General features: G+C 32.9%; 3 protein-coding genes across 8 annotated transcripts; 1 reads left to right on the top strand and 2 right to left on the bottom strand.

Moving 5' to 3' along the window:
• Positions 1–56,094: 56,094 nt before the first annotated feature.
• Positions 56,095–112,063, bottom strand: LOC118199147 (myelin expression factor 2-like). Of its 2 annotated transcripts, none has more exons than XM_085825818.1 (13): positions 111,782–112,063; positions 103,599–103,813; positions 101,437–101,497; positions 95,533–95,626; positions 95,199–95,417; positions 84,386–84,539; positions 81,790–81,839; positions 81,668–81,710; positions 72,194–72,253; positions 70,340–70,851; positions 65,854–65,905; positions 62,772–62,855; positions 56,095–58,624 (listed from the first exon to the last, which is right to left on the bottom strand). In XM_085825818.1, exons 1-13 carry the CDS (start codon positions 111,862–111,864, stop codon positions 58,569–58,571), a joined length of 1,683 nt encoding a protein of 560 aa, XP_085681944.1. In that variant the 5' UTR covers positions 111,865–112,063; the 3' UTR covers positions 56,095–58,568. The 2 variants fall into 2 exon arrangements, with proteins under 2 accessions (XP_085681944.1, XP_085681945.1); XM_085825819.1 differs by having other exon boundaries at positions 103,599–103,801.
• Positions 112,064–118,894: 6,831 nt separating this feature from the next.
• On the top strand, positions 118,895–184,773 carry LOC118201143 (uncharacterized). Of its 5 annotated transcripts, none has more exons than XM_085825815.1 (5): positions 119,345–119,460; positions 131,483–131,580; positions 155,740–155,839; positions 163,067–163,154; positions 184,345–184,773. In XM_085825815.1, the coding sequence occupies exons 2-5, from the start codon at positions 131,547–131,549 to the stop codon at positions 184,735–184,737; spliced, it is 615 nt and encodes a 204-aa protein (XP_085681941.1). In that variant the 5' UTR covers positions 119,345–119,460; positions 131,483–131,546; the 3' UTR covers positions 184,738–184,773. The 5 variants fall into 5 exon arrangements, with proteins under 5 accessions (XP_085681938.1, XP_085681941.1, XP_085681939.1 ...); XM_085825814.1 differs by lacking the exon at positions 119,345–119,460 and adding an exon at positions 131,236–131,371; XM_085825817.1 differs by lacking the exon at positions 119,345–119,460 and adding an exon at positions 131,275–131,293.
• Positions 184,774–192,766: 7,993 nt separating this feature from the next.
• Positions 192,767–201,505, bottom strand: LOC146995183 (uncharacterized). Its single transcript, XM_085825164.1, has 4 exons — positions 201,338–201,505; positions 200,171–200,719; positions 198,552–198,792; positions 192,767–192,786 (listed from the first exon to the last, which is right to left on the bottom strand). Exons 1-4 carry the CDS (start codon positions 201,488–201,490, stop codon positions 192,767–192,769), a joined length of 963 nt encoding a protein of 320 aa, XP_085681290.1. The 5' UTR covers positions 201,491–201,505.
• Between the last annotated feature and the right edge of the window lie 86,853 nt (positions 201,506–288,358).

Here is a 288,358-nt window from a genome sequence, read left to right as displayed (position 1 = left end):
GCTAATTTTTTTAATAATATCAAACATATAGCATCTATTTTTGCTCTTTTCCTTTTGTTTAATAAATAAGCTTTACAAATAAGTCAAATTTGTTTTGCTTCTAACCCTTCCTTTGCCTGATTTTGCATTATCCTTAATTAATGGACATGAGTGTAGTATGATGTATCAATTTACATGCAAGGTGGCAGAATATGTGTATCATGTACATGCCAGGAGGCATAATGCTTATAAACATGCCAGGTGGCATACAAATTGTAAATAAAATATAAATAAATGTACAGTAAAATATCTTGGTGCAATAGATCAAGGAACACGCATCAACAACCTTCTGATCATTTGGATACGTACATCTTCGACGACTGTAAAAGTGACTTTGGAGCTATCCTGATTAAAAATTGGCCCAATAAAGTGTGTTTCAATACTTCATCAAGTAGTGTCATCGTTATTCACTCCAAATCCATACGAACCCCTTACGAACGTGAAGGAAGAAAATAACGCAACAACTGGTGTCAGAAGAATAAAAAAACACAACTGGTGTCAGGAGTGGGGTTTGTGAGTGAATGCCAGTGACTCGTCTGCAGAGGAAAGCCATGGCGGAAAAAATGAAGACTTTGATGGACATTTTAGCTGAGATAAAAGCCAGATATGATGAGATAAAAGCTGGATATAAAGAGATTACAGCTAAGATCAAAGCTCGACTGGAAAAGAAGAAAAAGAAAGCCCGACGAGAAGAAATAAATGGCAGCCAAGAAAAGGTGCGAAAGCAACTCTAACAGGTGACAGTGGAGCTTACAGAAGAAACTGGAGGCATAAAAGACGATGTGGAAATGAGACAAGTGGCATCTGAAGAATCAAAGGATAAAGAAATGAAGGAAGTAGCTAACAAACTGCCTGAGAAAGATCCGGAAATCATCAATGAAATATCTAACGGGATTAAAGAAAAAGAACGAAAACATGAAAAAATAGAAGACGGGAAGGAAGATTTTGATTCTCACTTGTCTGAAGTAGAGATAGAAGAAAGTGAAAATGCTACTGTCAAGTTCTCAGACAGTGAAGTTATGAAAACGCAGTCAGCAAGTGTTGATCCACCTGAAAGTGTATGTGATGGGAGAAGCTGATGTACAGCTTAAGCAGTGTGCTCCAGTATTGCAAGAAAATTCACTCACCTCGCAAATTACGTGTGCGTCTCATAGTGGAGATTTTGCAGATAAGGACTTGATTCTAAACCTGGATACTTGTGTTTGTGAAGAATCGGGTTCTGTTCGTGACTCTGCAAACATCAAAACTGGTTTTCTGGAAATAGAGGTAAATAAGCATGTACCAATTGCTAAAAATACAGAGGTGAACTGTATGCATGCTGCGAATGAACTACCGAGTGGTGAACAAACTGTTTCAGATCTTCCTGTGGATGAAAAGTCTGAAAGGACTGAATTTTCAGACTGTGACATAAAAAACAGAAATGCATCTGAGAATTGCAGTGGAAAAGTATTTGACACAGGTATAAATAATGAAAAGACTGAGCCTGAAATTCATTCAGAACTTTAATTTGTATAATTTAAAATTGTTATGTGTTTAATTTGTGTATATAACTTGTACATAGTGTAAATACTTGTTTCTTTAGCTAAGTTATTTGTTTGTTTTATTATGTTTTGTTTGTATCGAATTAGGCTTCTGACCAAGAGTTGTACTGCCCTAGATGAGCAGTCCTTGAGAGGGGGCAGTGTTATAAAATATACAGGAGCGGTGAGATAGCTTCCCTCAAAGCAGTCTTAGGGTTGCCATAAAATGGCAAGTGAAGGCAGGGTTGCCACATTTGGCGATATGTCATGGACAGATGGAGAACCTTCTGGAACGAATTCTTACCAGTTTAGCCCAGAATGTTCTCAAACACAACCCGGAAGCTATATAAACCCTGCTAGTCCGCAGTCAGAGTGCCTCGTCGAGAGGGGAGTGAGTGTGTCTCGTCTAGAGTGTGAGTGTCTCATCTAGTTAGTCCATGCAGAGTTGATGGAGTTAACAGCCGGCCAGCAAGTGCCGAGTGGGTCGTCGAGTACACCGAAAGAGGCTCTTAGTACCTCGCTGTTAGTGCATCATTGAGAGAGCGTGTTGAGCTCCGGGAACGACTAAACCGAAGAGTCGGGAACTGTGCTCTGTGTGTCAAGTGCATCGCGAGTTCCAGCGTGGCGAGTATGTGGAGTTCCGAGAACGACCAAGCAGAGTCGAAAGCTGTATTCTGGTGGTTTGCAGTGAAGCTCTCTCCACCGTGATAGCCTGATAACTTAAAAGCTATGTCGCTGATTGTTTCAGCGAGTGTTTATAGATCTTCGAAGACTGTAAAAGTGACTTTGGAGCCGTCCTGATTAAAACACTGGCCCAATAAAGTGTGTTTTGATACTTCATTAAGTAGTGTCGTCGTTATTCACTCCAAATCCATGCAAACCCCGCACGAACGTAAAGGAAGAAAATAACGCAACAACTTGTGTCAGAAGAATAAAAAACGCAATAATATTTTTCTAAATCTATTCTCAGCTACTCAAACTGCTTGCATTATCCAAAAGCATATAAAATACGTTAATTCTAAGCTTATTTATGGTGATCATGATGTTTCTACTGAAATTACAGTATCAATTGTCTTTGAATTTCAGTGTCAAAATTAAATTGATTTTTAATCTATGCTTCATTACCAATGTGTTTTCTATATGTTCAAATATATTCTTACCATTTGAATCAACCATGTCATAGCTGCCATCTCTTTCAGTTAAAGGTTTTTTATCAAAACTACCCAAGTAATAAACATTATCCAAAAGAATATAAAATAAGTTAATTCTAAGCTTATTTATGATGATCATGATGTCTCTACTGAAATTACAATATCAACTGCCTTTGATGAATTTCACTGACAAAACTGAATTCTGATTTTTAATCTATGCCTTCATTGTGTTTTCCTTAGCTTCAGATATATTCTTACAGTTTGAATCAACCATGTCAACATCTGCCAACTCTTTCAGTCAAAAGTTCTTTTGTTTATTTCCTGGTTTTTTAAATTTTAGCATTTACTTAGATCTACAATGGAAAATGTTTCCTAGCAATATATTACATTTACTGAATTATTCCATTTCTCACCCCCCTCACAAGTAATTTATCATAATTTTTTTATTAAATTTTATTTGATCTGAAGTCTTAATCTACTGTTGATATTGATTGAATTTTTTATGAATATTAAACAGATGCTTAATTGGTTAATATTTGCATCAATATGTGGCTTATACAAGAATTATAAATTCATGTTTAAAACTATTCTGAAAAACTACTGCTTTCCCTCCTTATTTGCGATTTTCTTTGTATAAAGGTGTAAGAAAAATTACAAAATAAAATTAGCCTAACATTATACATCTTACATTACAGTCATTTATAAATAGTCAAAAGCCCCACCACTGGGCGAGTGATTAAAACTGCTAAATACTGGTAATTTCAACCTGGCTTGGGTTCAATCCATATGGAGTTCTTTTGAAACAGTGCCGCAGAGCAGCATGGAAATTCCCAGTTCCTGGCACAAGAACTAATTTTTTTCTATTTTAAGTTTGGAAGAGCTATGCACACTCTGATGAAGTGTTTTTAATCTTTCAGCAAATTATAAACAAATTTATCATCGTTACTTTATCACGCTGATGTTTGCTGACAACATTTATTCTAATGAGAACATGCAGCCAAATTATCAAAAGAAACGAAAATTTGAAACTTCCAATTTTATATAAAACGCATTTTACCTAAAATTATCCTGATTCATAACTTCATACAGTAACCCATATATTTCTCCTATTTTATATATTAAGGTTCAATTATTTAAACTTTTGTTCCTTAATGGAATATCTAATGGCTCCTGCAGCATTCAATCAACCAGTCTTCCAGAATTGCTCGAAGCTTTGGTCAAACAGAAGAATGACAGTTTTTCCACTGACTTTCGTTGCATCATTTATAACTAAATTTAGATTATGAACAGTCCACAGAATGTAAATTATTATTTTTTCCCCTTCACGTTTACTCCATTATCACATCATTGATTACTCACACTCCAAGAGAAAATTGTACATTCTTTCCAGATATTTAAGTATAATTTCATATGGATAACATCGGGCTCTGATTAAGAGTCTCGGGATCTAGGAAAAAATGCTCTTTCCAAGGTCCCTGGGTCACCAGCAGTCTGATTTTGGTAACACTGATTTGCTGGTTAAGAATTCAAATTCTGGTGAATTGTAGTTTTCATGATTTTTCCCACGTGTACGTTGGATACAATTTCCCTTTTCAAGTCCTCACAGAAAGTATCCCTACCTACTTAGACTAGGGCCCACACATGGCCCGCTGAACGCATTTTATTATAGTATATGACTGGAGAGAAAATAGGAGTAAATACATAACTCAAATCTGATGTGAAGGTAAGTGGAAATAATACTAAGATGACTTTCCACTGCATCATCCACCAAGAAAATTTGTGCAAGATGTCCTTCTTAAACATTGAACATATGATGAATGCTGCTGTAAAAGTGGTTAATTTAGTTCTAAAGGACTTAATCACAGGCAATTTCAACAGTTCTTGAGTAATTTGGAAGCTGAATATAGTGATGTTGTGTATTACATGGAAGTACGTTGGTTGAGCCGAGGAAAGATGCTTCAGGGCCTGTTTCCTTTGAAAAGCGAAATTCAACAATTCATGGAATTTAAAGGGAAATCTATTAACGAGTTCATTGATGAGAAATAGTTGAGACTGAATTTCTTGTTGATATTACAGGTCATCTCAAAGACTTGAACTACTGCTTCCTGGGAAAAGATCTACTTGTTCATAATCTTCATTACTTTGTGAAAACTTTTGAGACAAAATTAATCCTGTGGGAAAGTCAGTTCCTAATAAGAATACCACTCACTTTCCAAAATTGATGGAGTGTGTGAAGAACTCAACAACATAGAATTCAAATAATTATGTAAAATGCATTTTAAATTTGAACGAGGAATTCAAAAGCCAATTTTCGTGAAAATGAAATTTTTATCAGAATGTCCTCGCCATTTTCAGTAGACGTTGGAAGTGTTCCACCTGAACTTCAATTAGAATTCATAAATTTACATTGTGAATCTGCAGTAAAATAAAAGTTTTTTGAAAATCCTACATTAATTGATTTTTATTCAAAGTACATGACCAAAGACAAGTATCCAGGAATTCGTAAACATGCACTCTTCACATCTTCCGTCTTTGGCAGTACCTACATATGTGAACAACTTATAAGTAAAATAAAAATCCTAAAATAAAAAACAAGAACATGGCTGACAGACAGACATTTAAAAGAAACTGTACGAATTGCAACAACACAGATTAAACCATTATTGAAGCTTTAATCAAGCAAAAACAATGTCAATTTTCACACTAAAACTAAAGTAACTACAGTTTCCCGTCAGTAATGTTTTTTTCATATATTTATTGTAAATGCATTTTCTAACATTGTTCTGTACAATCATCTTTAAATTCGATTTTTTTGCTTCGAAAACCAAAATGACTCTCTAAGTGGTGCCCGAACTAAAAAATGGTGGACGATAATTCATCACTGCCAGGATTTGGCTTTTCGGTTGCCTTTTAACTACCTTGGGCGTATATATACGCCCTGCTCACATGATAAGTTAACTGCCCTGGGCATATATATATACGCTCTACTGAAATGTTATCATTTGCTACCAGTAAAATTATTCACAAAGCTTTGGAATGTAACACCACAATGACCTTGACAGAATATGCAAAGGAGGACACTATTTCAGAGAAGAGGGGGGAGGTAAGATGTTTCTGAAACGGTGAAAGTAATGACTGTGCAGTTATTGCTAGAGTTTCTGTTTGAGTAAAATGTATTATTTTTATTCTGTGTTTTTCGTTTTCATTTACTGTTTGTAGTAGGTGCATTTTTTTTATGAATATGTATGACAGAGAAATAGATGATTACTTTCCATCATCTTCAGAATCAAACATCTCAATATGATATTACGTCAGATGAAGAGCATTGTGACTATTCTCCAAAAGATGCTTGATGTTGAGTATGACTTGATATGAAAAGCTTGCCTATACTGCCTCCACACTTTTCATTTAGGTATACTGAGTTTACATACTGAGTTAACACTGAAACCTGATATTACACTTTACTAGTCCAAAAATAAATTGATCGAAACTCCATTTTCTGGGATCATTTTTATATCTTTTAATTATATAAACTTTTTTTTTTTTTTTTTTTTTTTTTTTTTTTTGTATTTACATCTTTTTTATTATACTTGTACTCAACATCTAATTTTGTATATTTTTTTTTTTTTTATTTTGTGAAAGTAAACAGTTTTTAGACAGCAACATGTGCACTTATTTTCCCCCAATACATCGCATAACTACACGCACAAAATCAATTCCACTGGAGAGTGAATTTTGCATGTTTTCCGCAGCAGTTAAAAGAGGGAGTAAACAAGGTATTTTCTTCCTTCATTTCCACGAGGCTTCAAGGTGTAACTGGACCCCTACTTTGGACAGATACAGTTTTTCTTTCAAAAATTTACCTAAATTTCAAAACCTGTATACATGACAAAATGAAAATAAAAAGTTTTTAAAAAATAGTCAATGTTCAAGTATGTCACCGTGAGGTCGAAAATGCTGCCAAATAGGAAAAATGGGTAGAATGTATTCCAATCAAATCCCTATACAGTAAAACACCAGACACCAATAGCAATAGTAGTCCTATATGAAGCTAGCACATTTTTTCCTTTCATTTGTAGTCTTGTGCACAATCTGTGCTGGTCTTATTTTCTGTGCCATTTAATTTTTTGTGGGGAAAATGACCGAGAAGAAAAATTCTGATGCAGCAAATTTCAAACTATAGGAGATTGCATTTGCTGAAAATTCCGACAACAGTGTGGATGCTCGGTATTTCTTCATAAAAACAGGTTTGAGATTGGGGAAAATAAAACCTCATGAATCAGAAGTTATAGCAAAATCATTGTCATGAAGCCTGTGTTTCACACTCTAGAAGAAACACAGTGCACGGATTCAAAAATCATGAATCAAAGGTTTTACTATAACTCATAGAGATGTCTGAATCAGGGTGCAGAACACACTCGAGCAACCAAATTTTTTCAAAGGACGCTAATGCATTTCATTGCCTCCATGAATAATGGTGCAATCACTTTATGACTATGCACAATTTATGTAATTTGGAATTTAGTACCCAACAAGTTTGATTGATTTCTGAAACAAATTTATATCACTCTCTATATCCCCCCCCATACATAAGATCTGTAATGTAATTTACTGAAATGTATTTCAGAAAATTAAATAAATTTTGTTTTATTTGTTACATCAATCACCATTTATTATCATTACATAATTTTACTGCTATAATGATATTAGTAAATCTAATATTGTACTTCTACTGTAAAGTTTTCTTCAAAAACCTTGAATAGCATAAATACAGTCAAAAGTCGTTCATTCGGACACCCATAATCCGGACCTCAAAGCTAGTCAAAAGTCGTTAATTTGGACACCCATAATCAGGACCTCAAAGGTAGTCAAAAATCGTTAATTTGGACACCCATAATCCGGACCTCAAAGCTACAAACTTTCTGCGCATGCGTCGAATTCACGCATGCACACAGGCGTTTATGAGAGTGCGTAAGACCTTTACGGCTGAGAATATGTCTGTGCGCATGCGCGTTTAATGTGTAACGGAGTTATATGCTAAGCTAAAATTATCTAATTCAGTTAATGTTGCAGATTGCGTTGTTCCTTAATCTTCAAATTGGATCCGGCTTATTATTTTTTGCAGACTGTTAGAGCAATTTCATAAAAGTAAGCTTGAACTTTCGATTATGTCAAATAGAATTTCAATATGTAATTTGTATCTACAAAGCAAAAGTATGTTTTGAAATCCGAAATCTCTTTATCAATTTCATGATGGGGATTGGAAGTTGATCTGTCAGCACTATCCTTATCTTCAGGCAAGATGTTTTTATTTTATTTGGCTTATAATTCCTTACTAAGTGTAGTATTTCATCTGGATGTACTCAGTCTTTGATATGATTTAAATCAAGTACCTCATCATTATAATTCGCTTCCGATAGTGAAGAAAGTGACCCAGAGGTTATTGAAAACGAAAACATTTCGATTGACGAATTAGTCGGTATTCTCAACACAGCAATTATAGGACTTGAACAGCGGAACTTTGTAACTAAACAAGAAATTATGTCTGTTTAATAGAATTAAAGGGAAAGTATTATCACTTGAAATGAAGCAACTTACATTGAAGGAAATGTTTAATAAAGTAAACAAATAAATATTAAGCTTTTTCTTTTTGTAAATTTTGATACCTTTAGATCATAATTGTTCTTTATTTCATAAATTACGGTTTCATATTTTTAATTTTGTAATTTCTGCATGCCATCTTACCAGATTTAAACCGATGATCTATAATCCGGAATCACCGAAGTCCCGACGAGTCCGGATTAACGACTTTTGACTGTATAAGCTAAAATTGTCTAATTAGTTAATGTTGCAGATTGCGTTGTTCCTTAATCTTCGAACTGGATCCGGCTTATTATTTTTTGCAGACTGTTAGAGCAATTTTATAAAAGTAAGCTTGAACTTTCGATTATGTCAAATAGAATTTCCCATGCTGGAGCTCCCAAAGGATCTACAAAGTGAAAGTATGTTTCAATGTCCATCAAACAAAGAGTGGGATTGCTGCAAAAAATGGATAAAATGCACATCCTTTGTTTCTCTAACCATTCCGAAATCTGTTTATCAATTTCATGCTGCTCTGTGGCGGGTTGGGGGGGAAACGCTGCAGCGTGCAATGAATTGGAAGTTGATCTGTCAGCACTATCCTTATCTTCAGGGCAGATGTTTTTATTTTATTTGGCTTATAATTCCTTACTAAATGTAGTATTTCATCTTGATGTACTTCGTCTTTTGATATGATTTAAATCAAATTCCTCTTCATTATAAATATCACGAATACACATCCAATAGTTTTCTGGTTGCAATTTTCTAATTTCGACTATGCACAATGTATGCTTTATGCATGCGCGCATTGAAAGAAATGTTTAATAAAGTAAACAAATAAATATTAAGCTTTGTTTTTTTTTTTTTTTTTTTTTTTTTTTTTTTTTTTTTTTTTTGTAAATTTTGAAACCCTTTAGATCATAATTGTTCTTTATTTCATAAATTATGGTTTCATGTTTTTAATTTTTAATTTCTGCATGCCATCTTACCAGATTTAAAGTGATCTATAATCCAGAAACATCGATAATCCGGAATCGCCGAAGTCCCGACGAGACCGGATTAACGACTTTTGACTGTACATAACGCTAATCAATAACTGCTGATGGTCATTTTCTCCAGTATGACCAAAACCATATGGAGCCAATCATTTTAAAGAGGGTTCACTAAATGTGGTGTGTTTCATTCTTAAAACATTGACTATGAAATGAAATGCTCTGCAACATGTCTGGCATGATGGCTAACAAGATTTAAAACAAACAATAAGAAAAAAAACTGTGCATGTTATGTGCAAGCTATGAAATAACACAAAGTATTTGTTTTATGAAGATATTTATTTATTAAATAATGGTATACATTGAACAGCCACCTATATACCAAAATTATATGTTAATAGTGTTAGTCACTAAAACTTAATGTTGAAGTACATGATTTCAAAAATATTTTCACTAAGTAGTCTTAATATACTAAAGTTACATATTTACTTTTTCTTCATATACATATTTTCTTCACATTTCTTCTGTTGTGTTTATCAAAAAATAAAAGAAGTTTACTTACCTTTCAATTACCGTCTTTTCCTTAGCTTCAAAATTTATTTAACTGTCTGATCTGTTGCTTAAAAAAAGAAAAGAAAAGCACACATCAGATATCATAGCCAAATTCAGAAAACAAAAAAACTATCGAAAAAGATTTTCTGCAAAATTTATGCACATGGTTAAAAATGGAATAAGAATAACCCCGACTACTAACTATAACTTTAAAAAGCCTTATAAATAATCTGAATCGCATTATAAACTTGATCAATAACCAGAATTTAAACTAATACACAATGAATCACATCCAACTTTTTTATCAGCATTGAATTTCTACCCATTAGCAACAATTAATTTACTCATTATTACTTTAGTAATTTCATAAAACAAAAACCCAAGAGAAATTTTTATGAAAATGCATTACCCAGATAAACGAAATATTGAATTCCATCCTGATATACTATGTTACAACAATTATTACAGAATAATCCACATTCAACATCACTGAGAGTCTAAGAATTAATGGTAAGAATCTGAAAACGATTTATTAAACTTAAAACTAAATTATTATATAATTTCATTACAAACTAATAATTATATAATTGAATTATTATATAAACTATTATATAATTTCATTACTTTTCTGTTCGAGGCAAAATTATAACTGAACTGTGTCATAAAAACTTAAAATCAGAAAGTTATTCTGCTTAATCTTTCCTCATTTCTGGTTCTATTTAGAGAAACTGTAATAATGTCTATATATAAACTAGCAGAAAAAGGTATCAATTTTCTTTTGCACAAAATATTTAAGCACTTTTCCCCCCTACTCTTGAAAATCTTTCTCTTGGCAAGCAGACATTTTCCAAATACTGAAAGAATACGCAATGACAAAGAAACAGAACCATTTTTGCCCCCAGCAAGCAATAAAAATATTTTAATTTTCGCAGAAAATGCTTTAAAAAATACTCTTCACAAAACCATTTTTAAGTTTATAAACTAAAGTTGAGATTTTAAGAATCTGTAAAAAGTGTGAAAGTACTTCTTTAACCTTGCAGTTATTTTAAAACTCTAAAAAAAAAAACTACATCAATCAAAAATAATAATAATAAATAAATAAATAAACATCACAATCCATTACAGGGTTCGTAGCCACATTTTAGTTAAAGAAATAAGCACCTATAATTACTTTTCAAGCACATTTTAAGAAAAAAATAAGCACCTGTCTAACTACATTATACACAACTGCATAACCTTAAAAGAAAAATTAGACTTGTAATTTAAAATATGAGAAATTCAGTATTTATTATGAGAGAATGAGAAATACTCAACCATGGAAAACAACTACATTATTTTTTTAAATTTTAAGTTACAGAACTAGTTTACAATGAGAGGGAAAAAAACTACCCAGAACTAAATTATATTACAAGATTTAATGATGGAATTTCAGTTCAAAATAGAGAAAATAAATAATAAGACATATTTATTATATTAGCTTGGCACCTAAAAATAAATACAATTTATTTTTCCAATCCTATTAATATTTAAATAATTTAACTTAAATAAAATTCTGAACATTTTCTAAATTTTCACTGTATAACAGTTTTCTCTTAACAGATATTGCAAGCAAAGTAATTTAAGTAAAAATAAGTAAAAAAAAAAACTTTTCTGAAATCAGAAGGCGGGAAATTGCTTCATGCAGTCATTTGTTAAAAGTAAAAGCTTAACTAACCGGCATACTCAGAAATTGCCTAACGTCTGAAAATTCTGGATAGTCGAGTGTAACTGGTAAAAGAGGAAAGGGGGTAGATTGTAGCCGTTTTTTAGATTTTTCAGCTAAATAATGCTTTTGACATTTCGATATATGAATTATATAAAAAATAGTCCATTGGAAATGAAAAATAATCCGCTTAGCAAGCACAGTAAAACTTTTTTATCTCTGCGAAATATGGCAAACATTATTGCGCAATACGTGAGCCTTAATTCTTCCGCATGTGACGTTATGCAATCAGAATCAACAGCTGCTGGTATTCGGACCGTCATGCGCCCATGTGGCATATTTATCATTGAGCAGGACACGTCGCACTCCACAAGATATCCATACTAAACTCATATTGATTAATAAAGAGATTTACCAATATGAGGTGTTTTTCATTCTTATTTTGAACAGCCTGCATTAAATTTCCGGAATATAATCATTCTTTGCTTGGATTGGTAGACTGCAGAACTTTTAGTCCTATTCAATCCAGGTTGGAAAGTGACAAAAAAAAAAAAAAAAAGTCTGTTGCTTGCTTTGCTGCAAACTGTAACGGCTTCAATATTCGAGATTTTGTGGAGAAAGGGGAGAACACCCAACTTACGTACCGTTTAATGCATCAGCCCCCCCCCCAAAAAAAAAAACTATTTTGACTATTTGATTACTTTCACTTTATTTATGCCATTCTGAATATTATTCCTTAGAAAACTAATCTTTGTTAAAACACACACATTTTTGAAGTTTATCTATACTTCAGTTACTGCAAATATATTATAAATATTCATACATATGCTTATAGTATAAGCATCGGTATGTTTATAATATAAGCATACCGATCATAATAAATGCGAATATGAACTGACCACGAGGAACGAGAATGTAAATTATTAAAATCATGATAGAAATTCAAACGTGTGTAGTATTGGGGAACAAAAGAATACGGAATTTACCAGAATTTCTACAGCTTTCGCAGTTCTTTGACCAATAGAACGATGTGCACCTGTCTGTACTTGCGCACACCAAAGGTTACGTTAATGCAGAGAAAAGAGCAAAAAGCGATTTCTGGGAGTGTGATTCACCATCTGACGATCCATATAAGAAACGTTTTTATTTAGTTTCAGTTTTGGTACAGGGAAAAAATGTGCATTCGTTAAAAAAATAAGCACTAAAAACAAAAATAGGTGCTTCAGAGAAAAAGTAAGCACCTATAAGGGCTTTTATTTTTTTATCTTCAAATATAAGGACTTATAAGCACTTGTAAGGACCGCTATGAACCCTGCATTATAATTCTACCTCCCCATCAAAAAAAAAAGTTGGTTATTAAACAGGTTGGTCTTAAGTTCTCCTTTGAGTATTTTTTTATTAATGGGTGCTCAACAAACATACATTTAAATTTCCACATTCGAAACTGGCAACACTTGCTACCACATATCAAGAAAAATATACCTACCACATACAAAAATCTAAGAGGTTTCAAATTTTAACAATCACTCAAAATGGTTTGTCAAGATTTTTTTACCCTCTCACTGAGCTCGCAGACTACCAGTCTGCCGCTGCACTCACTTCTACTAATCCCCTTTTTTTTTGGTTATTAACTTTATAATTCAGCACTGTTTTCTTCACACTTATGCCATACACAATTCAACAGCAAAATCATACAAATTTTAAAAGCTGAAAAAGCTGCATGTATTTATAATTTCCAATGCAGTTTCAAGTGTAGGCTTACATTCCATTTACATTTTTTTTATCAGTCTTTTCTCAATTCATCACATTAACGTTCAATTTTCTTAATAAGAGGGCTTACAAAACTTCTTTATCCTTCTTACTAATAATGATTTGAGTGCTAACTTTATTTATTAAATATCATATTCTTTGCATTACACATAAAAGTAAATTCAACAGAAAAATCAGAAAATATTAAAAAAAAAACGCATCTTTAGAACTACCGAAAGGTAGTTTCATTCATTGGAGATAAAAATATTATATTCCATACTGTGTTGCCATTGATAACTTTTAAATCACCAAATTCTTAAATCAAAAATTCAGTAAAGTTTTACAAAATATGATACATATCGGTAAAACTCAAAATTCGGGTTTCCAGGTGTACTTTGTTTGGGTGAAGTACTATGTTATTCAAAATTTTATGGCTCTACATACCATCATTTTTTCACAATGCAAGGAACGAACATACATACATTCTGTGGCATGAAATAAAAAGAAATATATATATATATATATATATTACACATATTTAAAATTTACATATTGATATATATGTATATATTTAAAAATTGGAACACTAAACAATTTTCATGTAATTTATACATTTAAAAATTGATCTTATTGTGAAATAACCTTGATGTACTGTGTCACTCTTAAAAACAATTACCCTACGAACACCTCTATCTCTACCATTTCAAATCTCAAACACATCACAAAACCTCAGCAGATAACCTATTTTCAAGTTATCCTTCATTTCTCAAATCTATGTTTATTAACTGTGCATGCAATTTCAAATATTGTTTATTTTTTAAATCCTTTCTTATTCTAGCAGTTCATCATAAGTTTACAGTTAGCCTATTTATAAGTTATCCTTCATTTCTCACATTTATTCTATTGATTATATCTAGCAGTTTTTATTGTTAAGTCCCCCTCCCCACAAGACTTGTATTTTTCACATTTACTTCACTTCCATGCTTTTTGTTAGAAAAGTTTTGGAGTTTTTTGTTAGAAAACACAAATGAAGCAATGCAAAAGCATACCCTCATTAAATCATGTGAGCACCTTTTTTTTTTTTTCCCCTTCTTTGTTTTGTTCTGTGATTTTTGCCATCTCTGTGGCATATGGAAAATTCTATCTCTAAAAAAATCATTAGGTTTATTCATAAAGAAGTTATCTAGGTGTCCTTTCAACGTCTCCACAAAAGTGAACTCCAGCACATTTAGAGAATTAGCATTCTTTTCATTTACAGCACAAATTTTACAAGCATTCTGACTAGCGGGCTCTTTTTTAAAATTAAAGGTCATATAACATGACCAAAATGAGTTTTTTGAGTTCTCAATTCTTAACACTCCACTGATATAAAAATTATGCAATTTGAGCAAAAAAGGAAATATTTAAACAATTGCTTTGATCAAAGTCAGCCCTTACTTGCACTAACAAAAGAGAAGAAATGTGCTTTGATTTAAAATACTACAAACTCTATTGATGACCCATCAGATAATCAATAAAAGCAAAAGCAAGCCAGGTATTAGGTACATAATCAATTTTAAAAAAAAAAGGTTTCATTTTTAAATCTTTTCGGAATTTTATGTATTAGCTTCATCCTCTTTTTTATTACATAAATTAATGTTTTACTTTCCGATTTATTGCCTGTACCTCTTTGTGATAAAACAACATTTTACTGATAGAGCCTTCATATGAGTTGTATTGTATACCTCTGTTTAATGCTATTTTATCATTCTCCTAACAATATATGTTTAATAAGTCAGATGACAAAAATAAGGTAGTAAGAATTGATTACAAATGTTTGTTACTTCAATGTTTTTAAAATTCACAACAAATGTTTCTTAATTTCCTTCTGCGATATTGGTAGTCTCAAATATAAAGAATTTGCACTTTCATTTAATATATCATTAAGCATACACAGAGGCATAATTCAAGATTGTTGGTCCCAGTATAACACAATAGAGTGAACACACCTATGAAATAAGTCACATTTTGGTTTCTGAGAATAGACTAGCTTTTGAACACTCCAATACAGTAAAACCAATGCTCTTTTGTTTCCATAGGCTTGTTCACTGGAATAGCAGTTTAAATGCCTTCTCAGAACTTTTCATCTGCATGCACATCTTGCTAACTGTTTGATAATGATACTGGCATTAAAAGTTTTTAAACATCTATAATTTTTAATTTCTCATTTGAAATGAGAGGTGTTTCTTTCACTTGAATATTCATAGGCAACTGTATAATTATTATTAATTAATTAAATTTCAATATGAGTAAAAAAGCTAGAAATATTATCAAGAGTTTACAGTATAAGCATTAGATAGTAAGTACTGTCCTCTGAAGAGATTGTTGTGGATCTCGCAGAATTCTAGTTGTGCATATTACATTAACCTTCTGGCTGATCACCCCGGATTTCCTTGGGCAACTCAAATGTAGCAAGATTTGCTCATCCCACGATTTCCGTGGGCATATGTTTTTCTTCCTGTATTAACAGTGCATCCTGTTTTTTCCCCGTTTAACCAATGAAATAAATTATATACAGTTTTAGGCATTTAGGTTACGGTTTGGCCAACAGATATCATTAGTTGTCCACTAAATTGCGGCATTTGAAGGCATGCGGTATTAGTGCTGAAACTTCACTTTTTGCCGCTTTTCTCTTACAGAAATAGTTGCTAGAAAACTTTCATCGATTATCTTGATTATTTAATTAAATTATTGAATTATTAAATTAGATTTATTGAATCTGGTGCAAAGATTATGAAGTTGGACTTTGCCTTGAACCCTGTTTTGAACTCTGTCATACTAAACTGCATTTCTAAGGGTTTTTTCCCCCCTCAGTGCTTCATATTTTCTTAAATTTTATACATTTTATTTTTTTATATTATGCAATAAATAGAAATTAACTATAATTCGACTGAAATTTATTTAAGAAAAACATTTTTTTTTGTGATAACATCTTAAATTGGTGTTTTGGGCAACTTAGTTTCTCATGATAAAAATCTACATAAAAAATATTTTCTAGAAAGAAAAAGTGCATTTTTCAATTCTCCAATATATATAGATTTAAAATATGGCAAAAAAAAAAAAAAAGGAAGCGATTTCGGTTCACAAATTGAGCACTCATCAGAGGGTTAAATGTTCTCACTGTATCCATCAAGAACTTTCAACAGAATTATTACCGAGTATAAACTGATCTTTATTGCAAGACTTCAAATATGCATACTACTACTCGAACAGCTGTTCTGGTATCTTCGCCTCTTCTATCTAGGCTTGCCGTATTTTCGGCACACACGCGGGGGCACCAGGCACACTCCTTATCACTATTACACCTCTTTTAGCGAAATTCATCAGATTGACAATTTTAACAGATATAGCAGATTCAAGCACCATTCCTATTGAAATTCAACTTTCAATTTTTCCAACCAAATGTAAGAATTAATTACTTAAGTAACATAAGCAAAATTTAAAAGAAAAATTGTTTATCCCGAAAAGATATTTATAATAACACATCATTCATAAAAATCACTTTTCTTACAGTGTTTCAAAAGAAAAATGAAGTTCAGAATATCATCAGATTAACGAGTTATTTATTATAAGATACAACTACAAAATAATGACTATAGTAATATCACTGACTGCATAGTAATGATTACTCAGTTTTAACTATTAATTTTTATCTATTTGTATTCTGTTATACTATTATTTGAAAAACCTCATGTCTTTGAAGAGAAATTAAAATTTCTAGCAACTAATAAAGCAATTTCCTTTCCAAAATGAAGAGTGAGGAATACCTCATTCAGCAGGCAGAGATTAAAACTACAGTTGGTGAAATTGTATTAAACATGTAAGTACTTTTTGCAAGAAAACAGAAGATTTGGATAACTCTCCCTTTTTAAGCGGGGCAATTTCTGCTTACTGTGCATTATATAAAGAATTTTTAAAATAGTGAATTTTAATATACACATTTCTCTTTAGGGATTCTTCCCCCAATGACTTTTCAGGTCACCGGGAAACTGCATATCTTTTACGCACTTTACAAATTAGCATATATTTAAATACTGCTGTACTAGATTTATCTAACGCAATTTTAATTTAACAGTACTAAAATCAGTAAAGCATGAAATACTAAGAGATCTAAGTAGAATTCAGAGACTGAAATGAGCAAATATGCTTAATTTTTTGACTAGCTCAAAAAACAACTATAAAAAATAGAGCACTGGCAAAACACTACAAAAAGATATATAAATGTATATGTGTAATATCACATTAACAAAATGATTTGTTAATGTGTAATATCACATTAACAAAAAATATATAAATGGAAGTACTGTATCTAAAGAAATAAAGAAGTCAAGAAAAGTAATTAAAATTTTACCAAAGTTATATCTGTTGAAAGTACATTACAAAGTCCAAAATCCAGACTGGTCGGGACTTCGGCGATTCCGGATTTTTTTGGGTAATAGATCATCAATTTAAATCTCGTAAGATGGCATGCAGAAATTATACAATTAAAAATATGAAATAAAGCTTAATATTTATTTGTTTACTTTATTAAACATTTCTTTCAATGTAAGTTGTTTAATTTGCTTCCACAAAAACTTCAAAGTGTTCCTTTTTCTTGTGTCATATACAGTGGACTTTCCAATGCCATACTCCTCACATAATTTTGAGATTGATATGCCTTTATCCATTTTTTGCAGCATTTCCACTTTTTGTTTAATGGACATTGAAACATGGTTTCGCTTTGCAGATCCTTTGGCAACTCCAGAATTGGAAATTTTTTCAACATAATCGAAAGTTCAAGCTTAGTTTTTATAAAATTGCCATAATAATAACAGTCTGCAAAAAATAATAAGCTGTATCAAATTAGAAGATCAGGGAGCAGCGCAGTCTACTACACTAACTGAAATGCTTTAGAATCAATAAAGATAATTTTAGCCTAGCTTAACTGTGTCCGTTATTATTGGCTGTGTATCACAAGACTGGCGACGAAAGCCAAGTTGTTTCTCTAAGTTATGTCTTGCTCCTATAGCATAATGAATAAAGCCTAAATTGTATTAGTTATCTACTATAATAGGTTTATTTCTTGCACATGCTTCAAACTAATCCGAGTCCTGAATAAATAAACTCCCACATATACAGGGTGATCTTTTTTAAAGTGACAGTGTTTGGAACGCCCTGTAGTGCGATCTAATAGCCAGAATGGCACCAAACTTGGTATTTAGACTAATCAAGACATGGGGAAAAAGGTTCCATGAAAAAAAATTTTAATTCCAAAACTCGCCGCTAAGGCATTTTGTGGCGCTGCTGTAGCTTACAATAACGAGAATAGGCATAAAACATGGGTTTCAAAGAAAAATGCAAATGTTGTGCGATGACAACGCCTATAAAAGCAAGTAGTAGACAGCTCCGCTGAAGTAAACGAGCTCCAGCGGACATGCCTCTCACGTTACCGAAACGTGCGTTACAGGTGAAGCTGTATGACATGAATCAATGTAATGCATCCGCAGCTCTTCAGGAATTTCGAATCGGAAAAAAATTACGAAAGGGGCCTTTATTGCTGAATGGTTTTAAGAAAATGATTAAGAAGTTCGAGGAAATGAGGTTACTTACCATTCGCGCTGGGAGAGGACGTAAACCAGTATCAGAAGATGTAATAACTGATGTGGCAACTGCAATTGTTGAAGGATCACAGGGAACCATTGCTGGTACTAGCAGCGCCCGGGGTGTAGCTCGACAATAGGACATGAATTATTCCACGGTATGGAGAGTTTTGCGACGCGTTATTGGATTTTACCCCTACAAAATCAGCCACTTGCACGAACTGAAACCAAGAGATTATGATAAGGGAGTGATATTCGCTCTACTGTTTCTTGCCAGGGTAGGAATTGATGATGCTTTTCCCCATGGCACATTCTGTGGGGAGATGAGTGCCATTTTTATTTCAATGGGTCCGTAAACACACAAATTAGCCGAATTTGAGCTTCTGAGCAGCCCCACACAGTGCACGAAATCCCATTAAATCCCCCAAAAGTTACTGTTTAGTGTGATTTCACAGCCGAATTCGTAATTGGGCCATTCTTTTTTGAGACCATCACTCCGACAGGACCCCCAAACGGACACCATAAATGCAGAAAGGTACCACGAAATGCTGCAAGCGTTTGCTATTCCACAACTTCAGCAAAGAAACCATCTCCAACAGATAATCTTTATGCAGGATGGTGCTCCGCCACACATTAGTAATAACGTAAAGCAGATGTTGCGCCAAAACTTCACTGATGATAGTCATAAGTCGTAGTTTTCCAGCTGCATGGCCATCTCGTTCCCCTGACCTCACGTCATGCGATTTTTGGCTCTGGGGTTATTCGAAATCTCAAGTTTATGTTGGTGGAGTATCAAATTTGTCTAAAGGACAACATAACAAAGACAGTGCGGAATATTCCTCTTGATATGTTACATACACTGTGGAGAACGTTTTGCACAGAATGCACGGTGTTATTTCTGACAACGGTGCCAACACCTTCTTAAACAGAAGCCCAACTACAAGATCGTGACATCACAAACTGGCGGCTGACAATCGCCATTGGTCACCTACTACCTGCCTTTAAACTAGATATGTTTTTAAAGATTTGCTAACAGGAAGGTATTTTCTAATGATGTAGATACATATTATTTTTCTTTTTTTACTTTATATATATTGAAAATATATATTTTCAATTCATTCGCGGATATAATATTGGAAACATTTTCCTTTGCCCAAAATATATTATATATTATTAATTTTTGTATGATCTTATATTGTATGTTTACAATTAAAATAATGCTTTAAAGTACTGGTTGACTTTTGATAAGGACTCGAGGTAATGTTGGAATCTCTCTTCATACAAATAATATTCAAGTCGCTTAACTGCATAAAAAATATATAAGAAGGATGTGTGTAAATATTTTTAAGGATATTAGAAGTTTTTAAATTTTAGCAGGGTAGATTTATAAGCACACATATTACACGAAAAACCTGAATTTTCTAAACCTTTTATTATTTTCACAATATATCCATGCAAAAATTGTGCTGATAATGATTTTACTGGGACAATACTTATAACATCCTTATATGAAGATCTAATACTCTGCAGCATAAAAACACAAGTAGAATTAGCAGCATTTTCACAATTATATTTTGCTACATTTCTTTTATATTTTCACCTTTGAAATCTAAGAATGGCTTAATGTGAATTTCGTCAACCATTAAAGCGACATATTATTGTTTTCGTCTATAAAGTGGATTTTTTTTCTTAGCATAATTCAGGAAAATTTCAGGAGCAAACACTTTAGATCAACATTATATTCAGAATTACATTAATCAACATTATATTCAGAATACAATCTTTTCAGTGTAGAAGGATGTGGCAAAGTAACATGTGCACTATTTCTTAAAAATTTATAGCAATTGAAAACATCAAACTTGATAATATTAACAGATCAAAACTATATCTGTTATTATTTTTATGCAAAACGAGTAATGTCAGCTGCTCAAATATAAACTGAACTACTTTCTTTTTATGTTCAGGGGCATTTTTTTCTAATTCACGAAGGCCTTGAGTAACGAATAATAAATTTTTAAAGCTGTTTTCATTATTATCACCTTTAATTTTTGCAACTTCTTTAAGCAATGAACAGAGATAATGCACATCATTAATTTTTAAAGGGAATTCATGGTTACTAATTTTTGTTAATGGAATATCTCTAAAATATGCTTCCACTTGCAGATCATCATGGATAACGACTGATACAGAAATAAAAGGAGCAAATTCTGTGCTTATCTGGAGAAAAAATGTACTATTTTCTTTAGTCACAACTGTTAAATCATCAGGTATCTTAACATTTTTTAGACATGATGAAACCTCACTCAGATTCCTATAATTACCTAATTACTAATTTTAAAATAATAAAAGTAGGATTTCTAGTAATGCAATTTATATTTTAACAAAACAGGTAATAGCAAGCATATGTGTGTTTGTCTCCCACTCGGGAGGGGGGGGGGAAGAAAAGGAATGCTTAGTGACATAAGTTTTTATAATATCTGAATTTTCATGCATTAGGAATTTAAATTATTTCTTGTTTTATGCAAAACTGTGCACTTTATATTACAATTTAAAAAACCCTAAGCATATTTATTGACTTCACAGTTTCTTTAGAAAAACTTTTAATACCAAAATATATTAAATATTAAGCTAAATAATTTCATTTGCTGCCATATACGTATGAAGTTAAAAGTCCCAAGTTATAAAAATTAATCAAAAAATAAAAAATTGGACATTTTAAAAAGTAAGTGAATATTTAGCACACAATTCGATACATAATTATTAACCATACAATTAGATACATAATTATACTAATCGATATGTAATTACACAATATTATACACAATGTATTCTATAAAAATGAAATTCCTTAATATTAACAAATCCATTCTTTTAAATGTAGAAGCAAATACCTTAATAAATTTAACTTTCAAGTTAGGCTTAACTTACCCGAGAATACTTCGAAATGGTAAAATTTTCTCGCAGTATCAATTTTAACCATCTTGTTGCTCAGGAAATCTATATACTGATACTTTAGAAATGTCAAAATAATTTTATCGGCATAACCACACACAGGACTTTAAAGGCATGACTGAAATCGAAAAGAAAAAAAAAAAAATCAATATTAAATTAAGGAGATTTGGTTCACGCGCCTTCTCACGACCAAGGACGAAATTCCCCTAACTTGCTAATGCCATCTAGATGGCCTTGGTTTAGGGGGCGATTTTTCGCACCCCATCGAGAAGGCCAACAGTTTGTGACGTCACTAAACTACGAGCCTTCAGTAGGGAGGCTTGTGTTTAAGAAGGTGTTGACAGTGTTCACATTGAATGTGGTCTAATTCCTCACCGGGGAAGTTAATGTAGTAAATAAACAATAATAATTTAACTGTACAATTGTATGTCTTGATGTCCCACGTCTTGATTAGTCTAAATACCAAGTTTGGTGCCATTTTGGCTATTAGATTGTGTTACAGGGCGCTCCAAACACTGTCACTTCAAAAAAGATCACCCAGTACTTAAGGCTTTATCTAGGGTGGCGCTCGATATTACCTGGCGCAGTCTCTATGGTCCTGAATTCTGCTACAAAACGCTTTCCTAAGTTCTAAATTTTCACCGTGCCTAAACTTTGGATTTCAGTGCTTCTAAATCATAAAAACTTTCTCATCCCTTAATTTTGCCACTCGGTGCTTCCCCTAAATTCAAAAAATTCCGTCTTACCTAAATTCTGCCGTCCGGTGCCAACATATTCTCCCTCCGCTTCTCGGTTTATGGTGAATAACATATCAGCTATTTTTAATTAAAATAGCACTAAATGCAATCTTTTGGCTTGTGAGTTTCATTAACAAAACCTATTTTTAGCATATGAAAATAAATTTTTGTTGAATTTTTCCTCGTCAACATTTCTTAGAGCATTTAAAAATCTATAATCATCGCCAAGAGTAATGTTAGCATAAAAGGTTGAAATACTCTTGTTATTCAATTACTAATAGACATTACTGATGCTGTCATGTATTGATAAACATGCGGTGATGAAAGCAAAATATAATAAATAATAACTTCCCAGGTCGGCATTAGGGATATAAAATAGGTGAATGTTTCGGTTTGAGACGTGGGCCAAGTAGATACTCAGCTACGAAGCCAAATTATTAATCTCAAAAATTTATGCTTACATGCTTGTTTTTCCATAACGAGGTATTTTATTTAGTGCCTAAGTGAAATTAAGAATCGGAATTTTAAAGTGAAAATCTCCACGTTTTATTATGGAAGGAAAAATCAAATGTAAAGCATTAATAAAATAATAAATGTTTGTGCGGATTTTAGATCATTCTGGATAATGGACGTCCAGATTTCGGACTTTGTACTGTATTAGATTTTTTGTAACAGGAAATGTGAAAAATGAAACTGCGTCCTTGGTGGATTTTAAACCATGGATTTTCCATTGATGAGCTAAGGAACACTATGAAATCACGCATAAGAAAAAGTGATAATTTCCTATATTCTACATCATTTAAGCAGTGACTGGGTTTAGGCATGAGGAACAACTGACCAAATTCTAGATACAGGGTTCGTACACATTTCTGCACATGGAAATTAAGTACTTTTAAGTACCATTAATGAAACCAATTAAGGACCTATCAGCAAATGGGAGCTGAATAAATTCAATCAACTTATGTCTGAACTTCATTTTTGTAATAACACTCTAAAAATAAAATAGGTCCGTAAGTAGGATGCATTCACAACAAATTTGAGAATACAATCCACTTTATAAAATCTATCAACTAGCATTAAATATTTTACACACATAAATAGTTGGACATATTTGAAAGAAAATTAGGGACATTTTACTTATGTTTTACTAACAGTTAGCCTTATGTTGATTTTTTTTTTTTTTTTTTTTTATGTCTCATTTTGTCACGTACTTAGTCTAAAGGTTTAGTAAATAGCAAGTATATTTTATGTCAAACGACATTGGTTAAAATGAGAAATAAAATCATAATCAGCATGTTTCGAAACAGAAAATTGGTTGTTGCCAGTGCTGCCGCTTCCCTACAGAGACATACATTGATTAGAACATAACCTGATGTTGGCATGGTTGCAAAGTTCTGAAAGTTAGTTGTGCTCTGTCTAGCTGATGCTGTTAGTGTTGCAGCTTCATGTAGAGTTTCTGGGATTGTAACCTAGTTAACATATTTTAAGGTTCCAAAAAGCCACTAATGCACCAGAGGTGATAAGTTGTATTAAGTCTCAATAGATGCAAAGAATAAGTTTTACATTAATTTTTACATTACTGTGCTGTATCTTGTGACCACAATAAGGATTAATGAAAGGCAATAACTTGCTTTAATAAGGAGAGATAACTTTTAAAGGTGAGCAGTTACTTACAAATAATTAAATTAGGTTGTTAAATACCCTTAGTCTTTATAGACTTACATAAGCTCTATTAAATTTTATTTATTTTTCAATAACATTTGTTAAAAATGCACTATCAAAATCACAATTTAATAACATTTCACAATTTAAAATGCATGTAATTTATGACACTGATTCTTAAACGGTACTAGGATAATTCTATAATAAAAGCTAGAAAACATTTGTTTTTCTAGCAACAACACACAACAAAATAGTTATGTGTCTTTTTAATCTGAAGCCTTCCCAGACATTTTGCCTTAATTTATATAATTTTTTTTTTTTCCCTCAAACATCTTTTCTAACAATTAGAAATCTATCTCAATACACAGACCAATGTTCCCACTAGTTTTTGCATGCTTTATCTCCTACCTTTCTAATCTCTTAACAGTGTACCTAATAAGGTTTTACTTCACATGGTAAAAGTTAAATAGTCCAAAACCTCTCATAGACATGAAGCAAATTATCGCTATGTCTGAAAGTAACTACAAAATCACATAAAGGTTTATATAAACCTTTTATTTAAAAAGAATTTAAAACTTACACGCACGTTCTTATCTTTACAAAATCAGTAACAGCTTTTAGTAATTCAATTAAACAGGAACAGTCAAATTCGAACTAAAAATGTGGACTAGTAGGCAAAGACTAGACAATTTAGTTTTAATCTAAGCTGACTCAGTAGTTCTATCATCGTAACAAATTTAAATGTCAGCAGCGATAACGCAAAGATGAATAATTAAAAATTATCAGATCTGGCAGGAACTAAGGCATCATCCAAATGGAGGGCAAAAACACTGTCTTACACAATCCAAAAACCTCAGTTTAAAAACTATCTGATTTGCATTATGGTTAGGAAACAGAAAGGGGAACTTATAGTAAAGGCTAAAATTATAAACAACTTTTTAATTTGCATAATAATAATTCTACATATCTTTGAAGAATAATTTTCCTCCTCTTTATGTATTCAGTTTCTTTCTTCAATATGTGTCTCTTCACTTTAGAATTTTAGGAATTAATTAAAGATTTCGATTATTCACAAAAACCAAATGCATTTAGAATGTAAAGAAAAAGCAGAGCATTAAGAATAAATATGAAATGATATTTGGTAAGGGCTGGTTTCAGAGCCGATGAAGCAGAAGTTTTAGAATTTAGTGACACACAGAGCAACAAAATCTAGAAATGGTAACATTGTTAGAATTTAGGTCAGGCACTGGGAGCAGAAATTAGGAGAGCACTAGGCAGGATAATTTAGGAAGGCATTAAGCAGCAGAATTAAGAATCCACAGAGACTACATCAGGTGGAAAAATGCCGAATGCCCTATGAATAATCCATTGAGACATATAAAGTGAATCTTTTAAATTGCGAGTTTTTGATTTCTTTATTACTAGAAAAATTCTTTTTTATAAATACCTGTCAGAAAGACAAGAAAAATTTTTAATACTTTCCATACTTGTGTCAAGTGAAAATTTGAGAAAATAAAGGGAAGATAAACATGTTAAGTAAAAGACTTTTAGTATCATAAGTACATTCAAACATTATGTTTTCATTGTCCTTCTAAAAATTCTCCAAAATATAAGAAATTCATCCCAAACTATCTGTAAAATACATCCATTACATGTTAATACAATGAAGACATTTTTCATTTTGTCACATTTTTCTGGAGCCTTCTAGAACCCTGTAGATAGTAATAGGCAATTATACACTACACTTTAGTTTGGGTGCCACTGCAATCTTTACATTATAAGAAACATAGAAAATCAAGGCTTCAGACGGTTGATCTTTTACTTTGTTAGCCAGACAACCACAAAGATGCACAGAGGGTAAATGATAGTTGCTTATGTCTTCCCTCATTTAAAAGATGGCTAGGGAGAGACGTGAAATTAACATAATTAATGAAAAGAGTGCTGAACTTTCACCAACTACATTTAGTTTAGGCACTGTAGGTATTTTATTTGGGTCTGACAATGCAGTCAGTGAAATTTTAAGATGATCAAAGGATCAATAGCCTGATATGCACTGGCAAATGATTGGCATAATCAAGATCCCATTGATTCAAAATAAGATATTATAATACAACTGATAATTAGTATTTTATTTATATAAAACTATATCACACAAAATCAAATCTTATTCAAAACACCAGGATACACAAAGTTTTGAAATTTAAAACAACCCATGAGAAATGTAAAACAATACAATACAATAAAAACAATTACCAAACCAATATCATTAACTTTTCTCTCTTCTTACCCAGTAAAAGCAGGTTTAAGTCAAGCAATAGTTTCCTAAGGAAAACAAACAGCACGTTGAATAATTTTGAACAAGGTGATTTAATAACTAAGAATTTAAGAATTAAATTAAGCAAGTTTATGCAAATATTAAAAAATTTGCATCAATTACAGTCATCATATTAATTCAAATCTAACTTCTGTTTAATTAGAATCCATGATTTTACTTCTAAAACTTTATATTTCTAACCTAAAAATAATAAAACTACAAAAAATAATACAACATAAATCTAATAAAATCATTTTTCCCCAAAAAATTCCATTTATATTCTGTTCCTTGTAAGTTGTTATGATTATGCTGTAGGTTGTGTATACACAGAAGAATGCAAGGAGATCAATGAGGAAAACCATTCTTTTAAAAGGGGATGATGGGAAGGGAGTTGGGAATCTCGATCTAAAGGATTACATATGAATATGCAAGAATTACCATGTATTTGTTAAGATAAGGTTTGGAATATATCTAAAGAATTACATATGAATATGGGAGAAGAATTACCATGTACAGTTCAAAGTCCGTAATCCGGACTCGTCGGGACTTCGGCGATTCCGGATTATAGATGGCAAGATGGCATGCAGAAATTATACAATTAAAAATATGAAACCGTAATTTATGAAATAAAGAGCAATTATGATCTAAAGAGTACCAAATTTCACAAAGAAAAAAAAAAAAAAAAAAAGCTTAATATTTGTTTACTTTATTAAACATTTCTTTCAATGCAAGTTGTAAAAGTTGCTTTGTTTTTTGTGCTAATACTTTCTCTTTAATTCTATAAACAGACATAATTTCTTGTTCAGTTACAAAGTTCCACAGTTCAAGTCCTGTAATTGCTCATGCCTTTATCCCTTTTTTGCAGCAATTCCACTTTTTGTTTGATTGACATCGAAACATGCTTTGGCTTTGTAGATCCTCTGGCAGCTCCAGAATTGGAAACTCTTTTTGACACAATCGAAAGTTCAAGCTTAATTTTTATAAAATTACTCTTAACAGTCTGCATAAAATAATAAGCTGGATCCAATCAGAAGATTAAGAAACAGCGCTATCTGCAACATTAACTGAAATACATAATTAGATAATTTTAGCCTAGCTTATACCATCCGTTATACATTAAACATGCATGCGCATAAAGTTTGTAGCTTTGAGGTCCGGATTAAAGACTTTTTACTCTATTTGTAATGAAAAAACGCTTGAAATCCCTGATCTAAAGGATTACATATGAATATGTAGGTGTACCATATACTGTAAGAAAAAGACCTACTTTCCGTTTTAGGCAAACTACCAAGGAATCGCTTTCAGTTTTAAAAAGTCAGAAAATTAGCAAATGAGTGCTAAATAGGAGGGAAAAACTGCCCATTTAGTGCTGATCGTAATTAAATTTCTGTTCAAAACAATTTTTGCAAATGGAAAAAATCATTCTGGACAATAAAAATATTTTCCTTAAGAAACAGAAAGAGCAAATTCATACCAGGAATAAGCAAGGGACTTTAAACAATGTAAAAGCTGCACTGAAAAGAAATTATGAAATGAAACTCTTTTTCTTGCCTTTACTGATATTTCCCCTCCCCTTACCTACAGAATGAAAGTGGAAGCAGTCATTGCTGATATTTATTTGGCCAAGTGCTGGCCAAACCTGTCCATCTTTATTTGAAGAAAAATATATGAAATATGCTGCAATTACCAAAATACTCGAGTCTCGCTAGGGAACGTTTGGAAATTAAACCCAAAAAATTGGAACTAGATTATCAAAAGACGCCTGCAAAAGATCAATAATACAAATTTTTATTAAATTCAAATAGATACACGCAGTCTGAACAGACTGAGATCTATTTAATAAAATAACACTGCAAAGTAATCAAAAATATATTTAATATTTTATTTAATTAATTTCTGACATAGTATATACAGCCAAACCCTGCTACAGCAAATCCCCAGATACAATGAACATACCTTTTGTTCCCTTGCAATTTTTTATACAATTAATGTTAGTTAATATGACTACAGCAAACCGTCACAGCACATGAAATTTAGATATATTAACTTTTAATATCTTCAATCTAAAATATTTTTTGCAGTCTCCTTAATTTTTGTTAAGTTTTAACTGAAAAGTTACTCATTCTTAAAACGGTCGGCTAAAAAAAGGAACTTGGCAAATATCCATATTACACATGAGGAAAACCATCAAAATTCCCATATAGCCATTTGGCTGGGATACGAACCTGGGTTGAACACTTTAGCAACTTTACCACTCGACCAATAGCAACTCTCTTAACTTAAAACATCTGGGAGCAGGAGAAACACGAGACATAAAACATGAGAAGCACAATGATCAGCAGCTGCTGAAAGTGACTGCTATATTGGTACTTCTTTACATCACAGAATGCATTCACCAACATACTGAAATTCACAGACTTGATTTCCAGTGTTTAATGTTTTCTTGGATATTAATGACAGCTTACGGCAATTCATGGCTAAGCTTTATGTATATTTAAGTTCGTCCAGCTAGTAAGTGGAAAATAACTAACTAGAATCCAGGCAAGGACACACTTGATTTGTCATGTTCCTTTGCTTCCACAAACAGCTAGTCTACAGTGTTGCATGAACTAAAAAATGACAGGTCGTTTTATATTAATATCTCTCAAAAAAGCACTAAGAACCTTTTATAGAAGTTATAATTTAGGATAAGGATTTTAAAATTATATCAGTATAATTATAAATTAAAAGCTACAACACATTTACATTTTGTAGTACATAAATGTTTCCACAAAACATTTATGCATTTTCTTTAACTTGAAAATTTCCCAGATATTTTAACTAATTTGCGTTAATTCCCTTCTTCTTAGCATTTTAAGGTTAGTTTTCAAAAGCAAATCAACGTCCGCAACAGTGTTGCTAGACTGTGCGATTTTGCAAAAATTTGAGACTTTTGACAAACTTGTGCTACTAAAATTTTATATTTGCGATTTTGCAAAATTTTTGCGACATCCATCATTTTCTATCCTACTTTTTGCAACTTCAAAGATTTTTTTAATACATCGTAAAATGCTTTCATTTTAAAATAATTTATCAATTAAATATAATTTATTAAGGCTTAACTAGATGTTGACAGCTGGCAATCTTATTAGATGCAGGCTTTCCTTTTCAAGGCTTCACAGCCTGATGCCACTATAACGAGAAAGGGGTAAGGGAAATGAAAAAATGTAAACGGAAGAAGAAAAAAATGCTTCGGGACTTCTCACCACCCTCCCTCGTAACCCATGCATTTTGTTTTTAAGTCAGTTCCCTCTCCCTCAGTTCTATGGTGATAATGTATCAAACCAAAGAAGTTGCAGCTTGTGTGCCATATATTGGTTACCCAAACAGAGAAATAAATTCATACTCTTGATTATAATACTGCTAAGAACTAATCAATGGAAATGACTTGAAAATCAAAGCAACAGCATTTTTCTAAATAACAACAAAAATAAATTTAACAGTGAAGGAACAATGATTTCTTAAGTAATCAGAATCTAAAACAGAGCTACCAAAACAAAAACAAAAAAAAATCATGAATTAAAAAAATTAACTGCCAATTCAAAAAAATTAATACGAAAGAGCTGAAAGTGAGAAAGAGTCTAAACGTGGAGTCTCTTAAGAATGGATATCTTCAAATTAATTTAAAAATTGAAACCTAAATTAAATGAGATTTAAAAAGAAATGGATATTTTAATAATTGAAAATGAGCAATACAGTTTTAAAACGTCCGTTAAAGCTAAGTTATGTAATTAAAAAGACTAAGAATTGAATGCAGTCTGTAACTTACAGAACCAATAGATGGTAAATTAGTGATCACAATAGAGGTCACATGAGCCTGCGTAATTATGACGTCACAAAATCACGTGATCTCTGAAATGATTTGCGACTTTTTGAGTCTTCTTGCTACTTCAGTTGAAAATTTTCTGGCAACACTGGTTCCCACTAATCTCTGATGCATCTAACCTGCTAGTGTGTCAACTACGTACCTTTGAAAAATAATTTTCTCTCTTTATAAAAAATCATTTTTTTTCAACGAGCGAGCTTTTAATTTTAGAATTTCCAGATTTATTTACAGATTTTTCTTAGTCTAAAGCACTGCTCATACTTTTAATGCATAGGAGAAACTGCTAATATTTATTTCTTTAATGAATATTGAGGAAAACGTATATGAAATGATATAAGGTGAGGGTTGCCAGGAGAGCCAGTATGGCTGAATTTTTAGAAATCAGTGAAGCACCAAGAAGAATTCAAAATTTTTAGAATTTACGGCAGACACTGAGGCATACATGGTAAATTTTTTAATAATCCATCTGTCTTCAATTTCTTTGATTGTTTCTAGTGGAAAGGAGAGAAAATAGGTTGAAGATAAATGTGTTAAGTGAAAGTTTTCTGGGATCAAAGGGAGAAAATCCACAAAATTTTGTTTTCACTGTTGGTCAAAAAATAATTTCTAAAAAGATAAGAAATTCATTACAAAATTCCTATAACACATGTCCATTATATGTTAATAACATGAAGACACTTTTCATTTCATCACATTTTTCTGGACTAAAATCAGAAAGAAAAATTATCCCTACCAACTCTGTAACAGGAAAAAGGCAGAAAAAAAAAGTAGAAAAGAGAAGTGAATTCGCATGAGAAAACTGATACATATTTAAATTGTCTGAAACAATTACACGGAGAAATTGTGATCTTACTGTGAAAAAATATAAGAGGCAAAAAATTAATTAATTTTCAAGCAATTTACAACAGCATTTTCGTTCTTACTAAGGAGTGTTTCAGACACTAAGGCACTACAGCATTTATTATCTTGTTAAAGTTCTAAGTCGCGAAAACGTAAAATGTCACCTTAAAGTATTAAATTATTATTATAATACATTAAAATATTTTATTTTAAAGTTATTTATTTCTTAAATATAATTTTAATATGATATCATTATTTTTATGATATTTAAAAAAATACAAAAAATTTGCAAATCTCCGAATAAAAAGTATTGTAGAAGTCACCAAAATGTTGATAAGTCAGCAAATTTAGGGCCATATAAATAAAAAAATTGTATCCCATATTGTTTTTGACATATTTCACGAACTCTTCATTCGGGGGATGGGGCGGAAGAAGAAATTTCAAAATGTTTATGTTTAAATCAAGGAGAGCCTTGGGCCTAAAACTTGAATATCCACCATTCACAACATCAATTGGCCATTATAAGAAATATTATATAAAATACATACAACTTTTAAGGTCCTCTTTTGAAATGCTATTTAATGTGGACGTCACCAGCTTAATGGCTTTGAGATCTTTACATCTTGCTCCCTCCAGCAATTTTTTCAGTTTTGGGCAAATGAAAATGTCTGTCTGTGTTAAGTCCAGTCCAGAGAGTATGGATGATGCTGTATCTCTATGACCTCATGTTCGGCAAAAAATTGATTCACTGTTAAAGCAATGCACGACCGACTGTCATGCAAAAGCAGCCAACTCCCATTCTGATGAAAATGAGACCTTACTCGGCAAACTCTTTGTTCAAGTCTGGCAAAAACTGTCCAGTGACAGTCCTGTCAGGGAAAACCAATTCATGATGAATTAGTTGTTTGCTATCAAAGAAAGCGATTAAACCATGATTTTAGACTTTTGAAATCAAAATTTCAGTCTTCGTAAGCTTGGAGACTCCCACTCGAAGCTCTGTCATTTGCTTTCAGGATGACATTGGTAACACCAAGACTCATCTCAGATTACTATCTAATCAAGGAAGCAGGGCCAGCGGCAGCAATGTTGATGAATTCACCGCATGAGTCCATTCTGAACTGCTTTTGTCCCTCCAAAAAACAGTCAGGAACAAGCCTAGGTTTTGTGTCAAAATTTGCGTAACCACCCCCTTGGAAATGTCAACCCATTTACTCGCCTTGTTCATTGACGAATACTAAGATAGTTAATCAGCGATCCAAGTCACAAGCTCACAAACTTCTCAATTATCTCTGCTGTACCCATGGAACGCAGCCATCCAAAGTGCACATCAACCTTCGACACTTTCGCAGCATTCCCGAAAATGACTAACCATTCAAAAGTGCACGAACAGGATAAAGTTTCATCTCCATACACATGAATATCAACATTTCATGAGTTTCTGTAACAGTTTTGCCCAATTTGAAGCAGAATTTAATTCTTTGTTCCATATTGACTTAGATAACAAAAATTTAACATCTATGTTTTAATGAGCGTTTCAAGGACCTTCTAAATACAAGTATTACCATGTTTTGATAATTTACTGTTCTGATACAGTTACTCAGTTCTGAAATTAATGGCCGCGCTTTGTACATTAAATAGACAGAAAGAATTCAAACATCAACCCATCAAATACATATTTGTCAATGCATCAGCAAAAAATATTCCTCCAAAATGTTAATTCATACTCTAAATGGCAATGGTTAGGGAAAAAAGTCAGAAAAAACTAAGGAACTTCTACTGTTTTGCCCCCCCCCCCAAAAAAACTAGGGTTTGCTACCCGAACCCTGGAAAGAAGTTTTACATTTATTCCTGTTTTACCTGAGTTATAAATTCATTCAGAAATATTTCTATTTAAAATGATATTTAAAAAAAATTTCCAAGAAAATTTATTCATAGAATTTTGATATGGATGCAGTATTTTGAACTGCTGACAACTTCTTGAAAAAAATACATAGATCTAAGAACCTTCCAGGATGTGGCTCTAGTGATCTGCCAGAGATGCATAAAAGGACAAAATTATTCCAAGAGAAACAGATAAAATTGAATACAGAAGATGACCAAAAATCCACACTGATGAGACAAGAGATTGCACAAATTACAAGTCCAATAAAAATTCATTAAATTTAGATTAGAAGAAAGGAAAGCATAATAAATTTAAACATATAAAAGAAATTCTTTTGGACCTTTTGCACAAAACTATACATTTAAATATACAGTGGTGCCTCAGTATACATCATTAATCTTTTCCAGATCTTTAGACCAAATGAACTTTTCCAATATGAAATAAAGAGAAAATTATTAAATCTTATTAAAATAAACTTATTATAATACTGCTTAGTATCAAAATAAATAAAAGATTTGGATTTCGAATAACACCTAAAGACATGATCCAAGAATATCAGAAATAATTAATCAGCCTTAAATTAGAAAATAAAAATATAAATATAAGCAATCAAAATTCAGTAAACATTTTAAACAATATATGCAAAGATTTCGTAAAGGAACGAAAGATAACCTAAAGCAAACGCCGACAACAAAGGAAGCAAATGAGAACAGAAGAAATAATCATGTCAATAAAATTTTTAAATCTATTAATATAATGACATAATTACATCACTGAGATTTTTAAATGAGTATAAAAATGAAAAACAGGAGCAAATGGTTTTAGAAAATGTACACAAAAATTTGTATTTATACGAGAGAATCAAGAATGTGCAAAAACACTGAACGCAATTTATACAAACTATGGCAAATTTGGTCGAGTACAGTCAGATATGGCACCGGATACTGCCACACATTTACTAGCACACTTTTCTGCAAAATCGGTTATAACATCATATTGAAAAGAAAATAAGGGTAGTGCAGGCCATTGATTCACCACACTCAAGTCTTATTTCAAACAAATACCATAAACCAAAACATTTTTTACATTTAAACTGGACATCTATGAAGTTCAACTTATTTCAAAGTGGACATATACCAAGGTACCACTGCATTCCAACTTAACAAAATGAATTAAATGTATACAAAAAATTATTTTCTTAATTTTTCAAATATCTTAATTTCATTCATTAAATTTAGATGAAGAAAAGGAAGCATAAATATTTTTTTTTAAAAAAAGCATATAAATTTTTCTGCATGATTTATAAAAAAAAAATTTTAAAAAACTATACAGTGTTTAAATTTTACACAAAAATAAATACATATAAAAAATTATCTTTTAGATTTTTTACAAATAAGCTTGGAGTAAATTGTTTGTTATAAAACTACAGGAAGTTTCAGTTTGAGTTTATTTCTCCTTAAATTACACAGAAATACTTCTTCGATTAATCACGCAGATAGGTTGTTCTAATTCAGTTTTTCACTATTATATCCAGGAAAACTGAATTTACTGAGAACCTGCCACCAAAATATAACAAAATGATACTACTTTTAGTTCTAGACATACTGTTTGCCCAGAAGAAACCTGACCTTGCCTGTTAGGAACAGGGTCTATTTCACTGTGAGGAGACATGGGGATGCCAACCTGAGTTGTAAATGAGTGAATCCAAATTCTACTGTACAGTACAGTACAGTACAGTAATTAAACATTTTGGTTAATTTTTTTTAAAGAGGCAATACTCATCAACAAATGCTAAAGCTTGTACAAGATAAGAAAAGTAACTCTTAATCATTCAAGACGCACTGCTGCTCAAAAGCACAATTTTTCACCCTAAATAATTTTTTTACTTGAAAAAATTTAATTGTACACATTTCATTGATTAGTAACTACCAAATTGCAAGATTTATACAAGTTCATTTACCAAAACTTTGCATAAAAAAAATCTCTAAATAAAAAGATGTTTATTCACAGAGTTTTTATGTGGTTTGCGATGTAGTGTTCCTATACCTGGTGCTTTTTGACATATTTTAGTTGTTGGTTCGTTTATAAGAAAATGCCCAAATTCCAAGTGCTACAGTATTGCTTATTTAAGGACTCGAGAATAAGTTTTCGGTTACAAGTGCAAATCTAAAGAAATTTATGACGAGGGTGAAGCTTTTGTAATAATCATAAAAGCAACAACCAATAGAACATTATGTGCTTCAGTGCTGAATACAGGAACCTGCTGTCAGTAATTTCTAAATGGTGAAAAAATCAGCAAAGCCACATATATTTTCCTATTGACATTTAAGTTGCCGATTTCAGATACTGGTAGATTTTAGATCTTCTAATGTATTTGTTAATACATACTTGCCAACCTACGACACTCAAAAATCGGGACAAATTTTTTACAAATCAGATTTACTTCAATGACAAAAAGATTTTTAAATAATAAAAATATATTTCTAATAATGAATTACATTCAAATCATTACTAATTAATATCTGAAAGTTCAGTTACTAATTATAAACGCAGAGAGAACATTCTGCATTAATAACATTTTGGAACTTTTATTCCACAGAAAAAAATTAACTTTTCGTTTTTTTCAATAGAACTCATGTTGTCCCTGTGTTTTTGTGTACGAACATGTCTGAGACCATCAGCCCTTCCACCATACAAAATAATAAGAATAAAAAAAAAAAAAAAAAAAAATCGCAGTGACAAATACACTCACTTCCAAAAGTTACGCACGAAGATGTGAAACGAAAAAAAAAAAAACTGTTTTGATTAACACAAAATTCGGCAGGAAAGTAGCACATATATTCATGCATAAAACAAAATCAATAATTATATACAGAAATGAAAACAATATTAAATTTTTGTAAGTTATCAGATAATGACATATTGGAGACGACATACTAACTAGAGACTTAACAGAATTATGTATAAAGTGAAAATAAACAGCATAAAATGGGGAAAAAAAAAAAAAAAAGGACATTAATATGGTATGTGATCCCCCCTCATCTGTATACAAAGTTTACACCCTGTGACCATGTTTTCAATTAGGTGGTCAACCACCACAAAATTATGCAATAGCCATTCTTTTTGTACAGCAGTTTCCAGCTCAATAAAAGTGGCTAGAGGTGGGAAACGTGAAGGCCAAAAACAACCGAAAGATTTTCAATGGGATTAAGGTCGGGCGAATATGCTGGCCATGCCATACGCACAATCCCTTCACTCATCACGTAGTCATCGATATCAGCTCTATGGGGACGAGCATTATCGTCCATTAAACCAAAAGTATGGATTAATTGCTGCAGCGTACAATCTCACAATAGCTTCTAGGACTTCATCTCAATGTCGGACAGCCGTCAAAGAACCCCGTTTAAAGATGTGCAGGTCGGTGCGGTATCCTAATGAAATGCCTGCCCACACCCTAATGCTTCCGCCTCAGAATGCGTGATGTTCGGTGATGTTTTGGGAATGATTGCGTGTTCGTTGTTTAGGCCATATCCTTATATGCTTGTCATCGGGCTCCAGAGCAAATCTTGACTCATCAGTAAACATGACATTGCCCCAGTCAGACACATTCCAAATGACATGTTCCCAGCACCAACGTAATCGTGCCCCTCTTGATTGGACGAATAGAGGAACACAAACTTGAGGTACCCGGGTGGACAGTAGCTACAGATATCGCCTTACCCATAGATGTCACATGTATAGAGGTCGCTCTGCGATTCCGCTTGGCTACAATATATTGATCTTCCGTGGGGGGTTGTAACTCCTGGGCAACCGGCTATGGGCCTTCGGACAACTGTCCGAGTGCTTTGGAATTGTTTCCATAAACGTGAAATTACAGAATGATGAACACCGAAGAAAAGAGCAACATCTGTGATCGACTGTCCTGCTTCAATGCGCCCCACAGCACACCAGCGCTCAGAATCTTCCATTTGTCTTCTGGAAGTCATAGAAAGACGTATGTCATAGTAAGACGTATGTATAAAGATGTTTCGAAAACAAATTATACGAAAGTTTTAAACACCTTCTATCAGCACTTACAATCAACTTCTGTAACCCTTCATAAAGCTGGCTTCTTATAAGACTGCCTTTTTTGCATATTTCTTGTCATGAGAGTGTGATTGGCTGTTACCTAACTTATTTGCATACTTCCATCTATCTCTGCAGCGAATTGAATCTTCTTCAATTCTGATTGGCTTTCAGAAATTAGCATTTTCCTCTCCGTGCTTAACTTTTGGAAGTGAGTGTTGTTACACATCACAAATGCATTAAACAAGGGTTGGGGCAAAAGCAGAGTCGTAGCTAGGGTTTTCAGCGCCCAGTGACAACTGAAGATTTTGCGCCCGCTACTGCTTGCCAAGGATAGAAAACATTTAATTCTAAAATGTCGTAACATCAGTTTCGCGCCCCTTGGATTCTGCGCCCGGGGACAGATGCCCCCCCCAATAGCTACTACACCCCTGGGCAAAAGTCATGGCAACTCTTTTTTTTCCTGTAGATATGTGAACGGATCACAAAACGTATATGTTTCATGGGAAAGTTCTGCAGGCATAGTCTGTATGCAGAACAACAGATGGCTTTGTGGTAGCGAGGGTTCTCAAATCAGTCAGGTGGTGAGTGTCGTGCGAGAGGGAAGTAACCCGTGTTGAGCAGCACGCTTACATCAAAATAGCCGCACTCCGAGGGCGAAATGCGATGGAATGTCACAGTGAATTAGTAGAAGCCCTTGGGAATAATGCCCTACCATATCGCACAGTGGGTAGGAAAGTTTCAGCAAGGACGTGTGTCAACCAGTGATGAGCAACGTTCGGGATGACCGGTGAGGGTGCAGAATTGGCACGTGCCATCATCGAGCACCTCATGGATGAAGATAGACGATTGACATTATTAGAGTTAGAAATGGCAAGTGGCATCGAGAAACACACTGTCCACAGGATATTGCGTAATGAGCTACACCTACAGAAAATCGCTTCGCAGTGGGTACCACATGCACTGACGAAAGTTCAACGGTGGGTGCGCTATGCAATATGCTCCGGCCACTTTGCATGCTGGCAACAGAACGACAATCAATTCTTGTCACGAATAATCGACATCGATGAATTTTGGGCCGGGGCATACGAACCAGAACTGAAACATCAGTCGGCGGAGTGACAACATCCTGAATCACCAAGGCAGCAGAAGGTCAGTCAGAATCCTTCCCCAGTCAAATTGATGGTGATCGACGCATATGATGTCAGGGGTGTCATTGTTTGCCACTTTGTTCCTCATGGCAGAACAGTGACTGCACAGTACCACAGGGACTTCCTGGTGCGACAGGTACGACGTGGTGTTTGGGATAAACGTCCGGATCTTGTGGACAGTGCAATAATTCTGCACGACAATGCAAGACCACACAAAGCAGAGTGTGTACGGCAGCTACTCCGACGTTGAGGATGGGAAGAATTGGAGCGCCCACTGTACTCTTCTGACCTTTCGCCCTGCGACTTTGATCTCATTCTCAAGATTAAAGAACCAATACGTGGTAGGCGGTTTGCAACACGAGAGGACATTGCTAATGCTATGCGCCAACAAATGACCCGATTCATACATGGTGTGGCAAATGCTAAGGCTGATGGTATTCAGAGCCTCTCACATCGTTGGCAGCGTGTGGTGACAGTAGCAGGGGACTACATTGAAGGTCTTTAGGCCTAGGTTTGTCATGTCAACTTTATGTGTACTGTGTTATCATTCTTTTGCAAGGTGAAGGCCATACTGCCCTGTATACTACCGTAATAAATTCATGTGTTACGATATTTCAGTGCTATTCATTGTCCACACATGCAGCAGTTAAGACCTTGTCCTTTCGCCTGTATGTGTCACATTTTACAACCGGACTGGTTTCTTCAAGAAAAAAAATAGTTGCTATGGCTTTTGCCCCAACCTACGTATTTCCTTGAGGAAATATTAGAAGGAAAGTCATCTGTGTACGATTTTTGAAAAGTACATGAGTAGTTTATTTAATATATTTTTCTTAACATAGCCTTTTTCTCTACAGTCAATAAACATGTTTAAAGAATATGCATTTGTTTTGCCTTCTTGTGTAATTTTTATGCTACTGTTTGCAGCAGAAAGATTTTACATTCGCACATGCAGACAAAACCAAGATTTTCATACAGTGCATCAGAACAGTTTTTTGTTTTTTTAAATAATGTGTGCAGATGTTAAAAGAACCAATGCTTATTTAATTTGTGTAAAAGTAAATATTGAAATTGCAAGTGTTAGTTAATTTCTGCCTCTAATGTGCTTTTGTGCAAACTAATACGTGCCGAGTGGTGATAATGTAACCAAGTAAATTTATATATGTGTGGATGGGAGAAAGTGAGTTTGTAAACTTTAGGTAGCCATATTAGAACACTTTTAATTTGATATTTTTATTACCTATGTCATTTTCTTCCACTTAGAACTTAACTTGGCTGTTTGAAATGAAATTTATACCTAAAATTACTCACGAGAAAAACCGCGACATTTAAACGACCCATGTAATGTCCGCACCTGATTTTAGTAAAAAAAGTGCAGACATTACGTGAGTGTATACGGTGCGACGTTTTCGGACACGTGCTCTCACTCACAAAGCAGAAGTGCGTCATAATTTCTCGCTGATTAAACTACTTTGGTTCTCTTCACAGTCTAGAGAAAAACCAGGTGTTTTCAGACACCCCAAATCACTTTTTTGGTGATGCAAATAAAGAAGTATTAAGCCAAGCTACATGAAAATCGTGAGAAAATTTAAGAATAAGAGAAAGTCTGTAAAAAATATGTTGCAAATCGGATTGGCAGGGAAATGGTGGAAATCCAACATAGTCCTGCAAACTCGACCTAATAAGGACCAAAAGGTTAACAAGTCACTGAAAACGTCGAGTTAACATAATAATGCACAATACATAATATTTGAGCACATATTACTCCAAGTTCCAGCACAACACACAGTAAAGTACAAAACATCCTAAAATTATTGCTAAGTTAAAAATAAACCTACATATACAAAGTGTGAGAGAGGGAGAAAATTGTCTGTCTCACTCATTTTGTATTCATTCATCTTAATTACATACATGATGAAAAAAATGTCCATACCAGATACAGCTCACTCCTTCAAGTAATGGAACTTTAGTGTCCTCAAGTTCTTTCACCATGAGTCAGTCATCTTTTTAGATATTTCTTGGTCTTCCAACTCTTTACCTTCACTTTTATCCCATTCTCTCTGAGTACTGCAGCTATTTCACCAACTCCTAAAAGTTCACTGTTCTCATCCTGCTCCAGCCATTTTCCAGCATCATCAACATAACCTTTTCAATATTCTTTCTTCCACTATTTCACAATTTTTTATCTCCTTTCTGCTTACTTTAAAGTCATTTCATGAATGGCCCAGCAACTTTCTCTATGAATGAACAAGGTTTTATATGCTGAATTTAACTGCAAGATTCATCCATCTCATTAGGCCCAATACATCTGTTTTCTTTAATTATTATGTCATATCTTCCAGCATGACTAAGGAAGTTTACATCTATCTTTTCTTCCAAATGAGATGGAACACTAGTTGCCAAACTAAAGTCACACTAAGAGGAAGAAACATGGTTCTTTTGTGTTCGACTTCGAAAACTTTCACATCAGGATGAGAGAAGTGCTTTCCTTGGCAAATTTTCAAATTTAGAAACTTTTTTAACAAAGGAACATTTGATACCAAATAAGCATAGCACAGAATGTGCTAGTCCCATTAGTACCATTTTTTTTTACATCTTCCAAGCCTAGCAGATAATTATTTATCACAAGCCTCTGTCTAGAGCAGAGGTGCCATTTTACACTAGTCAGGCCCAGTTAACACTAGTAGTAAATCCAAGTTATTTTTGAAAAAAATTCCTCACATAATTTTACGGCTTATAAAATGGGTATTCCTTTATTTACTTTGCAGCCCAAATCACAAATAAAACATTTTGTGCTTTTTTTCACATACCAGAATTCATTTTCAGACCCATTACAGTAACTCATCCAACACTTAAATCCAAGGTTACTTTATGCACGGCACTTAAATTCATGGCTACTTTACTTTCCCATTTGACTAATCTCCTTAAGAAATGCAATTTCATTTCCATTTAGCTTTGCATTCAACACTTGCACAGAAAATACAACACTCTTAAGCCTGAATAGAAACTGAAAAAAATTTACCAAAATAAACTGCACTGAATATAAACTTAGTTTCCATCATAAATCAGGGTTGCCACTCAAACAGGAGAATGAAATTCCCTGACTTTTCCAGGTTTTCCAGGTGTGTTTCAAGAAAATTCCAGTCTATCCGTGTAATGTACGTTGGCTGTGCTAAGATGTAAATTAATTATGGTATTACTTGTATTGTGTAGCAAATTCACTTAATTATTCAATAAATCCCAGAGGACATTTATTCTTAATTATTCTTGGTATACTTTGTTTGATAATTTTGTTTAGTTTTCCACTTAAGAAACTTAATAAAATTTAAGATACATATATTGGATAACAAATGTATGTTTTATTTAATTATTACTCATGATCATCACCAGTTCAACACGAGGCTAATCTGGTCCTTATAAATCACAACGCAATGCTAAATAGTTCGGTTAGATTTTAGGTAAATTTAATTTGCGTGAGGTATGTACTTAAAAGGCACCTTAACACTTGAAAACACAAATATAATTATAATAGTTGTTGTTTTCTCCATTGAAGATTGAGATTAGAATCTTCCCAATCTGGAATAAAATAAGGCTTTTTTTGCAGACATTCTGCAGCTAAACGAAAGAAATCTATTTTAATAAATTGAAGTATTTTATATTTATTTCACAGCATGCATAAGGAAGAAATATGTGCATTAAATTTCGTGATGGTATGTCATCATACTGCTATAATTAATTTCAGAATTATGACAGAGAAAATATCCTGAAATTTTGAAATATTATTTACTAGTAATAAATAAATTTAGAGGGAAGAAGCAACATTAAATTATATGAATAACATAAAAATAATTACTTAAAAATTGAATTAGAATAATCAAGAATATTTTAGCGAATATATTACACGGCTAGCCTAGATGACTGATTACTATTTTTTTATTTTACTGCAAAATGACAAGGTATTTATTAAAAAGAAAAGAAAAAAAAGGTTAAAAAAGATTTTGCGGTAAAATTCTAGTATACGGTAAGGCTTTGGCACGATTTTGAAAATTGTCGCCAAGACCAAAATGACCCGTTTATTGCGCATCAAGATGTCGCCAAATGCCATTATTATTCTAACCAAAGAACGTCTATGTAAAGAAGAAAAGGTTCCATTGAAGTAAAATGCTATTACCCCGCTAGAATGCGGAGGGAAAATTTGCCAAGGGATTTGGAGACGGAACCTGGCGGCCAGAATTTCCCTCTCCGCGATGTGTACAGGAAATTGAGAAACACGTGTTAAGAAGAAACACTCTTTGACAAAAAGAAAACTACGAAAATCCGTTTTTAAATTATTGCGAAAAATCCAAGAAACGTTTTATCAAAGGACGTTTCTTCTTGGATTTTTCGCAATAATTTTAAAAACGGATTTTCGTAGCTTTTTTTTTCCCTGAAAATAACTAATCCATGAATTAATTTACTTGCGCCAAAAAATATTTTCTTTTCCTTTAGAGTTTAACCACTTCCGTTAAGACTAAACTTCACGGTTGCGGTGCCGTGCGCTACAATATAACAAGCGGTAAAGTATCTCATTTACGCCGCTCCGCATCTGCGAGTGCAATCCAGAGCTAACTCGAGAAATAACTCGTTGTTAGGCGACGTGTGCACAACGTTATTTTCATTTTTGCGATAAATGCTTATCGACGTGGTGTTCACGTCGCTCGCGGTTTGAGACAAAAGCATCTTGACGTGCGTGGCACGTCTTTTTAGCGCAAGTGGTTAAAGAAATTTTAAACGATATTCATTTTATGAAGATAACGTGACCTTCGAACTTCGACACCGGTTTCGAGCTTTGGCAACAGATATATCAAACATGCACAGCTGTTTCCCTCTATGATGGAACGGAGTCACAGCCACGTCTGTTGCAGAGGTTTTCCTTCTTTACAATACATATTTCTTTGATTCTAACCTCCATGGTACCGTATACTAGGATTAAACCCATTTTGTTTTATACGAGAACAGGTACTTTCTTTAGTTCATGCACTGCACATGCGATTCTCGAGAATACTGGAAACCAAAAGTTGCTTTGCCTTTCTAAAAGACAATCAAATTGGAGCTGCGAAAATTGGCTCTATGCCAACTACCCGAATGACACTCACGTGATGCATAATTCGCCAAAAAAGTTACCTCTTCCGACGTCAGCGCAAAAATCGCTTTTTTTGGCGGGATCGTTGTATGAACTTCCCTGACTTTTCCAGATTTTGACAAAAATACTTAAATTCCCTGACTTTTCCCTGAATATTTTGGTCAATTTTCGAATTCCCTGACTTTTCCCGGTTCTCCCGGTAGCGTGGCAACCCTGATAAATGTTTAGGGAAGCCCACTAGTGGCTAGGATATATAATGGAATATGAATGGCAACTGACATTTTCAACCCATTTTTTTAGTAATGCAGGGTATTCTGTACATTGGTGGAATTTCTGAGAAAAGAATAAAACTGTTACCAAATTCACTACACAGATCCAAGAAATAAGTGTCACAACGGCAAAGAGGTCAACAGAATATCATAACAAATCTTTGAATACAACTGGAAACAAGAAGGCATTTGTGCATGAACATATACTGTAATTAAAATAATATAGTAATACATGGAAACAAGAGGGCATTTGTGCATGAACATATACTGTAATTAAAATAATATAGTAATACATTGTTTGCATCAGACAGGGGATATTAAAAACTATTACAACCTAACCACTAATAGACCACTACATTATTTCAAAGATAATATTCTCTGCTTGACAAACAGAAATAATTTAATAACCTAAAAATAGTAGTCGAGTTATATGGAATATCGAGATATCAGGAGTCAAGTTCATGGGCCTCCCACAGTATAGCCAATATCCACATTGCATCTAGTAAGATTTCACCTTTTAATCTAAAAAAGCATTTTTTGAGAAAGAAATATGCACATATTGTTATGAAACAACTATGCAGAGAACAGGTCACAACTGTAAATAGTATATTTAAAGTGTTCACTTGAGCTCTTTCTTCTCAGTTTACCTCTTTGTTTTGCATTACCAGACCATAGCTTTGCATACTTCATTATGAATTTTCCAGCAAGTCAACATATTATGCATTAACAAATGTAAGAAATGTATTTCGTGTTATCGAAATCTTGAAATTTCTTCCCAAATTTATCTGATGCTGTAAATTTCATTTGTTGCTCCTAATGATAGATGATTGCCACAATTGAAAATACAACCTTTTCTTTTTTAAATATCACAAGATATTTTGTTTGTTTCAAGTAGGCACTCGTATTTAATAAAAGTCAAGTTCAATCCCCCCCAATTTAGCATCATAGTCTCCCTTTTTTTTTATGATGTAATTTATGTCCAAAAGCTCCAAAACCAATTGATTTTTTTAAAATCAACACCCCCCTTTTTTAATCTGCCTATTTAGAAATGTATCTCTTTGGATAATATCCTTAATGCATAATTTCACTTCTCAGCTTCTTCACAATATGCCTTTTCTATTAGCATATGTTTATGGTAATCTTGAAGGAATCAGTTTCTCTGCCAATTACTTATCACACATTTACCATATTAAATTATTTCAATGCATACTTGATTTACAGATCTTATTATGAATATACATCAATGTTTGAAGTCATGTCAATAAGTGACATAACCCTATTTATGATTGTTATCATTTCAAATAGTTTTCCACCTTCAAAAAAGAACAAATGAATAAAACATATATATGAATCATTTTGATCAATAAGAACATATAACAACCATAAAATTAAGAATATCTTGAATGATAAAATGAAGCTTTCAGAATTATCAGCACTCATAATCATATATAGCCTCTTAGAATCTTTTTGTTGAATACTTTCTTACAATAGGGTAATAAACTTCATAAAAAATAAAGCTAGTTGAACAGGAACCATAAAAGAAAAGTCTACCACTATACACAGGTTTTTAAATGTTCAATAATAAATAAATTAAAAATCTAACAACTTCAATTTAAGTACCAGGTTACAAATGATTGCATGACATCATCACAAACATGCATTTTCTAACTAAACAAAATTTGAGGGAACTTTCATGTAATGATTTCGGGGCTTTTTTTTTAACCTCTCTATATTTAATACTTTTATATTAACTAACATGCTTAACTGAAAAAGCAAGAAAAATTAACCATCAAAAATTGAAAAATTAATTCTATAACAATTACTATAATTTTAACTTACATCTTAAATCCTCTAATACATCTTTATAAAATCAGTTCATTGAATAATAATGTTTACTACTCAGCAATATATTTTCAGTTAGAAAATAGTCCGCAATGTTATTTGTAGGCCTTCATTTTTCTTACCATTATATTTTGAATAAGGATTTTTATAAACTGCAATGTTTTCTCTTAGCTTCTTTTCTCCTGCTATGTTTTATTTGATGTTTCCCGCACTTCATTTTTTCCTTCACAACCTTTCAAACAGACACCAAGCACCAAAAGCTAATTAATGTTTTGAAAGACTTTAATCTAAAAACTTATAAATTATATATCTAAATTGCCCTCCTAATGTTTATCAATTTCCCTATTTATTACCTATGATAAACTGAGCTTTGTCAAAAATCAAGGTTGTTGAATGTGTTGATTTTAAAGGAAATTGCCTAGAATGCCCAATGTTTCGGCAGATTGGCTCTTCAACTTGAAAATAAATTCCTATACTTAGGTTAACATGATATCCCAAGAGTATTTAGGAAAATGGGTTTGAAAATTTCCAATATAAACCACTTAATTTTCTAGGCTTGGTCTCGCGCTTATTAATTCTAAGGGAAATACAATTAGGAATTTAATTTTTGAATGGAAAGATATTTTTCATTTGTAATATAACTTAGAAAAATAAACATTGAGAGGTCAACACAAAAATGAAAAATTATAAAACTCCATGCATGATTGAATGCAAAATCTACTTTATAAATTAAATATGCAAAAAAATTAATTTACACTTAAATGAAATTTACCAGTGAATGAATATTCTGGCAGTTTCTTAAGCAGCAGATAATTAAATTGCATTAAAAAAAGAGATGCAAGATATTAAAACATTATACTGTCACACCATTCACAAACAGCTATATATATATATCTAAACTTCAATAGTCATGGAATAAACCCTCTTTTTTGGGAAGAGGGGGAATCTCATACAACATCATGGAATTAAAAAGAACAAAGTTAAAAAAACTTGAAATGGACTGTGAAATGTTTTACAATTAGTTGAATAGGTCATAAAATTAATGTGTCAATGTATATTTACAATTATGAATGTAATAAAACTATATTAAACTTAAATCCTATAACCTTAATAAAATTTTTGTTACATAGTCTGAATTCACAAATTAATTCAAGAAATGCCCTTAACCACTTAACTGTTTCATTTTCCTGCCCTAATCTGACCAAAAATAAGTATATTTCTCATAAACAATTTTATACTCTAATCGATTATATGAATTCAAATCGGCAGTCAAAACTGTTACAAGAACTGAATTTACTGATTTACAATAATTTTTAATTACGGCAAAAGGCATTTTTACTTAAAGTTGCCTTTTTTGACGAAACTGTGTGTTTTGTGACGAAACTGTGGAAAGAACAATTTACAGGAGATAAATGTAAGAGGTGAATTTGCTGTGAAAGGAAATCGCAGCAGTGGTAGAAGAGGAGATTACTAGTATCCACTTCACAAAATTTCCGAATGCGAATTTTAAACCATCTGAACTTTCCATTTCCTCATCATCACTACAGAATTCCAATAAAGATCATTCAGGACTACCAGAATCATTTATAGAAGATTCACTATCTGATCCAATATCAGAATTATATTTTGTTATGAGCCATGTACTGTCACCCATCATTCTTTTATTTCATGACAAACTGGGAAGAAATACTACTCACAAACGTAAAACTGAAATCGGTATAATTGTTTTCCCAACCTAATGCAACATTAGTATTCCAGCCTTGGACAAAAGTATAATTAGAAATTTTAAGATTCATTACACAAACATACAAACATTTTACAGTATGTTCTTTCTCACGCTGTTTATAGAAAATGCGATTAGCTTGCACATGTCAATATATGGAATGGCATTCAGTGGCTACCAAAGGTGGTTAAATTTGTATCACAAAGTAGTGTTCATCACTGCTTTAAGACAGCAGACTTTGAAAGTCCAGTTTCAGATGTCTTTGTGAAAACACTACTGATGAAAATGAGTTGTTTGAACATATCAAAATCAGTGACAGTATTCAAATGTAAGAATAGTTAAAATTTGATCATAACTTGTGTACTGAAGATACTAATGACGACATAAAATCTTTTATTTCAACTGTAATTGATATGAGCTTTAACAAAAATAACTTAAAAGCAGAAGAAAATTAAAAAGTGTGGCATAAAAAAACTGTATGCATACCTAAAAATACATCTCCCAAGTTAAAAACATACATAACTGTTGGTGACAATGAAGGATTTAAGATCGTCAATCCATGTCAAAAACAAAAACTTGCAAAGCACACGCTTTCGAACAAACCAATGTAATGGACTATTTTCTATAAATTTCTGCAAGTGCAAAACTCTATTGTTCATTTCACACATTTCTGCAATAAGAGAACTTTTTTAATTAAGAACTTTCAATCACTTCAAATATACACCTGTGATTACCATTAATTTAAAGTTTGATACAACTTGAATTTCTAATTAAATTACTCTTGGGGGTTATGCACCATCCGAAGAAGGGGAAACCTCTATTTAAGGCACAAAATTTCTGGTTTATACTTTTATGTGTCAAAGAAAAATTTCATAAGCAGGAGAAAGACTACATTGTGTATCTATTCTCAAATTTTCTCTGAAAATTTAAGTATGACATTTGACTATTAATATATTTGAATAATAAAGCATAAAAAAACAGAAATGTATTGTATATGACAAATTGCTGATTCCAGATGGAAAACATGTATAAATTTGAATTTTTTCCTTTGTGATATTATCTTGGTAATAAAAAAATTTCATTCTACTTAAGTTCTAGTCTGTCAGTGTTTTCAACCACGCATTTAGTCAAAATATAATTTGCATCTGAGACCACTCAAGTAGTTACAACATTAATCACCTTCATTACTTCTCTCTAAAACATTGTCATCAATGTTTCGGATCACTCTTGCAGCTATGTAGTCAAAAATCAAATTGTGTAAAAAAACCTTATCTTCAGAATCAGACTACAATTTTGATCTCTACATATTGCTCAAAATGATTAAACATGCCACACTATTAAAGGACACGCACTTGGAAGAGAGGTGTCATAAAAATAATATTAATTAAAGCAATTTCTTGAATATAAAAATTAACTAAAATCTTATTACCTGAATAATTTTCTCCAAAATTTTGCTTAAATAAGTTATCTAGTCTGATCTGTTGAACATTAACAAAACCATTTTTAAAGACTTACAAATCAAACAACATACCCTTATTAAAAATGCATTTTATAAGAAATGTAATTCTAATGAATTAGGAATTCTTAATCAAAATGCATTTTTATCCAAAAGGGGGGGACCTGAAATAAAAGTTAATGATGAATCCAAACTAACCAGATGTGCTTTCCTATATACCACAGAGGCATGTGCATGCAGGAGTGAGAAAATATCACACTGCTGCACAATACATTAATTCTAACAAGAATACAGATTGTAAAAATATCTGCAGGGCAACTGTACTTTTAACTATACAAATTCCACTTTCACTTCAAACAGAAGATATTTTTTCGGCTAAGGAGAACAGCAACAATGGAAATATTTATTGAGATAGTTTTGTAATTCTACATTCTGTAGATAAGAAAAAATGCCCTTGATTTTGCATGGTGACAGTGAAAAGACCAGAAAAAACAATGATTCCCTCAATTAAACTGCACTACGAGCAAAATACAAGCATAATCTTCAGAGGCATCACTAATAGCCAAGAAATGTGCAAAAGTTTTCAAAAAACCATTTTCAGAAAAAAGCATGGCATATCATTTTTATAAAATTAACATCAGGTAATTACATCATTTATAGTCTTGACTTTTAAACGGGGATAATGGAATGGGTAATTTAAGTCTCTTTTCTATCGTTAAGTGGGTGTTCAAAATAAATTATGATCGGAAATCTTCCAGTCTCACAAGAATTCAAAGACCTATTTACATATAACTGAGGAAGACTATATAAACTAATATTCTTAGTCTCCTGTTGACTAAAACTGTACGTTCAATATTATAAATAAATTTATAGATTTCATGTTTCATGAAAAAAATAGCTTTGCAAGAATCTACAAGCTAAAACAATACAGAAAGAAACTGTTATTCTTTATGTTCTACAATATTTTACTGAAATCAATGAGATTTATTTCTGTGACATAACAAAAAATTCCTCAGTAATCTCAAATTTCTTGTCTGAATGAATAATCTGACAACTATCTGAATACTGAATTTTACTTAAGTGAGAATCAAAGATTCCAATTTACCACACTTCTTTTCAACAGAAGAAAGAAAAAACACTGAACTTTCCCAAGATCAAATATTCAAATTCACTGTTAAGGGACTTCATATGCGACTACGATCAGAATGAGTTTACCTTACTGTGCTGATTATGGCAAGAACCAATAATGTTAGGTATCACACCACTATATCAACAACCTTGTAATTTAAAACATGAGAAATGGAGTATTTATTAAGAGAGAATAAGCATTACCTCAGCCATGGAAAATAATTATTATTTTTTAATTTTAAATAACAGTTCAATTTACAGAACTAGTTTACAAGGAGAAGCAAAAAAAAAAACTATGCAGAACTAAACTATATTACAAGAGTTAATGATGAAATTTCAGTTCAAAATAGAGAAAATAAATAATAATAAGGCATATTTATTGTATTTGCTTGGAACCTAATAATAAATACAATTTATTTTTCCACTCATATTGATATTTAAATAATTTAAATCTAAATTTTGAACATTTTCTAAATTTTCATTGTATATCAGTTTTTCATTAACAGATATTGTAAGCAAAGTAATTTACGTAAAAAAGAGGAACATTTCTGAAATCAGAAGACAGAAATTTGCTTCATGCAGTCTTCCTTTAACAGTGAAAGCTTAACTAACCCGCATACTTGGAAATTGGCGAATATTCGGACAGTCGAGCGTAACTTGAAAATGAGGAGCGGAGGGGGGGGGGGGCTAGACTGTAGCCGCTCTTTAAATTTTTCTGCTAAATAAATGCTTTTGACATTTCGATATGCACATCAAATAAAAATAAACCAATGGAACTGAAAAATATTCTGCTTAGCAAACACAGTAAAACTCTTTTAAGTGTTCATAAACAAATCTCAGACAGAACACCAAAATTAAATATCTCTGCAAAATATCGATTGCGCAATACGTGCACCGTAATTCTTCTCTTTTGTGATCTTACGCAATCGGAATCAACAGCTGCCGGTATTGGGAGAATAAAAAACTAAATAACTGTTGGGGTGTTGTTTTTCATTCTAATTTTCAACAGACGGCGTTAAATTTCCGGAATAGAATCATTCTTCGCTTGGGTTGTTAGACCGCAGAACTTTTAGTCCTATTCAATTCAGATTGGAAAGTGACAAAAAAAAAGTCCATTTCTTGTTTTGCAGCGAACTGTAACAGTTTCAATATTTGAGATTTTGCGGAGAAAGGAGAGAACCTCCCAATCTCCGTACTGTATAATGTACTGGCCCAAAAAAACAAAATTATTTTGACTATTCAATAACTTTCCCTTTATTTAAGCCATGCCGAATATTACTCCTTAGAAAGCTAATCTGTGTTAAAACACAACCATTTTTTAAAGTTTACTACACTTCAGCAGTTACTGCAACTATGTTATTATAAACATTCATACATATACTCATAATATAAGCATAACGATCATAATAAACACGAATATGAACTGACCAAATGGAACGAGAATGCAAATTATTAAGATCTTGATAGAAATTCATATGTGTGTAGTATTTGGGTGGGAGGAAAAGAATGCCGAATGTACCGGAACTTTCTACTGCTTTAAAAATTCTTTGACCAATAGAATGGCGGGCAGCTTTCTGTATTCTTCGTGTACACCAAAGGTTATGCCGGAACTTTCTACTGCTTTAAAAATTCTTTGACCAATAGAATGGCGGGCAGCTTTCTGTATTCTTCGTGTACACCAAAGGTTATGTAAATGCAGAGAAAGGGGAAAAGCTATTTCCGGGAGTATGATTCACCATCTGACATTCTACATTAGGAAGAAAAGTGGTTTATTTAGTTTCGGCTTTGATACGGGGGAAAATAGTGCGTTCATTTAAAAAAAAAAGCGCTAAAAGCAAAAAATAAGCGCTAAAACAAAAAAATAAGGGCTTTAAAGAAAAAGTAAGCACCTATAAGGGCCTTTATATTTTATTTTCAAATATAAGGACTTATAAGGACCGCTACGAACCCTGTCCAACTTTTTGAGAGATTGGGAATTTTTCCAAACAGGTGACAATTTAAAAGGTGACAGGCACACCTCGTAATTTGCAAATATGAGTTTCTTTCTTTAAGATGCCTGCAACATGTCTTCAATCCAATCCTTCCTAGAGAGCATTGTCAGCACCATGTGTTAATCAATTAATCAGCTGCTATTAAATAAAGCATTTCATATCTTTTTCTTAAGAACAGAAAGCAGACTGCACTGGATTTAAAAAAAGGAATCAACTGGATAGTTTTGTGTATGTATTAAAGCTTCCATAAACAGAGAGGCAGAACGGAACTGTTTTAGTGTAAACAAAGAGTAAAGATTTATTGTTTATTCCAATTTCTTCTACAATTGTGGCTGTTTCGGCCCTTGTACTTGAATATTTCTTAGCAATTTCACAGTAAAAAAAAACCATTTTTCTAAATAAAACTGCAGCATGATCCGATGCATTCAGCGGTAGGTTGCGCTCAAGTAAAAAGGCAGCAAGCCGGCATTTTGCATTAATAACTTTTTGGTCCTTTGTTTCCACAGAAAAATTCAATATTTATCCACTACAACTCATGTTAATCTTGTGTATGCACATATTTAAGACCATCAGCCCTTCCACTGTGTGAAATCAAAAAATCGCAATGACAAATGCTACATATCAAAAATGTATTAAATTTCCTTCACAAAATAATAAAAGGAAAATCATCTGTGTATAATTTTTGAAAAGTACATGAGTATTTACCTTCCTCTGCATGCATAACTAAGACAAAAGATAGCAATTTCTTAAACTGTTTCTACTAACAGTGCTCACTGGCAAGACAAACAAAATAACAACCTTATTTACCTTCCTCTGCATGCATAACTAAGACAAAAGATAGCAATTTCTTAAACTGTTTCTACTAACAGTGCTCATTGGCAAGACAAGCAAAATAACAACCTATCTTTCTTTGTGCTCATTGTCTAAGCTATACCAGATGACATGCAGCGATGCTTCATGCTCATCGGGGAGGCAGAACACCGACGTTCTCGGACTGTCACACATAAAACAGAAGAGCACCATATCTCAATGATGAAATGACTTTTCTTTTATAGATAATCTTGAAAGAAAAAAAAAAAAGTGTTTCCAGATGCCAAAAATCAATTTTTGGGGTGTAAATAATGAAGCCAAGCTACTTTAAATTTGTGAAATATTTTAAGAATAAAAGAAAGTTGGAAGAAATATAGTGTAAATCAGGTTGGTGGGAGTATGGTCGAAAATTGGCAATCTACTGCCTAATTTAGGAAAGTTCGAAACTTAGGCAATATTTTACTCATTATCAGCATGATATGCGAATCTAATGAATATGTAAACTAAAAGCTTGCAATTGTCCCCCCCCGTTTCTTCTAAGCATCTTAAAATTAAAAATCTACACAGCAGCAACCAAGTTTCACAAAACACTTCCCTTTAACTAATGAATTTTAAAGCATCTCCAACTGAAAAAGTATTCATACATTTTTAGAATATGTTGCATGATAACAATGCTTTAATTAACTAAAATTCCTTTCTTTATTAAAAAGCCCTTTCTCTAAACTCTCACCTCTATCTTGATTTCCATTTTCAGAAAGCATTTCTTGTAATTAACAATATTTTGCTCAAGTACTTTCAAATGATTCATACAATATTTTAGTTTCCTTTACAAAAACATTTTATTGTTCCAAAAGAATAATCCATTGGTGAAACAACAGAACTTTTTTTTTCCAAATTTCAGCATATGCCAGGTAACTATTAACCTTCCTGGCTCAGTCACTAAAGACAGAAAATATCTGACAATAAAAAGGTTTCACTCTAACTTTCACTTTCAACTTTTCTTTGTACAAGAAATGTGTAATAATTATAAATCCTTTTTGAAACTTTTTTTTTCCTTCAAATTTTTAAACAAAGTTTGTACACCCTTTTTTACATTTTATTATTAAAAGACAATCTTATACTTATTTATAATCATGTTTCATCAAAATCACAACACCCAATTGAAAGCTAAATGGTTTTCAAAGAGTTTTATAGCATGTTCTGCTTTCAACAACACACCTAGACAGTGAATATTACACTTTTATTGAAATTTAAACTTTTTTCTCTATTAGCTGTTCATATAAATATTTTTCAATTACCTTTTCTAGATTTTCTTTTGGCAACAGATTTTTTTTACTTTTAAATCAGTTGTAAAAATATGTGGCATGGAGACGACACTTAAAACATTTGTGAGTACGAAATCCTTTCAAGAGGTTTGGTGCAAGAACATCATACCCTCCCTCAAGACATTCTATATCAAAATTCGAACAGCTTTGGTTTTCTGTCAGGTGTAAAATTAATTGGCTTCCTGTGGTACACCAATTTTGTGGTTCTCAGTATTGTATAGCTGCATGGCTGATGAGTACCAGCCATTTCCTGCATGTCTTTTGGGACATTACTTTAATGCCTCATGTTTAAAGAAATGCTTGGCAATTATCTTTATTATGAATATTAGTCATTCAGAATTTATAAATATTCGTTCCATGTTTTTTACATCTCTTTAGAACAGAACACTTTTTTTTAGTAAACACACAAAAAAGTAACAAACACACCTTTAACCCACAAAATGTTTACATGCACTATATTTTTAAGAATACAATATGTAATTACTATAGATCCAAATTTTTCTTTTGAGGTTTTTAATCTTCCTTCCCACCCCACAGAATTGCTCTAAATAGAGAAACAATTTATTTCCATTATAAAAGTTATCATATAGCTGTTACCAAAAGACAAATTGAATGATTATTTACCATTTCAAACCAAGATTTAAAAAAAAAAGAAATTAACTTACTTCTCCACATATACTGAAAGGATTAAGCTATACGAGGTGTATGTACACAATAAAACAGATGTAAAAATTTTACTTGTTAATTGACAAACATTAAATATGGTAAACAGTATTATACTCAACTTTTAATAAACACTATGAATTGTGGAAATTCTGTATTTATGTGACAGGGGAAATAACATTCTTATATTTAAACTAATGCTGACATAAAATGCAGCAGGTTAAAATTCAAAAATTGCTAACATATATGCAATGAAATTTATTCAACATTTGTATTTTCAAAAGCAGCCCTTTAACTTCATAACACAAACTATTAAATGCAGCTTTTCATGGGGGATTAAAATTACTTACCATGAAATGATGTTTCCTTTCTGGTGCTCCGGATGATTTTTAAAAAAATGGAGCGAGCAAAATAAATACTATTCGAATTCAACCGAAAAGAACCGAACATCCCACAAACAAAGTTTTGCCCAGATACTATTATTCTTCATTTCCAGTACTTTGGAGTATTTAGTAATTTTATAGATGGAAAATTAGGAACAATAAATGCAAATACTCAAGCATAAATTATACACTGGAATGAAAGATGGGAAATGTCATAACTACGCCTTGTTTTCAACATAGTTTACAGAAATATTAAAAAGAAATATCTTTCATAGAATCACATTTTTAATGACAAAATATTTTTAGTCTATTTTTGACACATGCCAACCCCCCCCAAAAAATACATACACCAATGATTTTTTAATCAACTTGCAAACATTTTGAAAAGTACTACAGGCTTGCTACACAAACGGAAAAAAGCATAAAATGAATCTGCTTAATACTGATATTGAATGAAGAACTGCAATCTTGCTGAAAATAAAATACTGAAAAGGTGGCAAAATTAAAAGAATCATTTGCAAAAGATGGAAATACAAAATTTCAATACAACTATATTGCATTTCTTTAGAAATCAAAATTAATGTACGGATGCTTTAAAGCAAAGAGATGTTAAGAAATAATTTTGATATTCTTGGATATTTATAAAGATTATGATGTTAAAACAGGAAATTTATGGATAGAAAATACATTACACTATTACTTAAATTAAAATTCAAAGTTAGCATGACATTTCAAATCTGTGGTCAAAGTACTTGTGATTAAAAAGATTACCGAAACTAATTAATATTAAAAAAGAAAGTGAGGAACTTTAGTTGTTTCTACAGTGAAATAAGAGATTGTGGCAGAAAAAGTGGAATAATATATATTTTTCAGACAAATTTGAAAAGCAGAAGGAATCAACTTAATGAACTTTTTACATCAAATTGTAAGAAAATCTGGTTTTGTAGACATTCATATGTGTGAAATTTTACTAGCCAAAATGTCAGCTGTTTCAAATAAAACAAAACGGAGCAATACAGATGTTCTTTTTTATTTAGACATAACAATCAGCAAAAATGAATATCTAACAATATGCAAAGAGAAAACTACTACTACTATATTAAACAAAAATCTCAGAACTGAAAATTTTGTAACTATCCCCCCTTTAACAATGCCCAAGGTTTAAATACATTCTCCTTACAATGGAAATAAAGACAAAAGAAGATTTCCATTTCAAATAAATGAAGTAACAACACAATGATGAAAAATGATTTTAATGTTTACTGCCAGTGTACAACCAACAAACAATATGAGATAACATTATATAATTGTAGTAAACACATTCAGTAGACTACAGAGAAAAGAAGTAAAATGTTTAAACCATTTATCTGAAAAAAAAAAACAGAACAAGATAAAAATCTACTACTTTATTTGAAACCAATTTTCCTCACAGTGTAGCATGCTTCTGAAAGCAGCTTAGCCCCTTTGCCAAACATAATGTATACTTTAGATACACAAATACCACCGAAAAAAAAAATTCGAAAAAGTAAGGCGATTAATATATTTTACAAGTGAAATTATTTCAGAAATTACTTACAATATGTAGTAAATAATGAATTTATCAATCAATAAAAATTATTCTTTAAAAAAAAAAAAGTTTCCTTCCCATTTATGTTAAACTATTGCCAGTTTCTGGACTTCCATATTAGTTCACACAACTTACAAATTTTCAGAATCTTTTCCACATAAGATGACACGAATATACAAATAACCTTAAAATAAGCTATTACAGCTTTATGATGTGATGCTAATATTCTTCAAAGATGGCACTATAATATGAAATGATGACTATTTGACAACTCGGCGAAAGACATCTGAGTAAAGTTACAACATATATGCAGCCATGAACTCTTACTTAAAATCAGAACATACAATTTATCTTGCGTCAAACAATCATCCATTAATGTGCAAGATTTTTTAAATCATAAACCACATTTAAATAGGAAATCTTAAGTTCCACAAAAACTGCATTATGCAAATATCTGAAATCCAAAATATTGTGTAAAAAAACATACCAGAACTACACACAAATTATTTCAAATATTAATTTCTATTAGTTCAAATACAGAACCTAATATTGAAATAATTTGCAAATGAAAAGGCAACTTTCTTTTTTAAAATTAAAAACCTATGCTTTACTGTATATATTGTGAAATCTAACAAGAAGAAAATAGATCTTGTGACTTTTTTGTAAAATAAATTTAGAAATATACTGCTGATCCTTATTTAGCTGCATTTATAAAAACTAAGCTTTAACCACACACAAATGGACTATGCAAACTCATATCTTAAGCATATAATTTGCAATACATATTCCATAAACAAACCACTTTGATGACAAAAGTAGTAAAACTTTGTTTAGCATATTTGGTAATGAAAAATACGAAAATACAAAAATATGAAACCTAATGGAAAAACCATGTAATATTTCATCACTCTTTTTCAAATGGAAACTGTACATCAAAGATAGCACGAAAACCTGCAAGTTTTTAAGCCTTGTCATAACATTAAAACTGTTAACTCTAAATTGTATCAAGATTTTAATAGTTTTAAAATAGCGAGAATATATAAAATCAAAATTAACCAGAAAAATGGATACCAATAACAGTACCACAAAAATATTTTTTTCTCAGGCTCCTTTACTTCCTTCTGAATGAGTGGTGTAATATTTCCAACTTTCAAAATACAGAAATCACATTTGAAAAAGAGCTAGTTAATCTCAACTGCTAAAATATCAGAACACATGTTTAAGAGCACAAAATTTTCCAACTTATGTCTAACTTTAAAAGAATATATTTTGAGAAATATAATAAAGCAAATTAACAGAACAAGCAGAAAGGTGAATATATTTTATTTTACAATAAAAAAAAAAGAGAAATCTTTGGACAATACAGAACTTACACATTTAAGATAGAAAACTACATGGAATGCTCAATAACCAATGTCAGTAAGGGAGGGAAAATAAAAACACTTAACTGCTTTATATGCCACCTAAAAACTGTAATAGTTAAATGATTGGAAATGAAAAAGACAAAATACAAATACATCCCATTAAATTCAATGGAACAACTACTACATGGATAATGCTAAAGACAACTTCAAAAGTTATTGCCCTATAATGAAATTCACAAAAATATTTAAAATACCAAAATCAATTTCTTTTCTTTTTCGTTTCAGACAAGAAAATAAGAACTAATGTAACAATTTGCATATTTAAAGAAAAGTAACAGTGGAACACAACTTGACCAATTCAGGAAACTATAATATGGATGTGGATAGTTCATTCAGCTTGCAACACCAGGTTATTTCTTTTTTTAAAGCATGAAAACATTCAATTTCTAAAAATAGGTCTTGATGTAATAAACTTCTTTCAAAACTAGGACTGAAAGAAATGTCAAAAAGCTGAAACGAAGACAAGAAATGCAGCCAAAGATGAAAAAGTAGAAATATCAGTATAAAGAGACATCAAGAAGACGACCCTCAATACGTGCTCCACGAAGATGATCTAAAATCTAAGTTAAGGAAAAATTTTACAATACAAAAACAAAACGTTTTAAAACTACCTGTAACTATTTATCCACAAAATTACAAGTATATACATACATACATAAACACAAACAGCATCTGCAAAAGTCCAGGTTGAGCCACATAGCAAGCTCACATAATGAATTTGCGAACATTATACAACTGAAAGACTTCTTAAGCTACGAATCATAAGAAAACTTAATTTGCTCAGACACACCACCAATTAAAAATAGAAAAATACCCAGTATCCACCAATAAAAGCTTTTATTTTTGCAACTATTTTGTCACAGATATATACTTCATGTTAAGCAACGTTTTAAATGATGCAGATATTCATGCTTAAAGATTTTTAAATTAAAAAAAGTTTTGTAAAAATTAAACTATACACACTTTCAGAGACTACACATATATTTAGGAAAATTTTATACCGAGTATAAAAAATAAAAACACAAAACAAGTTTAAAAAAAAATCCCCTCACATAAATAGCTTGGTAAAACTGATAATACATACACTACAGAATGAAATGTAAATTTTTATACATGTAACTTAACCCCCCCACACACACACCAAAAAAAAAAGGGGGGAGGATATAAGTATTAATCTAAATGTAACTAAAAAAACTATCAATTTAGGAAAAAAGGTCTACAGAGCTGCTTCTTTTCCACAATGCTAAGAACATTAATATATACATATCATACTTGCCAACGTATGACCCTCAAAAATCAGATTTTTTTAAGAATTGAGATTTTTCACAATGTTTAAAAAGACTTTTTAAATGATAAAAATATAGTTTTAAATCTAATTGTTACTAATTCTTAAATGCAAGCAACACAAAGAAGTACCTTACACATAAAAAAACATTTTTATTACTTGCATCGTTTAAGGGGGGGGAAGGACACTTTAATCAGTTTTCGTACAAATGATATGAACAGTGGCAGATTTGATTTTGCTTTCGTTAGGAAACTTCATAATTTTGTTCATAGCAATTGCCTTGTAGGCCTGCTTAGACCTAAATTTAGTCCTTGTTTTCGCAACACTGAAAATCCTCTGACACTCTGCATTACTATGGCGAACAGTCAAGATGGCTAACATAATTCTAGACAGTTCACTATATTTTAAAATTCCATCAGCATCTTTCAGTTTTCCAATTAAACTCCACTGGGTGTCAATCCTAGCTGATTTTATAACTTGATCCAAGTTTTCTAATTGTAAACTGCAAAATTGTGACTGCAATATATGTGAATGCTGTGAAGCAACACAGAAAATCTGTTCAAAAAGTACCTTATATCAGAAAAAGATGCATTTGCTAGAGCAGAAACATCAGCAACTTTAGCATGCAAAATCACTTCATTGTTGACTGGAAATTTATGTAGTATGTAATCACACACTCGACAGTCATTTCTAACAAACTTATTTTTGTCTTCTTCTGAGAGTTCTTCCACTACTTTTGTAGTTGCAGCTCCTGTTACCAAATCTTCATCTTCTGATTTTCTATTTCACCATAAACCACATCATATATAAAATTATGAGACAAAAAACAGACTGGTTTTACAAACTTTGATAAAATGTCTTTAAACAGATCATAAATCATTGATTGCAAAACATGAATTATTGGAATTCTGCTTTGCAGAACTGTGTTAAGAACATCGAATGATGGCAAAATGAATTATAAAAAAAAGCAAAAAGCTTTGTTAAGGTCCTAAGAAAAAACATAAATATTCGTTCTTCATAAGATAAACTTACAGTACAAATTTTCGTGTGTTGAGCAATTTTTTTATTTTGAGAGAAATTTGTATCAGCTTTACGCATATTTTGCAGTATTATTTTGAGAACTGTCAGTTGAATTGCTGAATGGTGCAGAAATTATGGTCGTTCAAGGACATCTCGACACTTTTAAGGAAGTCCCATTGAAGCACCTCCAAAGCTTTTCTGACGACTTTTGCAGCATATGGGTGGACATTGTCATGCTGAACGATACCAATGGCTATACCCATGGACTTGAGATGTTATGAAATTGCTTGCTGTATCACTCCCAAGGTTTTAACGAGCTTCTCTTGAGTTTGGTATGCATCTTGGTCCAATAACGGCTCCAATTCAGCATCTTCAAACTTTATGCCTTTCCTTTGCATTCTTTGTCGCTGGTGTAAATATCACCACTTTCAAAATGCCAGAACCAATAGTCACACGTTTTTATCGATGAAGCATGTTCCCCATATGCTTCAAATAGCAATCGATGTCCATCAGATGCAATTTTCCTCAAATTAAAATAAAAAAGAGGTGCTTCCCGCAAATTTTGTTCTGTTGGTACAAACATTGACATGAATTGAGCCCAAAGAAAGTTTGTTGTTTACACTTCAGCGAAATGAAACACTGACTTTTAGATGGAAACGCTAGAGCTCTACATGAATATAGTTATAACCAGAGCCGTGGAGTCGGAGTCGGGCAGATTTTGGGGTAAAAGGAGTCGGAGCTGAAGTCGCTAAAAAGAGGCACCTCTGACTCCTTGACTCCAACTCCAGTTTTTGTTGGACAGTTTGGATTTGAAATGAAATTCAAATGCATTGAAAAAATTATTGACAACCTGAGTTATTATTTTTATTTATGGATTATATACATTAATAAATAGTTATTTTCTATTTTATTGACATATTAGTAAATAAATATAAGGGAGGAGGACGGATGTGATATTTGCCATTAGTGATTAAACTGATTCATTCAGTCAGAAATCTCGCTGGTAAATTTAGGTAAGCAACAACAGCAGCAAGAACTCCCAAAATTGATGCCATTCTTAGAAAGTGAGCAGAAAAAGAAGCAATCATTAGTCAAGCAACGCAATAAGGAAGTACATATTTGATGATAAAGAGGTTGCTAGAATTAAGAACTTTTTTTAGAAGATGTAGATAACAACAATGTTTCACTAACAGAAAGACTGGAATGATCTTGCAGAATTGGAAACTCTTCTTTCTACACCATATATAGCCACAAAAATGCTGCAATCTGAAGAATTGATAGGAGGTGAGAAATGAAACAACGTGAAGTTTGTTCTTTCTGAAATAAAGGGTTTATTGCAGAAAGAATCATTTCTTCAATGAAGAAAAGAGAGACTAGTTTGCTAGACAATGAGATCTTGCTGGGTTCAATATATGTAGATCCAAAACACCGAATTTTCTTGGATGACGAACAAATTAAAAAGGCAAAGAAAGCCATCTATGAACTCTCATTAAGAATTAAATTATTCTCAGAACAACTGGAGAATTCAAATCAGGACAGTCAAACTGCAATTGAGTAGCTATCATCCTCTTCCAGTGATGAATTAGATTTTGAGAAATATCTTTGGATAATATTGAAAAGCCTAAGGCAAAGGGAATGAAATAAAGAACCAAGAGCCTTAAGATATAAAAATGAAAAAATACAAGATTTCTACACGGCCTTTGAAGAAATAGAGAAATATGATTTCGCTTGCAAGAAACCTCTTTTAGAACTTCTAAAAATCTATCCCGAAAAGTCAAAAGAAGTAGCCCTAACAATAACAGCTCTCCCTCCTACTCAAGTTTGTGTGGAAAGACTCTTCTCAACGCTGAAGTTTATCAAATCGGATCTATGGCCCTCCAACAGAGAAGATCTTGGTGAAGCTATACTTTCTTAGAAATAATTAATGCCTGTTTTCCATTTCATAATAAATGCTAATTAATATAAATAATTTACTATGCCATCAATATTTTTTTCCTGCAGCATCTATTACTTCTTTTATATTAAAAAAATAAGCTGTGTAACCCATGTGTATATGTTTACATACACACACACACACATATATATATATGAGGGATATTTTCCCTACCGACTCCACAGCCCTGGTTATAAGACTATCCGATAGAATTTAATACTAGTAACGTTCTCTTATGTAAATCCCTCAAAACTTATTTGTACACCCAATACTTCAGTTATCTTCAAGATTAGTTCTTACAGCGCAGCATATAGCTGTTTAGAAGTTACAGTACTTACCTTCATATACTAAAATTATTCAATATTCAAATTCTCAAGTGCAAAAGCATTTCAAAATTAAGGAGGGGGAATTATAACTAGAAATAACTGTATAAAATGCACTTTTTTAAGCAAAAAAGGATACCAACTGCACGCTGTGCATCTCTCTCAGAATTAAATCTGATTACAGCAGTTCCTCGTGATTTCATCTCAGTGAAACGAATGTCACCTATAAATAAAAATGTGTGTAAGAACATAAACATATAAAAGTTTCGGAAAAAATATTCCTCCTCATGTACGCAAGATGTACGCATGTATACTAAAATACTCTGCAAAAGCAAATTAAAATACTGGTGTTTTTGCCTTTTATTACAACAAAGTTAAAATTACTACAATATTAATTTATGCCATTTTTTTAACTGGAAACACTACAAGCTATGCAAGTTATACTTTAAAATAAGTTGTTAAACTACATGCAAACTTCACTTGAAGATTTTTCTGTTTAGTTTTTAACCTAACACTGCATGATTTTCTTTCAATCTGAAAATAAGACATGTTTCCAATATGAAAAAAATTATCCAATATAAAGAACTTCAAATAAAATTCATTCATAAGTACAATTCTTATTTCAGTACTTATTATTCCTATAATTTCTTTCAGGATGCATATTTAAATTTATTAATGCAACACTATTAAATAGAAAAAATTTGCCTGGAATTTGAGAAATATTAGATATGCATAATAACAATGTCTAACCTTTATTTTTAAATTTAAACTTATAAAATTTCTAACCACATTTACATTAAATCCGGAAATGTCTATTTCATTAATATTGCATGTGTTGGTGAAGCTGGTAACATAACTTCATGACACATTAGTAAAAACAATGCTGTTCAAAGAAGCATTAAATACATGCACTCTTTATTTAAATTTGAAAGAAGAAAAACACCAATGCTGTGAAAATGCCAAGTTCTCCACAAAACAAACTATAACAAACAAACAAAAACAAAAAACAAAAAAAAACTCAACCAGCCACAAAATAAAAAAATTACTAAACAGAAGCTCTTCTCCAATATGAAGTTACACATATTAAATGTGTATAAAATAGTAGTGGATAAGTCCAGATCTTACATCTCAGAAACAAAATGTCTGAAATTGAACTTTTTAATTACACTTTTAATTAAACTTAAAACAAGAATACTTTCTCAGACCAAACATAATTAAATAGCTATGACATTAAGTGACAATCGCTGAGTAATTTTATACAATCAATCAAAATAAAATACAATAAGAAAAAACATAATAAAATTTAAGGTCCTTTCTGATCATCTACATCCCCCATGCAAAGTTGGCATTAAGTACAGACAACTTTGTAAACTGTCGAAAAACATTTGTTTGGTTATCTTTATGTTTCATATGTCTTTTAATAATAATAAAAAGTATAAGAAACAAGAGATTTTATAAAAAGATAAAAAATCTATGTGGTCAATATTTACACTTTAACAAACAGAAGATGCTGTTCAGGAAAATAACAGTTAATAATCTCAAAATCATTAATCCACAATGGTAACAAATGTGCTCAAAAAGTGCACCAAACACCTGCTAATTCTACTGAATGTTTATACCAGAGCTGCAGAAAATCAAAGCACCAAATTTATATTGCTCATTGTTATAAAATAAATACACACACACAAGTATATAAATAATAAGAAAATTTGTAACACATTATTTTCCACACAAGTAAATAATAAAAATTTAGAACCAATTTTCTAAAGACCAAAATTTGAAATTCATAATAAATTTCACAAAGTCCAAAAAATGCAAAAAAGAATTTAATCAATATTAAAACTAAAACTTTAAAACTAAAACAAAAAAAAAAAAAAAAAATGAAATGAAATGAAATTTAGAAACAAGAATATATGAATTCAATCAACTTCAATGCTACTTTGTAAAATGGATTCTAAATTTGTTACTTGATGTTTTTTCAGCAGCTTAATGCACAAAAATACTAGATATAATTACATTCGATTTTTAAGAAATTTTACTGCAATTATATATATAAAGCTACTTAAAAATACTTAAGTTTTTTTTAATAATTCACAGCTTTTATTAAATTTTTCCTTGGAGGCAATATATAAATACCCATCCCAATAAAAATTTATATATATATATATACAGTACAAAGAAGCATTACTGGACATCTGGACTTGTCGGGACTTCGGCGATCCAGATTAAGGGTTTTTCCGGATTATAGATCATCAATTTAAATCTGGTAAGATGGCATGCAGAAATTATACAATTTAAAAATATGAAACTATAATTTATGAAATAAAAAGCAATTATGATCTAAAGGGTATCAAAATTTACAAAAAAAAAAAAAAAAAAACCTCATTATTTATTTGCTTACTTTATTAAACATTTCTTTCAATATAAGTTGTTTAACCCCTTAACTGCCGCGGGCGTATATATACGCCTTGCTCAGCCGGTGCGTTAACTGCCCCAGGCGTATATATACGTCCTTCCAAACTGCTATCACTTGCTTTGCGCTGCTACACCTAAAATTATTCGCAAAGTTAATGCACCGGCTGCGCATCTGGGGCAGTTAACGCATCGGCTGAGCAAGGCGTATATATATATGCCCGCTGCAGTTAAGGGGTTAAGTTGCTTCGTTTTTTTTTTCCCTTGTGCTAAACGCTCATGCGTAGCATTAAACGCATTACGTGCATGCGCAAAGCATACAAATAAAAAAGTTTGTGGCTTTGAGGTCCAGATTATAGATCATTCCGGATAATGGACGTTCGGATTACAGACTTTGTACTTGATATAAAATATGTGCCTAGAATTTTAATAAAATAGGCACGTTTTTAAAAGGAAGAATCAAACCCTGGACAAATTGTTCACATCGCAAAAGAAATTTCTTGTTCTATACTTTTTTTAAAAAAAACTGAACTCTAATTGGTGGGGGGATAACTCCCCCCCCGGCAATTTTCTCAGATCCTTTTTATTTTCCTGACTTTGAGTGGGGAACTTGGCTTTCTTATTACAAAATTACAGTTTCATAACAAATCAGATAAAACATAGTCAGAAAGTAATTACAGAATTTTTTAATGGTTTTACTAAATTTTAGATTTTGTGAAAACATGAGGAATTACATTGCACACAAAATATAAACTGTAAATAACCACAGAAAAATTTAACACAAAAACAACAAGCATTAAATAACTTACCAATGTCTCTAAATCTGTCCCTGAGATTCTGCCATGTGTATGTCATAGGAAGCTATTAAAAAAATTCTAATTTCAGAAAATGATACCTTATATAATTTATTATTTTAAAAATAAATATCCTTAATCTATGGGTAAATATCTTCTATGACTTATCGTCACTACAAAATATGTGAAAAATAGCATATTTCAAGACAATCCTTAAACACTAAATAATTAAAAAAATCTGATATGTAATTACAAAACTAATTTTTTAATGTCAGATTTAGTTTTTTTAGTTTAACAGCTAAAAAAATAGACTAGCATCTTTGCAGTGCAAGAAGTGCAATTAAAAATGCAACTTCTTTTCTAATCAGAAATATTTATTCATATTCAAATGCAAGCTAAAATATTTGATGTTGACACCACGACTTCATTGTATGGCATACTATACTCATTCAATTAATTCAGTTCTCATCTGGCAGCAAGGCAAGAATACACAAGAACTAAGCATCTTCATTAAAAATTGTAAAATACAGAAAAAATATAACACCAAATGCTGTTAAAAAAAAGCACTTTCGACAATTCTAATTAACCCTCCAAGTGGCTTGGGTTTTTGTATCTGTCATGAAAATCTGTATTTAAAGAGCCTTTCTTAGCTAAATTTGTTTACTTACTTTAGGCTCTATTTTCATATTACATTTATTAAGATGACATTTATATTATTAAATAAAGTAAGAAAGCAAAATATCAAATTTTATGCCAAGTGTATTTATCTTAATATGCCAAGTGACAAAAAATCTCATGACCAGATAAAGATAAAGCCAGCCATGGCACTCAGAGGAAGAGTCTGTATGCCCCCCCCAAAAAAAAGGGAATTTAAGCCAACAGGCTGGAAGACGGATTTTTCAGTGCACAAGAGTGAAAGTTTACTTTTGGTCCTACTCAGCATAAACACTAAGGTTGGTTCAGAAACTGATTTAACTCATTATTCTACTAAGAATTTCAAATATAAACAAATGGCAGGTTCATTAGGCGTTTTTATGCCTTTAGATTACTACAGGCATTAAAACCTTAACCGGAACAGACATACTATAGAGACAGCATACTCAAACCTGTTTAATGTCTAGTGTACTATAATTTGATCACTTTCAAAGCAAAAAATGCACAATTTACCAGCCTATAAGAACAAAAAACTGGGCTCACATAACCAGATAACATAGTTAATTATATATGCACATCTGGTGTGGCAGATTATAACCAAAAAGGGGGGATGCAGAACTACATGTTATAGCAGCCCCATATACAAAATTTCAATATTCTATGGCTACTTGTTTTTGAGTTACACCAGATACATCAGTACATAGAGTTGTCAAGAAAATATCTTTTCTGAATACATTTTACAATTCCCTTTTTTGGGGGGAAGAGTCCTTTATTCTGTCCATAAGTACAGATTACACACAATTACATAAACTGTACAAACTGGATGCCCTGAGTGAATGAGCAGCTAGCACACAGACACCTGTTTTCCCTACTGCGGTTGCCTGAAATATCCCAAAACCTAATTACCCCTTAAGCAAATAGCCAAAACCACAATTAAGTAATACTCATAAATGGACATCCCTGCAAACTTTCCTCATGAAAATGAACAACTTAAAACAAAGAGACACCATACTCAAACCTGTTTTTGTGTGGTGAATAGGGACTGCGCTATGAAAAAGGCATTTAAAAAAATTGCCCAAAACTTCACGAATGGCTATAAAAAAAGAATCAGTCATTTAGTTGACTTTTTACCATGTAGTCAGTGATCAGTTTATTGTGACGACTTGTTTCACTAGATGTTTGTATATGTCTCGGTAGATATACAAGAATGAAGCTCTCTTTCTATAGATTATTTATTTATTTATTTACCCGATAACTTTGTCAGTTATGTTACAATTTGATTTTCAAATGCTGCACACATACATATACACAAAATCGCACAAAAAAAAAGACCACACAAAAACACGTTTGACTGCATTTCCTCCCGGTTTAAAACCAAAATCATATGCTGAACTAGATAGTCACAGAAATTTTAAATAATAAATTTCTTGAATTTTTCAGATATGAAAAGAGGTGGAAACATTTCAAACAATACAGATTAAAAGCTACAAAGCAATAATTAAACTCCAAAGAAATTAATAATTACTTTAGGGCAATAATTATTGTTTACATTCCAAAGCAATACAGTACAAAGTCTTTAACCCGGACGTCCATAATCCAGAATGATCTATAATCTGGACCTCAAAGCTACAAACTTTCTACACATGCGTCAACACATTACGCATATGCACATACCTTTACGCATGCGCGTTTCATGTATAACGGACAGTATAAGCTAGGCTAAAATTATCTATTTCAGTTCATGTTGCAGATTGCGTTGTTCTTTAATCTTCTAATTAGATCCGGCTTATTATTTTTTGCAGACTGTTAGAGCAATTTTATAAAAAGTAAGCTTGAACTTTCGATTATGTCAAAAAGAGCTTCTTATTCTGGAGCTGCCACATAATCTACAAAGCGAAAGCATGTTTCGACGTCCATCAAACAAAAAGTGGAATTGCTGCAAAAAATGTAGAATGGCATATCCTTTGTTCCTCTAACCATTCAGAAACCTGTTTATAAATTTCATGCAGCTTTGCGGGGGGCCGCAGCACGCAATGAATTGGAAGTTGATCTGTCAGCACTATCCTCACCTTCAGGGCAGATGTTTTTATTTTATTCGGCTTTTAATTGCTTACTAAATGTACTATTTCATCTCGATGTACTCCGTCTTTGATATGATATAAATCAAATTCCTCGTCATTATAAATATCACAAATACGTATCAAATAGTTTTCTAGTTGCAATTTTCTAATTTCGATTATGCGTAATGTATGCTTTACACATGCGCGCAAACAAATAAATATTAAGCTTTTTTTTTTGTAAATTTTGATACCCTTTAGATCATAATTGCTCTTTATTTCATAAATTACAGTTTCATATTTTTAATTTTATAATTTCTGCATGCCATCTTACCGGTTTTAAATTGTTGATCTATAATCCAAAAAATCCGGAATCGACGAAGTCCCGATAAGTCAGGATTAGACTTTGTACTGTATATATTAGCACATGAGCACTCGCTAGCTATGAGGGTCCTAAGGAAATCCCATCAGTCCATTAAGCAAAAGTTTGGTTGGTACTGGATAATGACCACAAGACTCGACTGTGCATTTAATACCGTTACTGTGCTAGCAGTTACCTGTAATCACCAGTAATATTTTACAGCTTTCATTCTCATAAATCCCCTTAACCCCTTGAGGACCAGCACACGCAGAATGAAGCACAGCGATGGGACCAAACCCCCTGAAATGGAATGCCACCACCAAGGCCATGCATTTTCAGCAGTTAAGCCTACTTTTACAAAAAAGAATTCATATAAAATCAGCATTATAATATAATTGCCTCAATTTTTGAAGTTACGTACATAATATACTAATTATTAATATTTATTAATATAAAGAGTATCACATTAATAGAAAAAAATGACACATGCAAAATACTAAAATTATTACTATAATATAAGCATGAATACAAATACTATATGTATAAAAACAAAATTACAAATAAAAAATGCAAAATAAAATTAAGTAATAATTATCTGTAGGTAATTAACTTTCAATTTAATAATTCTGCAGTGTGTGGAATAATTAAGGACAGCAGTGGCATTTTTCGCGGAGTATATGCTGACCATGTAAGATACATCATGCATCGGGAAAGCTGATATCTTCCCCCTTCTGTAAAGTTACTTTTTAATTAATCAAGAAAGTCTATGTTATGTGCGATTCCTGGTTTGTTTACGCCAATAAATCTACCAAAACCCGGAAGCACAGAACAGAAATTGATGCTCATACATGAAGGTCTAATGCCATAGACTTGAAGGCTGTGAAAAAAACCATTATCATTTAGCACCATCTACTGGCATTTAAAAATTCAAATAAATCATTATTTTCAAGTTACATATACGTGACGACACTTGGCCGTAGATTGATTGGAGCTCTTCGTGACGTATACGTGACGCTGGTCCTGAATGGGCTAACCTGTTTCTCATAATTATACTGATAATTGTATTTAAATTAACAAAACAGAAAAAAAAAAAACGGAAATGGTAAAAAACTTATACTGTACTTATAAAGATGTGTCCTAAATGTAAAATAAAATATTACATTTATGACACATCTTTATAAGTAGTTTATCTTTTATAAGTACACATCTTTATTAGTATATTTTTCATCCATTTCCAGAATAATCATGTTTCTTTCATATCAAAAACATTAATGAATTCTGTTCACAAGGAATAAGTACGACAACGGTGTGTAAAGACAAGTGAGAATATAAAACACACATACATACAATAAATTATTTTTTTAAATATAAAAGGTAAATAAAAACAAAATAGCAAATGCAGTATTACATGCTCAAAAAAGTGGCTTACATTTCTCACAACAATTGTGTCCGAGGCACGGTTGTTTCGATATCCATCATCACCTCTGTCAAAAGACCTGTCATAATCATTGTATCCCAATCCAGCACCACCTCCAACACCAGCTCCTGCTGCCCCAAGAGGTAAACCTGATCCTCCAAGTCCACCAGTTAAAGATGTTCCAAGGCCACCTCCAAGGCCACCAGCACCAAGAGCAGCTGGGTTGTTAGACATTGCACCAATTCCACCAGGTAGTAAATTAGGGTTGCCAAGACCTGCAGTTCCAGTGCTACCAAGACCCAGACCTTGTCCAACACCACCAACACCTACGCCAGCTCCAAGAGAGAAATTTCGTTCCTGTATCCCCATTCCAATACCAGCAAGCCCAGGAATACCAGTTGCACCAGCACCTACAACTCCAGGTCCCACCTGGTTTGACATAAGACCAAGATTACCAGCACCTACTCCTCCAAGGCCCGGAGCAAGGGCAGCTGGAGCTAAATTGTTTACAACACCTGTAGAATCTGTAATATAAATAAATAAAAAATATATAATTATTTTAGGTGACTCTCACTGATATTAAAAAATAATACATAAGCAACATTCTTAATAATCTTTTTCTCAGTATAGTTTTTGTGACACATTCTTCCTTGTTTACACAGAAAAGTATTTAAGACAAATAATCATGCTGACTGATGGGTTAATATTTTTATGTTTATGAAAATAAATTAAATGTCACAATTTTAAACTGTTTCAACTGAAATAATTTAAGCATCTATTAATATATGTGGAGAACTAAAACCAATAAACAAGTAAAGCAAATATTTTTCTTAAATAAAATTTAAAGTACCAAAACACACTTAAATCACCAATATGGTAGAAAACATGCTTCCTTATTAAAGTCGTCGCGACTTACACACAGTTGGTCAGTTACCAAAATTGGCTTACCATGATAGCAATTATAACAGTAACTTGTTAATAACAACAACAGTAAACTTGTATCACAGATGTACAATATAATGCATACTGTTTGATATACACATAATATGTTTTGTGCAATTCAAGATCTACTAAAAAAATGTACCAAAAACAAATCTTTCTGTACATATTGAAAGCTACAGTAACATATCAATATATATGTAATGTTTAATGTACTATAGAATTTTTATTTAAGCAAATACCATCAAAATATAAAAAATGACAAAAATGTAATTAAAATTTGTATTTTTATTTTTTATTTATTAACTCATTAACAAATGTTTAATGCAATGGGCCTTTTAACGTTGACAACCAACAAATATTCGCATGGCGGCAATATGCAGGATGAGAAAATATAGTATTTTTTTCTGTTCATGTATATATACAGTGATCTGTTTTCAGTATACAGAAAAGAAAAGTAGAATTGCACAATTCGGCATCATGCACATTTACAACAACCACAATTAACAAGAAAACTTCATGCTTTGTTCCCCCCGCCAGAATCTGATGATCTTAATCGAGTCCTACATTTCCCTGCCTATTAGTGCCTACATTTCCCTGACAAGAAAGTGTCCTGAGCCCCCAGTATACAATTTACTGGCGATATGCTTTGCTTGCTTATTCTTCTTCCTATGCACAGACTTTCCAAAAAAAATCACTGCATACTCTTGTTCCTTTGTTTAAAGCTTTTAAACCATAAATTTAATTTTAAATGGGTTAAAAACAATAAGATAAAAAAGTACAATTTTCTAAAAAGATATAACTTTCTGATCTGTTTAAAAATTCTAAAACATTTCTCCTTATTTAAAAACTCTGGATTAGTAAAATGTTAAATAATAATAATTTCTGTTACCTTCATAGGAAAAAAAAAAAAAAAAAAAAACTTACTTGACAAATGAAGAGGAAGACCATTTGCACCAAGGCCTTTTCCAACACTCTGGAGACCCTCTACAAAAACAAATAAAAAATGAAATGCATTTTAACACACAAAACAAAAATATTATGTTAAAAACTCTAAATACACAATGCAAGTTTTATCCTTTTTCATTTAACCAAATTTTCTAATATGTATTATTTACATACGGTCGACAAAATATAATTAGATGTAAAGTTTTCACACACTTTTTTTTTTTCTCTGCTATATTCTCATCATGTTCTTAGCTATAGATATATACAGACACTGAAAGAACCATTACATTATGACCACTCTCCATCTATAACAATGGGCTCGCCCAGGAACAAAACCACTGTGTGCGCACGGCTGATGTTGAAGTATATAAAGTGGCTAGGCATTGTCTTTCCACACTTAGCACAATTAATGACACAATGAAGAAAAGCAGGTGATTTATCAGACTTCGGTAGAGGTCAAATCTTTATGGTTCGGTGACCGTGAACATCAATATCAAGCAATGCGTTTAGTGGGCTGTTCATGTGCAGTTGCTGTGAGTACATATCGAAAGTGGTGTAGGGATGGTGAAATGATCGCTGGCCAGTTGGATGGAGCATTGATTCCAGAGGAAAGCAGAGATTACTACGCATTGTTCTCCGTGACCGAAGAAGTCTGCAACAGCTGAAATTACCACCAACTACAATAGTGGTGACCCAAACAGTGTTCCTCAACACACTGTGCAGCATACATTGCTGCATATGAGCCTACACAGCCAGAGACCGAAGCATGTCCTTGCACTGATGGCAAGTAATCGCCAGCTGCATCTGCAATGAGCCAAGAAACATCAGAATTGGACATTAGAAGAACCTAAGAAAGTTGCATGGTACGACGAATCCCATTTTCTGATTCATCACACCGCATGTGTTAATATGCTAATTTCCAAACAAAACTGACTCCCAGATGCAAACTTGAACTGGACAAGCTGGTGGTGGGGATATTATGCTTTCATGGAACATGTTAGGATCCATAATCCTCCCAGAACAATCCCTGACGTCTGTGGGCTACGTGAACATTGTTGCAGACCAGATTCTCCCATTCATGACAACAGTATTTTCAGCTGGGGATGGTCTTTAACAACAGGATAATGCACCATACCATAAGGGTTGAATCGTCAGGGAGTGGTTTGAAGAACATTCCAGTGACTTTCAAGGTCATGTCTTGGCCTCCAAATTCACCTGACATTAATACAAGAGCATTTGCGGTCCCACCTGGAAAACCAAATTTGTGCTGTCACGCTCCCCCTTTGCAGTGTGCGGGATTTTTTTGAAGACCAACTGATGAGTGTTTGGTAACAGATAAGTAAGATTACTTATCAGGACCTTATGGAGTCAATGCCAAGCCGGGTGCTGGCAGTTTTGAGGGCTAAAGTTGGTCATAGATGTTATTAACAGGATGGTCATAATGTAATGGTCCTTTGGTGTGTGTGTGTATATATATATACTACTATTAAACTTAGCTGAAACTCTGTTGTATCCATACAACTGCTGATTAATTTTTAATTATTTAAAGATTTTTCAGTCAATCAATTTAAGGATCAAGATTCTGATAATTCATAATATCTCAAGATCAAGAATTGTGTGGATTATAAATCATATCTTTGAAGTTTGATTATATTTCTCTGCTTCTAAATTTACATAAAGGATTTTAATGGTTATAAAGTAGCACAGTTAGCCTTTCCATAACTGTCTGCAGTTTACACCATGATATTTAAAGCTTTTGCCACTATAAATGCTTTGATGATGCTTTATGAAAATAGTGATAATTAGTCATTGCGATACGGCCTAAGACATCACGAAAGACAACTTAGAATATATGCTTAATATGCTGTTTCATACTAGTTGATCTTTTTACATTACTTACAAAAAAAAATACATCCAAAGAACAAAACTGTAAATGGAATTATGCTTCTTAACATATCAAACCTTATTATTGAATGTCAAAATTCTAACCTTTAAATCATATTTTTATCACCAATGTATATCTATCATTTTAAAATGAGAACATCAATGAAATTTCATTGAAATTTTTAGACATGTAGAAGTAAGAAAAGGAATTTTACTTCACAATATGGTTATACTATTGAAATAAAATCATTTGAGGCAGGAGACATTTTTAAAGACAGTCAATTCTTAGTGAACTGATATTGGAAAATTTGAGAAAGGGTAAATACCACAACTTACAGTTAAGATAATTGATTTTCAAAATACTTTAAATATAAAAATACAAAATGAATATAAATATGATGAAGACCACTATGGATCAAAAGAAAGCTATATATAACAGAACATTCACATAGCAATACTAAAAAATCTGATGTGTACACCACGACTTCCTTGCACAGAATATTAAATTATACGCATTTTTTCTTGCATTTCACTTAACGTATTAGATTGAATTAAACCTACTTCGCCGACAGCGCATAAACCACAATAGAATAAATGCATTCTTTAAAATTCACTTTGTTTACCATAGCGACACTCTGGCACTAGGTTTACTTAACAGTATTATATTTCGTTCATATTATAACTCAGAATGCACAAAATTTATATCATTTAAAGAATTATCTAATTGTTGCCACATGTTCTATTCAAATACTATAACAAAGCCAGAACAATGTATAAAAGAAATTAAACAAACAAAACGAAAAAGAAACAGTTTTTCACAGACGATTGAGTATTTCTCATTCAATTAATTAAGTTTTCACTTCGCGACAAGGCAAAAATACATAAAAACTCAAAATATATGTATTAAAAATTACGAAGTAAATCTTAAATACTTATTTCCTCGAAAAAATTCCAGAAAGGATTAAGCATGATTTAATTCGCAATAATAAATGAAGGCGTTATTTTTGTGTTGCGAAGCTTAGTCTCTCTAGATTGGCAACAAATCTACAATTCTGCTGTTTCAAATGTAAACAAATATGTCCGACATGTTATTTAAAACCGCACTTAAACAGCTTTTAAATTGTTGATAATTATACAAATACTGCTTCCAGAATTATGAAAGGCATAAAAACTTTAACCGGAAGATAAAAACAACATAATTCAATCATTTTTAAAGTAAAAAATGTACAAATTACGAACATATAAGAGTAAATAAACTCAGATCACTGAGCCGGGTAACAGCGTAGATATATTTATAAATATATTTATATACGTTTGGCGCGGCCGATTAAAACCAAAATACGAGGTGCACATCTACACATTATAATAGTCTTATATACAAAATTTCAACATTCTGAGGCTACTCGTTTTTGAGTTATGAGAGATACGTACGTACGTACGTACGCACGCACGTACATACACCATGAAAAATTCTCTTCAGAATTCATTTTAAAGCAGTTTTTTAGCTTTTTTGGAGGAAACGGGTCTTTAATTTGTCCTTACGTATAGATATCACACAAAAACATCGTTAAATTGCATTCGAAAGCGGTCAAAGTGGATATTTTCGTTGAAATATGCTGCCTGAAGCTTTTCGCGATTCAGCTGACATTATAAAAGTAAAGAGTCTACTATGACTCTACTAGTCTACTATTACTGTATTACTAAGTCATAGTAGACTCTTTACTTTTAAATTGTCAGCTGTTTTTTAATATTGCTATTACATTAAACACTACTACATTAAACTACATAAAACACTGGACTACTAAATAAGTAAATGCAAAATACATCGTATACTACCATATCCTCTCTCATAAGAAAAGTAAATGATTCTGACATGTTAGTTTTATCAGCAAGAGGCTAATCAGAAATTAAAAAATAATAATAATAGCTTCTGTACTAAATATATATGTACATACATTCAAAGGAATGACAGAAATAAAAATCATTCCTTTTCCACCAAGCAATGAAAAATGCTATTTGATTACCAAGTTGTTAATAAAAATAGAAGAAAGGTCAGAAGCAGGATGAAGCCTTAACAAAAAGGTATGATACAAAACACACACATCCAAAGAAAAGGTCAAATCATGCTCCGACTTCTAACAGCCTATATTTTTAGCCAATACATTTAGCACTATCAAGCTGATTATATCCTTGCATTTTTCTTCTGACACCAGTTACATTATTTTCTTTCTTCACGTTCGTATGGGGTTCGTGTGGATTTGGAATGAATAACGACGACAGCACTTGATAAAATATTGAAACACACTTTTATTTAGCAAGTACTAATCAGGATAGCTCCAAAATCATGTTACAGTCGTCGAAGAACTACTAAAAACATGCTGACACAATCAGCGACACAGCCTTCAGGTTATCAGGCTATAACGGTGGAAACATCTTCACTGCAAAGCAAGAGTACAGCTCCTGACTCTGCTCAGTCGTTCTTGGAACTCCACATACTCTCGACACTCTCCATGCTACAATTCGCGATGCACTCGATGACACACGGAGCACGGCTTCCAATTCTTCGGTTCAGTTGTTCCTGAAACACAACACGCTCTCTCGACGATGCACTAAGAGACTCTTTCGATGCACTCGACGACCCACTTGCTCGGCTGTCAACTCGATCGATTCTGCACAGACTGACTAGCTCGGCGCTAGACTTCGTATACTTGCTCAATGACTGACTATCAGCTGGCTAGACAAGGTACACAAACACAATTGACTGCGAACCAGCAGGGTTTAGCTTTTGGCTTGTGTTTGAGAACATTCTGGGCTAAACCGGTCAGAATTTATTCCAGAAGATTCTCCATCCATCCATGGCATACATCAATTTTGTCCCCAAATGGGCGATTTCTCACCAATGTGGCAATCTTGCCTTCCCTTGTCATTTTATGTCAACCCTAAACCGGCTTTGCGGGGAAGCCATCTCACGGCACCTGGACATTTCGTAACAAAATGTTACTGGCCAAGTTTGAAATCCGGCACCGTATAGAATGCCTAAAACTAGCTGGGAATGTACGAAATGATTCACATTTTACACATTTCTTAAGACATTCTATAGAATGCGAAATGAGAAACCGGCAAAGTATGAAATACACCTTCGACTAGTTTCAAATATCACGCGCCTCAGGCTCAGAATTTGTCAGTTGCACTTTGCAGGGGAATGTCAAAATATGCACTTTTATTTAAATTTGGTCAACAAAAAATTAGTTTTTTACTGTGCTGCATGAAAATGGAGGAGTAAGCTGTAGTGTTGGAGAATGAGTCATGGCATTTAGACATGATACGATTCTATGATTAACTGTCCGAAATTCCGAATTAATGCTGCGAAAAACAGTTTTTTCTTAACTGAAACTACTTATTTTTCTTAGTAGTCATTTGGCCTTTTTGTACATCATGTTATACTTTAAAAGTTATAACATGATGTAAAAAAAAGGCAAAATGACTACCAAGAAAGAACCCAGGGGCTAACTATAAACTCATTTACCTAAACTCATTTATCCTGTTCAAGAAGGTGTCAGTACTATACAGTGTTATGTCACGGACTTCTTGAAGCTCATTTGGCTCTTGGACGTGATAGGATGTTGAAAGAACTTTCAACCAAATACAAAAATATTATACGTCATGACACTGAACTGTGCATCTACCTCTGTGAACCTCGCCCGAAAAAACAATAATGTATAAAAAGGGCATTGCTGTGAAACCTACGATTGTTTCCGAATTTAATTCCTCTTGTCAGGTAGATCTTATTGACTTTCTGTCTCAGACAGAGAATACAAATTTATTATGGTGTACCCAGATCAGCTCACAAAACTTGTGATTCTCCAGTCTCTTATGTCAAAAAAAGCTGAAGAAATAGCCTGCAAACTAAGTGGACATATTCTCGTTGCTTGGAGCACCATCTATATTAGTCTGACAATGGTAGGGAATTTGCCAATAATGTGGTGACCAGCTTCAAGGAATTTGGGCAGCACTGTAGATCGTCCATGGCAAGCCTTGCCCTTCACAAATCCAGGGTAGTGAATCACAGGGTTGCCACTCAAACAGGAGAATGAAATTCCCCAACTTTTTCAGATGTGTTTTAAGAAAAATCGAATCTACCCACGTAATGAACGTGGGCTGTACTGAGATGCAAATTAATTACTGTACTGCTTGAAAACACAAAACTTTGACAAAAGGAAAAAGTTTTAAAGATTTTGCAGTAAAATCCCACTATACACTATGGCCTTGCACGATTTTTATAACTGTCGCCAACAACAAAATGACCCTTTCACTGCTCATCATAATGTTGCCAAATCCCATGTGTACCGTATACTATCATTAAACTGCTTTTGTTTTATGAGGGTGGGAAATATTTCTTTTCGTTCAACATGCCATGCGCATAAAAGTCTCTCGATTCTCGAGATTACTGGAAACCAAAGCTGGTGGAAACTTTTTTTCTTTGCCCTTTCCAAAAGAAAACTTGATTGGAGCTGTGAAAACTGTCTTTATGCCAGTTGCCCGAATGAATGCTCACACCATATATAATTCACCATGAAAGTGATCGCTTCCAACACTGGCGCAAAACTCACTTTTTTTAGGGGGATCACCATATGAAATTCTCAGACTTCTCCAGATTTTAACTAAAATATTTAAGTTCCCTGACTTTTTTGCTCAATCTTCGAATTCCCCAATTTATTTCGGTTTCCAAAGTAGCTTGATACAGGTCAGTAAAGGAAACAAGTGATGCACTTGCATACAAAAAGGGTTGCCATAAAAATTCATACCTTCTGCGGCCATGCTAGTAAAGATGATGAAATGAATATTTTGTGCAGCCTTTGTTTCAAAACTGAAAATGCTATTGAAGGTAAAATAAATTCTAAAATCAATCTGGGCGTACAAGACAAAAAAAGATAAATTTGGAGAAAAAAAATTTTTCCGCTGCTTCTTAGGGAACCACTGTGCGATATTCCTGATATGGACAAGAAGAGAGGTGATTCACATAAAAATTTGGCAGCAGTAATGAGTGTGACAGAGATTAGTTTCTCTACTGACTTCTGAAAGAATTTTAAAACAAGTATATGCAATTTCACAATTCATTGTATGCCCCAAGAACTTGATTAGATTCGAAGATATTCCTGAACATGAAATTCTTTTCCACTTAGTTGCAATTCCTCAGTCAAGTGGAAGCGGCCAAGGATTCGTCAAATGTATATATGTGCAATGGATAATGCATATGTAAAACAAAGTGCCAAAATACGAAATGCCTTTGCATAACAAAGTTTATTAGATGTAATTCAAAATGCCGGTTAAGCGTAATATGCTTCAAAAAGTGTGTTAATTTTAATTTCTATCAGAAAATTTTGCTTCCCTTAAGAAGAAAGGCATAAATTTTGTTTTGTACCACTTTCACTTTTCTTTACATAGTTTAAATAATTTGCCAACATTTGTGTCTTTGTGGAATACATGTAATTTATATGTTGTAGAATTCAAAAAAGTTCAGACATAACAAAATTTTTTTGCAGTAGGGCGACTATGAAAATGTTTTTGTGTTACATTCTCACTCTTTTATAAAATTGGTTTATCCCAAGAAAGCTTCCGGCAACAGCTTTTGTAGGCAGATGAATTTAGTAACTGGCAATAGAAAGAAAAGCAGTCAGTAGATCAATATACACTCATGTCCATAAATTAAGGATAATGCAAAATCAGGCAAAGGAAGAGTTATAAGTAAAACAAATTTGACTTATTCGTAAAGCTTATTTATTAAACAAAAGGTAAAGAGCAAAAATAGATGCTATATTTTTGATATTATTAAAAAAATTAGCCATTTTTTCTCCCTGGAGCAAATTACAAAAAAAAAACCCTATTTACAAAAAACCAATATTACATGGTTGGTATGATTGTTAATAAATTATATGTCTCCCAGACGATGCAATACAGTCCATACAACGCCTAGGCATGCTGAATATCAAATTATCGATCTGAACTTGGGGGATATTACACCACTCAAAAAGCAATGCTCTCCGAAGTTCCGGTAGAAATGTAGGAGGAGGTGGACGGGCTGCAACTCGTCGGCCAAGCATGTCCCACACATGCTGTTCTGGATTCAAGTCCGGTGAGAATGCTGGCCAGTCCATGCAGGTGATATCCTCCTATTGAAGGCATTCGCTTACGATATTTGCACAGTGAGGATGGGCGTTGTCATCCATAAACACAAATTGTGCGCCCATGCACCCCGAAACAAACGTACATGTTGTTCCAGAATGACGTCCCGATAGATTTGGTTTGTCATGGTTCCAATTTGAACATGCAGGTCAGTTCTGGAACCCAGAATAATTTCACCCCAAACGAGGACTCCTGCACCACTGTAACGGTGTCGTTCAATGATGTTTTCTTGGTGGTAACGGGTACCTGGAGCTCTCCATATGAAAGTCCGGTGAGAATCAGACTGCAAGGTATCTGCCCTAAGCGTCTGTACATGGTCTGCCTTGAAATTGTCGTACCAGTGGCTGAAGAGATCTGACGAGACAGGTTTGAGGCTGTGCTCCGTCTGTTTCTTTTGGCAGTAACTGCCAAATACCGGTCCTCATTCAGCGTTGTAACTCTGGGGCGACCTGTGCTGTAACATCTACTCACATTACCATCATCTTGGAATCATAGCCAAAGCCTGGAGATGACACTCTGGGCAATTTCAAGTTCGTCTGATACTTTCAGTTGGGTACGCCCACATTCCAGACGGCCGATAATTCTACTACGTAAAAAATCATCCAAATGCGTCCTTTATGTCATAACTATTCAGTCATTGCACTGAAATGCTTATAAAGTGCGTGCGAACAATTTTACTTTTTTGCCTGTATTCCTTATATATCACTCTCTTACACTCTCGTCATTGTGACGTACCATTGGTGTCATCTGGTTACTTTCTGAAACTTGCATATTATTCTTGAGGATGTGTGTAGAGATTTTACAGGTGATATATTTATTTTAGAGTTTGATTTCCGCGTGACTCCAAATTATCCTTAATTTATGGACATGAGTGTAAATTTCATGTTTGTTTGGGAAGGAGTGCTACGGAGATTTTAGAAATGTTGAAGCATGTGTATGGAAGTGAAATGTTATCAAGAACGCAAGCTTTTGAGTGTCGTCATTTCAGAGAAGGAAAGGAAGGTGCCGAAGATGACAAGCGCTGTGGCCGTCCAGTGACTTCGCACACACCGATGATGAAAGCACCAAAAAGGTGTCTGCAGCGGTACGTGCGAACAGGCAGCAAACAATTTGCCATACAGCAGAATCAGTTGGGATATCAGAGGCCACATGTCCGCGAATACTGACTGAGGATTTAACATGCATAGGGTGTCAACACATTGTTTGTCAACAGACACGCAAGAAGTCATCCTTTCAGCTTTATCATCAATAGAGATATGGCTAGATTTTTTTAACATATATGGAATGACGACAGGCTTCAAAGATAGTTGTAAAGACTGTTGCAACAATTATCTACTTAAATAAAATATTTTACATGCATACATAAATACATGAACTCATACTTACCAGGTAACCGTTTATCTTCAGGTTCATCTTTGTGCTTTTTGTCCTAAATAAGAATTTTGATTAAAGAATCAGTTTAAATTAAAGGTCAGTATATATGCACTTTAAATAAAATCAGCACTTACCATTCGGACACTCATAGTTCTGTTATAAAACTTTTGGCCGTTAAACATAGCTTAAGAGAATTAAGAAAAATCAAAATATGCATGTGCGAATAATTGTATTATACACATTCAAAAATAATCATTAGTCGCTTCAGTATTTTTCATGCTGAACTTATTTTAAAACATGTTTTAATCTTCCTACAGATGACTGTAAAAAAGTAAAAAACATGCTTTGAATATAGAAGTTTCAACAACTTTTATAAAAAGCTACAATCACATAAAGCCTGAAAAGTTTTAAAGCATATACCTGTTATGATGTTTTAATTCATTAACCTTTAAAAGAGTGGTCTGCAAAGGTTTCACTTAAAAGGATGGGTAACCTGAATGCATAAAAGAGATTTTCGTCTGTTCATTTCTTTCTATTAACTGGATCTGTTTTTCTTGACTTCCGAATTAATGCACACTGCACAAAAAAGGGGTAGACAGTTCTGCATCTCCCGTTTTAGTGGGCCAATTTACAAAATTCAAATTGCGTTTTTCATGTCTTGAAAGCGCAACTTAGTATATATATTAGGTTCATATATAGATATAAAATATAAAATTGTTCTAATATAGGTAATTTCACATAAAATCAGACTTTTTTCTGAAATTGAATGCCATTTTTTCTCCATATTTCGATTCTAGGATTACGCCTAAAAACTAAATTTTGTAAAATTTGGTGCAAAATTTAGGGAGAAATTTAAAACTTTTTCTTGCAGCATTGTTCTCAGTTGGCGCCAAGAATAATTCACTTAGCAGCCTATTTTCCTTTACCTTTTTCATTGATGCACAAGTGGAAAAAAAATCAATTTTTCATTTTTCAAATAATTTTTAACAAATTGAGTAAATCACATTTTAGTTATTTTCGCTTACAATAAATATGCCAAATTTGTGAATGCACCAATATGTAAATTCATATATATCTTGGGAAATTTTGAATAAAAAAACTAATATTTTGCAGTTGTGGTTAGAAACACATCTACTTTAGGATGATGGTAAAAATTAACAGAATTCAAAAATTTTTTCAAAAAATTTTTAAATAACTCATAAAAAATGTGCAAATTACATTAAGCCTAAATTTTGAATTCTGGAAGAAGGAATTAAGGAAGTTTAATAAAAAGATATTAATAAATATATAACAATTAACACTGTAGAGCTAATTTTTTTAAAACTGTTCGTGCGATGTTTGAAAAATAATTTGAGTTCTAGAATCGAAACAGTGAAAAAAATATGCATGTCATTTCAGAAAAGTCTGATTTTGTGTCAAAATACCTATATTAGAAAAAAGCTATGTATAAATCTAATACATATCCTAAGTTGCACTTTCAAGGCATGAAAAATGCAATTTGAATTTCTTCAATTGGCTCAGAAGAACAGGAGATACAGAACTGTCCCTATCCCTTTTTTTGCACAGTATACATCAAAAGAATGGAATAGAAACAAAAAATATGCATTAAAAACTGCCATGCTCATCAGCAAATAAGCAAACAGACATGCTTTCCTTATACAATTTTAGTATACAAATCACAAAGCTACTGTAGAAACAGGATTAGACAAAAAACACAGATTTAGAATTTTCAGGCTTAAATAGTAATTTCTAGCTTAAAGAATATTATTAGATAATAATTTACATAATTTTAATAACATTTTTAATAATAATTATTTAATAATAATTTAAATAACATTTTTATTTTATACTGACACAAGCAGCTAAGCCTTTGTCTGGCTTTTAAGTGTACCCGAAAAATGCCTGAAAGGAACACCAAACGTTAAATTTAAAAACTGCACAAAATTTTACTTCGCAGAACTTCATCAAAAAAATAAACCCACAAACTTTTAAAAAATTTATTACACATAACAAAATTACAATGAAATAAGCAATATCCCTTAATACAAACATTAATTACCCTAATAAACCAATTAACCAACTTCCTGTTGCACCTTTTCTCAACAGACGTCCAGTATCCAAGAGAAACATTAAATTTAAAAACTACACAGAATTATGGCCCTCATTTTTTTTAAGTGGCGACAGTGTTGATTTTCAACATTCAGCAGTCTGGTATACAATTGAACGAAAAACTGTTGCCAAAACCACATTTCTAAAAGAATTAAACTATTCAAAATGATTCGATAAAATCGAAAAGATAAAATTTTAAAAAATTTGATTCGAATTTTGAAAAAAATCGCTTTGAGGTGCACTGCTCTTATCTAGATGCACCTTTTTAACCAAATTTCGTAGCCCTGGGTCTTATTAGCTTATGTGCAGCATGAACAAAAGACACACAGACTTTCTTTTATTACATGTAGAGATTAACATAAGAAAAAATCGTTTTATCGGTTAGTTCTAGTTTAATATTTGGTCACCAAACAAACTGTGTATAACAAGACATCATATGCTCCTTTGCTATATAAGCAGTTTTTCACTTTTTCAGTACTGCTCTGATTTACCTAAAGATTTTATTGCCAGTATCAAATAAGTATCTTTTCCTTTCATATTTGCAACTGGATATACAATTAAAAAAGCTTTGGCCTTTTTATTACTTGATGAGAGATTAGATATAATACATTCAAAGGATACAAATAGCTTGCACTGCTTCTACTGGATGACCCATCTCAATTGTGCCATGTCCTTTACTATTACCCTCTTCATCTCGTTTTAAATCAATTTTCACAACACGACCAGCAAGCTTGAAGACCTCTTCTAATTTCTGGGGTGTAACTTTATAATCTAACTGTTAAAATGAAAAAAGAAATATTAAAAATATAGAATTTTAACCTCTCATACAATATAGAACTGAATGTTTCAACAGAAAATTAGAAAAATAAGAACAAAAAAGTATTAACCATTTAATGTTCATTATTTTAGATATATGCACCAACAATATACTAAGTACATTAGAACATACATAAGTACATTAAAACATACAATATGCAAACGTAACTACTATGAGTATTAAAATCTTATACCTTTTTCTGAGAGTCAACTCCTAAATTAAAGTAGACTCCCGAATATCCGTGCCTGCCGCACAAAAAAAAAAAAAAAAAAAAAAAAAAAAAAAGTTTTTTTTTTTTTTTTTTTTTTTTTTTTTCCAAGCATAAAGCAAAGAAAATAAAAATGTTCACAAAACTGTTCGAAACGTTAAATTTGCTAACATCGTGCTTATTTATAGCAAAAATATCCCAGGCTTTCTCGGAACCTTCCCCTCGGCCCCTCTGATGAGTAAGTGATTTCTTACAGCCATTGTTAGTTTAGGCCTAATAGTGTTTGTGAACCAGTCCGAGTTAATTTCTTATCTTTTTATTGTGTTCAGTGCTTGTGCTTTTTAATTTTGTGTTTTTGTTACCCATTTAAAATGTCAGGAAAACGAAAGAAGGTTGTGTTGACGATTGCGCAAAAACTACAATTAATTTCCAAAGTAGCAAACGTGCATGACATTCTAAAGCAAAAACACAAACTAGTGAACATTGCATAAATGTCGGACAGTGTTTCCGCAATGAAAACGCGAAAAACTGTGAAAGTTTCTACCTTTGATGAGCTAGACACGGCATTGACAAAATGGTTAGCTCAAGTTTGAAAAGAAGGTACTCCTGTAAATGGTCCTTATCATTGCGACGAAGGCAAAAACCTTTTTTGAGTTAGGCCTGAAAGGAAATTTTGATGCATCTTCTGGCTGGTTGATTCGTTTTAACCAGCGACATGGAAATCGAGATATTGGACTTCATGGGGAGAAATTTAGTGGTGACCAAACAAGCAGCCGACTATTTCCACCATGAATTTGAAGAATTTGTTTTAAAAAAAGAGCCATCTTTTGAAGAAATTTACGATGCCGACGAATTGGGACTTTTGTGGAAATGTCTTCCCACTCGCACTTTAGCATTTGAAAATGAAAGTAAAGCGGCGGGTCATAAAAGCAGCAAGCAAAGGATCACTATCATGTCTTGTAGTAACGCTACCGGTGGACATAAACTTGTTGCCATTGGAAAGTCATAAAACCGAGATCTTTCAAAGGCACAAGGATAGAAAATTTGCCTGTTGACTACTTTAACCAAAAAAAAAAGGATGGATGAACCAAAACATTTTTCAATAATGGTTCAAAAACATGTTTTTCTTCAAGTGCGTAAACATCTTAAATAAAAAAACCTGCCTGAAAAAGCTGTGCTATTGATCGACAACGCACCTTCCCACCCAGCAACAAGCGTGCTAAAGTCTTTTGATGGAAAAATTTTTGCAAAGATTCTAGCCCCAAACATTACTGCGCTAACCCAACCCATGGAACAAGGAGTCATTGCAACAATGAAGAGAACATACAGAACCAAGATGCTAATGACCAAAATTGAAGAAGGTTATGATCTGAAAGAGTTTGGGAAACACTACACAATCTTGGACAGCATCTGCCCACGACAACTCTTGCCGATATGGTGAAAACAGTTCCGTGTGGTGAGAACATCGATGCTGAAAACATTAACTAGTGGTTGGAGTGCGATGTCAAAGAACCTGGCTTCAAATGCTTGGCAGATGACGAAATTATGAAGAAAGCAAGGGGAGAGACAGAGAATGAAGGACAATGAAGAAGTGAAGGCGAAGAAAAGGCCACTGTGCAGATGCGGAAGACACGAAGCAGCTTTGCACAAGTCGACGAATTGCTGAGCTATTTGGAACAAGACGACGCGGAGTTGGCCAAGAAACTTATGCTACGAAAAACGCAATCTCGGATCAAAAGAAAATGCTTTCAAAGCAAGAAGTAAACACAAATGACCGATTTCTTCAAAAAGGTGTAGTTTTACAGTTATGCTTTTGTAATTACATAATACATTACAGTATTAAAACAGTAGGTATTAATTTTTCTGAGTATCCTTGATGCCTCTCATAAGTATACAAAGCACTTTCCTATTTTCATTAACAAAATGCATTTTAAGTTAGTTTTGAGTGACATACTAAAATATTAAGCGTTAGTTAAACATTTTCTGCTGTTTATTTTACGTTTTATTGTATATATAACGATTTTTCGAAGTTGGAATGACTGTTTTTTCTTTTGCTATACCCTTTTTAGCTTTTTTCGGATTATCCGCGATTTTTATTATCCACGGCGGCCGACTAGGCTGCTTTGTGTAGTCTTTTAGCATCTCGTATAGAGTAATTTACAGTAATGAACATCTCAGCTCGCAATCAAAAACATAAGATACTCATAAATTGGCTGACTATCAATGTACAATAATAAATCATATCCCTCTGACCACTTTTGTTATCTTACACTTAAACCACTCTTTGTTTACCCATCTTTTTGTTTAATACTACCTATGCTTTCTGAGCTGCACATCCGCTTGTTATTTATGTCAAGCACACAGAAAAAAGTTATTTTTCAGTACTTCAACAGTCTTTCGTCACCTGGTATGTACTTCAACAGTCTTTAGCCATTTCCATATTTAGCAGTGTTTAAAATTTATACAACTTGAGCTTAAACAAAATATTTTTCTTTGCATCAAAGTTATAAAATAAAATTTTTACATTAACTAAGTGTTCCACAGAAATAAAAAAAAAAAAAAAAAAAAAAAAAAAAAAATACTATGATTCTTTGAAATACTTTATAAATCTAAATGGAAACAAAATATACATTAAAAACTGTCATGCTTTTCTACAACTCTGGTAACCAACATGCTAAAGCTAACAACATAGATACTTAAAAGAGAAAAAGGAATGAAACTGTGTTCAATTTTAATATGAAAATGGGGGATGCAATTTTTATGAGAACACGTTAGATGATGCTGAGCACAAATACTTCACTTAACAACTTTATTTCAAGTAGATTAGTTTTAGAAGGATTTCAGATATATGTATATGTTACTCAAATTTCGAAGGCTATATAACATTTTTACCTAGAGTCTCAGGAAAACCTAGAATGAATTCTCTGAATAAAGCATTCATAAGAATCAATACTACAATAAAGAAACACAAGCCTGAATCGGATAACATTATTAAATACTCAAGTACTACAATCAGGAGAAAGGGTAACTGATAAAAAGTAACATAAGGAAAGCTGTTATGCACCAATACATACAGGACTCAAATTCATTACGATACCACACAGAACCTTGAATGCCCAGGAAAACCATGATTTTTTATACTTATGTATTAGCTCAACCATCTTAAAGGAAGCTGCTAAACTTTCACAATGTGCCAAAATCTGGCAGCCATTCCCAAATCAATTTTCCAGTCAAGCAACATTACCATTTTGTATATGTTCTTTTTATTATAGTCCAAGTTCCAATGCTTTTTATAGATGAATCATATGCTTTTGCCCTAAAATAAATTTTAAAACATGTGCTCATGAAATCTGCCAACAATGGAAGAAAGAAGCTGCAGTAAAAGTTCATCAGAAATGCCATATTTTATAGCAAAATCACTGAAGGAGAAAATTGCATGAAATTCTTGAAACAACTGCCACATGACTTCCACAAGAACAAAAGAAATAACAACCACCCTTAACCCATTAAAGAGCTCGCCCCTCCTAACGAAATGCTTTGAAAATGGCTGTGTTGTCAGTTAACAAACCCCTCCAAAAAAAAAAAAAAAAAAAAAAATTCCCTTTCGTTTTCTGAAATCTCTCTAAGATGGCCCAGCCTAGGGCAGTATGTTTGCTTCCCCCCTTAGTGTGATGGATAAGCCATAAAATTGCCTCCCCGCCAATGAATGGCAAGAAGTACTTGTTGCATTAATTTCATCTCTCCTCTTTTCTTTCTACTTGTAGACTTGTTTCTTTAATATGTTAAGTCCGAATTTTCCGAAATCTTTTTAGAATTTTAGCTTCCGAGCTTGTAAATTTTCAATTATTCGACATGTTTTATTGGGCAGTATTTTAAGAAAGATCATTATTTATTTTGTTACACAACTTTTTTACTATTTACTTATTTATTTTACTTAGTTTTAGTAGGCCAATTTATTTTGGGAAATTATATTTTAATCCTTTCTTTTACCGATTCGAAGTTTTCATCACATTAGAAGTCCATATATATTTACAACGAGAGTACAATATTTATCAGGAATTTTTGGAAAATTTGGCATATGTATTTATATTTTAGCGTTGAATTTTTTCCACGAGTTGATAGTTAACAGTCGAGCTCATCCTCGTAAACACTTGATCTTTTCAGCATGAAATTGGCAAGCAATAATCTTCCCAATGTTTTACGGGATTTTGTAGCAATTTCTGGAATTTTGGCGGTTTTCTAAAAATAGTTTGGTAAGTTTAGCTATTATACAGTTGTTACTAATATGGAATTTAAAACCAAAAATGTATTCCTTCGTTGATTTGAGAGATAGCATTCTGAATTTAAACGGAAGTTTAAATGAATTTGATACAATCTTACCACAGACTAGAAAGAATTATTTCTCTGTGTTGGATGGATTTTTCTCACTTTTCCGCATATTATAGATTAAATGCATAAAGCAGACATGCACAAAAATCCCTTTTTAATTCTTGCAGTTTCAGTTAAATGAATTGTAATATATATATTTTTTTAACTTTCAAAATATTTTTGCTCATATATGCATAAATTTAAAATCGACTTCCACTTACAAATTATATGCAGTATTTAATAACTGAACTACATTGTACTATTTACCTAACTACATTGCAGTACTTAAGGTAACAACTGAAATGACATAGAATATAGGAATAATTATAATCAATTTAAATAAATTTCTATTTTCAATTAAAATTTGCCATTATTGGCATCCCCAAGGTTTTATGTAATAATAGGATTTCCCAAATTCTAGTCCTTAACATAATTTTAAAATTAAATTAACTAAATTAATTAAATAAAAATAAATATTGAATATCAGCCACTTTTTATTTATTTTTAGTCATATAATAAAAGATAAACAAGAATACTATTACATCTAAAAATTATTTAATAAATTATTTTGCTAATTTTATATGAATGAGGAAACACGATAAAAATGTTTCAATGATTGAATTCACTGTTAAAAATCAAACAAACCCCAAAATTCCTTTTTCCCAAAACTTCATAAAATTTTTTGATTAAATATGAGTTGATCTGTTTTGATTAAATATGAGTGATATAAATTAGGATATAAATATTAGAATATAAATTATTATTAGTAATATTTTTTATATTCTTATAATAGCAGAATATTGTTTACCGTTAAAAATACCTAAAGGAATTAAATTTTGAAAAAGAAAAAACAGAGAAATTAATTGTTCTATTTTGTCCTTTCTGCATCTATTTATATAAAAATGGAATCTGGCTAGGGAATTTAGAACTTGTATATGAACTAAAAATTGGTATCTTGACAAAACTTGTCAGAGCATTAAAAGCGTATATTCTGTGATATTAGTGTATTAATCATACTTCTGTATACATAAATGCAGTTTATAATTACCAACCTAAATATCATAACGATTTTTATTAAAACGGCGAAAATTGAATGCATGATCAAACTACGGCTCTTTATTCCTGTTAAGTATTGCTTGAGTCGTAACCAAAACGAGTTTTATTTTTGAAATATTATTCCAAATAAAACAGGAAGCATTAAACGATATGCATTTTAAACAGTTTTACTTTTTTATATGCATAGAAAATGTTAAGTAGTTTCAAATTGTACTTCATTTCTGAAACTTCCACGGTAGTATTTTTAGAACAGATCAAGGGCTTTAAAGAACAAGTACATTTTAGCAATATGCAACGTTAATGATATAGTTTAAATGTTATAGAACAGCTGTACGATTTGTAACTGGCACTGGAAGAAGCAAAATATATCTGATGATCCATGAATTAATAAAGAATAATACAGGGTGAAGCTCTGTATGCTGGTCAGCATGTTAAGTTACATTCGAAAGCTAAACTACTTTCTTTTTTTCCACGGACAGTGAGGCACTCGATCTACTGGGGCAGTAAGCATAGCTAAACTACTATTTGCTTGTACAAAAACTGTACTATAAGTTTACAGCTTATTTTAAATAAATTTTGTATACTGAACACAGCTCCTCCGAAAAGCACTTTTTTCTATTTTATGTGTGTTAGATTTCAGATTAAAGAAAATAATCAGTTCTATTTCTCAGGGATGGGATTTCCTGTTTGGTTTTCGTGGTTTTTTACATGTGTAACCCAGTTTCCCACAGAAAGGGTTTCACAAAGGCCAATAGCTCTCATATGCTTTGCTATATTTAAATAACCCTAAACCTCAAACTACGACAACTATCGCACTAAATTAGGGTAGAAGATTTCGAAACAAGATTTAAAATAAGACTCCGGATCCCCACTGGCAAAGCATCTAAACTCGCTAGGCACAGCTAGCTCGACATGGATTCAAATCCTGGCCAACAAACTGGTTGCATGGAAGTTTTCTTGTTTTTTTACAAGTGGAACGAGAATATAAGTCAGATCCTCTTAGAAAGTTTCCTTCCTCTTGGGCAAATAAACAATTGCGTGCTTCGCCGTAATCTAAATACACTAAACCCGTCTGTATTGACAGCTATCATTCTATCTTTGTAAAACAATATTAAGGTAAAAACATGTAAATATCAAATTTGCTTTAGACTGCAAATATTTTTAAGCAATTGACATTTTAAGCAGCAAAGCTTTTTAGTGGACTCATGAACAACTGAAAATTGCAGCCCAGCTGGTATGGTGGTTAGCCTCGTTGACTGCCGCATCGAAGAGTCTGGCTCAAATCCCGGAGAAGAATGAATGTTTGTAAATGTATAGTGTCCGTTCAGCATGTGGGCACTCTAAATATGCAGCGAGCAGAAAGTCTTCTCAAGAGGTTGGTGGTAGGGCAACAACTGAAAATTAAGAAAAAAGAACCTAAAATCGGTATAAAACTACCGATTACTAAAGCAATCTAAGAAAACCTTTTCATCAGGCGATAAATTCTACTCATATAAGAACAGTTGTGTTTTCAAGGTAATTATTTATCGAGTTAAATTTTCAGAGCCTTCGATTCATCAGAATGGTGATAAGATCATAAGTGTGGGAGAGACAAAAAAAAATGTTTTAAATAAAATAATTGCTGCAAAATGACAGCAAATGTCATAAGCGAGTATAAGTTTATAAATAATTAAAAATATGCGAAATTTCTTCTGATGACCTCTTTCAAACAGCATAATATTTCTGCAAAGAAGTAGCACATATTTAGTTCACTCATGGTATTTGTGACTATGAACAGAAGGTCGTCTATGATTTTTATACTATTTGCTGATAAGCTATCGAGTTCAAATTTTGTAAACATATTAATTGCGGATGATAATACAATACAGTAAAACAAGTTTTATAAAATTCCTTAAAAATTTTTTAAATTTAATGTTGCCATGATTTTTGCACATATTTTCATTTGCAAGACAAACTAAAAAAGTCAGAACTTTGTAGAGCCATTAGGTTTATTGGAAGCAGGAAAGATGAAAAAGTATGCAACCGCCTTTGCTGGGAATCAATCTATGGACCTCTGAAATACCGGTCAGTGTGCTGACCACTACACCACGATGGCACGCTAGGGAAGCGGGAGAAATACCTTATATACTCCCCTTTTTAAAGGGCGACTAGGGTTTTAGGAGACCTAGTCGCCAAATCCTGGGTGCGGAGAATCATCATCCACAACCTTTTTCGTTCGGGCGGCACTTCTAGTCATTAGGTTAATTCGAAGCAGGAAAGATGAAAAATATGCAACCGCCTTCGCCAGGAATCGAACCACGGACCTGTGAGACAATGGTTCAGTGTGCTGACCACTACACCACGAAGGCACGCTAGGGAAGCGGAAAATATTCTTTTAATTGAAATTTGTATGACATTTTTGACGTAACTTCTGATTTCTGGGTGAAAAGTCAGAAAATGTTTTTGATTATTTGAGGCATTTATTGGAAGTAAAAAATAAATATTATTCATTGTTATTCATTTACTTTATTGGAAGAAAAAATGATTATTCATTTTTGAAAAATGATTTTTCAATTAAATTTTTTTATTGAAAATGAGTTATTAAGAAAATAAAAAATTTTTTAAAAATTTAAAGTTTTATAACATATTAAACTACTATTTGCTTGTACAAAAACTGTACTATAAGTTTACAGCTTATTTTAAATAAATTTTGTATATTGAACACAGCTATATTAAACATAATAAACTTATAATTTTTAATAAGCCAAACGCAAAAAAATAATTTATGGCATATTTTAATGGGAACAAGAGATTAATTAAGCTTCTTTACAATATTCATGTGCAATTTATATCAAGGATTAGAAAAGTGCAAACACTTAAATAACGAAATCAAGCAATCGATTTCCAATGTCAAAAATATATATAAAAGGTGCCACATTTTTTTATTATTCACGATATAAATTTGAAAATGAATTTTGTAAAGAATATTATTTAATCTTTCATTCCTATTAATCTATATGATAAATTACGATACTCTTCTGTTATCGGGATCGGATTAAAAAACGTATGTATGTATGTATATACTAACGTATACATGTGTTTACACACACATAAATACACAGACACATGCACACGATGTGCATACATACATTCCTGAATCCCTTCCGAGAGCAGAACAATAGTTAAATTACTTTCCTTTATAACTTATTAATTATTTGAGTTATAAATAAAAGCTTATTCTTTTTGTAATTTTTTTAATTATTTCTTAAAGAACATCTAAAACAGAAATTCTTATTTCCTCTTGCATTAACTTTCTAACTGGTAACAAATTTCTTATTACTTTAGAACCAGTGCAAGGTCGCCGTTATTGTAAAACATTCATTAACTATTGTCATCAGGGTTGGAGGGGCACTTGTAGATGAAAGTAAGACAAAAATCCCGGCAACCGCTCTTCATGTTTCCTGTAAATCTAACAAAAACACGGGACAGTCCATTTTCAAGATGTTTAAAATGACAATATTACGGGAGAAACCTTTAAGCAGCTTGCATAAAAGAACGAGAAAATCTGGGTCAAAACGTTAAATAGGCTTATTATATTAGAATGTAAAATATACACATTCATGCAAGTAAAAAATGTTTGCAATTAATTTTAAGTCACTGTCTCTTCCTTCTGTAAAAATTCCCAAATTAAGCTAAAGTAGTTGCATTAATAAATAAGTATCCACTTCTCAACTCAGCAAAAATAAACAGAAATTAAACTCTCGCCCTAAAAATAAGAGCTCAGAAAGATATTCTAGTACTTATGTGCTATGCCACTGAACGTGAAAGTGACAGAAATTGCACCTAATGTTCCTGGCAAAACCTTGATGCATAACAGAGCCTCTAATTTAATAAATAATCAGTACTTAATGTACACAACTTAAAACAAATTTTGGCCATTTTCACAAAAGCTCTATTTAAACAGTATGCATCTTCCTGCATGTCACTCTTCAATCTAACATTATTTTGGTCAGCCATATTCAATTGAACATTATTGTATCCATTAAAACACATATTTTCAATGATAAGATCCCACTGTTTGGAAATAATCCATTTCTTGCAAATCTGTAGAAGATAGATCTAAAATTTTAAGCATTTCTTTACTACAAGAAAGAAACTACAAGTAATTTATATCCTTGTTCATAAAAACAAACTATGGCTTTGAACGAAATTTAGGATTCCATGCAATTTTGCTCATGTTTCTACTTTAGATACTAGTGAAGACAAGTCAGCAAAAACTACAGAACCTAACAGAATTATAATCTGAAATTATTATTTTAAACTCTCCACCTGTCATAAAAAGTATTATAACTCCAGAAAAAGTTCATCCTAAATGAAGAGACATAATTTGAGACAGATGAATACGAGATTGGAATTTTTTAGCAGCACTTTTTAAACATTTTAAATAAAGCAGAATTTGTAAGCACTATGATAGCACCAGCAATTTTTCGTGAAAACAGGGACAAAATTAATATATTGAAGGAGCATTTAAGCAGTGTCACTTTAAAAAATTGCAATGTAGTCTTTACATGCTAATTCCACATTTATAAACTGATCAGTTATTAGCTTTTTAGTTAATTTAATCCCCCAGGAAGTTAAGACAGAACAAAATCACTGGAATTAGAAAGATTGATGAAACTTCATAAATGTGGAAAACTCGCAAGCAATCTAATTACAAAATAAAGCAGTAGTTAATAATATCCTTAACTCAAGTTCCAAATTTAACAGCAGATTATGTAAAGAAAACAATATCCAGTTAAAAAGGCCCAAATAAAAAGAACTAAAGTATTTTATTATTATTCTGCAAAAGTAATAATAAAAATTTGTTAATTCAAACAATTCAAATAAACGAGTTTTCCATAGTCATCAAAATATTTAGTAATAGTTGACTAATTTTAATTCTACCTGTCCACCATCTACTTGACCTATTATTATCATGAAGTTACTAAAATTTCTAACATACTTACATTAGCCACAAATACTCTGCAAGTTAATGGCCCTGTAATCCCCAAAGCATCTAAAAACTGTGGACTTAAGCCATATGTATTATACTGTGGAGTAGTGTTATTTCCAAGTCCTCCAAGTCCACCATAATCATCTCGTTCTCTTTCCAAATTTATGCCGCCACCACCTCCTCGGCTCCGCCCAAGTGGCTTGCCTGTTTTGTCCCTATCAACATCAAAATCCTAAAAAGATATTTTCATGAAAAGATGTGAAGTATATCAGAACAGAAACACAAACATGCAATGAGGTATTTGTTCAATCAAAGAATGAAAATTTGGTTTCCATTTCTATACCTACCTCTTTCACAACAAGTTGACGACCTCTGAATTCAAATCTATGTAGTAAGTCAACTGCTTTTTGTACTGATGAAGCTTCCTTGAATTCCACAATACTGGAAATAAAAAAATTAAATCAAGTTTAGAATAACTTACATAGCAGAAAAAAGTATCATATAATTTAATCTGGAACTATCTTAGCTTAACTATCTGGAAAGCCCAAAAATGACAGATACTTGAAAATTTCAGCAATCAAGCATATAAAGAAAGCAATCGGCAATGAAAAAGACAAATGAATAAAATAAATTTCTGCTCTGAAATTTTAAAAACACGTATCTTATTTGTTATCAACTACAAAAGCCTACATTTAAAATTACATAAGATTTCACAGCACAAAAAAAGGAGGCATTTCAAGCATATAAAGCCAACATACAGGTTGTTTCCAAAAGTCAAATCATCCAAATCAACCTTCAAAAAATCATAATTATTCAGATTTAAAACCACTCTGATCAAATAATGTGTCGGTAGAAAAAAAAATCTCAAATCTCACACTGTTGCCGACAGGTAACATTAATGCTCTTCATCTGCATTTGTGAACATGGTGACTGAACAAAAATCATTTTCTCATTTACACTTTGTGACATGCGAGTCCATTGTTCAGAGTGATTTTTGTCTAGAATACCCTGGTGTGGAACCTCCTGTCGCAAGAAGCATAAAGAAAAGAGTATAACTAGGGATTGTAATAATGGGTATTCACAAGTTTAAATACCGTTTTTCCAGTATGTACTTAGAAATTCTTTAAATTGTCTCCACTTTATGTTCAGGGGCTGCCATCATAGCAAAATAGTATATATATATTTTTTATGTCGGCCTAATGGGTGAAATTAATTATAATTAGACTGTGAATACAAAGTTGCATCATACAGTCTAGAGAAGTGATACAACATGTGAATAGGCATGAAAGTGCAAGTTGGCAAAAAAAGCTGAACAACGCACGGACACAAAAACTAATTGCGCACGAGCGACCTAAAAAAAACACATTTTAATAAAATATCAAACTTTTAATATAAAAAGTATTAAACATATACATATAATTAAACTAGTACTTGTACTTAGTATTTTGCTATTAATTTTATCTTCCACTTGTTAAAAAAAAATCAATAAATCACCAAGAGATTGTAACGAATTAACCTCTTTAAGATGTTCTTTATGTAACTTAATTTAACAGTTGATACATGAATACTGTACACAACATTAAACACACTAATATACATATTTATGTTATATATTACTGCTCATTTTCAGGCAATGACAAACAGTTTTCAATTATCTTCGCTTTTAGCTCAATAAACAGTACTTTACAAAACACCAGAAAAAGTAGTCATATGAGATAATATAGTTACAAAATAACATATAGTTAAAAGAGGAATACAAAAAATAACTATTTTGCCTCAGTCTCACTGGATCGCGATTAAAAAATTTTAGGGAAAAAGCTAACTATATTGCCTCAGTCTCACTCGATCCTGATTAAAAATTTTTAAGGAAAAAGCTTTCTTTTTTGCTACTTTTGCAGCCAACTTTTCTAATTTCCGTTTGCAAGCTAGTCTCAAATTTTTTTTTTTTTTTTTTTTTTTGATTCTCGCTTCTCCTTTTCTATCTCTAGCTCTTCTATGTACAGATTATGAGCATTCCTTAAATTTTTACATAGTTTTGTGCACTGGAGAATGCAAGTGGTTATCCGCATGTCCTACAGATGGCACCAGCACCGATCACTGAAATTATTGAAGAGCTCTCGTTTGACGGTTGCTAAAACAACGTATTTTGCGATCTCGGCTCAGGCAAACTCAAAAAGTTTGCCAACAAGGGGTGCCCGCGTTTGATCGCTAACCCGGTGTAATATTATACGATGACATGATGTAAAGTTTTTTTACAAAGAAAAGAGGAAGAGAGAGAGCATGTCCTCCATTTACCCCCCCCCAACACACACACATTTGTCGGTTGCGATTTCTCAACGGTTCTGCATCGATCTCAGAAACAGCCCGGGCGACATTCAAAAAAGCGGAATTCTGTGAAAACGCAGAAAACTTTCATGCCTGTGTGAATCTTCCAAGGAGGCATGCCAAAATTGTCTTACTTGCCATCTGATATTCATATCTGTGAAAACAAAATTGTAGTTGTGAAGAAAGTGCATAATATTTTGATATTTCTTAAATTGGCATGTTTGTTTTTGCATATCATATTTTAGGGTTCAAAATATTTTTCAGATTTATTATATACTCAATAAAGCCCATAATAATGAATAACTTTAAACAATTTTAGTTAAAAAAAATCTGTTGATAACACTTTGATTTGATTTCATTATTTATATGATAAAAAGAATATGGTGGCACAATGTAAAAAATATTCAAGTGTAATTAAAGTGCATGGAGGAGGTACAAACGGACTCTATGCACATTTAAAAACGAAACATAATACAAATTTGTTAAAGAGGAAAGAATTCTAATTGCGATGAAGATACAATTTAAGAACAGTTTCTAAGCCCAGGATATCAGTGATTTTAGATTATTTTGATAAAAAAAAAAAAAGATAATTTGGATGAAATTATAAGTAAAATCACAGCATTAGATAGTTTGCCATTTTGAGTGTTTTGCACTTCTACTGAATTAAGAAAATCACTAAATGCCAGAGGTTTTAAAAATCTAACAACATCAATTAACACTATAAGAAGAACTGTTATAAACTACAGTAATGGTGTTCGCAGTTCTCCGAAACAAGAGTTAATACAATTAAAAGTAAATGGTGAAAATGTTAGTCTTACATTTAATGAATGGACAAGTATAAGAAATAAATGTTATTTAAATATAAATATTCATTCAGAAAAAAAAAAATTTGGAATACAGGACTTGCACTTGTCTTGGGAAAAACACAATTCATATTTATAATATCCACAGGAATAGAAATTGTTTTTTATACAAGAAATTCAATTTTTTTGTAAATGTACATAAATATTAGATATTCAGATGAGAGATTTAATATGATATATTCAACTAAAAGATAGTTGGTTTAATATTAATAAAACATTTTCTTTGCATTTCATACATATATATTTCTTTACATCAACAGTAGGACAGGATTGAGGAAAAAAAAAGGAGTTACTCCCCTTTCCATTTTAAAACTAATATCTCCTCATAAAAAGAGCTGTTCTAAATCATGCCATTTCAAAATTAATGTTCCTCAAGATCCTTTCACAATGCTCATAATGGAAATACATAATGTTTTAAACCAATAACTTAAATTTGGGATCCAAAAACTATTACAAGGAGCATCATTTGTATGTCTTTCAAGGGACCATTCACAAATGATATATAAGTAAGAAAGGCACATTTTATTTTACGATGTAAAACATAGCAGGAAAATTTTGATACTACTAACCTACTATTGATATTACAGTTTTATTATTGTACTGTCATTTTGTTTAAAATATTATGCTCAAATTTTTAATATTTTAAATGTCTAATACTAAAAAAAATTTCAAATTTAACAATTTTCTATAATTAATATTTTTAAAATGTTATGAGTATAAATTTAACTTTTTTAAATTGCAATACAATTTCTGTACATCCTTACTAATATTATAAATGGGAATGTGAGTTTCTGTGTTTGTTACGCTTTCACGCCTTAATTACTAAACCGATCATCATGAAATTTTCAAGAAATATTTTTGATATATTAGAAAAGGTTAGTCTATAAAGTGTCTTGGTACAACTTTAATTAGCCAAGATATTAATTAAAAACTACTCTTCTCCTACATTTTTCACTTACTTTGTTGGGTTTTTTCCTATTAAAGGGATTTGGCTACGCGGCAATTAATTTTTTCACAAATATCTATGGAACAGCGGTTGGTTGAATATCGAGACACGTATCCCGATTTCCAAAAATTCAGTGGAATCCATCGATACCATTCTCATCTTAAATACGACTTGAATCAGCTGAGATATTAATTAAAAACACTGAAAACGGTAATTTGAATGAGACTCAATTAACGACATTAGGGATTTTTCCTTAGGTCTTCCCATGTGGATCCAATAAATTGGTGATAAAAATTATAACTTTTGATCTAATTATCCAATTTAGAAACTTGTGTCGCACTCTGAATGATAGGAACAATGGTGGTGGAGCTGTTTTTGTCGCTTAATTATTTCCAGCTTAATCGCAGATGAAAGATTACTCCGCTTGCTGAACCATCCTGAATAAGTAACTTTTGTTAACTCTTTGTTGACAGGATGTGATTAGAAAGCTACCGGGGGGGGGGGGGGTAGGTGGTATCTGGTGGACCGACAGTTGGGTTGGCAAAAAGGTCTAAGTTCACAGATTTACACCTGGAAAATCATTTAAAAATTAATAACTTGACTTCTAATTAACTTACCAACTTGAAACTATTATCAACATTTTGACTTTTGTGATATATTTAATGTTTTGTTTCGTATTTTTTTAAAGACCTATTCATCTGCGTTATATATTTCTGTTATTGTTCCTTGAAAAATTGCAATTACATTTTATATTTTTTATATTTTACTGTCTGCAACACAGATTTACACTTGGAAAATCATTTAAAAATTAATAACTTGACTTCTAATTAACTTAACAACTTGAAACTATTATCAACATTTTGACTTTTGTGACATATTTAATGTTGTTTCGTATTTTTTTAAAGATCTATTCATCCATGTTATATATTTCTGTTATTGTTCCTTGAAAAATTGCAATTACATTTTATATATTTTACCTTTTACTGTGTTCTATAAGAACTATCATTTTATCATTTTAAGGTGCTCGAATGTTCTTTATTTTTAAAAATAACCGTTTGGTCAGGTGTAAATACAAAATATCCGCAGCCTATAAGTATTGAAGAAGGGCAGTATTTACTGAAATTTTACGAGAGTGTATTTTTTAAATTCATGCGGAGTTGAAACTTATTTAAGGACATCAAAGCGAGCGAAGCTGCTGGTAAAGCTAGTAAATTACATAAAAAAGAGCCACACGTATGCTTCTTACCATCCTGAATAAGTAACTTTTTTTAGCAAGAAAGTTTTAAACATTGTTAAAGAAAAATTCTTAAATTGTCCCCCGACATATCTTTTGATTCCGAATCTAAAGTAAACAGCTATGGATCAACTTCATTTTTTAAATGTTCTATTATTACACAAACAGAAATTCAGGGTGTCAATACGGTAGACAGCCTTTTGAAAAGAGGTGGGATTATTTATTCATTAATATCTCTCAATTACTTAAATTCTCTGACTATTTTGGTCAATTTTTGAATTCCCTGACTTTTTCTAGTTTTCCAGGTAGCATGGCAACCCTGTTAGATCATCCATTTTGGTCAATAAATCCTTAAACCACTCTTCAACCGGCTCAGCAGAACATTTTTTTTTTATTCTCCTTTTATTATATGACATGATATTCTGCACCAGAATTAAAATTTATGGTCTTCCAGTTAGAATGCATGTATATCAGGCAGTCTCCCTCGGAAAGTCCTCAATGAAAGCATCTCTACCCTTAGCAGACATCCCTTGAGTGCTTTGCCATAATGAAACCAAACCAAATCCGTTGAAAAGCAAGCTTCCTTTTACATTCAATCGAAGCGATATTTCATTTGATTTCTTTTGTCTTCTCGAACAACATGGGCCAAACTAACTCAAGGATTCAAAAATTCTTTACAAAAACACAGAAAATTAAGATAGGTATTTATTCACAGTGGGAATCTAACAAAAATCAGAAATATTTTTTACCCACCCCACTTTTGATTAATACTGATTATGCAGAAGACTACCATAGTATGATTTTCTTTCTATATTGCAGGAAACATGCATGCTATACATGACTAAAAACAACATTCTTTTAAATCAGACATATCAATACTTACCCACATCCTCTAAACTTGCCATTCTCATCCTCAAAAAGTTCAACATATGAAACATCACCAACTGAAATAAACAAAAAAGAAATCTAAAATTTTTAGCATACTGAAAGAGAAGAGTAGAATCAAAGAAATATCTTGAAGCAGGAATGATCTCTAATATGGTAAGAGGTGGTTTTGCAAGGTTTTTAAGATAAATTAAAATTACTCACTCACGAAAGTTAACAAAGATCGATATTTTCAACCACTTTTTATTAATTTAATAAAATACACTGCCTAATTCAAATTTTGCTTATTTTCAACTATTGTACTGTTTGCACTATGAATTTCATTGACCTTTTTTTACAGATTTCATAGCTGCTACAAAAAAAAAAAAAAAAAAATTATTTTTAATTCTAATTTATCTGATAGTTTATAATTACAGTACATGTATATTTCAACCTTGGAAAGCGATACACAGTCAAAAGTCGTTAATTCGGACACCCATAATCCGGACCTCAGAGCTACAAACTTTCTGTGCACAGGCGTTTTACGAGTGCGCGTAAGACCTTTACGGCTGCGAATATGTTTGTGCGCATGCGCGTGTAATGTGTAACGGAGGTAAGCTAAAATTATCTAAATCAGTTAATGTTGCAGATTGCGTTGTTCCTTAATCTACGAATTGGATCCGGCTTATTATTTTTTGCAGACTGTTAGAGCAATTTCATAAAAGTAAGCTTGAACTTTCGATTATGTCAAATAGAATTTCCGATATATATTTACTAATATGTAATTTGTATCTACAAAGCGAAAGTATGTTTTGAAATATGAAATCTATTTATCAATTTCATGCTGCGGATTGGAAGTTGATCTGTCAGCACTATCCTTATCTTCAGGGCAGATGTTTTTATTTTATTTGGGTTATAATTCCTTACTAAGTGTAGTATTTCATCTTGATGTACTCAGTCTTTGATATGATTTAAATCAAGTTCCTCATCATTATAATTCTAATTCGCTTCGGATAGTGAAGAAAGTGACCCAGAGGTTATTGAAAACGAAAACATTTCCATTGACAAATTAGTCGGTATTCTCAAGACAGCAATTATAGGATTTGAACAGCGGAACTTTGTAACTAAACAAGAAATTATGTCTGTTTAATAGAATTAAAGAGAAAGTATTATCACATGAAACGAAGCAACTTACATTGAAAGAAATGTTTAATAAAGTAAACAAATAAATATTAAGCTTTTTCTTTTTGTAAATTTTGATACCCTTTAGATCATAATTGTTCTTTATTTCATAAATTACGGTTTCATATTTTTAATTTTGTAATTTTTGCATGCCATCTTACCAGATTTAAACTGATGATCTATAATCTGGAATCGCCAAAGTCCCGATGAGTCCGGATTAACGACTTTTGACTGTATATGCACAGTAAATATGTACAAATATGTATCAAATAAGTATATATTTTTCTTTCTTGGGGATTCGACATTTTCATATATGTTCTTTTTTCCCAATTTCAAAGATTCACCATTATTTCACTTTTTTTTTTTTTTTCTTTTTTATTCTTCTAATTCAAAGGGTTATATATTTATCCCAAAAAAAATCATTTTTGTAGGTATTTATTCAGCTATTTCAGTGAAAGTTTTGATTGAAATTTGAGCTAACAGACATTTGAAACAATTTAAACATGCGTTTTTTGTATGGTACTTCCTTGTTACAGATAGCGATCCCTAAAATTTAATTACTAAATGAACTGACATGTTACATGTTATGAAGTATAAGAGCACATGGTGAAATATCTCAGTTGATAAGCGACTCGATCTTAGGGACCGCTATAATAAATATTTTTGTTTAGATTTCAAATGCAGAGCTTTTTCATCAAGCTGAAAAATACTTAGAAATAAAACAAAAATTCTATTACGAATGTCCACAATCAAAACAAGGGGGGAAAGGTACTTTCCCAAACATTATGGGTTGTTTTGCTATTTCAACAAAAACTTTCATTCAGCTAAAAGTTATTTTCAACCATTTTTGCACATGTTTTTCATCTCAGTTTGAAAGGTCAGTTGAAACAGTAAGAAAATGATAAAATTCTAGAATAATTTGGCTTATAATTATTAATAAAAAATTTAACATAAAAAAGAAGACTGGCATCAGGAGGATAGTCACAAAAAAGTACTTACCTTTCTCACGAAATAAATCTTTCACGGTTGTCCACTTACAGTCATAAGGAATATTTGCCACATATATGCGTCTGTTCGTAGGTGCTCTTGTACGTCGGCCACGAGGTGAACGAGAACGGTTGTTTCTATTTTGACGAGAATTCTTGTTTGTGCTGGATTCTCTGCTCCTGTTAGTTTTGTTTGCATTTTTTTCAATAGGGGACCTAGAATGTGACCTGTATCAAATGACATGTCTAATCATAAAACAGTATCACCATTCTGAGACAACTAAAAATATAGCATATCTTTAGTCAAATAAGCATAGTTCCAACATAGTATTCAAGTTATTCCACTAAGTGAAATATGAATTATACATTTGATAATTACAATTTATTAATGCAATCTTTCAGTTATAGTTCCTTTTTAAAAATACTAATAAATTAACTGATTAACATTTTAAAGTCCTCTTCACTTTTAAGAAAATTAAAAGTTTGTTTTTAGGTTTTATTACTGCTAAATAATACCAATACTGACATCTGAATTTCATCATTAACAAAATTCTTTGCAGTAAATTAACCCTCTGATCTTCATGAACACCTAGACCACCATCTGTCATTTCAGCACTTCACTGTTGTTTTGCTTCTCAAACTGATATTCACCTGAATCGCAAACTGAGAGTGTGCAGGAAAAGAGCTTACAATTTTACACTTCCACTTTTTTAAAAAAACCTTTAAGTGCAATTTTGACATATTACTTCTATATATTTCCCAATTCAAAAAGTTGCTCTGAGCTTAGTATGACTTCTCACAGTAGCAATTAAGGTAAAGTTCATGGAAACCATTTTGATGCATAATTTTATCAGCTAGTGCAACAGCAGGTAAACTAAAAACTGAAGAATATACTGATATATCTTAAAAAAATGGCTGGTAGTATGATGGCTCCAACATGCTACAAATTTTTCAAAACAATATATTTTTATTTGGCATGAATAATACTAAACAATCTAATAAGTCATCAAAAGTTATTTTCAGCACTTACTATTTACCCAAATTTCTAAGTTTCAACATCTGGCAAAAAAGATATACTACTGATTTATTTTTGAGCATGCACGTGATAAAAGTATGAATACACGTGACACGCAGAATTACCATCATTTCACAGGCTTGTGTTCCTTTTGGTTTCACTGTGAAAATGTTTTTTTTTTTTTTCCCTGTTTCTGGCACGAATGGCATGTTACATAACTTTGAAATATTTACAAGATACATTAATGGACAAAACAGAATTTGGAATCAGTTACAACACTACAATACAATTTGTGGAAACTTTACTAAAAACATTTTTAAGCTTTACATGAATAATTGGTTTTCTTCTTACCATTAGCTGACCAACTTGACTCTAGTGTAGCATTGAGTGCCCCTTCAATTAGCAATACTTTTTTTTTTTTTTTTAATTTTAGCAATGAAACCTCACTTCTGGTTACCATAATAGTTTTAGCTTCCTGATTTTTTTAATGAAAATAGATAGATGTGTACATGGACAAATTTAAGGCAGTACACAATGTCTAGTTTGTGGAATTCTGGGATGTTTTTTTAAGTGAAAACATATCGATGTGTACATGGACACAGTTTGTGCAATTCTTTGTTTTTTTATTTTGGTTTCGTGTAGCGGCCATCTAGAAATTGTGCCTTCCTGGTGCCGATCTTGGCGTCAAAAAAGAATCACCAAAAAAAAGGGGCACCCAATTGTAAACTTTTACCCAACTTCAAGTCTGTAATTTATTAACGGCAGGAACTACACACGAAAACCGAATTCCCAAAAAAAATTATTTTTAAAGGAGCATTCACAAAAAATTTAACTGATTTAAAAGCATCTGGTCATGACAGATTATGCTTCTGACAAAAAAAAAAAAATTATTACTGTAATATGACTTGATAATAAATGTGACTGATTTCTACATTTTAACTAGAACCTGTGAAAGATAAGCAAAGGTAATTTACTTCATTAAGACAATCTGTAAGTATTTTTAAAAATATTATTGATGTTTATAATAAAGGAACAGTAATTAGACTTAATGGGCACGCATGTACTCTAGATTGTAGAGTACGCGTACTCTTCTACTGGGACCGGATTCAGGAATGTATGCAATTACACACCTGTGTATATGTCTTGTGTGTTTATGTACACACATGCACATACATGAAACCATGCATACATATATACATTTCTGAATCCAGTCTGATAACAGAAGAGTACCTGTAGAACTTTACTGTACTGATACAGCTTAACCGTGCCAGACCATAAGCACGTGTGCACCACTCTGACTGATTTATGGACAAAATAGGGTGCATGGACAAGAATCAAGTGGTAGGGATTTTTTTCTATTCTTTTTTTTCCCCTACAGATATAAAAAAATAGAAAATTAATGTTAAGTAATCTAAGTTGTAATTAGCTGCTAGATTAAATTATGTTTAATTTTGTGCTTTTATATATCTGGTCGTATAGAAAGTTTCCCATAAAAAATGTTCATAATAAAGTTAGGAAAAAAAGCATTGAAAGCAGAACCTTTAGTGTGGATAGTAATCACCACCCAAATTTGTGATTTTCTGCCAACGTTTTGGTAGTTTTTGAAAAGTTTGGCCTAGAAACTTGGTGGCCGTGAGACCAAAATCAAATCAACCTAATTTTGGACGTTCTGTGCAGAATGGAAGTTAGCACCAGCAAGATGTCACTGCAGGTGTGAAAAAAAGGTATAAGTCTGAAGGAGTGATTCAGGGGTATAATGGTGGGCATGGCAAAAGATCCCACTCGTCTGTACAGAGTCCAGGAGCTGAAAGCAGACACGTGGTCTTGCATTATCTTGATGGAGCATTACCTTTTTGCATCGGAACAGAGTTTGATATTTTTTCCTCGATAACAGCATCAACACGGACTAGCATCTCGCTGTACACCTTACGGCTGAGTCATACCTTTTTCCAGATATTCTTTGTGGATAATACCACTGCAATTCAACTGGATACAAAACATGATGTTTTTGTTAGTCAAATAGCGCTTTGCGGTGCTGTTGACAGGTTCACCGTGTTCAGACCAACCCTTTTTTTAGCCTGTGTTGTTGAAGTAAATCCACTTTTTATCACAGGTGACGATCCACTTCAGAATTCTGCAATGATATTCAAGCAGATTAGCACAGGCCCAGACAAGTTCATCCTTATCTGCTTGAATTAGCTTATGCGGCACCCAGCGATTGAACTTTTAGGTCAAGCATGCATAGTGCAACTAATAGACATTGCGCTAACATCTAACTCCTTAGCAAGCTCTCGAGTGGTTCCATACTGATCCTCCACAAATTCTCGCAGGCAGGCCTCATTAACATCAGCAGGCTGGCCAGAGCACTCTGCTTCTTGAATGTCATAGTCCTTATATTTAAGACACAAATCACATGGAAAACAATAATTTAGAAGTCAATCAAAAGTATGAAAATATAATGCCGATTTTTACTGTTTGACTTCTAAATTAAGTTACAGTCCTTGATTTTGAACTTTTGGTACCAAACGTTCACAATGTCATATACAACATTAGTACCTAAAGCTATACAAAGGATTTGGTGGCATTCTGTGGCTGACTTTTTACAATAGAACTTGAAGTGAATGATGATTCAAATCTGTCAGCATGACAGTTCCATTTCAGACACTTTATACTTAATGATAACTTACCTTTTTTCTTTTTTTTTTTTAAACAAATTTCACAGCACAGTGTTCCAAAGCAAGTCTCTTTCAAGTGCCAAAAATTGTTTGACAAAATATGATTAAACATCGCAAGGCGAACTGTTTGTGGTGGCAGAAAAGTTGTTGCAACCTGATACTTTTTTGCATATTGGTAAAAATATGAGTGTTCTCAAAGTTTAATTTTGCAATATACACATAATTTTATTATAAAACGTGATAAATAAATATTTTGTATAATAATTGGTATTACAATTATTTAATATTTTACTGTATAATTTTTATTACAATGAATTCTAATAATTATCTTAATTGATAATATATTAAATAATTATACTTTTTTTAATTTTGGGGCTAAAATGTATATGCATATAATACATACTTGAAGAGGAGAAAAAAATTGCATTATCAAATATCATGCTAAAAATGTAGTTAGCTACTGATTTTTTCAAAACTACAGAAGGAATATTTTTGGGGAGGACTTTCTGAGGGAAACTAACTCGTAACATGTTATACATGAAGAAAACCACAAAAATGACCAAGCAGCCAGAGTGTTCGCAGGATTTGAACCTCAGACGCTACCAGTGTTCAGCAACTTTTAACGCTTAAGAAGTGATCTCGGTTTTGAGGATTTGGAAGAAAAGAGGAACTGAATCCAGTTAGAAATAGAATGAGCACATGATGAAAAGTCAGAGACAATGCCTGCTGTGTGCCAGCAGTTAGCTGCAAAGAACTTGTCAAATGCACTTTCTTATTTTGAGCAAGGAATGAAAATCCTTCTTCAAAATGATCCTAATGAGGAATGTATCACTGAAGTGGCTTAAGGAGTAAACACAATCACTGTCATAAAGCACTGCTAAATGAGATGGAAAGCAAGGCAAAACGGACAACTCTGCACCAATATTTAAAACCGGATTAAATACTGGGTCAATCCACAAAAGCAGATAGTGAGGATAGCAGTATATAAGTGATTCTTTGTGTTAATATTCTTCTTTAAATTAAGTTTCTAAGCACTTTTTTATTATATGTATAAACATGCACATACGATTTCTTTGATTTTAATTTATATGTTTCTTAGATTTATGTTTATTATTCCATTGTTTTGTACTTTTAAGTATGCACTTTTATAGGAATAATAAAATGCTTTATGAACTATATTATTTTATAAAAAAAATTGAAATAGATCCAGTTAAATCTGCATGGGTTTGTATCAAAATTATTGATTCATTATATGGTTTTTTGCTTTATGGCCATTTTTTCAGAATGTACCTTGGCCGTAAAGCAAGGTATGGGTGTATCTGAAATGTGCCCAGAGTAGTGATGAGACATGAGGCAAGAATTTTTGGCCCATTCACAAGAGTCGGTCATTTTTCAACACTTTATAATTATCCATATCCCAGCCTCAAAAACCATAAAAAAGTATTTATGAGATAACATACTATGTCAACAAGCACTTAAGTGGTCAACCCAAGTATGCACGGATTATCCCGCCAGGTGACTTTCTACATCTCCGGATATTTTCACCACTCTGACTGCTGATAATAAAACCGCCTCCCAGAATTCCAGCATTTTAGCATATCCGCAGACCGCATACTGCACTATTCATTATAAGTGAAATTTCATACTTTCTGCATGCAAACAGGATAATGAGGTGCGCTTTTAAAGGCATAATGCGTCTTATTTTTTTTTTTTCATCTTCTTTTAGGGTTTTGGTGCTAAGGTTGTGCATAATGCAGAGTTTGTGCAATTCACCAATTTTTCCCCCCTCCTAATAGCTAACTTATTTAACAAAATATAATTTTAATTATTTCTTGCATAAAAAATTTCAAAAAAATATACACCAATGATAACATAATCCATGCAATTCCAGTAAATTACAAAAAGCAAGAAAAAATTTACCTTCTGCAACAGGTGCAAAGTTAAGAAAGTTTCTTATCACTATTTTACAGTATGCTTAAAACAATGACATAACTTTGAGCTTGGGTAATTAGAACATCCTAAAATCTTAAAAAATAGTTGTTACTATCAGAAAGTTAGTTAATCAGCATTAATCTATATTCAAAGTATGCCTTGGATTATCACCAAGTCGTTGGATAAAGTTTACAATTGTTTTTTTACGCCAAGAATCAACCACTGCTTGACGCGCTTTATTAATATGGTATTATTGGGAAATTGTTATTAGCCATGAATTACCTTCAAAGTAATTAGGATTGTAAGCTAATTTTTATTAATTTATTGTATGTGTTTATTTATATTTTAAGTAGTATTTTTTAATTTAATGATCGTGATTTTGTGAGTTATATGTTTGCAGTATTTTGGAATACGTTTGAGTAGAAGTAAATGTGCATGGAAAGAATTTAAATATTTGACACTAAGTATTTGGAACCACTTTTAATGTTTGCGTTATAAATTTGCAGGTGATATTTTAAATAGATAATTTAGAGGGAAAAGTTTTTGGATATTTTATTTATTTTATACGTGCAAATGTTCATCCTTGGAAAGGGTATATACTTTTTCGCGATCAGGTAATTTCATATATGTCCTTTTTGCCGAATTTAAAGATTCACAAAATTTTCATGCATTTTCGTTAAATTTTTCTAATTTATGAGAAAAAAGCAGTGTACATGGATATAGTGATGAGTGTGCGCAATGCCATTTTTGTGCAATTCTGGGATTTTTTTTAAGTAAAAATAATTTGATATGTACATGGTTACTGTGTATGTGCGATTCTGAAAAACGCGGCAAGGAGTTTGCGATTCTGCACTTTTCAGCAATTTTGCAGTTAATATTTGTCATGATTAAGCAGTTTTGTTCCATAAAATTTCTAGCATAAGTGTAATTCGGCGAGCAGATTGTTGGAAAAAGTGTTCAGTAAATAAAAAGAAAAGAAACATGTCTTTACTGCGCCGAAAAAAAAAAAAAAAGTAGCAGAGTTGGTCACCAAATTTTCGCCAAGTTACCATAATCCAAAGATCAACCAAAATTTTCTATAACGAAATACATAATTGCAACTTAAAAATAATTTAATTATATTTGAATGTGATATCATTTGTATTTTACAATAATAAGGTTAATATTTTATTTCTTTAAAAATAATTTAATTATATTTGAATGTGATATCATTTGTATTTTGCAATAATAAGGTTAATATTTTATTTCTTAACAAATTTATTATCAATATTCACTCACATCTGTGGGTTTTTCTGCCCAAAACGGTAGTCATAAAAAAAATACTCATGTATTAAAAAAGTGCTCACGCGCATGCTCATGTAAAATTGCCAGGCGCACGTGCTTGAAGGTTAAAAAAAAATCCCAGAATTGCACAAAAATGGCACTCGCTTGTCTTTATCCATGTACACATCAACCTATTTTTACTTAAAAAATAAAAGAAAATTGACAAAAATCCAATTCTTCACCTTTGTAAAAAAACAGCAATCAAATAAATGGGCGATTCTGCACTTTACCCACAATTTTACCAACATAGAGATTGCTTTTTAGTTGAATTCATTACAATAAAATGTATGTCTGTTATTTGATGACATTGGAAATTTGCAAATTGGGTGATCAGAATTGCTAAATTTGGTGAAAAGCATTATGGCCTCTTTATCAAGAAAGCTTTTATACAAAATTAACTTTCCAGCTGATCTGCACAATAATACTTAAATAAAACACACACAACATTACGAACATCAGCCATTATACCACACTTATAGCATTTTAGATAAAAAAAGGCAAACAGCCTAATAGTATTTAAGACCACACCTTTCTTTTTTATACCACCGTTTTACTTCACAACATTCATTCCCAATAATACTCATTCTATATATCAACTTTACTTAATTCACATTTAACTCAGAAATGAATGTTCAAAAACATTAAAAATAAAAATTTTATTTATATGTTACATGCTCTGCAACACATTGCACCATTATAATACCTAGAAACTGACTGACCAAAAGGAACAATATCACTACAAATTTAATTTTTATTCAAGTCGGTAAAGAAATATTCTTAATCTTAATTTTACACTATTTTGATGCTGCTCCTCCAAAGCAAAACACAATTACTCTACCAACTGCCGAAATATTACGAAATGTCCTAAATACTACATTGCTATGAACGAATCCGAAAAAAGCACGATTTCCCAAATACACGCCTCGCCATTTTCCTCCGAAGAGTTTTTAAAATACGCAAAGAATTAATAATACATTTTAAATAAGCTGTAAGATTACCTCATCAAAGAATCTGCTTCGAAATTATACGATCATAATGCAAAAAATATAAAATGTTAGCAAAAATTATTGCGATAATAATTAAAAATGTGCAATTTGTTAGGCCTAATGAAATGTAATTAATCGGACATAATCTGTTTCATCTCAACGAAAAAAACATAACCACACACAAAAAAAACAATTAACATGTAACACTTAAGTAATATTATACTGTTCCCATTAAAACAACAATATAACATATAGTAAAAATTACCGCCGGTCTCTTTGTTCTTTGTCCATTACGTCTCCCCACTTTTCTTCGTCTTTCTCAGCTTTGATAGAATTTCCAGTTTCCATAGTAAACACTCAATTAATATTTTGGGTATGCCGCCAGTGGCTAAAGTCAAAATTTAAGATCAGGTAAAATAAAAGTTATATTTATTAACACTTTCTTGCCAGCGTCACTCAGAACGATATCAAGAACAACTTTTCCAACTTGGGATGAAACGGCCGAAAGATTACTATCAGAAACAACGCTAACGTTCGAATGACGATATTGCTACGAAAAGCGGTGTTGCCAAATATAATAATTTAAATGTTCAGCGCTAAATCCCCGAACGCGCAGGGAGGTCATGTGATCGTCGCTTCATGCGTAACACGAGAAACACACACAAGAAAAATTCACGCGGGTTTACCACAGGGGTCGGTAATTTCCCCGCTTCTCTATAATTTATATATTAATGATCTTCCTAATATTGAAAATATTCTCACTGCATGCTATGCCAATGACACGGCACTTTTATGTCACTCACTTAATCCATATCATGCAAGAAATAAACTACAGAATGCCATTAATTACATTTATCGTGATTTCCTGTTATGTTTTACCACCAATCCTCGAATTCCATATCACAGACTATGTTCTTACTGCATTAATATAAATATTAACAAGACATAGTGCACAATAAAAATTAAGCTTTATTTAGGAACTTCGCGCACACTGCCCGACAGCCTGCCTGTTTTCGCTCTGCTCGCTACTCGTAAGAAACTTCTCCTCTAGGGTTGCCACACTTATCGGAGGGCGCAAGGCGCGCTCCTTATCGCCATCACCACAGAGTTTCCCCCCCAGTTCCTTTAATGGCTATTCAAAGGAACGACATAGGTTATCAAATTACCTCAGAGTATCCGAACTGTCGGGTATTTTTACATGATTACAAAATTAGAATATAAAATTAGAAAAGATCAAAATGAAATTCAATATATAACAAGGTATTGACACATATAATAAACATGAAATAACAAGAAATATGTTAAGATATGAATTTAAAAAAAAATGTTTTAAATTGTTATGTAAGAAGCAAGTTTCTTAGGGAAGTGAACATGTCTTCCCGATCTGGTGACAGTTTGTGTCTTAGAGAGTTCGTTTGCAGATTTATTCTGCTGAACTGTCTTTAAGTCTTTATTTGTTTTCAGTTCAGGCAAATTAGAGTCCGAAAGCAAATAGGCTGGTTTCACACGGTCTATAGACACCGTAGATTTCAGACCGTTAATATCAATTGTGAAAGTTTTGTCCGTTCTAGAAAGAACTTTATGCGGACCTGTATATGGTTGGCACAGAGGTGGCTTTACTCGATCGACACGTAAGTATACATGCGTACACGACTTTAAGGTAGCACTTACGTAACATTTTTCTTGGCAATGTGCAGATGTTGCTATTGGATTCAACTGTTGCATTCTATGCCGAAGATTCGTGATAAATTGTGTTTCATACGGAGATATCTTAGATGACATTATCATATCACTAGGCAGCTTGAGAGTTGTGCCGTACACCAGTTCAGCACAAGATGACTGTAGATCTTCCTTTACGGCTGTCCGAATACCAAGCATAACAACTGGTAGTGTTTCAGTCCAGTTATTGGTCTCGTGAGCCTTGAGAGAAGATTTTAAATGTCGATGAAATCGTTCAACAATGCCGTTTGACATTGGATGATAGGCTGTTGTTGTGATTCTGTTCGTACCCAAAATGCGCGTGAATTCTGCAAAAAGTGCGGATCTCATTTGAGAACCTTGGTCTGTTGTTATGATCGATAGGCAGCCAAAACGAGATATCCAACAGTTGAAGATGGCTCTGCAAATGGTTTCCGTTTTCATATCCGGGATGGGAATGGCTTCAGGCCATCTGGAGAATCTATCTATTAGAGTCAAAAGGTACACGTTGCCTTCTGATGGAGGTAACGGTCCGACGATATCCATATGGATTTCTGAAAAACGTGCATCAGGAAGAGAGAATGTGCCCAGTGGTGCTTTAGTATGCCTAGTAATTTTCGATTTTTGGCAAGATTCACAGGATTTCACCCAATTTTTGATATGACGTTTCATATCGGGACATACATAACGAGAACAAATAAGCTTCGTAGTAGCTGCAATTCCTGGATGTGACAGATTATGCAGATGATTAAAAATGAGTCTGCGAAAGGAATTCGGAACAAATGGACGAGGAATGTCCGTTGATATGTCACAAAGAATATTACCATCAGAATATTGGCACGGTTTAAATTCCAGTTTCAAAGATGATGTGTTGTTTTTGAGAAGGTCTTGTACCTCCGGATCATGCCGTTGAGCTTCCGAAAATTTTTTAAAATCCAAAAATGGAGATTTTGTTATGGAATCAATTTCGATTCTTGAAAGAGCGTCAGCAACGACGTTTTTTGAACCTTGCACATGCCTAATATCAGTAGAGTACTGAGAAATAAAATCTAAATGGCGCAATTGTCGAGGTGAACATTTATGAGGGTTCTGTTTAAAAGCGTATATTAACGGTTTTTGATCCGTATAAATTATAAAATTTCTGCCCTCTAACATGTGTCGGAATTTCTTAATTGCAGAATAAATAGAAAATAATTCCCTATCGTACGCGGACCATTTCTGTTGACTTTTACTGAGTTTCATAGAGAAAAATGCTATAGGTTCCCATGTTTGTTGAGACAACTGCATAAGTGTGCCGCCGATTGCGACGTCTGAGGCATCTACCCAGATGCTTAGCTGGGCTCCGGGAATAGGGTGTCTCAAAAGGGTAGCCTGAGCAATGGCATTTTTGGCAGCAATAAAGGCTTGTTCAGCATTCTCGTTCCAATTTAAGTGTGGGGATGAATCCTGAACACGAGAACGAGATTTCTTTTTATTAATATAGCCTTCTAACAATTTTATTAAAGGAGAAAGAATATGTGCTGCTTTAGGTATGAAACATCTATAAAAGTTAAACATGCCTAAAAATCGGCGAAGCTGAGTGAGAGTGGTAGGTTGAGGAAAATCTAAAATACATTTTACTTTGTCAGGAAGAGGTTCAATTCCGTTTTTACTAAGGTGAAAACCTAAGAAATCAATAGATGTTTGACCAAAGGTGCATTTTGAAACATTTATGCAAAGTCCATATTCCTGAAGTTTGGAAAATAAAGCTTTCAAATGCCTGCAATGTTCCTCAGAATCTTTAGAGGCTATGAGCAAGTCATCGACAAAAGCGTAAACGCCTTCTAAATCCCGCGTGACTTCATCTATAAAACGTTGAAAAGTCGCAGATGCATTGCATAAGCCGAATTGCATACGGATACTTTCGAATAAACCGAATGGTGTGCATATGGCGGTTTTGTGGATGTCGGCTGGGTTAATTGGTATTTGATGGTATGCCTTAATCAGGTCGACATGACTAAAAATTTTAGTACCGTGCAATGCAGCAGTAAAATCGGCTAAACATGGAATAGGGTATTTGTCTTTTATTGTTTGAGCGTTCAATGCTCGATAATCTCCTACAGGTCTCCATTCCAGACTTCCCTTTTTTGGAACCATGTGAAGTGGGGATGCATAATTGCTGCTCGAAGGTCTCAAATGCCCCAATTGCATCATAGTTTGAAATTCTTGTTTTGCTATTTTTAAGCGATCTGGAGCTAACCGACGAGGTTTTGCAACCACAGGTGGACCTTTAGTTATGATATAATGAACGGTGTTATGTTTAACAGGTTGGTTAGGATCTGGTAATCTAGTAACTGAAGGAAATTCTTCTAAAATTTTGTGATATGGTGTATCACTAAATACAGTTTTTACTGAATAAATGCTTGCATTTTTCACGCAACCGACGGTTTTAAAATGGGTTTTTAAACCTTTGAGACATTTGTTTCTGAGATCAGGCACCAATTCAAAGAAATGGAGAAAATCTGCTCCAAGAATGGGTGTACTAACATTTGCTATAAGAAAAGTCCATGTAAACTGTCGTCTTAATTTGAAATCCAAAGAAAGTGTTTTTTGACCATAAACATGAATAGTAGAAGAATTAGCAGCGAAAAGTGTTTGTTGGGACGAATTCCGTTTTTGAGAATTATTTGCTGGAAGTAAGGACACGTCAGAGCCGGTATCGACCAAGAATGAAAGGTTTGTTCTACGGTCACGAACGAACAGGCGACGTGAAACTTGAGGCAAAGAATAAGTCGCCTCTATTCTTTGCTGGTTTCGTTTCCCTGCCATGAACAAGGTTTTGTACATTTGTCATCTGTACACTTTTTCCCAAAACGTCTATGATACCAGCAAACAGAATAATCTCTCCTTTTGGAATTGCTTCTTTCTCTATTGCGATCTCCGCGGTTTGGCGAGCGACCACGAGAAAGAGAAATGCGATCAATACGTTTGTTTAATTTTTCTATTTGTTTAAATAATTTATCCTCAAGAGACTGATCGACTGTGCGAGAAACGGCACAAGTCCCTGGGGTTGGATTTACTTCTAAAATTCTGTCGGCAATTTCTGCAGCTTTATCTACAGTTAAATTGGAAACCGCTGCCAAAATAGACTGAACAGTCGAAGGCAAACGTTGAAGGAATAATTCTAACATTAAGTTATCAGGAACATTTAAAGATTCTGCTCGACGTTTCATATTTCTAAGCAAATCGGAAGGTTTTCGAGAACCTAATTCTTCTCCAGATAATAATTGGCGAATTTCTTGCTGAGAAGATTCTCCTGAACAATTTATTAACTCAGTTTTAAGCTTTGCATATGGATCAATAGGGTCTGGTTTCATAAGTAAATCCCGTACTATTGATGCAATATCTGGAGGAAGATGAGCAACTACATAATTATATTTAGTAATGGATTCTGTGATAGGTTTGGGGGTGGCAAGAGCAAAGGTACTTTCACACATAATAAACCATAAAGATGGGTCTGATCGGTTATAAACCGGAATTTGGACGGCATGAACGTCAGACATTGTGCAAGGTTTTTAAGCCAAAATAAAAGGAAAAATTTAACTAAAGAAAATGAAATTAAATGATAAGTAGAAAACAGAATTATAAAATGATCTATAATTAGTACTCATCTGTGATTCGGAAGATGAAAACCGATGTAATCCATTACTTCTGGTTTGGAGATCTTGAGTGATGGCTTGTAGTCAAAACCGAAAGTGCTTGAGAACTGTTCATACGATTTAACACAGTCCGGGTTACCATTATCGTGATTTCCTGTTATGTTTTACCACCAATCCTCGAATTCCGCATCACAGACTATGTTCTTACTGCATTAATATAAATATTAACAAGACATAGTGCACAATAAAAATTAAGCTTTATTTAGGAACTTCGCGCACACTGCCCGACAGCCTGCCTGTTTTCGCTCTGCTCGCTACTCGTAAGAAACTTCTCCTCTAGGGTTGCCACACTTATCGGAGGGCGCAAGGCGCGCTCCTTATCGCCATCACCACACATTTCACCCTGGTTTAAAGGATGGAAAATTAAAATTAATCCCGAAAAATCAAAAGTGATTTACTTTAAAAAAGGAAATATCCCTCAAGACTTAGAAGAAATTACAATGGACGAACAAATCGTGTCACGTGACCAGCAAGTAAAATATCTAGGTGTTTATCTCAACCAGAAGTTAACTTTCAAATTTCATGTTAATTATATCAGAGACAAAGCACAACGTGCCTTAATGAGCATATACCCTCTGATGTGCAAATATTCGAAGTTAAATATCAACGCTAAAAGAACACTTTATCTACAGGCAATCCGACCCATAATTCTATATGCCGCTCCGGCGTGGGCAGCTACTGCACGTTCAAACCGAGCAAGGCTTCAAAGTTTTCAGAGTAAAACTCTCAGATTCCTCTCGAACTCTCCGTGGTTCGTTAGGAACACTGTCATCCATAATTCTTTAAAGATTTTACCATTAGATGCTGAATTACTAAAGATTACATTCAAATTCTACGAAAAATGTGATTCCTCCACTCACGAAGTTATTAAAAACATAGGTAAGTACGACTATCTAATCGAACAGCCGCATAAACGGCCCAGAACTATACATCATAATGTTAGATGGTAGTTCTTGTATATATTTTATTATTTTCAACTATTTAATCTAGATTTTGTTTCATCTTTATCATCCTTTTCATCTTACTAATGTACGATACTGTGTCAAATATACGATAATGTGTAAAAGATATGCCAAAATTTAGTTTCTATTATAGCTTATCCAACGAAGACTTCATCTGTGGCCGATTATAAGTCGCCATCCCTGATCAACTTCTTCACTACTGAAGACTTTGCACTTTTATTACAAGTGCACAGGACTTTTCCAGTTTATGGAATTTAACGAACTTTTACAGGTCCTTAGGGGATTGATAAACATGTAGTGGTAAAGGCCCTCGGGTCGAACACCACTTAACGAATAATGATCTCCTATCTCCGATCATGCGTAACCCGCAAGGAGGTTAGAATACAATTAGAATACAGAACATGTATTTTAACCTCCTTGGTAACCCGACATCACAACGAAGCTCTGCCAAGGCCAACGTTCAAATTATACAGTTTAAATTCTAGCATACATCATTGTATGTTAAGGAACAAAGATGCCAGCTATAAACAGAAAAATTAAAATGTATTTAACATATTTTGATTATTATTAAGTCCTTTTTTTCACATCTGGAAAGAAAACAACATGACATTGTAATATTTTTTATCTAACTTATTACATAAAGAAAAAGAAAATCAATACTTACGCGGGAAAAGTAATCTCAGGAATCTTTTTCGAAAATCTGTTTGTGCATTCATATACAACACAAGCTGACATGCTTCAAAGAGAAAAGAAGAAAAAATATTGTAATTACGGACTTTCTTGCACAAGTCACAGCGATAACAGTAACATGGCCGCCAAGCTTCACCTTTTGAGTTGAACCTTCCCTCCTTCTATTCTAACCTCCTTGATTTTTACCATGTTTCAGCTAAACGTCCGACGTCGTACGGGTAGACACAGCCCATATCATCACTACACACGATATTACGTCCGTCTCTGCGCATGCGCTGGCCACACAATTTCGCCAAGACCTGATATATCGCCAAATTTAGTTGCGAGTTGCGTTTCCTAGGGTAGAAGAAAAATACGCGTCAGTTTATGTTTCAAATTTGTGATGTCTGCAAATATTTCAAACGAAGTGGAAAATGAATTTTATAAAATTTTATTTCATGGATATTCCTACGAAGTAGTGTCTTCCAAATTCGGAGGAAAAGAGGACTTTTACTTTGAGATCAGATGTGATCTTAATAGTGAAGATAGATGGGAGAATTGGAAAATACGTTTTGAAGCTGTTTCTCACGTGCATTGGATTGTATCTTCCAAAACAAAACAATGCAAATCGGAAAGAGCAAAGTTTATGTTTAAGAAAGATTATGTGTGTCAGCATGCAAGACTAAATAAGAAAGAGGATAGTTGCAGAAATAAACAATGTTTAGCTGCTTTGCATGTCAGAATTAAAAAAAATAATAAGTATACAAGATGTCGTGATGAGTATGTGAAAAAGAATCTGTGTACTTTGATTAAAGTTTCATTTCGGCATACACATCGATGTGATGGTGCTGAAGAGTGGAATTGCTTACGCCCAATTGATTCGGCGAAAGAAGTGTTCATCAACTACTTTCGTGCTGGTAAAATAACATTTAATAATATAATATTTTTATTCTGCTATACATCCACAGAGTTCACTGTTAGTAAATACTGTCAAAATGGTCAGTCTCATAAACATGTATCTGAACATAGAATTGTTCTACCTAATGGGCAATATGTTTAATTTCTTTTCGTGATTTTCAGGACCTCATATTTCGTACAGTGAATTTTACTTAAGATATCGGCATTATTTTAATTGCCCTAGTTAAGAAGTTTTGAAGGCATTTTTTGCTACAGCTGAAAGCACATTAGATTGCAATTGTTAAGCATATTAATTCATCCGTTATGGAATAATGAATACATTTATAGTTTCTATAGTATGTATATTGAAATGACAGTTTCAGAATATAAAATTATTGAGACATGATAGAAGGAAAAATCACTTAACTGATTAATTATTTAATAATAAATTAATTGAATGAAGCAATTAATAACACATACACTTTTGATTTAGTTAAATTCTAAATATAATCACAGACTCCTCTGATAGTAACATCAAAAACATCTACGAAATCATTGAACCAAGAGTGCACTTGATTTATGTCTGACGTTAGTTTAAACCTTGGACACATTATAGGTGACGATATGAATTTGCCCAGCTCTATCTCATTTTGAAACAATGACCAGGAGATCGATCCAAAGATCATCTACCCCTCTTCCGTTCTTATTAACTCATCAACTGAGGACTTATTGTTCCATGCTATATACCAGGGCTTAATTTCTAAAATTAAAAGTGCTGGACCCCTATGGAAGACTGTGAGGAAGGAAAGGGAATTAAATAATTAAAATAGCTAATAATTAATTAATAAATTTAAATTAACCAATTTAATTATTAAGTTAAGAAAAATGTAAAGATAAAGAGAAATTTAATAAATTATTAAATTAATTTTGAATAGTTAAATAGAAAAAAAAAGTATCGGACCTCATCTTATCTGAGGCATCGTCTGGAATTACAGTTCCACTTAGATGCTAAGAAACAGCTCACCCAATCTCTGTCTGAGTTTAAGCCCTGATTATACATAAAATGTACTATTCTAAGAGATGAGAAGTATCAGTCTTTTTTTTACAGCACACCAAGGAAAAAAAGATAAAACAATTAAAGCTCCAGTAAGGAGAACGGTGAGAATTCTAGAAGCAGTATGAGGGTATGGAAAGAAATTTAACTGAAAAGTGTGGCTTTGAAAATAAAGAAGGAAGAGTTCAAGACTATCTGATCGCAATGCTCTATCGATATAATTCTAGCCGTCAAGCAGAAATTTTCCCTGATTACTTTTCTGGAATACAACATGAGAATAAATATAAGACTTCTCGGTACAGGTGGCAGCAGTCATTCCCCTGTTTGGTTACATCATCCAGAAAGTCTACAGCTCTGCAGAAGGAAGTCACTAGCATGGAACTTGCACGACCAGGGTGCCACTTTTAGTTCTTTGAGGAATACAAAATTTACCCGGTCTCATAAATTCATTGCATAGCCTGGAGAATAAACCTTTGACATATAATTGGGAGCTTTTCTTTACTCAAAGTCTCAACCTCTGTGCAAAGCTTATATGACTATAATAATTAAATCCTTTATGCCACTTCTCTTTTACAAAGATCTTAAATTTACTCTCAGAAAGAACTAAGGGTTATAAAAGAAAGGATTTTCATTTTTCTAGAATAAAAAAGTGAAATTATTATTTAATATTTTTATTTAATGTAATGACTGCAAAAATGTACGCTTTAATTTTAAGAAAGTATACTGATCTAACACAGTTTTTTCAAAATGCTTTGATCATGTATGAAAACAAATTTTTGTTTATTGAATATATTAATTTTAATATTTTATGCTAACCATAACACAATATAACCTGAGAAATTTTTTCCATTTCAATTAATAGTAAATAGTTCTTTGATTTATACCATTTTGTTTATAAAAATGTTCATTGAAAGATTGCTTTCATTATGTATTAAAAAATTTGATTTTAATTAAAATTTGAAAATTGTTCTGTAATTATATCAGCTTGACATTATTAATTAAAATAATTGCCATAATTTTCAAACTTTAAATTTCAAGATAGTTATTTCTTGTAAGTGCATAGTGCATATTAATGGCTTATAACCTAAAATAGCTACAATATGCCAAACTTATGGTGTATACAGGGTTTGTACGGTCCTTAAGAGTCCATAAGTTTTTTTAAATTGATTTTTGGTCCTTAAAAGTCCTTAATTTTGGCCAAAATTGGCAGAAGGTCCTTAATTTTAATCATCAGAAATGTCTGTTTGTTTTTACAACTGCAATTTTGAGTGTGAATTATCATTTTGGGGAATATATTTGGTGATCCACTGACATATATGGTTATCTCTTGAATGTGTTTATGAGTTATAATTTGTTCCTATTTCTAATATAAATGGTGGGGTACTGGAGTTTCTAAGCAAGAAGTGAAACATAAGCATTTCGGAATTAATTTTTTCTAAGAAGAGCTCTTAAACAACTTTTCGCCTTTATTAAACGCTTCTGAATTTGGCGACATTTTGGTGATTTTACAACAAGTTTCTATAAAAAGTTTTTAATTACCGATATCTGGGAATTTTTCGACAATTGTTTTTAAAACATTGTAACGTTGATAAATTTCACTAAAATAATTGTAATATATTGAAGTTATACTTAAAAATAACATTAAAATAAAACATTTTTATTTTTCGCTGTCATATTACAGTCAAAAGTCTTTAATCCAGACTCGTCGGGACTTCCGGATTATCGATTTTTCCTGATTATAGATCATCAGTTTAAACCTGGTAAGATGGCATGCAGAAATTATAAAATTAAAAATATGAAACCGTAATTTATAAAATAATGAGCAGTTATGATCTAGAGGGTATCAAAATTTACAAAAAAAAAGAAGCTTAATATTTATTTGTTTACTTTATTAAATATTTCTTTCAACGCACGCATGCGTAAAGCATACATTACGCATAGCCGAAATTAGAAAATTGTAACCAGAAATCTATTTGATTTATATTCGTGATATTTATAATGACGAGGAATTCGATTTAAATCATATCAAAGACGGAGTACATCGAGATGAAATACAACATTTAGTAAGGAATAAGCCGAATAAAATAAAAACATGTCCCTGAAGATAACGATAATGCTGACAGATCAACTTCCAGTTCATTGTGCGCCACGACGTCCCCCCCCCCCGCGCAGAGCAACGTGAAATTGATAAACAGATTTCGGAACGGTTAAATAAACAAAGGATATGCCTTTATCCATTTTTTGTAGCAATTCCACTTTTTGTTTGATGGACATCGAAACATACTTTGGTTTTCTAGATCCTTTGGGAGCTCCAACATCGGAAATTCTATTTGACATAATTGAAAGTTCAAGCTTACTTTTATAAAATTGCTCTTACAGTCTCCAAAAATAATAAGCCGGATCCAATTCGAAGATTAAGGAACAACGCAATCATCAACATTAACTGAAATAGATAATTTGAGCTTATACCGTCCGTTATACATTAGACTCGCACGCAACAACGTATTCTGCGCTTGCGCAGACGCATATGCGCAGTCATAAAGGTCTTGCATGCATGCGTAAACGCCTATGTGCATGCGTCAACGCAGCGTATGCGCTGATAGATTTTAACTTTGAGGTCCGGATTATGGGTGTCCGAATTAACGACTTTCGACTGTATAACGTTTTATTTTGGCAACTTATAATACAGTATTTTGAGTTGAAAAATAAACAAGGTATAATGTGTAGAAAATGTATGCATAAAGCACAATTTACAAAACAGTTCTTAGCAAAAGCAAATTAGCTATATAGTTAAATTAAAAATGTCTTTGTTAAATGTTTTCATAGTAAGAGTTTTTCCCGTGTAGTCATATCAGAATATGCATCAGTTTTCTCTATAAAATTATTTTTACACTTTTTCTGTCCTTTTTTTTTTTTTTTTCCAAAATATTTCTGGCTTTTTGTTATTACAGAATTGGTAGGGATAATTTTTCTTTAGAATTTTAGACATTAGAGCTTCGAAAGTTTAAAAGAATTTGAAGGCAAGATTTATAGACTCACAATGCTAGAAGATTCTAGAGATATGTGATAAAATACAAAATGTCTCCATATTAATAACGTGTAATGGATATATTTTACACAAAGTTTCCAATGAATTTCTTACTTTTTGGAGAACGTCTGGAAAAATAATTAAAACATAATACAGTCAAAAGTCATTAATTCGGACCTCAAAGCTACAAACTTTCTGCGCATGTGTCGCATTGATGCATGCGCGTAAGACCTTTACAGCTGCGAATATGAGTGTGCGCATGCCCAAAATATGTTTACGCTTGCGTGTTTAATTTATAACGGACGGTATAAGCTAAGCTAAAATGATCTAATTCAGTTAATGTTGCAGATTGCGTTGTTCCTTAATCTTCGAATTGGATCCGGCTTATTATTTTTTGCAGACTGTTACAGCAATTTTATAAAAGTAAGTTTAAACTTTCGATTATGTCAAATAGAATTTCCGATATATATTTACTAATATGTAAAGGATATACAAAGCGAAAGTATGTTTCGAAGTCCATTAAACAAAAAGTGGAATTGCTGCAAAAAATGGATAAAGGCATATCCTTTGTTTATCTAACCATTCCGAAATCTGTTTATCAATTTCACGCTGCTCTGCGGCGGGGTGACGCCGCGGCACGCAATGAATTGGAAGTTGATCTGTCAGCACTATCCTTATCTTCAGGGCAGATGTTTTTATTTTATTTAGCTTATAATTCCTTACTAAATGTTGTATTTCATATTGATGTACTCCGTCTTTGTATGATTTCAATCAAATTCCTCGTCATTATAACTCGCTTCCGATAGCGAAGAAAGTAAAGTAAACAAATAAATATTAAGCTTTTTCTTTGTAAATTTTGATTCCCTTTAGATTATAATTGTTCTTTATTTCCTAAATTACGGTTTCGTATTTTTAATTTTATAATTCTGCATGTTATCTTACCAGATTTAAACTGATGATCGATAATCCGGAATCGCCGAAGTCCCGACGAGTCCAGATTAACGACTTTTGACTGTATAAGTGCAAAATATTTAATGTGTGGCGGGGGGGACGCCACGACGCGCAATGAATTGGGAGTTGATCTGTCAGCACTATCCTTATCTTCAGGGAATATGATTTCATTTTATTTGGCTTATAATTCCTTACTAAATGTAGTATTTCATATCGATGTACTCCGTTTTTGTATGATTTAAATCAAATTCCTCGTCATTATAATTCGCTTCCGATAGCGAAGAAAGTAAAGTAAACAAATAAATATTAAGCTTTTTTTTTTTGTAAATTTTGATACCCTTTAGATCATAATTGTTCTTTATTTCATAAATTACAGTTTCATATTTTGAATTTTATAATTTCTGTATGCCATCTTACCAGATTTGAACTGATGATCTATAATCCGGAAAAATCGATAATCTGGAATCGCCAAAGTCCCGACGAGTCTGGATTAACGACTTTTGACTGTATATTGTGGAGAGGTTGACAAGTTAGCAGATAAAGCATGCAGAAACTAGTCAGAGCATTGGTTTGCATATTGAGAGAAATTTCTGATTGTTAGAAAAGATGCTTAAAGAGAAGGAAATCGATAAAAATTTGCAAAAATGTCTGGGAAGGCTTCAAATTAAAATGACGCATAAATATTTTGTTGAGTGTTATTGTTACAAGACATAAATGTTTTGTAACAACAACATTTTCAAAACTTGCCAACTGTGCCTACAACAGACCTTTCAGGTTTGTTCTAATCAGCAGGTCTCTCTCTAGACAAGCAGTGACAACATTCAGTCTTTTGTTATGAATCATGGCTGATTATGATCTTACTTCTCATTTTAACCTATGGCGCTTGACATAAAATCTACCTGCTATTTACTAAACTGACTAAGTATGTGACAAAATGAGACAAAAAAAAAAAAAAAAAAAAAAAAAAAAAGATCAACATAAAGCTTACTAATTCAGAAGTCAAACAACAAAAATCAGCCTTATATTTTCAAAATTTTCACACGACTAGTTTCGATGGTTTTACCGAACCACCATAGCAAGGATGGTTGAAAATATAACGCTGATTTTTGTTGTTTGACTTCTGAATTAGTTTTTGTTCGCCGTGTTATTGTGTCTTAATTAATAAAGCTAACTGTTAGTAAAATATAAATGCCACTTATCTTCTTTCAAATATGTCCTACTATTACAGTCACAGTCAAAAGTCGTTAATTCGGACACCCATAATCCGGACATCAAAGCTACAAACTTTCTGCGCATGCTTCAACATGCGCATAGGCATTTACACTTGCGCGTAAGACCTTTAAGGCTGCGAATATGTGTGTGCACGTGTGGATAATACGTTTACGCATGCGCATTTAATGTATAACGGGCGGTATAAGCTAAGCTAAAATGATCTAATTCAGTTAATGTTGCAGATTGCGTTGTTCCTTAATCTTCGAATTGGATCCGGCTTATTATTTTTTGCAGACTGTTAGAGCAATTTTATAAAAGTAAGCTTGAACTTTTGATTATGTAAAATAGAATTTCCGATATATATTTACTAATATGTAAAGGATCTACAAAGCGAAAGTATGTTTCGAAGTCCATTAAAAAAAAGTGGAATTGCTGCAAAAAAAGGATAAAGGCATATCCTTCGTTTCTCTAACCATTTCAAAATCTGTTTATCAATTTCACACTGCTCTGCGGCAGGGGGGGGGCAATGAATTGGAAGTTGATCTGTCAGCACTATCCTTATCTTCAGAGCAGATGTTTTTATTTTATTTGGCTTGTATTTCCTTACTAAATGTAGTATTTCATCTGTCTTGTACTCCGTCTTTGATATGATTTAAATCAAATTCCTCGTCATTATAATTCACTTCTGATAGTGAAGAAAGTGACACAGAGGTTATTGAAAATGAAAAAATTTCGATTAACAAACTAGTCGGTATTCTAGACACAGCAATTATAGGACTTGAACAGCGGAACTTTGTAACTGAACAAGAAATTATGTCTGTTTATAGAATTAAAGAGAAAGTATTATCACATAAAACGAAGCAACTTAAACAACTTACATTGAAAGAAAGGCAAATTTTCCGTAACCGGCCCTTGGCTATTTTTTGGCCGATGTAAAGAAATCCGAAATTTCGCCAAGTGCCGGTTACGGAAACATCCCCTTTTAGATCATAATTGTTCTTTATTTCCTAAATTATGGTTTTGTATTATTAATTTTATAATTTCTGCCTGCTATCTTACCAGATTTAAACTGATGATCTATAATCCGGAATCGCCGAAGTCCCGACGAGTCCGGATTAACGACTTTTGACTGTATAAGTGTAAAATATTTAATGCTACTTGTAAATTGCATAAAGTTGATTTTATTCTCAAACTTTAATTAATTTCAAACTTTCAATGTTAATTCATGTTTAATAATAATGTGTCATACTTAGGAATCTATTTTATTTTTAGAATGGTATTACAAAACTGAAATTCAGGCATATATAATATTTTTAATTGAATTTATTCAATTCTCATTTGCTCATAGATCCTTAATTTTTTTCATTAATGGTCCTTAAAAGTCGTTAATTTCCGTGTGCAGAAATGTGTACGAACCATGTGTATATATAATCCTTGCTGTATAATAAGAGGAGAAAAAATATTAAAAACAAGTCTTAAAATATTTTCATGCTTTTAAAATGAGATATATTTCTTGCAAGAGAGGTAGCACATAAAATTGTCATTTTGCCAATGTAATTAATATCTAAATGCTATAATTGTCAAATTACTTAGCTGACACATTAGAAATAATTTTTCTCTTGCAGTAAATGCTTCTATATTGTAAATCTTATGTTGGTTAAGAATTCTCTTAACCAGTTCAATGTCCATACAATTTCCATTAACTCCAATGTGCTGGCATGAAAAATTTTTGTTAAAATTTAACAATTTTAATAAAAATTAAAATTTGTAAGAAATAATTTCCAACATTTAGGATTATGCACTGTTGTAGTTTAAATGACAAATCAACCAGGATTTGATAATATAACATTTATTAACAGTATTCAGAAACAAGCATGAGGCATACCTAGATATAAAATGGTTAAAAAAATTTTTGCATATTCCAATCAACAACTGTATTGCATATTACGAAACTCAACTGAGATCAGTCCATGGTACCAATGGTACATAAATTTAACAGCTCGAAGGAAATTTAGATGCAATCCTTCAAACCAAGTGTGAGATCTGATACTTTTTTCTGGGCAAGATCTAAGATTGAAATGTTATTTTGGTGTATCGTAATTGGTAAAACACATCATTTCAGGATTATTTTTAAAAAATTTTCAGCTGTGAGGAATCCCTTTTCTCTGTAGTAATTTCACTGCTTCCTCTTTTTTTTTTTTTTTTTTGTAAATTCCAGGCAACTTTGCTATTGAACAAGAATTTCTATATATAGAATTAAAGAAAAGTGTTAGCACACACACACACACACACACACACACACACACACAAAAAAAAAAAAAAAAAAAAAAATAATTACATTGAAATAAATACTTAATAAAGCAAAGAAATAAATATTGAGCTTTTCTTTTTTTGTACATTTTGATTCCCTTTAGGTCATACATACTTTGATTCCCTTTAGGTCATACATACATTTCATAAATCACCATTTCACATTTTTAATTTTATAATTATCATCTTACCAGATTTAAACTTAAGATCTAATATGCAGCAAAATCCCAAATCTGAAATTGCCAATGTCATGAATATTCTAGATCTTTGACTTTGTACTATATCTCTAACAGCAGTCAGTATAAAGCCATGCTATATAGGATATAAAAAATTGCAGTGACAGTTTCTTTTCTCAAGGATGTTCATGGCCTGAAGAACATTTTGTTGTTTAGTAAATGCTGCTTAGCACAGCCAAAAACAAGTCCACCAAACATTTAATTAAATCAATGGAACATCATGCATAATTTTTAAAATTTCTGTGGTATATGTTCAGAATGAGAATGTCAAACAGGGCCTGATATATACGTTCTGCATGCTTTCATAGAGGATTGGGAAATAAAATACATCTTCTGTTTTGAAATGACATCAAAAGGAACATTTTCTAGATTTCATTACAAATGCTTTATATATTGCAGTCCAATGCACAAAGACGACTACGGTTAGTATGGAAAATGCACAACCCAAGCTGTACGACATGTAAATTAGATTTATTTAATGAGAATAAGAAAGTGTAATAAACAAATAATAACACATGAATATTTGGCTCAGTTCACTCATAAAACCAAGATGACTTAGCTGATCACATTGTTGCTATCTTCAGCAAGTTATCATATATTTCAACACTGTTTTTTGCAGTGCCCATATAACAGAAAAAGTACTTACATTTCTAATAAAAGTTTTTAAATGGAACTCTATCATTATGAGTTATAAAATATACTTTTTATGTCTTATTAGGGCAAGTTATTAAATTATAAATTATAGAATTTTTTAAAGTGTGAAAACTAACAGTCTCTTAATGAAGAAAAAGTTACAGAAATGATAATTACTTATGTCTAAGTAAGAGAAAAGATATATTTATAGTTTATTTAAATCTGTTATTAAAGGGATAGTAATAATCAATTACTCAAGTATATGTTAAAATTTAAAATAAACCTAATACTTATAAATGTAATAATTACTTAAAATGCTCTTTCAAAATATATTACCTATGTTACTTCCGATTAACATTTCTTACATGATAAAATATTTCTCAGATTGAATTTTCCTTTAAAACTTAAATAGTACATATTTCGAATATAATGCCACTCATGATATGTCCCTATATATATATATAAATAAAAATATATCACACTTGATAAGTGTTTGTATATGTTACAAACTAGACAAAGGAAGATGAAATGAGTTAAATAAAAACTGTTAAAATAAATAAATTATTAACTTTTATACACTTGATATTTTATAAGAAAGAATACATATCTTAACAGAATTATTTAATAGGTAAATATATACAATACATGTTATAGTCACAGAGTTATTAATACTGAACTATATAGTCTAAACTAAGAATAGTCATTATTAAATTAGAAGGAATTATTATTATTTTATTGTTCACTTCCAACCAAATATAACCATTATTAAATATCATGGTTTACTAAAATCGCACAAATTTACAGGAAAGATGTAATAACATAGGTGCTGAGACATGGTAACGTACAACTCCAGCATTCCATAAGCGGAAAAAAAGCAGTTCTACCTACATTGCTATCATAAGCTCATGCTCAGCTGAAGGCGGTTTTTTTTTTATACCTAATATTTATCTTTACTGTAATGCGACCAAGCTAACCATATGCTGTGCTATAGGCCAATAGCTCGACACATAGTCAACCCATAAAAAAAAAAGCACCGTAAGTACACTCTGTTGAAAAATGAACCGCCATTTTTCTTTATTTAATACCCCCCACTAATCACATATGAAGTTTGCTGCTACAGAAATTATGTGGCAAAAGTGCAGAAATGCACACTTATTTGTTTGATACTTTTTACAAGAGTAAGAAGAATTGGACTTTTGTCAATTTTGTTTGACTTTTTAAGTGAAAATAGGTCGATGTGTACATGGATACTGAGTATGTGCAATTCTTAAAAACGCGCCAAGCAGTGGGCGATTCTACACTTTCTCCAATTATGTTTCACACATGCACAATTACATATGACCAGCCATTACGAAATATCGGCGATCAAGTACAGTAAGACCCCGTTTAACGCTGTTTCGGTTTAGCGCTCTTTTATTTCAACCCGGGGATTCCACGAAATAGCTCGCAGCATACGGGGATTCCCTGAAATATTATGCAGCGATAGGTTTCAAATACATATCCGAAAGAGTGTACTTGTATTTCTTGTTTGGTGCGGTATTGTACAGACATATTTTGAAGGGGTAAATGTGGAAGATGTCGAAGAAATAATTCAAGAAGCAGCGGCTAGTCTTTCTAATGATGAGCTCAAGGAATCAACTGAACAAGAAGAAAACAAAAATGTTGACAGCAGTGATTCAGAAGAAGAGCAAAAAGAACTCTCGATGGCGTTTGTAAAAATGAGTTTGTCTACCGTAACTGAAATAATGGATCAAATCATTGAAAATGATCCGAATTTTGACAGGAGCTCAAAAGTAAGGCGTGGTGTTAGAGATGCTCTATCCGTTTATGAAGAACTTTTAAGAGAACAACGCAAAAGAAAAAGGCAAACAACATTAGATGCTTTTGTCACAAAAAGGCAGAACACTGAAAACGCGGAAGGCTAACTAAATATGACTGAGAATTTTTTTTGTTTTTTTTTTTAAGAATATTCGTTTTGTTATTTATATTTTGTTTTTATTTTTGCAAGAAATAATAATGTGGTATTAATTTGGACTTTAAGAAATAAATGTTTGGTTTTATTTTTATTAAAAAAACATACTTTTTAAATTTAATACCTAACCAATTTCCTAGCCATCTTCCCCTAAGCCCAATATTTACATGTAAAGATAGCCTCGTTTAGCGCTGTTTCGCATTACGCTCTACTTTGATGGAACGTATCCCCCGCGTTAAGCGGGGTCTTACCAAAGAATCGATTCTTTGGTTTTACTGTATTACGCTACGAAATACAACATACATATCGCGATAGTTCGTGCATCTCTGCGCATGCGCTGGCCACACAATTTCGCCAAGACCTCCCCAAATTTAGTCGCGGGTTGCGTTTCCTAGGAAGGAAGAAAAAATATGCCACCGGTCTACCGACTGTAACTTCCATACCGTATCTTCATTCTGTAAGTTAAAAAACTGAATAGTAATGTGCAATAAACAATTGAATTTTCGTGGAAAAGTGCTGTGTTCTTAAACCATAGGTACTCCGTAATTTGAAATCATTGGCATTGGCAAAGTGCTGTGATTTCTTTATTTTTCACACTTTGCTACTTGAGTTCATTTGCCATATGCAGATTTTGTTTTCTTCGTAGCTTTGAATTTTGTGTGCTGTTATAATCCTAGAAACTGCTCGAAACAATACGTTTTCTATCTGCTATGGACGAATTTTCAGGAACAGAAAATTTTCGATGTAAGTTTTATTACATTTTATCTATTTCATTTATGTGCTTTTCTTTTCTGTTAAAATATATTCGAATGTATGTGGTAAATTTGAATAATTGACTGATTACGGTAGCTTTCGATAATAATGAAAATTCATTAATCGTTATGTAAATGAACTTCAAACTTTTAATATTATATGTTTTTATTACTATATGTAATGTTTTGTATAAACTTATATAATTTAAAAGAGGCAGTTAAATTTATAATTTGAAGTGAGTTATCTTCTATGAGTAGCATTTGAGTCCCATCAGCGGCCGATTAGTAAAAATTTGCTCAAATCCAAGGAAAGAGGATGGCTGCATCAGTATTTTCATTACTTTCCTTATGTTTAACTTGAATATGAGCCAGTTTCTCTTAGAAATGTCCCCAGGAAAGCATCCCTTCCTTTAGGCAGATAGTCTCATATCTTTTGCTATATCCATACAACCTAATGTAACCTTGAATAGTGTTGGCCAAAATCTATGCTATAGCCACATAACTAGTGTAACCTATAAATAGTGTTAGCCAAAATATATTTTTGCTACGAATGAGGCTATGAATATTTTTGTTTTGTTATTAGTTTATATCTTAGAACAGGATATGGCATTTTTCATTATTTTTTATTTTGAACGTATTTGTACCATTGGTGTTCTAAAATCAAGGCAATTAGTTTTGGAGGTAATGAATGGAAAATGAAACTCATTGGATCATGCTAAAGTCGGAAATATTAAAGTATCTTCAATTTATTTATGTATGACATCTTTTATAATGTTATTATTCTGTTTTAAAAAGTTGAGACAGTTTTGATTGAATTATAAACTACTTAAAGTACTGAATTACATTAATAAATTTATCGACATTATAAACTGCAATTATTTGCTATTATAGGAAGTGTATATCTTTTCAGGAAAAATTTAATGTGGGTGCCCCTTGTTTCTTGGCGATTCTTTTTTGACGCCAAAATCGGCACCACGAAGGCACAATTTCAAGATGGCTGCTACGCAAAACCAAAATGAAGTCAAAGAATTGCACAAACTCTGTGTCCATGTACACATCAATCTACTTTCATTTAACAGGAAGCTAAAACGAAGTTATAACTATCATGGTAACCAGAAGTGAGGTTTCATCGCCAAAATGTAAAAAAAAAATTTCGCTAATCAAATGGACACCCAATTCTACACTAGAGCCAATTTAATCATTTTCTAATTGTTAACTTTTATCATTTGTGTAATTTTATTTTTGAGGGTAGATAAGACTGGACATATAAATAATTTTTAATTTTCTTCGATCTTTGCTATAGATGGAATATTTCTGCCATCATAAAAATTAAAACCTGATAGGCTTAATTTTAATGATAGTATGTTCATCATCATCAGAGAGTTAGAGTATATTTAAGGGTGCTCCTTTGATAATTGCTAAGTTCAAAATCATAAAAACAACCTTGTATTTAGCGTAGGTATAATGAAACAATCGATTTCGAGGGCAGCTAAAGGTCCCTCTTCATCAGGAGAAAGAAATACCTAGAAAGAAGAAAATAAAAGAGAAGGAGTCACAGAAACACGTGGTTCTTATCAGCACTTCACGTGTTTATAACTAGATTTTTAATCAGAGTTGCACTGGCCGCCTACTTTTACTGAGCCAGGCTATCTGATCGAGCATGAAAAATTAGCGAAGTTAAAATAGGGAGCGAGGGGCAAATGCACCTTACACTCAAAATCTGAACTTTAAATAATGGAAAGCAACCACTGAACAGATTTTTATACCCTCTGGTAGTACCAAACGCGAGGAGGTAACGCCATCTATCGGCATAAATAACTGATTTAAGATAGTAGAATTTTAAAGGCATTAGGAAGGACTGGATTGGACTTCAAATCATTAACTAAACCTGCTAAATCTTTGTGAATGTGAAAAGCCTCAAGAAAATCCAATTCACCTATGGAAGAAGCCTTTTGGATAATTTTTGCAGATCCCAAATCAAAATTATGGTTAAAAGTCCAACTATGATATGCTATTGAAGACTTGTTAATTTCGCCTTTTCTGACATAAGATTCATGTTCCTTGATACGAAACTTCAACGCTCTTTTTGTTTGGCCAATATATCTTAAACCACACTGACACGATATACTATAAATTCCCCAAGAATTCAGGACAGAAACGCAATCTTTTAGAGTCGAAGGGTGAATTTTATTAATAGGGGAGAAACCAACTTGAAAATTGAATTTCTGGAGAATCCGTGCAATTTTATAGCTAACAGAAGGATAAAATGGAAGCACGACAAGGTCATTAATATTATTTCTAACAGTGGAATGTCTTCTTTGATGGAAATCTGAAAATTTTTTAATGGCTTTATCAATAATCACGGGAGAAAATCCACTATCAATCGCAACTGCTCTCAAATAATTAAGTTCATTATTTTCAGGTGAAAGTCGAAGGGTGAATTTTATTAATAGGGTTTCTCCCCTATTAATAAAATTCACCCTTCGACTCTAAAAGATTGCGTTTCTGTCCTGAATTCGTGGGGAATTTATAGTATATCGTGTCAGTGTGGTTTAAGATATATCGGCCAAAGGAAAAGAGTGTTGAAGTTTCCTATCAAGGAACATGAATCTTATGTCAGAAAAGGCGAAATTAACAAGTCTTCAATAGCATATCATAGTTGGACTTTTAACCATAATTTTGATTTTGGATCTGCAAAAATTATCCAAAAGGCTTCTTCCATAGGTGAATTGGATTTTCTTGAGGCTTTTCACATTCACAAAGATTTAGCAGGTTTAGTTAATGATTTGAAGTCCAATCCAGTCCTTCCTAATGCCTTTAAAATTCTACTATCTTAAATCAGTTATTTATGCCGATAGATGGCGTTACCTCCTCGCGTTTGGTACTACCAGAGGGTATAAAAATCCGTTCAGTGGTTGCTTTCCATTATTTGAAGTTCAGATTTTGAGCGTAATGTGCATTTGGCCTTCGCTCCCTATTTTAACTTCGCTAATTTTTCATGCTCGATCAGATAGCCTGGCTCAGTAAAAGTAGGCGGCCAGTGCAACTCTGATTAAAAATCTAGTTATAAACACGTGCAGTGCTGATAAGGACCACGTGTTTCTGTGACTCCTTCTCCTTTATTTTTTTCTTTCTAGGTATTTCTTTCTCCTGATGAAGAGGGACCTTTAGCTGCCCTCGAAATCGATTGAGTGTTTCATTATACCTACGCTAAATACAAGGTTGTTTTTACGATTTTGATTGTCACATTAGCGTATTTCTCTTCTAGTCTAATTGCTAAGTTGTTTAATTTATCACCAAGTTGTTTCATTTATTGCCAAGTTGTTGTTTCATTTATGGTATCCTGAGTAGTTGAATGTTACGAAAACCCTATTATGATGTAATTGGCTGCTTGATTGTGGTCAATTTAAATGATACAAAAAGATTTGTAAGGGTTTGTTTTTGTTGGTTAGGAAGTACATTGTTTATTCTGAGATTTACATGGTAAAATGGCTGGGTACTTTTCTGTTTTGCTGGCACAGGCGATAAACTCACCAATAATGGTACAACTGATGCCAAACAGAATATCCTCGATGGTAACCTTTAACGCCTCATTTTAAAAACAAGTCGCAGCCATTTCTTATCAGATTGATTGTTTCTTTCAATATTGGCGCACAATTGCGTAGAATTTTTACCATATAGTTCAATTTTATGCCCTGAGGCCATTTATGGTAATTAAGTCATTAGGATGCAATCACACCATTCACCAAAAGGTGCAAATATAGAAAAGACAAGATCAAGGGTTAAATTCATCAATTCTAATTGAGAATGCACTAGCAAAGTAAAGTTTGCATAACTTCTGAGTAAGCTATTCGTATGAATTGAAGTAATTCTTGCATTTAAACTTGTATTCCAAATTAAGAGTTAACTTAATTAATGTAGATAATTACCGAGAGAATTAAATTTTTGTTGCATAGTTTGATGAGATGAGATCGCTTGGGCTCACGTTTTGGTGGTTGTGTGTGCTTAATGCATGATATAATTAAAGAAAATAAGAATAGACAATCTCCTATAACAAAAGAATATATTAAGTACTAAATTACAATTTAAATTACATTGAAGAGATCAACACAGAGCTCGGAACACAGTTCGTGCTAGCGTCGCGTACACTTGTCCGACGAGAAGTCTGAGTGAGTAAAGATGTCACTTTGCTGCTCCGATTAAGAACTGGATTTTACACGTGGCGCCATCTCATGAATAGAAGTTGAAGTATCTGTCGGAACGCCACAGTACTCCCCCCCCAAGTACCATCGGTACGTTATAAGTACTTTGGGTTAAATTTAACCGTTCTTCCAGATCTGGTAGTTTTAGGTTGCTCTTTAACGGGATGTAAGCTTTCTTCCGGGAGTGATGTTGATGAGGAAGTTCTTGGATCTTGCATTAGAAATGCTGGTTTGAGACGATCGATTCCAATCACTGATTGTTTGCCATTGCAGATGATGGTGAAATGTTTCGGTGTTCGTTTGACAACTTTGAATGGACCATCGTATGAAGGTGTTAAAGTTGGCTTGATTGCATCGTTGCGCACGAATACGTGCGAAGATGTCTCAAACGCAGGATGTACAAAATAGCTTGGCTGGTTATGCGAAGATGCTGGGGTTGGCGAGATATTGCTCATGGTCTCACGTAAACGTTGAAGGAATGTTGGAGGGTCGATTACTGGAGTAGATTCCGGGTGAAAGAATTCACCTGGCAGACGGAGGGGTGCACCATATAACATTTCGGCACAAGTGCTACCAATGTCTTCTTTGAATGCTGTGCGAAGACCAAGCAAGACTAGGGGTAAGGCTTCTGTCCAGTGTGTGCTACTGTGGCACTTCAGACCTTGTTTGAGAGATCGGTGAAAGCGTTCCACCATCCCATTTCCAGATGGATGGTATGGTGTTGTGCGAATATGGCGAATGCCAAGAAGGGAGGTGAGGGATGCGAACAAGTGACATTGAAATTGTCGGCCTTGGTCAGTAGTTATGGTGGTAGGCATGCCAAATCTTGAAAGCCACTGGGAGATGAATACTCAAGCTAGAGTTTCAGCGGATATATTTTCAGTAGGAATGGCTTCAAGCCATCTTGTGTACCGATCAATACAAGTGAGGAGGTAAGTGTAACCATTTGAAGGAGGCAATGGGCCAACCAAGTCTAAGTGTACATGATCAAAGCGTCTTGCTGGAAGGTTAAATTGTTGAATGGGACTGTGAGTGTGACGGGATACTTTACACCGTTGACATCTAATACATGAACGAGTCCATTCTGTGATGTCTTGATTCATTGCTGGCCAGACAAATCTGTCTGCGATCAGCTTTTTGGTGGCACGGATTCCAGGATGTGCCAAATTGTGCAAGGCATTAAACACTTCACGTCTAAAATTGACTGGAATATAGGGACGTATTCTATTGTTCTTTATGTCACAGTAAATTTTAAGCGTTGGATCAATGTGCAGCGGTTGTAACTGAAGGGAGGTTTGTGGATTTGAGATTAGGTTCTTGAGTTCCTCATCATGCAATTGAGCTTTTGCAATTTCAGAGAAATCTGGGGTAGTGAGGTTGATATTGTTTACCCGAGACAAGGTATCAGCGACACAATTATCAGTACCAGAGACATATCTGATATCTGTACTAAACTGGGCGATGAAATCCAGATGTCGAAGCTGACGAGGAGAATATGAGTCAGAGTTTTTTCTAAAAGCGAAGGTTAATGGTCGATGATCGGTGAAAATGATGAAGTCGTGTCCTTCCAAGTTGTGCCGGAAGTATTTAACAGCACAGTACACAGCAAGTAGCTCTCTGTCATATGTGCTGTATTTCCTTTCTGCAGTAGTAAGTTTTCTGGAAAAGAATGCCATTGGGGAAAGTCCTTTAGTGGTATGGGCTTGAAGCACTGCTCCTATGGCCGTGTCAGATGCATCTACCATAATAGAGAGCTGATCACTAGGTGAGTGATAAGAAAGTGTGGTTGCATTTGCCAGATCGTGTTTGCATTGCACGAATGCTGCAGATGCAGATTCAGTCCAAGGGACAGCTCGTTGATCGTTTTTTTTTTTGCTATTCTTCAGAAACTCATGTAGGCAGGCTTGTTTTTTTGCGGCATTTGGCAGAAAGCGTCGGTAGAAATTTAACATTGCTAGAAAACGCTTCATTTCAGAGATGGTTTTGGGCTGGGGTAGGTCGTTAATTGGTTTGACTCCATTCTGGGTGATAAGACATCCGAGAAAGGAAACTGAGGGTTGACCAAGTACACATTTGGATGGATTTAGTTTTAATCCATGATCTTTAAGGCGAGTGAAAATCTGACGCAGATGTTGAAAATGTTCTTCCGCATCTGTAGATGCAACCAGGATATCATCAAAATATGGAATGCAGAAATCGAGGCCAGACAGTACTTGGTGTATGAAACGCTGAAATGTTTGGCCAGCATTGCGAAGGCCAAATGGCATATATAAGTACTCAAAGAGACCAAATGGTGTAGTCACTGCGGTCTTGGGCACATCTTCAGCATGCACTGGGATCTGATGATATGCTCTGGCAAGATCGAGGGTAGAAAATATGTTTGTTCCATGAAAAAGATGGGTACAATCTTGGATATGTGGGACTGGATATCTGTCAGGGACTGTGACGGCATTAAGTCGACGATAATCTCCACAAGGCCGCCAGTCACCATTAGACTTTTTAACCATGTGAAGTGGACTGGCCCATGGACTTTTAGATGGGCGAATGGTTCCCTGTGCTAGCATGAATTCAAATTCTTTGCGAGCAGCTTTTAGCATCTCTGGAGAAAGACGACGAGGCTTGGAAAATACAGGTGGGCCATGTGTTTCAATGTGATGATACACTTCTGGCTGATGAGTATGCTGCCCTGATTTGGATGGGTTTAAAATGTCAGGGAATTCTGCTAATAAGCGATGAAACCGTGTGCTGCCCGATAAAACACTTATGTTGGTAGGTACGTTTGATATGTGAGAAGCTTGGCCCTGTGATGTCAGCTGAGTTGTAGCATCAATTAAGCAATTATTCTTGACATCCACTAGAAGGTGGAAATGTGTCAAGAAGTCGACACCAATAATTGCTTGAGTTACATCAGCAATAATAAAAGGCCAGTTGAAAGTCCGGCGCAAGTTTAAATCAAGTGTCAATAGTTTGGTGCCGTAGGTTGCAATTTGGGTACCGTTGGCTGCATACAGTACAAGTTTATTAAGTTGGTGAACATTTGTTTTAGTTCTCGGGAGCACTGATATGTCAGCTCCAGTATCTACTAGAAAACATAACTGAGTTGAACGATCAGCCAGTACTATTCTGTCGATGTGGCGGACATTCTGTTGGCCAGCAGAAGACCGCCCATTTAGTTTCCCGCTTGTTCAAAAGTGCATGGAGGGGCACACTTGCGAGCTTGCGAGCCAAAATTCATATGATAAAAACATATGCCACTTGTGGGTTCTTTGTACTGCGTTCGAGTATTAAGACGAGATGGACTCCTGCTTCGGGCACGAAATTTATTACGTGGGCCCTGATTTGATCGATTGTATCTCCGTGAAGCATGAAGACTTGTAGAGAGTTCAGATACTTTTTTGGTCAATTCAGCCACTTGTTGTTCGAGGGATGAACTGGAAGGTGCAGCATTAGCAGCACTGACATAAGCTGGAGTAACAAGTTCATTAATTTTGTCAGCCATTGCTGCTAAACAGGTTAGATCTTCATTGGAAGCAGCAAGAAATTTTTTGTATGTTATTAGGGAGACGCGAAAGCCATAGTGACTTCAACAAGTCGTCACTAAAATGGCTTCCTGCCAGATCACGCATTCGTGACAGCAAGTATGAAGGTCGCTGATCTCCAAGTTCAAGTCCTTGTAGTAAAGTACGTATTTTTGAAGATCCACTTTCTGAATAGATTTCAATGAGCCGCTGTTTCAGTTTGGAGTATTTATCACAATCAGGTGGTTTGAGAATTAAGTCATGCACTGAATTCAGAATATCAGACTCAATTGCTGCAACTACGTGGTTGAATTTTGTAGAATCCTCACTAATGCGAGCGATAGAAAATTGTGCTTCGATCTGAGCGAACCACAATGAAGGATTATTTTTCCAGAAAGGCGGTGGCTTCACCGCAACGCGTGTGATTTGTGGCTCTGGTGGAATATCGTCGGGCATACTGATAGATAATTTTCACTTTAATTAATAAACACTTAACAGCACAAATATTGTAGCAAGATGATACACTATTGATATTTTGCCATAACAATAAATATTTTAACCATGCATAAAAAATTTACGTAATGATACACACACAAATAATACAGGGTTAGCAATTACACACACAAATAATATTTTACCGAAATGCATTTGAAAAGAAACCCTTATTTGAGAAAAAAAAAAAAAAAATGATGCGTTAATTTTGTATTGCGCACACACAAAATCACTACTTCACAATGAAAGGCACTTTCGAAGGAAAAATGAAATCACTCCTGTAGCACATGGGAAAAAAATTCGCTACTTTCGAACACTGAGGGAAGAATTTTGCCATAGCACGTTGCAGAAAAATTACTGATGTAGCACATTTAGCGAAAATCACTATTGTATCACATTTGTCACAAAAGTTGAATGATCGAAGAATTATTGCACGACTGGCGAAGTCAGCGGAACGGAACAGATCACATTGATGATTTGCTGAAGCTCCTTGCGATGATATGCACGACTTTGAAAAAAACACAAGCAATATATATCAATACCTCTAGAAATAATTGAAGGGGTACGTTGTAGCATACGTTTAATGTCCATATTCGTTGTTATTTTTAGTCAGTTCTTCAGAATGCCTTGGATGCACGTGGCTTAGGGTCGTTGAAAATCCATTCTCAGTAGCGTGCTCAGTCAAAAGGTCACCACTTTTGGTGGTCGTGTGTGCTTAATGCATGATATAATTAAAGAAAATAAGAATAGACAATCTCCTATAACAAAAGAATATATTAAGTACTAAATTACAATTTAAATTACATTGAAGAGATCAACACAGAGCTCGGAACACAGTTCGTGCTAGCGTCGCGTACACTTGTCCGACGAGAAGTCTGAGTGAGTAAAGATGTCGCTTTGCTGCTCCGATTAAGAACTGGATTTTACACGTGGCGCCATCTCATGAATAGAAGTTGAAGTATCTGTCGGAACGCCACAACGTGATATGAACCGCCGAATTGGGATGTTGAACCATGAAAGAAAGCATAGTAAATTCTTAAATTAATGTCTTCATTTATTGGCTTTTTAGAAAATTTTAGAGGATATTAAAATGTTATGCCTTCAAAATAAAAAAGTCTTAGAACTAACATTTGCTAACATTTTTTATGTGTATACTGTATGTTGTCGCCAATAAAGTCTGCTTGGCGAGATTTGCGCCGGCGAAATGGAAAAGTACCAATGGCTGAATGTGGTAAGATTAATTTGAAGTTTCTGTACAATTTGGAACGAAGGGAAAAAAGTATAAATTGACTGGTGTGTAGGTTTACTTAGCCATTATAAGTGTCCTGTTTGTATGAAGGAAATGCATATGGTCGAACCCAGAGGATATATTTACTCTTATTTTTTAAATTTATGTGGCGATGCCAGTATGCAGATTCTAATTCAGATAATTTTAGGATGCTGTTGAGAATTTTTTTGACTGAAGACATGGAAATTTCTAAATAAAGTGGATATTTCCTTTGTGCAGTGCTAAGATGAATTTCTTTTTTTATGTTATTCCATTGTTTGATTTAAAATGTAGTCTATTGAGATAATATATTTTTTATTTGGCTTTAGTGTAGAATTGGCTGCTCCTTTGATATTTAAGTGAAAATAGATTCATGTGTACATGGACAAAGGGAGTTCACAATGTCAAGTTTGTGCAATTCTGTGATGTTTTAAGTGAAAACAAGTCGATGTATACACGGATACCAAGTTTGTCCAATTTATTCAATATTTTGCTTACACAAAGCCAAAAGAAGTCAAAGAATTGCAGAAACTCAATATCCATGTACCGCCAAAAATTGCCAATTTTCGCCAAGGCGCACCTGTAAATATATTTTTACCCATCAGAGTTATGAGTACTTTTATATTATACATGTGCTATGTAGTATTTTGGCAGGTTTTTTTTTATTTGTAAATTTGTTTGTGTGTTTACACACACACAATTTCAGTTTCACAATTTCTATCTCTGTGTGTATACACACACACATATGTAATAGCAATTATTTACAAATAAAAACACATAACACACCCAATGATAGCACTGTCATTGAGTGTCAGCATGTATTTGGCTTCTCTTTTGTAGTTGCCAAAATGCATGGCAGGTGTATAATGGAAAATATTGAATTATGAAAATATAAATATGTGAGGGGCTTTAACCCTTTCTGGCACCCTGCCTTTTAAAGTTTGAATTTCGATAAAGCAAAAAGGTAGGCAGTTTAATTAGGCCTAGAGGAGTGCACAAGTAAAATTTTGTAAAGATAGCACTTATCGCTTTAATTCTGTGGGCGTGCCCGAAGCGCGCACACTGATTGAATAGAACTTCGAAAAGAGTGCTGAAACGAGCGTTGCTAGGAAGCACGTAAAAGAGTAAGAGATTTTGCCTACAATTAAAAAACACTAGATTCTGAATACCATAGCAGATTTAGCATTACCTAGGGTGTGCCACGGGGGAGATCTGCTACTCTACAGCCCCCTAAAAAGCTCATTTTTGGTTATATGATGATTACATGCTTACGAATCAAAAAAAAAAAAAAAAGTAATTTAGGTATATGATACAGTATAAAGTCCGTAATCCGGATGTCCATTATCCGGAATGATCTATAATCCGGACCTTAAAGCCTCAAACTTTTTTTTTTTTTGGTATGCTTTACGCATGCGTGTTTAATGTATAACAGACGGTATAAGCTAGGCTAAAATTATCTTTACTGATTCTAAGGCATTTCAGTTAATTTTGCAGATTGTGCTGTTCCTTAATCTTCTAATTGGATCCGGCTTATTATTTTTTGCAGATTGTTAGAGCAGTCTTTTAAAAATTAAGCTTGAACTTTCGATTATGTCAAAAAGAGTTTCCAATTCTGGAGCTGCCAAAGGATCACAAAGCGAAAGCATGTTTTGATGTACCGCTTCCGATAGTGAAGAAAATGACAGAAAGGTTATTGAAAACGAAAAAACTTCGATTGACAAGTTAGTCGGTATTCTCGACACAGCAATTACAGGACTTGAACAGTGGAACTGAGTAAGAAATTATGTCTGTTTATAGAATTAAAGAGAAAGTATTAGCACAAAAAAACAAAGCAACTTAAACAACTTACTGTAATTTCCGGAAGAAAGGCCGCATCAGCATAAACGGCACACTCGAGAAAAATGGCGGGGAAAAAATTAAAATTACACAGAAACTCCGCATCAGCGTAAATGCCACAATAAATTAAACTGCGCATGACATTGTTGTAGGCCATATAGATGCAAAATCTGAACCTATGTCCTGATATGTGACTTACCAGTTAAGAAAAATGCATAAAATGAAACCATAACTCAAAAATAAATTAAAGAAATGTTTAAAATATATTTATGTTCACGAATATACTTATATTTATCCACTAAAGAAGTCCATATTTGTAATACTCGGACTATATTATAAAAAATGTTGCAACAACGAAATATTAAATTTTGATGACAAAAGGAAATTTTAAATTTTACTTACAAAAGGAATTACAGCAAACTATACCATCATATGAAGCTATCAAAATCTGATTCTTCACTATCTGAATTAAAAAGACTTAGTAAATCCTGATCTAAGTCCAAGTCTTCCAAATCGTCACATTCATCCTCTTGGTTTACAGGTTTACAATCTTGATGTTTTTACCTATTTCCACGCATTTTGCAACTTCTTCATAAGATGCTGTATGCATTTTACCGCTTTTGGTATACGTATGCAATCCTTCACTCATCCAACACTCCCACCGCTTTCAGACTTCAGCTTTGAAAGATTTATTACCTGACAAATCTAATGGTTGTAAGATTTTGGTCAAACCACTAGGAATTATTGCTACGGTCATAGACAGTTTTTGACATCTGGTTTTCACTGACTCAAGTAAATGAGCACGCATGGAATCCATTATCAATAACCCTTTTGGTTGGAAAAAAGATCTCTTACAATAATGCCAAACTTTTTGTAGCCACTCATGCATGATTGTTTTGCACATCCAGCCGTTCTCATTTGCACAAATAATTACGTCGTTAGGAAAATCTCCCTTTTCAATAGTTTTCCGTTTAAAAATTATCATCGGCTTTAGCTTGTCACCATTTGCGGCACAAGCTAACACACATGTAAATGATGTTCTTTCATGCCCCGTCGTAAGCACAGATACAGTTTTTGCACCAGGTTCATCAACAGTTCTGTTTGCAGGAGAGTCGAAAGCTAACAGTGTTTCATCCATATTTATTATCTGTGACCGGAGATTTTTTTTTGCTGTTGTCAATAATATCTGCCACATATTTTAGAAAAGATCTGGTTTATGAATTTTAGTTAAAATGGTATATGTGTTTCCTATTAATATAAAAGTTTTAAATACTAAAATTTCAAAGTTCTGGGTTATATTTTAATATAGTTTTTGGTGAAATTAATTATTATCTTTGAGTAAAGTACCATTTCTGTTTGTCCAAACCCAAAATCTAATCAACTTTTCATATGAATGTAGAAAGTTTAAGTGTAGAACATAGAAATTTCTGGAAGTTTCATGTAAGAGTTATCAGGGATTAAAAAATCTTCACACACACTCACAGGCGCCAAGCCTCACCTGCGCCAAGCCTAATCGGCGTCGTCGTGCAAATGTCTAGCAAGTGCCTTTATGTAGTGATGATTTTAACTTATGGTTAAAACTTGAAATAAATAATATGAAAAACCAAATAATATAATAATATGAACCCCCCCCCCAAAAAAAAAAAAATACATAGTATCTTTTGGCTAAATATACAAACATTTTGTGCTTTGTTAAAACCCACGCTTAAACATATTTATTGAAGAATCATACATACATTTATGTTATAAAAAAACGCCCAACAGATATAGTGATTAGCGTTGCTGACTGCCGAGCTGAAGGGCCTGAGTTTGAATCCTGGAGAAGATGTGGATGTCTGTAAGTGTATTATGTCCGTGTGGCATGGGGGCATTCTTAAATATGCAAGGCTAAGCCCTCTCGAAAGGTTGGTGGCAAGGGAAGAGGGGACTCTCAGACCTGTCACCCCAGGGTGCTGTCGATCAAAATTACAGGCGAAACATATATATTTTCAGTTAAATCGCACTGCTGCCTGTAAGGTGCTTAAGGCTGTTTGTTGCCAACGATAGGCATATTTTTCGCTCCTTTCCATGAGAAATTTCGTGGGCTTGGGCTGACTATAGGTCAGACAAGTGAGCATTAGTCAACGACAACAGCAACATGTTTTAAAAAAGTAACACTGCAAGTGAAGTGAAATCAATATACTAAACGCATTGGATACCAACTATGTTGCTGAACACTATTTATTATCTTAAAATTAAAAACAAATTAATATACATATTTAATAAGTTTGTACTGAATAAACTGTTGTACGCAGCTAACTTACGACAAGGTTCAAACTGTGATTTCAAGAGGACATAAAAAGTGCTCTAGGGATATATCCAAAATTCTTTTCTACACACCGCTATGTTATTGACAACGATATAGCATAGAGTTTCAACCGACGATGCTACATTTACCCCAAAAGTTTGCAAAAACTGCAGTTCATGCATAAGATCTATACTATTTATATTGCTTTGATTTTTATCAGTTAATGCTTTTTGAAGTTTTTGACATTACCTGAGCTGATCTTGTAAATATATGTGAACGAAAATACGTGATGCCGATATGTATGTAAGGGTACAGGGGGCGCCGTAGATGAGTTCGACAAATCGCTTATTTCTTATTTTGTGTCTAGTGTTGCAATCGTAGTAATTTGTGCAACATTTTTTTTTTTTTTAAATTTTTTTTTTATTTAGTGATTGCTTGTTGTTTTTGTTATTCTGCATAAAAAAAGGTAACTGCAGTTACCTATTATGTTAAACTTAGGTTAGCTTTATTCAGAAAACTGATGATTTGAGCATAATTACTCGAAAAAAAAACTTTTTTTTTTCTTAACCATGAACCATTTGTTTACTAAACTAAAAATTATTATGTTTCGAGAAGAAAAGATTGACATATTTATGGAGTACCACTGTATTTAAAATATACCTATTCGAGATTTGAAGTGAAGTAAAAATATACAAGGTATTCTGAAATCAAAAATTGGCCCTTTTCTGATTTTTTACTATACGGAAAACCGAAGGAAAATGTTTCATTATTTCATTACGTCTTAAATACATACTTTAAATTTGATTTATATACTTTAAAAGAGTACCACCACCTCCTTGAATTATTCTGTATTGATCTAATAGTTCATATATTTTTCATGCAATGGTTTAAGATATACTTACTTTTTTAGAAGTAAGGTAAAACATTTCAAACAGTGACTTTCCGAGTGTTATTAAGAAGTGTTCAATAAGTGTGCAATAGTTCTGATAATAATTATTTTCTACTTTTATTTTTACTTCCACGTTTTCTGTTTTCATTTTTCCCCATATGTCGGAAGAAAAACAGAAAAAAACTGTAAGTATCAGAATGTAATGAAAAGGGAAGTGAGAGGGAGCCTTAATAAACCAGATCTTTAAAATTACTCATTTTTTTCCAAAACCCAAAGATTTCCCAAGCTGAGACTATTAGCACTAGTTGTCCATCAACGTCTCAGCTACCACTGAAATTACCAAAAGAACCTAATAATCAGAAAGAGAAAGTATTTCCATGTGGGAAATACCTTTAACTTCAATGCAGCCTTTCGAAAAAATGGAAGAAATACTATTCAAATCTACAATTTCTGCATTAGATACGCATTTGCCTGTGCCTGATGATTCCAGATTGTGCCCAAGTCCATTTTTACCATCCCAAGTTCAAGCCTTAATAGAAAATGGTCCTGGATATTACCAAAACCTGGTTTCGAGTTTCAGTTTCCCAAAAGACAAAAAATGGATGTAAATTTCTTTAGATGTATTTTTGTCAAATCTTGTCAAACAAGAGTTAACCTGATTTCTTAGAATGATTAGGAAAGAATAAAACTGTTAAATCCGAATTTTAAATTTTATTAAAAGAATCTGATGTGTACACCACATGACTTCCTTGTACGGAATATTAAAATATACGCATTTTTTCTTGCATTTCATTTAAACGTATTGGATTGAATTAAATCAACTTCGCCGACAGTGCATAAACCACAATAGAATAAATGTATTCTTTAAAATTCACTCTATTTGTTTACCATAGCGACACTCTGGCGCTAGGTTCACTTAACAGTATTATATTTCGTTCATATTATAACTACGAATGCACAAAATTTATATCATTTAAAGAATTATCTAATTGTTGCCACATGTTCTATTCAAATACTATAATAAAGCTAGAATGATGTATAAAAGAAATTAAGCAAACAAAACAAAAAAAGAAACATTTTTCACAGACGATTGAGTATTTCTCATTCAATTAATTCAGTTCTGACTTCACGACAAGGCAAAAATACATAAAAACTCAAAATATCTGTATTAAAAATTACGAAGTAAATTTTAAACACTTATTTCCTCGAAAATATTCCAGAAAGGATTAAGCATGATTTAATTCGCAATAATAAATGAATGCATTATTTTTCTTGCAAAGCTAAGTTTCTTTAAATTGGCAACAATTCCACTATCCTGCTGTTTCAAATGTAAACAAAAAATGGCAGCCATCAAAAAAAGTATTAGGCCTAACGACGCTTAAACAACTTTAAAATTGTTGATAATTCTAAAAATATTGCATACTGATTTACTAAAAGCATAAAAACCTTAACCGGAAGATAAGAACAACATAATTAAATCATTTTTAAAGCAAAAAATTTACAATTTACAAACATATAAGAGTAAAGAAACTGAGATTACTAAGCCAGGTAGCAGAGTGGATATATATATAAATATATTTATATACGTTTGGTGTGGCCGATTGCAACCAAAATAAGAGGTGCACATCTACATGTTATAGCAGTGCTATATACAAAATTTCAGCGCTACTCGTTTTTGAGTTATGCGAGATACGTACGTACGTACATACGTTCGTACAGACACCACGAAAAATTCTCTTCAGAATTCATTTTAAAGCAGTTTTATAATTTTTTTTGAAGAAAAGAGTCTTTTATTCTGTTCGTACGCACAGATACCACGCAAAAACATCGTTAAATTGCATTCGATAGCGGTCAAAATGTATATTTTCTTTGAAATATGCTGTCTGAAACTTTTCGCGATTACAATACTTCCTTTTTACTTCGTACGAGGAAGAAAAAAAGAGACTAAGCATTGGCACGATGTTATTGAAACAATTATCTATGCCATTCGTTTTTAGTCAAACAAAACTTAGCCTTCCCTTGTTCCAGTAACAAATTAAAAGAAATAATTTTTTAAAGTGTATAGAAATGATCACAAAATTTGACCCTATCATGTCTGTATATATTAATAAAATTCAAACTAAAAAAAATATGCTTCATTAACTTGAAGGTAAAATATAAAATAAAACAATTAGCTTATTAGGAGATAATATAAAGCAAATTATTTTAAATGAGGTCAAACAGGCAAAGTATTTTTCTATTTTACTTGATTGTACCCCTGATGTGCCAGCCATCAAAAGCAGATATCAATTTGTATGAGGTATCTTAATTTAGAAAATACGGACATGGGTATTGAAAGGTTTTTTAGTATTTTGTATTGCAACAAATACGAACAACATTCTTATTAAAGACTTTTACAGAGGAAAATCGTTTGGATATTAGTAATTTACATGGCCAAGAACACGCCAATGGTTCAAACATGACAGGTAAACATTTTTCGAGTAATTATGCTCAAATCATTGCTTTTCCGAATTAAAAATTTAACATAGTAACTACACTTACCTTTTATTATGTTGAAAAACAATAACAACAATCAATTGCAAAAAAGATAAATATTGCACATATTACTACGATTGCAACAGTAGACACAAAATAAGGATTAAGCAATTGGTCGAATGCGCCTACTCTTACACACACATCAGCATCAAGTATTTTCATATTCAAAACAAAAAAAGAAACATTTTTCACAGACGATTGAGTATTTCTCATTCAATTAATTCAGTTCTGACTTCACGACAAGGCAAAAATACATAACAACTCAAAATATCTGTATTAAAAATTACAAAGTAAATTTTAAACACTTATTTCCTCGAAAATATTCCAGAAAGGATTAGAAGACAGAAGAGAACACCAGAGACGAACTCCCTGCCCTGGTTATAACTTTCGGTCAAATAAGACAGTGTGCTAAGAGGAAGGAGCACTCAGACCTGGCAAGCTCCAGGCTACCTTAACATAGTTAAACGGCCCAACCCCTAGAGGCAATTCAAGAAGCCGCTAACCTATCAGTTGAACCAATGAGCTAAGACTAAGTTGAGTCAACAGGAATATTCGAACTTGGACCAAGCACATTTTGTTAATACTTACCCAGTTTAGTAAAAATTCTGATGATTCTATATGTTTCGGATTAAGTTTAGGCTAACTTACTGAACTCAATTCGTGTATCAAAATTCATTATGATTCAAATTATTTATCTGTTTACTTTTGACATGATTGAGAAAAGCACAATTTCTTGTTCAATCCGGTGTAGGGCCTTCGGCCCAGGCACTCTATCACCACTCCCACACCGGTCAACAGGAATACTTAGCAACTCGCATTCCACGTCCCTGTTCTGGAGGGATGGTAAAAACATCTACTATCAACAGGGGCCCTAACCGCGGACAGCAGAACGAAGTTACTGAAACTCTGTCAGACAGACCGGGCCACCAATCCGGCCTGCTAACACTGCATCATGATATACAGATATCGGCTTTAAGCATCCCAGGGGAAAGCCAAGGAAGGATATGAATATGCAATTTTGAGGCTCCAGGCACCCACTAGAAACATCAAGCAGTTTAAAGCCTCACTAAATTTGCCAACTCCAAAAATGGGGGTGCTTCACCCCAAACAACCATGAATATCTGACTATATAGCTTCACCACAACAAACAGACAAGACAGTACTATACTGTCCCAGCCGAGCCTGAAACAGCCATCACCAGTGATGACTTCTGTCCTGTGGAAACTGAATTTAAACACACGTGGCTGAGACTGCGTAAGTACAGATCCTAATTAGTAGTTCCCAGGTTTTACTTGAGTCAACTCCCGGAGGGGCGTTCAAATAAGACAAGAATTTTCTTGTTCAGACAGGCAGCTAGACGCACTGCTTGTTTTAATGATTGCCCGGCATCTTTTTGACTCAGCACCGCCGTGTGCTGTGCGCCCTTGCACCAATTGTCGCTGTGAGCCTGCACAGACATACATAATTAGTGAAATGTGACCCTATGAAAACTGTCGAATTTTTGGACCAAAAACATAACCTCCCCATACCTATGTATACAGTTTGGCAGAAAGTAAAAAGTACTACATAAGAAATTCATAATAAGTGCATTATAATGTAGCCAGTCACAATCTATTTAAGTGAAGATGTTGATTTCAGGCAGTGGCATTAATAAATTGAATTTGACTAATTAGAAAATGTGCAATATAATGCTTATTTAGTTCTTTAGTATTGATTTTACATGGTTTAGTATTTTTTCCCCTTTTCCCTTTTTATTTTCAGGAAGTAATACAGTACAAAGTCCGTAATCCGGACTCGTCGGGACTTCGGCGATTCCGGATTAGGGGTTTTTCAGGATTATAGATCATCAATTTAAATCTGGTAAGATGGCATGCAGAAATTATACAATTAAAAATATGAAATCGTAATTTATAAAATTAAGAACAATTATGCTGTAAAGAATATCAAAATTTACAAAAAAAAAAGCAATATTTATTTGTTTACTTTATTAAACATTCATTTCAATGTAAGTTGTTTAAGATGCTTCCACAAAAAATTCAAAAAGTTCCTTTTTCTTGTGTCATATATAGTAAACTTTCCTATGCCATACTTCTCGCATAATTTTGAGACGAATCGGCCTTTATCCATTTTTTGCAACAATTCCACTTTTTGTTTAATGGACATTGAAACATGCTTTCACTTTGTAGATCCTTTGGCAGCTCCAGAATTGGAAACCTTTTTTGACATAGTCGAAAGTTCAAAGTTAATTTTTATAAAATTGTTCTAACAGTCTGCAAAAAATAATAAGCCAGATCCAATTAGAAGATTAAGGAACAGCACAATCTGCAACATTAACTGAAATGCCTGAGTTAATTTTAGCCTAGCTTATACCATTCGTTATATATTAAATGCACATGTGTAAACGCACTATGCGTTTATGCATGCGCCTAAGGTTTGTAGCTTTGAGTTCTGGATTATAGATCATTCCAGATTATGGACGTCCGGATTACAGACTTTGTACTGTAGTTTGAATTCGTGGAAGCTGTGAAAATTTTAATAAAATCAGTAGCACTGCAATTTTACAATGGCTGTAATACCTAATGCATGAACACTTGACACTGCATCAAATAATATTATGTTAAGATCGTAGGCCTTTAGTGCTAAAGGTGACCACATGTCCCAAATTTCCCGGGACAGTCTCGAATTTTCAGTCCCCTTCCTGATTTTTTACAACGCATTTTCCCCCCTGAATTAAAAGTATTTGTTTCAAAAAACAGTAGTGTGAGAAAAGTTTAAATGCATATATTTATTTAAGTAGTGTATATTGCAAACTGAGAATACAAGCATAAGTTAAGAGACTTGCACTATACCGGTCGCATAAACAGGGAATTCCCCATCTTATATTTACCTTAGAAAATTTGTAGTGCAGGAGTTCTGTTTCTCTCTCCAGCCCCCCCCCCCCCCAACATAAACAGAATTTTTGATCAAAACTCACAGTTGCAGTCCATACTTTCACTTACAGACAGCACTGCAATTTTTAATTAAATATTGTTATGGATTTGGTATTTAAATAGTTAATGTTAGTAGAATCATAAATAATTTTTTTTTTTTCTTCCCCGTGCAGTGTGGCACGTGACGAATATTATGGAAAAGCTAAGCCGGAAATTTAAAAATACAAGAGCATGTGCATTTAACAAATAAATATCTCTTTTTGATTTCGAGAAATTGCTATAACGATCGCGCATGATTTACAAAGCTTATAAAAAGGAGGAAAACCTCTCAATTGAGTTAGTTGTCAAATGTTTTAAGAGTTTGTTTAGAAAACTGCTCTTATTGACTGTAGCAAATTCGCGCATTAGCTTTCTCTAGCTGTTTTGAATTAAGTTCTGTTGAATGTTTGAGTAGTTAAAAGTTAACTGCTGTGGGATATTGTAATATTGTACAAATATCTGAGAAAATTTAAGCATTTTGTTTTATTTGTTGTGATAATAATAAATTTTGTTTGTTTTACATTGGACTTGTGCATTCAATTCATAACGAACCCGTACGCACGCAACAATATGTTAATTCAATTGTGATTTGAATTTATAACATATACATGTATTTTTTTTAACTATCAATCTAGGATTACGTTAGTATACACTGGTGTGCAAAAATTAAGGACGAGACGGTTTTTTCAATATAACTTTGTACAAAAGCTTTCCAAATCAACACATTTAATACCGTAAGATCCCCAATACGTAAGGACATGAGTAATGTAAGCAACACTTACTAAAAGAGAAATCAGAGGGATAAAAAGAAGCTTTATTGAAAAAGTAGCATGAAGCGCAATGCGACTGAAGGCCAAAACATCTCTGTGATGGGTGTCCAGCAAGAAACATCCGGTCTTTAATAGGGGATATGATCTGACCTGACTGCTAGGCAGGTTTCACAGCGTCTGCCCATGTTGAGAATGAGGGTGTCAATGAGTTGTTGAGGCATTGCTGCCCATTTGTCTTGCAGTGCCAAGTGAAGCTCCGGAATCAGTACTGGTGGTAAGGTACGAGCTGCCAAGCGTCTGCCTAGAAAATCCCATACATGCTCGATGAGGTTGAGATCCGTCCGGATATTGTGCCGGCCAATCCACATGTTCAATATCCTCACTCTCTAAGAGCTGTTCGGCAGCTACCGTGCGATGACATGGTGCATTGTCATCCATGAAAAGGAACTGCGGACCCATGGCGCCTCTAAAAATACGCACATATCGAAGAAGAATCTCGTTGCGGGTCCCGTTGACTGAACCTGCGTCGAAGATGTGAAGGTCTGTACGACTACAAAGCATGATCCCTCTCCTCCTCCGAGAACACGCCACCTCCATACCTGTTCCTTTCAGTGATGTTCGAGGGATGATTGCAGCTTCCCTGCTCTCTCCAGATGAGTATGCGATGAAAATCGCTACTTAGACTGAATCTGCTCTCATCTGTAAAGAGTACTCGTCCCCATTCATTGTCTCTCCAATTCCGGTGTTCCCGGCACCACAGAGAACGCCTTCTCCGATGGGCAGGCGTTAGAGGTACACACCGTACAGGGCGTCGTGCAAACAGACCACCACCGTGCAGTCTTCTGGCCATGTTAAAACACGATATCGGTCGTCCAGTCGCCTGTGTCGTGTGTCCAGCAGATTTCTCCCACTGTCTGCCGCCTGTTTCTTCTGGCCTGTAAGGCAATATACAGGTCATCTGCGGGTGTGGTTCCTCGTGGACGACCACTACTAAACTGCCGGATAGCTGTTCCTGTAGTTTGAAATTGTCTCCAAAGTCGTGAAACGATGCTGTGAGCAATTCCGAACTCTGCAGCCACACTTGTCACACTGCGGCCTTCCTCCAACTTCCCAATGATTCCACCTCGGGTAAAAGCATCCAGAGATGTCGTCTAACAGAGTGATTATTCGCCATTTCTCACTGAGGCAGCAACTCGGTGTTATTTTAACTGCTATACGGCGTGCAATCTCTTTGCCAGAAATACTGATCTTACACCGACAACATGCTTTATACTACTCAGACACTCCCCCATTACGTCTACCTGCATATCTGCGCATGTGCTACCGTACATCACCTTACTTAATCTCCTGATTGGTCTTTCTGACCGCTCTGCCTCTTTGTTCAGCTGATATACTAATTTTTCGACTTCATCCTTAATTTTTGCGCACTAGTGTATATCATCCCCTTACTACACGGCATCTAAAAATAATTCTTTTCATATATACTAACGTACAAAATAAAGGGGATGATATATGCTAATGTACGTAACACATTACATACGTTAATATATATCATCCCCTTACTACATGGCATCTAAAAATAATTCTTTTGTCATTTGCTGAAATTTCATTGCAAATATATCCATTTAAAAGTATCTTTCTTTTGTCATATATAAAGTGTAAAATTTTTACTTCATTTTTACTTCATTTAGATTTTACATAAGGGTTAACAAAATTTTAAAAAATCTGCCGAAATGATGACGTGTAATAACGTTTTCCATGTGGCAATAACCTATATTTTTTAATTATCAATGGTGTAATACATATAAGCTAAGGGTAAGTTTTACTGTAATTTAATTTATTATTTATTTACCTTTTTTTTTTTTTTTTTTTTTTTTTTTTTTTTAAGTAATGGGTAAAAAAAAAAAGAAAGTGTACATTTAACAAACACCTATGAAAGGAATACCCATTTATTGAAAAAACTATAAGCAATTTCTATGTGCAATTCATGTTCTTCAGAATTTTCAGTAAACCATGATGGACGTAGAGATATTATTAAACTTCGTTTAAATAGTAATAAACATAAAATGTCAAAATTTGCTGCTGAACTTAGCTTGTCAACGCCCCGTGGCACGCAATGAATTGGAAGTTGATCTGTCAACACTATCCTTATCTTCAGGGCAGATGTTTTTATTTTATTTGGCTTATAATTCCTTACTAAATGTAGTATTTCATCTCGATGTACTCCGTCTTTGATATGATTTAAATCAAATTCCTCGTCATTATAATTTGCTTCCGATAGTGAAGAAAGTGACACAGAGGTTATTGAAAACGAAAAAATTTCGATTGACAAATTAGTTGGTATTCTCGACACAGCAATTATAGGACTTGAACAGCGGAACTTTGTAACTGAACAAGAAATTATGTCTGTTTTTAGAATTAAAGAGAAAATATTATCACATAAAACGAAGCAACTTAAACAACATACATTGAAAGAAATGTTTAATAAAGTAAACAAATAAATAGTAAGCTTTTTTTTTTTTGTAAATTTTGATACCCTTTAGATCATAATTGTTCTTTATTTCATAAATTACGGTTTCATATTTTTAATTGTATAATTTCTGCATGCCACCTTACCAGATTTAAACTGATGATCTATAATCCGGAAAAATTGATAATCCGGAATCGCCGAAGTCCCGACAAGTCCGGATTAACGACTTTTGACTGTATTTCAATAAGAACCAGATTTTTTATTCAAATCTTTTAAAATTGCCAGAGTTTTTCTTTGGTCTTCCTGGCACTAATGCTACAATGGAGCAAGTATTTAACATCATGAACATTTTTTGACTAGTGAATAAGACACAACTTAAAATAGACACTTATGTTAATCACCAAAATAAATTTTGAGGAAATTTGCATGTACTTTTATAGGAAGATCAAAAAAGAAAAAGATGTTCTAAGAAATATTCATGCTTCAGAGAAATATCAGGCTACTTTTATCAAAATAATTTAGAAAGATTACAAATTTTTAATTTTGTTTAAAAATGAATACTGCATTTTGATTTATTCTTTTTTTATAAAAAAATATCACTATTAAAAAATAAAACAAAAATTATATTTTTGTTTCTCTATATATATTGACTTACATACCACCTCCAACACAATAGCAATAAAGTAATTTAATAGTTAAAAAAATTTTAAAAATCATATATATATGTAGTGCCGCGAATTTCGAACTTCAAAATCTGCTCATATATTTGTTGCCACAAAATTTATTAATACGCCATGCAGTTGCAGTTAGCTTGGTTATCATTTTACAATGATTTATTCTGATTTGTGACCAATTTATAATGTCTTATTACATTTCTATAGTAATTTATAAAATATTTGTTTTAAAATTATTTTAGGGAGTGATGAATTAGTTAGTAAACTAATAAAGTTAAGATATGAGAGGAGAGAAGAGTTTAGAGCTGCTGGGAAAAGTTCAACTACAAGAGGTGTTTGGGCGTAAGTATTTAAAGGTTTATATAAAATTATTTTGCAGTTAATGCTCTGAGAAGTAAAGTAAATAGAAGTACTGTAAATTCTCCTTTAATATTGAAATCAGTTACAGACATAATTTGCATAAAGCTACCATCTTTGTATAAAGAAAAAATATTGCTGACTCTGATTATGGAATATTTGTGCATCCAATAAGTATAGATACAAATCATCTTATGTCTAGTACATTGATTCCATTGTAATTAGGTACATTCAGTCGAAAAGAAAATGAGAAAGTTATATATCTCCCATTCTACTGGACTGATTGACAAAATTGAGCACACATTTTTCATGTATCAAATGTGCAACTTAGGGTGTATATCAGATTTGTACATAGTGTTATTCTAACATAATAATTTTGGCACAAAATCGGACTATTTTGAAATGGCATGCCCAATTTTTTTTTTTTTTCATATTTCAACTGTATGACATGAATTATGCCTAAGAAGAAAAGTGAAATTTAATCAGTAATTCAAAAATTTACCTTGGCACACCTTTTTACTTTGTGCCCAAAATAATTCACTTGATAAACTTCTCGGTTCATGGCAAACTAGTTTTCCTTTCATTCCGTGCAAGCAGTTTTTCCATATAATTTTTACTTTATATTATATTTTTTAATCACAGTTGTTACTTTAAGACATTTTTTTCTTTTTATAATTTCATTTTAATTATTTGAAATGTATGGTCTTTAAACAGTTACTTTAAAATTTTTTTTATATTCATTCTCTTTTATTGTGCGCTTTAAGCATGTTTTATTCATATAGTTTTTTTAAATTTAATTTTATTTATTTGAATAGCATTTCTTTTAAAAGAGAACTTTTTTTTTAATCCAGTATTTATCATGGTGCCTTCTGCATTCTGCATTAAAAGAAGAACTATTGTAAAGCACGATCACTAGGTCTTTCAATGAACCAGTTCAAAAAAGATACATAAACGAGAAAATTGTGTTATCTGCATTTTAATTTAGAATGATATAAATAAATACAAACAATTCTCCTCAGTTTAATCGCTGTACCATTGCTTTACATAGTTTTATCATCCTACATTTAGTTTGTTAAAATATTATCTATATTTCCGAGTAAATTCAAATTTTTCATTTTTTGAATTAGAAACATCAAAAAGCCTATCATAAAAAAGACTAATTTTGTGCAAATAAATAAATAAATAAAAATAATTAAATAAACTTAAATAATTTAATTTTTTTTAATGCTATAAATTTTTCCTCTTAATTGCTTGATCATAGAAAAGTCCTCCATGAAAGCATTCCTTCCCTCAGGCAGATAATCTCCATTTGTTTTGCCTTATTTTAAATAACCAACTAACCTAATTTATGTGCAATTTCTAAATGCAGATTTTTAAATTAAGAAAACCAGCAACTCGCCAACTCGCATTCAGGTCTTAACAAATCACAATCTGACTTTTAAAAATGTTTTTATTTTAAATCCTGTGTTTATATAAAAATATATTTTACTTTAAAAAAAGGGTCTCTGATGATAATTAGGAGTTTTTCAATAATAAACCACAGTTTCTTTAAGAAATTTACTATGCAGTAAAGACCACAAAATACCTTTAGTCGTAGAACATCTTCAAAATAATTTTTTCGTTGTTGTCTTTGCTACACATTGGAAAAAAGATAATAATCTTATATTCTAGTAGATTATGCTGCTGTTAAACATTTCTATAAGAGCAGACAGCATGTTTTATTAATACTTTTGACATACTATGCATTTATGACGTAAAATTTTGAAATCAGCAAAATAAATTTCATTGCATATAAAATGAAGTTTTACTTAACTTCATTTTACTATTTTATGCATTATTTTATGCTTCATTATTTACTATTGTATAGTAGATGATAAAATGGTGTGTGTGTGGGGGGGGGATTAAAAAAAATTAAAAACTCTTATGAAAGGAAAAAAAAAGCTTTAAACCTTTGATTAATATTCTTTATAAATTAAAAAAAAATAGCTTTCCATGTATCATTAATAAATATTTATTAGGCACATTATTAATAAAAATGAAAATAAAGAAATATGCAGTAAAAGTTTATTTAGATATTTAAATTTCAAAATAATTGTTGTAATTCATTGAAGATTATAACAAAGTGTATAAACGTCATTTAACATTATTATCACTTATAATAAATATGCCAAATTTTAGCCACATATATCTTGGGAAATTTTGAATAAAAGAACTCTAATTTTTTGCAGCTTTAGAATTACTTCTGCTTTAAAATGATAGTAAAAATTTTATAGGTTATAATTCAGAAAATGTTTGGAAAATTTGTAAAAATTATTTAAAAACTCAAATTTTAAAAATAAATCATAAAATATTTGCCAGTTGTATCTGGATTGAACCTAAATTTCAGAGTCTGAAAGAAAGAATCAAGTAAGTTTAATTAAAAAAAAAAAAAAAAAAAAAAAGAAAGAGAGCCACGGAAGTGAAAATATATGCCAAATTCAGTTAACATTGAGGAGCTAGAATTTTGAGATCTAATTAAAAAAAGAAATGTACAAATTTGCTAGGCAATAAATTAAAACACAGCCTGAGACATTAATCATCAGAATTTTAAAAATAAGGTTAGTTTTTAGGGTGATAAGCTTCAGAGTTTGATTTTACCACATTGAAACTTTTAATAAATGTTTAGTAAATATAAAGCAAAATTTAATTAAAAAATTGGCTGTTTATAAATTAAAAAAATATGAAATATTGTTCTGATTTATTTTTCAGATACTGTCCAATTTAACACATGGAATGTCATATTTTGCACATCATGTACCTAATGAGATGATTTTAATATCTACTGCCCTCATGCTTAAATTAAGCAGGGGCTAGACTATAAGTACCGATCATTGTCGTTAAGTTGCAAAAACTTGCCAAATCTAGCAGCATTGCATTTTTGCTACAATTATTCTAAGGTCGCATGATATTCATCATATCTGGCAACATTATATAACTTTTCTTCAAGATTTAGGCTTACCGTTTATATTACTTAACTGTTAACTGAGCTCTTTTAAAAATTATCATTTTACGGTTTTCATTGATTATTTTTTGAGCAAAATGGCTGGCATTGAATCAGTTGAATGTATGGATTTCACTCATCTGATTAGGTTGCAAGATAAGACCGAATGTGTGATAGACTGTATGTGACCAGTGTGTGATAGACTGTATATGCATGAATTATGGTTTAATTTTGAATGTATATGAGTGTTCTAAGTGCAAAAATAGTATGAAATTAGTTGAAAGAAGAAATATGACAGATTTATATGAAAGGTGATATAGTTTGTCTGGCCCTTCCAAGCATGATGTCAAAGAGATTGTAAGAAAGGGCTCAACAGATGAATACCTCTGAGTCTGATTCTTCAGGGCTCCCCTCTGGCAGTGTATAGCCGTGAACCGCGTTTCAATCGGAGCTATAGGGACTGAGAAAATCAGGTCCATGTTCAGTCCCCATTGTAGGGGATACGGTTTCCCAGCAGATGAATACCTGTGAGTCTGATTCTTCAACTAACATATTTATGGGGTCAGAAATGCATGAATCAGTTTATTATGGATGAGCTGCATATGAGTGTCCACGCTGTGGTAGACTGGAAGATGTTTTATGGAGAGGTGTGTGCGATATGCTTTATAGAGAATGACGTGTGTGGAGAGTCAGAAAATGTATTTGAACCTGATGAAGGCAAGTTTGGAAAAAGTATTATCATGGAAAACATGTAGAAGATAAAAGGGTGATTGAAATATTGAAACGGGATCAAGCAAATGTTTTTTCCATATATTTGAAGTACAATCAAAAGAATGCCTGTTAAAGATTTTAAAAGAAAATATTTTGCCAGTATCTGTAATTTGAACTGTTGGAAGTCATAATTGTCTCAGCAATGAGGAATTCATACACTTTCATGTAAATCACGGTCTCGTTTTTAAGGATCCCAAGTGTGCCCCAAGTTTAAGGATCCCAAGAATTTGTACAAGTGCTTGCACAAATTCTATCAAGGGCACATAGAATGCTATCAGAAGAAGCAGGTACTCATAGAAATGATTTATTCTAGTTGATCTCTCATTAATGCTTTTATACCTAATTCAGTTATTGGTTCATTTGATAAAAGGGATATGAATTTAGACTCAGTAAGTTTTTACCTGTAGCAGTAGTTCTCAATCTCTGTAATCAGTCTGGTGCATGGACTACAAGTGATCCCCAAAGGTTCATTTTGTTGTCCTCTTAGATTTCCCTAAAAGACAAAAAAGTCAAACTGACTGTGTATGTCATGTTGTAGCTAAAAATCTCTATGTTTGGAAACTATGCATGACAATTGTCTAATCAGTATTTCTCCCAAGAGTAACATTTTATGAAATTTATTCCTGGTTAAATTGCTTATGGATATTCTAGCAACAAATAATAGATTTAGAACACTATGAGTATGGTGCTTCTTACCAACATACACTGGCGTGCAAAAATTAAGGACGAGACGGTTTTTTTCAATATAACTTTGTACAAAAGCTTTCCAAATCAACACATTTAATACCGTAAGATCCCCAATACGTAAGGACACGAGTAATGTAAGCAACATGTACTAAAAGAGAAATCAGAGGGATAAAAAGAAGCTTTATTGAAAAAGTAGCATGGAGCGCAATGCAACTGAAGGCTGAAACATCCCTGTGATGGGTGTCCAGCAAGAAAAATCCAGTCTTTAATAGGGGATATGATCTTCCCTGGCTGCTAGGCAGGTTTCACAGCGTCTGCCCATGTTGAGAATGAGGGTGTCAATGAGTTGTTGAGGCATTGCTGCCCATTTGTCTTGCAGTGCCAAGTGAAGCTCCGGAATCAGTACTGGTGGTAAGGTACGAGCTGCCAAGCGTCTGCCTAGAAAATCCCATACATGCTCGATGAGGTTGAGATCCGTCCGGATATTGTGCCGGCCAATCCACATGTTCAATATCCTCACTCTCTAAGAGCTGTTCGGCAGCTACCGTGCGATGACATGGTGCATTGTCATCCATGAAAAGGAACTGCGGACCCATGGCGCCTCTAAAAATACGCACATATCGAAGAAGAATCTTGTTGCGGGTCCCGTTGACTGAACCTGCGTCGAAGATGTGAAGGTCTGTACGACTACAAAGCATGATCCCTCTCCTCCTCCGAGAACACGCCACCTCCATACCTGTTCCTTTCAGTGATGTTCGAGGGATGATTGCAGCTTCCCTGCTCTCTCCAGATGAGTATGCGATGAAAATCACTACTTAGACTGAATCTGCTCTCATCTGTAAAGAGTACTCGTCCCCGTTCATTGTCTCTCCAATTCCGGTGTTCCCGGCACCACAGAGAACGCCTTCTCCGATGGGCAGGCGTTAGAGGTACACACCGTACAGGGCGTCGTGCAAACAGACCACCACCGTGCAGTCTTCTGGCCACGGTAAAACGCGATATCGGTCGCCTGTGTCGTGTGTCTAGCGATTTCTCCCGCTGTCTGCCGCCTGTTTCTTCTGGCCTGTAAGGCAATATACCGGTCATCTGCGGGTATGATTCCTCATGGACGACCACTACTAAACCCCCGGATAGCTGTTCCTGTAGTTTGAAATTGTCTCCAAAGTCGTGAAACGATGCTGTGAGCTATTCCGAACTCTGCAGCCACACTTGTCACACTGCGGCCTTCCTCCAACTTCCCAATGATTCGACCTCGGGTAAAAGCATCCAGATGTCGTCTAACAGATTGATTATTCGCCATTTCTCTCTGACGCAGCAACTCGGTGTGATTTTAACTATGCGGTGCTATACGGCGTGCAATCTCTTTGCCAGAAATACTGATCTTACACCGACAACATGCTTTATACTACTCAGACACTCACCCATTTCGTCTACCTGCATATCTGCACATGTGCTACTGTACATCACCTTACTTAATCTCCTGATTGGTCTTTCTGTCCGCTCTGCCTCTTCGTTCAGCTGATATGCTAATTTTTCGACTTCGTCCTTAATTTTTGCACACCAGTGTATATGCAAACATAGGACAGAACGATGAACACACTAATGAGGTGAATGAACATATATGCTCATCCATCTAATTAGTGCGAGTACCAATTTTTCGTTTTTAGTTAATTAGATAAAGATTTTCTAAACTCTAATAAGCTTGAACTATTAAAAACGAATGTAAATTTTCTTTTGTTAACTTAATATCAGCGTAAAAATAAATAAATTTTAATTATGTTTTAAAACTATAATTATACTGGTGGTAACATATGCTAAAAAATTGCTTTCGAAGGGAACTGTAGTAAGTGATTCACAAACCATTTTAGTTTATAAAAGTAGTTTATAAACACTGTTCTATAACATAAAAATTGTCTTCTCTCTGTGACTTCCTAGCTTTAGTAGTGTCATGAATGGCAAAAATGATGAACTGAAGGGCTCTAGAGCAAGAAAGGTACTTATGTATTAGTCAATTGACTATGAAAGTTGACTGCTATGAAAACATGAAAGTTGGCTGAGATTCTGCCAAAGTTACGTCAATCATTCTTATGAAATTGTGAAGGAACAGCAAGTAGTTGATGCCTCTTTGTTTAATAAACAATCAGTATTCAATTCGATTCGTAACAAGATTTTCATCGATTTTTATTATTTTGTTAGGATCTCTGATTTTACCAGAAGCTCTGTTCATAATGCTGTGAGTACAAACTCTTGCAAGTAGTTTTGTCAGCTGCATTCAGCTGGCCATATCATTTCTATGACTTTTTTTTTTTTTTCTTTTTTTCTTGATGGTAGCATCCCAAAACTTTGAAAATAATCCACTGCAACTTGCTGTTCTGTAGTGGCATGCCCCAAATTTTAACAATTTTTTTCAAAATGAAAAAAAAAAAAAAAAAAAAAAAAAAAGGCTTATTGAGAATCAATTGGGATTACATAAACAAAAGTAGCGGTATTACGTTGTGATATCTTGCTCACCTATAAATGGCACTAAACCATGCTGCTTGATGACTTTCATGGTCAAGGGGATAATATATAAGTACTGCAATATATGAATGTTCATTTCCTTTGTTGTTGTGGGAAATAGCTTCCCACAACAACAAAGACAATGAACTATTTTGCCTTTGTTGTTGTGGGCAAAACTATTTTTTAGCTTCAGAATTATAGTTTAAACTATTTTTTAGCTTCAGAATTTTTTTTAAGCATTTGTAAATTTTGTTAGTAATTTTCCTATTTTTCAGAAAAGTAGTTCAAGATTTGGGCATGGAAGATAAAGTCAGTGCTTCACAAGCTCGTAAAAAGTGGCATAATCTAGTTCATAGATTCAGAGTATGATATTTATTCCTTTAAAGTATAGCTTAATATACTGAATTTTTCTGGTGCCAGTATTTTAAGACTGATTTGGTATATTATTAGAATGCAGTGCTACCAGTAAATATATTTGGATTACAGTTTGTTTATCCAGAAATAAAAATGGATGTAATTAAATGGTTTATTTTAAATTTAAATATTTTTGTGTATCTTAAAATGAAAATAATATGTACCATAAAGAGCCATATATATATATATATATATATATTTTTTAACTGAACTACACTTTATCATACTCAGTCATCCCTGTTTTATGATATATTTTTTTATTCCCCTCTAGATGGCAGATTAGTATTTTTCTATTATTTGTTATTGTATATACAGTCACTTGTATTCATTTTGATCATCATCGTAATAATGTCTGAAGTTCATTGAACAGATTGATATGTTTATTGAAGAAGTCCAGCAATAAGAATCAGTGTAATACTGTAAATTTTACCATATCTTATCTCGTTCATTTGCAGTTAGGCAGCTGAGAGAGATGGTTGAATAGTTAAACCATCGAAACTAGCCCTGCAAAATTTACAAATATAATGCTGGTTCTTTTTGTTTGACTTCTCCAATAATCATCATTCGGTGTGTTATTTTAACTTAGACTGATATATTGCTGTATTAGCATCAGAATAAAAACTAGCATAAAATAGTCAAAAATTAGTAAATTATTGCTAACTTGAATAATATTATTAAGAATCGTAAGTTAATAAAACTTAAGTGAGAGTGAAATGTTTTTTCCCTAAATCCTCTTCTTGGAACATTTTTGCTCAGAAAATCAGATTAGCCTTACTAACAGAATAGTTACTCATTAAATATGCTTTATTTCTATACTTAAATATTCATAACTGGATAAATAAAAACTATATCAGCTTTGATTAAATAAAATCATAATATTTTCATGTTTATGTATTTTTATATTGGAGAACTTTCATCAGGTGACCATCTTTAATATCAGGTAACTTTGATCTTGTATGGAGATGTCATCTCTTTAAAGACCATTATTAATGTTGATAATTAAGTACCATTATTTAATTATATTTTTAGAAATGTTAGTTACTTTTAGAGGCTTAACATTCTTAAGAATGTTCTCTGTGATAGGTTTCACTGAATTTTTCTTTATGTTCATGTAATTTTTCTATCATTTGACATTTAGTAGTTGATACTTCAGATTATAGCATCATAACAATTTCAAATAATAACCACTTATAAAGCTTAATTGGTTTAGTAGATTTTCCTTAATTTAGGAAGTTATTAAAAATAATATTATTTTCATAAAAAATATTTGTATGTGGGATCGATTTTTTCTTCCTCTAAAGTTGAAAAATTTGGTCATGCTGCCTATTTTCTAATGCCTGATTTTTCTCTCTTAATTAAAGTTGTTTATGTAATATTTTAGTAAGCTAATATATTGATAAGTATATCGAGTAGTTTCAAAATATCAAAATCTTATGATGTAAATTTTCCTAATAATAGTAAATCTTTTAAACCTGACATTAATTTATGATTGATTATTAATTAATGAGACCACCAGTCAAAAAGTATAGTGCTATAATATACAAATTAAAAAAAAAATTTTGGGGGGGGGGAGGATTATGAATCTTGGGAAATGCTTAAAATAATTTTAATCAGTATCTGAAACTTTTATCTAAATTCAACTTGAAATTTCATTGTTGTATTCAGTAATGAAAGAAATTAATAATATAGTAAAAAAATAAATCCTTATCAAAATTTTCAAAAGTTTGTTTGAATCAGATTTTATGAATATGTATAAAAATGCTTGGATTTTTTAGTGATTGATAGTTTTAAAATTGCATCTTGGAAACTACTTAATTTTACTCTTATTAGTTTATGAACAAAGTAAATTTAGTTTTATGGTGCAGAATGTGTCTTTTAATTTAACTGTGAAACAAATAATTAGCTTCCCAGACAGCAAAGTGGTTAGTGATGCTGACTGCGTACCGAAGGGCCGGATTTGAATGCTGACGAAGGCATGGATGTTTGTAAATGTGTAAAGTCTTTGTAGCATAAAAGCACTCAAAATGTGCAGTGAGCCAAAAGTCTTCTCGAGAGGTTGGTGGTAGGGGAAAGAGGGTGGGAGATCCTTGGATCCACCCTCGGGCGATCTCTTTAAAAACTGGGGTGGAACTGAGCATAAAGTTGGACTGTCACCTGTATGGTGCTGATGAATGCTCAGGCCAATGACAGACGCAGTCTTGTACTTCTAGCTACGTTAATAATTTGTGGACATGTCCTTACACCAGACATAGAGATTAGTAACAACAACAATACAAATGATTAATTTGTGTGTGTGCGGTTATAGAGTTTGATAAAGGAAAAATTTGAATTAAAAGTACTTTTTTGTTGCTTTAGGTTATGATAGTTATTATTTTCTTCTGTATATTATAAACAAAGAAAAAAGCAATATTACAAAAGTTGTGTATTAGGACTCCATTTTCATCTTTTCACTATGGATACACTAGTGGCTGAATAGTAAAATCACTGAACATTATTAGTTCAGCTTCAAATCTAATGGTTAAGGTTCATATCTGGTGAAGGGGCTGCTGCATGGGAGTTTTTGTAGTTTTTTCATGTTTAATATGAATACGAGCCATTTCCTTTTCAATGTCTTCATTTGACTTATAACTTCAGTTTTATAGTGTAATTTCAATTTCATATAGAGCTGTTTGTTTTTATAATCCTCAGTTGTGATTAAATGCTTATACAGTACAAAGTCTTTAATCCGGATATCCATAATCCGAACCTCAAAGCTATAAACTTTATGTGCATGCGCAATGCGTTTATGCATGCGCATAAAACGCTTACACATGCACGTTTAATGTGCGCTTCCGCTACGCATGCACGTAAAAAGAAGAGATACTGTTTATAGAAGAGAGAATTAGAGAAAGTATTAGCACAAAAAATGAAGCAACTTAAACAACTTAATTGAAAGAAATGTTTAATAAAGTAAGCAAATAAATATTAAGCTTTTTTTTTTTTGTAAATTTTGATACCCTTTAGATCAGAATTGCTCTTTATTTCATAAATTACGGTTTCATATTTTTAATGGTATAATTTCTGCATGCCATCTTACCAGATTTAAATTTATAATCTATAACCCAGAAAACTCCCTAATCCGGAATCGCCAAAGTCCCGACGAGTCCAGATTACAGACTATGTACAGTAATTGATTGCTAAAGAATAAAATTTAATACAGTCAAAAGTCTTTAATTCGGACTCGTTGGGACTTCGGCGATTCCGGATTATCGATTTTTCCGCATTATAGATCATCAGTTTAAATCTGGTAAGATGGCATGCGGAAATTATAAAATTAAAAATATGAAACCGTAATTTATAAAATAATGAGCAATTATGATCTAAAGGGTATCAAAATTTACCAAAAAAGAAGCCTAATATTTATTTGTTTACTTTATTAAACATTTCTTTCAACGCGCGGATGCGTAAAGCATACCTTAGGCATAGTCGAAATTAGACAATTGCAACCAGAAAACTATTTGATTTGTATTCGTGATATTTATAATGACGAGGAATTTGATTTAAATCATATCAAAGACGGAGTACATCGAAATTAAATACTACATTTAGTAAGGAATTATAAGCCAAATAAAATAAAAACATCTGCCCTGAAGATAACGATAGTGTTGACAAATCAACTTCCAGTTCATTGCGCGCCGCGACGTCCCCCCCCCCGTGCAGAGCAGCGTGAAATTGATAAACAGATTTCGGAACGGTTAGATAAACAAAGAATATGCCTTTATCCATTTTTTGTAGCAATTCGATTTTTGTTTGATGGACATCGAAACATACTTTCGTTTTCTAGATCCTTTGGGAGCTCCAGCATCGGAAATTCTATTTGACATAATCGAAAGTTCAAGCTTACTTTTAGAAAATTGCTCTTACAGTCTGCAAAAAATAATAAGCCGGATCCAATTCGAAGATTAAAGAACAACGCAATCATCAACATTAACTGAAATAGATAATTAGATAATTTTAGCTTATACCGTCCGTTATATATTAAACGCGCACGCGAAAACGTATTCTGCACTTGCGCAGACGCATATGCGCAGTCGTAAATGTCTTGCGTGCACGAGTAAAGCGCCTATGCGCATGCGTGAATGCGGCGCATGCGTCAATGCGGCGCAAGCGCAGAAAGATTTTAGCTTTGAGGTCCGGATTATAGATCATTCCGGATTATGGGTGTCCGAATTAACGACTTTTGACTGTATTTTATTTGATGTTATCCATTTTTGAAATGTAACCATTATGTTAAAAAAGCAGATTTATGATGACATAATGTGATGCAATTTTAATAGAAAATAATGTTTGAAATTTATCACCAATTTCTTTTATACTTACAGCCTTTTTCAAGAATTGCAGGAGGTATTTTACTTTTGGTCTATAAATCATATTTAGTAGTACATTAATGTTGATTATGTTTTTGTGGAAACAGTTATCTTCAACTTGTGAAATCTGTATTTCATCAACTGTTATAAACCCGTGCATTTGTAAAAATTCTGGCATCGATTCTGATGTCTGTTGCTGTTGCAAATCTTTCTAAAAGTTTTATTAGTTTTTATAGAAGCTGTATTTTTTTTTTTTTTTTTTTTTTTTTTTGTGTGTGTGTGTGTGTGTGTGTGTGTGTGTAATTAAAAAGCAAAGAGTTTTCTTGATTAAAAAAGTATCATGATTTTCTTATAATGGAAGAATTTTATTATTATAGGTATCACTGCTTCTGGAGCCTCTGTGGCTAAAGTATTAGTATTCTTGATGTTCTATACACGTTTATAGAAATTATTTTACTATTTTATTCTATATGAAATTAGAAGTATGTATAGAAAAAGTTGTTCTTATAAAATTATGAAAAAAGCTAATTTTATTAGAGAGGCTATAAAATGATAACTGACGAACTACCATTACTTAAAGCCATAGCCCATTACAAATTCATTAATTGTGTATTATAACAAATAATTCATCTAAGCTTTTCTGATATAAAATGTAAGAAGTTATAAAAATTTGTCAAATTTTCTTCCGCAACTATCTATCCTTGCTAAATGGTGGTAATAGTCCATTCATTGTTTAATATGGAAAAGGCAGTAGAACAAAGTAATATTTATTAACAACAAAAATCAGCGTTATATTTACAAAATTTTCTCAGGACTAGTTTCGATGGTAAATTTGTTGAAAGTAATATTTGTTTTATTTTGAATTTATAAGTCTTGGTTTTTATTCTGAATCTTCCTTTTGCAGTGGATTTGTATCTTGAAAGATGGTTTGCATGTATATCTCTCTTTATTTATTTTAAGTGTTATTTTGGATCAGTTAAAATAATTCTTTTTTGATCCCCAATTTAGTTTTGGTTGTTTTTTTATGCAAAATGTTATTTTATATTAATTTAAATTTCAGTTTTTATTTCTTTTTAGTTTCAATTTCAATTGTGATTAAAAAGAAACAGCAGATTCAGTATATATTTATTATCATGCTGACTGTTAAAGTTGGCAACCGGGGCTAATCACTCTTGCAGAATTCTGAAGGAACTGCTGCTTCTTTATTTAATGAACAATCCCATATCACTCTGTATTCACTTATATAATCGACAGGCATAATTACAAATTCAATACATAAGACCTATGTAAATATTAGTTCAAGCTTTTAGATAAACTGACAAAGTAATTCATTAAAACTTGCAGCAGTTATTTCAGTAGCAAAAGATTCCTGATGGTGATTTTACCAGAAGCTTTGTTTAGAATGCTATCAATATAAATTTAGCCTGGTAATTTTACCAGAGGCTTTGTTTAGAATGCTATCATTATAAACTTAGCCTGGCAATTTTTCCAGTCTGTTACTGTTTTGTTGGCAATATTCAGTAGCTCTCAGTCAGCTATAAATGAACTGAGTGCAGCAGAGTCGTAGCTAGGGTTTTCAGCGCCCAGGAACAACTGAAGATTTCGCGCCCCCTACTGCTTGCCAAGGATGGAAAACATTTAATTCTAAAATGTCTTAACATCAGTTTGGCGCCCCTTGGATTCTGCGCCCGGGGACAGATGCCCCCCTCTAGCTACGACCCTGGAGTGCAGTCATAAATGTGATTCTACAGCCCTGTCTGGTCACAATTTTTCACACTACTAGACTAGTTTCGATGGTAAATTTGTTGAAAGTAATATTTGTTTTATTTTGAATTTATAAGTCTTGGTTTTTATTCTGAATCTTCCTTTTGCAGTGGATTTGTATCTTGAAAGATGGTTTGCATGTATATCTCTCTTTATTTATTTTAAGTGTTATTTTGGATCAGTTAAAATAATTCTTTTTTGATCCCCAATTTAGTTTTGGTTGTTTTTTTATGCAAAATGTTATTTTATATTAATTTAAATTTCAGTTTTTATTTCTTTTTAGTTTCAATTTCAATTGTGATTAAAAAGAAACAGCAGATTCAGTATATATTTATTATCATGCTGACTGTTAAAGTTGGCAACCGGGGCTAATCACTCTTGCAGAATTCTGAAGGAACTGCTGCTTCTTTATTTAATGAACAATCCCATATCACTCTGTATTCACTTATATAATCGACAGGCATAATTACAAATTCAATACATAAGACCTATGTAAATATTAGTTCAAGCTTTTAGATAAACTGACAAAGTAATTCATTAAAACTTGCAGCAGTTATTTCAGTAGCAAAAGATTCCTGATGGTGATTTTACCAGAAGCTTTGTTTAGAATGCTATCAATATAAATTTAGCCTGGTAATTTTACCAGAGGCTTTGTTTAGAATGCTATCATTATAAACTTAGCCTGGCAATTTTTCCAGTCTGTTACTGTTTTGTTGGCAATATTCAGCAGCTCTCAGTCAGCTATAAATGAACTGAGTGCAGCAGAGTCGTAGCTAGAGTTTTCAGCGCCCAGGAACAACTGAAGATTTCGCGCCCCCTACTGCTTGCCAAGGATGGAAAACATTTAATTCTAAAATGTCTTAACATCAGTTTGGCGCCCCTTGGATTCTGCGCCCGGGGACAGATGCCCCCCCTTGCCCCCCTCTAGCTACGACCCTGGAGTGCAGTCATAAATGTGATTCTACAGCCCTGTCTGGTCACAATTTTTCACACTGCGTTGCTATTAATCCATTTTAAAATAAAGTACCATATACCATATTGTATCCATTAATATGCCCCCTTTTGATGGCAGAACCCCCATAACTTTGAAAATAATCCACTGCCTGCTGTTCTGTAGAAAGCATGTCCTATATTGTTGTAATTCAGCAGTAACAGTTAATTTATAGCCTTGATCATAAAAACGAAATAATCAAATGAACGTGCAGATGTTATGAGTGTGCTCTGAAATCATGTTTATCTATAACTGGTACTAAATTGTACTGTTTGGTGACATTTTCACAGTGGATGAGATAATATGTAAGTACCCAAATTCATCTAAAATGGTGTAGGGAAATTTAAATATTAATGTTAGGCTGTATTTGTTATACAGTACAAAGTCCACAATCCGGACTCGTCGGGACTTCGGCGATTCTGTATTAGGGGTTTTTCCAAATTATAGATCATCAATTTAAATCTGGTAAGATGGCATGCAGAAATTAAACAATTAAAATTATGAAACCGTAATTTATGAAATAAAGAGCAATTATGATCTAAAAGGTATCAAAATTTACAAAAAAAAAGCTTAATATTTATTTGTTTATTAAACATTTCTTTCAATGTAAGTTTTTAAGTTGCCTCTTTTTTTTTTTTTTTTTTTTTTTGTGCTAATACTTTTTTTTAATTCTATAAACAGACATAATTTCTTGTTCAGTTACATAGTTCCACTGTTCAAGTTCTGTAATTGCTGTGTCGAGAATACCGACTAACTTGTCAATTGAAATTTTTTCTTTTTTAATAACCTCTCTGTCACTTTCTTTACTATCGGAAGCGCGCATGGGTAAACGCTTTATGCACATGCGTAGAGGACGCACGCATTAAACGTGCATGCATAAACGTTTTTGTGTGCGTAAGTTTGTGGCTTTGAGGTTCGGATTATAGATCATTCCAGGTAATGAATGTCCGGATTACGAACTTTGTACTGTACTCTGTATGCCAGAAATCATCTATGCAATGAAGGAAAATCTTACCCAATGATTTTGAAATTTAAGCGCAAGTACATATTGCAAACCATGCGAATGGTAGCCAAGCCAGTAATGCACAGAGTGATCTAGAGTGCAAAAGAAAAGTATACCTTTAAATACGTACATGTAAGGTACACTGCTTGGCTGTTATGCCACTTCATATTGTTTATGTGGTAGTGGTATTTTTTCAGTAATTATGAGAATGCTGAGAGATCCAGCTGAGAAAGGTATAATCAGTTAAGTGATCGGCACCGTAAGGCATCCCACGCATGCTTAAATCGGGTGGTTAGGTAGACAGTTCATTTGAGTGACATCTTCTGTTTGCAAGTATTCCGACATGACATATACTTGATGAGTCTGAGCATTGTCATCCATTATTAGCAAAAACTCTGGGCCAAACAGTCTAACTTGAGGTTCTAATACCTCATTTACATATCTCCAAGAGGTTAAAGAACCTCCTTGAAAGATGTACATCTTGGTGTGGCCATTTGTTTATGATTCCTCCCCAAACCATCAAAACACGGTCACAAAAACAAGATATTTCACAGGCAAGGGAAGGCAAGTTGCTTGTTTGTTCCTCTCTCCAGATAAAAACAGATCTAGAATCACTGTTCAGACTATATCTGGACTCTTCAGTAAACAATACTCGGGCCCATTTACTTGGCTACATTGAACATGACGAAGGTACCAGTTTAAACGAACCTCTCTGGAAGCTGGAGTGAGTGAGAAACAAACCATTGCTTTTCTCGTATGCAGTCTAACCTTGTTAAGCCTCCATGCAGCAGTAGAGTGGCTAATTCAAGTCCCTGTAACAGCCTGAAGGTCTAAAACCAAATTTTCTGTAGTTGCTTCGCAGTTTCTTTGAGCCGACGACAACGGAACATGATCTTTTGATGCAGTTGTTGCTCTTGGTTGCCCTTGACCAAGCTGTCTATCAACTGATCCAGTGGTTAAAAAGCAGCTTCAAACTCTTGATATGACACTTTGAGGGAAGTTCAAATCTTGAATAACCTCCATTTGCATTTGACCTCCCTCGATTCTACCAATTATTCCCCACTTTGACTATCCTTTACATGATGCATTTGATCCATAACTATTGAATACTAATCACTCTCAGAAACCACATTTACTTTAAACAATGCTAAGACCCAGATCCCAATATTTATCCATTGCGCACCACATTGTCAATTACTGACTTTGCATATTTCCGGTGCTAACCTTTGCTCAGAAGTGCAGTTTTGTATTCAGTTGTATTTAATCAGCATAAATAATTATAGCACTGGGCCTTGGTTTCAGCATTAACTTAGTGAGCACAATTTTTCTTATTATCCTTTAATTTTGAAGACAAGTGTAAGTACAATGACCAGGGTGTCTATCTAAAGCAAAAGTATTTAATACTAATTATGCAAGAAAAAAGTACTAAATTTATATTTGCTTTTACTTTCTTGCTATTATGTATGAAAACAAAAGTGTCATTATTCACCTCCTTAGTATAGACATCTAGCTATAAATCATATCTGTTTTTAGTAATCTAATATTTTCCATTTGTGCATACATATTTTATTTATTTCAAATGCAACTTGCATATAAATTTTTCCCCAATTTAATATCCTAATTACATATATCTTTAGCTTTAAGACAATCGCTGAAAATATTTATTTATTATTTTTGGCAGGGTTTTTTAAAATGAACATATTTTAAGAAATACTGTAAAGGCCCTTATTTTCACGAGGCTTCGATTTTCGCGAGCCCGTCATAATCGCGAAAATTTAAACCTCGCGAAATACTTTTTCCCCCCCTCAAATAATAATAAAAAGTCAGAAATTTTTCACTTACCCAAAATTTAATGATTTATTGCACAGTTACAAACTTTTTCTTGACAACTTTCTTTCTTTAACTATTTTTTTAATAATATACAACTATATTTCTCGAATATAAAACAATAAAATTAATGAATGGCATCTCATTCACTTAATACTATTTATACCAGCTTCTTTGAAGCCATTCAAAATTATCTCATGTTTCGCTTCAATACTGTTAAATATGCGCAGAAGCCAAGAAGCGTGAATTGGTTTTAGTCATAATATTCGCAAGTCCACAGATTCTTTTTCCTCTAGAAATTGTAGCTCGTTAGAATACCTCTCAGTAAACTCATTCTTGAGCAAACGCTTGATCTCACCATTTAGACGGGAACCGGGGGGATGAACTTTTCAAACAAAAGGAAGTTTTGTAAAATGCTTTATGCAAAAGATGTACTTTTGGAATTTTTCAACTTTCTCAACTTTACTTAGGTGCTTTTGAAATTTTCCAACTTTCGGATCTGTTCATATAAAGTTCGCGAAATTTTCAGCTCACGAAATCACTGATATATTCATTTTCGCAAAAATAAGGGCCTTTACAGTAGTCAGATCTGACACTGATGAATGTTTTTATTTTTCCTTTGTCAAAAGAATTCATTTTTTGAAGAAATTTCATAATTTATTCATTATCATTATTGGAAATATTCTTTCTGTTGCTGAACAAAGGAGGCTCAAAAGAGCTTTAACTAATGCTGTTAAATCAGAAAATGTTTGATTTTTCACAACAGTTTTCATTTAAAAAATTTTACTTTGAAACCCACGATAGTCGACTTTTTTTCAGTGCTTCTGCAGTCTAGATAGATCTGTTAACAATCTTTGTCAAAATCTTCGTAGCTATTTTATTCACTGTAGATATGGGAAATTCAAAGTGAAGGACATTATCCTATAAAAAACAGTCTAATTTTATTATTTCAATTTCAGAATTTATATTGCTAAAGGTTTTATTGGAAAATCTTTGAAATTCTCTTGAAAACATTGCTAATCATGTGATTTGTGCATTTGTTACCTTTACAAATAACTCAAAGAAAAATGGACTGTAATAGTATAAATTTTTACAATCCTAATCACATGCGAGCCATCTTTCCAAGCCTTGACTTACTCAACCAACAACAACATAAGAAAAAAAATAGAGTGTGGGTTACAAGGTTGCTGTAATGATAGTATGTGCCATGCAAGGCACCAAGAAGAGAAAACATTGAAGTAATTTTAGAGCTAATTTGTCCTAAAGACACAACAGTGGCTAAGAATTCATTATAGAGAGAGACCTTTGTGCTTTTTTATGGAACTTCAGTTTCAGTAAACACATTTAAAAATAGCTTACACTCACATTTCTAAATCTATTCTATTTCTAACAATTTAGTATTGTCAGCTAAACTTATCTTCTGTCTGATGTTATTTATAAAATATTAAGATTTCAAATAAAAGAGAAACATAGAATGTAGAGCTTAAAATTAGGCACCCCTCTCCCCAAAAAACCTTATTTAGCTTAGATTTTGAACAAAACTGTTATCGATTTCCAGGGTGATCAGATACAGATCTCTATTCTTCAAGGGCTCCAGAAAACTGTTAAATTAAAGTGTTTAATAAACACTTTAATTTAACAGTTTTCTGTTCTTCATTAGAAGTAAAAGTTTTTTTCCCTCTCTCCTGAAAAGTGAGTAATTGGTATCTAATCAACCTCAAAATCAATAGAATTTTATTGAAAATATATGCCAAACAAAGGCTGCTTTTTTACCTAATTGCAAAAAATAAAAGTTACGATTTCATAAAATATTTTGTGTCATTTCATTTCGCACTGATGAAATCAGATGCTGAAGGTGACAGATCTAATTTCATCAGTAAAAAATTAAATGAAATGAAAATAACCAAAAGTAATAATTGTAATTTAGATTTATTATTTTTTATATGGTGAGTGTTAAGACCTAGTGTGCTGTGTGCCTTAATTAAGAATTTAATTAACTAAAAGTTGTACTTAGTTTGTTAAAAACCATCTTCTGTTGATGTGATATAAATTCATAAATCTATTTTGTTCTTTTTATTATTATTACTCTAAAGGGAAAAGTTTTTAGTTTTGCATTAATGTATTAAAGCATTAAAAATTTAGAAAAGTACTAGATCTTAAATGAAAGTATTTAGAAGTGGTTATCCTGATAATTGACAGAATTACTATCTGCCATTCTTAATCAGTTATTCATACCTCCTCAATATGTCTTGAAACATAGCTTGCTGTAAGAAGGCTGGACTCATTTGAACATTTGTTGCGATAATTAAGACACAATAACACGCCGAATAAATACTAATTCAGAAGTCAAACAACAAAAATCAGCGTTATACCTACAAAATTTTCACAGGACTAGTTTCAATGGTTTTACCGAACCATCATCTTCAGCTGCAAAACCGCAGATGAACAAGATAGGAAATAATGATTAGATAAGATAAGAAAGCCTGGACAAGAATAAGCAAGTGGCGCCATCTGTTGGCGAAACCAGAACTAAAACATAATTTCTCTAAAAGCCGAAGGCAAATTTGGATTGGAATTAGGATCGTTAACTAGAACAGAAAGATTTTTATGAATGTGAAATGCCTCTAGAAAATCCAGTTCTCCAATGGAAGATGTTTTTTGAATAATTTTGGCAGCAGAAAAATTGAAAGTGTGATTTTCGGACCAACAATGTTGAGCAACAAAGACTTCTGTGTTTCCTTTTTTCTAACATAAGCCTCATGTTCTTTGACGCGAAATTTTAAGGCTCTCTTAGTTTGGCCAATGTAAATTAAACCACACTGGCAAGGAATCCTATAAATACCCCAGGAATTCATATCCGGAATGGGGTCCTTGAGTATAGAAGTTGGAATTTTATTGATGGGAGAATAAACAACCCGAAAGTTAAATTTCTGCAAAATATGTGCAACTTTATAGCTAATTGATGGAAAGAAGGGAATGACAACAGAATTTTTATAATCTCCTAAAATAAGAGTGTGGCTTTTAGTGTGTTCAGATGAGAATTTTTTAACTGCTTGATTAATAATGTTGGGTGAAAAGCCCCTGTCAATAGCTATTGCTTTTAAATAATTTAGTTCTTCATCAAGGGCTAATTTGGAGGAGCAAACTTGAAGAGCACGGAAAACATAGGAATAAAATGAAGCTAACTTTTGTTTAGTCGGATGACATGATTTAAAGTGTGGTGGAAGGCAAACCGATGAAGGTTTACGGTAAACTGTAGTACTGAAGTTGGATGTGTTACGTGTGACCAGAATGTCGAGAAACGGAAGAGAATTGCAAGTCTCAAGTTCAAAAGTGAACTGAATAGCAGGATCAGTAGAATTCATTGTTGAAAGAACTTTATTTAAATCATCTTTATTACCTTCAAACAGGGTAAAAGTATCGTCTACGTAGCGGAACCATGTCGGGAAGTTTAAAGTTTCAAACAATTTTGATTCATAATAATGCATGTAGATATCAGCCAGGATGGGACTGAGGGGGCTTCCCATGGCTAATCCCTCAGTTTGTTTGTAATATTTATTTTGGAAAACAAAATGTGTTTGTTTCAAACAGAGTTGAGTGAGAGAAATTAGCTCCTCAATTTCGATGCAAGAGAAATGAAATTCGCAAAGTCTGGTTTCTAGACATCTTAATGCACCCTCCACTGGGACATTGGTGAATAATGATTTTACATCAAAAGAAACCATGAGTAAATTACTAGGAGAAATGTTTTTAACCTTTTTTACAAACTCTATTGAATTTTTTATGGTGTAAATGTTATTGTCTAATAGAGTGGAAAATCTAGAAACCAAATATTTAGCTAAAGGATACGAGGCAGTACCAGTTAGAACACTTACATCGATGGTGTCACTAAACTCTTAAACGAAGGACCATATAATCCGATCCCTAAAGATCCTTCACCTTCGGACTTATCCAAAATAAAAACTGCGATCAAATCTTCGCAAATCATTTCAAGCAACTTAAAACATTCGCTTATCCCATCTGTTGCGAATTGTGCCAGATTATATGCTCTTCCCAAAATTCATAAAAGTGGTATTCCTTTCCGCCCTATTGTATCAAATTTAGGTACTGCCTCGTATCCTTTAGCTAAATATTTGGTTTCTAGATTTTCCAGTCTATTAGACAATAACATTTACACCATAAAAAATTCAATAGAGTTTGTAAAAAAGGTTAAAAACATTTCTCCTAGTAATTTACTCATGGTTTCTTTTGATGTAAAATCATTATTCACCAATGTCCCAGTGGAGGGTGCATTAAGATGTCTAGAAACCAGACTTTGCGAATTTCATTTCTCTTGCATCGAAATTGAGGAGCTAATTTCTCTCACTCAACTCTGTTTGAAACAAACACATTTTGTTTTCCAAAATAAATATTACAAACAAACTGAGGGATTAGCCATGGGAAGCCCCCTCAGTCCCATCCTGGCTGATATCTACATGCATTATTATGAATCAAAATTGTTTGAAACTTTAAACTTCCCGACATGGTTCCGCTACGTAGACGATACTTTTACCCTGTTTGAAGGTAATAAAGATGATTTAAATAAAGTTCTTTCAACAATGAATTCTACTGATCCTGCTATTCAGTTCACTTTTGAACTTGAGACTTGCAATTCTCTTCCGTTTCTCGACATTCTGGTCACACGTAACGCATCCAACTTCAGTACTACAGTTTACTGTAAACCTTCATCGGTTTGCCTTCCACCACACTTTAAATCATGTCATCCGACTAAACAAAAGTTAGCTTCATTTTATTCCTATGTTTTCCGTGCTCTTCAAGTTTGCTCCTCCAAATTAGCCCTTGATGAAGAACTAAATTATTTAAAAGCAATAGCTATTGACAGGGGCTTTTCACCCAACATTATTAATCAAGCAGTTAAAAAATTCTCATCTGAACACACTAAAAGCCACACTCTTATTTTAGGAGATTATAAAAATTCTGTTGTCATTCCCTTCTTTCCATCAATTAGCTATAAAGTTGCACATATTTTGCAGAAATTTAACTTTCGGTTTGTTTATTCTCCCATCAATAAAATTCCAACTTCTATACTCAAGGACCCCATTCCGGATATGAATTCCTGGGGTATTTATAGGATTCCTTGCCAGTGTGGTTTAATTTACATTGGCCAAACTAAGAGAGCCTTAAAATTTCGCGTCAAAGAACATGAGGCTTATGTTAGAAAAAAGGAAACACAGAAGTCTTCTGTTGCTCAACATTGTTGGTCCGAAAATCACACTTTCAATTTTTCTGCTGCCAAAATTATTCAAAAAACATCTTCCATTGGAGAACTGGATTTTCTAGAGGCATTTCACATTCATAAAAATCTTTCTGTTCTAGTTAACGATCCTAATTCCAATCCAAATTTGCCTTCGGCTTTTAGAGAAATTATGTTTTAGTTCTGGTTTCGCCAACAGATGGCGCCACTTGCTTATTCTTGTCCAGGCTTTCTTATCTTATCTAATCATTATTTCCTATCTTGTTCATTTGCGGTTTTGCAGCTGAAGATGATGGTTCGGTAAAACCATCGAAACTAGTCCTGTGAAAATTTTGTAGGTATAACGCTGATTTTTGTTGTTTGACTTCTGAATTAGTATTTGTTGCGATGCTTAGCACTATTTCTTCAAAGGCAGTGTTTACTCAGATATTGTGAGTGCAAAGTTTGAAAGATATTGATCTCTCTCACTTTACAAAACCTTTACTGCTTTATAAAATTACACTCTTTTGGAAAACATGAATTAATCCACTTTTTTGGTTGATAAAGAAATTTCAAGAGGATTCTCATTTTTACACAGAAAGATTTATAGTGACAGTTCAATATTTTTTATGTAACGTACTAATTATTATTATCTATAATGTTTAAAAAATAATGTGGCAAATATTAAAGGGGAGATTAGAATACACCAGAACAAATACTTTTCAATATGAAATATGTAGTGTTAAATGTAGCATTTCAGTGCTAGAGGGTGCACATGTAAAAACAGAGGTTTTCAGTAGGAAATTTGGTAATGACTGCGAATGGATCAGTATACAGATGAAGAGAAATTAAGTATGCATTTTGTGTAAAATCTTCTTATTGGTAACAGGAGGCATGAGCAAAACCTTTATTGAGAGCACTTTTCAGAATGCATTCTAATCACAAGATGTTTGCAGACATATGTCTCCAAAGTTTCTGCAAAGCTGTATTGCATGTATGGTGAGTGTTATGTCTTGTATGTTTACTTCCATACCATATTGCATTGCATAAAAGTATATGTAGAAATTCACAGGATACTAGAATTTCACCATTGGGTCGTACAGTCGTGCTGCACTAACTGTGCAGTTCCACCCCAGTTTTTAGGGAGAACATCTTGGAAGCTGGTCCAAAGGTCTTCCAAACCTCTTCCCTTACCACCAACCTTTAGAGAGGACTTACAGTTTACTGTGTATTTTGAGTGCCCCTTTGCTGCAGAGATATTATTACACATACGAACATCCATGCCAGGATTCAGGCCAGTTGGTATAATGGTCATCATCAGTAACAATTCTACTGGCTTCTACTACATATAGGAACTGCAGCTTAGAATTCATCCTGCATGTGTTCAGCTTGCATACTGATTCCAGCAGCAGAATGGAGTAGACTCAGAATTTCTGGCACACGTGTTGTTTATAGATGAAGCTACTTTTATGCATGAAGTGTTTTCAGTGCCCACAGTGTGCATGTTTGAGTCAACTGTAATCTGCGTACAATACTACTACACATACAACACTTCTACATTTCTAACCAATGATACTTCACAGTGAATATATGGACAAGTATCTTTAATGGTTACTTCACTAATACATACTTGTTATCATTACATCTAGATAGGGATGAGTTATTTCTCCCACCGGTGTTGCTGGAACTGTTGCAGTATGTATCACAATTTGGAAAAATTTGGTTCCGGCATGATGGTGTGTGAGCACATTTCATCACAATAGAGCAGTCTTACCTGCATGTCATATTTCATGTAAGTGGACTGGCTGAAGGGAATCTCTCATTCTGCTCTCGTATTCATTGAATTTGTCTGCTCTAAATTTCATTTTATGAAGATGTGAAATCCCTCATGTATGAGACTGATTGAGCCCAATGGAAATCTTGTTGCCAAGCTTTCAGCAAGTCCCTGATATGCCCAGTATTTTCTAGACCACACAGGAATGCTTATGTTGGTGATGTGCGGCCTGCATAAAAAGTGACAGTCATAATTTTGAGCAACTTTTACAAGTGTACTTTAGTAGTTACTGGTGCTTGTACATGTAATTTTATTTGCACTTTTTCACAATTTTGAGCAATTTTTGTAAGTGCACTTCAGTAGTTACTGCTGCTTATACATGTAATTATATTTGTGCTTTTTGTTTGTGATATTTTTTGTAATTTATGCAATTTCGATTATATTAATTCATCCTCTTCGATAGTTATCAATCTTCATTTATTTTCTTTATAGCTTTGTTTTAGTATTTTGTTCCTTTTCTGTTTTTCTCTTGCTTCGAATTGTGAATGTATGCGAAAATAGAATATCCCGTCTAGCACGTGACTATTTGTCACCAAACTTTGTATAGTGAAGTGTAGTTGTATCATCATGTTCTTTCACCCTTTATTATTTGTTGCCATAGTTTAGAAGCAGCTTGTATAAACTAAGCCAGTTTTTGCAAAATGTTTCGATTGCCTGCAAGTAATATATAATAGCAGAAAAGAACTATCAGTTAAGTAGCCAAACGTGCTAAGACTTGCTATATTTCAAGCCTTTCACAATTAAAAGAGCAAAGCAAATTTTAATTTTTGTTCAGCAAGCATTGAAACTGTTAATAGTATGGATGCAAATCATAAAATACTAATAGTTGATAATAATCTTGTCTTGTATTCTTTCTCTACCGTATCTCTTGTGACTCAGTGCATCATTGTTGCTGTCATCATCTTAAAGCTTTCAGCCTCCTTGCTTTTTCTGTTTGTTTTTCAGTTATGGTAGTTGAAACTAATTGCATTATGTTATTTATGTGAACTGTTTATTACATCATTATTCATTTTAATTTTAAAAGTAGTTTTATGTTTTTAACAGGTTTTTTTGAAAATATAAAAATTTCAAACGTAACCCTATATGTGTAAATGCTTTTCTGCTTTATGTAGTTTTGGCTTATGGAAAGTTTTACAAGAATACTGTTCTTTTCATGAAGCAGAAGAAAGCTACATTGGAAATATATTAATTGAACTATTAATCCCAGTTATTTTTGACTCGAATGATCAAAGAGTTTGTGTACGTAGGAGTTTTGGCCAATGCTATTCATCTCGTATCGTTGTCGTGCAAGATAATGCTTGTATACACATCTCTAGTAAATCTCTATATAATATCATAATCATGCTAAAATCTACTTAATTTTTAGACTTTTTTTAATTGAATACATATGACACATATCAAAACACTGTTTATACCTGTCTTGCAAGTGTGCATGAATTTGCTGAATACTTAGGCTGTTTGGTCATAAATTTTGCAAAACAGCAGTGATACTGAATTTATCAGAGAAAGTATCCTCATTCGTTGTTGTGATAAACAACTGTATATGTCACTAATTTGTAATGGTTCTTTTTTGTTTTTGTTTGCTTAACAAATGGATTAGTCCATCAACCACCAAAACTACAAGGAATGATTTTTTTCTTATACAGATAATAATCAACAAGTATTAAATTAGGTATTTATAACATAAATTTACATTGAAAATAAAAAAAAAGAATGCTCTTGCATGTGGAAAAATTGAGTGGTGTATTCGCACAACGTCAGCAGAATAAGAATATGGATTGGTGAGTATGATAGTATTCGTGCGAAAGTTTCTTTGAGTAGAACACTGTATTACATTTGAGCAGTATACCATTTTATAAATCTGCAAACCACTCTGCTTGTAATTAATTTAATGTTAAAATTTACATTGTATTTCTTTTACAAATAAAGATTATTTTCAACTGAAAGACTCAGGCATGAAAAGCTTCGCCACAATCAGAGTTACATTACATACTCTGCATTTATAAACAGTCTGGCCATGATGTTCTTTACAACAAAGTCTTCTGCTATCCTGAGACTTAACGATAAAATGCCTACCATCTCTATGCAATGGCTTTTGAATGATGAATTTACTAGATCTTCCTGTTTCTGATCTATATCTGGCTAATTCTACCCTCTTGATAGGAATTTGCAAAAGGAATAATGCAATCTCATGTCTGAAATTTTAAAGAAACTTTTTATTTCCAGTATTAGAAAGTCATGATATTTTCCATGCATTTGCCAAGGCTACATCAATGTAATTAGTAAATATTAGCCGCCACCATTTTTTGCCATGAATTCTTATTTTGTTATTGGTTACTAAATTATTGCATAAATAAACTCCTTCCATTTTGGCATTGTATTGTTCAATAAGATGAGGCTGAGATATAAAACCTTTTTTTTCTTTCTGTTCTTGAATAATGGGAAACACTTTTTACATGCTGAATTTTTCCAAATGGTGAACTAACAGTTACAGCTGAATCATCGTTCCATCAGACGAAAATTATTTTATTTTTCTGTTCATAATGGAAATAGTAATAACCCCTGTCTTTCTTATGGACACATTTGTATGCAGTTTTCTTGGATTCTTCCTGTAGCTCTAAAACATTTACTTTTGGATGACAGAGAATATAAAATCATAAGTGACGATTCCTTTTTGTCCATTTCAAGTTTTCCATTTTTTAAACTGTTTTGTATGCGTAGCACTATTTTTAAAATGCTGAAATGTGCTTTTTAAAATGCTTTTGCAAACTTCAATATCTCTAGCAGTATCATTTGGTAAAATATTATCATTATGCAAAACATTATTATTACCTTCTTCACCACTAGCTTATGTTATTTCTGGTGAAATAACAAAATTATCAGTTTTATTTTAGTCATTATCATCATCTGTTTCTTCATCAAAAAGTCTTTAAAGTACTTCTTCTAATGTAAGATATCTCATTCTAGGCATTTTTAAAGCATGGAATGAATATCAATCAGAGCATCTAAAGGCATGAGTAAAAAAGGGAAATAATCTTTTCCCACTGACGTTGCACTAATGCAATACCTGATTTCCTTTCCATCCCCACACAAATACAAACAGCTGATTGTTAAAGTGTTCTGATAAGTGGTGACTTCGGCTAAAAATAGATCACCTCCTAAAGTCCGCATTCTTTCCTTAAATTTTTTCAGCAAAAATATTTAGTGAAAAATTTTGTTTTAATTTTGCTTCGAGTATGATACTAATTATTATAAACAAAGTTATTGTTGAAGACAAATATTTTTTTACAGAAGTAATCTTTATAATACTACTTACCCAAAATTATTTGCTAGTATAAAATATCTTTGGTAGTTATATTTTTATACTCATTTATTTTGACCGCTGTGTCAATGCAACACCAGTGGTTAATGAATTAATTGCTGTCCAATTTTTACTTATTTCCCCCATCCTTTTATTACTCATAGTAAGTATCAAACAGTTTTTCTGGTTGTACATATTTAATGACCTTTATTATGTAATTTTATTTAGTTTTGAACTTGTGTGCTTGTATTTTAGTACTGTGTGTTTTGTTTTTACCTGTGTGCTACATCTGCATTCCATTAGCTAAACTTTCCATTTTTTTTTATTCTTGCTTATAATTTTATTATTTAGTCATCATTTTATCACTTCATTTGATTTTATAAGTCTGCTGTTATTTTATACTTGTGTTTGGCATTAATTTGTGCTATTACATATGTTGTTTTTGATGTATCTACCATGTGTTTGCGGAAATAACCTTTCAGGTTAAGCATTGAGAAATTCCATTACTACTACAATATAGATTTGTTTTCTGTACATTTTTTTAAAGTGTAAAGTGTGTACATTTTTTTAAACAAAAGAAAAGTGTGAAGATAACAAAAACACAAGTGCTTCTATAAAAATTATTTTGCGGAAGTTTATACCACAATTTATATTATATTTAATTATTAAATATATATTCTATAAAAATTATTGATTTTTTAAAAGATTAAAAGATTGTTAATGGAATTATATAGTATTAAGAATAGATTTAAATCAGTAGATAAATCATTAGTTTTTTTTTTTTTTTTGCGTGCGTGCGTGCGTGCGTGTGTGTGTTAAAAATAGCCATTTTTGTTTCAGGAGATAGAGAGCAAAACTGCAGGAGGCAGTACTGAAGATCATACATGGCCTCATTATAATCAGATGCAAGCTATAATGAAAGAGTTAACTGTGTATGAAAATCCATCAATATTAGCTACTGGTAATGATAATGAACCTGTGAAAATACAGTTTGCTGATTCATATGCAAATGATTCGCTTTCAAATGATGAAGAGATACTGGATTCTAGACCTACAAAACAAGACAGACAAGAACATTTAGATGAAAGGTTTATAAATGCTATTGAAGAAGGAAATCAGCAATTGAAAGCCATGCAAAAAACTTTAGAGAGACAAGGAGAAACATTTTTGCAACTTATGTCTCGAATTGTTGATATTATGGAGAATCAAAGTAATGATGACATGTCTATGTGATGTATAATGATGATAATAAATAGTTTATTATTTTTATTTCTGTGTCCTGAACCAAAATACATTTAAAAGTGTACTTTCTTTGTTATGTATCATAATTAATAATCAAGCATTTTTATAGTTAATATTTAATTAAGGCTTAATTATAGTTAATATTTAACTAAGAGCTGATTTAATTAAAAGTATTTTATTAATTAAATATGTGCATTCAAAAACTTTATTGCTTATTTTCAGTAACACCAGAAAATAAGTTTCTATGTATAAATGGAAGGTCCCCCTCCCCATTTGGTGAGTAATTGGCATAAATTATTTATGCTTATCCCATTCCTTAGCTGCTGCACTAAGAAATATCTTATTTTAGGATTTCTTCCTTAATATTACAAATGTGCTTATAAAAATATCATTATTATTTAGCACTGAATGTGTACAATTTAGCCATGTATAGTAAGGTGGAAGGAAACATGATTTGAAAAAAAGTTATCAGAAAAACAGAATTAAAAAAAAAATGAATCAGATTTTTAAAAAAACTTTTTTTCTGCCTTAATTTATTAAATGGTTGCCACGAATTGAAGGCTTTGAATGTAATTAAACCTCTAATTAGATGATACTAGAAGCATAATGCTCTTTTTTAAATGTAAATTAATATAATAATTAGGTATACTATAAGTTAATAATTGTATTAATTAGTAGCATAAGCTATAAAATATCTTGACAACATTTTGGCATCAGTAATTTGCAAATAATAAATTACTTAAATATAAACTTGCATGTGCATATATACCAGGAATGGCCAAACTTCGAGACGATGTGAGCCGAATGATAGGTTTTTATGAACTTTCAAAAGGCGCATGTCCAAATTTATATCATTTAAAAAATAATGAGATATGTTTTGAATATAAAGAAACTTTTGAAGTAAATTAATGAATATGTGATTAACATTATTACTTATAAATATGAATACATCTTATATATACTGTTTTGTGTTCAGAAAAGGTAAGTCCCAGGAAAATAAAAATTTGTAACTCTTGTACTGCGCAATTGAGCGATTCGCCCCCTTCAGGTTAAAAAAAAAACAAATATTTTCTTCTGATTTCCTTTATACCATTCCTTTTAAAATTATTATTGTTTTATTTTAGTAGAAGAAAATCAATCTTAAGGCCCGTCCACACGAGTACGCTCGAAACGTAGCTGACGAACACGCTTTTACGTTGCCAGCATAAAAGCGTCCAAACGAGTACGCTTGCGAAGAGTGCGTTTAACCAATAGAAATATTTTACGCAAAAATCACGTGACGCTGTAATATAGCACCAACAGAGCTGTATCTTATTACTTCACTGTGCTTCTGTATGGTTGCGGCAAGTTGTCCGAATCAGATGATTTTTTTTTTTTATAGCTGAAACTTTACTATTAAGTGCAATTATTAAGCAGAGGCAAAAGCGCAAAGAAAATGGCAAGAATGGGTCCGAAAGATTTATTTAGAGCAACCTGTTCAAAGAGTTTTTTTTTCTTTTTTCTTTTTTCTTTTTTTTTTTCCCTGCTTCGTTTGCAAAATGAATATCCGGAATTATTAAATTCCTACTATTAACTCACACGCTCCCCATATCTTGTTCAAATTTTCAGTACATAAAATGCTTTTTATTCATCCACTCAAGTTCAAATACAATTTTTTAAATTTGTAGTGAATGACACTTGATGTTAATACAGCTTTTTCACATATTAAAATTTTTAATTAAAAAAAATTCTTTTTGTATTTTTATTTATTTATTTGTATTTTTTTAATTTTTCTTTGTGGACCTAAGTAGGAATTGACTTTTTTGTTTTGTTTATTACTTGTTTTTTAATTACTTCAGGATGAGTATCGACCAGTTTGACAGAGTTGCAGATTCTATATTGTATGAAAATTAGGATTTATAAAATAGGTTTGGAATACAGTATATAAAGAGAATTAAATTACTTAATTCTCTTTATATATACCATCCACCATGTAATTAAACCAACTTCCTATTTTTTTAACCCCCACCTCCCTTGGTCTTTTGTTTATCTTTTTATTTGTTTTTGGATTTAGAATGAGGTTCAAACTTTGGATAGTTTATGAGAAATTATGTGCATGATAAAATAATGCAATAAAGTAAAAATAAAGAGAGAATTTATAGATGTTATATGATAAAGAGATGCAGATATATTATTACATAAGGATTTCTATTTGCATTGCACATTTTTAAACTAAATTAAAAACAATAACAATAATATATAAAATAAAAAATGAAAACAATAATAATAGGTAAAATAAGAATATAATGATTCATGATTAAATATAAGAAACACGTTTCAAAATGAGAAAAACGAACTGAATTATATACAGTCTACGGGTGACGTTCGAACTCGCTACCTTTCCATTTGCAAAGCAGTGCGCTGACCACTCAGCTATCTGTGACAGCAGTGTTTGTGAAAAATAGTGTAACAAGTAGAAGTTGCTGCAAAGGTAATTTAATTAAACTTCAATAAATGATTGCTGTATGACACAAGTTGTAACTTTCCTCCAAAATTTCGTAATTGTATTTTATTGAATACTCTTTCACAGTCAACTGCTTTATTTTAGAAGTTGTTATATTGCTGAAGTTAGTTTTTGGTGTATTTAATATTGGGATATTTATAGAGCTTTTTATTACACATGATATAGCCAATATTTATAATAATTAAGGAGAATTTTGTAAGGCAGAAACTTTGATTTCGTAGAAACTGTAATTTATTTAGGTTCCTATTACTTATGGTGTTATATGAAGGTGAAGCATATGGATATACTGGTTGGATCATTGCTTTATAAATATACAGTTTTCCCCTTTAATGAGAATTTTAAATTTATACCAATATATACGGTTTGAGAAATCTGAAGATGGCGTGAACAATGCTGATTATTTTATTGCTGTATACAGTTATGATATTTCTAAGCAAAAACTCACCTCTGTGTGGTTCTGACACCATATTGAAACAGGTAAGCAAGAAGGTTTACTGATTATGACACGTGATAAGATTCTTTCATGAGAGCGATTGATTTTCATCACTTAAGTATGGACATTGGTTCAACTGCCAGTTTTTTACATAAAGGTAAAATGCAAATTCTAAATTTCAGTGTAATGCAAAAACCGTGTCTGTTTATTTTTCTTTGGCTGGTTCCAGTGCGTTTCTAATAAGGCTTCAACTTTATATTTTGATGACAAAAATCTGTGCTAAAAATGTTTTGATGACATATTTTAAATAATTTTATGCATGCTTTATTAAGATTTTTTAGCTTTTTTTTTTTAGATCTTTCCAAACTTAATGCTGTAGTTATCTTTCAGAACTTATTTTCTGTGAAATGTGCAACTGATTAATAAGAGTGTCTAAGTATAATTAAAATAAGTGACTGAAATTGATTTAAAATGGTGTAATATACCTTCTACATTTTGTTTTTAAGTGCCATGTTAAGAGGTTTTGACTGAAAATTTATGCCTAATGCATCTTGATAATCTTTGAGAGTTTGCATATAAAGTGACCAGTTCTTTGTATAGCTTTCAAGGGAGTCACATGCTAAATTACAATATTTCAAATGGTTCCATTGTATTAAATTTACCTCAAGTAAGGCGTTTTTTTGGGGGGGTGGGGGGGAACATTTATTGTTGAATAACCTGCTCAGTAACATTTGTTATGGTGAAATGTTTGGCCAATAATTAATTACAGAGTATAGTTACACATTTTTAGAATGATTTTGGGGTCATTTAACTAATGTTTAAAATGTAAAGAATATTTTTTAAAATGTTCGATCTGACAGCTTTTTTTTTTTTTTTTTTTCTGTGTCATAATTTCCATGATAGAAAGGCTTTTTGTAAAATTTCAAGGAGTACAGATTTCCATTCCTCTTCCACTACTGCCCAGAGTCCATCAATAATAGTGGTTTTGCACTTAGAGCTTTTTTCAAAAGACCAAAAGTGCAGTAGTTCGTAGGTGAATTGTTAGCTAACTTGGCAGGAAAAGTATATACACAATATCTGTATCACTCTTCTTTTTATAAAAAAACTTAAGTGGTACTTTACGAAGTGTAACATTGAAATAACATTAAGTGCTTGTTTACATTAAAAATAGTACTTATCTTTTTCAGGTATTTGTTTGATGTTGTCTTTCTATGCAGATGTAATGGCTGATGGTTTTCCCTTTCTGATTCATAATGTTGCTTATTTTGTATTAGAAATTTTAATACCATGCATTTCACAACCTTGTTTTTGAATTATGGAACAGGAATATTTCTCTTTGGAAAGTGTAAAAACATATTCTTCAATCCACAGCTTGTTTACATGCAACATTTTGAAAGAATGAATTTAATTAAAAGTAGCAATTTTTTTTTAAATTTCAAATAATAAGCTGTTGCCAAAACTTTTTATTGCAAAACATTTGCTTTTTTTTTTATGTATTATTTTTCATCGAAATTGTTCTAAAAATGTATAAACACCTTCTGTATATGTGGCTGAACTGAACAATCATAAGATATTAGATGAAAATTGGTTTCAAATTAATTTCTTATTTTTGTCATTTTTGTTACATTATAAGGTATTTCTCCTGCTTTCTTAGCATGCCTTCGGGGTGTAGTGGTCAGCACACTCGGCGTGTATTTGAGAGGTCAGTGGTTTGAGTCCCGTCAAGAGCATTGCACATTTTTCATGTTTCGTGCTTCGAAATAACCTAATGTCTCTACAGTGACGCCCGAACCAAAACGCAGTGGATGATGATTCTCTACCACCAGAACTTGGCGATTGGGTCCCCTAATTCCCAGTCGGCCTTTAAAAGGAGGAGGAGTATGTATGTAAGTATTTCTCCTGCCTTCTTAGAATGCCTTTGTTGTCAGCAAACACGGTGCATATTCGAGAGGTACGTGTTTAGAGTACCGGCGAGGCCATTGCATGGATATCTGTGGATCCTAAATTCTGTTGCCTAGTGTCTTTCTAAATTCTTCCAATGCCTGCTCTAAATTCAAAAAGTTTTGCTATTTCTAGATTTCGTTGTTCGGTGTGTCACTAAGTTCTAAAAATTCTGCCACATTAGCTTTGTAACCGGGCTTTACCATATATACTTCATATTTCTTCTGAATGTTCATATTACTAAATAAAATTAGCTACTTTTTCTATACATTCTAAATGCATTTAGTGTTTTTTTAGAATAACAGAAATCCTTAGTTAGATTCAAAAATTCTAAAATGAAAAGGAAACATGTTGAAGAAAGAAACTGGGTAAATAAAGAAAATTACTCTTCAAAGATATGTGCAGTTGTTATTATGTAACTTACCTGTTGTTTATGATTTCAGCCTTTCAGTTTATGATTTAGTCGAGAGTTTAGGGCTATTTAACTTTTACCAGATCAAGTAAACCCTCATAGGTACCTTGTGGAGAGGTTTACAAGTTAGAAAATAAGCAAGCAGAAACTATTGAGAGCATTGGTTTGCATATTGAGACAAATCTCTAATTGTTAGAAAAGATGCTTAAAGAGAAGGACACCGATATAAACTAGCCAAAATGTTTGGGAAGACTTCAAATTATAATGAAGGATAAATAGTATTTTGTTGAGTGTTGTTACAAAACATAAATGTTTTGTAGCTTTTAATGTGTATCCTAATATCATTTAAGAATCAATGTCATAAATTATATATATTTTAAATTGTGAAAATTTGTTAGCTTTTGATTTTAATAGGCTTTTTTAACAAATATTGTTAAAAAATAAAATTTAATAGTGGCCATGTAAATCCATTATGACTAAGATTATCTAATTACTTAATTTAATTATTTATAACTAACTGCTTACCCTTATAAATTATGTTTACATATTAAAGCGAGTTATTGCCTTTCATTAACACTCATTATGGTCACAAGATAAAAACACAAAAATGTAGAAATTCAAGTAAAACTTATTCTTTGCATCTAGTGAAACTTAAAAATAATACAAAACAACATATCATCTCTGGTACTTTAATCGCTTATTGGAGCATTAAAGTATATTAACTGGGCTACAACCCCTTGGAACTCTACACAAAGCTATGACACTAACTGCATCAAACAGAACCTAACTTTCAACACTTCCCAACTGTGTCTACATCAGGCCTTTCAGGTTTGTTCTAATGAGCATGTCTCTGTAGACAAACAACAGCGGTGACAACCTACAGTCTTTTGTTATGAGTCATGCTGATTATGATCTTACTTCTCATTTTAACCTATGCCTTTTGACATAAAATCTACCTGCTATTTTCTAAACTGACTAAGTATGTGACAAAATGAGACAAAGAAAAATCAACATAAAGCTAACTATTAGTAAAATCTAAATGTCACTTATCTTCTTTCAAATATGTCCAACTATTATAAGTCTAAAATAGTGAATGCTACTTGATAAATTTCATACAGTTTATTTTATTCTCAAACTTATTAATAATTATGTTAATTAATTCATGTTTAGTAATAATGCATACTACTCAGGGATCTATTTTATTTTTAGAATGGTATTACAAAAGTGAAAATCAGGCATAGAATAATATTTTTAATTGATTTCATTCAGTTTCCATTTGCTCATAGGTCCTTGATTTTTTTCATTAATGGTCCTTAATGTCTGTGTGCAGAAATGTGTACGAACCCTTAGTGGGAGATGGTATCTACATTTTTCTTAATTTAAAGCTTATGCACATAATTGTTATTGTGTGTTCATAAGAATTATTTTCTTGTTTTAAAATCTACTAAAACCTTGACTGTTTTGCCCATGCAGTGACAATTTTGAGTAAAATTCCAGAAACTAGCACTTGTTTCCAATGGTATCAAGAAATGGTATACAAATTTCTGGAATGATAGATGTGCGCAGGCAACTTATTTGTAAAGATGGTCCTTAATCAAGCCCTTCTTCCCCAAAAATTTGTGAATCATGTTAGATGCTTATTATACATGGATTGTTTGAACTTGGCATCTGTCAAACAATAGCATGACAAATTCTTTGTAAGAGACTAAAGAATTGACATGATAGGCTTCAGTTGTATTAGCATTTCATTGTAAATTGTAAAGAAATATTTCTTAATTTTTGTAGTGAAGTTCAAGGGAGATTTTAAACTGGTGGTTTTGCTGATTTGTTCCACTCTAGCCGTGAAGCAATTTTGCATCAATCTGGAAAAATGAATTGTCAGAATGTACACACCTAGGGAATCAAAATTCTACATATTGTGTCAGTTTATCTGATAAATTCAATTAAATTTAAAGTCTTGTACTCCTGAAATTCATAATGTATGGATAATTTTTCGTCGTGAATCCAAAACTCGCTGAAATGTTTGGTTTTAGTTAATCAGTTATTGGCAAAGCACGTGAGGGATATCTACCTTCAAAGAGGATAAGATATCTTAATGGAAAAGTTTGTAAAGAAAACTGGCTTGAATTCACATTACACATAGGGAAAACAACGAAAATGCTCAATGAAGCCAGTCCGTTTTACTTGTATTCATAACACTTGGAATAACCAGCAAATAGACATTCTGAGGCAAAATTTGACACAAAGATGAATAAGTATAAAGAGATAAATGCCTTTACTCTCCAAAAATTTCTAAGATCTGCATCACCAATTGACTGTCATATGTTGGCATGTATGTAGTGTGAAATGGAATGTCACATAGTTTTATACTGCAATGAACAGATTGAGCATTTGTGAAAAATGGAGAGGGAAGCTTCTTCATTTTTGAATTTACTTCTGTTTCAGTATCGTGTGACATTGCTAAACTCTGGTAATTTGACCCAGGTGCGAATCCTGGCGACTGGGCTGGTTGCATGGGCATTTTTGGGATTTCGACGTATAATAACATGGATACAAGCCAGTTCCTCTTAGAAAGTCCTCCACGAAGGCATAGATTCTCTTAGTTAGCCAGGGCATGCTTTTACATAATCAAATACACTAACTAAAACCATTTAAATATAATAAAATTTGGTATTGTTTGTGCAGCTTATTATGAAGTTTTAAAATGTCTCGCAGAATTATAAATAACTTTTTATTGTTCAGCTTGTGTAGCTATGTGGAATTTAAATAAATTTTAAATAAAGAGGAAATTTTTAAGTAAAATAAAATGGAAAAATAATTAAAAACGATAGAATAGAAAATTCATGAAAAAATGTTCACCAGTTCTATCATTTGTGCAGCTCATTATGAATTTTTAAAATGTTTCACAGAATTATAAATAACTTTTTGTTGTTCAGCTTGTGTAGCTATGTGCGATTTAAATAAATTTTAAATAAAGAGGATAATTTTAAGTAAAATAAAATGGAAAAATAATTAAAACCGACAGAATAGAAAATTCACGAAAAAAATGTTCATCAGTTCTATCAATTTGATTAACGGAAAATAAAGAATGGAATAGAAATTCATGTAAAAAGAAGACTTTAACTGAAGATAGTCTTGTCATAAAAGTATTTGGCTAATCTTTGGAATATGGTAACAGGTAGTTTGGCAACATATTGGTAAGGCGATAAAGGTTACTAGGTAGGACTTTAGAAATAATCTGAGAAATACACAGTACGAATCACAGATTATTTTGTCTCAGAGAAATGAGAGATCATGAGACATGTCGTAACATTTTCCGGAAAATTCCGATCGGGATTTTAGCTAATAAGCGCTTAGAAACAATTTCGCTGTTAAAGTGCAGAATCGTCCACTTATTTGTTTGGCGCTTTTTACAAGACTAAGAAGAATTGGATTTTTGTCAATTTTCTTTGACTTTTTAAGTGAAAATAGGTTGATGTGTACATGGATAAAGTCAAGCGTGTGCGCAATGCCATTTTTGTGCAATTCTGGGATGTTTTTTTAAGTGAAAATAGGTCCTTGTGTACATGGATACCGAGTATGTGCAATTCTTAAAAACGTGCAAAGCAGGGGGTGATTCTGCACTTTCTCCCAATTTCGTACCTAATCTTCGTCATGACTAAGCACTTTTGTTCCATAAAAGTTCTAGCATAAGCATAATTCGACTAGCAGATTGTTGGAAAAAATGTTGAGTAGGGGAAAAAAAAACTAGCAGGTTGCTGTAGTCGCCAAAAAATCGCCAAGTTACTATAATCCGAAGATTCACCAATTGACCAAGTATTTTTTTGTACTTTATTAAGTTAAAGGTAGCATAATAGCTCTCTGCCTAATGGTAGCTCCTTTGTTATGAACTAGAAACAGTATCATTTGAAACTTTGATACCTCTTTGTTCGTTAATAAACACTGTTCAGCGACTTTACCGCTCGGCCGCTGGTGGGCCGAAATGGAATTTGAAGCGTTTTGGTTTAAGCAAACAGGTGAGCGAAGGCTTGAGCAAGTAAAAGTGATCTTAGCACTTGGAGGAGGGCTCGGACTCGAGGTCTGGCATCCATTGAAACTTGTTAATTGTTATGAAATTTTGTATGGTCAGAATAATTGTCGATGATAAGTTATGTGAGGATTAAACGTAATGTAAGGACGATCATCGTACACATAAAATTTAACAAGTGGTGATAAGCTCGTGACATGAGATTGCGCTAAATGTTCTTCCAGTACAGATCAAAACACATAATTTTGCAAGAAAGTGAAATAGTTTTGGGCAGCATTCACAATACGTTAATACAGAAGCAATAAGAAATGTGACAAAATGTGTATAATGCCGGAAACAAAATACAGAAACATAATGAATTATTTATAGATTAATAACTTAAGATGGCCATTAGCCGCTTCACATAGTTACGAGAATTGTAGTCATAATTATAGATAGGAATGATGTTATTCTTTGAGTTCCTAAGATTCAAATGGAAATTCTGTGCCAGGTGATGAAAGCACGAAATAGTGCTATGCCCAATTCTTCGTGGATTGCATTATTCCTGCCAAACCACGGGCAGCAGGCCTGCTGCTATTGAGTGTGCTCAAACAGAAAGGCATAACTGAGCATGAGATACAATATGGTTTTGTAAATGTGTTAACCTGTTGTCTAGAGATAAAACGCCGTTCCGGGCAATTAAGGACAAACGTTTAGCTTTAAGTTGCGTTCACATGTGGGCGTAAAGCGCATAGAGGCATAGTCATAAGGGCATAAAATACGGGAGACCTGTTCACACCTGCAAGAACGAGGTGTAAGCCGTGGCCAATGAGAGAAGCTAAATTTGCGCGTGCGTGGAATGTCTACAACTTTCCCGCACTGTTCTGCTCGATTGATTTCCCGCGTTCGCTCTGCTTGTTTTTTTCGTTGTGTCATGGCTTTTTCACCTCGCCACAAAGTTTTACTGGCTCAACAGAATGATCTTTTATCTGCCCTTCTTGTTAGCCAAGAGGCAATGGAAGAAGGTAAAGAACGAAATGGTTGAGAGATATTTTTTTGAACGACCAATACTTGGCACATATCTTTCTGTGCAAAGCAGTATGGAATATTTCTGCATTGTACTGTAGTACTCTCTATAAACATGCACATGCATATTTATATACTATATAAAACCTTCTTCAATTTTTTATATATAATTTCTCTTAGGAGAAATACGATATTCTAAATATGCCTAATTAAAAAAAAAAAAAAAATCTTGAGGATAACTAACAGATAGCCTGTATATAATATTTTTTCATTTTGCAGGTGTGAAAGCAGTTAAGCTAAAAACAGTACTTACCATACATTATTATTATTATTTTTTAATTTTCAATCAAAAGGAGCATGTTTCTGCGACAGTGAAACATGTGTGCTTAGCACTCCTTGTTCACTGTCCCTGTCGATCACTATAGTAGTTTGCTGCACTACCAGTATCAATTATCACTAGTACTAGTATCCCACAACTGGTCACAATGTCCAGCAACCACAACTAGTACAATACTAGGAAACGTTCACCCAACAATGTATTTTATGCTCAATCATTAAATACATTTTGCTGTGTTTCCAGCTGTTTGTATACACCTATTTCTAATAATTTGCATGTATAAGCCGCACCCCTGAATTTAATTTCAACATATGCTATCATTTCTATTTACGACCAAATCTCTAAAGTAATTTCACATTGACAAATTTTAGGTACCCAAGTCTTCAAATACATCAAAATTATAAACATTCATACCTTATCCAGGAATTTCTACCAGAGAAATAGCATGAATTTAATGATCAAAATTCCATACAAATGATAGTAATAAAGAGTGGATAATAATAATAAATACTATTAATTAAATTATAGTCCATGTTACGAATTATGTGTGCTATTCAGTTTCATTAAAATTAAATTCCTTTCATGGAGAACGTAATTAAAAAACAGAACAGAACTTCAACAGGAGACAAAATTGTCTAGACTCTTGACTGTTTTAAGGATATTTCACTACATTTTTTTCCTTCTCGGAATTCATAAGAGCATTTTCTCAAAAGATTAATCTTTTATTACTCATACAAAGCTTACACCATTGAATTAACTATTGTGACTATTCTTAAATAAGTGAAAAGAATTTTTTTCTTTTTTCTTTAAAGTAATATTTTTATGTTAAAAAAAACAGCAGATTCTTGATATTGATTTGATGTTTTAGTAAAATTAATTCATGAAGTTTGTTTGGAAAGAAAATCAGCATTTGAAGCAAATAGCAATACATTTCCAGCTTTTTCAATAAATTTATTCTTAAATACAAAAATAATTAAACAGGAAAAAAATTATAGACAGAAAGAAAGTAATAATAATAATTTACACAGAAAAAATAAAATTTTTGCAATCATGCATTTTTTAAAGAATTTTCACAATAAAATGAAAAATATTGGATGGGATCAATCATCTACAGGATCATACACAGCGTGCATAATCCTGAGCTTAACTTTCGCTTGACGAGTTTCATCCATATTTTTCAATATAAATTGAAAAACTCATTAAAAATGCATTAAAAACTCATTAAAAAATGCATGTCATTATCGTAGATTTCTTGTGAGATCAACTCTTTATTTCGTTCGGGTACGATTACTACTCATTATTTCGTTCGGATAAGATTACAACTCATTCAGATACGATGTGTTCCATATTTAAAAAAAATTCGCCTTCGATGTGACAGCGAAATCGTCTAAAGAAAGCCGCTTCGTTTTAGCTTGGCTCTGATTGGTCGACGCTTATCCCAAACTTGGCGTAAAGTTGAAAACTTTGAACCCTATGCCACGAGCCCTAAACCGTAACCATCGAGACTGAAGGCCTCTGCACCGTAACCATCGAGACTCAAGGCCTCCGCACTACTTTATGACGTCACAGTCGTCGATCCTCTAAAAGCGAACATCACCCGATAAGAACTGTGCTCCCTCCCGTATTTCCCTAAACTTTGTTTTTATATATACGTTTCATTCCGATGCTAGTCAAAGAATAAATTAGCAGTGATATTTCAATTGCAATAAATATTTTTATATTTTATGATTTCCAAATAAATTTTTGTTGCACTTGATGATTATTTCATAAACAAGAAAATTGAAAAATAACATGAGAATTACCTTAAGCAAACATAGAAGGAAAAGTAAAGGTTTAAACAGAAATAAACAATTAAACAAATTTCATTCAAAAAAGACTTTATTCAAAATTCCCTTTTTATTTTAAATAGATTAAATACAAATCATATACACAGATAATTATCATAAATAAAATTCACTCATGTTGTTTAGGTTATGCATATTATTTATAAAAATGAACAAAAAAATTACTTGAATAAATATTTGAGGAAAAAAATAGCAAAGGCGAAAATGTACAGAATTTTTCCTAGGTTTAAGAATTTCCTTACTATTAAATTCTCAAAATGAAATAGCAATATTCATATGCATTACAATAGAATCAATATTCAGTTTGTAGAATCAAAATACTCAATATTGTCTTACATTTAAAATAATGTATGTGGATAAATTACATTATGAACAATTTGTAAAAAAAATAAAAAAATCCACTGTAATTTTTACATTCAAAAGAAATATTAATAATATTGTATTTTAACAAAATTAAATTGTTTTGTTTTGTTTTTTGTCCACTGAATAAAAAATAAAGAATTATATTTCATCTTATTCTATTTTGTAAAGTTAATTGATTTAGAAAATGAGTGGCTCAAATCTAAGTATAACATAAAGGAGATGAATGAGTTGTAAAGGAAAAAAAAAAAAAAGAAATAAATACACTAGTGCATTTTATTTTTCATAATCTGAAATATGCATCATGTTAATGTGGATAATTTTCTTCTTTTACTGCAATTTCTTTTATCATTTAAATTTTGTAAATCTGTGTCATTTTTCACTTTACAGTAATTATTTAACAATATATTTGTTGAAGACCAAAGGATCATATTTATTATTTTGTTGTTAGAGTGTCCCAATTCACAGTTTGTTTCTTCAAATAGTTCTTCATTTAATATGATATTGCTTGTAATTGAAATAGCAACATTAAGCTGATTTGATGAATTTAAGAAAAGGCATTCATATTCACTACACAGTTTTTTAATAACAATATAATTAACTAAGACAATATTTAAAACACTGTCATTGGGACAAGAAAGTCTACCCCTATCTAGATTTTTGAAGTAATCAAAGTACGCATGTTCAATTGTTTTGTCTCTTAATTCATATTCACTACACAGTTTTTTAATAACAATATAATTAACTAAGACAATATTTAAAACACTGTCATTGGGACAAGAAAGTCTACCCCTATCTAGATTTTTGAAGTAATCAAAGTACGCATGTTCAATTGTTTTGTCTCTTAACAATTTTTTTTCGCAAAAATTGCATTTTAAATGCTTTAACACAGCAAAAGCACTATATCCTGCAACATAAATTAATACTGGAACAGATTTCTTACATGATTCAATATCAGAAAGGCTTACAGAGACATTGAAAGTTGAATCTGTAATAGAATTAAGATCTAAACTGTTAAAATCTGTCAAACTATTTAACGCAATGTCATCTGTTATTTTTGGAAATTTTAACAGAGACTGGATTCTTAATTTTGATTCAGCTTCGAACAGCTGTCTAATGCTTATATTATACTGACTTCCTGATAATTGCCTATACAAACCAAATCGAGACTCCAAATTATCAGTCTGAAATTTGCCAGGCAATATGTAATTAAGATTTAGTTCAGAAGTATAATATGATGTTACTTCAAGCAATGAATAGGTACTTAATTTTAATTCAGAATGAAATTCTTTACTGAAGATGCCTGTATCACAATTGAATTTTTCCCAACGCTCTAACCAATCTAAAAAATAATGTAAAAATATTTTTTTCTCATCATTTTCCGAATTTGTTAGCGGGTTTTGATATACATTGTTTAAACGCATGCCTTTGTTAGGCGATTTAACATTAACTATATTCCACCATATTACAAATATTTTAATAAAATCAGATGTGTCTTGGAAATGTGCAATATTATTTTGTTTACCTATTTCTAAAAGGCCATTCTTTACATAATCACTGAAAACTTGTAACACAAGTTTAACATTTTGTTTCTCAAGATTGGAGGGATTTAATGCTTTATGTGATAAATTAAAACCATATTTTACCAAGGAGTTAAATTCAAGTTTATGCATTTTTTTAAGTGCATTCCATGATGCTGTTTTCAAAGAGGTTTGATTAATATCATTAAATGATGGGAAATACATACATTTTTCACCTTTTTGATTGACCCAGTTGTTACAAACACATTTCAATAAGTGAACAGTATCAACTAAATAAAAAAAGAGGTCTAGAATTGCCACAGGGGTGAGGATATACAATTCGTATTTGGGGAGGTGAAACAAATAATGACATACATTTTCTGTTAATAGAATTATTATCTGTTACGACACATATTACAAAAAAACCAATTTCTTCTAAACCAATAATAATTTTTTTTACAATTTCATGTATTATTTCAGCATTTATTTTATTGGTTGGCAATATATGAATGACATCTTTGTATTTTGATAGCAAACTGCTAATCATAAATACATGGGCACCGTTTGCCAAATTTTTATTGTCATAAGACAAACCACAACTGTTACCGCCCTTATAATCTAAATGCTGTTTTAAATGTATCTCGTCAATCATCAAAATTACTTTTTTATCATTATCTTCCAAAAGATTAAATTTGTGTCTTACATACATTAAAAAATTAGAATTCAATGTTTCGGCATCTGGTTTCACATCATACGACAGGCAAATGCGACAAATTGTAGAGGGATGTGGTAATAAAATATTTTTACTATTACGAACAAAATTATACGCATGTGGAGCCATGTTAAAAAAGAGAGCAGAAAATATCATCAGGTCAGAAGAATACCTGAGACCATTCTTATTTAAAAAACACAATGATAATTGCTCCTCAATAAATTTTAGTTGCAGTTTTAAAATTTCATTACCATCACATTTCATCATTTTTTTTAGTAAATAGATAACAGTTTTCATAATATCTGTTGCATCGCTTTTCTTTACACATACACTTTCAATTAAAGCTTCAAAAATGTTGTTAAGGGTGTCTATGTGGCTTATATTTAAAGGAAAAGAGTACGTACCTAATTTATATACTTGAGTCTCATATATGTATGCACTTGTAGAAAGTTTATCATTTATTACAAGTGAACATTCTATCACTGGAGCTGTATCTGTTATAATTTTTGCAAAAATTATCTGGTCAGTTTTTCTAAAAACAGTCCACACTGAAGTGTCAATATATTCTATTTTTGCATGTAAATCATCCAGCGAGGAAAACATTCTTTTAGAGTCATAGTTCTTTTGTTCTGCAGCACTCTTCTGTAAAGCCAATATCAAATAATCCTCCTCATGGCGTTTCCTTCTGACATCTGGATCTTCCCTTGGTGTCTTGGAATTCGATGATAAATATCCTGGCAAATTGGGAAATTTAGATGGCACTCTCCCTTTTATTAGCCTTGGATTTTTATAGGGAACTGTTATTCGACAACCTGTTCGCTGATCGAAGGCGCTATTGTTGTATTCAAAATCACAGCCATTAAAATGTAGTTCACAAACCTATGGGAAAATACAAAAATTATTTATTAATTTAATATTAAAAAACATGTTTAATGTGATATTTTCTTAAATGTAAAATAACATAGATATGCCTGAAGAATTTTCGTTATTCGCAGATTGGAAGTTTTATTCACATAGTAGCAAAATATAATTAATTGAATTTGTTTTAATACGACTAAAACATATTGTTAAGTAGGAACAGCTTCCGTATAGGTCATTTTTTCCTTGGTAACCAAATATGGTCGCTCACACTGCACACAGCGAGAAACATACAAATTATTTTTAGTAGTATATATGTAAATTATATAGTCATTTTTAATTCCATTTAAAGTTAAATTAGCAATTATTACACCAGATGTAAAATTACATCTGGTGTAATGAGATACATTCCGCAAGAGAAGAAGAGGAAGAATGACTTTGCTTGTTTCTATTAGCTGTACATAAGCCACGTGATCTCTGAGGTCATCTGCATTGTTTGTTTACAAAAGGTATACATAAGTCACGTGATCAATGAGGTCATCGGAATGTATCTCACATCATATAAAATGAAAATATACATGAAACCTGATAATATTTAGATTTAGATAAATAATGGAATGTTATAAATAATTAACATACCTTACTATGAGGAGTAACCAGAAAATTATCTCTTCGTATGGCGCGTAGCCATTTAGCTGAATCTTGCTTATTCTTCGGAAATCCAAATACTCGAACTTTTGGGCCACTTTTATAATTTCCTTTACATCCGGGAACGCAACAAGGATGAGGCATTCTTCACAACTGTTTGGAAGCTTAGCTTATATACTATTTTTAATTAATTACCAGTCCTGGAACAAAATAACAAACGAACCAAGGCGCCCGAACACAAATGAAGCAAGTTAACGCCGCGCGAAAACATGTTTGGAGTCTCGGCGGTTAGATCGAGCTGTGTGACGTCCCTTACGCCCTCGTCTGAACGGGGCCTTACGGACCTTTAACTTCTGGCTGTGCGAAGGCTTGAGCCCTCAAAGGGTTAACTATTGTGAAAGTTAGGAATTTCCCAAAAATAAGCGAAATTATTAAAAGACGGAACAAAAAAAAAAAAAAAAAAAACTCTCATGTATGGAAAGGAATAACTTAGTGTGTGATCTCATATAAATAAAAATTTGAATAGGGTTCAGTAAGAGAAGGATACTTTTATTTTATAAAAGCAAGAGCTATTTAATCTGTGCTTCTAAGAACCTGTTATAATGAAGTTTTAAAGAAATCTCGCCATTTTTGAACGAACAACCAACTTTATTAGTCAAAACTTACCGAATAACTGAAAAAAAAAAAAAAAAACCATTTATAAGTGCGCGCATCGTCTGCACGGATATTCCTTGCGCGCGGTTTCTTTACATTTCTGAGTGGAATTATGTTGATAGCGTAGCAACGCAAATACGTTACAATCTTAAAATTCCTTCCCTCACGGAGAACTTTTCAATAAAAAATTTTTCTTTCAATTTGATGGAACTTTTACGAAAAATTTTCAATTTAAATACAGTAAGACCCCGCTTAACGCGGGGGATACGTTCCGTCAAAGTAGAGCGTAATGCGAAACAGCGCTAAACGAGGCTATCTTTACATGTAAATATTGGGGTTAGGGGAAGATGGCTAGGAAATTGGTTAGGTATTAAATTTAAAAAGTATGTTTTTTTAATAAAAATAAAACCAAACATTTATTTCTTAAAGCCCAAATTAATACCACATTATTATTTCTTGCAAAAATAAAAACAAAATATAAATAACAAAACGAATATTCTTAAAAAAAAACAAATAAAATTCTAAGTCAGTCATATTTAGTTAGCCTTCCGCGTTTTCAGTGTTCTGCCTTTTTGTGACAAAAGCATCTAATGTTGTTTGCCTTTTTCTTTTGCGTTGTTCTCTTAAAAGTTCTTCATAAACGGATAGAGCATCTCTAACACCACGCCTTACTTTTGAGCTCCTGTCAAAATTCGGATCATTTTCAATGAATTGATCCATTATTTCAGTTATGGTAGACAAACTCCTTTTTACAAACGCCATCGAAAGTTCTTTTTGCTCTTCTTCTGAATCACTGCTGTCAACATTTTTGTTTTCTTGTTCAGTTAATTCCTTGAGCTGATCATTAGAAAGACTAGCCGCTGCTTCTTGAATTATGTCTTCGACATCTTCCACATTTACCCCTTCAAAATATGTCTGTACAATACCGCACCAAACAAGAAATACAAGTACACTCTTTCGGATATGTATTTGAAACCTATCGCTGCATAATATTTCGGGGAATCCCCGGGTTGAAATAAAAGAGCGCTAAACCGAAACAGCGTTAAGCGGGGTCTTACTGTACATGAATTTTTTTTTACAAGACAAAGATGTTCAAGCATAAACAAATGCAATTAGATACATGACCAAATGAGTACAAGTGCTTTCAAAGAAGCGTTTAAAAAAAACATATGAAATTTAATATTCTAATATTAGAAAAATTTAAGCAATGAAATTTTAAACTTCGTAGAATATATATTTTTAGTTGTGAGATGTTTGGATACAACGACTTCAGCATTTTGATGGTGCTTCCCCTTTCTATACGCAACTTCATAGTTAAAAGGTTGTAAGATCAAAGCCCATCGTAATAGGATTAGTCCCAGTGTTTTTATTCAACCATACTAGAGGATTACGATCAGTCTGAATAAAGAACTTAAGAGGTCCATCTAGGTAGAATTTTAACTTTTATACTGCTAAGACAAACGGCAGCACACTCTCTTTCGTTTGTACAGTATTTCTTTTCAGTAGGTGAAAACCGTTTGCTAAGAAATATTATTGGATGTTCTTCGCCTTTATTATTTATCTGTGATAATACAATGCCAATACCAATATTCGAAGCGTCGCACTGAATGATAAATGGCTGAGGAAAGTTCGGACTGTATAAGACTGGATTTTGTGTTAACCGCGTCTTGAGTTCATCAAAAGCGGCAGTCATCAGTCCAATTTATGGTTGATTTGAACATCTTCCTTTTAACAAATCTGTCAGTAGTGCAGAAAATTCAGAAATATACCTTCGATAATACCCCGCAAGTCCTAAAAATGGCCGGACCTGTGTTTTCGTGGTAGGTGTAGGGAAGTTCTTTATGGCTTGGATTTTTATTTCTGCTGGTCTTCTTTGACCTTGTCTACATGACCTAGATATTTGACGGTCGTTTGAGCAAACGGACATTTCGAAGGCTTAATATGCAGTTTAGCAGTTTTCATCTTTCCAAAATAATTTCAAAGTGCTTCAAATGTTCTTCCCAGGTTTGCGAAAATACTGCAACATCGTCTTAAAATTTTTCCTTTACGTCGTTATTATTACTGTTTATGTAATTTTTAATAAATATTAATTAATACAATCCAAAATTTAGTTAAAAAATTTGTTTTATTAAAAAAATCTTTTCATTTGGGTTAAAAAATTGCGGTCTGACTTGTGCGTGCGGATCGTGCGTTCGGCTCGCATGCAGTTTGAAACCACTGCCATCAAGGATACAGAATGTCGATGTTTTCGTTATACTAATTATTCATTCCACTTTTAGTGCGCTACTTACTGTACTCCTGGACAGTTTCCTTGGCCTGCTCATTTACGAAGCGTTAGTGCTTTTGATAATGAACGATACGTGACTGTTAGGGCGATCGCGGAAGCTTCCGCTTTCTTAGAAATTTCGCGCGAAACCGAATAGTTTGGCCAGAGTTTTGACTGGACCTATATTCCTTCGTTCTTTTTCTAGCACCAAAATTTTTACAAAGCTTCATCAGGCAATTCGAGGTAATAAAAGGTAAAACAGCTTCATCTACAATGCTTTATTCTGTAACAGACCTATTTAAGTGTAATTGAACTATTTTATTCACGCCATGAACTCATGAACTGTAACCGAACTATTTTATTTAAACGCCATCTCGTGGCGATATGAAAAAACGTCAGTCGACCTCCAGCCGCCATGATGATAGCTTACTATGTTATGTTATTCTCAATGTTTGATGTTCCATTTCGTTTATGTTTCATTTTTATATATATTTCTTTTGTTTGTAACCGTTCCTGTGTGCTCTGTTAATAAATCCTTTTAAAGCTAGCCGGCATTTGTGTCTATTGAGGAACGGCTACATCACATTGGCGCCCAACTAAATTTGAATCCAAAATGGTGCAACAAAATGTTTAGAATTTCTGTTTGGCTTTAACAAGCTCTTACTCCCGAATTTAACTTTTAGTTGCTGGAGATCGGCTCAGTTTCTTTTCAGGTGTGGACTACTGGTCAAATATTCTGGAAACCAATTCTGGAATTAAAATTGTCATACCGTGCTGCTAGCATATCGAATCATCAACTGGACAATTTCAACGGAAAAGATAAGTTTCGTTTACATTATCGTTTAATCTGAGTTTAAAGTTCTTTTAAACTGATTATTTATTATAAGCTGCTTCTTAAAGCAAATGTAAATTCTTTACTGAAATCTCATTTATTGATACTACATAAGAGTATTAAACGAAAGCAAACAGCTTTCTGTTAACCAAACGTTATTTCTTGAATTGTAATTTGTTATTTTAAAATGTTAATTCGCATAGTAAATTAATTTGTGAATAATATTGTTTCACTGAATACATGTTTTAATGTTAAAGTTTGAATATATTCATGGACGTTGTTCATTAGAATTTATTAGTTTCGCTTCTGCATACAGCAGCAGATGTTTTCCCCCCGCGGAAATGTTTAGACTAGCGATGATTTATGATGTGTTTACGTCAAATCTTTCATTATTTTTTTTTTTCTTTTGAGTGCTGTTGTTCCTTATTAAATGTTTTATTCTACATAAAATAAAATATTGTACTTGTTGATTTATCTTTCGACGAACATTTTGAGATGATTATAGTGTAATACTTTAAGAAAATACGATTTTTTTTCCTTTAATGAATGCATGTCTTAAAAAGTATTTCTTGAAGCGAAGGAAAATAATTATGAATAAAATCGAATGACTATTTAAATAAAGTAAAAGAGTTACTAAGTGTGTGTTGCTTAATCAGCTTAATATTTTGTTAAGATTAAGATTTCGAAGAATTCAGCTTAAATATAAAAGCTTATGGTAAGACATTTATGTATGTTTTGTATGTTTTGCTAACTAGTAAACAATTTTTGAGCAATTTATTATATGTTATTTTCTTGATACAAGTTGAATTTATGAGGGCATTTTATGATATTTTTACGACTTCGAAATAATAAACTTTGTGAGTATTATTGTTTACATTTATAAATACTGTTTAATAGTGGTATATAAATGTACGAGTAACATTGTTTACATTCATACATGCTGTTTAATAGGGGTATATACATTTTACTTAAAGGTATAATTATTAATTCTAAAATACTGTATTGTGAATAAAATCGAAATAAAAACAAATTCAACTTCATCTTTTCCCTCCCCCCCCGACCTCTCATATAATTATGGCTTACCTTGCCAAAGCACGAAAAGAGGATTTAAAAACTCTCGCTGCAGAACTGGGTTTCACTGTAAACGACACTATGCGAGTAATAGACCTTAAAGATCTTATTGTCAATTCTGACACTTATGATGAGGCTTTTACCAGGAATCTTCTGGAAACTTTAATCGAAACTAGACAACAAAAACAACGTGAAAGCAACGATCTGGAGACACGTCAAAGAAAAGAACAAGAACTTTTATTAGAATTGGAACGTTTAAAATTAAACCTGGCAGCTGCTAGCTCAAACCCTAACTATGCCGCCTTTGCTTCAAATGCAGCTATTGGTACAAATATTCAACACCTAATCCCTAAATTTACAGGAACTTCTGACATTGCAACCTACCTGCAAATTTTTGAAAGACAATGTGAGAAAGTTAATATAAAACAAATAGATTACATCACTCATCTCCTACCTCTTCTGCCTATAGACATTTCGCAAATTATTTTAAGAGAACCAAAAGACAAATTAGAAGATTATTCTTACATCAAGAAGATTCTGCTACAAAGATTCAAATTAAATGCTGAATCATTTCGAATTAAACTTACTACACACCAAAAACACCCTGGGTCTTTATGGAAAGATTTTACTTACGAATTAAACAATTATCTCGAAGATTGGCTCCATAGTCTCGATGTTACAGACTTTGAATCACTCAAAGACTTGGTCCTGACGGATCAGCTTAAAAGAAGAGTCAGTAGTGACGTTAAGGAGCATTTTATTGATACTTGGGGAAAAATAAAGAGTTCATCTGAATTAGTAAAGAAATTGGATGATTATGAAGCTGTACGTGTTAAAAATACGAACTATAAAACTGAACTTCCTGGCAGGCGGAACTATTCTTACAAACCGACTAATCCATCCAAACACAAAGTAGAAAATCGAACAAGTGACATACAGGGAACTCATAAAACCTTTTTAAATCGTAGTCAGCAACAAACAGAGGAAAAGCGACCTCCTTTAACATGCTATGGGTGCGGAAAAACTGGTTTTATCAAGTCTAAATGTTCAGACTGTAACCCCCCAAAGAGTTCAAATTCATCAAATTTTGGCACTATCCAAATCCGATCCTGTTTATCTTCCACTCGGACTGCTGTATTTCCAATTAGTATTGGTGGTGTTTCCAGGACAGCTTTCGCCGACACTGGTGCTAGTCACTCAATTGCAAGTGAATCCCTCTATCATATTCTGCAAAAACAAGATGCAGCACCGAACAAATCATTCTTCTCGAAAGCAGAGAGTTCAAAACTCCGCTCCTTGTGTTGCCTGATGCCAAAAATAACTCGACTCTGTTAGCAACTGACTTTCTTCAAAAAGCTAAAATTGTTTTAAATCTCGCTGAAAATAAGTGGAACTTTTCTGATGAACCTCGAAGAAAATATAGCTTCGTGAAACCTCATCAATCCCAAGTACTGGAAGAAAGCCCAGTTGTTGTAAACAACTGCCAACTACGAGAAAACGAAGGACAACAATTAACTACAGCCCAACGGCTTGCAACTGATGCATTGCTTAACAAATATCACACTGTCTTCAAAGTAGGGGGAGAAGCCACTCCATTCATTGAACACCATATTAACACAAGAAACAGCCCCCCTGTTTCAGTCCCTCCATATCGGATTAGCCCAAGTAAGAAAGAACTGTTGAAAAAGGAACTTGATTCCCTTCTAAAACAAGGTATCATAAAAGAATGTGAAAGCCCCTATGCCTCTCCTGTGGTTCTGATTCCCAAGGCAAATGGAAAAGTACGGTTATGCATTGATTATCGTAACTTAAATGCTCAAACCGTTCCAGACACTTATCCTTTGCCACGTATAGATGATTTGTTGAGTGAAGCAAAACCGACACCTTATATGTCAACTATTGATTTAAGATCCGGTTATCATCAGGTGAGAGTAGCTGAAGAAGATCAAAATAAGACTGCTTTTGTTTGCCCTTTTGGTACATATAAATTTACCCGAATGTCCTTCGGATTGAGAAACGCTCCTGCCACTTTTTCTAGATTGATAGATAGGTTCCGTTCTGGACTTAATAATGTGTTTGCTTTGGCATATTTAGATGATATCATCGTGCTGTCATCTAGCTTCGAAAAGCACCTTTCTGACTTAGATCAAGTTTTCCAACGTCTATCGTTATTCAAGCTCAATGCTAATCGTGAGAAGTGCCACTTTTGTTGTGAAAAAGTGAAATATTTAGGGCATTACATTACTAAGCATGGTATAGCTGTTGATCCACACAAGACTGCTGCCATTGCAGACATGCCATCGCCGAAAACTGTTAAGCAAGTACAATCGTTCGTACAAACGTGTTCCTGGTATTGTCGATATATTCCAAATTTTTCTCAAATAGCCAAACCTTTAACGGATTTAACAAAGAAGAAAGCGCTGTGGAAGTGGGAAGCACAACAAGAAAATGCTTTCCAGGAGCTGAAATCCAAATTAATTAGCCCGCCGATTCTTAAGCAAGCTGATGGAACGAAGCCTTTTATCATTCGCACAGATGCTAGCAATGTAGCCATTGGAGCAGTGTTGCTACAAGGGGAGAAAAATGAAGAACACCGTATAGAATATGCCAGCCGCTTGCTGACTGCATCAGAACGAAACTATTCCACCATAGAAAAAGAAGCCTTAGCAGTAGTATGGGCACTCAACAAATTTAGAGGATATGTTGAAAGCCAGTCTATCACAATCACCTCTGACCACCAACCATTGAAATGGCTGATGTCTTTAAAGTCACCAACTGGTAGGCTCGCAAGATGGGCCTTACAAATCCAATCCTACAATCTGACTATCAATTACATTCCTGGACGATTGAACTTTATTGCTGATCTATTGTCTCGTCCTGTTTGTGAACACTCAAGTACAGATTCTTGTCAAGTATGTGCTGTCTCTGTCGAAATCCCTACTATTAGCCCTGCAGAACTAAGACAATCACAGCTAGAAGATGATGATCTTCGGAAGATCATCGAAACTTTTGAGAGTCCAGAGAAAGAAGCAGACTGTGCAACTTGGACTGGAAGAGGCTACGTTATGAACAGAGGAGTTTTGTACCGATATTCCCCTGATTCAGAAGAGGAAGAAGCTCAACTAGTTATACCTCAAAAAAGAAAAGCAGAAATCTTGAAAGAATATCATGATTCGCCAACGGCCGGTCACTATGGATCTGAAGGAACATTTTATCGAATAGCAAAAAGATACTACTGGGTTAGAATGAGAAAGGATATAGCAGAATATGTCAAAAGCTGTCTCGAATGCTGTCGTTATAAAGCCACTAATCAAAAGCCGTCTGGCTTACTTCAAACTCCAGTCTATGCTCAACGTTTTGAGACCTTGTCAATTGATCTTTTCGGTCCCCTTCCTGAAACACCGTCTGGTGAAAAATGGATTTTTATTGTGCAGGACTGTGCTACGAAGTGGACAGAACTATTTGCTTTAAAGGAAGCCACGGCCAGAGAATGTGCCACTATTATTTTGAAGGTAGTCGCCCTTCGATTTGGGTTACCTAGGAAAATAATAAGTGATAATGGTACCCAGTTTACTAGTGCTGTTATGCAACAACTATGCTATATCTTGAACATTGATCAAAGTCTTACTCCTGTCTATCACCCACAATCTAACCCAGTTGAAAGGAAGAATAGAGATCTGAAACCACGTTTAGCAATACTTGTTGGTAACGACCATCAGTCATGGAAGGATAAACTGCCATTAATAAGGTTTGCTTTGAATACAGCCAAATGTGATTCAACTGAACATTCTGCTGCTTTTCTTCAATTTGCACAAGAGTTACGAACCTTAGATGATGTAAAGCATGATATAAAAGCCGTAATTGAGAACGATAATTTTGTTCCCGAAATTACTCCATATTTGAAACGTTTTGCAAGAAATGTACAACAGGTACGAGAAAGAGTCGAAATGCATCAAGATAAGCAGAAACGATATGCTGACAAAAAACGAAGAGAAACACCGAAATTCGTTCCTGGAGATAAAGTTTGGGTCACCCTCCACCCAATCAGCAAAGGTCCACTGAAGAAAACTGCTAAATTCATGCCCAAGAGAGATGGTCCTTATGTGATAGTGACTACAAGATCTCCAACCACTTATGATATTGCCAATCCTCATGAACCAGACAAAATTCTCGGCAAGTATCATGTTTCAGCCTTGAAACCATATCAAGATCGAAATAAGTTTCAAAACTCAGCTCGTGTAACTCCAGTGGTTCCCTTAAAGAAAAGAGGACGCCGGAATCGTGTAATACCACCCGAATCTGCACCTGTTGCACAAGGTGCTGGTGACGCTAAATTTCCTGCTTGTCAAACTGGAGCCCGCTGCACAAAGTAGACAAAGGTCAGTTCCTGACTTCTTGCCGAGACGTCTACGAAGTCAGAGGGGGAGGATGTAACAGACCTATTTAAGTGTAATTGAACTATTTTATTCACGCCATGAACTCATGAACTGTAACCGAACTATTTTATTTAAACGCCATCTCGTGGCGATATGAAAAAACGTCAGTCGACCTCCAGCCGCCATGATGATAGCTTACTATGTTATGTTATTCTCAATGTTTGATGTTCCATTTCGTTTATGTTTCATTTTTATATATATTTCTTTTGTTTGTAACCGTTCCTGTGTGCTCTGTTAATAAATCCTTTTAAAGCTAGCCGGCATTTGTGTCTATTGAGGAACGGCTACATCACAATTCAATAAACTCATTTCACCTTTTTTCTACATCAACAACAAGCATGCTCAGAAATAAGATATTAACGTACTCCCTGTATTTTGCAGGAATTTGGTTTATATATTTGCTATAATCTGAATGCGTGAAGAGACAAATATTTGAACTAAAATATTTTTTTCTTCAAAAAATCTCGCCTGAGAACAATTGTTTTGCAGACCACACTCAAATTTATGAATTTTTTGAAATTTTTACGGATTTATGAAATATTGTGTATAAGCTTCTTAGCTGAGCCAAAAGATGGAATATTAGTATTAGATGAATGAACTATTTGTGTTCTATTACTAAATTAATAGATGCCATTATGATTCTGTACGTGACAGCAAGCAATATACGAGTATTGATTTTTAAATTAAGACATGCTCATAAATTTGTTTTTAAAAAGATTTAATCTCCTAGCCTAACATTAAGAGATATATCGCATTCAGTTATTTTATCCCGATGCGGTTTACTCAAAAACCCACGACGTTAAAAAATAGCACTATAGCGATTAGTGTTTCCACTTCCTGAAGTGGCTACTCATTTTTTTTTTTTTTTTCCAAATCTTTTTGTTTGTTTATTTTCTCTTTTAAGAATTGATTTTATGTTGCACATTTTTATCAGTTTGGAATCAAGCATTAAGAATCAATTGTTTTCTCGTTAGAGAATCTTCTGTGCGGTTTCTACTTTGATAACGCGTGAAGGCGTAAAGAAATGTGGTATAGTAATAAAAAAAATAACAATAATGATAATAAAAAGATAAAATTTGCTTTGAAGAATGCTGGGAAAAAAACGGTAGAGTAAAAATGTCGATCATCTGACATATGTTGAGAGATAATTTGGCAGGTCAAATAAGTGCGAAAATGTTGGTGATTTCGTGGAATTCTTTTATTTTCCGTTTCCCAAACTTTTGAATGCAGATTTCGTCTTTGGGAATATCGTTCCACCTTGACTTCTTTGCGAAAGGTCGATGAGAAGAAGTACGTAACCAGGAATTCGTAATATTACAAAATCGGTGCATAATTTTTTACTGTCTCATCGCTAGAAATAATCAACTGTGGATGAATTTTACAGTTCAAGTACTTGAGAAGACCTTCTTCAGTTGAAGTTAGAATAAAAATTTGCGTGAGGAATCAATCATACAAAATTAGCAAAAGTGATAGAAGAGAGATATTTCTGCGCACGTTTTTGTCCGAACTGGATTTCCTTTCTAACCCTTGCACACACACACACACACACACACAAGTTTCCATGCCAGGTAATGGAATTTTGGGTATTTTCCATTATTTCAGGGTGAATAAATTTAACATTTTTGAAGCAGTTATAAAAACACGTTTTACTGAGACATCACATTTAACCGTTTACTTACCAGTGGAAGAATATTAGAAACATTTATTAAAATATTTAAATTAAGCATTTTTACTTAAGTATCTATTTATTTCAATTCTACTTCAATGGAAGCCAATAACAGATGCTTCTTATGACTTTGATTTATTTGAAATTTCTTGACTTGGAAACCACAGAATTAAAAAACAATAAAAATATTAATAAATTATTCATAATTAGTAATCATTTTATTAATTATTACAACGGACGTTATAGAAATTAGACACGTGGATTCAAAAGTCGCGCACTTCAAATTTTCAAAATATGTCGAAATTTCTAAATGAAAATTTATGGAAAATTGTCTCAACAGATGACTCTCCTATACAAGTAATATATCATTTGAAATTTCAGTCGCAGTTTTGCTATTAGTTTTAAAAATTATTTGTTTGGTGCAAGATGGAGACGAATTCCTCTCAAAGATAACGGGTTTTTATTGAGCATTACTTCGCAACGCATTCTTGTGGAAATGTTGTTGGAGCTTTTAAGGAGATTTGAATTGTTCGGGATCCTAACTATATACGGATTTTCTCCTTGGTAATCTGATTTTAGGAAACTGGACGCGTTTATTATAAGAAAAAAGGGGTCGCCCGTTCATTCTGAGTTCGGGTAAAATGGATGCAGTCAGAAATAAATTGTTGCAATAGCCTACAAGGAATGTGAGAGAGATAGCATATTTCAGTCAAATTTATTTTGAACATCGTAAACTGCAGCAGTCTACTAACACAAAATGCACCTAAAATTCAAAGAGATATATTACTTGTAACAGCATCCATCGAAACCATTTACCATTAATAACCACTTTGGAATTGCTACCACTTTTAAAAATTTAGTCTGTGAGCGATTTGGATTTACACAGTTTTCGTAAGTATAAAAATGAATTAATTTGAGAAAAATTTTGGGTTAACTAGATGCGGATGAAGAACTGCATTCAGTTTTCCTTTTTAATTGTTATATTTCCCTTAAGTCAATGATAATGGTTTGCGAAATGCAAATTGATAAAATTCTAATTGTAACTGAATTCGGCCTGTAAACTATAAATGGTTTGAAAGAATATTCAATTTTACTCCTTATAGTGACCCGATTATATTGCTTATGACTAATACCTGTATCGGCAGCTACTTCTCGGGATATTTAATCATACTTTACTATTCTTATTCTTCAGTCATTCTGCTGAAGTTTGACTGATTGGTGAAAGTGGACGCTATTTTTTAAAGTCATAATGAAAGTTGAAATGAATTACGTCGTAATGAAATGTTGATTTACTAAGTATTTAATGAAAAGTAGTTCGCAAACCGATATAAATAAAAATGGAAAATTATTCACAAGTTCAGTGTAAATAAAAAAATGTAATTAGAAAACGTAACAAATGTGAATGCATAACCTACAAAAGTAAGGAATCAGATTTAATTTTATTATTTTTTTAAACAGAAGATACATTATTTATTCCACTTTAACGGATTATATGCTTTTTTTTTTTATACAAATAAAATATTGTATTTTACAATGAATTTCAGCTAACTGCTAGTTTGAATTTTAGCTAACTGCTAGTTCGAATTTCAAGACTCCCGCATAAAGCTCTAGTATCAGGGTTGGTTGTTTGTATATATCCTTCCCCTCTTTCCCGGGTGCAAAATCTGTCCACTCTTGCGGTGCATCCTGAAAACATTCTCGGCAATGAGATGGCAAAATGACTGGTGGATTCGACTTTCCCAACGAATGCTTTCGGATAAATATCCAACCCTAAAGAAAAAATATTGTGAATTGTAAACTGAATGGAACAATTACACGTTCTTCATAAAGTTTTTATGCTGCATTTTTTTCCCAACCTTTGGTCCTAGACAATATGTTTCTAATTAAAAAATATTTTTTTAAATGACCCAAATAATAATTTTGAATATAAAAAAATCGCATTTATAAAAAGTATGAAATCTAATATTTTATCGCCCTGTCCATGCACTTTGATTTAGGAAAAGTTTATTATTAAAAAACACTAGAAATTTGATCCTCATACGACAAAAAATGGCTAAACTATTTAATTCTAAAATACGATAATTTTGAATTTTGCCATAACTTCTGCTTTTCCTTGAGAGGTCAATTAAAAAAAGTAGTAATTCGAGGTCTTTTTACTTCCTTGTACGAAGTAAAAAGGAAGTATTGTAATCGCGAAAAGTTTCATGCAGCATATTTCAACGAAAATATTCATTCTGACCGCTATCGAATGCAATTTAACGATGTTTTTGCGTTATATCTGTACGTAAGGATAGAATAAAATACTCTTTTCCTTCAAAAAAATTATAAAACTGCTTTAAAATTAATTCTGAAGAGAATTTTTCGTGGCGTATGTACGTACGTGCGTGCGTACGTACGTATCTCGCATAACTCAAAAACGAGTAGCCTCAGAACGTTGAAATTTTGTATATAGGACTGCTATAACATGTAGATGTGCACCTTGTATTTTGGTTGCAATCGGCCACAGCAAACGTATATAAATATATTTATATATATATCCACTCTATTACCCGGCTCAGTGATCTCAGTTTCTTTACTCTTATATGTTTGTAAATTGTACATTTTTCGCTTTAAAAATGATTGAATTATGTTGTTTTAATCTTCCGGTTAAGGATTTTATGCCTTTGGTAAATCTGTGTGCAATATTTTTAGAATTATCAGCAATTTTAAAGTTGTTTAATTGCCGCTAAGCCTGTTTTTAATGGCGGCCAATGATGTTTACATTTGAAACAGGAGACTAGTGGATTTGTTGCCAATCTAGAGAAACTGAGCTTCGCAACAACAAAGATAACGCATTCATTTATTATTGCCAATTAAATCATGCTTAATTCTTTCTGGAATTTTTTCGAGGAAATAAGCGTTTGAGATTTACTTCGTAATTTTTAATATAGATATTTTGAGTTTTTATGTATTTTTGCCTTCTCGCGAAGTGAGAACTGAATTAATTAAATGAGAAATACTCAATCGTCTGTGAAAAACTTTCCTTTTTGTTTTGTTTGCTTAATTTCTTTTATGCATAGTTCTAGCTTTATGATAGTATTTGAATAGAACATGTGGCAACGATTAGATAATTCTTTAAATGATATACATTTTGTGCATTCTGAGTTATAATATGAATGAAATATAATACTGTTAAGTAAACCTAGCGCCAGAGTGTGGCTATGGTAAACAAAGTGAATTTTAAAGAATGCATTTATTCTATTGTGGTTTATGCGCTGTCGGCGAAGTAGGTTTAATTCAATCTAATAAGTTTAAATGAAATGCAAGAAAAATTGCGTATAATTTAATATTCCGTACAAGGAAGTCATGTGGTGTACACATCAGATTTTTTTTTTTTTTTAATCGTCAGTGTTTCAGGGGCATTCTTTTATGACTTACTAGCATGTAACATTTTTTAATTTGTAGTTTTGTTACACATGATATGTCGAAAGAGTTTTTCTCAGTAATTTACAAGTTTTCAATTACTAAAGATACATTATTTGTGTTTCCTTGAAATTTTATTACTTTAGAATCATAATCTAATAATCATACAAAAATTCATTAAACTAAAAATATTTTTCATTTATAATATTTGTAAATAATGCTAACGAGTTGGCTATGTTTTCTGCCGTTATTCTAGAATACAAATTCTATACCATTCTACAAACAAGAGTTCTTTCTGAAAGCAATCATATCGATTAATTCTTTTCTCTGGTGTCTATAAAGCGTGTTCATCACTTAACCTATTAACACATAAAATCTTTTTTTTTTTTTTTTTTTTTCCAATTGTTATTTCGTTTTTAGTTAAATTATCAGGACTACTATTTCTTCTAATCTGTTTGGCGAACATGTGGGTGTCCTAACTAGAACAGTGAGTTTAATTTAAACTATATCCTTCGAAAACGTAGAAGATATGACAAGGAAGGGAAGGGTTCAATTACCCTTTATTCTTCACAGTTTAGAGCCGCTTCCAGCATACAGAGACCAGTACTCTGAACATAAAAATAAGAACTACAAACTAATTAAATTTAACTAAGAGCTAAACTCAAATACTTTACAAAGGCTAGTAACACTAAGATTGGCATATTAGATCTTTACGTATGTAGTACGCAGAATGCGGGAAAAACTACAATACGTCTTCAATTATCAAACTTCTGGCCTTGAAAAAGGCGGACAGCAACTGACTGAAAAGCGCGCGTGAAAATAAGGTGGCGAAAAATCTCTTCCTCTCTCTAACTTTTCGGCCAAAAGCCACAACTTAAATGCTTACAGTTTGCACGCTCAATTTGCATACTAAAACTAACCGCGTTTATTCTGGCCGGAAGTGGGAAATAAGAGGGGACAGTAAAGCTTTAAAATAAAATAAACGTTAGTAAAAGTTAAAATCCTTATAGTGAAAATGCAAACATTTAACTCGTAAATTTGTGTACAACTCCTGAATATGATCTCAGTTTTTTAAAATTAAATATCTTGGTTAATTTTTGTTGTATGCCACTTTAAAAGTTGCACGTTTCAAAGTCATAAAGTTTTTGAAAAAAGGAGATGTAAATTTACTTAAGTCTTTGTATCACTGGTTTGAGTATCACGAAGAGCAACGCGCGAGTAATTTCAGTTTGTTTATTTAGTACACACTATAGTTGAGTATTTACATGCACAAACCATGTGTCTAGAGGATCTCGGTATGCTCCATTGTGCTCTACACGCAGATTTATGCATCTCCATATCCCCCTCGATATATTGCGGAGCATGTGACGGGTTATCTCTCGAAAGGCTTACTCCAGACTTTCGTGCAGTTCTTCATCTGCCCTGTATCGACGATGAGAGGTATATTTGACGCGATTAATCCTCATAATGAGTTGTATGGTGCTGAAAGATCCGGGCTTCGTAGGAACCAATTTCATGGGAGGGAGACGGTGGAGAACTTCAATTCAGCGACCTGAAAACTGCTTAAAGAAATCATGCGCTTGAAGAGCAAAATGGTCTGGAGCCCGTCCTTGTTTTACCACGCATGATCCATGGTTTCTAGGTTATTAACCACATTTGCAACATTTTAAATAAGAATGTCCAGTCACATAGTAGTCAAAAAATGTGGTCTGAGCAGCAGAACAGTGCTGTCAATATTACAATAGCTAATGTTACAACTAAAATTAAGCCGATATTTTTCTCTGTGATAGTCAAATTGTGATTTTGATTTAAATTTAAGCTAAAATTTAATTAGTATTGATTTTAAAAATGTAAAGTATGAATTAGTATTGATTTAAAAAATATAAACTCTATGCATTACCGTATTTTTAAGGAAATTATTACAGAGGTAATTAGCATTTACCCTTACGAAGGTAAGCATTTAGCTCTTAACATTGAAGAAAGGAAAGATAAACTGTTAAATAAAATTAAATCTGATATCCCTTCTTTAAATCAAGTAAGACAAAAGTAATATACGAAAGTATCACTTTTGACAGATATACCCACAAGCAGAAAATGCAAAATGATGGGGAAAAATTCTGCTTACTTGTGATATTTTTGTCTTAAGTGTTCATTTTCCCATCATATAAAATCTTAACTATTCTGATAAGTAAATTTGCATCTTCTTTTTTCAGAAATTTTGTTATTTTTAACGTTTATTGTTTTATTTAACTGTTTTGTTTCTCTTTTTCCCCCCTCCAAAGTTTTAGTCTTAAATATATTTTCATTCATAACAGAATTTAACTTCCTCCCCGTTTTCGTAGCCGAAGGTGATAAAAGAGTGTAAGCTATTGCCATTTAGTTCTGCCTCAGTCTTTTAAAGACATTAAATCTTTCCGTTGTCTTACCGTTACCCCATTTACGTGTTTAATGGCTGATTATTCACGCTTTTCTCGTGCAATTGTAAGTCAACTCCATTCTATTGCCGTTTTGTGATCATAAATTATGAACAGTAGCACCAGTCTGTGAAGATTGCCATGGCGATAATAAGCAACACTGTGTTAACCCACTACTGGCTACATCCTAGGCCTAATCAATGAAGGAGGAAAGATTTTGAGAAAAACCACAAAAAGCGGACAACCTGCAGAGAGATGTCTTAGCATTTTGAAAGTTGCGTATTTTTGGGTTCATTGCCATTAAAGGGGGTATAATAAGGAATAAAATCAAGGTCAAATCAATCAATATTTAAAGAAATGCATGTTTTTTAAGAGGTGGGAACGTATAAAGCATCAAAGAGTTAAGGTAAGGGAATTCTGAAATATTAATATCGCGGTTTTGTCTTTTTAATTTTTTTCCCCTTCTTTTCTCCTTTTGTTTCGTTTGTTTGTGATTAGCATTTCATGAACTTAAGCCAATATCCGCGTGCTTTGTAACTTATGAAAAAAAAAAAAAAAAAAAAAAAAAACACTGTCATAAACCATTTTAATTAAAACAGCTGTAACATAACGCGTTAAAGACAGTGTCTCATCGGCAAAGCTTAGTTTTATTACTTTGCAGAGCGTGACATATTTGTGTTTCAAATTTAATTAGAAAACTCGGCAATATAAAAGAAGTGTGTTGCCAATCGTAATATATTTTCTTTCGAATTTAATAGACAAACTCAGTTATTTAAAAAAAAATGCGTTGCCACTAACCGATTTCAAAATATTTTTTTATCTTCCATGCAGCAGTGTGTTGTCGTTTAGCAAAGCGTAAGGTACTTAATTTTTCATTCAAATTTATTCTGTTATTAATAAAGAAGCCAAGCGATTTAAAAGCCATAGATGCATTTCGATAATTATTAAGTACTAACTGGGACCGCAAAATCACACTAGCTGGGTTCATTAAAATCATCTATATCTAATATCTATATATATAGAAGGTATAAAACACACACACACACCAAAAAAAAAAAAAAAAAAAAAAAAAAAGAGAGAGAGAGAGACTGGTCCAATTAAAACATTGTACTTACAGAATCAGTTCTCCGTGATATTATCACCTTCAAGGTAGTCCCCTTCAGCATTCCGTGCTGCCATTGCTGGTAACAGTTCTGGGGCGAGGATTTTGGAAGGCCCTTCAGGAGATACTCCGTTTTTGCCCGAACCTCTTCAACTGAGGTAAAATGGCTTCTCTTTAAGCAAGATTAAACTTTAGGAAATAAATAAAAAAAAAAAAAAAAAAAAGTCGCATAGATCCAAATGAGGTGAATAAGGAGGCTGTCCCATCACAGTAATGTTTTTGCTGGTTAGAAACTGCGTGGCAAATTGGGCCGTGTGAGCGGGTGCATTGTCCTGGTGCAACAGTCTTCCATCATTCCACAAGTGTTGCCTTTTTTCCTTAATTTTTGATGAAGTCTAGTACTTAAATGTAGGAGTGTCGATTAACAGTGTGACCGCTGGAAACCCACTCCATCATTACAATTTCATTAATATCTAAGAAGACAGTTAACATTCCATGAATTTTGATTTTTTCAGGTGTGCTTTGTTTCTTCCCCCCTGTCTCTTCTCCTCTTATGCCATTCAAAGACACGTGCACGATACAAAGTTTCATCTCCATAAACCCCAGTTAACATTTGAAATGTTTCCGTGGGTGGTTTCTTAAGATTCACAAGAAACTTAATGTTCATTCGCTGTTCAATTTTTACATTAGACATTTTTCCGGCAGAATGCAGTTGCACATGCCCACTCAATGATGCAGTATTTCCAACTTGTGTGATCGGTTAACTCGAAGCTGGCCGCATGGATAGAAGAGGTGTGTGGGATGATGTCACCAAAACAGTTGCTGCAAACTCAACTCTTTTTTTCAAGGTACACACTTAGTCTCGTTTATTTTTGTGTCACACCTCGCATATATCTATATACCTATATCGATTGTAATGATCAGTTTATTTTTATGTTTTAATCAAGAAATCTATTTTAGTTTATCAAATAAATAATTTAAAAGACAACCTGTCTTTCTTTCACTCGACACGGGTGTCCTGACCTTACAGCTATTGTTCATGCGACGCGTGCGTTGTTATACAACAATTTCAAATTAACTAGAAGTGGACTGTACTAAATATTTTATTCGACAACTTTAATCAAATGCGTGCCATCTTTCAAGCGATGACTTACTACTAACAACAAAGCAATAAAAAATAAAACTGAGTAAGCGTTTACAGGGTTGCTGTAATGAACATCTGCGCCATGCAAGGCGCCAAGAAGAGAAAAAATGACGTAATCTTACAGTTAAATAGTCTTAATGACTTAACATACCCCCCCGGCATTGAAGGGTTACTTCAATAATTTTGTGCGATAATACTCATAATAACCTACAAAATTGTACAATTACTACCTTATACAATAATGCAATACGAATAACTTCTCTTAATTCAATGTAATAATATTCAATTTACAATAAAAATTTTATACACAATACAATGTACAATACAAGTTTTATAATAATAAGCTAACACTTAATTAACTTAGGAAGCTTCTTCTTGGGGTAAAATTGCAATTTTTGTAATTCCACGCTTAATGATGCCCTTTGCTGTCTGTATTTCTACTACTCTAACCTTACCGTCAACTCCAGGAAAAATTCTTGTAATGCGCCCTAACACCCATCTACAAACAGGAAGCTCATCCTCCTTAACTAGTACTAGCATACCTATTTTAATATTCGTTTGTTCTACCTTCCATTTTGAACGCTGTTGTAGTGTGTTTAAATAGTCCCTATGCCAACGATTCCATATCAACTGGACAAATCTGGTATTTCGTTTCCATCTTGAGAGTCTGTTTTCAGATATATTAATTAATTCGGGTTCTACTATAGCATTTAAGGGTCTTCCAATGAGAAAATGACCTGGTGTTAATGCCTCTAAATCATTTACATCGGAAGATAAGGGAGTAATAGGGTGAGAATTTAAAACAGACTCTATCTGAGTTACTACAGTTAATAACTCCTCGAAAGTCAACCTTGCATTACCTACAATCCGCTTTAAGTGAGATTTCACGGATTTTATTCCAGATTCCCATAGTCCACCAAAATTAGGTGTCCGTGGGGGAATAAACTTCCATACTATTCCTTCTTTACCTAAATAATCTGCTAATTTTTTGTCAGGATTTCTAATTAAATTGTTAATTCTTTGCAATTCGGCATTTGCGCCAACGAAGTTTTTTGCGTTGCCTGAGAAAATGAATGAACATTTTCCGCGCCTAGCAATAAATCTCTTTAAGGTGGCAATAAATGCGTCAGTGGTGAGATCACTCACTAGTTTGAGATGCACTGCCTTTGTTATAAGGCAAATGAAAAGAGCTAAATATACCTTATGAAGAGTTCCTTTCCTCTGTCCCTTGTACCTAATAAGAAATGGACCGCAAAAGTCGGTGCCGACATGATTAAAGGGTGAGCTTGGATTTACGCGCTCTGCAGGTAATGACCCCATAATTTGTTCGATAGTGACTGGTTTATTTTTACTAAAAATTATACATTCATGGGTAATCTTTCTAGTTAAATTCCTACCTTGTAATGGCCAAAATTTCTGTCTCATAAAACACAATAATGCTTGCGAACCTACGTGTAAATATTTCTGATGATAATGCTCAGCAATCAGCTTAGTTAGTTTGCATTTAACAGGCAAAATTATTTGATGTTTTTGTGAAAACATTACATTGGCCCCTTGTAATCGGCCTCCTACTCTCATTACATTATTTGCATCCAAAAAAGGGTTCAAAGAAAGTAAATTACTTTTATTATGAATGGGTTTACCTTGTGCGAGGGAGTTGTATTCTGAATAAAAACTACATTTTTGAACCTCTCTTACTAAAAAGGATTCTGCCTCATTTAACTCCTTTGAACTTACTCCTCCTGTTCTTCTTTGTGCTCTTTTCTGTTTTGCACACCCAGAGTTCCAAATGAACCTGAAAATATAACTAACAATACGTAATAATTTTAAATAATTGTTAGTGATATCTAGGACATTATCAATAAATTTTGAAGGCAAAGTGCATAAACAAGCAATGTCAGTTCTTTTTCTCAGTTCATTAGAAAATGTCTCTGTTTTTTCTAATTGTTCAATGTTCTTGTTAGGTATGACACCCTCACTCAAGAACGGAGGACCTTTCCACCACAGATCATCATCATGCAGTTTGTCAAAATTCAGTCCTCGGCAAATAAGGTCTGCTGGGTTCTCCTCTGAACGCACATAATTCCACTGGCATGTCTGTGTTAGGTCTTGGATCTCCAACACTCGATTAGCAACAAAAGTTTTTAGTACATGCGGGGGATTCTGAAGCCATGCTAACACTATGGTTGAGTCACACCACAGACATATTTTGCTGATGTCCAATTTCAATAAAAGCACCACCTTTGCAACAAGCTGTGTTAGCAGTACAGCTGCGCAGAGTTCCAGTCGAGGTACTGTCAGCGGTTTTAGTGGAGCTACCCTGGACTTGCTGCAAAGCAAATGTGAAGATAAATTATTGTCACTTCTACAGCGTAAATAGATGGCTACTCCGTATGCGTGTTCTGATACATCTGAAAATCTATGAATTTGTATATCAGAAAAACTATCGTGTAAAACATATCTACTGACTTTCAAATTGTTGATAGATTGCATTGAATCAATAAAAATTTCCAATCCTTAATTATCCTTTCGGGTAGCGGATCGTTCCAATCAAGCTTCAGTAACCAAAGTCTTTGGATGAAGATTTTTGCTTTTGTTATCCCTGGACCAAGCAGTCCTAATGGATCATAAATGCGAGCAATATCAGACAACACTGTTCTCTTTGTGTAAGTAGTTGGTTTCTTGATGGTTGATTTGTACGAAAAACAATCTATCTTTGGATTCCATAATAATCCTAAAGTTTTGATGCTCTGATCGTCATCGAAATTACTGAAAGAATATTCCTCTTGTCCATCCGGAAACTGCAAAAGATCAGGATGATTAGCACACCATCTGTGCAGACGCATTCCTCCACGTGATAATAGGTTAATCAATTGCGACTGTAATTCTTTAGCCTTTATTAGAGTATGGGCTCCTGTGAGTACGTCATCGACATAAAAATCCCTTTGTACTATTGGCGCTGCTAACGAAAAATTATTTTTCTCGTCTTCTGCTAATTGATTAAGTGTGCGTGTTGCTAGATATGGTGCGTTGGAAGTACCGTAAGTTATAGTCTTCAGTCTATAGACCTTAACTGGTTCTTCTTCACTACTCTTCCATAAGATGCGTAATAAATCTCTTTGATGTTCTTTAATCAAAATCTGACGATACATTTTTACAATGTCTGCTGTGAAGGCAATTTTATGCGTTCGAAATCTGCAAATAATATCAAATAGTTCGTCTTGAACTAACCCTCCATTCAGCAGAATATCGTTTAACGAAATTCCAGTAGTCGTAGGAGCAGAGGCATCGAACACTACCCTAAGTTTAGTGCTAGGTTTCTCGGGCCTGAAAACCCCATGGTGAGGAAGATAATATGAGAAACTAGAGCTATCCCCTTCATCAATTTCTTCGGAATGGCCTAATTCATTATATTCCTTAATGAAATCTTCGTATAAGTGTTTCATTGCGGGATTGCGAGTGAAGCGTTTAAGTAGATAATTCAGTCTTTTGCTAGCGTTTTCTCTCGATTCCCCTAAAAGGCTAAGTTCTTCCTCCTTAATTGGCATTTCCACTACATATCTGCCATTATCTTGCCTCGTGTGTGTACGAAGAAAGTGCTGTTCACAAAATTCCTCTTCCTGACTTTTCACTTTTTTTGCTTCATTAATACCTTCAATCTCCCAAAACCTTCTCATGTTGTCAGATAAATTATCCCCATTTTCCACAAACCCACAAAAATTATCAACACTGCCTTGCTGCGGCATGCGCACTGACCCGCTAACGATGTATCCAAAAACTGACTGATGGAGAATCAGGTCTTGCATATTTATTCTATTTGTTCCCAGTAAATCAAAAAATATTTCGTTAGATAATAAAACATGTATTTGACCAGGTTTATAAAACTCTGGATCAGCTAAACCAATGAGTTGCAACTGCTTAACATCAGGAATGTTTATATATCTAGCAGGCGTTACGCGAGTTATTTTTGGAACAACAAAAAATAGTAAGGTACGAATAAAATCTCTAGTAGCGTTAGCGATGGTTGCTATAGCTTTTTCCTTAACACCCATAACTGTACCATTGATACCTGAAATAGAAGCGTTTATTTTTCTTTTCTTCAAATTCAATAACTCAGCACCTTCTTTAGTAATGAAATTATTTTGAGAACCGGAATCCAGCAAGGCTCTCAGCGACATAAATTTTCCATCATTACCCTTAACGAAAATAATTGCAGTTGAAAGTAGAACTTGTTTATTAAAAGAACTGGAAATATTCAGCGCAGTACCGTTAATGGACTTTTGCTTGGTTGGTTTCATTAGTGTCACTAACCTTTTGGCTGCTTGCCATTGGAGTAAATGTATCAGCATTTGGAGAAAGATTACTGCTTAATTTATTAGTCTTGTTTGTGATCTGATTCGATGTGCCATTTGGTTTATCGAAATTTTCTTCATTTCGATCAAAATGTAAGAGCGAATTGTGAAATTTCTGACATTTTCTGCATGTATTAGAACTTTTACAGTCCTTGATTGTGTGGACCGAAGATAAACAATTGAAACATAGTTTTTTTGTCTTTACAAATTCCAATCGTTTCTTGACTGTTAGATTTAAGAATTGCGCACATTTCAACAATAAATGATCAGCTTTACAATAAGGACAATTTTTTGAATTTTTCGAAAGTGATGTAAGAGCTTTGGTATTAAATGAACGTTTCGATTCCCCATGCGGAGGTTTGTAATGTGATAGGGTGCGAGTGTGTTCCTTCAAAAAACATGTCAGTTGTTTAACCGTTCCTATCTCGTCTTTTTTAAGTGACCTTTCCCACCAACACCGAGTATTTCTATCCAACTTTTCAACTAATAAATAAACAATTAACGTGTCTGAAAATTCTTCCACCTTTTGCTCCAATGCTTCCAAGGATCGTAAACATTCATGCACCTTATCGATAAATTTTAAAAGCGACGAAGTAGAATCATTCGTTTGAGGTATAGAAATTAATTTCTTTATGAAAGAATTGATCAAATCTTTTTTGTTGCAATAGCGATCAACCAACAGATTCCATGCTATGTCATAATTCGAATCTGAAATTGGAATGGACTGAATAATATTTAAAGCGTCTGCCTTACACGAACTCTTTAAATATTGCAATTTTTGCGCATTAGTTAATTTGCTATTTTTATGCACAGCTGCGGAAAATAAATCCTCAAATTCAATCCATTCTTCGATTTTCCCACTAAATATTGGAAGAGACAATTTAGGCAATTTTATATCCGAAACAATTATGTCTTTACTCGAACCGTTTTCATTTGAGCAGCTATTCCTTTGAGAACAGATCTCAGAAATTTTTCTTTTAATTTTCAAATGAATTTCATCGAGATTATCTACTACATTTTCCTTTTCCTTAATGAATTCGTCAGTGTCCTTTTCTTCACAATGTGCAAATAAAGAATCGAAAATGTTACTTAATTCCTTTTTAAATTCTAATATTTTTGATTCGTATAACTCCAATAAGGAAATATCTGCTTCATCCACTGTAGAATTTACCTTATTTTCAAACTTTCTGATACTGCATTTTAATCTTTTTTTGTTAGCTTTAATCGCTTTCAATTCACTCATCATGAACAAATAAATAATTTATCACTTACCGTGATTGCAGATTTCTCGACAGCAACACCGGAAATGAAGGATGACACAGTATCCAATCTTAATTGCGTAATCAACACGAAAACGAAAGCATTCCAAACACTCTATATGAAGTTATGCGTAATACAACCAAACGAAAGTATTCTAAATGTTCTAAAAAGTTAATTTTAGCAACGATATCTTTTACCTGTGGCTCGGCGGGCCATAAAGTGTTCATGCGACGCGTGCGTTGTTATACAACAATTTCAAATTAACTAGAAGTGGACTGTACTAAATATTTTATTCGACAACTTTAATCAAATGCGTGCCATCTTTCAAGCGATGACTTACTACTAACAACAAAGCAATAAAAAATAAAACTGAGTAAGCGTTTACAGGGTTGCTGTAATGAACATCTGCGCCATGCAAGGCGCCAAGAAGAGAAAAAATGACGTAATCTTACAGTTAAATAGTCTTAATGACTTAACAGCTATAATAAATGGTGGCAGCGGTGGGATAAGAAAATCCATGCAGAGATTGCAGACCGTTCGAGTCTGAAATTCATCTCGAGTTGGTAGGACAGCCATTGTCCGAACATCATCAGTGTTTGCAGATAGTACAGACCGCCAGGCTCTGAAGTGCAGCACGAATTTACGAACATCCGTTCGAAAAGTGATTTACAGCTCTTCGAAGTGGGGAATAGAATCCACGAAGAAGTTACGGACATCAATCCAGAAAACGAGGAACGACAGTCTCCTGAAATAAGCTCATCTTTAAGCGCGGTGATAAAGGTGCTGCGATCATCTTTTGTGTTCGAGAAAATTTACCGCAGTGAGCGTGTGGGACAATCATTGTCCGAAGAACATCAGATCATTGTGATGTGTAAAGTATTGAAAAAGTGATATGTGGGTGATCACCCTTGTGATCGAGAAAATTTAGATTATCAGATCTTGTGTGTGTGCGATATAGGTGCCTGGATCATCAGTGTCCATAAAATCTTAAATTGTGAGAAAGCGAAGTTGTGACGGCATCCGGTTTTGCATCGCAACCATTTCAACTCTCCAATCCAGACGGGTAAGTACCTTGGATCTTTATATTGAGGCAGTAAAGTAATTTAATTTATTTCTGTAAATCAGTATGTAAGTTCACATAACTGTTTTAAGTCAACTTGTTCCTGTAAAGCTTAAAGAAATATGCTTTTTGGGTTTTATGTTACAATAAGATAGTATAAAATTTTAGATTTAAACCCGTGTTAATAGATTTTTTTTTTAATATCTGAAATGTTAATGTGTTGTGCTTAAATTAAACTTATATATTGGATTGTGTAAAAGAGTAGAATTACTGTAACTTGAAGGTTTTAATGTTAGGTGGCATTCTGACATATCATTTCTAAGACGTTTTGAATGTTATAAATATTAGAATTTCAGTTAAGGTGTGTCAAACTTTTATTTGTGTAAGAACTGAGAAATTTTTTTTTTCCATTGAAGGAGTAAAAGGGGAATGATAAAACTCCCAGTATCTTTCCTTTTAACTGTGGTCATATTAATGTTAATCACTAGCATATGGATAGGTATTGTGTAATTTATTGTATTTCTGAATGCATATTTTAACATATCCCAAATTTTGAGGAAAGTATATTGTATTATCATAAGCAAGTGTGTTTTACGCAACTGAATTTAAAGCTTTTCAGAGGATAATATTATTTGTAGTTTCATACGTCCTCAAGTAGACAATTTTCGTTTTTATTTTTGAATGCATAATGTGCGTATTATAGTGTAAACTGTCTTGTTTTTGTCTAACATCTGTAAAATAGGTTGTGAAAAAAATTATAAAAGTTTAATTTTTACTCTCTCTTGTGAAAATGATATCTGTTTAAATCAATTGTATGTATCTGTAGTGTGAGGGAGCTAAAATTGTTAGGATCATAATTTTGGTTATATCATGGCATTCTTAGCAAAAGTTAGGAAAGAGGATCTTAAATCCTTGGCTGAAGAGTTAGGGGGAAAAGTTAGCCCTGAACTTAGGATATTGGATTTAAGACAGCTGATTATGGGAAATGAATCCTATGAGGAGGAACTAGTGAAAGGCCTGTTAGAAAATATCACTTCAACGAGGCTTGAGAGAGAAAAAAAGGAGCAGGAGAGAATTAGTAAGGAAGAAGAAGAGAGGCAAGAAAGAATTAGGAGAGAAGAAGAAGAAAGGCAAGAAAGAATTAGGAGAGAAGAAGAAAGGCAAGAAAGAATTTGGAGAGAAGAAAAAAAGGAGCAGGAAAGAATTAGGAGAGAAGAAGAAGAAAGGCAGGATAGAATTAGAAGAGAAGAAATGGAATTTGAATTATCCAAGTTACGTTTACTAGCCGCTAACGGAAATGACTCTGGAAATGGTGGGAATGAAGAAAATGGACTAAAAAAAAGCCGATACGATCTAAAAAAAATGATGCCAAAATTTGATCCTGAAGAGAACGATATCAGTTTGTATCTAGTCATGTTTGAGCGCCAAGCAAAGCGTGCGAATCTTCACCAATCAGAATGGGTTTCGGTTTTATTGACAATTTTGCCAACTGACATAGTTCAGCTGATTATGCGAGAATTAGAACAGCAGGCTTATGATTACGCTTATATAAAAGGGATACTGCTTAAAAGGTTCAAACTTAGTCCAGAAAAATTTCGCATCAAATTCGTGCAATCTCAGAAACACCCCCAAACCACTTGGAAAGATTTTGCCTTTGAATTAAGGAATTATTTTGAAGAATGGATTGCAGGTTTGGAAGTTACGGATTTTGAACTTTTAAAGGATCTCATGATAACGGACCAAATGAAGCGTCGTGTAAATGCCGAAGTGCGGGAACATTTTATTGACGAATGGTCGAAGATAACGACTCCAGAGAAATTAGCGGAAATGCTAGAAGAATATGAAAATGTGCGTGAACCCCGGAAGAAGATCTCTCCTGTTCATAGTTTGGAGTCACAAAGGGGAAGTACAAATAATTTAAATTCGAGGGATCCGCAAAAGTAACATCAGTCCGGAGGGAAAACGAGATATGCGCCCGAGAAAAAAGAAACTTTCAGAAATCAGAAAGAACGCCAATTGATGTCCGTAAACCACTTAAGTGTTATTCCTGCGGTTCCACCGAACACTTAAGGCCTCAATGCCCAAAAGTTCAAAAGGATTTCAAATCGCCAGCTGTAGTAAATAGGTCACAGAAAACTGAAGAAGATTTTTTAGCCCCGTACACAACGATGGCTAAGGTGAATGGATTCGATTTACCTGTATTACGGGATTCGGGAGCATCTATAGATGTAATTTGCAACAAATACATCACTCCTTCGATGCTGACGGGCGAAACGGTTTGGGTCAAACATCCGTTTGATGCGACCCCAATTTGTTTACCCTTAGCACACGTCAAATTAGAAGGGGGTTTGGTCAAGTGACAACAAAGGCAGCGATCATTCGAAACGACTTAGATCAAGGCCGATATCTCCTGGGGAATAGGACGGCTACAAAATTACAAGCAGACCAACTGCAAGTTTCTTCTGAGTAAACGCGGTGGAGACCCGGGCTCAGAAACTACGCCAAGCAAAGAACGAAATCGGCGAAAGTGTTCGGCAAGAGTCGGAAGCCAAACCCCCGGGCGAAGAGGAAGTCCCAACAAAGGGGATGAAGGAGACCAATTTCTCCCTGCCTGAAACAGAGGTGAAAGACCTGACACTGCTCACTATAGACAAAACGCAGTTTTCGAATCTACAGAAGAAAAGTACAGATTTAAAACCACTTTTCGACCTGGCTGCGTCAGACGATCAAAATAACTCTACGAAAAACGTTTACAAATTAAAAGATGGACTGTTATATAAATATCAGGAAGACCGGATAGGAAATGTGAGAAATTACTGGTCGTTCCCGAAACTTGTCGGGCAAAAGTGCTACGTTTATGCCATGAGCAGGTCTCAGGACATCTAGGCGTAACAAAGTCGAAAGACCATCTCGCGAGGTATTTTTTTTTTGGCCGAAATGTTACCAAGACATGGAAAACTATATTTGAACTTGTGACCCTTGTGAAAGGGTGGGGAAGACTAACGACCGAAAGAAAGCACCTCTAAAATTAGTACCTGTGATATCAGAAGTATTCTCAAAGATAAACATAGATACATGTGGTCCTTTGCCCACCACGCCTAGGGGAAAGAAATATATCTTGACCGCACTCTATTTATCTTCCAAATATCCGGAAGCAATTCCTATAGAAGACATCACTTCCCTTTGATAGTGGATGCTTTGATGCAACTTTTCAGCCGGATGGGGTTTCCTAAAGAAGTACAGTGCGATCAAGGGACGTCTTTTATGAGTAACTTAACAACGGAATTTTTTGAACGTTTTGGAATTAAAGTTAGCCATAGTTCGGTCCACCACACCCAGTCTAATCCCGTAGAACGATTTCATCGCACCATAAAAAGAATTCTGCGAGTTTTATGTTTAGAGGCTGGTTCGGATTGGGAGCAAGTTTTACCCTCGGCCCTTCTGGCCTTAAGAACAGTGACACATGAAAGCACAGGGTTCACTCCTGCGGAATTAGTCCACGGAAAAAATTTGCGAACTCCAGAGACATTGTTATACGAACATTGGACAAATAATCAAGAGGAAGAACAACCGGTGACGGAGTACATTTTTAAACTTATAAATCGCCTGAAGAAATGCCAAGAGTTGGCAGTTGAGAAAATGCGAGACCAGCAACTCAAAAGGAAGAAATGGTACGATAAAAATTCCATTAAAAGAGAGTTTAAAGAAGGTGATCTAGTCTTAATTTTGGCTACTTCCAAAGCAAACAAACTTTCGGCTCATTGGACTGGACCGGGGAAAATTGAAAGTAAAATATTGGAAACCAACTACATTGTGGCTTTACCGGGGAAGAAAGAGAAATCCAAAATTTATCATATCAATATGTTGAAACTCTACTACCAAAGACCTGAGGCAATTAATTATTTGTCATGTAGCGGAAATAGTTCTGACCAAATTGATACGGAAATAGATTTTCCCTATGTAGACACTCATCCAAATGTTTACGATTATTCTGAGGTCATTAAAAATAGTAAATTGGAAGAATTGTTAGAACCCTTGCAAAGAGACCAATTACAAAAATTATTGAATAAATTTTCGAGGAGCTTTTCTAATGCGCCGGGCATGACAGACCTCGTAGAACACGACATTGAAGTTATCAGTGATAAGCCAGTAGGATCCAAGCCGTATCGTATGTCACATCGACAAAATGAAATTTTAAAAAGAGAAATTCAGCGAATGCTTGACCTAAAAATTATTGAGGTAGGAGAATCTGATTACACTTCGCCGATGATTCTCGTGGAAGCCCCAAATAAAGATCCCCGTCCTTGCGTGGATTACCGACGCTTATACGAAGTTACCCGAACCCAGTATTATCTTTTACCCAACATAGAAGAACGGGTGGAAGAAGTTGCTTCAGCAAAATATATCTCGGTTATAGACTTAGCTAAGGGATATTGGCAGATACCATTGAGCCCTAATGCGCAAAGATATGCTGCCTTCGTGACAAGTTTCAGCACTTACAAACCCTTACGGTTAAGTTTTGGCTTAAAAAATGCTCCATATTTCTTTTCCAAAATGATGCAAGGAATACTTAAAGGATGCGAAGAATTTGCAGTTCCGTACCTCGATGATAAAGCGATTTTTTCAAAGACCTGGGAAAGCCATTTTAAGCATCTGGAAATAGTACTAAAACGTATAAATAAAGCAAAACTTACCATCAAACCTTCGAAGTGTCGTTTTGCGCAAAAACATGTCCTTTACTTGGGCCATATTGTAGGCCAAGGTTACCGGAAACCGTCGGATGTAAAAACTAAGACTATAAAAGATTTCCCCACTCCCAAAACTAAAACGGATATAAGGGCATTTTTATGTTTAGCGGGCTACTATAGCCGTTATACTCCAATGTATTCAGCGATCGCAGCTCCGCTGATGGATCTTTTAAAAGGGAAAACTGTAAAGGGTGATATTCTGTGGAATGCAGACTGTGAGAGGTCGTTCACCGATCTGAAAGAAAAACTAACAAATCACCCAGTTTTGTATGCACCTGATTTTAGTCTTCTTTTTATTCTCCAGACCGACGCATCGGATCAAGGAATGGGTGTTGTCCTAGCCCAACTCTCTAACAAGGAAGAGGAGCATCCGATTATTTTTCTCAGCAAGAAGTTTTCAGAGGTAGAGAAAAAATATTGCACTACCGAAAAGGAATGTGCCAGCATCGTTTTCGGTATCAAGAAATTTCACTATTATCTAGACGGACAAGACTTTACTGTGCAAACGGATCATAACCCGCTTACTTGGTTACGGACTAATGTTAGTAATAACCCTCGCTTAATGCGTTGGGCGCTAGCTCTTCAGCCATATAATTTCTCAATTGTTCACCGTTCAGGGAAACTCAATAAGAATGCTGATGCGTTAAGCCGGAAGGCTTGAGAACCCATTCTCTATATTTCCGTTATAGTCATAAACTTGTGTTTTTTTTTTTTTTTGTATAAATTTTTTTCCATTTAAATCTATTTTTTTTTTTCAGAAACTATACTTTTGTTATTGTATATGAATAATTAAGTTATTTCTTAGTATTGTGTGTTTATATTTTTTTTTACTGGCCTCAATATAGTTCTTGTTATATATTATCCTTGGTACTTAGCCCAGTGTTGTAAAATGTATTAATGCTAATAACTGCTAATTAGTTTACTTTGAAAACTTGCTGTGGTAGCTACTGGGAATTGGAGTTCTGAAAACCCCCGCCCCCCGGGAAGAAAAGGGGTTGTGACGTTACAGCTACTAGCACCCCCTCGGACACAGGTGCTGAATTATAACTTCCTGTTTTGTTCGCGGACGAAATGGACCATACCTGCAAAAAGCAGGACTGCAGATAAAACCCCCTGGGAGTTTCCGGACATAAGGAACTAATTATGTTTCTCTTCGCAAATAACAAAACGAGTGAAATCTTTATGTGAGAGTTCTTCATGTGATTTTGAGGTGACAGGAAGCATCTTTTACGTTCTAAATCACGCCAGTGGTTTCTGTAGAACAATAGTTTTTTTATGCTGTAACTACAGTAAAAAGGACTTTTTTTGCGTCCAATCTGCGTTAACGGATATTGTATGATTTAGGGCTGTAATGATCAGTTTATTTTTATGTTTTAATCAAGAAATCTATTTTAGTTTATCAAATAAATAGTTTAAAAGACAACCTGTCTTTCTTTCACCCGACACGGGTGTCCTGACGTTACACTATCTATCTCTCTCTATATAAAGATTTATTGCGTCGAACGAAGGGTATGTTTTTTTGTTCAATCTTTAATTGTTCTTAAGCATTTTCTCTTTTTGAGCATAATTGCTCCATTTTTACATTTTTAATTTGACAGGATTTTAACTTTGACAAGATTTTAGTGACAAAAAAGTTAAAAAAGTTTATTTAATTTACGCAATCTAGCCGCCCTTGTTTTTTTTTTTTTTTTTTTTTCTTTTATATAAAATTTTCGAAGTTATTTTCATATCTGAAAATTAATTGTTTTTTTTTTTTAATTATTTGCGTTTCTTTTATATTTTGATCGTTAGAATTTTTAGGCCATTTAAAGATTTTAGATTTTTGTAATTTAAGTTTTATAATTTTTAAGAGTAATTTCTAAAAGCACTTTTGTACTTTAAGTGGCATAGAAAACGAAAACATGTAGAGAAAAGGAATGAATTTAGTGAGGTAAAGAAATTGAGTTCAATTTAAACGGTTTAAAGTCTCAGTGAGTTCATTAGAACGAAACATGTTAACGTTTTTTAGTTTGGATTTTTCTAGTTTTCTAGTTTGTTAGCCAAAGATTGGGATCACCACATCAATTAACGCCTCATCTTCTCGTCCTGTGCGTTTTATCCAAATATTAATAGGCGAAGAAGGCAAGCTCCTGTAGACATAATGTGAACCACCATCGCTCCCCTCAAGCGAGTTTCTAATTGAAGACACTATGCGGTGAGGCACGGTGCTGGCGAATTTCATTTCTCTTTCAAAGCTAGGGCAGTACAAAGCGTAAAACCTGCTGTTTGAGAATAAGTTTTCGCTGTTGTTTATATTATGAAACTTTTATTCAGCAGTATATGTTTTATTTTGATTTTTTAAAATTTTTTACAGAAATATTTTTTGCTTCACAATTAATCATTTTTTGTACTTAAATAGTTCATAAATGGATATTATTATTTTAATATTTCTAATGTAATACTGTATTAAATTATGCTTTAATTTTAAATATTTGTGCTACTATATTACTAGAAATAAATTCATAAAAATAACATTTATTATTATTAAAAATAAAAGCGAAGAGAGCCAGAAGTGAAATGAACAGTAAACTCGCGGTGGTCACTCTCCCCAAGGAGGTTAGAATAGAACCTCCCTGACTCTCCCAGATACTTATCGGGACCTTCAATGCTTGGTTCTACGGGAACGACGGTGGATTCGCTTTATACCTCTCAGCTGACGGAGGGCCAGGAGGAAGAATCTAGCTTTATACATCAAACTAATTGAATTATAACACTTCTTCGCTGTTGCAATTTGTTAAGAAATGTTATTTAGAATAATTTAGGGTTTCCGACAAGAGCTTCCTCTTTCTGAAAAACAATTCGATAAAACTTTTGTTGGTGTTAGTGCTTATAGTTGTTTAGGAATAAGGTTTAGATTTTAAGCTAAAAGTAAATTTCGAATTGCTTTTGTTAGAATATGTTATTTTGTTCTTGTCGGAAGGAGGTCTTTAAGGTTGTCTATTTTGTGGCTAGTATTATTATTATGTTGAAAATTGATGAATTTGATGAAGTTTGGTTTTTAGAAATGCTTTAATTTTAAATCATCATCGGTTCTTAAAAGAAAGCCATGGGTAAAGTTCAGCCATCGGTTCTTAAAAGTAAGGCAGAAAATCTACATTGCATTACAACATTTCATACTGAGATGCTTTCAAATGTTTTTCATTTCTTTGATAGCATGGATTATAAGTTTAAAATAAAAAGTTCCATTCAGTCTTTCATTACATGTGATTTTTGCAGGTTCTCAGATGTTGTTGGCGGTTTTGGATTGCATTCGTAGATGAATTTCAAGGCGTGTCTTTACGCATGCAAAGTTTGTCGACGCCTTACGCATTTTCGAATCAATTTTTCTTCTTGGCATTGTTGTGTCGTTGAAGCTTTACTTCTTCAAATTCTTTGCTCTTATCCACCTCAATGAATCTCTGTCATTGAGATAATCTCTTTGAGATAATCTCTCAAATTGTCTCTGTCACTGTGGCCATTTTTTACTGCGCATTTTAGAGAATGATTATCTGTATGGTAAAAAGATAGACAGACATTTTATTAAAAAGATAATTATCATTAATCCTACTGTTGTATCGAACCAGCTTTCTAGTATGCCCAAATAAATCCATTTAGTGATGCATACATATTTTCAGTATCAGTTAAGATCGGCAAATATGAGATTTGTGACATATGTTTTTAAATAAAGCATTCTGTGTTTTAGTTTTATAATAAAATTTGATATTATTTATTTGTTACGAATTTTAAAAATATTTTGAGGACTTGCATTAACTTATAAGGTATTTCTCCCGCCTTCTTAGCGAGCCTTCGTGGTGTAATGGTCTGCACGCTCAGCGCGTAATTGAGAGGTCCGCGGTTCGATTTCCGGCGAAGACGTTGCTAATTTTTTATCTTCTCTGCTACCAAAAATACCTAATGTCTCTACAAACTATCTATGTTAGAGGAGATTAATCGTTAGCTTCTGTAGCTCAGAGGAAACAAGCTTTTCTGCAGGTTATAAGTCACAGATGATTTCCAAAACATGATAGGGACGTGCTGTTAAAGCAGAATACTTGACAGAGCAACAGAATATATGCTGTCAAGACTTTCTCAGATGTAAAGTATAAACTCTTACACCCCGAGTTATGACCACTGTCTTGACGTTTCCTTGGAAAATTAGGTATTACTTATGTCAAACATTTTGCGTCATATATCACACATAAACAATTTCATAGCATATAAATCTATGTTACTTAAGTTCGCGATTATAATCCTGATATACAAGTCCACGGTATGTTCTGATACATAAGTTTATAACGTGTTTCATGTTAATTAAGCAATTATTATGATTTAAACTTTTACTATAACTTCTATTTGTAATCTTCACCGAAATGCTAATTAGTTGTTTGCCTACTTAAGCTAAGGATCTGAATATTTAGATGAGAATTTCTGACAGCCGCATCTTGTTGTTAGGTTACTATCGCCAGCCCTGCCTGAATTATACTCGAGCCAGCTTAATGAATCTATTTTATGTGCAATCTCCAGCTACATTATGTACATTTGAATTTTAATGTTATCTTATGTTCATTTACATTCCTGCTTGTAGCGAAAGTTCGTCTGTCACAGAAGCTGTGCCTTTCTATTAAAATAAAATCGTTATTTTAACCTTCTTTAGGCTTTGTGTCAGACTAAGCAATAACTGGCTATCAATGTAATAGGGTATGCAGGACTTCAATACAAGCTTCTAGATATAATAGAATCCTAGAAGCCCATGATTCGTTAAGTCGATGATGCACAAGTCCATGATAATCAAGATAGTTACGGCATCACCCATGACACATCATAATACAAACCATGATAACGTGTTTCTATTATGATATTATCCATGATTATATCATAATACAACCATGATCATCATGATACTATCCATGATAGATCCATTATATAACATAATACAACCATGATAAATCACGATCATGATACAACCGTGATATGACCATGATACATAAGTTCAGAATGTACATGTCGATGACATACAAGCCCATGATGGAAAGGATAAACTTAAGGATGTACTGGTTAATGATATTCAAGATGGTAGTAAACGAGATCAGCTCCCAGGTTTTGTGGCATAACAGTCACATACTTGCCCTGAAACTAATAAACCTATAATTCTGAATCAAACTATAATTAAAACAAGCTCTAATAAAAAACACAGATGAAATAATGAAACTCTAATAAAAACAAGTAGCGTTATTAAAAAATAAAAAATAATCCAGTAAATTAAAGTAATCAAACTGAGTTTAAGTAGTGCCAAGTGAGTGAATAACTTTTAACAAAAGTGGAATAAGTTTTTGCTCAGAAATTCTTAAAGTAATGATTCTTTAGAAAGATTTCCAACTTTTTTTGCAAATATTTTTAGATGTCTTTTCTTATTCGCTTGAGGATTTCCTTTTAAAACTATTTGATGATGATGATAATATTTTCACAGCTGAGGTAACAATGATTTTTTCCCTGTAGAATTTGCTTCAACAGTAAATTTCTTTGAGTGGTTTTCAATGATGCAATATATCATCAACAGACAGTACAATATTGTATAAAAAGATCTGACAGAATCATTATCTGTGACGATCATATAATTACAGCGTGCTGCCACCGCAAAATTATAAGCGATTTATTTATCGTTTGCTGCTCTTATGACAGACATTCATGTGTGTTGTAATTAAGTTTTTAGAGGTCTTTAAACCCTGTATTCAGCGCAATAGCTCTTTCCTGAAAGAAGATTTAAAAAAAAAAAAAAAAAAAAAAAAAGAGAGAGGATATATGCCTTTATAAAACTCCGTCGATTTATAATTCTACATTTTTTTATTATTTACAATTAGTGGTGGAAATAACTTCACTAATATCTTTTCAAACATTATTTAGTTTAAAAAACTTGATATATATGCAGATGACAAAAGAAATCAATTTTTCCGTAAAAATAATACATGTATAAATATGATGTAAGTACTAGTACATAAACAAAATTTATCTTTCCTTTCTTAAAAATTTAATCAAAGAAAATTAAAGCAAATGACGGTTTGAAGAATTCAGCAAAAGTATTGGCTTAAACGTGTATTCAAAAAAGATGGTAAGAAACTCATAAAAGCATCACGGAAAGTAAATAAGTGTAATGTTAAAAATTTTCATTTCAAAAGCTTTGCCTTCAGTTATATTAATAAAAGTTAACTCTTAATTACTTTTTATTTCCAATGGAAACATGCCATTTAAATTTTCAGAAGGAAAATTCCTGTTGAGTTGGTCTGGAATTGGAATAAAATGTGCGATTTTAAAATGTTTAGCCGAAATTAAAATATAAAATTTAATTTAGTATGAAAAATAAAACCAAAAAGATTATTTCATAGATATCTGAAATTTATGTACTTGGAACCATTTCAGCTTGAAAAATAATTTTAAGGATTATGCAAATGTGCTTCTAAAAAGCATCAATATCTTTGAAATAATAATTAAAAGAAACTTTATGAATAAATGTTTAAGACTACGAGTTTCATGAATAATTTTGATCATGTTAATTAAAAATAATAAATGAAAAATTATTGATAAACGGAAGTTTATTGAATTAACAACAATAGTGAAAATTTTTCATTTTGTGTTCGTTAGTAATATGTGTCTTGTTTCTTTGGCTCTGATTTAGTTATTTTAATAGTGTACAAATGAAGGTATTCAAAAATATTTCGGAAATAAGTGATGTTTCTTCCTAATTCTAACAAGTGAATACTTCACAAAAATTATCGTTTTCTTCCCGAAATTATCATGTATTTAATTTTTATATTGATTTGATTATTGCAAATAAATACTTTTTTAAGTAAGTCTTGTTTGTTGAGTTTCATGACTGTACTTCCGGTGTTTATAAATTTAAACAGTTTTTCTGTACAGACATTTGAGGAATAACAAAATAATTCTTTGTGACCTTTGAAAGAACAAAATTTAAAACAGAAGCTGTGTGAAATCAGAACTGAATGACCATTGGAAAAAGTTACAACGAAAAGAAACAAACAAGAATTGTATAGAACTTTTTTTTAAGACTTGAATGCAGCGACCCGAACTTTCGCAAAGAGATTTATTTAAGGAAGTTTTGGCATTACTGATGATCATCCAACTGGATTTTTTAAGAAAAATTTATAGAGGGTTTACTTTAGTATCATATTATTGTGTGTTATTTGATGCACTATAAAAATTATTTAATATGTGATATATGCTAAAAATATTTCATTTATTTCAACATTCTGTGGTTTACAAAGTAATGGGAATATAATTGTAAGAGTGTATAAGTTATGCGACAACATCAGAAGCAGAATTTCTAGTGTCATATATGTAACTAATAAATGCATGAATATAGTGACAGAAATAAAAGAGATAATTCTAAAAACATTTTTCTTATTTTTGCTTGCCAAATTTACATGAGTATCAAAATAAACATAAATCGTAAATAAAACGCAATTAAAAAAAAGTTTTGTATACAGTAAGCTTTTATTTAAAAGGGATATGTTAATTAATGCACTAAAAGGAGAAAAATAATTTAAATAATTTATCATATTAATGAGAATAAAAAGTTAAATAATTAAATTTAAAGAATTCATTTACAATTTTATAACGCTACTAATAAGAGTGTGAGGCTCCCGTGATAAATTAACAACAGACAATGGTTTATGAATTTGAAAATGCAATTAAATTTATGTAAAACTTAAAAAGATAATGCCATATATATTTCGCAATGCAATTAAATTGATAGAATTTCGTTATTTAGATGCCCCATGCTTTTATTATTCATGATATAAAGTTGCAGATGAATTCTGTAAATATAATTATCTAATCTATATCTCCCATTAAACTGTATGATGAATATTTTTTCCTTTTAATGCATTAATTATCATATCCATTTTAAATAAATATTTATTGCATGAAAACCTTTCTTTTTTTTTTTTTTTTTTAAGTCTCTATCACACATCACCAATGATGAACTTTTTTGTCATTATTAAAACACAAGCAATGAATTATAAGAAAATTATGAAATAAAGAAAAATAACTGAACATCTTTTAGAGAATGAAGAAATCGCTTGGAATATTTAATTTCGGAAACTGGATGAACATCCACTCCCCCCCCTCAAAAAAAAAAAGTGGACAGTTTTAGATTTCGCATTCTACTGGGCGGATTGACGAAATTCAGTTTGTGTTTCTCATGTATCGAAAGCACCACTTTATATATATTAAATTTCTAGCTTTGTTCTAACACATGTATTTTGACATAATATCGGATTTTTCTGAAATGACATCCTTATTTTCTCCCATACTGCACAAGAAAATGTCATTGCAAAAAAACTAAAAGCAATTCATAAGAAACTACAAATATCACAACCATCTAATTACAATCGATTAGCAAATCTATATGCTCTTCCTAAATTCTATAAATCACCACTCAAATTTAGATTTATAGCAAATGATACAAAAAATTATAAAAAAGAATATATATTACATATTTACAATTAAACTTAAAAAAAATCTGTATTTAAATTCATCAACTAGTTAACAAGCAACACAATTATAGTTGGATTATTTATAATAATGCTCCAGTTCTCAACAAATTTAAAAGTTTAGAAATCAACAACATTAACTGCTATGAAAACCTTTATACTTCTTTACCATTAGAAGAAATTTTAACTAGTTTAATGTAACTCCCACAACTTTTTCCTGATATGCTTAACATTCTTTGAACTGAAAGATGGAAAACTTACCTGAATTGTGCATTATTTAATAACTACATTAAATTCAATAATAAAATCTTTCAGCAGGTGAAAGGAATTCCAATGGCAGCAAACAGTTCTACACAAATATGCAACCTATATATATATATATATATATATATATATATATTTTTTTTTTTTTTTTTGCTTATGAATATAAATTCCAGCTAAGTTTGAAAAAGCATGAATTAAAGTTATTTGCAAATACATTTAGATACATAGATGATGTTATAACTTTCAATAATAACTCTACTTTTGAGCAATACAAAATTTACCCAAATACTTTAACACTTAACTAATAGGAATCAAGAGATTATTGAATACCTAAACCTGCTCATAACTAAACACAGCAAAATTAAATTATATGATAAAAGGAGGAATTTCCAGTTTAATACCATAAACTGATTAATTGGAACTCTAATACCTCTAGAAAAGTAATAGGAAACACTTTTTATAGCCAAATAAACAAATTAAAAAATATATGTACTGAAATAGAAGATTTAAAGGAAGAAATAATAAAGCTAATTAATGTTCAAGTTAATAACCAAATACCAACATAATTTATTAATTTATATATTAAAAAGGCAGGCATTAACTTTTATTTATAATTTTTTGACTCTTTATGGTATGATAACATTACCTTAAAATTTAACTGGAGGGTAATGGAGGATTTTGAAGAGTTAAGGGATTATCTTGTAAATATTGTAAAAATTAATTTGTAAATATGTATATATAATCAATACTGGATTCTTTTCTTTTACTAATGAAGGGCCAACTCTTTTCAAAAGTCTCCATTATAGCCCGAACTGAGGGAAGATTTTTTTCTTACTTTTGGCCAGTATTTAGTGAAGTTTTAATTAAACCACTTGAAATCCAGTTTTAATAAATTTAGAATATTATAATAAATTCTTTCTTTAAATATATAACATTTAAAAAATTTTCAAAGTCTAAATTAAAATTAAATTTTACTTCAAAATAATTTTATTAGTACTTTTTTTCAAAAACTTTTCAATTTTTACATCCTTCATATTTTACATTCCTTAATATTTTGCAATATTTTTTTCACATAACGTTTCAATTTGCATTCTACAATTTTTTTTTCACATTTTAACAACAGAACACACATTTTACATTACATAAAAGTTTGCAGAATAGGCTTTTTTTAAAATTGATCACAGGTAGCAACTTTAGACTCAAAACCTTACACTAGCGCCCTCTTTTTAAAGTTTGCAGAGCACATTACTTACATGTTAAATTAAAACTTAATATTTACTTGCCTTTTTAGTATTATTTAAGTATAATTTAAGTATTGTTTTTTATAGATGATGTCTACTTTCTTTTTGATTTATATGCATAATTCGTGTAGCGAGAAGTTTGTGTAGGCAAGAGTTCCTAAACTACTTTGGTTTCTTTTATTTTTTAAATTTTTTAATTTTAATTTTTGTCTTTTAATTGCTAATTTGACAAAATTCAACTTGTTTAAATTTCTTTTTAGTAATTCACCACATTTGGTATTACTTTTAGTTTTGACTTTTACCCTTGTCTACATGGATGACGAAAAACGAATAGAATGATTGAAGAATTAGGTTTGGAGGCAACTTACCCTTGATAAGTCTGTCTCCTGCCTGCTCTAAATAAATATATTTTTAGGATTAAAAAATTTTTGGAATTTTAATTTTATATTTATTCATGGATTTTGATACTTGCACTTGATTTACATATGCTCTCAGAATTTAAATGATATTGTAGATTAGTTCGCAACAATACATAATCATTTATTTGCTTGCATTAAATTTCATTTAAATTAACTTTAAATTTGCTTTTTACGAATACAGAATACTTGCTAAATTCAAATTTCATTCCTTGCAGCAATTGCGCAAGAGAATTATTTAAAATTAAATTTACTTTATTCTATTGGGCTCACCAGCGGCCGAGCGGTAAAGTCGCTGAACACTGGTAGTTCGGTCCGAGGTTCGAATCCCGCGAGCGGGCTGGCTACATGGGCGTTTTCGTGGGTTTCCCATGTGTAACGTGTATACGAGCCAGTTTCCCTACGAAAGTCCTCCACGAAGGCATTCCTCCCCATAGGCAGATAGCCCTAGTGTGCTTTGCCATAATTAAATAAACCAAACCCATCTGCCTCCCTTTGTTCGAACAGTATGACGCAGTAAATTTAAAGTTAATCTTATTTTGTTTAAATTACTATTGCATATGTACTTTTGGATAGACTAAGTGAATCTGCCATTTGCATTGAATAAAGATATGGAATTATAAAATTAAATGCATGTCATCATTTCTGCTATATCCCACTCCGCCAAACAACGCAAAAACCGGACGCCAAGCTTCTTCATTCATGTGCCCGACTGCATATAAGCATTCTTTACCGTGCCACGTGCATAGGGAAAAATTCGTACTTGTGATTGAACATATTTTCTCTTGGCGTAACGACGTTTAGGCAGGATTCATACGGTTTTGTTTTAGTTGAATGACACGCATGAGTTAAACGAAATTCTGAAAATTATCGTTTATTTTCACGAAAAAATTTAACCTCAAACGAAATTGAAATGAAAAAATTTAACCACAGCGTTCTGCAGATGGCTTCCTGTCTCACAAAATAATAAAATTACAAAATCTTTCAAAGATGCTGTTAACATCAGAAGCAATCTTAAACGTTTAGATTATATAAATAGCTGAGTTCATGAATTTAGTGCAAAAACCAAAGCGCGGCGATCTCGGTCCAATTATAAAGGCACTGTGTGCCAGTAAGTATATTGTCATTATTGCAGTTTTGTTGCATTCTGTTCCTTTCACATTGCAGAAAATATTTCCATGATAACGTCGATGCCATTTCTAAAATTCTTTTGCCTTAAATGAAAGAAAAAAAAGTCATTCAGTATTGTCGCTGGATTTGATGTATGTGTATCAGAAAAGAAACATCCTTATCTGATTAACACTAATTTTATGCAAAGGTACAAAAGATGTTACATATTAAAAAATGGGTAATATTCATAAAATAATATTTTTAAGTTTTAAATATGTATCTCTATTTCTCTGTTCCAAATCTATATTAGTCTAACTTTAAAAATAAATTTTACCTTTTCAGACTAATTATAAATATTGTGAATTTACTATATGCTATGTTAGCTCCCAACGATGTTTTTACTACTTCCGAAAAATGACTTGAATCATATTTTCGGAGATTGCATCTGCAGAAAATCATGAACATGAAATAATGGTAACAACACCTTTAGTATGAAGTGCTTTAAATTAAGAATACATTTATTAACAATCTCTGTACTTAATACACATTTACGGACTTAGCACAAGAAGAAATAAAAAAAATTTTCTCTCAAGGAAAAAAAAATATCCCTACTTTTTTTATATTAAATTCGCCACACTAAGCCGTTGTAAGAAGTGTAATCTCATAGCAACAAAAATGCAAAGCATGTAATAATCTTTTGGTACTGCTATGAAAATTTAAACAAACTTATGGAGGTATACCACGAGCCTAAGAAAAGTCAAGGCATTCTTAAGCGTAGAGGAAATGATGCCATCAGGAGCCAAATCCAATCATAAGGAGGGATTTTTCCTTATATGCGTGGCGCGGTACAGAATGCTTATGTGCTAATCAACTGCCACCGCCTTACACTCCCAGCCAAGATGTCTACAAGCTGATTACTCTTCTGTGTTCCCGGAAATATTACATGTTACCTTATTATTGATTTCCTATATTTTCATTAATATTACATTGCAGTTTTTCAATGTAATCATTAAATTGAATACACTTATTCCGTCGGAATTATCAACGGAAAACTAATTTTTTAAGCCCTCCTCAAAGAACCTTTTCACTGGCTCTTCAATCCACATGTTTACTGCATAATCCAACTGTCAAATCGAATACACCGTTGAGTTTTTTTTTCAAATATTGGAACAAAATATTTCTCGCATACTTTGAGTAGTATCTGAAGTTTACGCATCCTCTTTCCACAAAGAGAAACTCATTACACTTTGCATTATCCATTGGTTGTAAAAACAGAGCCTGCGTCAGTCAAACAACTGAACCGAACTAAATATTGCACAGGATAGCTTGTTAGCGTAAATTTAGGTATTTTGCATGATGAAACTGGAAAGGCATACGAAATAAACGTGCGCCAAGGTATATATTGGCGAGAGAAAGTAAAGCTCGTGTGCAATGCAGTATATTTGATTTTCACCCTAGTTGCTTGTACCTGGCCAAAGGTCTAATCCAGTAGTACTTTCTTCTCTTTCAGGTACGATGGCAAAGTATGTTCCTGTTTATTTTATCTTATTGCCTAAGATAGGTAAACCTGATGATATTTAGTACTGATGAGGATTCTATGTAAGTTATTCTTTTGAATACTTCAATTTTAATGTCCTTGAACATTATTACTTTTGTTATGCTTAAGCAAAATTATCCTATTTTATTAAATAAAAATTTCGTAGTTAATCTTTTGACTTATGATTCTTTAATTCTGTGCTTGAGGAAACTTACTCATTACGCCTTCAGTGCTAATGCACAACCAACAAAAGATTATGAGACTGAGAAATTGAAATTTTGTAATGTTGTAAGATTCCAGGGGCATAAAGTGTTAAAACTCTTTGTTGAAAAAAAAAACTAGTTATAAAGTTTATAAGAATAATTGTAACAAGTAATAATGTCTATTCTAAAAGAATCAATTTGTATAGAAAAATTAACAGATGAAAATTATTCAGTGTGGAAATTTAAAATAAAACTACTTCTAATAAAAGAAGGTTTAGATGATGTTGTATTCTAAGTAAAACCGGAAACTGATACTGATATTTCGTTAAAGAATGATCGTAAAGCTAAAGCTTTAATATGTCTAAACATTTCGGATTCGCAAATTATCCATGTATTGCATAGTAAATCTGCAAAAGAAGTTTGGCAGAAGTTAAAATGTGTCCATGAACGTGTACATTTAACAAATAAGTTATTTCTTCTTAGAAAACTATATTCCATTAGATATAATGAAAGTTCTAAAATGCAGGAACATATCAAAGGAGTATTAGAGTTGGCTGAAAAGCTGCGTAGTATAGGTGAAGAAATTAAAGAAAATAACTTAATAGCAATACTACTATGTTCTTTACCAAATTCATACAACTCCTTAATAACTGCAATAGAAAGTAAATCGGAAGCTGAATTGTCGCTAGAATATGTTAAAAACAAACTAATAGATGAGTATTGTAGACGTGTGGAAACTAAGAAAGTTCAAAAGTACGATTCAGTTGCTTTAAAAAGTAAAAGCGAAAGTAAACCAAAGTATGTTACACAATTTTGTACTTATTGTAAGAGAAATAACCATACGATAAATGACTGTTTTCATTTAAAACGCAACGCTAGAACTTCCCCGAAAACAGATGTAAATAATGGTAAAGTAAGAAATTATTCTCAAAATTATAAAAATAATGCATGCCAAATAGCAAATACGCAAAGTGTAGAAAACATAACAAAACTTAAAGAAAATAAGTATTTTAAAAGTATTGAAACTGAAAATACAGATTCAGTTTAATCAAGTTCTAAAAGTGGAAAATAAACATGAAAACACGCAAACGCAAGAATGGGTTATCGACTCGGGAGCCTCAACTCATATGACGAGTGATAAAAATTTTTTCTCTCAGTTAAATGACTCTAATAAAAAAATAGTAACTGTAGCCAATGGTGCTAAATTAAATTCTTATGGTATTGGTGAAGGTTATTTTAAAGTTCAAAACTTAAAGGGTCAGGTTACACAAATAAAATTGGAAAATGTATTGTATGTACCAGGTTTAGATAGTAATTTACTTTCTGTTCAATCTGTTACCAATAAAGGTTGCATTGTTACATTTGATAGTAATAAGTGTTACATAAAGCGTAACAATATACTCATAGCCGACGGCAACGCTCAGCAAGGTTTATATAAATTGATCGTAAACCCAATTGATGAGAAAGCATACTTAGCTAATAATGTTTCATGTTCAAATACGAACTGTATACTAAAATGGCATCAAAGATTAGGCCACAGAAATATAGATGCCATAAAAACACTTGAGAAAAATGATTTGGCAGACGGCATTAAACTTGGCAAATGCACTCATAGTGTGGAATGTTCTACTTGTGTAAAAGCGAAACTAACTGAAAAATCTTATCCCAAAACTAGTTTTAGATTTAAAAATCCACTGGATTTAGTGCACACAGATGTGTGTGGGCCAATTGAAGTCAACAGCTTAGGAGGGAAAAGATATTTCGTAACTTTCATTGATGACTATTCGCGTTATACTCAAATTTATTTTATTACTTCAAAAGATGAAGTATTCGACAAACTTAAACAGTATGTTGCATCGACAACAAATAAATTTAGAAAGAAAATAAAGGTTCTCAGATCCGACAACGGTACAGAATACTGTAACGAAAGTACTGAAAATTATTTAAAGAAACTCGGCATTTTTCACCAAACTTCGGTTCCTTATTGTCCGGCACAGAACGGCGTCGCAGAAAGGAAAAATCGCTCTTTAATAGAAATCACAAAATCTATGCTAATAAACTCTAAATTACCGAAAGGATTCTGGGCTGAAGCAGCAGCTACTGCTGCATATCTTCAAAATAGGTTACCAACTAAAGCCACAGATAGAACACCATATGAATTGTGGAATGGTAGAAAACCAAACTTAAGTCACTTACGAGTATTTGGCTGTACAGCATTTTATTATGTGAACAAACAAAAACGGCGTAAATTCGACAACAGAGCTGAAGAAGGAATATTCGTAGGATACGATTTACGAAGTAAGGGATACAGGATTTATGTAGGTGGAAGAAAAATAATAGTAAGTAGAACTGTTAAATTTTCAGAAAACGCGTCTTTACCTGACAAACTTGCAGAAAATAATGCTGAAGATTTAGAATTAATTCACTTCAATAACTCGCAAGATAATGAAGAAACATCTCTTGGCGATGATTTTACAGAAGATTCAAAAAGTTCCGAAAAGTTAATTAAATGTGAAGAAAATGTAGAAAGAAGGGTTTCTAGCAGATCAACCAAAGGGGTCCCACCGGAAAGATTCTCTTATAAAGCAGAAGACGAAGAATCAATCTTACTTAAAATTAAAGATCCAGAAAGCTTTGAAGAAATTCTAAACTTACCAAAACGTGAACAAGAAGCTTGGATCAAGGCTATGCAAGAAGAAATACATTCTCTAAAAGAAAATGAAACCTATAAACTTACAGAATTACCACCAGGAAAACATGCAATAGGCAGCAAATGAGTGTTTAAGACAAAATATGATGAAACTGGTAAAAATATAAAATACGAAGCACGCTTAGTAGCCAAAGGATTTACTCAAAAATACGGCAGTGATTATGATGAAACTTTTTCACCAGTAGTGAAACACACTACGATAAGAGTTTTCTTAGCATGGGCAGCGTATAATAATGCCAAGGTACATCAACTAGATGTTAAAACAGCTTTTTTGTACGGCAACTTAAATGAAGAAATATATATGGAACAACCAGAAGGATTCGTGATTCCGGAAGAAAGACATAAAGTTTGTAAATTACAGAAGTCGATTTATGGTCTCAAACAAGCAGCTAGGTGCTGGAATGCAGAAATTGAAAATACACTGAAGAATCTGGGGTTCAGTCAAAGCAAAGCAGATCCGTGTCTTTTCACGAAAGTGGTTCGTGATAAAAGAATTAATTTAATAGTGTATGTTGATGACATCCTAATAAGTTCTACAGAAGAAGGACTAATTCTTCAAACAATTAATGATTTAAAGAAACGTTACCAAATAACGCATCTTGGTGAAGCTAAATATTTCTTAGGCATGGAAATAAATCGCAAGGAAGATGGAAGTTATCTCTTATCACAGAAAAATAAAATAAATCAACTTGTCAAGCAATTTCAACTTGAAGAAGCGAAACCTGCTAGCACACCAATGGAAACGAACTATTATAACCTAAATAAGGAAGAAAATCTCCTAACTTCAAATGATAAATTTCGCCAAGCTATTGGAAGTCTTTTGTATATATCGTCTATCACAAGACCAGATATCACAGCTTCAACTCACATACTCAGCAGAAGGTGTAATAATCCACGTCAAAAGGACTGGAATGCTGTTAAAAGAATCATTAGATATTTAAACACGACAAAGAACCTATCCTTACAAATTTCGTCGAGTGAACAACCTAATATTACAGTTTATTCAGATGCTGATTGGGGACAAGATATTGAAGATAGAAAATCTACATCAGGAAGTGTTATTTTATTAGGAAGGAACTGTATTTCATGGTTTTCAAGAAAACAAACTTGTGTTTCTTTATCCTCAGCAGAAGCTGAATATGTTGCACTATCGCAAGCTACGCAAGAACTATTATGGCTATTAAAATTAACAGAAGATTTCAATCTACCCCAAACTCTACCGATAAAGGTATTTGAAGATAATCAGTCTACTATAAGACTTGTAGAATCTGAAAAATTCAGTTCACGCACAAAACATATTGATACAAAAGTTCATCATATACGCGACTTGAATAACAAAGGAATAGTAAAACTTGCTTATCTTTCAACAGAGGAAATGGTTACTGATATTATGACTAAACCAATTCCTAAAGCTAAATTTCAGTTTTGCAGGAATGAATTACAATTGGTATGAGTTTCATTAGCAAAACAGGGGCAATGTTAGCATAAATTTAGGTATTTTGCATGATGAAACTCGAAAGGCATACGAAACAAACGTGCGCCAAGGTATATATTGGCGAGAGAAAGTAAAGCTCGTGTGCAATGCAGTATATTTGATTTTCACCCTAGCTACTTGTACCTGGCCAAAGGTCTAATCCAGTAGTACTTTCTTCTCTTTCAGGTACGATGGCAAAGTATGTTCCTCTTTATTTTATCTTATTGCATAAGATAGGTAAGCCTGATGATATTTAGCACTGATGAGAATTCTATGTAAGTTATTCTTTTGAATACTTCAATTTTAATGTCCTTGAACATTATTACTTTTGTTATGCTTAAGTTAAGCAAAATTATCCTATTTTATTAAATAAAAATTTCGTAGTTAGTCTTTTGACTTATGATTCTTTAATTCTGTGCTTGAGGAAACGTACTCATTACGCCTTCAGTGCTAATGCACAACCAACATAGCTGCATAAATCTGTCAAGAATTATGTTTGGCGTTGTCCATAAGTTCTTGGAATTATAGAGCTCAATTCTCAGAACTTTGGTTTTTTTTTTAAAGAAATACGGAAAGTAATAACTTAGAAATAAACTGAATAATAAATATAGAAGAACTGAGTTACATGTGATATAAAACTAGGAAAAAAATTAATCTTAGTTTATCGTAGATTTTCAACAAACCTCAAATTTTAAAATTAGTTTGTCGTATATTTGGAATAAATCCCAACGCCAAACTAAAGTTGCTTTTTTGCCTGATTTTAAAATTGTTATTGACATATTTCTCTCCCAGTTTGATTTTATATAATTACAGAATTCAGTAAATAGTAATAAATAAATCCCTAATAAAAAACTCGTAAAAGCTCTTGAAGAAAGTTAGTACAGAAAAGCGGAAAAAAAAAAAAAAAAAAAAAAAAAAAAAAACTGTACTTGACTATGCAAAACAACACTTAAATTTTAACCAAAAGCAGGAATCAGGAATTCGACAAGCGTTGACTGTACCTAAATTACTAGAACTTTGGAAAGATCTCTTTTACAAAAATTGGTTTGGTTCAGTAGATCTCTTGCCTGCTGAGGCCATTTAAATTATAAGCCATCAATGGTAAGCACACTGCCTCATTATACCATTTGCGCAAAAATGAAATTTGCAAATTAAAAAAAAAAGTGTACTCCTACAATTTCCCTGACGTTAAATCAAACAAGAATATATGGATTTTTGACTACTATTTTCAGATTCATTTAAAAAATTACAGTAAGTGTTGAAATGTCATAGGGAAAACATAACATTTCAAAATTATGGTTTTAAAAAAAGGACACACACTTACGAAATATATAAATAGCTAAAATTAATAGATAAATTATAAAACTAAAGGAATTTGTAAATATTTATGTATGTTTTCTCCTCAGTGTTGCTGAATACATAAATCCAAACAATCATTTGCATTCCAATATTTTCATTAGTTATGTTAACATTACCATTGCTTTCAAAAACACTTCAACGCAAAGATTTACAGCAGTAAAAGAAACGACTATGAAAAGGTTACAATAATTCGCTTTATAGCTAAATTACTGTTTTACAACATAATCCTACAGAACTAGAAAAGCAAACAGGAAGCTCAATTTACTGCTAAATCGTGACCAATAATTCACTTTTTAGAGCTTCTTTTACTGTATGCTAATTTGTTTGGAAAAGATTTCACTCTCATTGTTGTGATAATGCTATTCAGGATTCAGTGAAGTATGTATGTCGTTTGATTTTTATTGACTATTCTAGCGCAAAAATTGATTAAAAAATAAAGAAAGAGAAATTCAGTTTCGTAATCATTCGTTACAGAAAAGCATAGAAAATTTTAAAAAATGTGGGTAAGTAAGTATTAATGCACATGTAAAGTTTATTTGCTTCAGTAACTTTGTAATTTTCTTTAACAGATTATGAAAATTTTAAAATATTCTTAATCCTGCTGCTGCTGTATTCATGATGTATGGCCATTTTAGTTTTATTATTGAATTTTCATAACACCAAATCACTTACGTATTTCTGTTGAAATATCACAGTGCTAAATTGCATCGAGAGGATAATGGAAAATCTGATATTTGATGAATTTGTTTTTTCATTTGCGGCCAATGGAACTTTCATGTAACGTAAAAACTTGCTCATTTTGGTATGATTTTGTAATGAAATCTAGCTTCGGTATTTTCTCGCGTATTCCTTCCTCCCTTTCGATTTTATGCGAATAAATTAGTTTCCGGGGGACGCGGTTACATATCAAACTAAAAGTAGTTATGAAGAAACTACAGGTAATTATCACAATATTATTTCTTTAAAAGAAACTTGCATTCCAGTAAGAAAATGGGTGACCAACCTTGCGATTTCCTGCCAAACCGTGAAACCAATTTTTTTTTTAAATTATTAAAGCAAACAGTACGCATGAAAACGGACAAAAAAAAAGAGGTGAATTAGAAATAAACGTATTTATTAAATTAGGGTTAGATGTCAGAAATAAAATTAATAAGTTTTAGTGAGATTGTACGGTTTTGTTTGACAGAACTCTGCATTAATAGACTGAGGTTGTTGCCATACGGTAGCAGTTTTCCAAATTAATAACAGTGATTTGTGTTTTCACTTGCGATTTGGTATGTGTCATCCGATTAAAAAAACAATTCACAATTGTGTTTTCAAATAGCGCAGTCATCGACAAAGCATGTTTGTAAAATGCATATTATTTCTCCTTGTCCAAATATGTTTTGTAGAAATCTTAAAAAAAAAAAACAATCTGATGGAATTTCTTCTTCGACTGTGCATTACCACAGATTTCACAATGTTGCATTTATAATTTTACTAGCCATAAACTCACGTATGCGAAAAATGATGTTGCAAATGCAGCCAAAAGTTCACAATGCTTTTTAAAATCTTAAAATCCGGTTCTAAATTCAAGTTCAAGTTGGATATCAACGAAGTTTATTTATTTGCAGCCGCTTGAGTGACGTCTAGTTGCAATAACAATGCAGGAAAATAAGTGAAGATTTTTGTCCACATCTTTTGTTCTCAAATACCAGATTCCATTTGAAATGCAGAAGTCATGTCAAACATATTTTTAATAGGTTGATAATTTCCTTGTAGACCAGTATTAACATCATTTAGGCGGATAGTTATACACTATCCGACACTGAAAATGCAACATCAAGAAAGAGTGGCCCGATAATTATGCAAATTTCAGGGTTAGATGCACGTCACCGAGTTATGCGAATGATGCGAAATGCGTAGTTGAAGCGCACGTTGAAGAAGGTATAATGAACCTGTAAAACGCTCAATTTTTGTGCCGTTATTTCTGCTACGCAAATCATCGTAGAAAATGTATTTTTGTCTCGGAAGACAAGTGCAATAGCAGAATACTAGGCCATTGTCAGCTCCATCAGACAAACGATTTTACGAGGGGCATGATGATCGGACTGAGAATGAAAGGTTAGTCCATACAGCAAATCTCATCTGACACACACGCGTCCACAGTACACCGGCTGTGACGAGGATGGTTTGAACAAGGAAATGTGGCAAGTTCGAGGGGAGCCGGTGCAGCCAGAGTGACGTCAACACGCGTGGATAGACACATCTGCCGACAAGCGGTGGCGCGTTCGCAAGCCATTTCTACCTCCATTCTGCAGCATGTTCAAGACACCTTGGATATTCCCATATCGACCAGAACCATTTGCTGTCGATTGGTGGCTTCTGGTCTGCAATCGTGGCGTCCATTAAGAAGATTGCCATTGATCCCACAACATTAGACGCCAAGGTCTGCAATGATGCCGGGCTCGAGCGATGTGGAAGACGGAATGGCACAGGGTCATGTTCTCAAATGAGTCACGCTTCTGTTTCTCCAATGATAATCGCCGAGTACGAGTAAGGTTTCGATGTGGAGATAGGTCCAATCCAGCAGCAGTTACGGAACGCCCAACGTGCGACAACACGGCATTGTGGTTTGGGGCGCAATTGCATACGATTTCAGGTCTAGTTCGTGTCAGGACACTATGAGGTTATAACGATGCACAGATGATGTGCTGCGCCGGTGACACTTCAACAAGTGCCCAATGTCTTTATCAGGAGGGTGATGCTCGATCACAAACTGCTCGCATCAGCCAAAATGCTCTGCAAAGTGTACAGATACTTCCCTGATCACCATCCTCTCCTGGTCTCTCACCAAACGAACACATTTAGGATGTGATTGGACGTCATTTGCAAATCCTGCCATTAGCGCGTTCAGAAGACGAACTGTGGCAAATGGTTGACAGAGAATGGAGAGCCATTTCTTAGGACAGCACCCGTAGTCTCATTGGCTCTGTACCTAGATGTGTTGCTTCATGTATCACCATTCATTGTAGTCCTAGGTGGCCCCCTCACTTCTACATAACATAACATACTGAGCCAGTCTTCATACTGCTCTTACAGTGCTAAGACGCATTTTTCAACTCTCCGATTGAAAGAAATTTAAGTTTCGTATAAAACGCTATTTTCTGGCCAAGATTTATATCCTCTAAACACCGTTTGGAAGAGTTCTCCATTCATACTAATTTTATTTGGATTCATCATACCTCCTGTAAAATATCGTCATCTTTGTTTTTCAATTTTGAGAAATCGACCGTTAAACATTACGCAATACGTTGTAATAATGATAACAACATAGGTACGTGTCCTTATAAATATATTACGAGTTGGATGTAAAGATTTACTATTAATTCTTATATTTATCTTAAAGAGGATTTTTTTGCTCTTTCCAAATATATATGTTTCGTTGCAGGATTCTCATAGATTAAAAAGTTATTTTAAAAACTCTAAAAAAATCTTCAAAATAATTTCACAGCTATTAAAATAACATTGAATTACATTATTTCATTTGAAATATGATATTGTAAATATTTATATTTTTAATTCTTGCAAAACTCGCGTTCCATATTGTGAATTATTTAATATGATCTTACAGAGAGAAATTTTATCTATCATTTGATATAAATTTTGTGTAATATCATTAATTATTTCATTAATTATAATAGTTTCTGGGATGCAAGTCAAGTTTAGTCATTTCGTTATTAGGTAATGACATTGTTATGGTAGATTTATTTTGGTCCTTGGATCATATTTCTGCAAATGTTACATTTTTTTAGAACTCTAATCAGAGTGTGATATTTCTCTTTTGCTCATTTGTTCTGTACTTTTGTTTGCCATTTGCTATTTTAAAATGGCCTATTTTTAAAAGAGGAACTCTCTTTTATTTTCATTACACTGGAGTGTAGTATGTTGAAGTTGAAACTGTTCTAGGAGTATCGTAATCATCGCTGGTGCTTCGTAGTTAAGAAGTGCGCAATTCGTGGTTGTGCGCCAAGCCGAATTTGTGCAGTTCTCTGACTTTTAAGCTGAAACTGATTGAATTCATATTGGTATTCTTAGTAGTAGTTGCAGGTAGTAGAGTTTTCTAAAATTTGATACTTCTTATGCAAGAATTTCATGAAATTAGTCAATTAGATAAATAATAATTAGCTAAATTCCTTTCTTATTGGCGTGTTGATTCCGAACCACGTTTATGCGTCAGAGGTAATTCCATTAACTGATTTGGGGTAAGCTCTAAAATTTTAAAACTCTTAAATATTTTTAAACATTGTCACCTAAATTTCACTTGCCTTTGGCAAAATTCGAACTTAATTTCTTCCAAGGCTGATAGAACTTCAATAAATGAATTAATACTTAAACTTTTTAGTTTCAAAGCAAATGCTGTTCTAATGCATTAAAAAAAGCATTGGTCAGCGTTATCAAAAATTTAAATATGCTTAGTTATGACTGTTAAGGCGACTAAAAACATTTTTGAGTTTCTAAAAGTCATTGCTGCTCAGCCCAAAAGGGGTCAAGCATTATAGCCTGCTCAATACTGATTAGTCCGATTTTGGCTAAAATCCCGACGAATGAGATAGCTGCATTAGATGTTTCTGGGATATTTTCCCACGTATAATTTGAATACAACTAACTTTCTTTAGAAAATCTTGAACGAAACCATTCCTTCCGTTCAGATAGTCAACTCGAATGAGCTTTATCGTAGTCCGTAAGCGTTCGATGGGATTATCGGTAAGAGTAATGTATCAAATTGAGTAGGAAACTACGATATACAATTCTGTTTAGAATCCACATCTTTTATTTATTTGGTTTTAAATTTTCTCAATTCCATCATAATCAGTTATATTAATATTATAAACAAAATCTTCCTTCAAAATTTATTTTGGTCCACTAGCAACAGATTGGTTAAAAACACTGAACACTGGTAATTTGACCTGGTTAAAATCCCAGCCGAAAGGACTGGCAGCATGGGAGATTTTTATACTTTTTTATGTGTAATGTGAATACGAGACAAGTATCCTTAAAAGGTGCATCAACGAAATCATCTTCTCTCGCGTTTTTTACCGAACACCCAAAACGCAATCAATCGAACCCCAAAACAATAATAAAAAAAGATCCAATACAAAATTAATTTTTTATTAAAGTAAGGAAGAAGATTTAGCGACTGACAGCACGGAGCAAGTGGTTGAAAATTAGTAACTCGTTCTGCTGGTCTCTGTTTTTGCAGCTTTTACAAACTCAGCTCAAAAACTTCAATATCCATTCTAAAAAAATAAGTAATCATTCAATGCTCTTTTTATTTTAGTATAATTTTGTTTGTTAAAATATCAAACGAAACACTTCTTGTGAAGCCATCGTCATTCCAAATGGAGAAGGATACTGACATCTCTGCAACATATCATCAGTTGCTGCAGAAGGAACTTGTTACGGACTTGCACGTAAAATGGTCGTTAACTTCCTTCGGTCACAACGCACCCAGCTATAAGACAAGCAACCGAACGTAAATTCTTCTATTAGCTCCCCAATCTCAAAGCCTGGAATGATGACTTAATAACTAGGGGACTGATGTGGAAAAACCGATCTAAAGTTCATGAGAACATAATTTATCCTAAATGCTCGCAAACTGTAATAAAGAATATTTTGAAATTTATATTATTATTATTATTATAAGTTTGTACAGAATTATTTTAAGAAATACAGAAGTTTTCATGACACAAAAGTGAACATTTAAGAGAAAATATTCGTTCAAAAGTACATGCTTAAACTTATATATTATTACTAAAAATTCTTACAACTATCTCTCATTATTCGAACTCAGAAACGTAAAAGCCTGACATAACGTTAATTCGACTTATTATGGAATAATCTCCCAGATGGGGAACATAACACGAAACTGTCGAAGACAAGTTGCTGGAATAGACCCATTAAATAAACATGATATTTGATTATAAAGCAAAAAGAGTTTTATTAAGAACGTTTTACTTTGAAGCCACTGTAATTTCTAAGGTGCTTAACTAATCAGGAACTGCCTGTCATCAAATTTAACAGCTAAGAAGTTGACTGACGAACTATTCAGTCGATTTATTGGCGAATTATCGCCCTTGCTAATGTTTAGCTAAGAATATATAAGATAAAACTTAACAGAAAATCTAGCTCGTTACTTTACTATTTTATATATATATAAGGTTAAGTAAGTTTTAAGTTACCATATAAGGTTAAGTAATATTTGTTACTTGTGGCAATATAACTGAAAATAGTAATAAAATAAGATACTTATGTATTATCGCAACTACCTTAGTAAAAAGTCGTTAAGAAAGAAGTACTTAAGCTGCTAAAGGTTTATCTTATTTGGCTTATATGATTATGGTAAAGCACTCGAGTGTTATCTGGGAAGGATACCTCCGTGAAAGACTTTCTAAGGGAAGCTGGCTCGTATACACGTATACCACGAAAACGGCCATGCAGCCAGCTTGTTCGCAGGGATTCGAACTCCGGACCGAACTACCAGTATTTAGCGGCTTTACCGCTCTGCCGCTGGCGGGTTAAAATCATTAAAAGAGACAAAAGCGTTAAATTTATGCAGCGATGTATCGAAATTTCCATTAGAGAAAAAGGAACAAAAACTCTCTAATAGGTACTCTATATTATTATGTAAAATATACTATATTTAATTAGTATAAATTTCTAACTAAAGTGTAAAAATATATGCAATAACTTTTGTGCATGTAATAAATTATTTTTCGAAATTATAAGCCATAATTCTTTTTTTTTTTTTTTTTTTCTGTGATAGATCGTCAATCTGTACTGCAGTGATTACTTTAATATGTAAGTAGCCAAAACAGATGATGTAATTTCTCGTCCTCTATCAACTACAGCGACTAGCTTCGAAATTACAGTTATGATGTAATTACACATCAGAAACCTATGAAGAGTTGCAATATGTTTTGGGTAGGACAGAATATCCGCTAGCGAATTCTGCTGAGCTATTGGTTAAGATTTCGTCGAAATTTTAACCTATGTTGCTTGTTGTACTGTTTGCATCCTCTGGTCTGAAAGTGTAACAATACGAAAAAAGGAATATATAGGAAAGATATTGATATAAAGTTAATTCTTAAAAAATGTAAATCATAACTGTCACAACATTATTTGAAAACACGGAAAGATTTGAGTATATACATTCTAAATCCAAAAGTTTCTTCAGAGTTATTTGTTTTATTGCTTCCCATGCTGTTCAATAATCATCATTCATAACGGAGATGAAAACAGATTGGCATTATCCTCTACCAACATATTTATGACCATGAAGCCAAAGGGTTACCTAAGAATCTTGTGAACCTGTAACTTGGAAACACATATAAGGTTTCACAGTGACTATTTCCCTCCCCCTATTTAATTATATTGATTCAAGACGATTATGCAGGTCTGTAGGAACTGTCTGCATTACTGTAGGAAGAGTATTTTGTATGTGTGAATTACTATAAATAAAAATATTATGGCCTTTTGTTATATGGCAATCAATTTAAAGCTCATGCTTCCCCCTTTCACGATCGCTATAAAATTTAATAGTTGAAGCTGAAGATACTAGATGACAAAACTACTATCCTTTAGATTCGCTTTAGAAATGAGCAAGGCCGCTCTTTTATAGGATTGGATTAGAATCGTTCTTTCACTGAGATGAATCGGTTTTTTTATGAATCACCCTCACTGGTAATATCCTTGATAAAAAAAAGATCTGGAACGGTGTGTGAATCAACAGCAGTTAACGAGAATGGATCGAAAAGTGGAATGAATTGAAGGAATCGTGGGATCTGAACCGGTTAATGAAGCTGAAGCGAAGAGCGAAAAGAATCGACTCAATCAAACGCTTATTGCCTGAAGAAATTTATTTCGACTGTAGTTTTGAGATTCTTTCCCGGGGGGGGGGTTGACTGGGAGAAATCCCGGCGTTCTGTCTATGTCAATATCTAGACAGACTGGACTTCTGAGGTAAAATTAAGTCTTCGCAGTGACTAAAACCATCGTGTATTCGGTGTAAGTTTAGGCTCCGCAGGGACTATATGGTACTGTCTTGTCTGTCTCTTGGTTGTGGGGACGTTACATGGTTTGATATTGAAGTTTGTCCTCGGGGGTTTGGCTCCCCTTGGTCAACACTGGGGAACAATCGATGTCAAACAAGCATTCTTTGATTTTTAGGTGGATGCGTAACCGTCCACCACGAACTTTGTGTGCAATTACCCAGACATTGTGAGGCAAAAATTGACCCCCTGGGTTGGCCGGGAGGATTATGCCTCCTTGTATCGCCTCTAGGAGTTGGGGCGTTTAACTCTGTAACTCTGTAAGTAAAGTGAATCAGTTCGTGAATGAATAAATGATCTCTATTCCTGGCGCGCCTACAAGAAGAGCTGTCCGTGAGCTGCAAAAGAGCTGCAACTTTGTTTGTCTGAATTTGGAGTAAATTCGCTGAGTAAAGTGAATCGGTTCTCAGTTCCGGAGCGGGTCGTACAACTCCATTCGCTTTTCGTAATGCAGGGCCTTGGTAGACTGGTCTTCTACTACGTTTTAAAAGAAAAAAAAAATAAATGTATATTTAGCTACTTTTTAATTACTCAAAGGAGAAAAATACTGTTTTTTCTCCCTCCTCCAATGTTAGATTTACATTTTCCTGAATTTAAACATGGCAAACGTTTACAGAATTCTAAAACTAACAAAGCTCAGCTGCAGATTATGACCCTTGATTCAAATGAGTAGTTTTCGCTTGTCTCAGATAAGAAAGACGAATACTTAACTGGATTTCTAATCTAATCACGCGAATGAGCATTCTCATTCATTCTGGCTTTAGCCATGGTATAGATAAGGGGCCGTTAACCTTTGCTTTTAAACTTATCCAACAGAATCCCTTTGAGTGAAAGTACAACTATCTTTAATTTAATGATTTTCCTCTCTTATTTGTATTTAATTCATATACTATTATTTGACTTCAGCGCGGTACGTATGCATACGCAATCATTTAAAAACAAACATTAATTTTATAATTTTATATTTTAAATTTATGAAGTTTTTTTTAAATTTATTATATCGCTTCTTCGATACGGAGGAGTTCCAGAATTCATCAGAAATATACATCTACGAGGAAATATGCTCGTTTCGAAATTTACGCATTTAAAATATTTAATAACATTAAAGGTTATGTTGCTAAATCGCCATTAGAATATGGAGCAAAACAGTACAGAAGATCACTCTGGATTTTTTAAAGTGTTTTAATGAATTTTTTAGAGTTTTTTTAATAATAAAATAAGCTTTTATTTAAAACTCGTAAGTTAGTTAATAAACTAACTGAAGAAAGATAGTTGAACATTCAGTTTCATGGGAACAAGAGATTAAAGAATTACTTTTAGAAAATTAATTTACAATTTTATATCACGGATAATAAAAGCCTAGAACGCCATTGACAAATTTATAAAAATAATAGTTTTGACAATATGATACTGACATATACAAGGTTATAATTTTGATTATTGGATTTCATTATATAGGCGCCGATGCTTTTATTTTTCGTGATATAATATTGATGATGAATTTTAAAATTGCTTTAATGAGTTTTGAATAAGTTTTTATTTTATGCCTTATTTTTAGTTTTATCGTTTTAGTCTCAATGGCACATTTAATTAAAAATTATTCAATTCAGAAACCGTTTATCAATAAGAATAGTCACTTCTTCACTTCCAACAATTCCGATGCGTAAAATGATCGAAAACAATTAAGCTGCTTTTGAAAGTTCACCAAATAGTCGGAAATTTCATATAAACTTCAGTTAAAATATTTTTTTTTCGCCCTATCCTATGGTGCGAACAGTAAAATTCTGAGAGTTCTGGTTTGTGCGTTAAATTAAGATATATAGGAAAAATCGTTTCAATATTAAATTAAAAAAAATAACACGAATTTTGAAAAACAAAAAATCTGATGTGTACACCACATGACTTCCTTGTACGGCCTATTAAATTACATACATTTTTTGCGGCATTTCATTTAATTTTATTTCCCCCAAATTTCATTAGAGATATACTTCTCATTCAATTAATTCAATTCTCACCTCGCGGCAAGGCAAAAATACATAAAACTCAAAATATATTCATTGAAAATTGAAATATACTGAAAATAATAAAACACAAAAACCAGTTAAAACAGTTTAAAAAACAATTTTTACAGTTACTATTAAAGTTTCTACGCAAAAACAAGCAATTCGGCTAACGGGCAAGAAAGCAGACATTTCGGAGCACAAAACTGAAAGCTTACTTTTAGTCTCAGGAAAAAGGCACTGGAAATGCAGAAACTGACTTAACTTACTATTCTATTAAAGAGTTTCAAACGTGAACAAACGGTGGCTACGTTAGGCTTAGTAGCACTTAAACAACTTTTGAAATGTTGATAATTCTACAACCGGAACATATGAACATTGGACGTCAATCACTTTTAAAGCAAAAAATGCTTAGTTTCTCAGTATATGTATATATATATATATATATATATATATATATATACTGAGAAACTAAGCATTTTTTGCTTTATATATATATATATATATATATATATACGTTTGGTGCAACCCATTGCAACCAAAAAGGGATGTACACAACTGCATGTTATAGCTGTCCCATGCACAAAATTTCAACGTTCTGAGGCTACTCGATTTTGAGTTATGTGAGATACATATAATGTGAGACAAACGTCACGTAAAAAATCTCTTCTGAATTCTGTTTAAAATCAGTTTTGGGAAAAAGGTCATTTATTATGTCCATACGTAGAGAGGCCACGCGAAAACATCGTTCAAATGGATTCAAGAGCGCTGAAAATGGAAAATATGATATCTGAATTTGTTTGTGATTGCAATACGTCCTTTACTTCGTACAAGGAAGTAAAAACACTAACAGGAAAGAGTTTGAGAGAGAGAGAGAGAGAGAGAATCGACGGCAGTATTTTGACCATAGTAAGAAAAATCATGAGCAAGTTAAAGAAAAGCGCTAAAAATGGATGTACTTCAAGAACCTCCTAGACAGACATCTAATTCATACACACATATATATGTATATTACTTATTCATAATTGTTTCAAAAGATGATGTGGATTTTATTTTACAGCCTTTGAAAAGTTCAAGTCATTATAATAGATATATTTTTGGATGTTATAACTTTAAAGTTCCATAAACAAATATAATATTATGTATCACAATAAAATTAAGAAAATCAATTTTTTAAATTAAATGCTTAGAAATTCACATATATAAAAGAATGAAATGGGGGTTAAAAAACGAGGACGTATGCTTCCATTGCAAATAATTTTAAACACTAATTACTACTTGTTTTTGAGATTAATAAAATAAAAAGTAAATGCCAAATCTACCTCATAAACATACCTACATGTTGTAACAGTCCGATATACAAAATTTCAATGTTCGAAGGCTACTCGCTTTTGGAATTATGCCTGATACATACGGAAGTATAGATGTCACGAAAAAATGTTTTCTGAATCCATTTTAAATTCGTTTTACAATCTGTTCTGGAAAAGAGTCCTTTATTCTCTTCGTACCTACAGATGTTAATATCTTTTATTATTCTTGATTTAAGAAAGGGCGAAGAATGTTTTTAATATTCAATTGAAATTTCAAATTTTTAATAAATTGCATTTTTAGGTATTCACATTTAAAAATAATAGACGCAAAATATTTATTCAAGTAAAAAAGTAATAGTCACGTTCAAATTTATTCAAATAAAAAAAAAATAATAGCCATGTTCAAATTTATTCATTCAAATTCAATTGAAATATTGAATTCAGATATTCAAATTTTAAAATAATAGTAGAAAAATCGCCAAAAAAATCAGAAATTAAGTTGAAAATTTCATGTTAATTTCATTTAAATGATTTTTACCCCATCTGTATTCGATGACAGAAGAATGTTTGTTTTTTATACCTCATTAAACAAACACAATAAACCACAATCTAAATAGTTTATTATATAAAATAAATTGAATTATGAATTTAAGAAAATTAATTAATCAATATTTTTATGCACAAGAATAAAAGTAAGATAATCATTGATAAATCAAATCCTAAAAAGGTGCATGTAACTGGAAAACATTGATATTTAAATAAATAAATCATAATAAATAATCAATTTGAGAAACAGCTTATCTAAAACAATGTTACATATTCTTTTACCATTCGATTTTTTGTACGTTTTTAGGATTCGATTTATTAATAACGACTTATTGTTGTTCAGTATTAAAAAAAGGTTTGGTTTGGTTTATTGAATTACGACAAGGCACACTAGAGCTATCTGCCTAAGTGGAGGGATGCCTTCGTGGAGGACTTTCTAAGGGAAACTGGCTCGTATAGACGTATTTTTAACACGTATTAAAAAAAGGATTCAATTCATGTTATATATAATCAATTATTTAAATTGTGTATTTTATGCTATTTCTTATTGTTGTTGTATATGGGTAAACTAAGCAATTATTCCTGGAATTTCACAAAAGTTTTTTATTTTCCTATACACATGTTACCGAGTAAGATCGAAATCTGGAGAATGTCGACATTGTCCGGTGAATATCAGCATTCAGGTAGTCGTCTTGTGTACGTCCGAAATGTTTGCTAAACATCCTTATATCTCACTTACATTGGCAAATGTCGACATTCACCATGCACTGATGGTGAATGTTGAATAAAAATATTTTTGTTAGTTTCCCTCGGTGAACTAACGTTCAGTCGTAGCGAGTTCCTGGGCGTAGCCTTATCCCAGTATAGTAATTGTATCTTTTTTCGAACGTTGAAAACAGCGTTTTACAAGTTCGTAGAAAATAATAATTCAGTGAGCAATTGAGGCGTAAAGAGAAAGCAGTTTTGACATATTCAGAAGTAATGACAGAGTTCATAGCAATTATTGAGTTCATGGCAATTATTGAGTTGAAGAGAAGTTCTGAAAAAGTTGACGAAGCGGTGAAGACCCGGAACTTATTCAGCAGTCAAGGAGTAACCAAGAGCTTGGAAGTCTGCTATTGGCTGCGTAGGAGTCTTATTGGGTAAGGTGAGATCCCCAGTGTGCTAGGGGGACGGACTAGGCTCTTTTCAGTTCCATACTAATTTAGGGGGATGGCCGAATGAATGAGGGACTGTTAGTTTATAAATCATACTTCATTATTAAAACATATTATGATATATGTCCAAATAGGAGAAAGGCTAAGTGACAGCTCACGTAAATAAATTGTTGAACTTAAAACGAAGAGTACATCCTAAATGAGAAAAGAAAACAACGTCTATAATAAACATATAGTTATGTGATTGACGTTATACAGTCTTATTTATTGCAACAACTCAAACTGTTATGACACATTGGATTGCATAAAAGTCCCTTGCTTGTACAACATCTTTCTGTCTGTCTTCTAGGTTTCCCGTTTCTACCTACTCCACAGCATATTTACGCTTTTCGACATACACCGGTGATGGTCCGAATGTGTAAGAATATAACTAAATATTCGGTCTTTTACCGACGCATCTGGTATGTGTTGAAATTCACAGGAGAATGTCTACCCAATTTCGGTCTTTCATGGTAACACACACACACACACACACACACACACATATATATATACTTTGCATCATTCGATGCAAAACGTTTAACGTAAAATCGTTATCAAAATTTTTTCCGTTGCAGAAAGAAAAGAAAAAAAAAAAGAACCATGATTTTTTTGTCAACAAACTGGTCTTTAATATAAATTATAATTTGCATTGTTTATCAGTTCTACAGAATGAACCAGTACTCTTAACAATATTTTGATATTTCCAAACGGTAATTGTTATCAAAATCTCTACTGCTTAGAAAGCGACTTGCATGTAGTAATTTCGTTGTTATTTATAAATAACAGCATTGCAGTTACTTATGTTTAAATGAAAAGATACGAAATCATACTTCAGACAAAAACAAGTCCTCTTGTTTTGGCTGGAAATTCCAACTTCGTTTAGTATCCAATTTATTTTCATTTCACAAACACACAAAGACTAGTGCTACTATTTACATGTAGGGTTTAACATATTGATCAAATGATCCGTACATCTTAATGATGAATAACATTAAGTATTGCTAGCGTAAATTAAATGTTGCACAGTTTATAACGGCTCTTTCCCGATCAACACGTTTCAAACAAAACTGGGTTGCTATATTCGTAAATCAAACAAACTGCAAAACAAATAATTAAATAATACCAAACAGGAAATTCCAAACTATAGGAGTGGCTTTATCCTCTCACTTTTTGTATTGCAGGCAAATTTGTCTTAAAGCAATACAAAATGAAACAAGGGAAAAATATACACATACAATAGATCTAAATTGTAACGTATGGGATAAAATTGAAATAAGAACTATAAACTTGTGAATATATCTTAAAGAAAAATAAGCACACAAAATGACATTACAATTGTCATATACTAGGAAAAAGTCAATTAGCAGTTCATAAGTCGATGCGTTTCATAGACACTTTTCGGCGAGTTCCGTGCGGCTAACCACTTCGAGTTACATTTACATAGGTTCTGTTTCTCGTGTAGGTTGACTTGGCTTCCTGATGTATTTCAATGAAGTTGTCAGCAGAAGTAAGCTACAAAGGATAAACTTGCTGAAGGGGGTCCTATGATTTCGCAGTTGGCTCCTCGTAGTTTTGCTACACGTTGAATATTGTCTTTGCCAGGAAACAGTTAAGTTACCTGTGCTAAAGGCCAGTTTCTCCTGTTTGGATTCTTTGTTCTCCAAGATATTCTTCGTAGAAACGTTTTCGCAAATTTAGCCATAAGATACGAAGGTAATGCAAGTGCTGAGAGTCAATTAAATCTAAATAAAAGGTTTCTCGTTCATCTAAATCTTGAATAAATTGAGAAGGTGTAAGAAGTCTCAGTACGTTAAGATCGTCTGATAAAAATGCCAGTGGACATGCATTTATAGTGGCCTCTCAATCAGTGAGCAAAGCCAACATTTCTTCATATATGACACAGTATTTTCCCGAACACTTTCGAAGACGTTCCTTGACACAACGAACCATTCTTTCACCAAACCCGCATACGATGTGGCAGATGAAGGGCTGAATATCCACTTAATTTTCATTAAAGCATATTCCCTTTGAATGAAATCCAAGTCCAGAGATTTCAAAGAGTTTGCTGCTCCTGTGAAGTTCGTACTATTATCAGTATAAAAAGTAGAACATCTTCCTCTCCTTGCCCCAAATCTTCGTAATGCTTGCATAAATGCTTCAGTGGACAGGAAGGAGACTAGTTTCAGATGAACTACTCTATAGGCAGCATACGTGAAAAGTGCTATCCACGCTTTGCTTCCTCCACGTTGAAAGGGATCTAATCAGATCTCCACCAGTTACTTAAAATGCCGCAACTCGTTGTATTCTGTCAGTAGGCAGAAGAGATGAATTTAGACTAAAATTTAGGGAAGTCAGTTTCTTGCATTTCAGAAGGCCATTCACAGTGAATGATTTTTATCAGAGTACTTCTTTCAATCTTTTTCACATGAAACATCTTCAACTTCCTGTAACTTGCCTTGATGTTGTTCCAAAATCTCGAAACATAAGCAGTCATGCGGAGAATTCTTTTGTAGCATGAAAAATACCAAATCTTTCGTACGTTTCTTTTTCTTCTCAGTGACTAGATTTGTGATAACTGTTTTAGGTCTCTCCAGAAGTATTTCCTCTGGAACAGATAATTCCGGTTTAGCAAAGATTCTTCCCTTCCATACAACCAGGCTGGACTCTCCTACCACTGACTCTGCACTCTGCAGAAGGTCCAACCACTCGCAAAGTTCTGGTAGGCAAATCTAATGGGTTGACTTTCCCTGAAATGTGTCTGCATTCATCTATATTGGTCAGTTTACTGATTTCGTTCACTCGATTTCCAAAGAATGTATTCCATGGTTCTGTGTTCGCCGTCTAAAAGTAGGTCTTCAAAGGAAAATTCAAAACTTCTAATACTATCGATGCAGTTGTAGCTTTCCAGAGCAGCTCCTAAGACCACCAGTCGCGGAATTGTCAGCCCCTTGAAAGGAGCTATTTTAGCCTTTGCCAAAATCATTGAGACTTTTCCTTCTATCGTTCTTCGGAGAGTAGAAAAGCAACACAATCACATCCCTGAGGCAAAGCATCAGTAAATATGTATAAGCTGGCCGTTTCGAAAGTTTCATGCAGTATCGTTCGCGGAATTCTACATTTCTCAACAATATCTAAATGTTTAGTCCATCTTCGGTAATATAATTGCAGACTGGAGGACAACTCTTCGGCCTAGTCCAACTTATTTCGGCAGGCTTCTTGGAGTAGTAACTTTGGCAATATTGTCGCACGTTACCTAAAGCCTATGGGATTGTATATGCTGTTAAAAATAGAAATTACCATTCTCTTCGTAACAACTTCATTAAATTCCATGTCAGCTTGAGGACCAAAGCAGTAAAGTTCATCAGTCTCTGTATTACATTTAACACTAAGTAAGCTTTGACTTTCCTGATACTGAACTCCGGTATGAGGGCAACATCTCATTTCAAATGATGTTTCATTCATTACTTGTATAGCTTGAGATTTCAATTGTTCCAGTTCTTTTACGGCATTAACACTTGTGAATAGGCTGTCGACATAAAACTCTTCTCTCAATTTATTAATTATATTTTGAATGTGTATTTCTGGAATTCTGCAATCCTAAATGGTATTTTATTGTGGCATTCAGAAGAAAAGGACTGGAAAAGGTGCCAAAACCACTCGGCACTGTCTATAAATCTCAAGCGTGGTACGTTCAGCATCTTCCCGAAGAACCTTTGTACATCTCTGTCTTCGGCTTTTAAACCTATTTGCAAAAAAACCTGTTTTATGACAACAACTATTCTTAAGGTATTTAAACAAAATTTCAATGACAATGGCGGTATCCAATGTATCATACTTAGTCCAACACTCAAGCACTTGTTTACGGATCACTTGAAAGAAGTGATCACTTGAAAGAAGGGTCACTTGAAAGAAGCGTCGAACACTGGGCGAACTTTCGTAGTACTGCTGGATAACTTGAGGAACTTTCGTAGTACTGCTGGATAACTTGAACCTATGAGGGAAATAATGACTAAGCTTCGAAAGCTACTCCGTTGGAACAGTTTCTAAAATGCCTTTTAATTCCCACTTTTGGAATACAGCTTCAAGGTTGTTTTCGTTGAACACACATTTTATTACCGTGCGAAGACAGGATTATGCTACGTCGTATTTATCAAGAGCAGGATGTACAGCTAGCTATGACAAAGCTATTTCATAGCATTGATTTTCGCATACCATGCTTTTATGAAGTGGGTCAAAATTTCTTCTTCGATAATTTATTTTCGAAGAAGAAATTTTCTTTCTTAAATCTTATTTTTCTTTCTGCAATATCTGTAATGCCCAAGTCTTCTAAATATCTTTGGCAACTCAGTATTTTGGAGGTTTAACGTGATCATATTAATTACTTACTTTTTCTTGTCTAGTCCTAATATTGTCAACCTAGTAAGCTCTCTATAGCTTATGTCCAGATGTAAGTATTGCATTTCTACCGAACAAAATCTTTCCAAGTACATCAGCTCCCAGAAGAACTCTTATAGGTGGAGTATCTCTTCTAGTCAGTTTTATCCCTCGAGAAGCAAGCTCAACAAGTAATGCTTCATCAAATCATCATACGTAATCACGTATTCTGGATAGAGTTGAGAAAATCTTTTGTTGGTCAAGCAGGGACATTGAAGTAAAATACTTTCGATTTGAACTTTCAATAGTTACCTCATATCTACTATGCTCAGCAGTCAGAGAAATTCCATTCCTCCACCAAATCATAGTCCTTGAGACAACACCTTCTTTCCGTAAGAAGAAAAATTTAACTCAGCACGTAAGCTCTTCCCTATATAAAAACGATGTGATCCCTCTTTCCTTATTGCTCACACACGGATTTCATTTTCCTTGTGCTGTAGTCTGATCGTGATTGTTTTCAAATATTTCATGTTCTGAGGAAAGACTTGTGAACAGAGTCTCAGTAGATGTTTGCTCTTCATCTGCCACTTTGTTCTTTGATGAAGAATCAATATCTTTGAGTAAATCTGGTCAAAGTAACACTTAACGCCTCCGTCCGTAAATCAACTATTTTATGCTACTGTTACATTTTTTTTTCTATATGACTATGCTTAAGGCAAAAGTGGCAGTATTTCTGTCTCGTAACTTGTGATTTTCTGTCATTGTAATTCATTGTTGACAATTTTTTACTGTCCTGATGTTCTTATTCTTTGAGCTCTATGTCGAGTTTATACCTGTTCCAAGTCTTTAAGACTTCTGCCGGAAGACATGCTTCCACAACAGGGTACAGCATTGTTGCACAATTTCGTGTTGTCACATCCAGTGTCTCGTAACGCTCGTAGATATAAACCAAGTTTATCGTAAAAATCGGTTAACTTGATGGCAGATTTGCCATTTAAAATCGGGATTTTAAGTAGCCAATAACTTTCAAGCAGTTATCCTTAGATGGCGGATAACTTTCAGATATATCAAGTGCTTTAGTCTTTGGTTTTAACAAATAAAGCAAATATTGAAACTTATTTTCTTCTCTTAATTGTCATCATGCACTAGACAAAACTAACCCCAAAATGCAACCCACGATCTAGGCATAAGATAGTACTGCTAGTTTCCTTTATTTAATTTGAGGATTTCCTCTCTCTGTCTTAGAAATAGCGCTAATCTAAACCGCGTCATTCAAATTAATCATGCGATTTTACGTAACGCTTAATGCAGATATCTCTTGCCCAATCAAAGTTAATTTGGAAACCAAAACCTTTTTTGACTCCCTCCCTTCTTCCTCTGAAGTACTGCGACACACTCTTTTCGCTTACGCTTTCACCTGTTAAGACGCTGCAGCAATCTTCTATGTTCGCTTCTATCGAAATAGTTTCAAAATTGTTCTGGAAATAGGCACCATTGGAGTGCCAAGTGAATTGTGGCCACAAAATGTGAATTTAAATAAATATGGAATTTAATCCTGCTCGACTGTTTCTTCTTCAAAATGGATGGACGCTCTAAACATCAAGTATCTTCGCCATCAGTATTTCAGCGCATCTACATCTCAGTGTTCTTACATCATTGCTTCCAAAATTGTGCTATTATTACATTAATTAGCCCGACAGGATTAGATTACGTGCTACTAACCTCAATGGAACATTTATTCTTCAGTTGGACTACTGTAAAATAGTATCTGAAAATTCATCATTCTTAAAATTTAGATGCCATCGAGTATTCAAATATGCTGTGTTTCCATCACACATATATACGATTTTCACAGTCGCTTGCAACTAAAAAAAGGGAGGTACACAACTATATGTTATAGAAGTCTCATATACAAAATTTCAACGCTTTACGGCTGCTCGTTCTTGAGTTCTTGAGTACAGACGTCAAGAAAAAATATCTTCTGAATCCATTTTAAATCCATTTTGCAATCCTTTTTGGCAAAAACAATCCTTTATTCTGTCCATACGTATAGATGTCATGCAAAACCATCGTTGAAATGGTTTCGAGAGTGGTCGAAATGGCTATTTTCGTTGAAATATGATATCCGACATTTTTCGCGATTACAATATTTCCTTTACTTTGCACAAGGAAGTAAATAAAGCATGCTGTTACCGGTAATATATTTGTCTTTCGAATTTAATAAGGAAAATTCTCGGTAATTTATGAAGGAATGTGTTTCTACTGCCAAAATTAAAATGTTTTTATCTCCCACTTGCAGTATTTTTTCGTCTAGCAAAGCAAAAGGTACTTTAATGTTCCTTCGAATTTATTCTCTTATTAATTGACAAAGTAAGCGATTCAAAATCAATAAATGCAGATTCATTTCATTTGTTATTAATTACTAACTAGACTCGTGAAATGACACGAGATGCATTCCTTAAATTAGCTATATACAGTGTGTATCAGTACAGAGGTGACAAAATTTCAGGAGAGATAGAGTACACCTAGACGACGGGAAATCACAATGCAATGCATGGTAGGAAACGCTTTCCTGACGCGGTAGTGACGAGATAAAAATCAAGAAAGAAAGAACACGAACAGAGTGAGAAAACATGTTTATCATTCGGAGTACAGCAAAAACTAAGAAATAAACAACATAAAGAGACAACGAACGTCATCAAAGAAGGTGTTCGAAAATCTTCCATCTGCTGGAGAAGTAAGACCTGCTTCACCGTCCTGGGTCGTAATTTTGTTCTTATTTGTTGGTTTCTGGTGTACTAAACATAATAAAACACGATTTGCCTCACTGTTTGTGTCCTTCCTTTTTCTACAAATTTATTCTGATCTTAATGAAAAAGTTTGTCCACGAGACCTTCAGAACTGGTAACCGTCTTCAAAAGATTTCGAAAAACCACCTCACGGTGCCACGGACAGGGAGTTTATACTAGAACGTTGCTCTCACGTCACTATTTATCAAAAGAAATTATATATGTTAAGCAAGAAATTTATATTTGTTTTTTTACAAAGAATAAATTAATATTAATATTTCTGATCAATATATATATATATATACATTAATATTTCTACACATGAATTTTATGGTGCTTTCTAACAGTTTTTCGCGAATATTTCTAATTTTTGTAACAGTTCGCGAATAGTTCTGATTTCTCCAACAGTTTTTACCAAATATATGTAACATTTTTGAGAAAATAAATTATTTTTTTTTCAATTTTTTTAAAATATCTAATACGTCTTCATTGGGGCTTATATGCACTACAGATCGTAGCTATGTTTTTTAATACCTACAGCAAAGTGACCATGTATTAACAAGCGAAAAAAATTAATATTAGCTTCATAGTAATAAATACAAAAGGATTTCTTTTCTAAATGATCGAGAAATCCATTAATAACCTGCTCAAAGAAAGCTGCGGAAATTAATGAATTGCTCAGGTGGAATGTTACCTTTGGCTAAAACAGGCCGGAAGTGAGTCAGGTTGCCAGGTCTTTAAGAATGCAATGGAAATCTGAACTTTCAAAATAATTGATTTTCTTTCAAAGAAATTTTAGTAAGCATTTGCGAAGAGTTTTGATTTATGAAACTTCTTTAATACTGAGATGATACTTATTTTCTTTCATTATAACGAATTTTTTTTATTGTTTTAATTGGAATTTATAATAAAGTAAAACATGTAAATTAACACGACGTGCCTACAAATTTAAACTTTTATCAAGTTGGTTGTATAAAGGTAAATAATTTTACAAAGTTGCTTGACATAATAGAACCCGATTCAAGAAAGGCTGCCTTTTGGTGATTACATTAGCATTAAATATACGTAAAAGAAGCTCTGTCGTACGAAATTTTGGATTACATTTTATTCGGTATAATGAGCCATACGTAAAAATTGATATTTCTAAATTTGTAACAGTGTAGTCTGTTTTCGCTTTTATTTTTTTTTTAGGCCCACTAGCACCTGAGTGGTAAAATCGCTGAATACTGGTAGTTCGGTCCGAGGTTCGAATGCCGCTGCATGGGCATTTTCGTGGGTTTCCCTATGTATAACGCTTACACGATCCAGTTTTTCTTAGAAGTCCTCCGCGAAGGCATTTGCGGTAATCACATGAACCAAACCTTTATATTTTAATTAAAAATAACATTTAATTGAGCAATTCAAGAACATATAATTTAATTGTTTTTTTAATTAAGAAATGGTACTATTCGGTTTTGAGGGCCGTAAAAAATCGCCACACTACTGTTGATGCCAGTACTGCCAAAAATAATTGCGGCAACTCTAACGCAAGAGGTTAGGTTAGTTTATTTAATTACGGCGAAGCCTCGAGGGCGATCTGCCTAAGGGGAGGTCGATGTGTACATGGATACCGAGTATGTGCAATTCTTAAAAAAGCGTCAAGCAGTGAGTGATTCTGTACTTTACCCAAAATTCTATTGCAGACTTTTTGTCATGGGCAATTCCCAAATTGTTAAATCCATAGGATATTAAAAAAGGGTTTAAAATCAAAAAAAGATTTAAAAATTAAACTAGTATTTCAATGGCGTCTTAAGAAATATAGAACTATATAAACTTACGCAATCTGAAATCAGCGCGTACGCTAGATTTGGCGCGCTGTTTAAATGGGCGCGTTTGTTAGATTTGGTGCTTTTGCGCATTCATTTTCGCTGCAATTTTTTTTACGGTCGTCAAAACGGAATAGTACCAAAGAAGGTAAGTATTTGTAAAACATTTAAAAAGTACTTTGATACGAATGCCATAGTTTGATCTTCTTTATTATTTCTATATCAACAAATTTAAATTAATTTTCATCAGCGTGCACATCCCCGCGATATTTAGGTATTCTTGAGCTACGCTCGTTGAACTGCAATAGCATGTTATGTTAATTTTGCAAAACTATAATGAGCCTCAAGTAAAGTATACTTTTGGTTGTGAGCTTCAAGCAGAGTACCACTGCCGGTTATCTAGGTTTAACCCAAATTTAGTCAGCTCTTTATATGAATCCAAAAAGTTTAATTACGGAAAACAGAAAGTTTTAGAAGTTTGATGTAAGAGTTATCATGAACGAAAAAAAAATCATTACATACAAACAATCACATGGACAAGCAGACATTACTGTAAAAATTGTCAAAACATGTTGTGGGGACATTCGTGCTCATTCACTGAAAACTTACAATCGAATTTTTGAACAACGGAAAACGTTATATTCTTTTCCTCTGTGTATAGGTTGGTGGGAACTAAAAATGAACTCTAAAACTCAACAGTTTTAATGATGCGTTCTTTCTTACTGAATTTCATTTGCATCATTTAGAGAAAATATTTTAAAAACCATGTTCTTCTTTTTTTTTCATTTAAATGCATATTTTGAATTTTATTTTAATAAAAACTTTTCACATCAGGTAAAAAAAAATATTATTATTCTTATTTGAAAGATTTGTAGGTTTAAAAGATTGGAGAGAATTCAGAATAATCTAATATTCGGTTTTGTAAAAAATTAAGCATTTGTCTACCTCTAAATTCTCTTGACTTTACAGTTATTCTTTCAATTCTTTTATAAACTATAAACTGTTTGAATTTTAAGATGCCCTTCCGCTTTAGTTTTGTTAACGATTAAGCATATACAGACTACTTACTCTAATTCTCAACAAAGATTATAATGTTAGTGAATAAATAATGTTAATGAAATTGTATATAAATTGCATTATCTCTTGTATGAGTAATATGAAAAGCGTCAGAATGCGAAACACCGTCGGAAAAATAGCGTTATAGGGTGAGTCCATTCTAACGCCAAGCTGCCGATGGTTTTGGCGATGGTTTTAAATTTAGCGAGAAATCTCCAAAATTCGCTAGGCCTGGTGACATTTTGCTCCGATCCCAGTATAACTGTAACTGTATCCGGCCCAATGTAACTGTATATGCCTTCCAGCAATTTCGAGAAACTGGAGGTCTGGAAATTTCTCAGCCAACGGGAAAACTATATAAAATCCTAGAGACCATCAATTTTCAGTTGATTTCAGAGTACTGAGAGATCTCTGTGCGAGCTTCGCTTTTGAGATGTCTTTTGCATTACTGTGTGTTCAATGTTCTTAGTAGTGTTACAGTTTTTATTTTCTTTCTTACTTCTGACACCTGTTGTTGCGTTATTTTCTTCCTTCACGTTCGTACGGGGTTTGTAGATTTGGAGTGAATAACGACGGCACTTGATGAAGTATCGAAACACACTTTATTTAGACAATATTGTCAGGACAGCTCCAAAACACGTTTTACAGTCGTCGATGAACTACTATAAACACACTGACACGATCAACGACACAGCCTTCAGGTTAACAGGTTATCACGGTGGAGACAGCTTCCTGCAAAGCACCCGACTCTGCTTTCCGGAGTACAGCTCCCGACTCTGCTTGGTCGTTCTCGGAACTCCACATACTCTCGAGAATCTCCACGCTACAACTCGCAATGTACTCGACGACACACAGAGCACAGCTCCTGACTCTTCGGTTCAGTCGTTTCCGGAGCTCAACCCGCTCTCTCGACGACGCACTAACCGCGATACTCTACGAGACTCTTTCGGTGCACTTGACGACCCACTCGGCACTCGTTGCCCGGCTGTGAACTCGATCGACTCCGCACTGCTCGCTAGACGAGGCACACTCTCTGAGATACACACTTCCTCTCGATGAAGCACACTTGCTGACTGCAGACCAGCACGGTTTATATAGCTTTCGGCTTGTGTTCGGGAACATTCTGGACTAAACCGGTAAGAATTCGTTCCAGAAGGTTCTCCAACCGTCCATAATATATCGACAATTTTGTCGCCAAATCCGCAATTTCTCGCCAAATGGGGCAACCTTGCCTTTCCTTGCCATTTTATGGCAACCCTAAACTGTTTGCGGGGAAGCCATCTCACCGCGCCTGTACATTTCGTAACAGTAGTTTGAAATGGGAATTACCGATTGTACTCTGCCATACTGAGAAGAGCTGTACGAGTACTTTTGTTTAAAAAGATTCCAGAGCTGTAATGTGTTTCCATTTATTTTTGAAAAATAAGTTTCATCAAACTATCATCGGTTCTGTGTGCATTTAGTCCTTTATGAACCATACACACGTAACAATATAAGAAAGCACTTTCGCAGAATTATAATTAGGAAAATGCAAAAATTTGTTTATGAGCCATTCTCAATATTTTTAACGAAAAAGCACACTTATGAACTGTTTATAACATTTCTAGAAATTTTTTCACCTATGCTATACCCCTAATCTTAATTCTCGAAAGGCGCCCTTTATTAACTGGAAGAGAATATGCAAAAGTAAAATTTAATATTAATCAAAACAGCAAATTTTAAGTAGAGTTTTACGTTTTGCTTTCTTTCTTTTACCCTAGGAGAAGTTTACTCTTGAAGTTGAGGAACCTGTGTCTGCTCAACCTTAAAATCGATAGAGTTGTTCAAAACCTACGCCATGCTCTTTTGCCTAGTTTTAAACCGTTGACAAAAATAAATAGCCCAGAAGCGGAGCGTTAAAATCACTAAGCATTGGTAGTCCGGTTCGGGGTTCGAATCCCGGCGAAGGGCTGGCTGCATGGGTACTTAATAATATTAATATTAGTGTTTGTTTATCTCTAATATTAATATTAGTGATGGCTTTTCCCATGAGTAACGTGTGTACCATCTAGCTCCTTTAGAAAATCTTCCACGAAGGCATCCCTCCTCTTAAGCAGATAGCTCTCGAGTGCTTTGCCATAAACCATTAAATAAACCAAAACAACGAAAATTTAAATCGAGATGTTTGGTTACTTAATCTTTTACTTGGCGACATTTCCTTGGAATTTTTGTTATTTATTTTGATCTTATTTTTTGACCTTACCTTTTATTTGGAAAGTTTACTTTAAAAAATTATTCTATAATGCTTTGATCCAATTAACCGAACTGTTGATCGCTATAAGCTATATATTTTCCATGTGTTCGTATACAAACAAACGCGGGACATCGAAAATCGTAACAATATCTGGAATGCTAAAACTAAAAGCGATCACATTAGGCGGTGTATACTGTAATTAAAGTTATTTTCATATTACAAACGATAAAAATGTGAACTTGCGCATAAGGGCTCCGTTTGACTCTGAGAGGAACTTGGATGAAAGATGCATATATCAAATATCCAATATTATTTTTCTCATAGTCGTTAATAAATAAACATGGAAGTCATATTTCAGATGAATGAATGCTTCATTTTCTTTTTTTTTTTTTTCTTGTATACAAAGAAATTAAATTAGTTTCTTTTTTAACATATTGCGTGCCATGTCATTTACATATTAATGGCACTGTCATTTCATAAATAGGTTTGTTATCCATATATGGAAAACGAGAAGAGTTAAAAGGTAGCAGAATTTATGCACAAGACACTAATATAAATTCCTACACGCTTTTTAGTTATGGAAGTTAATAGTCTCGTGTTCATAATTTCAGCAGACCGGTAAAAATTGTAGAGCTGCATTACAAAATGTACAACAGAATTTTTGAAAGACATTTCAGAGATACTAATCAGTAGGAGAATAAATCCTAACTTGATTTAAAACACACTAAACTAAATTAAGAAGATATCTTAGGATTTGGTAGGGTATGCTCTTTTTATGAACTTTTATTCAGTTTACCTATGCTGTTTCTCAGTAACTGGAATTTGGTCATCGGTTATTAACCTACTTCCTGGTATGCTATCGAATCCAAATCGATGATAATGCAATAATAGTATAGAGATTTTTTTTCAAAATTCCATTTAGGTTTTTACTTCATTGTACGAAGTAAAGGGAAGGATTGTAATTACGAAAAATTTCGGGTATCCTATTTCAACAAAAATATGCATTTTAACCGCTCTCGAATCCATTTGAGCGTTTTTTTCCCTTAAGCGTGGCATCTGTACACGCTTAAGGGAATAAAGCACTATACGGAATAAAGCACTATTTTCCCCCCCCCCAAAAAAAAAAAAAAAAAAAACTGTAAAATGGATTTAAAATCGATTCAGAAGGGATTTTCGTCTGTTCGTCCGTTCGTACGTATGCATATATCTCGCATAACTCAAAAACGGTTGGGCCGCAGAACGTTGAAATTTTGTACATGGGGCTGCTATAAAGTCTACTTGTGCAACTTCGTTTTTATAACAATTGACCGCACCAAGCACAAACACGCATATATATATGTTTGCGTAAATATGTATGTTACCGCTCTCTTCCATTTGTAACTGCGCATTTTCATTTTTTGCTTTAAAAGTGATTGAATTATGTTGTTTTTATGTTCCAATTAAGACTTTTATGCCTTTAATTATGCCTTTAGTATCATACCATAGTTGTAGAATTATCAGCAATTTAAAAGTGGTGCTAGGCATTAAGCGTTGTACCGAAAGTTAGCTTTCAATTTTGTGCACCGAAAAATCTGTCTTCCTTCCCGTTGGCCGCATCGCTTGTTTTTGCGTAGAAACTTTAATTTTAATTGTAAAGATTGTTTTTTTAGCTGTTTTTAACTGTATTTGGTGTCATAGGTTTCCCTGTATTTTACAATTTTTAATGAAACTTATTTATGTATTTATGTATTTTTGCCTTGTCACGAAATGAGAATTGAATTGATTGAATGAGAAATATATCTTAAAATGAATGATGAAGTTCGAGGAAATAAGTTTAAATGGAGTGCACCAAAAATGTGTATAATTTAACAGGAAGTACAAGGAAGCCATGTGGTATCCACATCAGATATTTTCATTTTGGCTTTAAGTAAAATGCTCGTTGTAAAATTGTTATTACATCGAATTTCTAAATCAGAATATTCAAAGTAATTCCTTTATTCTCTAAATGATGTTCAGTTATTATTATTTATTTAATAACTTTGAATTAATTGTTTGTGTTTCAATTATGACTAAAATTTTTGTCATAGATAACACATAATTGAGACTAGAAAAAAACAGGGCATAAAATACAATGAAAAAGGTTTTATAAATTAAGCTTTTATTTAAAATGCATATGATAATTAATGCATTTAATAGATTCTGTTTATAGAATTCATCTGCAACTTTATATCGCAAATAATAATAGCGTTGGGCGCCAAAATAATGAAACCTATAATTTAACTGCAATAATTAAATTTAATTTTTCTATTAATTTAGTTGCAATTACAGATGCATAAGCCCTTAATTTTTTTTAACTGATCATAGATGCTCCATGTTTCTACTGTTTGCGATTTGAAATTATAGATAAATTCTGTAAATAGAATTATTTATTATATTATTCTTATAAAATGTATAATGAATAATTTTTCTATTTTTAGTGCATTAATTATTATATCTGTTTTAAATAGAAGCTTCAAGAAGCCTTTTTAACTACATTTTATTATCTTTTATGATAAAAACTGGAACTGCTGTGCATGTAATACTACAGTAAAAACATTATCTATCTTTTTTAGTGAGATATGGGGCAAGGAAAAAACGATAAATGCAAGGAAAAGTAGTAAATTAGAAACCTATTACTGCTTAAAAGTAAGTACCATATTGTAAATTAAAATGTTTGTTATTTTCAGCATAACTATGATACAGTAAGAATATTTTTTAAGAAAAAATGAATGTAATTTTTATTCAATTTTTACTTGAATTTTAACATTCCAAGCGTTACGGGTTTGTCCGTGAAACCCAAAAAATCATGAACTGTTCTCCAAGATATTATAAATATGAGGTATTTTCTTGGAATTCTTGTCTTTGTATCTTGACTTCTTTTCTTCAAATATGCATTCAATCCGAAATCGGATGCATCATGAGCTGGCGGAATGTTTCGTGTATTGGAATGTATTGGTAGTGAATTGGAAAACCATTTTTATACGCTTAATTTTACGTCCATAACTTTTGGAGGAATTTAATGTAATGTGTTTTTGAACCAAAACTCATGACTGAAAATTATACCTGACTTTTGCTTCCTGGTTGCTACTCCTTTTAATGATTTAAAATACTTTCACTTCTTGTATTGCTTTTCACTTTTCCGTTGAAAAACATCTTAAAGTTTCGTAAAACACGGGAAAATTTGGCATCATCCCTTGTTTAATTTCTGTTCCTTCCCTCCATACTTTATAGAATTTATGTTAATTAGCCAGCTATCATGATTTTGAATTGAACGTTTTCCTTCCCTAGAATAAGGTAATTTTACTTGAATTTCACCAGTTCAAATTAGTTATTGAGAATTTTAGTATCAGAACTTTTGGCAGCATCGCATTGCGGTTAGGTACTATCACCAACTCCGCCTGGAGTTTTAGTCCAGCTTTAGCCACTTCACTAGTCGACGCTTAAATAAGCGCCATTAATTACTAGAGCCAGTTTAAGTAGTCTATTTTCTAGGGTCTCCGACTACGTTACTCGAATTTAACTTTAGCTTATGTTATTTTAAATACCCGCAAGTTAGTTACTCGTATATTCTTAGCAGAAGAAGGCATTCTATTAATTTAATGAGTTCAATAAAAAAGTTATTTTAAGATTTCTAAGACTTTGCCATCTTATTCCTGACTAAAGCGATAATTTTGTCAGTCTAATAGGATCTGAAGGGTATCGAGCTAAGCTTTTATGCGAGCTGTCCCTTATAACATTTTGCACACTTACATGAAAAGCTACCTGAAATTTCTGAATATAAAAAGAATACACTAATTAAAATTAACAGGAATACATTTATTACAACTTGCGATGAAATCTACCTGAAAATAAGCATTTTCCCCCAAACATTCCTTGCAAGAAATGCTTGACAGAAAATGTGATTTATGAATGATTAATGTTATAAAATGATAATTCAGAGAACGATAGACGAATGGTTAAATAAAATTATTATTTCGAATTTCATTCGGGTTCAAACATGGCGAACGATGCATGCGAGAAAACAACCGTAGAAGAGAAAATAATAAATAATTACTTATAATTAATAATTTGAAATATATGAATAATATGGAATTTGAAATCACAGCTATTAATAATTTTTTTTAACTCTCTTATAAAAACGTGCTGGCTCCTAAAATATTTTCAGCTGCTTTTCTAAGACAATCTCAGATATCTTCCAATTAAGAGGAACAGACTTGCTGTCTGCCATATTAATGGGCTGATCGAAAAGAAGAAAAAAATTAAAGCTATTAAGGATTTTTCTCAAAATATTTTAAGAGCAATAAATCAGTTTCGGTTTGCTAATTGACATCAGTAAACCAGTTTTATTTTGGTAACTGGCAATAATAGCTCAATTTCGGATTGGTAATTAGCGGTAGTAAATTGATTTCAGTTTGGAAACTGTTATTTCGAAAGCCAAATGAACGTCAGTTTAAAAGCACTGAACCGTTTCATTTCAAATCAGTGCCAAACAAAGGCCAACATTTGAAAATTATTAAGGTGGTTTTGGCTTAAAATTTTTCAAAAGCCACATAAATATAAATAAATGAACCCCATGAAAGTTTACGCATCATGTCCACTGCAGGTAATTATGAACTTATAAATTTCTAAACCATTCTCCTCGAAATAACTTCAGACCCATCTTAATGTATTGTTTCTTAATTATTCATCTTATATTTTGATAACAAATTAATCGCACTGTAAACTTTCAAGTTATAATTTAAATTCTTATTGATTTATTTATATTTCCTCTCCGTTCACTGTCTAGTAGAGGGAAAAAAGATAATTATTTGGAGTAGAAAAATTATTTTGGAGAAGATTGCTAATTACTTGGAAATAGTTATTTTTTTTTTATCTACCAGACTGGAATCATATAAAGCGAAAACTAATACATTTTTCTCTGATCAGTTTATTTTTACTTTATATTTATGAATCTAACAGTAAAGATATCATTAAAAATAACAATCGAATAGCCATTTTGAATTTATTTATTTCTAATTTGGAGTTTGCACTTCAAGATATTTAAAAGAAACCAAAAATGCTATATAATATATTCTAACAACAAAAGTAAGTAATATACATACAATGCATACATACACACACGAGTGCATACATATGCCTAAGATAAAACATGTAAATCATAATTATAACTTAAATTAGCAATAACCCCGCTATTCTTCATTTTAATTGGTGCATCACCCCTTTCTGTTCTAAAAATAGCAATTGTTTATAATAAATTTCTGAAATATTTTTTAATACGAATATAAGAAACGAATCTGATTCAAAATTAATCTGATTCATACTTTCTTATGTAACCCTACAATGCGAGCAGCTCTTATCCAATCACAGATTAAGATACCGTTTTGATTGTCTCACGTTTCTGAATGCGTATTCACTTCTGCCTTTTTCTGCTTTGATTTTGCTCTTGCTAACACGTATCACTCGCCTCTTTGTTTCGTCCCTCATCTAAGATGTAAACTTCAAAGAATGCTGCGCCAGCGAACCTGATTATTAGATGAGTCTTAAGGTTTGCTTTATCAAGAAATAAAATTATGTGATGTAGCTAGGGCATCACATAATTTGTGATGCCCTAGGTACATCACATAATTGACTGTGTGAAAGTCTCTTTTTCGTAATGCGTTATTCAACATATGCTGTGAAACATCTGCCCGAATTCATTTCACTTATCTCTCGCCTAATCATCAAGATATTACAAATTTCATAAAGTTTAAAATTAATTTTAGTCTTTATTTGTCAAATATTTTCGTGTTTTTTTAGACAAATTAGTTTCTTTCTTTCTTTCTTTCTTTTCATTTGCATTGAACTTTAATTTTTCTTATTTTTAGTTTCAAGTATTGTTCTGTATGACTGCTATGTTTATTTTTTAATTCGGTTGTAATTTTCATTATTTGTTAGCACGTCGGGGAATCATTGATAAGATGTAATTCGGATATTCTAAGACTAAATAGAAAGGTAAAATTGAAAAGGGGTCTGGTTAGATATGCCAAGACGACGAAACCCGCTTTTCTTGAGTTATTGATGGTTGTATGGAGATGTTTCAATTTCCCTTGATAGGTCGGGAATCTTTCTAAGGAATCAGCAATAATTCTCTTGTTTCTAAATTTGATTTCAAATTTCCTAGGAGATAATTTCCTCTATATTTTCTATTACTTTATTAAATTAAATATTATTTTTGCAGCAATAGCGTAGGATTTTGCTTTTTAGTCCTTTTAAACAAATTTTAAAAGTCTTTAATTGTAAAGTTTTTCTTTACTATATATATATGTTTTCCGCACACACACACACACATATATATACATATATATATGTAAGAATATGTAAAAAGATTAAATTAGCAGAGAAAATTAATTCCCTTCTGTATTCTAAAAATAATAACCTCTATTTGCAGTGCATCATTTCGAGACTAATCCATGTCATATGACTCTTCCATAATTCTAATGATGTGAATGAAACTCAAACAGCCAATAGTAATTTTTCAATTAACCATCCAATCAAAATGTATTGAGAATCAAAACTAACTCAGTCTGAATTAAGATTTCACTTTGAACATAACGCACTTGCTTTCCACGCTTTGACCTAGCTAGACTGGTGTCTGTCTGCTGCTGCTTTCTTGCTACAAAATTATCAAAAATGTAAACTTTTTCGAATAAGCACAATTAATGTGATAACTTGATTGTGGCCACAACATATTTACTGGAATAAACATTATTCCAATAAACATGTTGTGGTTATTCCAGTAAACATTAAATATACCTTCACTGCTAAATTTCTTATTCCCTGTGGATCGGCGTTTCAGCATTCTACGGCATCGAAAGTCTAGCTATTCATTGTGAATCCAACCACCTGCGTTCTACTACAGAATCTATTACATATATATATAGACACAGACACACAATGGCACCTCGGTATATGCCCACATCAGCTTTAAAACGTGTCCAAATTGGTATATCTTCTATCATGACATGAATTTTGAACTCGAAAAGGTATTTTCCGTCGAATCACTAAAAGCGTTGAATCACTTTCCAAATTGTTACCACCAAATATTATGACTCTGTATTACATTTAAAGAAATTAAATAATGAAGCTTCTACATGAATGTATGTATGTTTCTCGTACTGTAAAAAAACATCGGGCCTAGAGTCATCAAATCTTGAATAACGTAGTTCTCCACCCGAATATGGCCACCTAGAATCCCAAATTTTGAAATTCGAATTTTTTTATTATTTATTTCATATTTTGTAAAACTTAAAGAGTTTTTGACTAAAAATTCAACGATTTTAAAGCGTGCAGTGGCAACACTGTACGAAAAAAAACAAACATTTTTATTCCCAGCGCGCGAGACTCTCTATCGGAAATTCTAAAGATACGATGTTTTTAAATATTTCTAGCCCAAATGTTTTGGAAACATGTATGTGTGTGTAAACGAGGGGAAAAAACGTCCCTTAGGGCGTAATATGAAATCTGAAAGCTTTCTGTTTTTCTATTAGTATTTGTTTGTAATGCGATTTGAGTCCGATAAATCACGATTGTACGCGCTACACTTGTTTACCTCTTTCCAGACGATGTTTCGATTGCCCAGGGAATCTGTACGCCTGCTACTATTCACTAAACAGCCCTTGCTACAACTCTGAATTTTCACATAAATGTTTTGCAAATTCATTAACAATGAGTTTAAAGAAAGTAAACGAGAAGGGTCAAGCCATAAAGAAAATTGTCATGATCACCATGGAGGTGAAAGTAGACATTGTTGAAAACTTGAAAACTATGAAAAAAATGGTGGAATGGGTATCTAGGACTATTGCGATGGCAAATACGATGGTGTCTATGACTGTAAAAAATACAAAAGCACTATTAAACCATCTAATGTTGCGAAAGTCGTGAAATCGCTTACCATACATAGAGCAGTGACATTAGAGTTTGTTGAAAATTTGCTTTTGATCCGCATAGCAAAAAAACATTTAAGTGCAGTAACATGTGCAGTGCTTCACTTATTAACAGTATGTATTTCACCCACTGCATTGTATTTTAGTTAAGCATTATAATAATAAAAATAGGAATTTTTATAAGAAAAAATTACATTCCTTTCTTTTCTTACCGGAGGCCCACCAGCGACCGAGCGGTAAAATCGCTGAACACTGGTAGTTCGGTCCGAGGTTCGAATCCCGCGAATGGGCTGGCTGCATGGGTGGTTTCGTGGTTTTCCCCATGTGTAACGTGTATACGAGCTAGTTTCCCTTAAAAAGTCCTCCACGAAAGCATCCCTCCCCTTTGGCAGATAGCCTTGGTGCGCTTTGCCGTATTCTCACCACACACACCACCACTTCTTACCGGAAATGCTCGGAGAACATGGATCGGATTTATGACGTATAAAGAGGTACTACTGTACGTATATGTGAATCAAAATTTTATCCAAGCAAGCAAACAGACAGAGAAAGCAAGTTAAATAAAAGCACGTGATAATAATTTATTATATTTTTATTGTAATAAATTATTTTAAAAATAAATTTCGGCTAATCTTTGGAATATGGTATCAGGTAGTTTGGCGACATTTTGGTAAGGCGATAACAGTTACTAGCTAGGACTTTAGCAGTGTACATGGATAAAGTCAAGAGTGTCCGCAATGCCATTTTTGTGCAATTCTGGGATGTTTTTTTAAGTGAAAATAGGTCGACGTGTAAGCAATTTGCGATTCTGCCCTTTCTTCTAATTTCGCACCTAATCTTCGTCATGATTAAGCATTTTTGTTCCATAAAAGTTCTAGTATAAGCGTAATTCGGCTAGCAGATTGTTGGAAAAAATGTTGAGTTAAAAAAAAAAAAAAAAAAAAAAACCCACGCCTTTACTTTGTGAAAACAAAATGCCGTCCAAAACAAAACTAGTAGGTTGCTGTAGCAGGGTTGGTTGCCAAATTTTCGCCAAAAAATCTCCAAGTTACCATAATTCAAAGATTAACCTAAATTTCTTTCGAGAAGCAATGAAATAAATATGCTATTATGTAAAGCCGTAAAAACAACAAATTTAAATAATTTATTATAAATTTTCCGAACAGGAAACTTAGTGGGGTAATAGTGAGGAATTAATACTTTCTTTTTGTTAGTAACAAATATACGTCATTTCTGGGGGACTGATTTTCCCCTCCCACCAACCAATATACTTAGGTAATAAAGGTAACGCTTTCGATACAAAAATATGATAGTGAGATATCAGTGAATAAGCACGAAATAGGATACTCGCAACACTTTTGTGCTGTTTTTAGAATTATGTCTATCTGCTTATCTGTGTATGTGTGGGACGGTTTTGTTTCGCATTATAACTCATATATGAAACTCTTTTCGTATTTAAGTTTCATTTTCCGTACTGAAGTTTTCTATATTCATATAAACAGTTGTTTAGATTTGGGATAAAACTTGACAATCAGAAATAGTACTTTAGTTGAAGCATGTAAAATATTGTTTACACTATAGTGTATTTTCTTCCTCTTTTCTGCACTTGAAGTAAACTCTGTAACTGGAAGTACACTCGACGTGTATTCGGGAGGTCCGGAGTTAGGATCCCGCGAGGGCATTGCGGATTTCTTCGATTTCCTTCCTTCGAAAAATTTTAACAAAAGCTCTACATGTAGCGCATCGGCTATAAGGTGGTAGATGATAATTCGTCAGCACAGGATTTGGTGACAGGGGTTCCCTAAACCCCAGTCGCGATTTAAAAGTGGATGTATATAAGGTATTTTCTTTGTCTTTTTCGCATGCATTTGTGGTGTTACGTGGAAGCACGCTTGACGCGTATTCAGGAGGTCCGGAGTTCGAGTTTAGGGAAAAGCACTGCATATTTTCCACGTTTCTTCATCGATATAATCTATTGACTCTACAACACTAGCAGGATATAGAGTGTCTAAAAGTGCATGAATTTAAAGGCTCCGCTAAAGGGTAAAAGGGGAACTTACTATATTTACCTCCCGTCAGTCAAAATACATAGATAAGGAAGGTAACATTTTTGCTCCAAAAATTCAGTACTGAGTTTTCAGTGAATAAGCTCCCGTAAGGAGCTTCACAACACGTTTTTACTATTTTTACAATGATGTCTGTATATATATATATGTGTGTGACGATTTTCCACCCTCTTACATCAAATTTCCAAAAAGTTCTATGTTCCATATTTAAGCTTTCTGCGTTCAAGCATTTCATTGAGTTGAGATTTGGGTAAAATGGCCAACTGGAAGTGATACTTTACGGGAAGCCGATGACAGGTTTTAATGAAAAATTATATTGAAATATAATTCAAAATTTTCAATTTTAGAATTTAAGATTTCTATATCAATGGGAACAGCATATTATATTTTAGGAAAATTGATAAACCGGCAGTGATACTTCCCTTGTTATTCTGAACAGACTTTCCTAAAAAAATACTAATAGATAATCCAAAGCTTGTCAAATTTGGTATTTAAAACAGGTATGTGATTGAAAGCAAGATATATGTGATTGAAAGCAAGATATATGTGATTGAAAGCAAGATATATGTGATTGAAAGCAAGATATGTTTGGAATTATGCTAAATGCAAAGACTCTCATGAGCAAACTCACGATGAAGACGAGCTCTCGTTATGAAGCAATTAAATGTTTTAAATGACAAAAAGATTAGAATTTTTTTACTTTTGATTTTTTTAAAGTGTATAAAATGTTTTAAACGTTTCTACGATATATTTAAGAAAGTTCTGTACTCTTTATAAAAATTAAAACCCAAAACGTTTGATTCAGATACGGGAAAGTTGATCAATATAGGACATAAAATTCGCGAATCACTGATTCAGGGGTCGTATACAAATTGAAGAGCAAAATGCTTGCATTTGTACGTAACTAAAAAGATGTTTCTGATGATAAGAGATTATGTGACAAGGATTTCTGTGCAAATTACTATGAAAATTATTAACAATATAATTTTTTTTTCAAAAATAGACCTTATTCACATAACCTTACGGAATTCGTATTTTAGAAAACACTGGCAGACTTCGGCATTGGCATGTAAGAACTCATATTATTAGTTGCATTAATTAGAAATGAAAATCGTTTGTGCTGTCATAAATTATTTAGGATTACTAGGTGGTGATTCTAAACCAATGAAACTTAAACTCTTTCGGCATATCAAATGTAACAATATTATAAATAAAGACACTAGAAAATCATGAAAGAATATCGTTAAATGCTATTTAGTGAAGTAAAATCAATTTCGAATTATCTTAATTTATTTACTAACCGATCCCTCTACGCAAATTCAAAATGACGCCAAATAGCCCAGATTTTGAAATTAAATATATCGGTCAATTTTTGTTGTGCGGAAATTCAGCATTTATGTTTTACTTTTAATGACGAGCAAAAAATTTTCGTAAATAATAATCACAGGAACCGGAAGTACGTATAAAATGTCAGATTTCGTAATTTTTACAAAACTGATGTCAAATGATGTTAAATATGACAAAACATAAATAATTGCATCATTTAAAACATTTTTGTAATTAGAAGTATGTATAAGTCTACAACCAATGATTGCGAAAAGACTGGGTAAGGACTTTTGTGCGAACGGTGTATAGATTTTCCCTCTTTTTTCTAGTTTTAATTAACCATTTGATTTGTAGGTGTAAGAAAAATGTGATATAACTTCCGGAGTATAAAGCCTTGCTTGTTTTTTTCTTTATTCCATCTGCGTTGATCAAGTGTCGCCGAAAGGCATAGAAAGTTAATCGAAGTTCGCGGACTCCTGACAAAGAACCCGATTCGTTGCCATGATGGATAGTTTCCTGATAGTTATTCTTGTACTGTGTGAAGCAATCTGTTGTCGCAACATCACCAGAGCACTTCCGATGCAATCGACGCACTGCATTTAGCAACCGTTAATTGCAGTAGATTCCTAAACAACTCTTCAGATGTTTTAAGTTTCTTAACCGCGAAATTCAAACACTGATAACTGCTGTGGAATTTTGTTTGGAAAGCAGGTTAAGCCCTGGAGGCAGTTTATTTTAAAGGAAGACAAATTCGACGGATTTTTTTTTAATCTTCGTAAACGAATTCTTTTGTCTACAAGACAATTTCCGTAGAATCTTTAGAAAATAAGCATTTCTGTACTTAAGTATATTGTATTCGAAACACTTTAAAAAGTTATGATAATGCTAATGCCGCAGATTTCACGAAGATTATCTGTTCGCTATAACATACATTAAATGCATTTTAATATGTACCATTTAGTGAATGAAATAACAATTTAAAATTTTACGGTATGCGTTTTTACGGTCTGCTTTTTGTTAAGCAGTTACAGT

Source organism: Stegodyphus dumicola, chromosome 10 (genome assembly GCF_044657685.1).
Source record: "Stegodyphus dumicola isolate Sdum_Otavi_A_Nest chromosome 10, ASM4465768v1".
NCBI lineage: Eukaryota > Metazoa > Arthropoda > Arachnida > Araneae > Eresidae > Stegodyphus > Stegodyphus dumicola.
This window is presented reverse-complemented; position numbering and strand designations above follow the sequence as displayed.

What these genes read in the sequence shown, in the direction of transcription:
- LOC146995183 (XM_085825164.1), bottom strand. Translation starts at nt 201,490, where the DNA reads ATGCCTCATCCTTGTTGCGTTCCCGGATGTAAAGGAAATTATAAAAGT. An exon ending in TGGTTACTCCTCATAGTAAG is followed by an intron (nt 200,720 to 201,337) that starts GTATGTTAATTA and finishes ATTTTCCCATAG; the next exon opens with GTTTGTGAACTACATTTTAA. An exon ending in TTGAAGCTTTAATTGAAAGT is followed by an intron (nt 198,793 to 200,170) that starts GTATGTGTAAAG and finishes GGCAAATTTCAG; the next exon opens with ACTGATAATTTGGAGTCTCG.
- LOC118201143 (XM_085825812.1), top strand. Translation starts at nt 118,947, where the DNA reads ATGTCTGCAAATATTTCAAACGAAGTGGAAAATGAATTTTATAAAATT. An exon ending in CATCAACTACTTTCGTGCTG is followed by an intron (nt 119,461 to 155,739) that starts GTAAAATAACAT and finishes AAATTATTTTAG; the next exon opens with GGAGTGATGAATTAGTTAGT. An exon ending in ATCTAGTTCATAGATTCAGA is followed by an intron (nt 163,155 to 184,344) that starts GTATGATATTTA and finishes TTTTTGTTTCAG; the next exon opens with GAGATAGAGAGCAAAACTGC.
- LOC118199147 (XM_085825818.1), bottom strand. Translation starts at nt 111,864, where the DNA reads ATGGAAACTGGAAATTCTATCAAAGCTGAGAAAGACGAAGAAAAGTGG. An exon ending in ACACAATTGTTGTGAGAAAT is followed by an intron (nt 65,906 to 70,339) that starts GTAAGCCACTTT and finishes TTTTTTTAATAG; the next exon opens with CTTCCTATGACATACACATG. An exon ending in GGACAGATTTAGAGACATTG is followed by an intron (nt 62,856 to 65,853) that starts GTAAGTTATTTA and finishes TTTTATTTATAG; the next exon opens with GTGACATTCGTTTCACTGAG.